This window comes from Triturus cristatus, chromosome 5_2, assembly GCF_964204655.1.
Source record: "Triturus cristatus chromosome 5_2, aTriCri1.1, whole genome shotgun sequence".
NCBI classification, from domain to species: Eukaryota; Metazoa; Chordata; class Amphibia; order Caudata; family Salamandridae; genus Triturus; species Triturus cristatus.
The window spans coordinates 897,818,561-898,106,918 of NC_140588.1; the positions used below are offsets into that span (position 1 = coordinate 897,818,561).

The 288,358-nt window shown below is 46.8% G+C and overlaps 1 protein-coding gene across 7 annotated transcripts; it reads right to left on the reverse strand.

The window, feature by feature from the left end:
• Window positions 1-6,715: 6,715 nt before the first annotated feature.
• LOC146829372 (uncharacterized) lies at window positions 6,716-195,192 on the reverse strand. Of its 7 annotated transcripts, XM_085606685.1 has the most exons (11): window positions 195,109-195,169; window positions 194,789-194,871; window positions 194,555-194,656; window positions 132,643-132,707; window positions 130,222-130,373; window positions 127,075-127,136; window positions 46,390-46,538; window positions 38,437-38,505; window positions 8,422-8,517; window positions 8,142-8,246; window positions 6,716-7,946 (listed from the first exon to the last, which is right to left on the reverse strand). In XM_085606685.1, exons 7-11 carry the CDS (start codon window positions 46,487-46,489, stop codon window positions 7,825-7,827), a joined length of 492 nt encoding a protein of 163 aa, XP_085462811.1. In that variant the 5' UTR covers window positions 46,490-46,538; window positions 127,075-127,136; window positions 130,222-130,373; window positions 132,643-132,707; window positions 194,555-194,656; window positions 194,789-194,871; window positions 195,109-195,169; the 3' UTR covers window positions 6,716-7,824. The 7 variants fall into 7 exon arrangements, 2 of the variants coding, with proteins under 2 accessions (XP_085462811.1, XP_085462812.1); XM_085606686.1 differs by lacking the exons at window positions 46,390-46,538; window positions 130,222-130,373; window positions 132,643-132,707; XR_014961968.1 differs by lacking the exons at window positions 6,716-7,946; window positions 8,142-8,246; window positions 8,422-8,517; window positions 38,437-38,505; window positions 46,390-46,538 and adding an exon at window positions 116,682-116,797.
• Window positions 195,193-288,358: the final 93,166 nt, after the last annotated feature.

Here is a 288,358-nt window from a genome sequence, read left to right on the forward strand (position 1 = left end):
AGGTCAGAAGTGTTAAACCCAAAAAAGTATGCAAACTTCTGTGCAAGTGTTTGTGACCTACCTTTTGGTGGTGTTGGGCAATGTTCCCATTGATGGTAAGTAAAAACATTACGTGAATGCTTGTTTTGTGCAAGAAATGATGACCATAGAGTTGGTAACAATACGTAGTGTCAAAATCAGATGTATCATCATACAAATCATTTTTTGAAAAAGCAGCACTTTGTTCTAAATCATATAGCATGCTATTCACAGTTTCAAAGTCCAAATCTTCAGACAATGTACTGAAGGTGATGATATCATTTAAAGATATTTTAAATACATGTGGTATTTTCAAAAGTTAAGGGGGACCAAATTCATCAGATGAAACCCTATCCCAAACTATCCCCTCAGGAATTGGAACTGCTGCAATGTTCACAAAGGACAGGTCTCTTTGTTCATGATGAGATGATGTATTTGGTTTCAGGACCATGTTCACATGTGGTACTGCAGAGCATTCTGGGAGACAATGTCCATTCAGATTTAAGAAAAAGACAGTCACAACCCCTATCCAGAGGACCAGGAACAGTAGACCAATTGCAATCCAGAGCTGTAGCCAGGGAGAAACAAAGTAAGTCTTTTTCAGCCAAAGGTAGATATTATACAGTTGTATTTTTCGGGAAGCAGGAGCTGGCGGTGACTCAGGGTCACTTGGATCAAGTGAGAAGGTATCAAAATCAATGAAGTAGGCATATGCCGTTCGATCTACCTTTGGTAGCTCAGCAGGTTTTGTTGAATTGGCAGTTGACTTATTTTGAGGCATATTCACATAGATATCGGTATTAGGCTGATCTGAGATTTGTGTTTCATTTGAATTTTGCTGTTCAATTTCAATAGGCAAAAGTTCCATTCCATTGTTGGCAACTCCGTTACTTCGTAGAGTAGAATCTTCAAATGTTATTAGCCTTTCCTTCTGAACTTCCTGTATGGTAGCGAGAGGAGATCAGCAGCTACCAAGGAGCCCAGGTGGCCTACTATTCAGTATCAGATACATAGCGTGGTTTTATCAGATCAACCGAGATAAATCTCTTTTGTTTTAGCCCGCAAGAGGCGGAGGAAGTACTGTTTTTGTTCCTTCAACAGCTAGGACAGGTACAGGCATTCTGTAAGTTGGCCAAAATTATTTTTTGTCCACAATCTTTTCTCTCACCAGGTCCCCGATCCTTGGGACCCAGGCAGGTCTTGCCGGAACTGCTTTAACTTCACCAGTGGGGGTGCGTTTTACTTGTAATTACCTGAATTCATCAAGTTCCTGTAAAACAGCCAAACGATCAAATGCTTTTCCATCCACCACTGTGCTGCCACAATCGAGGTCAGGTACCCACATTCTCATCCCAAACAGGACCTCGTAAGGAGTGCGGCCTCCTAGGGAGTTTCTTGGCATGTTATTAAGTGCCCTCTGGACCCCATATAGGTGATTGACCCAACTTCCACCTGAGCCTAATACCCTTGCTGTTAAGGATTGCTTTAAGTCCCAGTTTTTCCTTTCCACAATCAAATTTCCCTCGGGATGATACAGAGAGTAGTACCGCAATGCTACACCCAAACTTCACATGGCTTCCTTGTAAGTCTGAGAGCTAAACGCGGGGCCTCGTTCAAAATGTAATGTGCCAATTGTGTATGTCCCTATGAAGACTCGCAAAGCCTTTATGAAAGTTCAGGCATCAGCCGAGCACTGAGGCAAAACCCACAGGAATCTAGAGCATAAATCCACTGCCACCAAGATATACTTGTAAGCCGCATCAAATTGTAAGGGGCCGCAGTGGTCCAAATAAACACATGTGAGAGATCTGTCTGAAATAAATAGTGGTGTTTGTGGTAGACATGCCATGGTGGAACCCTTCATCTGTTAACAGATGTCGCACTTAAAATGCTTTTGTCTGTTTGGTAAGACCTGGCCACAAATAACGTTGATTCAGTAATGAAACTGTCGCAGTGATACCTGTGTGCGCTGAGCACAGACCCTCCTGTGCAGCTAGAATTAAATCTAATCTGCAATCCATGTTTGGTATTACTCTATCCCCCACTCCTGGAATTTGGGCATACGGCATATTTTGGGAATCTAACTTGTAGGAATACTTGAGTGGGAAACCTTTTGACAAGGCTGAGCTGTTTTTGCATGAAGCGATGACAGCTACCATTATGTCACCGTTTACTCTCATGCGAGAACTAGTGATTACAGCAACGGCAGCAGTTCGCACTGTCGCCTTGGCGGTTTATTGTCCAATGAATTCCCTTCAACGTGTACGCCAACACGCCAACATGTGGCTACTGGGTAAGTACCAAGCACTAAAAATTAGCGATATGTGTAAATGAAATGTATGAATGCCACCTTACATTAACAACAATTGTACAATAACAATCATCAAGCAACATACACGGTCTCAACAGACACTGCATGTACCAAAGTATAGATCATGTTCTGTGTAAATTAAAGAGGGAAATGTAACCAATTGCCCTTTCTTCCAGCCTCAGGCGATGCTGGGTATGCACTCTCCCCACAACTCCTTACACCTTACAGACATCCAACCACTGTGCCGCAGCGTAGGTACAATAGGGCACACATACAAACTCCAACCATCATAGAGCGTACTTTTGGTCTGTTGAAGTCGCGATTTAGATGTCTTGACCGTACAGGGGATGTGTTGATGTACTCCCCTGAAGTCATGTGCAAGATCATATTAGCCTGTTGTGTTTTGCACAATGTAGCTTTAACGCATGGCTTACACATACCTCTTGTACCTCGGATAGCTCGGAATCCAGGAAACCGGGCCATTGCACATAACAGAGGTCAGGGTATGCAAGTCCGTGATCAGCTGGTTGCCACGTTTTTCACATGAGCAACCTGTTGTGTCATGGACAAAATGCGGGTTGCAGTCGGTTGTCAATGAGGAAAGTTGGATAATTACGACTGTCCAAAAATTCCATCCTGAGACTACTTTGCAAGCCACACTAACTGCATGTAAACCACAGCTGTTGACAGTAGTCAAACGATTGACCATGCATCAGGTCATGTGCTCATGCCAGCAATCAGTGTAGGGGATGTCCCTAAGGAATCTATTGACTCAGAGGAAAAGATGTACATGTTCTGAGAGACATTCCCGGACCTTATGAGGATGGGTTTCTGAATCACAAAAGGGCCTAACTATTGCATTGTCAGAGTTTTTGCGCCCAACAGATTTGACTATCCCACAAATGATGGGCCCACAACGTGAGTAACTATGTTATGGGTGAATCTGGCACTATGTGTCTGGGATACACAGCACTGCTTCCCCCCAATTTTCCATAACACAACAGACAACAATTGTGTTGAGCACTAAATATGGACTACATGTACCATAATGCAAAAGAGGAGAAAACTAAACTGGGGTTTGATGTTGTGTCAGCCCCCTCCCCTTGTCCTAGCCCAAATGTCATTAAATGGTCTGTTCCCCTTTTGTTTCATGTCTATGATTTTCCATTGCACTGTCATTTCAGGTATCTCCGCTACAGAACGACAGGATGGCAGTGGATTTGATCTGTGATTGTGGATAAATCAGAATGAATACACAATGGCTCTCAACTACTTCCTGTGATGTATTTCCTGTCTCCCACTTCCTGTATATCATTTCCTATATGAAATAATGGGTTCCGGTTCAATTTCATAGATTACGGGCCGACAACGTAATTTCCGGTTGCGGAGCGTGCGCCTCAGGTGCGGACCCGACGTTCCGGAATCAGAAATTATGTATTCGGGCCGTAACCTCTGAAATTGAAGTGGGAGACAGGCAATACATCACAGGAAGTTGTTGACAGCCATTTTGTGTTCATTCTGAGTCATCCTCTCTCACAGATCAGATCCTTTGCCATCCTGCTGCTCCTTTCAACCTTATTTCCCCCAAAAGGGTTTTGAGGAGAAAGCACCCCCTTTCACTGATAGGGAATTAGACATTTTTGCTGAGGGTGTGCTGACCAAATATCTTCAGCTATATGGGTGGGCCAGAGGATCAGCTGAGTAATACAGCCTGGGACACACTAAGGGCCTACATTGCATTAGACATTCACACCAGGATGACGAGGGCATGCCGCAAGCGCTGGGAGGACCTAAAACGCTGGGCCATGCACAAGGCCGAGGAGCTACTGGGCTAGTCTTCCCAGCACCATATGCATCGTCCCCGCCTCTCGCCACTGTACAGCGGGGTCTTGCATGCAGCTTGGCCGACCCTCCATGCTCAGCTGGAGGAGCATAAGCACCAGAGACCTGCTATGTGCATTATCTGCAATATGTGTCTAGAAGTATGATGTGAGTGAAGACAGAGCTGTATCATCATGTGTCCCAGGCCTCCATCCACCTATTCTGTGTCTATGCAGCAGTCATCATGAAGCAAAAGGCTCACTGTAGCACATTGACTGTACAGGGCAGAGTGCATTCTGGGAGTTGTAGTTTCTTCATGGCAACTGGGGAAATGAGCCACATGTGGATTTGTACAGAAATCTGCACTGCCAGCACCATTAACAGTGAACCAAGGGAATCATAACTGATGTGTGCATTGGATGAGGAATGGTACACACACTGTCCAGTGTGTGTATGAGAGGCCAATGGCTTTTGCATGCTGTAACTTATATTGCAGTCGGTGAGTTTGGGTTCTGATTGAGACAGATCATCATGTGCCATGGAGTCAAGACAGACTTTGAGATCCTTGCCTCACTCTTAAGTGTTTCCAATTTTGCCAAGTGTGTCCGCAGACACACGTCTTACCCTCAGTGGCTTGTATGCCAATTTTTCATGTACAGGTAGTTGTAACAACAAGCCACTACTGTTCACCAGTGCACAACACTACCTGATCAGTCTCCAAAGCCAATATGTGGCACTGGATTGTCAGCTTTTGTGAGGGAATATCAAAAGGTTAGATTCACAACTTAGCAAACCTAATAACCCAGACCCTATGTGGATGCGTGACCTCCAATCGGCATTTGTGCTGTTTCATTCAATGCTACACAGCAGATAACATTTGTCCAGACGTAAAAGTGCAGAGACTCCATATCACAGGCCCATTTCAATACCATCTGGACTCTCTCTGATCTCCTTTTGTAGAATGGGTTTGGAACCTGCCCATGTAGCAGTGACAGGACACACAGATCACAAGAATGACAAAGTTGAGGGTTGGCCAGTACAGATGTGTAAGCCACCAAAAATCTCGTGAGATGTCCATGTTAGACTCAAATCACGAGATGACAGTGAACATCCACGTAATTTAAGCTCATAAACACTGACAACTGTATAGTGTGATCAGAGGAGAACAAAGTCTGACCTTGGCTAATCTAGCTTTGTGTCTTGTCCTGATGTGTACAACCACTACATCATGATTTGTCTTACATTTCAGTGGGCTCAGCTGGCCAAAAGGACCCACAGCCGGACACGGTTTGGAGCAGGACATCTGTGGTGCGCCGGCGGCTATGACCTCTTTCATCTAGTGAGGAAGAAGAGGATGAGGCGGGACCTTTGACAATAGGAGGCAGGGGTATTGCCCCCACCCAGACTGAGAAGGAAGACCCCTTTGGTGCTATGGACCGGGTGGAGGCTGAGGACATTGAAGGGGGGAGAACTGGACACCTATGGCCGGGGGTGGGGGGAATCTAGTCTCCCACGGACCATTCACCAGTTACTTTGAGAGAGGTGTCCCGGGCAGGCCACTACACAACCTGGGCCTGCCATCAGCCCCCCCTAACTCTAGAGGCCCCCATTCCATCGGGGCTTCCAGCTACATCCCTGCAACCAGTCCCCCTCATCGTAGCTGCCAGGTCGACACCTACATTGGCTCTGAATCTTAGGCCCCACACCCCTCATGTTCAACCCAAACCCCTCCCTGTGTTTTTCCTCATGTGGCTGTACCAGAGGACTTGCTGTGGGCATGTGAGCATCAGCCAGACATGTCATGCTGCAGATGTGTCAAGAGATACGCATGAAGCGAGAGGAAACTGCCCGAGCTCTCGCTGCCCGAGCTCTCACCACCCTCACTGCCAGTGTCAATTCCCTGTCTGCAGCCATGTTGTCTGTCATATCCCAACATCCCTCCCACACCACCGTCAATGTCTCCCCCTGTCCGTTGCGCCGCACTGTTTCCCACCATATTCCTTGTGTGTCCCAACCCCGTGTGGTACCTGGTCCTGCACCAGCCAGCCAGGAGCCCACATAGGACTCAGAGGATCTGGACATTGTGGTACTAGAGGATGACCAGAAGGACACTTGAACTGTTGGACGGAATTTTCATTGTGGACAATTATTTCCTTTTCCACTTGCAAATAGACTGGTTCCCCTGATACTCCCTGACGTGTTATATTATTGTTGCCCCACCCCAATCCAAGTTCCCTTCTCCTTCTGTGGTAAGAACATCATTTGTTTTCCTTTCTCCCTTCCAAACGGACTGTTTTTGTTTTTCAAATCCCACACTTTTTTACATAAAATCTTATTTTGAATCATACTTTCTCTATCTTGTTTAACTTCATTGTGAATGTCTTGTACAAAATATAGACGTATATTTTGGGAGTCATCTGCTCTGTACATTATGGCTTGTTGCAATGATGGGGTTACACTTGTACTCTAGGCCCCCAAAATTGGTATGCATTTGCTTATCAGGACATGATACGCAACAGAGTCTTGAGAATTACTTTTTATTTACACATAATCACACTGGTAAAAACGTTTTTGGGATGTGATCAATGGGGATCGTGCTTGCGACTTCGCAATTTCAAAGGTGAGGATCGCTGTAAGGGATCATGTCTGGGTTGTCACCAAGGTGCAGGTGGGTGTTGTGCATGTGCCTGTACAGTGTGAAGTTCATGTGCAGGAGTGGATGGTGTAGTGACAGTTGGTGTTTGTGCATGGACAGGGGCTGTTTGTGCAGGTGTTGGTAGTTCCTGTTCAGGGGGTGGAGGTGGATTTACAGGTAGTGTGAGTGCCTGGTCAGGGCATGGTGGTGGGTGTGTACACTTGCTGTGGTCCTGTGCAATTTATGGTACAGGTGTGTGGGTGTGATGTGCTGCAGGCAGATGTGATGGCTCCCCTCCCTGCGTTGACCATGAAGGGAGACTTTGGATCACTTTCATCATGCCCTCCTTCATCTTCATGGCCAAGGCATGGTGTCTTAAACTCTCTTCCCTCTGGAAAGATATCATGTCTCTGATATTCTTGGACATGTCTTGCCAAGATCTATCCATCCTATCCAAAACATGGGTCAGTCTGTCCACCACCTGAGGGATTTGGCGCATGTCCTGCAGGTCCTCAGACATGTCTGACAGGGTAGTCCCTATGGCACGAATGTCCTGCCTCACATCTGCCTGCGGTTTGAAGAAGACCTGCTCCCACTGGACATGGATGAGACCGCCAGGTCCAACAGCAGGGGGGAGGGTGGCAGGTGGGAGCCTGTGGACAGGAGAATGGTGTCCAGGGGATACCTGCACCACAACAGGATTGGTATTTCCCTCCGATGGCAGAGAGAATAAATGGGATACACTGTATAGGGAGGAGTCTACAGGGGAACCACCACGTCTGTCCCGGATGTGAGGGCTAAGAGGGACTGATGTCTGTGTTGGAGTATGTGTGAGCTGTGGCTGGTTAGCTCTATGTTGGGGATAGGCAATCTTTTGTTTTGGAGGCTGAAGCACTTTGCTGGGCAGAGGGTGTGAGGCCTTGCAAAATGTGGGTGATGTGGGAAAATTTCTGTCCATGGCATCAGAATCTTCATCCTCTGAGAGGATGAATAGATAGTCACCATCATCGTCCAATCCTTCATCCTCCTCAGGTACTTCCTATTCCTCCTCTGGCGCAGTACTTGCAGCTGACATTACTGCATGGAGGAGCAGTGGATTTTCCCCTTTGATTGCCCGTCGCCCAACACTGGTGGAAGGTCCATCCTCCTCATCATCATCACCTGGAACACAGAGGTTGCAACATGATAAGTAATTGACCTAGCATAAGATGTGGTGCAACACAAGGGTTGGTTCTACTGTACTTTACATCAACAGATGAAGCACATGTGACCTGTTTTGTGTACCCCTACAAGTGACAGCTCACACCATAGCACTGAGGTGTTAAACGAAGATGTACATTGCACAAGCACACTCACCAGCTCCAGCCACAGCTTTGTGTCCCTTTTCAATCCCCCCTGATGCCAACTGCTGAACCATGCTCGTCATAGGTTTTGTTGACAAAGCGGACCCAGATCCAGCAGCTGTAGAGGGAAGTGACACCATTCCCAATCATCTGCATTACTGATTTAAAAACAGGCACATGTAACACTTATGATATGTATGTAACTTTGTAAACACCGACTGTAGGTTCTATGCAGAAGGAGATTTTGATCTTTGTCATGGTTTTGATAGGAAAACACTTCATGCCACAATTACCTGATAAACAGGTGCAAGAGGGTTTCACTGCTGCAGCCAGGAAGTCTTGCATTCCCCGGTAAGTTGTAGGCTGTACAGGTGTCATCCTGTCAGCAGCTGTGATGAGACATACATGTCCATTTTTCAGTACACCAGATGGTAGCTATGGGCTAACATGTATATGTCATTCTCAATGACCATTGATAGGATATTCCTGGACAATGTACAGCATGTTTACCTCATAGTCTTTACATGTGGGCCCCTGCTCACATGCAGCAATTGCCAGCTGTTACCTCCACACAGCACTGACATCAATGAGATGACACATCAACAGACAAACGTGTATGAGAAGGTTACTGATATTTGAAGGAAGTAGAGAAATAGTCAGGAGGCCACCACATTACATTGATTACATCTTCACCATTAAGACTAACATTTCTCATGAGTATAATGTTGTCTGTTGACAAGTCGAAAGAAGTGTATATCCACAGGCTGACCAGTGTCACATTTGCAAATAAGTTCAAACATTGCATTGCAGAGTTCATATGTGAGATGTGCAATAGTCAGGTACATTTTGTGTGTCATTTGTGCTTCCCTACCCATGAAGTCACAAAGCTGATTTTGGAATGAGAGATCATACATTTGTTATATCCATCCTTTGAGTGTCTTCTGTTCCCATAATCCATTTCCTACATCATGGTAGAACCAAGCTGACAATGGATGATGTCTTGTACAGCAGATATCCTAACCTCATATATTCTACACTCACTTATATAGGTGAATACAGTAGAAGAGGAGGCAAGCGGAATCCACCATTTGACTCAGATACCACATTGTGGGTAAACTGAGAAGCTTTAATGGTTGCCGCCTACACTGGATTCGCGTTGTGCCTTTAACCCAAGAGATTTTAAAATTTCACTTCCTGAAGATTCACCTTAGCAGCCCATACATCCCTCACAAAAGTACACAACTGGCATCAGTGTGAGCTGCCTCATCCACACCAATTTCAATATGATTTGCCCATTGGAATTTTGCTAGGGAGTTTTCATATCATTGAATTACAATCGAGTTGCATCTAGTACACTTCATATGACACTATATACGATTTTATGTCCATTCTGCACTCACTTGTCATACATTTTGTGTCATCCTTTCACTAGCCACCATGGTGTGATCTGGTATGTGGTTAAATGCCATATGTAGGCATACTGTGATGCAGGACAACAGTGATGTAAAAGACAAACAGCGGAGATTAAAGGCACATTTCACGAGCATGAGTATTCAGGTACATTATTCTTGGGTTTACTTACCATGGCCCCTCACCTGCCCAGTTTGTGGACCCTGACCAGATGTCACAGCCAACCTTGTATCAGAAGTCAATATGGGTCTTGGAAGCTGGGAGGACATCATTGGACCTACATAATAAGAGTGTTTGCAACTATACATTTTTTTTTTTTTTGCATATTTATACAGCGCAAACTCGACCCAAAGGTATTGGAGCGCTTTACATGAGCAACGTATTTACATTACACATTCAGGCACGGGCAGATTAAGTGATTTGCCCAGAATCACAGGATGTGGACGTGACCTCGAGACTCGAACCCTGGTTTCTTGCACCAAAGTCGGCAGTTTAAGCCGAGGGACCACATCCTCTCCCACATTTCTGCTGCCACATGTGATACACTCAATTTCAGGCACAAAGGATGAGTACAATCAGTGTGAGCCCTAACATTGCAGAAGTGGGTAGCACTAATTATCATGAGTGATCACACATTCAACTTATAGTGGCCCCACTGCCTAGAAGCAACGTCTATCAAATTGACACAACAACAATTCCTGAAGTTAGGTCCACTATCGTGTTTTGTTAATGGTCAAAAAACATGCCATCCGATAATAACATATATAACCAGCTAGGTGGACTGGACAATTTCATGTATGGAAAAAAAATTCTACGTTGTACAGTGGACGCATTCTCAATCCTCCAGACAAATTGTATCGCAGTTCTTGTCCATCATTGTTATATTTGTTAACATTGGATTTCTTGATTTAGTCTACAAAAACAATTACAATCTAGTGGAGGCTCATTTTAGGTCTCGCTGAGTCAGCGCGCATGCGCTGCACGGAGAGACATTTTGTATGTGAGTTTTCAAAGTGCTGCTGGCTGGTCTAGCGCTTGCGTGCACGTGAGCGTGCACGTGCGCAGCCGCCATGCGCTAGGCCAGCCAGCAGCACTCAGGAGCTCCTTTAGCGCATCATCGCGATGACTTTCGCTTTCACAGCGATCGTGATCGCGATGACTTTCGTGGCCAATGCTTGTTTTGATGGTCTTGTGGACCGGGTTCTACTGTGGATTACTCTGAAAGTAACACAAATATTGCCTGGAGCAAGCACAAATGCATGCAATCCCCCATACTTTAAACAACAACTCCGTAGCATGTCTTTGCAAGTTCAAAATCACCCCAATTTACAAATGTGAGGGCACTTTTTAAAAAAAATATTGAATTTGCTAGTAGAGTGCACTTTTATTTTGGTGTTCCGACGTATTTTCTGCCCCGGTCTGACGCCGGGGCGCTCATTGCGCGGCTGCGTCGTTCTTGCTCATTCACTCTCTCAGTGTTGCCTTTTTGTTCCGGAGCTGCCGCCGACAATGCTTTTTATCGACATTCACACCTGAAATTAATTAGCTCAACTTGCTGGTAACTAGCTGCACATTAATTGCGCTCCAGATTCTGTACATGTGACATCGTAATTGCTAACCGCATTTCACCATCGAGTCAGCTTGTTTCTGAGAGATCCCAAATATGTTTAAAAATGTTCACAATCAAATAGCAAATTGCTTATAAAAATCTCATTAGTGATAAAATACAGAAGCACTTTTTTTATATATGATTTTATTCTTCCTCTTTTTCCAGTAAGGTGCCTGTAAAGAGATTCCCGTAGGGGTGTAGCCTATTTATCATACCCAATAACAACCATGTATTCCGATGTTCCCTCTCAAAATGAGCACAACATGCGTTTTTTTGTTGTTTTTTGTTGTTGTAGCATTTTAGTGCTTGTTGCACCAAAATCTACGCAGTGCGGTATTTACCGGGCATTCTCTCTCCATTAAATATCAGCAGGTTTGAAGTGGCGGAATTTATCCAGGGGTTTGAGGGGAGCAGACTTTTCACCCCTTCCCTCATTATGAATGGCATGTTTTTTTTGTTCTGTTATTTTTTGTCATTGAGCAAACGAGTTTGCACGAGACCGGAAGCACGACTTTAGCAATAATTATGGCCATCAGCCACCATTTTACCTAGGTGAATGTCGGCGGGTTATAAACTATCAAAATTATAGAGAGCAAATGCCCGGTGCAGACAGGCGCATGCAGATTTTGGTGCGGGAAGGACCAAACCACACTTTGTTCCCCTTTTCCGTAGAAAAAAAATCACATATGCAGTTATTTATTAGCGCTAATAAATACGGATCATCAGGTATCGTTTTCATCTTTAAAAACCCCTCACCACCACTGAGCCACAGGGCCTCAGTAATTAGTTACTGGGTGCCATAACAAACACTTCGCACCACTTGTAACGGCACTCCCTGCTGTTGGGGAGGGATTGTTAAGTGCAGGGCACACAAAATCTATGTTTGAAATGTTCATAGTAGCACTAAGGTCACAGTGACAAATGTATACGCCTTTTAATACATGAATGTATGTGAGTGTAGAATGCAATCCGTACCTCGTATCTCTAGCACTTACAGATGACCTCTCACAGCGCAGATTGTGGTGCAAGTGTAGTGTTCCATGTACACTGGCATTCTTCAACACTACGCTGTTACAGGCCATAACTACCTCAGGCCTTCTCAGTTCACACAACAGTACTTTGACAGCAGCTTTTTTAGTGCATTTTACTCGTTTTTTGAACGTGACGTGCACAAAGAAATCAGAAGTGGTCATTTTTTACATAAAAGTAACAAAGATGAATGTAGTTCTGGTTTTCCTATTTTGGGGGCATGCACCTCTTAGCAGTACATTGGTCTGTGGTGAGGACCTGTAGAGAGGAGGGTTATCACATCCTGGTATGGTGGGGAGATGGCATGATTTGTTCCTAGAATACCCTAGTGTATAAATTATGTATTGTATGTTCGTGCCTCTACCTGGTTGTCGGAGGTCAAGAATCTTATTCATGTACTTAACCCCCCCACATGCAAAACCTCACACATCACCAACCAGGTACTGTACTCTGGCATTAATTCTCAAATCATGGTGGCCACCGAGAGAGAGAGAGAGAGAGTGAACAAGTGAGGAATACATTCCAGTTACTCATCCCTCAATCTGGCCCATATAGTTTTCTGATAAACTCTGAAGCATCTTACTGATCTTACTCATTTTTGCCTAGGAGAACCGCCACCAACTGTCATAGTCAGGGCCGGCATTAGTGCTGTTGGCACTCGGTGCGACAACCATTTTTGGCGCCATGCATCCTATGACCACCTCCTCAGAATCTGTCACTACAACCAGGAAAAACTGCCCCTCATCTCTCCAATTGTAAGTTATTGCTAAACACAGCGCCCCTCTGACTTCAGCGCCCTCCTACACAGGTCAGCTCCCAGTGAAGCAGCAACAGTCGCACTGCCCTAAGGCTGGCCCTGTTCATAGTAATACAGGAGTGCTACCACCTTCTCCAGGAGTAAAGAACAGTAAGCAATTAAACAAAATAGTATCATGTGTTCTGGTTCTTCATTCCAAGCTGCAGTAGTGTCCACAAAAACATTGAGCAAGCCTAGTGTCCGTGGCTGTGAAACATGGCTTTTGGATTAAAATGGACGCCACATCTCAAGCAGTGTGCAGCAATGGAATGGTGCTCCAAGTTAATCACTAGTGTTGGTAGCCTTAACAAGTGGTGACCCACAGAGCATCTGCCCACTTACTGACCTCCCAGTAACTCCTCTTTTCACTTGCATTTTGCTGCCAAGTAGAACAAGCATTGGCATAGCCAATAGGTCTCGCTTTTGTGACCTTATAAGTATTTAGTTATGCAACTGTTGCATGGCTAAACACTTATAAGGTCCCAAAGGCAAGACCTATTGGCTATGCCAATGCTTGTTTGACTTGTTGTGGCTCTTGAATCCAGGATTGAGTTAACATTTCTGGAACTGTTGGTGGAATACATGTAATGTTCAGAAATCACAAAGGTATGATGAGGCTAGATATGCTATATTTTGTCTTTCACTATTCACAAATGTCATTTGCTAAATGTAAATGTCCTTTATGAATTCCAATAGTTGTAAAGCTACTTTATCCTCACCGGTTACCTTTGAGATTCGGACACTATATGTCCCTCTGTTGTCTGCTGACAATGTATGCATTTTGACCATTTCATGACCAATTTGACTTACTAGGTAGTGAGGGTGGTATGCGTTGCTCAGGATGATGTTTTTTCCTCCCAGAGGATGCAGGGACCTCTGCTACTGTGGTTGTCTGTACTCTGGCTGAATGTGTCAATATGTGAGAAGAGAGAAAAGTCACCAAATGGAAAATGTACATGTGAAACTTGTCAGACATTTCCTCATATTTTCTGCATGCTAATAGTAGTGTGAAGTACTGCCACGGCCAGTGCAGGTAGAAGCAGTGGGGCGTTGGGGATGTAATGGCATGGCAGAGTAGGAAATAGACAACGGAATATGGGAATCAAATGTTTTAAAATAAGGATTCTCTCACCTTCTGCTTGGTGATTTTGGCAGGCACAAGGTGAGTTACTTTTAGGATAATTTGTATTTATTTTTCCTATTTTGTTGTCTGTTGATTTTCCTCTGCACTGCACACCCCACCCCCTTATGTTCTTGACTGACCCAGCCGCGTCTGGATAAGTGGAAGGGGCACTTTGACAATTGATACTTAACAGTGTTAGGTATATACAGCAGCAGTACTGGGCCCATGTTTGAAATATTGGGAAAGGGATTTTCCATTTCTTATACAAAGGATTCTGGGACGAGTGGTACAACATACAGAGGGAAACACATGAGCCTCTGACTAACTATATTTTTATATAAACTTTGGACAACTTCCTTACTCACAATGGCCGTCCAACATAGACAGTCATTTTGTATACTTGTTCCTGTCATCCCATTTACCTGGTACCTTGTTGCGGACATCACTCACAGGCAGGCAATGGAGCATGTGGGGGTGGATTGTAGTGAGGACATCCTCCTCAAGTGGGGTGAGACGTAGGTGGGTTCCAGATTGTGGGGCAGGGAGAATCCTGTTCAACTCAATCCTGGAGTACTTCTCCTTCAGTCTCGTCTTTTCGTCCTGCCACTTCTTCTTGATGTCCTGGACTGTGTGCACATCCTCCCCCAATGGTGTGACAGCAGTGGCTTAATGCTGCCTTCTGTGTGCCACTGGTGCAGTGAGGTGGGAGACCATAGACACAACCATGGTGGTCTCCTCAGTTGTGAAGTTCTTCTTCGTCCTCATTTTGTACATTTTCCAGTAGCGATGACCAGCAACTAAAAATAGGAACTCTCTCTGGCCAAACCTGTACCTTGAATTTGTGCTGATTTTATGTGGTTTGTGTTGCTGGTCTTGCGGTTAGTGTTAATTGACTTCAGCTGGAGCATGGTGGGGGATCGTAGGCACTTGAAATGATTATCAGACCCAAATGTGGGTATTCCGGCCCGGATACGGAGATTACGGCCAAGGTGCGAAATTCTGGCACAAGTGCAGAAATTCCAGCCCGCGTGTGGAGGTAAAGTTAGGAGTCATAAGCGATTTCTGTGAATATCATAAATTGTAAGTGCCTTTTGTGAATACCAAAAGTAGTAAGCTTAGGATTTTGTCTCAGATTAGTTCTGTGAATCGGCCCTGAGATTTGTATGCAATTAGTACAGTTTTGTCTTCATTGAAGGTGTGGTAAGTGTACCCAGATTGAGGCGCGATTACACGGATCACCAAATTTGTTGTGTTTACACGTGTGTAAGTGTTTTAAAGCTATCATGTCTACTTGTAGAGAACAAAGTATTTCAGTATGTTCCTGTGTCCAATGTTGAACTGAGAAATCAGGTCTCATTAAATCAGTGAATGGTTTCACCTTTTCTGCGTAATCCAAAATGTATGTTCTGCCAAAATTTCCGAATCCTAAAATAGATTGTATGTTTATCAGAGTCTTTGGAGGTTGGAGCAGTGCACACTTTTTAGAAAGTTTGCTGCAAGTCTTTTCTCTTCACTTGAGAGCTCGTATCTCAAAAAAAGAACATTGAGGTGGATAATTTTAGAATTTTCAAAGTTACATTTGTAGCCTTCAGAGGCGAAACCCATAATTATGTCGTTCCTGTTGTTGTTTAGTTGCAGTTCCTTGTAGATTCATCATCCGCCAGATAGATATCATCTACATAGGACAATGCCTCCTCACCAAAGGTATGAAGCAACTCTGTTACTCTTGCTGAGAACAGCCCAGGGCTATTCTTTTGCCCCTGGGGTAGTCAAAAGTATTGACTCTGAGTTGATCTAAGATCTTCCTGATTTGTTTTTTTAGCATAATGTCATTGGGTACTGTCTCTGTGGAGTAGGAGTAGTTTTGGAGTCATTTTTACTGGGATTACATGGAGAGGGGACACAACATTCCACCCAGCATAATTGTAGTTTTATGCAGGTGGTAATCTACAGCCTACTCCAGCATGTATGAATGTTTGAGTGATTCTGGAGCAAGGTCAGAAAATGCAGGTACAATTACAGTTTTTCCATTTGGGCAATCCATAACAAACTCAGGTGGCCAATCTTTTTCAGCTAAAAGAATGTCATATCCAAAGGACAGGTTCTCCAAAAAGAGACCTTTAACCTTCCTAAGTATGTCTCCCTCCATATGGAGTGTTATTTCGTATAACTGGTGTGGAACACTTACCCTAGTATCAGGTGTTTCCACCGTGATATTTTCATTCAACACCGCTGCCACCAGAAATTCCATAAGGTTCCGGCGAGCTATTGTTACTTCTGCTGCGTTGTCTAGCATCGTCGGAGCCCATTCTCCATTCAGAAGCTGAGTCCTCAGTAGCCTGGGCATTTCTTATTTTAGGCTTACTACCTTCTTCTTTTTAAATTGAGGTTTTGATTTTGGTTTATCTTTTTTGATATTAAAGTCTGAACTGAGATGCCTGTTTCTTGACTTTGTTCGCTCTTCTGCTCTTTGTTCTGACCGTCCTTCCCTCTCGGAGATTTTTGATGCACCCTGAAAGGAACAAGAGGAACGTGTATCAGTAAACTGATACCTATCAGGTTTTTAATGTTATCATGATTTCTAAGGTTACACCTCCTTTTGGAGGGCTCCTGCTGAGGAGACCCACCCCTTGATTGTGATCTGTTCTCTCTATTTTTGAATTTTTTTATTATTCCATTTCTTCTTTGAAGAATCAAGTGCTTGCTTGGTGTTATCCTTTTCAGGACTACTTAAACATGATTTCATAGCTCTGGCTCCCAAATTATCTCTACCTAATTCGGCGTAAGTATCTATGATAATTTTTGATAATTCTTGCTCCCGTTGTGCAGGAGTGCATTCCCTCAGGCATTGGCGTATAGCCACCTCTGCTGCCTCCCCTTTTATGTTTGCTAACATAATTGTAGATACCTGGGAAAAATTGCCTAATAATTTCAGACCCAAGTTCAGGGCAGGTTCTGCTCCATACTCATTCTGTAGTTGTCTGAATACTGCTGGGATCACTGCTATTGAAGAGATACCATGAGTTCTGGTATAGATGGCAGCAAAAACTGTACCCCAAGTGGTACAATCTGTGTTTTTCTATCCTTCTGGGCCTGTGTGATGAAACACTGCCTCTAACTGTGCTATTTTCTGTGCTATTCAGAATGGCATTTACTCATGTTTAGTGGGCCTTCTTCCCATAACTGCATTCAGTGTTTGTGGGGTAATTTTAGTTGCAGTTCCTTGTAGATGACCTGCCGGAGTAATTTTTAGTTAGTTAAAGTGTGAGTGTTCTCATAATGAACTGTGTCAGATTTCTGTAAAGTTTTATAATTTCTTTGTGAAGTGGACGTAAGTCTGCTATTGGCAATGTGTCAACGTCTGAGTGAGGTGTGTAGGCTGCTAGGACCGGCCAAGTCGCTCTGTCTCTGCTGAGCGGACAAAGTCTCACTTTTTCTGTGTTGTGTGGGAGGGCGCCTTTAAACCACTTTATGCTCCTGGTAACTGAGTGGAACTTCAATGTACTCGTATGGACAATATACTTATGGTATTTAATCCAGGGTGTAAGAATAAAATGTGTTTGTGCGTGCATCAACAGGTGGGAATTTAACCCATGAATAGAATACCTCTGTCCTGAATGACTCGTGTGGCCCAATCACGAATGATAGTCCCACCTAATGCTGAGGCGCCAAACTCTGCTAGTTTTAAAGTAAGTGCATGTCTGACATTTTCTGAAATTTTTACAGGACCTTCCTACTCTCCTTCCTCGGCTGCATTCGTATGTAATGCTGCTGTAGCTTTATCTTCGACAGACATTGTTGAAAGAGTTTCAAGGAAAATGTGATAAGGTTTTATGCACGATCTAGGGAACTCTAATCCTTCAAGCTTGAATAAACCTGGCAAAATGTTCCCTTCCCACTCCAAACGTCTCTGTGTAAATGTAAGTAGGGGTCTCTGAGCAAGCACGACTGAACTACTCAGATTTGACTGTTAAACAAGAACCAAACCCTGCCGCGCTATGTCATAAGAATTGTACCAAGGGGTCCCTTGGCAGGGTGACCGCATATTTATCAAAGTTTCTGAAACAATGTTTGTACATTTACCCTAATCTGCTTACTACCAATAAAAAGAATTTTAAAACAATAAGAACCAAACCCACGTTGGGCTCCATGTCATGTAGTTCCTACAAATATATATAGGATCTGTGCGTTTAGACAACATAAACTAAGGGATTGGTGTCCAGACTGATTCCAGACACCCCCAAAGGATATGTTAGTCTGTAGACCAGCGAGCTTACAGTGCCACTATGAGCCCCTCTTACCAAGGAGAGAATAGTTTCTGGCAACTATCAAGCACAACAACCCTGACCCCCAAGGGATCGTGGAAAAAGTACAGTACTTTTCGCTCAGTCACTCGTGCTTACTTTGTCTCAGAGAGATACACAGAATAAACAGTGGGGACATCGTCAATCAGTATTTATTGAACCAGCATCATTCTAGTATAAAATACTTGTGCTGCAACAACCATGAGACATAGACATATGTATACGGTTATAAGCACCAACAGAGTAAAGAAAAGGTAAAATTCTACCATAGTGCTCAAACAATGAATATATGCAGGAATATAGATACATAACAGTAATAATGCGTACTGCTACAATGCCAACCCTAACTAGATATACCTAAATGTACCTAACATGTATATAGGTGTGTAGCCAAGAATCCCCTTAGGATAGAGCCAACCTCATTACCTGATGTGGGAGAGTGAAGGACTCTGTTTTGGTCTCGAGATGGACACCCCCCCAAGGGATGTCAGACCACTGCCTGCGGTAGTGTCTGCATGCAGAGACCTCAGCGTCTTGGGTCAGCATGTCAGCATGGAAGTCTTTTATTCTCTGGTTTGCCTAGTGAAGACGTATTGCTTAAAGACCCGAAAGTTACCCTCAGGGGTTCTACCTAGAAGTTTACTGTGGATGACGATAGAGGTGACCCTTATAAAGAGTTATTATGCAGAAGATGGTAATCCTGCTGTGATATCCAATATCATAGGAAGGGAATTAGATCACTTCCAAACGATGCAGATAGATGACTTCATCACTATTTTACTGAAGATTAAGTCAGGCTCTCCCCAAGATCTAATTACACCAGACATTTTGTTACAGGATGGCAGCCTGGCAAAAACAGGCATGGCAGTCTTGGTATCACTCTCCCTGTCCCAAGGTCTGATCCCAAAATCATGGAAACATGCGATCATACGGCCACTACTAAAAAGAAAACACATCTGGATCCTGCAGAACCTGGAAATGGCCGACCCATCGCACTGTTACCACTGTTAGGCAAAATTGCTGGAAAAAAGTGTAAATCAGACGCTGTCAAAATATCTAGAAGACACCCAAAGGCTTCATAACACACCAAATGGGATTCCGACCCCAGCATAGCACGGAGTCAGCTCTGCTGGTAGTAACCGAGGAATTGAAGAAAATCCTGGATCAAGGGTGCACTGCAGCTATCCTGTTACTGGATTTGAGTGCCACATTTGACACTGTAGAACATAGCACACTGATCGAGAGACTAAAGGATGCAGGTATCACAGGGACAGCGATTGAATGACTGACCTCATTTCTGGAGGAGAGGTCCTTCCAGTTGATGGAAGGGGAACATCGTTCAGATACCCTCCAACTATCTTGCGGAGTACCACAGGGATCGGCACTAAGTCCCACACTTTTTAATGTGTACATGCAGCCACTGGCAGACATAGTACAAGAGTTTGGCATGTCAATTGTGTCATACGCCGATGATACACAACTGGTGTTATCAGTGACGAACGACCCCCCAGTCCGTACATAATAATCTAGGTCCCTGGATGTAAAAAATAGCTGATTGGATGTGTAAATATTCTCTGAAATTGAATGGGGATAAAACGGAGATTATGTTCCTGGGAAACCAGACTATACCCAGGAACATTATCAGCTGGCCAATCCAGTTGGGTGAACCCCCAATCCCCGAGACAGCCATAAAAAATCTGGGAGTCTGGCTAGATGATAATCTAAGCATGGAGATCCAAGCAAAGAAACTCTCGGGTAAATGCTTTGGATTACTACACATGCTCTGAAATATTCTACCCATCCTACCTGTACAATCCCACAGAACAGTGGTCCAAGCTTTGATTATGTCACAACTGGACTACGGGAACTCCTTATACCTTGGTGCACCAAAATATGTCATCCCTCGGCTACAGGTGGTCCAGAATGCTGCAGCACAGATCTTACTTCAGATTTCGAGAAAGCATTCAGCCAAAGCTGCTCTAAAGACTTTACATTGGCTTCCAGTTCAGGCAAGGATCACCTTTAAGGCACTTTGTATAGCCCACAGAGCTATGAACAATAGAGGACCTGCGTTACTAGAAAACTGTTTGCTCACTACATCCCAATCAGGAACTTAAGATCCTCAAAAGATCTGCCCATGCACCAAGGCAGAATAAAAAGGGCAAGATGGGGAGGAAGATCTTTCCTTCACCTGGTTCCCACGATCTGGAACTCGCTGCCCAGAGAGACACGCATGTTAACTGACGAATTAGCTTTCAGGAAGAGAATTAAAACACTGCTCTTTCCCTAAAACCCTATCTGGCGAACTGTACAAGACCACCGCTGTCATACCCTCCTAGCGCTGGGAAGCCTATGGGCGGCCATGCGCTCTATAAATCCATAAACATACTGAGAATCCTCATGCATAATACAGAGGCTAGTTTTCAGAGAAAACCACACAACACTCATGTAGCACCTAACTAGGTAAAAGGTCAGCGCCAGACCCATTATGTAGAACAATAGTAGGACAGATGTAGGTAAAAGGTTGTGTAACTACCTAGGTCTATATTGGGGTACATTGGGGTTCATAACACTATTTCCTCAAAAGAAATATCAAACTATAAATGGGAGAAGTTGGAATTTATTGCTACATCCTTTCATAAGGTTAATAAATATTTTATTTTTTTCTTAGGGAAGGACTTCAGGAGTGTAGAATGCCTTGGAATGTTATGTAAACATGTCTAAAATCCAGTAATTATTATGAGTTGAATGTAGTTCTATATCTCAACACATTATTTCCTAATCTTAACAAAGTTGACTAAAAGTGTGCCTAGCATATTCTCTCCAAATTCTGTTGCTGACCTGGATTTATTCTTAAATTAATTAATCTATATGAATTTTGTAATCAAAGAAGTCATATAAGTATTCCAATCATTTAATGTTATTCATAATGTGTTCATCTTACTTTAAAATGTATTTTTGTTTGAAAAAAATGAATTAAAACAATCTCTGGCAGCTGCATTAAAATAATCTCAAAACATTTGCATGGTTCTGCCACCAATGATATTTAAGGTAAACAATCCAATAACAAAAGTTTCAAGTACATGAGAGAAAAGGAGTATTATTGTACCATAACCCTCTATTTCCATTAGAAATAGAGAGTAAATCCAAAGTGAAAATAACAGGTGTATGGTCATCTATTAATATTGCACCAATATCTGCACTGTTTAGATGCTGAATTAGGTTTTTAGTTATAAATACTTGATTCATTCTGGATTATGAGTGATGAACTGTGGAGAAGAAGGTGTATTTTCTTGATAAGTCTCCATGCATCAGTGACGGATCTTTGAGCTATAGAACTAGTAAAACATTTTTGCATTTTATTTGGAACATATGCAACACTGGAGTTTCTATGGGGGTGAATGTTTTGATTTGTTCTGCATTCTGCCCATCAATAGTGTGTCTTTTGCTTTCTCGCCCTAAGTGCGCCAGGTATGCCCAGACGTGGGTCCTGGGCTGACTGTGCCACTGGAATCAAGCTATCCTGGCTGAAGAGGGGTGAAACCCCGAAACCGGTCCTAGGATGCTTGTTTCTGGTCCAGGGAGGACCTGGCTTGGCAGTTCAGGCTGGACTGTTCCCATGAGGCACAGGGTCAAGACTGATTTGCATATGGCCAGGTCTAAACTGGGGTGGCATGGTGAGCAAAAGAATGTTGGATTTAACCCAGATCTCTTGACTGGGGATGAATGTTTTGATTTGTTCTGCATTCCGTCCATCAATTGTGTGTCTTTTGCTACTTAAAAGATGAAGCATATGCAGCACAGGAAAAGAGCAAAAAAAGATACACACGCACAAGAGTAAGAAAAGAATTGAGAGACATGGAAGTAGACATCATAAAAAAAACATATCTACATGAGAGACAAAAAGTTGAAGGAGTTGAGACCACATGATGAAGATGCTACATCTGTACCGTTCTCCATGACAGGTAAGGGAAAAACATTATACATTACACACAATTACGAAAGAAAGACAAATTTGATATTTGTACCATAAGGAAAGAAGAGAGAAAATGTAAACTGTAATGGTATTTATATTGCGCTTACTACCCCTGATGAGACATTGAAAGTTAGTGGTTAATCCGGGGGTTACTCTAATTAGTCCTGTGGTCTCAAGAAAAATTGTACGCATTTATTCCAATTACTTTGTAATAGATTATATTAATTCCAGCTAGGTGTGATCATTAGTGGGGGCTATGTGGTTTCAGGTGAAAGATTGGTGAGATAGATAGGCTGGTGGAGATTAGGTTAGATTACAGGGATAGGTTTTTAAAGATGAGAGATTGTCTTCTATGAAATGAGGTATCAGCCAATTGCAGAATTACAAGAAGAGGGATTGAGGCAAATTGGCATGAGACGAAGATGAGGCTGTATTCTGAAATTTAAGAAATGCAGAGGATGGAAGATAAAATGAGGCTCACAATGAAAAAGAAAGGAGAGGAATCAAGTAGAAGCAAGTCAGTATCAAATTTGTTAATGCATGGATTTTTGAGTATAGATGGAAAAGGCTTTCTGAGATAGCAAGCAATCACAGGATATAAGCTGTAGAAAGAAGCAATATCATACATAGCACATCATATGCTTAAACATATGATTCAGAGTGCATACATATTTTAGACATTAAGCGCCTTAGCATGTTGTGTGCCAAGCCTAGGACAGCGCTTTTAAACATAGTCTGAAATATGCTAACCTTGGTACAGGGTATGCACACTCCACAAGGGTAAATGTTGCCTAAAAAAGGATAGGTCTCATTTAAAAATCTTCCCTTTTTAGTAAAAGTTATTCCCCCTCAATCACTAAAACGTGAGGTATTTGGCAGTTGCCAATGCACAGTCAGACTTATACCCTGTTTTCAAATCAAATCCCATCCAAGTGTATGTTGTGGGTGTAAATATGAAACATAGATTATGACAATAAATAATTCATGGTGGGAGCAACAAGAACTAGTAAACTATGAACAATAAGTCAAACCAAATGGTAGCTTAAATATTAGAAGTTCTGGATGTTTTCACGTTTTCTTCTCTGCATTCTCTAAAAAATGTTTTCAGTACAGCTGGATCTTCATTCACACAATGCATTCCATTTTATTTTGGATTGTACAAGAAATTGAAAATAATTTTATGCATTTTATAAAATGTATTTTTGTGTGTAATTTTTATTGTGTATTGCTTGTAAAGTATAACACGTGAGAGACATTTTATGTACTTTCTACTGTTGATGGCATATGTTATATTTATCATTTGTCATAATTATATACATTATATTCATTTTGGGGTGAAATTATAATAGGCTAAACCTTTTATTACGTTCTTTAGAATAAGGATTTGATTTGTTTTAATTTCCCCAAAATGTTTTATGTAGGAGTGGGACTAGTCATTTTCACCCTTTCAGTGTCCAACATATTGCCCAATGCATTTTATAATGGAGTGGGAATTGTAGTTCAGACCCCATTCACTGTCCAACATATTCCTGAAAATGGTTTACTTTGTAGTGGAAATAGCATTTTTGAAACCATTAGTGGAGGAAATAGTAAACATGACCCTTTCAGTGCCCAACACATTACCTAAAGTGGTTTAGATTGGAATAGAAACAGTAAACATGACCCGCCCTCTCCAAATTGTAGTTTATTTCCTATGTATAAAACAATAGGCAGAAAACATTGTTCTACATACTTTTGTTTTAAAATGCATTTTGCATACTTATTATTTGATGTTAATAAATGTAATAATGTAATTTGTATTTTAACACACAAACCTATAGTTCAGTGTTTCATACAATGAATTATTTTTTAAAATATACATTTTATTTTGAAAAGAACTAATCAACATTTTTTGTAGTATTATAGTTTTTTAAAGACATATTCACTGGTACTATTAGTTTATCTGAGGATTTTATATTTTTAACATGTTCAATGTATGTGTACACATTTTAACACACATTATTATTATATTATATTTAATTATTTTCTATTGTAACATTTTTTTTTCACATTTTCATTTAGTGGCCATTGCTTACCAATAGTTATATTTTGTGGTGTATTAACATCATTGTTGGATGATTTTGGTTCCTGTCTGTCCTGGTTCCCTGTAGCTGGTCAATGGATAAGGTAAGAGTATTACTTTCACATTCTTATAATAGAGTTTGGAGGTTAGGGGTATGTGAGTAAGGTGAGTAATGTAGAAAAGTGTATTGATTTTATGAAGTTGTATAGTTTTGTGTTAGGTTGTAGTTTTGCAGTTAAGTGCGGTAGGCCTGGGTATAGTATATGCATTGTTGTTATTTTAGCTACTCATTTTATATGATTTTAGTATAGTTTGCAAACATGTTTTATATTGTTTGTTATGTTTTTGGGGTGTATATTATGTGAGTGTGAGCATATTGTGCTTTTTACAAGTTATTTGGTCGGAGTGGAAGTCTTTCCTTATTTTTAGATGCATTTTTTAAAAAGAAAATATTTTGTTTATATTTTAACCAAACTTACCTTTTCCTTTTATTTTTGTTTTTCTAGATTGATTTATAAATTCATTTTTTTGGAAGGAGGAGCCTAGCGCGCAACCAAGATGGCCGCGTAGGTGCGAGGCTCCCGAGGACCTCCGCGACCTCCTGCATTAATCCTGACTATATCCTGTCCTAGATGAGGGGACTGTGTCTGTGAGCCCGAGCTGAGGTGACACCCGTTTTCCGTTTCCAAATCGGACCTCGGACACCGGCGGGAGCACCGATTGAGGTTTGCGGCCCTCTCCACGCCGGCCCCCCGGATTGGAGTAGTGGGGCGATCCGGAGACAAAGTGAACAACAGCGGCGGGCAAGGCTGGGCGACTCGCGTACCCCGCACTTTCACTTTCGCTTTTGCGCCCTCCTTGCTGACGGGCGAGGTAGGGTTGCGGGGCGGTGTGCGGTGGTGTGGCCTTGCCCGGGTGCCCGGCCGACCCGCCGTCTGTGATCCGGCCTGCGGACCTGTGGTCGCCCCCCCCCCGGAGCCCGGTTTGTCGGCCCCTTCGAGGAGATTGGCACGATTTTGGGACTGCAACCATGTCCACAAAGCAAGATGGCGACCGGGCAAAGGTGAAATCGACCCGCCGTGGCACGGCCCACCAGTCCAACAACATGGACCGCTACACCCTCCAGAAGGGATCTCCTGAGGCGCCGCGTACGTCCCCTGCGGGCCCGACTGATGCTCCTGCTCTGCCCGCGGATCTGACCCTCCGAGACGTCATGGGCGCCATCGCCGAAATGAAGGCCTCGGTGGACCAGCGCTTTGACACTCTGGCGCAGAAGATAGACTCGGTCCTCGTGGATGTGGGCCTGGTAAGGGCCGATTTGTCCAAAACGAATGACCGGGTCGACTCTTTGGCCCACACTACCTCGGGCCTCACTACGGACGTGGCGGCCCTCCAAAAGGAGGTGCGCCGGCTTGGCCAGGCGAGCGCCCTGATGGATCGTCGACTGGAGGATGCCGAGGGTCGGGCCCGGAGGAACAATGTCCGCATTATTGGGGTGCCGGAGGGACGAGAGGAGGAGGCGGCGGATCTGTTTGTGGAGGACTTGATTCTCACCCATCTCAAGCCCCGGGGGCTGAGTAAACTCTTTGCGGTGGAACGTGCCCACAGGGTCCCCGGAGGAAGACCCAAGGCCGGAGCCCCGCCGAGGCCTCTCATTGCCCGGATTTTCAATTTTCGAGACAGGGACGCTATCCTGCAGACTTCTAGGCTACAAGGACCGGTCAGACTCGACAACATGGACGTCAATTTCTATCCTGACTTTACTCCGGCGGTCCAAAAGCAGAGACTGAGTTTTCTCGGAGTTAAACGTCGTCTACGGGACCTGAACCTTAAGTACGCAATGCTTTTTCCAGCTAAGCTGAGGGTAGAGGTGGATGGCCGCACGCATTTTTTTGATCGCCCCGAGGCGGCCGGGGACTGGTTGGACACTTTGCCCGGGGATCGGGGCCGGGGGGGTGGGGGGGGTGCGGTTGGTGGGGAGGGCCCGCCGGATCAGGACTGAGGGACAAATAGTAGGCCTTGCTCGGGACAATATTATTGTTATCATTGACTGCTCGTGTATTTCCCCTCCCGTGGAGGTCGTGCGGGGTCTCTTGGGGGCTTTCCCTCCTCCTCTGGGGGACTAGTTAGTTTTTTCATCTATGGGGCGACAGGCACACTGCACTTTGGGGGGGCTGTCTGGGCTCATGCAGGGGTGCAGGGAGGGGGGAGTTCTGTTGGGACGGGTGGGTTGGGGTGGGGTGTTGTTCGTTTTTACCGCAAGGCAAACCCTTTACTGTGTTGGTGTTTTTGAGGTGCTCTTGGGGGGACAAATGATGGCTTCTGTATGTGATGGGGGGTAGGGATTTGACTCTGTTGTCGTGGAACGTTAATGGACTGGGGGATAGGATTAAGTGAGGTGTGGTCCTGCAGTATCTGAAACGAATTTCTCCAGATGTGGTCTTTCTGCAGGAGACACACCTTATTGGTAATTCCTTTCATGCCATGAATCGGCGGGGCTATCGCTTGGTGGCCCACTCGGGCTTCACGTCGGGCTCGCGGGGGGTGGGCATCATGGTTAAGAACTCGCTCCCGCTGGAAATAGATGAGGTGCGCCATGATGAGAGGGGACGTTACACGGTCTTGGTGGGGAGAATGGAGGGCAAAGTGGTTGTTTTTGTATCAGTGTACGTCCCACCGGGGTTACAATCTACCACTTTTGCGGATCTGGGGCGCCTCCTCCTTGACCTCCCGGGGGGGCTTCTGGTGGTTGGGGGAGACTTCAATGCGGTGGCTTCTGGGACTATGGATCGTTACCCCCCTAGGGACCTCCCCCGGGCACAGGCGTGGCTGCCCGGCCTCTTAGATACATTGGGATTGGTAGACTGCTGGCGACTAAAACATCCCGCGCAGCTGCAGTACACCTTTCATTCGGGTGCCCATGGTAGCCTCTCGCGGCTTGATCATGTCCTTGTCCCTGCGGCCTATGCTGGGAGGGTGGGAGAGGTGCGCCATCTGGCGCGGGGTATTTCAGATCACTCCCCGCTCCTGTTGCACTTTGATGTCTTCCCGAGGGGGGAGGGCAAGGTAGCTCCAATCAATGCATGGTACCTGCGCGACCCCACTATTCGTGCCGACTTGATTAAATCCTTGCAGCGGTATTTTGAGGAGAATGTGGGGTCTGTCCCTTCGGCTATCTCCCTGTGGGAAGCCTTCAAGACAGTTCTTAGAGGGGAGGCCCTCTCCTTTATCTCCCATGCCCGGAGGCGCGAGCAGGAGGAGGTGACCCGGGTGGAAGCCGAAATTACTGAACTAGAGGGTGACCTGGGGAGTGGGGTGACGGAGGCCGCACTACATGTTCTACACCTTAAGCAGGCGGCCTATAGGGCCCTCGTCATGGAGGCGGCCAGGGGCCTCAGTAGAGAGCAACAGGGGCGACTGTATGATGTGGGTGATAAGGCTGGTAAATTGATTGCGTGGTTGGATAAAAAGGAGAGAGCGAATCGTGTGGTCCCGCTGATCGAGAGAATGGATGGTGTACGTGTCACCGAGCCAGAAGACATTGTCTCCTGCTTCGCGGATTATTTCCGCGAGGTGTATGCCCCGGTTTCTCCCTGCTCGGAGGAGGATTCCCATGCCCTGCTTCGGGACATCGCGCTGCCCTCCCTTTCGGTGGAGGACAGGGAGTCGTTGGAGGCCGCTCCCACCTCGGATGAAATTGCCCTTGCAATACGCTCGGTCGCATCTGGCAAGGCCATGGGCCCAAACGGTATCCCTATCGAGCTGTATAAGCTGCGACCGGATGTGCTGGCACCCCACCTTCGCGCGATGTTCCTGGCGGCCCACTCGCGGGGCTCCCTCCCGCCGGACCAGCGTCTGGCTACAATCGTAGTGATCCACAAGGAGGGGAGACCCCGAGAACGGGTCACATCCTATAGGCCTATCTCGCTCTTGAATGCGGAGCCCAAAATCCTCGCCAAGGTGCTCGCCAACCGGCTGGTCGGCGTGGTGGGCGATCTGGTCCACCAGGACCAGTCCGGCTTTATACCCCATCGCAACACGGCCCTTAATCTGCGGCGCCTGCACGGGGTGCTCGCGCGTGTTCCGTTTGTGCGGGAGCCGACCATCTTGGCGTCCTTAGACGCCACCATGGCGTTTGATACACTCGAGTGGCCATACATTTGGGCGATGCTGGCGAAATTTGGATTTGGACCGGGATTCATCAGCTGGGTCAAATTGTTGTATTCGGGCCCATTGGCGCAGGTGGTGGTGAATGGACGAGTCTCGGCCCCATTCGCGCTGGGACGAGGCACGCGACAGGGTTGCCCCTTGTCGCCTCTCCTGTTTGCACTGGCCTTGGAACCCTTGGCGGAGTGGCTGCGGTGGCACCCTTCCATCCGTGGTCTCCGTTGGACCCCCGAGTATGAGGACCGCGTGTCCCTATACGCTGACGATATCCTTTTGTACCTCGCCTCCCCGCGTAAATCATTGATTGTCCTGGTTGATGTTTTGCGCTCATTCGGCCGCAACTCAGGCCTTGTCATCAACTGGGCTAAATCATGTGTGTATGTGCTTTCCGGGGAGGCTCCCGTCCTCCCGCGGGACTGTCCGATCCAGATTGCCTCTCAGGGGTTCCGGTACCTGGGTATCTATATCACTCTGGACCCGGAGGCCCGCTACGAGCGGAATTTGCTTCCCCCCCTCCAGCGCCTGAGGGAGGACGTCGCGCGTTGGCGGCGCCTGCCGCTTTCGCCGCTCGGCCGGGCGGCATTGTTTAAGATGATGTCGTTGCCACGCTTCCTGTACGCTCTCCAGAACACTATGGACTTGGTCCCGGCGCGCTACTTCCGTGAGGTGGAGAGTCTACAGCGTCGCTTGTTCTGGGACGGGAGGCCGCGTATTGCCTTGGCGAAGTTGACGCTCCCGTGGTACGACGGGGGGGTTGCCCTCCCGGATATTAAACGGTATTTCTGGGCCTCCCAGCTAGCTGCAATTAATCATGGCCTTTACGGGCCCGCCTTAAACCCGGCATTTGAAATGGACAAGATGCTCCTGCCTGGTGGCGACTACAATCGAGCGCTCTACTCTGGCGCGCCCGACCCCCGCCTGACGGGACCCACGCGTGTCATGGTGCGAGTATGGCACGCGGCTAACGCAGCTATGGGGTGGAAGGACCGTTTGACCCGGGCGTCACCGCTATATGCGTCTGATAGGTTGGGCTCCCTGTGGACCTCGAAGGGCTTCGAGAAGTGGGACACGATCGGCATCAGTACAGTGGGGGACCTCTGGACGAGGGGGGGATTTAAAACATTCGAGATGCTGCAGACGGAGTTTCAGCTGCAGGGCAGTGAATACTTTCGGTACTTGCAGGTCCGCCACGCACTGAGCTCCGTCTTTCCAGACGTCGCCTCCATTCCGGAGTCATCCCCCCTGGAGGATAGAGTGCTGGATGGCCATGTTCCGGACAGCACGATCTCCCTCATATACAAAAAACTGATTAATGATCGCTCGGGCCTGCTGACTGGCCTCCGCGAGGCCTGGGTTGCCGATGGGCTGGAGTTGGATGACGAGGACTGGATTTCCGCGGTGGCCTCTCCGAAGGAGGTGGCCATACCGGCCCGCCTTCGCTTCGTCCAGCTAAAGATCCTCCACCGGGTTTACATGACGGGGCCAAGGCTTCTGCGTATGGGCTATGCCGAGGATGGGCTGTGTAAGCGTGGGTGTGGTGCTTTGGCGACTTTTTTGCATATTCTGTGGGAATGCCCGAAGGTGGAGCGATTCTGGCGTGGTGTGCATGAGGTCCTGCGAGTGGTTACGCGTGTCGCGCTGTTGCCTGAAGCGAGGAGATGCTTGCTGAATGTGTGGGAACCAACTGACTACTCGGTTCCGCAGACACGGTGGGTGACTCTGGGATATATGATAGCTAAGCGTGACATCGCGCAGCTGTGGGGGTCCCAGAGGCCCCGGCGGTGTCGGCCTGGAAAGAACACATGGATTGGTGCATGTTCCGAGAAAAGGTGGTGTACGTGGCGAGAGGTAAGCCTGGGGTGTGGGTGAAAGTTTGGGGCCCCTGGAACGCCTACCGCGGGGGTATTTGTGAGCCACCACTGCTGCCGGCTGCCTCGCCAGCTCCGTCCCCCTAGTTGACCCCCTCCCCCGGCCCCGGGCACAGGGTCCCCCAGTCCTTGTTCTCTTCCCGTTCCCATCTCTAGATTCTAGTGGATGGTTGGGGTCCCCCACTTAAGGAGCACGTGCTGTCACTTCGGATTGCGGGTTGCCTTGCGGGTGTGGTTCTTTTGTGTTGTTGTGTTTTTATAAAATGAAACCGTATTGCGGGCTCGGAGTCATGTGGCCCACGTCGTTGATACCTCCTGATTTACCTCTCTGCAACGCCAAGAGCCCTTTTTTGTATGTATGTCATATGCTCCTGTCACTCTAGCGGCCGGCCGGAAGGTTGTAGGCCCATACTTGTATATATTTGAGATTGCAATAAACGGTTTCAAACAAAAAAAAGAAAAAAAAAAAAAGAAAAAAAAATTCATTTTTTGGATATTTTGCGGTGTCCTTGGTCTCTGGAATAATTTAGTGGATTTGCTTTTTGAAATTTCGTTTTTGAAGTTCTGGGGTTACTTTTGCTCTATTTCTGTGGATTTGTTTTTGGTGGATTGGAGAAGTATTCTCTAGTCTCGAAATTAACAATATTGGAGAGCATGAACACCAATGCAATAGATGATACTATCCCCATTTTTAATATATCATCTATGAGAATAGGTAAGGATGAAGTCCAACTGCTTAAAAGAGGTTTGTCTTTTGTCCCTAGTGTGTGGATCAACACTTTCAATTTGAACAAAGATGTGCATTCGCTTTTTAGGAAATACGGCAAAAAAACTTCTTCATGCATCACACAGTGCAGAGTGAAATAAATAATCAATCAAGGTGTAAAAATCCATCTAGATTCACCCTAGCACTTGATATGGTAGGACTGGATGTAGAAGTATTAGAAAAAGCTGTGCTTAGAGATTTGGAAAAGGGTACACAATTTATACCACCGGCAAAGTCAAATTTACAGAAGTAAGAAAACCTATCTCTGCAGAGACTTCAAAATAATTCTAATATCACAGTGAAAGCCTGTGATAAAGAGGGTGGCATTGTGTTACTAGATACAAATGAGTAAATGGCTAAGGTGCAGGATATGTTGGGAGTTAAAGAACACTACCAGAGGGCTAATAAAAAAGCCTTTGTTAACCTTAATAGGAGGATTGAGTAAATGAAAGACCGAGCCTTGGGTAATTGGGAATATATGCAAACAAGAACATGAGTTCTTGAACAACAAGAACTCAGCTATCCCCACAATGAATGGCATTCCTAAAACACATAGAAATGTGGCAGATCCCTCTTTATGGTCCACTATATCATTTATTAAAGCTCTTAAAGAACCACTGGCAAAGTATGTAGACACATACCTCTATCAATTGGTGAAGGATTTTCCATCCTACATAAAGGATGCAGGTGGCCTGATATGCAACATAGAGCACATGCCATATGACAGCAACAATGAAGTACTTGTAACCCTTGACATAGATTCTCTTTATACTACTAATGTGCCTGAAAAAGAAGCAGTGAAGATGGTTAAGAGTTTGTTGGAGTGGACCTCGGGCACCAGACCATCAAGTGAAAGGTACGAGCATGTGGGCATCTTGTGACCCCAGCATAGCGAATATATACATGGGCATGTATGAGGAACAACACGTTTTCAACGAACTTGCACCTTTTTTCGAGAATGTTAAACGCTGGGTCAGGTTCATAAATTATATTTTCTTTATTTGGATCGGGGAAGAAGAGTTATTGGGCGAGTTCATTCTTTGGTTGAATGCCAGTAAGGCAAATCTTAAATTCTCTGAACAGTGCTGTAGACAACATGTAGAGTTTCTAGTTATATGGCTTTTTGGGAACACAAGACCAAATAGAAATAGCACTTTACAGAAAACCGACGGCAAAATAAAAATTTTAAAATTTGGTAGCGTCCACCCCTCCTGTCAAAGATATTCAATCCCTTTTGGAGAATTTTTAACGATACGCTGAAATTGTATCAGAATGGAAGATTATGTGAGAAATGCGGAGGATCTGAAAAAGATGCTTGTTCAACATGGGTACCTCAAATGATTGGTAAAGGTAGGCTTTTAAGAGAGCCAAATTTTTGAATCTGGATGTGCTTCTTGACCAACACAATAGGAAGAACAATGACGGGGATGAATTGGTTTGTGTTATAAATCACTCCAATTTCAATTTTAAAGTAGAAAAGATTTTAGATAAGAATTGGAATGTTTTGAATACAAATGAAAAGGATCAAAAACTGGAAAAACCTATAATTGCTTATAGGAGAAATTGGAATTTAAAAGGCAAACTAGTGCACACTCAGATGAAATCAAGTACAGGAGCACAACAGGGCACTATTCCGGACACAGCTCCTGTAAAAGAGAATCATCGTTGTGGCATATGTCATGCTTGCCTGACAGCTATAACAATGGAAACATGGGAACATTAAGGTCATTCATTCCATCTTGACAACATGACAAATTGCAGGAGTAACAATATTGTGTACATCATACTATGTCCTTGCAGCTTTGGGTATGTGGGAGAGACCGAGAGACAGTTTAGGTTATGTTACGGTGAACACAAGAACTCTGTAAGAACCCAGAAATTGCAAGCCCCAATAGTAAAGCACTGCGTTGAGTAGAATCATACCAAGAATGAGCTAAGGCGACTAATATTGGAAAAAATAAAGAACAAGCCAGGGAGCCTTGATATGAGGAAACGGAGGGAGAGAGCAACGTTTTTGATTTTCACCTTATAAACCAATAGGAAGGGCCTTAATGAAGAAATCTTATGGTTATAATAGGATAGGATAGGATGTGGTTTATAAAGCGCTCGTATGCCGGAGCGTCTTGGCGCTGGTAAGTAGGGGGAGAAAAAGTTAGACTTAAGCGCACGCTCCCTAGAATAACCATGTTTTTAAAGCTTTCCTGAAGCGTTGATGATTATCTAAGGATTTTAAAGAACCGGGAAGCTTGTTCCACAGTTCAGCAGCACAGTTTGAAAAAGCTCTACCTCCCCATCTAGCTCTCCTAATCCTGCTCACCTTGATAAAATTCCGAGTGCTGGACCTTAGGGTACGACTAGGAATATAGGGGGTCAGTAATTTTTTAATATCCTTGGCTCCACCCCCAAAGACCGCTTTGTGGACGAGGCATAAAGCCTTAAACTCCACGCGCTGTTAGACAGGGAGCCAGTGTAGAGTTCTAATTCCTGCCGAGACGGACTGATCTCTGGGAGTGTCCAGGAGTAATCTTGCCGCAGCATTCTGCAGAGCCTGCAGCCTGTGTGTGTAGTGTTATCTCAATAGTTTCCCCTGGATTACTTTCATTAGGGTCCCATAGGGAGAATCATGAATATCACAGCTGTGGACCTTAGTTGTCGAAAAGAGTCTGGGAGAAGATGCTAGATAATTCAATATTTGAATAACATGCAGCATCTTTGCTTGGCAATTTGTTTCCATGTGCTTTAGTAGGGAGTTTGAATTTGCTACTATTACGGTTTTGTGCTATTTTTGTATTATTTGTATTATTAGAGCGTGAAGCAATCCTCCAACATGGGTACATGCCACTTTTCTGAAAGTGTTGAGACATACAAAGTTGTGTTTTTTCAGTGTCTGAAAACGACGCACATGATGCATGCATGCGCATGGTTAAAATATCACATGTGGTCATCTCTTCCTCAAATGCATTCCCTCTCTTTTTTATCTTAAGACAATTGGTTCCAATGCTGTTATTGCTCTTTTTAAACATAATAGTGTCTCTTTCAGGTCAGTGATCTTGTGCCCTTTCATTTAGCACATGATGTATGCACACGCATGCCCAAGACATCAAATGTGTGCAGCTCCTCTACAAACGCATGCCCTTTTTCCACCTCTGAGACATCTGGTCTTAATGTCAGCGTTCTGGTAAGCAGACAGCACGCACATGACGTTTGTACGCTGTATTTTGAAATATGCAATGCGACATGAGGAGGCAAAAAGGATCTGTTGACAAGACGTTCAAGACGTGGATGCCCATGACTGCGGCAGTTAACAAGAGTAACTCTGGGGACTTTTGGCTCCTTCACGAATTGAGAATACATTTAGATTTAGGCGCTAATTATGCTATAGCTTTTTTTACCCCAAGAATGCATAGCCTTTTTGACATAAAGACAAATATGGGAGGAAAGTTTTATCTTTATTCAGAAACAGCAGGGCATGTACTTGTTGAAGAGTCAGGTACATGCATCTTTAACATGTTCTCATTGGAGTGATACACTTAATAATGAGAAGCAAGGACAAATGTGGGAGGCAAGCCATGGCTTTGTCTCAAATGGTAATGTAAGTGCTCTCACAAGTCAGTTACAGGTATCTGGTAAGAGTAAGGCTGTTGGTTCGGGGAAAAGTAAGAATAGGAATCAAGGTACATTCAAGTTGGTAATCTGAAAATAACAATGAGAGAGAGACTTTTTGAAATTCTGTATGGGTATTAAAGTGATACAATTTTGAAGAAAATAACTTTTCAACTTGGTTTGAATCTCTCCTCCATTTTTAGAAGTAGAAAATTTGGTGACTTGGTCCATTCCAGCACGGGATCCAAAGTGAAGGAGGTTTAGTTAAAGACAAGTGGGGTTTGATTTTGGCATCCGAGGTGAAGGTTTTACTCAGAAGAAATAAAAGTTTGTGTTTATGCAATTCAAGGTTGGTGGACTTCGGGGCTGATTACTTCTTTGTCTGAGAGATTCTAGCAAAAGAAATACCAATACCCCTGAGATGACAGCTAATGTAAAGGACCATGTGTCCCATCACTTTTGTGGTTTTTTACATCTAGTGTGGCTGGGCCTTTCCATTTCTTTTAATACCGGGACATTCCTAAAGAATCAATGTTTTCAAACCATACATTGATGAGAGTAATTTTATTTTATTTTTGTTTACTATTCAGGGCCTTTTGGACTTTTTTATCCCCTCACTTCTCTATTCTCTTCTTTCTCTCGTGTACACATTATACCCACTCACATTGTGAGATGTGATCTCGGGTGAGAGCAAGCGGAAAACGGGGCGACAATGGTAAAACCAGGCTGTTGCACACAATGCATGATCATCGGTAAATGGAGCATGAAATTGAATTCCTCCAGCACTGTGGTGTCACATTGATGTGAAGTATGTGGGGATTAAGTGAAAACACTTTCAAGTGAGGCATTCAACCTACCTTTTCCAGAAGGAATGGACCATAGGTGGATGTCGAAACCCCATTTGATGGTGGGGGTTGTATTTTGCATAAAAACGACCTCTAATTTTAGGGTGAGGGTTGTTTCACAGGGCACAGACTTTTTTCTTTGTAACATTTTTTGTTTTGAGAACTAGTCCATTTGTATCACAGTAAAAGTTGTTTAAAAGAATGACACAGTATTTGCATGCTTTTGTCTTTAGATTCCCTTGTTTGTTCTCCTGATGATACATGCATACAGTGCAAATTAACACTTTCCTGAAGAAGGTGGTAGAAAAGAAATATATATCAACCGAAATGTGCATTGACTGACTGTTGGTGTGTCCAGTCTGGGCCCATACACTAAGAGGAGAGAATAAATCAAATTTTGCTGGTGCTTTGTTCATATGTTTTTTTCTGAACTGTTTGTGTGTTGGATGTGTGAAATGTGGAATGAATGGCATGTAAAATGGGAGTATGGTACAGGAGAGCTCATGGGTGTATGTTGAAATTTGTAGTGAAGTGGTCTAGGTTTTTAAATAAATGAATGATTTTTGTCTATTGTAATGGAAGAAAAACGATATATAAACATAAAAATTATTATGAAAAAAACATGAAATATTTTGTATAAAAAATAAATGGAAACAGAGTTGTATGAAATACATTTTTAAAACTAATTTGGATCAGATCACAGTGTGATTTTTCCAAAGTGCAAGTCTAGCAGGATAGTAGAACCTCTCTTTAAGGCAATTTCATTTTTCCCCCCCAGTCCCAAGCCTGATATTGAAAGTGAGACATTTGCGGGGGGAGCTTTGTGTGGTTTGGGATTGGAGGAGTATCATGGACAACAGATACAAAACCATAAGTTAATTTTATTTTTTTATTTTGTGTAGGACCTATTTGCTATGGTTATTCTTTGGACTAAATTGTCTTTTAAAAAATAGTTGTGTATTCTATTTATATATTATGTATGATGCTTTGGATTTATTATAATATGTGTTATTGTGTTTCATTCTGTGTAATTTTGTATTAATTATATTGTAAATTGTTTATATTTATCAATAGAAATTTTAAGTTACATTGATTAGGAAAAGATTATTAAGACGATTTTGATAAATAAATATATTGTTTAGGTTTTTTTTAGGTTTATGTTGGATGTGAATTTAATTACGTTTTTTAGGTGGTTTAAAGCATTGCTCTTGCTATGGGTTTAGGGTAGTGGAGGCCTTTGTTATTTATAAAGACTTTTACTTTGCATTGTAGCATTTTGTACATTTATTTTGCCATTTTGTATTTTTTTTGTTTAAATGGTGTTAAAGATTATTCCATTAAAGGTTGGTATATTGATTTGTGCAGCACGTTAAGCACCTGTGAGGGTATCCCGCCTCTTGAGCAGGTGTGTAGGATTTAGGCCTTACAGATTTTTTTGAAGAACCAAGTCTTCCACTTCTTGCAGAATTCAAAAAGCAAGGAGAGGCTCTGATGGGTTGAGAGAGGTTGTTCCAGATTTTGTGAGCAATGTAGGAAAGTGAGCAATCTCCAGTTCTACTTTTGTGGATGCGGGGTGTTTTACTTTCACACGCATTGGTGCTTGGGCACATATTTCTGCAAACGTGAGCCTGTTTTGTTGGGAGAGATTTCATCGGGATGTTGTTGGGAGAGATTTCATTGGGATGCAAGTGAAAGTAAAATTAAATGAAGTTAGTAGAAGTTCATAGTGGTGAGGCTTCATTAAGAATGCTCACTCACTGCAGAGGTCCAAAATCCAGAGGTTGATAGGCAAACAAACCAGGATTCTTGTGAGCATCTGTTTCTTTTCTATGTACGCAGTGTTTTTATTCATATGCTTAGCTGAAAGATCGTCATGAGCCTAAAATGTTCTGCTTTTAATGGGCTGCAATTGATTGTGAAATCTAAATAAATAATATAGATGTATATTAACCAAAGGAAGTCTACAATGAAAAGAGCTTCACTGAATTTCATGAAAAATAACTGATGATGGGAGGTTGTTTTCCCAATTTAACTGAGTGCTTAATTAGGATTGAGATAACTCCATTGTGATTTTATTGTGCAGATTATAAGAGGTCATTCTAATATTTCCTTCTTAATTGTCTTTTCTATAGTTCTGTTGTCTCCCTTACGCTCATCAATTTCATCAATGTCTGTATTGTAGATCTGGCAAATACATTTTAACAAGTCAATTCTCAACCATTAAGGAATGGTAAATGTATCCTCAGGTACTTAATTCATGTAGGTGATGAAGTATTCATTAAAGAACATGTAACATCTGAAGTCTTTGCAGAGAGTGTTGGGCAGTTACAAAACATTTAATCATGTAGAAATGAATATCTGCAGACTGAGATTATGCTTTTTTTATCATGTGAAAAGGCCAGTCAATAGTATCATAAAAAGACATAAAGTAGAAACATAAAAGGTTTGGTTGACATCCTTCTTATATTGGAATATTGGTTTGTCAATCAAGAGCCTAATGCAATTGTCAGGTATAGCTGGATTACAAACATTTCTATTTCTGAAGGGTGTACATTTATGTACTTTTTCATATATTTAGATATTTAATTGTAAATGTTATTAAGCACTCAAATATCAATAAAGGCTTCTTATTGCAATACAGTTTGGTGAAAGGAAATGGTGTATACACAGGTAATTCTAAAAAGAGATATGGCTGTAGCTACTGAAATGGCAACTTTCATAACAGTGACAAAAGTGATAGTATTTCTTACGTTGACATCTTGGGTCACCAAGGTCCAACCACATGCTGGTCCTTCTGTACTCACAAACTCTCAGCATGCCTTAAAAGGTTGAAAGCAAATTATGATTTGGCCCACTGTGTTTAAATAATCAAGACATTCATAAATCAAGAGAAAGCATAATTCAGAAGGCATTATACTCAACCGTCCAACCTACTAGATAGAATCAGTTAATTCATAAAGATGAATGTAATGAATTATAGGCAGCAAGTGCAAATAACAACCTAATTTGGAAGGCCTTACAGCTTCAATCTAAGTACATAGGTAAACACAAGTAAAGGAAATTGCAGTATTCTCGTATAGAGGCTGTTGGTGCGCAAAAGGCAAAAGGAATGGCACTCATTGAATCTGCTAAAAGCTGTTACATCTCATTAATTTAAACATGAAATACATTTTTATTATCAAGTTGAACTTTGAGATTTCTTACTGAAGGACCATCATCAACCTGCACAGGAAGTAACATCAATAGATCTCTAAACATCCATTTTCACAGGAAGTGGCATCGCTGTTCTCATAATCCTCTTGTACAGTAAGTGAAATCACCGGTTTCCTGCCAAAACCATATTTACAAGAGGAAGCCAGACAAGAAGCCTTCATTTTTCCATCATCCATCTGCACAGGAAGGGATATCTTTCAATTTCCTATCATCCATCTGAACAGTAAGTGACATCAGTGGTTTCCTGCGAAACACATCTCTAAAAGCAGACAAGAGTACTTAATTTCCAATCTCCCATCTGCACAGAAAGTGACTTCACTGGACTTCTCAGCTTCCATCTGCACAGCAAGTTATATTGCTTCCTGCCTTCTCCCTACTTCAGTCAACTCTTCAGGAAATCCCATTGGCCAGGTTTCCTCAGAAAAAACAGAGACAAGGGCACCGCCTATGTGGGCCTGTTAGAGCCAAGAACGATCTTGGGCCAGAACATATGTTCCACTGAAACTCACAGGGTTAGATAAATAAATGTGTCTCACTCAGCACTCCATACTGCCAATCCCTACAATCATACCCAGACCTAGGAAACATAAACACTAAAAAGCACTTGCACAACACACTGACCTAACCTCATGGACTTCCCACTAACTACCAGACACTTACAAACTACAAAAGTCACATTTTCAAATGATGGTCATTACCACTAGGTTTGCAATACTTGATGTGTTGGACTTTACCCTTTTTAGCTAAAGTTCCCTAAACTTTTTGCTTTCCCCCTAGACCTTCTTTCTTACATGGTGTTGCCAACTTAGATGCTTTGGGCACTTTGCCACTGCTGATCAGCGTCAAAGTGCAAGTGCTCCCTGTATAAAGTGTAATGGTAATTGGTTGTCCATGATTAGTATGTTTGCCTTACTAGTAAAGCCCCTAGTAAAGTGCACTATGTGTGCCAGGGCTGGTAATGCAAATGCGACTAGTGGGCCTGCAGCACTAAATGTGCCACCCACACAAGTAACCCTAAAGAGAGAACTCAGGCCTGCCACTGCAGTGCCTGCATGCAGTTTGTTAAACTGCCTTGTTGTCCTGACAAGTGCACCCACTTGCCAGGCCTCACCCTTCCCTTTTATGCACATCAGACACCCCTATGGTAGGCCCAAGGTACCCCCCTGGGCAGGGTGCATTGTTTGTGAAAGGTAAGACATGTACTAACGTGTGTACCATGTCCTAACAGTGAAATACTCTCCATTTCGTTTTTCACTGTTGAAAGGCCATCTTGCTCATGGGACAGAATGGGGAGGCTGTATAATATGTTTCCAGCCTATCTTCCTATAGGCTTAAGATGGAGAGGTGAAGTTTAGTGTGCCTGAACTCACAATTCAATAACACATCTTTTTGTGAATGTGTTTTTTGCATTCTGTGTTTAGAAACCACTCTTTTAGAAGTGGCTGTTTTTTGTGTTCTTACATTTCTGTGTGTCTCTGCCTGGTTGTGGATTGACTATCTGGATTTGAAAGTAATAGGATCTGGGGAATGTCTTGACCCAGGGGAGGAGGTGAGACAGCAACAGGCTGACCTGCACATGGAGTGTAGGGGGAAGAGTAGCCCTTAGAGGTGAAGAGGCCTGGGTTGCTGCCATAAAACAATGGTCCCATTTCCTACTGAGGTATTGAGAATCCAGACCCCCACTAATCAAAGGAAGAAGGTGTCACTGGCAGGGAGGCACCCAGAACTGGTTTGAACAAGGGTCAGTGCCCCCCTGATCACAAAGACTTCAAAGACATTTAGGGGTATAACTATGAGAGCTGAAGCCCCTGAACTTTGGAGAAATGGATTGATCAAGACTGAAAAGGATTGAACCTACTTTGTGGGCAAGACAAACCTCTGCCAAGAAAGAAACGGCTGGAGAGACTGAAGGAAAGGACTGACCCTTGCTGTGTGCTCTGGGGCTGGCCTGCAGTTTGCTGATTTTACCAAGGAGAGGCTAAAGGGACTTTGCTGTGTGCTGTGTCGCCCTGCTTGAAAGGACTTTGCTGTATGCTGTGTCCTGAAGTAACTTATCCCCAATGGCCCGAGGAGAGCTGGCTCCCTGTTGTGGCAACTCAGGAACACAAAAGTTTCCAGGTGTGTCTCAGCGACGCTGTGTGTGTGTGCTTTTTGCAGCCTGAGACCCTCGTAAAAATTGCCCTGTGATCGTGGGCACCTGGAATCCAAGCGAGTCTCAGCGACGCTGTGTGCGTGTGCTTCGTGCAGCCTACCTATGAGGATTGTTATGTGATCGCGTGCACCTGGAATCCAAGTGAGTCTCAGCGACGCTGTGTGCCTGTGCTTTTTGCAGCCTGAGACATTCATGAGGAATGCCCTGTGACCGTGCACACCCGGAACTCAAGTGAGCCTCAGCAACGCTGTGTGCGTGTGCTTCATGCAGCCTGAGACCTTCATGAGGATTGTCCTGTGATCGCATGCACCCGGAATCCAAGTGAGTCTCAGCGGTGCTGTGTGCATGTGCTTTGTTCAGCCTGAGACCTTTGTGAGGATTGCCCTGTGACCGTGCACACCTGTAACTCAAGTGAGTCTGAGCGACGCTGTGTGCGTGTGCTTCGTGCAGCATAAGACCTTCATGAGGATTGTCCTGTGAACGTATTCACCCGGAATCCAAGTAAGTCTCAGCGATGCTGGGTGCGTGTGCTTCGTACAGCCTGAGACCTTCGTGAGGATTGTCTTTTGACCGTGCACACCCGGAGCTAAAGTATGTCTCAGCGACGTTGTTGCATGTGCCCTGTTGCAGCCTGAGATCTTCGTCATTGCCATCGGCCTGGACCGGCATCCCCGGATGAGCTGTGCCGCCGGCCCGAGCCTGCTGTTGCCAAAGCGGGAACTGGAACCAACCCCGTTGGGGGTGCCCTTGTCCCACTGCCCGGAATTAACGAAGCCGCATCAGCGGCCCAAGTCACGAGGAGAGGTGAGCGAGGTCACACCCCCTCCCCCCCTCAGGTAACGTGTGTCGCCGCCTGGGGCGGGGTGCAGGCTCTGAGAGAAACACTCTTGGCCTTTACCATTCTCACAGTGCGAACCTCCGCTCAAGCTTGTATCGCGGCTGTACTTGCCGAGGAGTGTTAGTACCGGGGCCAGAGTGTGGAGCTGCACTTTGGTTTACACCATACCCGTGTCGGGGGCATATGTTGGCAGAAACTGACCGTGAGTTAGTACGAGTGGCATAGAGACCGTCCAAAGCACCGTGATCGGTGTTGGAGTGCATTGTCCTTTGCATTATTTTTGCATTACGAACTGCCTGACTGTTGCATTACGCATTGCATTATGTTTGCATTACGAACTGCCTGAGTGTTGCATTACGCATTGCATTATTTTTGCATAACGAACTACCTGATTGTTGCATTACGCATTGCATTATTTTGGCATTACGAACTGCCTCATTCTTGCATCACGAATTGCATAGCATTACATTAGGACTGCAGGAGATCATGGAGAATTGCTCATTAATACTGCAAGAACCTACAAGGGCTTGCTGGCCTAATAACCAGCAAGGTGAAATATTACAAATACGCATATGTTGGATTTTTATTGTATGGTCTAAACGTACATCTTTTTATATAAACACATAATTGTTTTTTTATGAAACTCGTGTGGAGTTCATTTGTGGTGTCATCAGTGGGTTGCTGAGAGCGTGGTTGCAAATACTTTACACACTTGCCTTGAAGATAAGCATGGCTGCTCGTGCCAAGTTACCGAGGGGGTGAGCAGGGGCTATCTGAGAAGGTGTCCTTCCTTTCCCTGACTTAGAAGCAAAGGGTCCCTATTTGGCCTAAGGTACCTACCTCAGCCAACTGGAGACTCCCAGTTCTAACATTTCAGGAATATGATATTCAGTTTATTATTTGAAATTCCCCAAATTATCCTATAATCCAACTTTGCATAATTAATATAATTTGCTGTAAAAATGTACAGTGAATGATCTATTTACAGTAAATATTTAAGATGAATGAACAGAACAACAGAAGATAAGTGAGTGCTGTTTGTGTTGCATTTGCGCAAAATGACAGTTCTGCATTTAGCATAATTTCATGCAATGTTGTCATGGGTTTGCATAATTTCATGTGATTATTTGAAAGCATATTATGTGAATTTCACACACCACCACTCTCGCCATCATAGAAATGTGGTTCATTCCCACATTCTTGCATATTCTAGATGTCTTTCTTCACACTGGCTACAGCATCCATCATGCAGAAAGCGCACATTAGAAAGTAGGAGTTATTGCTGTCATCCATAAGTCCTCCAGGTCCTGCGCCCAAGGCAAGTAATACTCAACTCTATGGAGGTGTAATATGTAATTTACCACTCTCAGCATCTCAGACCGCCACCTTCCATCCCAACCAAAGGCCTCCCAGGCAGAACAAGGATTTCACAGATGAATTCTCAGATCTCCATGCTACCTCCTCCATCCAACATGCCAACACTGCCCACTTGGGTCTTTTTAACCATCCAGATAACATAAGCTAAAAATAAAAATCATTATACACCATCTTCACTCTCATTGACACACTCAAAGTAGTGAAGCATGTCACGCAACCAACACACTCCACAGCCTGCATCCTTGACCTTGTCTTCTCAACATCATCAAAAATTCAGTGCAAGCCACTTATACCCCTGGACTGGACTGGCCACTTCACCATCCCTATCTCCCATACTAGTGTCTTAGCAACAAACTTTTTATAAGGATGATGTCATTCACTAGTCCTTTAACAACGCTCTCTCTTAAGAAGCTCTTTCACCACTCCTCACCATTGTCAATAACATAACATGTATATTTGTAAAGCGTACATTTCCCAGTACGGTATCTTGGTGCTGAATAAAAGATGTTTATAGTTTCCCAACTTAATGGTACTCATTTTATCGACCTCAGAAGGATGAAAGGCTGAGTGGACCCGCCGGGATTTGAACCTGTAACCATGAGGTCAAACACAGGTCCCTACAGTGGACACACTAGTCCACTAAGTCACCAGATTCGGCCTCAATGCCTTCCTCACTCAAGGTATCTTCACAGATAGCATCAAGACAGGGGAAATCATCCCACTCCTTAAAAAAAGCCCACTAGACCCTGATGAACTTTCCAACTACAGCCCACTTGCCAACTACCAGCCCTTCATTTACCTACCATTCATCTGCTTTGTCAAAGAAATCACCACCCCTGAGGCCTCAGTCAACATCATCAGCCCCACGTCCGGAACACTGTGACAACTTCTTCCACAGCAAAATAGCAAACATCTAGAGTAAATTCGAACACCACCCGGATCCCAGAGACCTAATCACTCACCTGCCCACAACCTACCAATACGGACAATTGACCAAATGGAAAACACTTACTTGAGAAGACACTGCAGCAATCACCCAGACTGTACACTCTGGGGCCCCAACATATCCATGCCCCCATCACATCTACAACATGGGAGGTTCACCGATCAGCAATACCCTCACCCACCATGAACAACTCCAACAGATCTGTCACTTTTCCAGAAGACTATAACATGCAGCAGTCAAAGTCCTCCTCAGAAAACCATCAGCCAACCCAAACGAGCTGAGCAACTTCCATCCCATCTCACTGCTCCCCTACCCAGCCAAGGTGATGGAGACGGCTATCAACAAAAAATTCACCTGCCACCTCAAACTATACCACCTACTAGACCACTCCCAATCAGGATTCAGAAGTAACCATAGCACTGAAACTGCACTTATCACAGCCAAAGACAACATATGAACCATTCTGAACTGAGAAGAGACTGTAGCCCTCATCCTGCTCAACCTCTTCGCAGCCTTTGACACGGTCTCTCACAAACACACATCAGAAGACTCCACAACATCCAAGGGCTGACCCTCAACTGAATAGACTCCTTCCTCATGGGAAGAACAGAGACAGTCAGACTAGCACCTTACTCATCGGCATCCAAGAACCTGATCTGTGGAGTCCCTCAGCGTTCATCTCTCAGTCCCATCTTGTTCAAGATCTACATGACTTTGCTCGCTAACATCATCAGATTCCAAGGCACAACTATCATAGCCTACGCCAACGAACCCAAACTCATCCTATCCCTGACCGACAAGACAACCACCACCAGAACCAACTTCACCAATCGAATGATCAAGGTAGCAGAATGGATTAAAAGTAACTGCTACAAAGCGGAAGCGGAAGTGCTGGACTTTGGAAATAAGAATCTACCAGGTAGCCTACAGAGCTAAAAGCCAATCAAAACCCACCGACCACATCAGAAACCTGTAAACCTTCTTGGACGATAAACTCAACATGACAGTGCAGTTCAAAGCAGTTAGCTCCTCCTGCATCCACATCTACATATGCTTCACAAGATCTTCAACAGGCTGCCCCAGAACACCAGACGTACCATCACATAAGCACTCATCACAGGTAGACTTGACTACAGCAATGCACTCTACACCAGGATCTCCAAAGAGCTCCTACACAGACTCCAGGCCTATCCGAATGCTGCAGCAAGACTCAACTGCCTACGTAGCATCCACATCTCACCACACCTCAGAGAGGTCCACTGGCTCTCCATAGACAAACACAGCCAATTCAAACTCCTCGTGTACACATACAAAGCACTTCACAACATTGGACCAGCATACCTGAACAACTGCATACACTTTAACTAGCCGACCAGATACCTAGGCTCAGCCACACACACCCCGAATCCACAAAAGCAGAACTGCAGGTTGCTCAATTACATCACACCCCAAATCTGGAAAAACCTCCCTAGGCACATCAGAGCCTCCTCCTTGCTTTTTGAAATCTGCAAGAAGCTGTACTATTGCCTCTTTGACTAACCCTGAGGGCCTAGCACCTACACTCCTGCTCAAGTGCCTGGATACCCTCACAGGTGCTTAGTGCACTGCACAAATCCACATAACAACCTTCCAAGGCACATTATGTATTACGTATCCCACCCTATGCAAATTCATAGATTTTTTTTAATGAATAGAACAATCTTGACATCATTTATATGTAAAATATCCAAAAAGTGCAAAGAAATATACAAAATGCTACAATGCATAGTAAAACTCTTTGTAAATAACAAAGGCCTCCACTACCCAGAACCCATAGCATGAGCAATGCCATAAAGTATAAACCATCTAAAAAACCTAATTAATTTCATATTCAACATCAAACTACAAAAATTCAAACCAATATATGTATTTATAAATATTGTCTTACGTTTTTTGCTAATCAATGTAACTTAAAATTTCTAATTAAACCACGTCCAAAAACACTGATAAATACAACAATTTACAATATATTTTATACATAAATATATAGAACGAAACCAATAACACATATTTTAATAAATCCAAAGCAGCATAAATAATATATAAATCCAAAATAAAACTTTTAAAAGACAATTTAGTACAAAGGAGAATCATAGCAAATATATTGCACCCAAAAAAAAGAAATTAAATCTACTTACAGTTTTGTACCATATGTCCATGATACTTCTCAAATCCACCAAAAACAAATCCAAAGATATAGAGAAAAAGTAACCCCAGGACATCAAAATGAAATGTCATAAAGCCAATTTACGAAATGATTCCAGAGACCTAGGAAACCATAAAATATCTACAAAATAAAAAAATACATTTAAAAATCAATCTAGAGAAACAAAAATAAAAGGAACTTTAAATGTAATATTGGTTAAAATATAAACAAAATCATTTCCTTTTAAAAATTGTATCTAAAAATAAGGAAAGACTTCCACTCTGACTGACCAAATAACCTGTAAAAAGCACAACATGCACACACTCACATAATATACACCTCAAAAACATAACAAACAATATAAAACACATTTTCAAACTATACTCACATCATAAAAATAAGTAACTAAAATAACTACAATGCATACACTATACCAAGGCTTACCTCACTTAACTGCATAACTGTATAACACAACATAACACAAAACGACACAGCGTCATAAATCAATACACTATTCTACACTAACTTCCCATACTCATATGCCCCTAACCCCCCAAACTCCAGATAGGAATGTAAATGTAACACTCTTTGTTAGACCTGTCAGCCCTTTGGGTGGTCCCTCCTCATCATTATTTATTTTGTCCCACTTTTGCCTCAAACCCTGTTTGAATTTTTCCTTTTTGGGAACCACCAGACTTTTTCGTGTTGCTGCAGATTCAGGGAGCCATTTTAGCTACCCCTGAAACTTCTGTCTGGAGGCCTGAAGCACAAAATGGTGGCCACCTGTGACATCACCAGCATCCACTGGAACCTACCAGCACCTTCCAGAACATTCCAGAACCCTGTGACAGTTGGAGGCGGTTTAGAATGTTGGGAAGCTAAGAGGGAGAGTTGGCAGTTGGAGCTGGCAGTTGGAACCTGACTGGTGAAGGGAGAGCAGCACAACAGTGAAGGAGGAAGGAGTGAAGCAGCAGGGGTGGAAACTTGTGCCTGGAGTGGGGTCCATAAACCCACCCTTGATACTAGTCCCTACTGATGGATCCCAGCCTGTAGCCCTGTGTGGGAAGAAGCCAGAAAAACTCATCCTAAGGACCTGGACAGCAGGAACAGGCCTTAGAAGCAGAAAGCAGCAAGATCCTGACCTGGAAACTGGTTTCCCTGGAGTCCGGCGTCGAGTAGCCTAAGACCTGGAGCCCGAGGTGGAGAAGCGGCGCTGACTGAAGAAGCAGACGTCGTACCCGGAGCCGCCTGAGGTCGTGAGAGGGCGCCGACGGAGGTCGTGAGGAATACCAAAGGTCGAGGAGGAAGTTAACCGAGGTCGAGTGAGCGGCGTCATCGGAGGAGTGAAGTCCACCCTCCGGAGTCGTCGGAGACCGAGGTGAAGTGTACCGGAGGTCGGGAGTGAGGATTGCACTCCAGAGTCGCCCGGAACCTGAGAGGAGGAGCACCGGAGGTCGGGGGTGAGGATCGCACCCCGGAGTCGCCGGAAGTCGACATCGAGGCCAGGCCGGCCGACGTCATCGAAGCCGAGAGCGCCATCGGACCGGAGCCGCCCGAAGTTGACATCGAGTAGAGACTGCCCGACGCCGTCGAATCGGAGGTCGAGATCGAACCGAGGCCGCCGACATCGGACCGGACCCGCCTACCGGCGTCGTCTAGAACTGACATTGTGCCGAGGCCGCCGAGACCGAACCGGAACCGCCTCACGGCATCGACACGACTCCAGCGGCGTCGGAACATCAGAAAAAGGGCAGTAAGTGGAGTAGAGGGCGCCTAAGGCCCTGTGGAGACCTGAGAGACTGCTCTAAGGGGCTAGGGAGGTGCTGGAACCAACCTGACTGTGCCAGGGGTGAATTGGGACTAACCTAGAGAGGTTGTGTGGAGAGAGAAAGCCAGGGCACTGGTATTCCCCCCTTGATCTACCTCAGTTTAGGCCTCAGCCTTGTCCCAGCCAGGGAGTAGAACCCCTCCAGCCTTCCACAACCCTACAAGCTGTGCCTGGGCCAAATCAGCCCTTAGGACTTGAAAAGTGATCTGATTACATGAGTGTTGCTGTATACTCCTAATTATTTATTGGGGGGCCCTGTATTTATTGTGGTTAACCTATTTATTGCTTCACTATATTTATTGGTCCACAGGACTTGTTGGTGTACAATATTTATTGGTGACAGAATTTATTGCCTCAGAATATTTAATTGCCTGTATTACCTGCACTGTTATTTATGTCCTTTATATTTATGATCACCCCTATTTATTGAATCTCCAGACAGTATTTATTTGATCTGCACTATTTAAAATTTGTATATTGTGATTGACTTATTTATTTTCTCCAATCAGCAACTAAGAGAAAAAGCAGATAAAGAAAGTTATTTTCATAATTTTTACGGTGTAGAGTCGTTTTTGGAACGGATGCACGCATGGTTATTGTTTGGGTATGTTGTATGCTTAGCACGGAGCCTGATACCTGACCACTCGAGCCAAGCTACCACAGTGTGTCCGGAAGACCACCACCACCCCTTCTAGTGTGGGAGTGGTTTTCCAACATAAATTGGTGTTCAGTGGTGGGATAGAGCTGTGCCTACGCATACTCAACAATAACTGTGGGTAGTCCATAGGCCTACACCGGGAGTTTTCTCAAAGCGGCCTTCCTAATTGTGGGTTTTTGTTTTTTCCAAATTTACTCTGGTGGTGGGAGGAGGTATTATTAAAGGTACCCCCCTGCATAGTTACTGCACAAAAACCTGTCCTCTAACCTGAGTGGGCAAGATGGAGTTTGTACTAGAAAATCTAGAAACGTACACTGTGGCCCAACTCAGGGAGTTTTGCCAGCGGGAGGGGGTGTACTGTCCCCCAGGAGCAAAGAAGGGTGCACTCCAAACCAGCTTAAGGGCTTGGGGGGAGGCACGCCGAGAAAGCAAGGCTGAGGAGGAAGACAGGGATGGAGAGCCTGACCCCGAGGGGGCTGAGATGTACCAACCTGAGGTGGGGAACCTGTCAGCAGGGCCCAGAACCATTTCTAGGAAGGGCAGCAGTGCCTCTAGCGGTGGCTTGTCTGAAGTGGAGCTAACAGACCGGAGGGAGAAAAGACAGCTCACATGGGACTTAGCAAGGCTGGAAAAGGAGAAGGAGGAGCAGAGGATGGCCCATGAATTACGACTGAAAGAAATAGATCTTCAGATCTTGAGAATCGGGGCACAACCTGTTCCTAATGGTGGCAGCCAAACCCAAGAGATCACCAGGGAACCTAAACCATACCTGCCAAAGGACATAGTAGCTAGCTATGGAGTGGGCGACGATATCGCCAAGTGGCTAGCGGCCTATGAGGTCTCACTGAGGGCCCATGGGGTTCCAGAGAAGTACTGGGGAGGGGGATTGTACAAGTACATGCCTCCAGCTGGTAGGGATGCTTTATTGGCCCTCGAAGAGGATGAGCAGACCCACTACCCCACCATGAAACTGGCGCTCATCAGAAAGTTTGGACTAACACCTGAAAAATACAGACAGAAGTTCAGGGGTAGTCACAAACTGGGCACGCAGAATTGGGTGGACTTCCTGGACTATGCAAAGAAGGCAATGGAAGGTTGGATTCAGGGCAGTGAAGTGAGGAACTACGAGGGGCTGTTTGACCTAGTACTGAAGGAACACCTGCTCGAGAAATGTTTCCCTGAACTGCGGCAACACCTGGTGGATAGCAAGCTGACCAGTCCCCGGAAGCTTGCTGAGGAGGCGGACATTTGGGCTAGTACCCGGGTGTCCACAAGGGGGACTGGAGGGGATACACAAAAGGCCGGACAGGGCGCCCCCCAGAAGAAAGAGGGAGGGGAAAAGAAAAAGGAGTTCTCCAAAGGCCCCCAAAATAACTTCCAAGGGAAGGGAACAGGATTCACCCCTAAGGCTAACCCACCCAGAAACCCTAATCCTGGCCAGAGTCAGCAGCCAAGGGTTGTCCATTGCTACGAGTGCGGTGGCGTTGGACACTATAAAGGAGATCCGAAGTGTCTGAAGCGACCACCCCCTCCCATTGGAGGAAAGACCCCCGGAGTAGCTAGTGTAGTGCTCGGGGAGGAGATGCCCTTAACTAAGGGAAGGGAGTGGGCGGGTGTCACTTTAGTGTCCCTGGGAGAACGGGAGATGGTTCCTAAGATCCAGGTGCCCGCAAATACCGCAAAGTATGGGCAATGGGTCACCATCAACGGCCAAAGAGGGGAGGCTCTGAGAGACACAGGAGCCAGTATGACTATGGTGCGTAGCCAACTGGTGTCTCCAGAGCAGGTAATTCCCGATGTACTCCACCCAGCCGCGATGGCTGACGGCAGAACAGGCCACTATCCAGTGGCCGAGGTTCCCTTTGAATGGGGGGGGGTTGCAGGTTCACTTCGAGTTGCCGTAAGCCCTGCCGTGCCAGTCGATTGTCTGCTGGGGAATGACATGGAGCACAACGCTTGGAAGGAGGTGGAATACCGGACTCACACTGAGATGCTGGGTACACCTGACTGGGCCTGTGTTAGCACAAGGTCCGCGACTACCCGAAGAGGGAGTTCATTTCGGCTGGAGCCTGGAACAAAGGCCCAGCCGGCTGCCAGTCAAGGGAAGAACCGAGGACAGGAGGAGCCTGCCTCGGCGTCCCCACCCCGTAGGTCGGATAGGCCACCGGAGGTGGTGGACCAGGAGTCTGCGGTGGGGGACGTTACCAACCTGGAGGACCTACCCATCCCGGCCGAGTGGCATGTGGAGGGAGGCCCGTCCAGGGAGGAATTCTGCCAGGGCCAGAGGGAGTGCCCTACCCTTGAGGGGCTGAGGCGTCAGGCCGAAGCCCAGGCAGCAGGGAACGTTGAAGGGAACTACAGTGTTTACTGGGAGGATGGCCTCCTCTACAGTGAACCCAAGGCACCCCTACACGGATCGTCACGAGCCTTGGTAGTTCCTCAACGTTATCGAGCCTTCCTTCTGGAGTTGGCTCACGAGATACCATTGGCAGGACACTTGGGGCAAGACAAGACCTTCGCCCGTCTTGTCCCACACTTTTATTGGCCTCAGATGAAAGTGTCGTCCGATACCTACTGCCGGACCTGTGTGTCTTGCCAAGCCAGTGGGAAAACAGGGGTGAAGCTGAAAGCTCCCCTGGAACCACTTCCTGTCGTTAGCACCCCCTTTGAAAGGGTGGGCATCGACATTGTGGGTCCATTAGATCCGCCAACTACAGCTGGCCACCGGTTTATCCTGGTTCTGGTGGATCATGCCACACGGTACCCAGAGGCAATACCTCTGAGGACCATAACAGCACCTGTTGTGGCAAGGGCCCTGATGGGAATCTTTACCCGAGTGGGTTTTCCCAAGGAAGTTGTGTCCGACAGGGGGACCAACTTCATGTCAGCGTATATGCGGGCAATGTGGAAGGAGTGTGGAGTGACATACCGGTTCACAACTCCTTACCACCCCCAGACCAATGGTCTGGTGGAGAGGTTTAACAAAACCTTGAAGGGCATGATCAGAAGTCTGCCTGAAAGCCTGCGGAGGAAATGGGACGTCCTCCTACCCTGCTTACTTTTTTCCTACAGGGAAGTGCCACAGAAGGGAGTGGGCTTCAGCCCCTTCGAGCTTCTGTATGGGCACCCTGTACGTGGACCTCTCAACCTGGTGAGAGACGGATGGGAAAGAACTCCCAGAAAGCTTCCCCAGGATGTGGTGAGCTACATGCTGGCCTTCCGGAGCCAAATGGCTAAGTTGTGGAAGCAAGCTTCTGACAACTTGGAAGCCAGCCAAGCAGTGATGAAGGCGTGGTATGACCACAATGCTCACCCGGTGGAGTTGGAGCCTGGCCAGAAAGTGTGGGTGATCGAACCGGGAGAGCTTAGTGCCCTCCAGGATCGCTGGTCAGGACCCTTTGAGGTGTTGGAGAAGAAGGGTAAGGCTACCTACTTGGTGGACCTGAAGACCCCTCGTCAGCCCCTGCGGGTGCTGCATGCCAACCGCCTCAAACCCCACCACGAGAGGCCCGAAGTCATCTTGATGATGGTGACTGACGGAGGAGAGGACGTGGAAAGCGAGCCTCTCCCTGATCTGTTTGCGTCTCAAGAGAAGGATGGGTCGGTGGAGGGAGTGATTCTCTCCCCATCTCTAACTCCTGAACAGCAGGAGGACTGTCGCCAGGTCCTGGGGCAGTACTCTTCGTTGTTCTCCCTTGTCCCGGGTAGGACTCACCTGTGCGTCCATGACGTGGACACAGGAGACAGCCCACCTGTGAAGTCCAAGATCTACCGGATGTCAGACAAGGTGAAGGCCAGCATTCACAGTGAAGTCACTAAGATGCTGGAGCTAGGAGTGATCGAACCTTCTAGCAGCCCCTGGTCCAGTCCGGTGGTGTTAGTACCAAAAGCTGCACCACCGGGTGCCCAACCAGAACTGAGGTTCTGTGTGGACTATCGGGGACTGAATTCAGTGACCAAAACTGATGCTCATCCGATCCCTAGGGCGGATGAATTGATTGACCGGCTGGGAGCTGCCCAATATCTAAGTACCTTTGACCTTACTTCAGGGTACTGGCAGATCTCTTTGACTGATGGAGCAAGGGAAAGGTCAGCCTTCTCCACGCCCAATGGCCACTACCAGTTCTGTGTGATGCCCTTTGGGCTCAAGAACGCACCTGCCACGTTTCAGCGCCTGGTAAACCAGATCCTCACCGGAATGGAGAGTTTCTCTGCTGCTTATCTGGATGACATAGCCGTCTTCAGTAACAGCTGGGAGGATCACTTGCGTCACCTGCAAGCTGTTCTCCAGGCCCTGAGACAAGCTGGATTGACGATCAAGGCCAGCAAGTGCCAGATCGGGCAGGGGTCGGTAGTGTACCTTGGACACTTGGTGGGTAGGGGAGCGGTGCAACCCCTCCAGGCGAAGATCGAGGCCATCATGGCCTGGGAACCCCCCAAGACACAGACTGAGGTCCGAGCATTTTTGGGCCTCACGGGATACTACCGCCGCTTCGTGAAGGGGTACGGTACCATCGTAACCCCCCTCACGGAGCTCACGTCCAAGAAACAACCTCGACGGGTAGTCTGGACGGAGGCTTGTCAGCAAGCCTTTGAGAGATTGAAGAAAGCCATGTGCGAGGCCCCGGTCTTACGGGCCCCAGACTTTTCCAAGGAGTTCATTGTCCAGACAGATGCATCAGAACATGGCATTGGGGCAGTGTTATCGCAGCTCAACGAAGAGGGTCTGGATCAACCCGTGGTCTTCCTATCCCGGAGACTACTTCCCAGGGAACAGAAGTGGAGTGCAATAGAGCGTGAAGCCTTTGCAGTGGTATGGGCTCTGAAGAAGTTGCGGCCATACCTGTTTGGCTCGCACTTCCTAGTTCAGACCGACCACAGACCCCTTCGTTGGCTGATGCAAATGAAGGGGGAGAATCCCAAGTTGTTGAGGTGGTCTATTTCCCTACAGGGAATGGACTTTCAGATGGAACATCGGCCTGGAGTGGACCACGCCAATGCAGACGGTCTCTCAAGGTATTTCCGCCTTAGTGATGAGAACTCCCAAGGGGTTGGGTAGCTCTCCCCACTTTCAGCTGGGGGGGACGCGTGTTAGACCTGTCAGCCCTTTGGGTGGTCCCTCCTCATCATTATTTATTTTGTCCCACTTTTGCCTCAAACCCTGTTTGAATTTTTCCTTTTTGGGAACCACCAGACTTTTTCGTGTTGCTGCAGATTCAGGGAGCCATTTTAGCTACCCCTGAAACTTATGTCTGGAGGCCTGAAGCACAAAATGGTGGCCACCTGTGACATCACCAGCATCCACTGGAACCTACCAGCACCTTCCAGAACATTCCAGAACCCTGTGACAGTTGGAGGCGGTTTAGAATGTTGGGAAGCTAAGAGGGAGAGTTGGCAGTTGGAGCTGGCAGTTGGCACCTGACTGGTGAAGGGAGAGCAGCACAACAGTGAAGGAGGAAGGAGTGAAGCAGCAGGGGTGGAAACTTGTGCCTGGAGTGGGGTCCATAAACCCACCCTTGATACTAGTCCCTACTGATGGATCCCAGCCTGTAGCCCTGTGTGGGAAGAAGCCAGAAAAACTCATCCTAAGGACCTGGACAGCAGGAACAGGCCTTAGAAGCAGAAAGCAGCAAGATCCTGACCTGGAAACTGGTTTCCCTGGAGTCCGGCGTCGAGTAGCCTAAGACCTGGAGCCCGAGGTGGAGAAGCGGCGCTGACTGAAGAAGCAGACGTCGTACCCGGAGCCGCCTGAGGTCGTGAGAGGGCGCCGACGGAGGTCGTGAGGAATACCAAAGGTCGAGGAGGAAGTTAACCGAGGTCGAGTGAGCGGCGTCATCGGAGGAGTGAAGTCCAGCCTCCGGAGTCGTCGGAGACCGAGGTGAAGTGTACCGGAGGTCGGGAGTGAGGATCGCACTCCGGAGTCGCCCGGAACCTGAGAGGAGGAGCACCGGAGGTCGGGGGTGAGGATCGCACCCCGGAGTCGCCGGAAGTCGACATCGAGGCCAGGCTGGCCGACGTCATCGAAGCCGAGAGCGCCATCGGACCGGAGCCGCCCGAAGTTGACATCGAGTAGAGACTGCCCGACGCCGTCGAATCGGAGGTCGAGATCGAACCGAGGCCGCCGACATCGGACCGGACCCGCCTACCGGCGTCGTCTAGAACTGACATTGTGCCGAGGCCGCCGAGACCGAACCGGAACCGCCTCACGGCATCGACACGACTCCAGCGGCGTCGGAACATCAGAAAAAGGGCAGTAAGTGGAGTAGAGGGCGCCTAAGGCCCTGTGGAGACCTGAGAGACTGCTCTAAGGGGCTAGGGAGGTGCTGGAACCAACCTGACTGTGCCAGGGGTGAATTGGGACTAACCTAGAGAGGTTGTGTGGAGAGAGAAAGCCAGGGCACTGGTATTCCCCCCTTGATCTACCTCAGTTTAGGCCTCAGCCTTGTCCCAGCCAGGGAGTAGAACCCCTCCAGCCTTCCACAACCCTACAAGCTGTGCCTGGGCCAAATCAGCCCTTAGGACTTGAAAAGTGATCTGATTACATGAGTGTTGCTGTATACTCTTAATTATTTATTGGGGGGCCCTGTATTTATTGTGGTTAACCTATTTATTGCTTCACTATATTTATTGGTCCACAGGACTTGTTGGTGTACAATATTTATTGGTGACAGAATTTATTGCCTCAGAATATTTAATTGCCTGTATTACCTGCACTGTTATTTATGTCCTTTATATTTATGATCACCCCTATTTATTGAATCTCCAGACAGTATTTATTTGATCTGCACTATTTAAAATTTGTATATTGTGATTGACTTATTTATTTTCTCCAATCAGCAACTAAGAGAAAAAGCAGATAAAGAAAGTTATTTTCATAATTTTTACGGTGTAGAGTCGTTTTTGGAACGGATGCACGCATGGTTATTGTTTGGGTATGTTGTATGCTTAGCACGGAGCCTGATACCTGACCACTCGAGCCAAGCTACCACAGTGTGTCCGGAAGACCACCACCACCCCTTCTAGTGTGGGAGTGGTTTTCCAACACTCTTACATTATCAATTGACCAGCTGCAGAGAACCAAGACAGGCAGGAACCAAAATATCCAACAATGGTGTTAATAAACTAAAGAATATAGCTATTGGTAAGTAATGGCCAATAAATTAAATTAAAAAAAAACTCTGTTACAATAGAAATTAATTAAACTTAAAAAATAATAAAAACCTGTTTTAAAATGTGTACAAATATATTGAACCAGTTAACAATTATTTGGAAAATATATAACAGACTACTATAAAATTCCTCAAATAAACAAATAGTACCAGTGAATATATCTTAAAAACATTACACTATTACAAATTGCATTTTATGTAAGTAAAAATATGTATGTAAAAAATAATACATTGTATTATTTATTATACATTGTATTATTATTATTATTTTATGTATTGTATTATTATACATTGTATTATTATTGTGAAACACCATATAGCAATGTGAACTATAGGTATGAGTTAAAATACAAATTACATTACTACATTTATTAGCATCAAATAATAATTATGCAAAATTAATTTTAAAACAAAAGTAAGTGTAACAATGTTTTCTTCCTATTGTTTTTAAAGAAAAGTTATACATAGGAAATAAACTACAATTTGGGGAAGGTGGTCATGTTTACTATTTTTACTCCAATCAAAACCACTTTAGGGAATGTGTTGGGCACTGAAGGGGTCATGTTTACTATTACCTCTCCAATCTAAACCCCTTTGGGGAATGTGTTGGGCACTGAAGGAGTCATAATTACTATTCCTTCTCCAATCTAAACCATGTGGGAAAGTGTTGGGCACATAAAGTTGTCATATTTACTATTCACAGTCCAATCTAAAACAATTTTGATGATGTGTTGACCACTCATGGGATCAACATTACTATTCCCACTACAATGTAACCCATTTTGGGGAATATGTTGGACAGTGAATGGGATCTGAACTACTATTCCCACTCCATAATAAAATGCTCTGGGCAATATGTTGGACACTGAAAGGTTGAAAAAGACTATTGTCACTCCAATTTAAAACATTTTGAAGAAATTAAAACAAATCAAACCCTTACTCTAAAAACATGATGAAAAGTTTAAACTATTAAAGCATTCATATTTACAAATGCACCCCAAATAAAATATAATGTGTATAATTATATCAAATTACAAATACAACATATGCTATCAACAGTAAACAGTACAACAAAGTTCTCTACATGTTATACTTTACAAGCAATACATGATTAAAAAAATACGAACAAAAAAATACATATACAAAAATACATAACATGTTCTTCAATTTCTTGTACAATTCAAAATTTAAAAAAAATACATTGTATGAATGAAGATCCAACTGAACTGAGAACATTTGTAGATCAATGCGGAGAAAAAACATGAAAATGTCCAGACCTTCTGATATTTAAATTAGCTTTTTGTTTTATGTATTGTTCATAGTTTACTAGTTCTTGGTGCTCCCAATGTCAATTATTTATTGACATAATCTATGTCTCACATTTACACACACAACATACACTTGGATGGGATTAGGTGAGAAAACTTTTACTAACAAAATAGTGAGGGAAGATTTTTAAACGAGACCTTTTCTTTTTTGGCAACAACTCCCCTTCTCCAGTGTGCTGACTCCATACCAAGCTTGGGATACTCCAGACTATGTTTAAAAGTGCTGTCCTAGGCTTGGCACAAAACACGCTAAGGGCCTGACTAAGACTTTGGGAGTCCTACAGCAGGGGCGGCAACATATTGTCCACTGTAGGTCCACCAAAGCCGATGTGTGACATTCCACCAGATTAGGAGTAAAATCCTGGTCTGGTGGGCGGTCCTGCCGTAGTTTAATGGTGGCTGCTGTTGTGCTCCTAGATGATCCTAACATGCAGATGTCCACCGCCAGGGCACCTTCCTGCACCTTTCTGCACGTTGTGGCATAAATGCCCCACCGTACAGGAACTGGGGATGCACATCCAGGGAGGAACTACATGACCCCCTTTTAGACCTGGGGGTCGCTAGTTGGCTGAGGTAGGTACCTTAGGCCAAGCAGGGCCCTCTGCTTCCACGTCAGGAAAAGGAAGGACACCTTCTCAGATAGTCCCCGCTCACCCCCTTGGTACCTTGGCATGAGCAGCCAGGCTTATTTTCAAGGCAAATGTGTAAAGTATTTGCAACCACGCTCTCAGTAACCCAATGATGACAACACAAATGGACTCCTCACGAGTTTCATAAAAACAAGTATAAATTTATATAAAAAGATATACAATGAGATCACACAATATATATCCAACATATGCGTATTTGTAATATTCCTCCTGGCCGGTTGTCAGGCCAGCCAGCCCTTGAAAGTTCTGGCAATATTAATGAGCAATTCTAAATAATCCACTGCATTCCTAATGCAATGCTATGCAGTTTGTAATGCTAGAATCAGGCACTTGCAATGTAAAAATAATGCAGTTTGTAATGCTAGAATCAAGCACTTTGCAATGTAAAAATAATGCAGTTCATTATGCAACAATCAGGCAGTCTGTAATGCAGAAAAATGCAGTGTGTAATACACTAATCAGGTAGTTCGTAATGCAGAAATAATGCAATGCGTAATACGACAATCAGGTAGTTCGTAATGCAGAAATAATGCAATGTGTTATACGACAATAGGTAGTTCGTAATGCAGAAATAATGCAATGCGTAATACACTCCAGCACCGATCACGGTGCCTTAGGCGGTCTCTCCGCCACTTGTACTGACTCGCAGTCAGCTTCTGTCAACAGATGCCCCCACATGGGTATGGTGTAAACAAAAGTGCAGCTCTGCACCCCGGCCCTGGTACTGCTACTCCTTTGGCAAGTACGGGCCGCGATACGAGCCGAAGCATAGGCTCGCGCTGCTAGAATGAGAGAGGCCGAGAGCATCTACCTCCAAGCCCGCACCCCGCCCCAGGCGGTGACACACGTTACGTGGGGGGGGGGTGACCTCGTTCTCCTCTACTCTTCCGGCGACTTAGGCCTCTGATGCAATCTTTGTGGGTTAGGGCCAGTGGAACTTGGGCCCTCCCTCGATGGGGTTGGTTCGACGTCCCGCTCTGGCAACAGTGTGCTCGGGCCGGCGGCTCAGCTCCTCCAGGGCTGCTGGTCCGGGCCGCTGGTGCTACGAAGATCTCAGGCTGCAACAGGGCACACACACACAGCGTCACTGAGACTCACTTGAGCTTCGATTGTGCACAATCACAGGTCACTCCTCACAAAGGTCTCAGGTTGCACAAAGCGCACGCACACAGTGTCGCTAAGACTCACTATAGCTTCAGTTGTGCATGATCACAGGGCACTCTTCACGAAGGTCTCAGACTGCACAAAGTACAAGCACACAGTATCGCTGAGACTCACTTGACCTCCAGGTGAACGATAACAGGGCTATCCTCACAAAGGTCTCAGGCTGCACCAAGCACACGCACATAGCGTCACTGAGACTCACTTGGACTCCGGTGCACACAATCACAGGACAATCCTCACGAAGGGCTCAGACTGCAAAAAGCACATGCACACAGCATTGCTGAGACTCGCTTGGACTCCAGGTGCCCACGATCAAAGGGCAATTCTTACGAGGGTCTCAGGCTGCAAAAAGCACACGCACACAGCGTCGCTGAGACTCTCCTGGAAACTTTTGTGTTCCTGAGTTTCCGCAACAGGGAGCCAGCTCACCTCGGGCCCTTGGGGATAAGTTAATTTCTGGACACAGCACACAGCAAAGTCCTTTCAAGCATGGGGACACAGCACACAGAAAAGTCCCTTCAGCCTCTCCTTGATTAAATCAGCAAAGTGCAGGCCAGCCCCAGAAAACACAGCAAGGGTCAGTCCTTTCCTTCAGACTCTTCAGCTGTATCTTCCTTGGCAGAGGGTCCTCTTGCCCACGAAGTAGGTTCAATCGTTTTCAGTCTTGATCAATCCATTTCTCCAAAGTTCAGGACCTTCAGCTCTCATGGTTATACCCCTAAATGTCTTTGAAGTCTTTGTGTTCAGGGGGGCACTGACCCTTGTTCAAACCAGTTCTGGGTGCCTCTCTGCGAGTAACACCTTCTTCCTTTGATTAGTGGGGGTCTGGATTCTCAATAACTCAGCAGGAAATGGGACCACTGTTTTATGGCCGCAACCCAGGCCTCTTCACCTCTAGGGGCTACTCCTCCCCCCTACACTCCATATGCAGGTCAGTCTGTTGCTGTCTCACCTCCTCCCCTGGGTCAAGACATTCCCCAGATCCTATCACTTTCAAATCCAGACAGTCAATCCACAACCAGGCAGAGACACACAGAAATGTTAGAGCACAAAAACCCAGCCACTTCGAAAAGAGTGGTTTCTAAACACGCAATGCAAAAACCACCTTCATAAAAAGATGTGTTATTACATTGTGAGTTCAGACACACTAAACTTCACCTCTCCATCTTAAGCCTTTGGGAAGATAGGCTGGAAAACATATTACACAGCCTCCCCATGCTTTCCTATGGGCAAGTTGGCCTTTCAACAATGAAAAACAAAATGGAGAATTTTTCACTGTTAGGACATGGTACACACCTTAGTACATGTCCTACCTTTCACATGCACTGCACCCTGCCCAGAGGGGACCTTGGACCTACCATAGGGTTGTCTGATGTGCATAGAAAGGGAAGGGTAAGGCCTGGGAAGTGGGTGCACTTGTCAGAACAACATGGCAGTTTAACAAACTGCGTGCAGGCACTGCAGTGGCAGGCCTGAGTTCCCTCTTTAAGGCTACTTGTGTGGGTGGCACAATTAGTGCTGCAGGCCCACTAGTAGCATTTGCATTACCAGCCCTGGCACACATAGTGCACTTTATAAGGGACTTTACTAGTAAGGCAAACATACCAATCATGGACAACCAATTAACATTACAATTTTTACAGGGAGCACTTGCACTTTGACACTGATCAGCAGGGGCAAAGTGCCCAAAGCATCTAAGTTGGCAAAACAAAATCCATCACAGCACCAAAAATAGAGGAGGTAAAGGCAAAAAGTCACGGGTAATCACCCCAAGAAATGCTAGGTCTAACACCCCCCACATTCCCCGCCAGGCCCAGGAGCCCCCTTAGTTGCCTCCCTGCAATCCTTTAAATGGTGGGCTCACCACCATGAAATAGACGGCGGACAGGCAATTTGTAATATGCTCGGGAGTGCCACAGTGACACTGCCTACCTATTGCTGCCCCTGTTGGCACTGCCTCCACTGCATGGAATACTTGATCCTGGCAGAGCCAGAGGTCTCGTGGCAGTCCGACTGCCACACTCAAAATACTTCTGGCGGATCCGCAGAGTGGCGGTCCTGTGGACCTCCGTTCTCGTAATCAGGCCCTAATGCTCTTAATGTTTAAAATATGCCTACACAGTGAATCATATGTTTAAGCTGTCTGGCCCGGATATGATCCACTATGTATGATATTGTTTCTTTCTACAGCTTCCATCCTCCGATTGCTTGCTAATTCAGAAAGCCTTTTCCCTCTAAACTCCAAAATCCCTGCATGAAAAAATGTATCTTGATTTACTTCCGCTTGATTCCACTCCTTTCTTTTTTTAGAGTGACCCTCTTCTTATCTTCCATCCTCTGCATGTCTTCTATTTCTGAGTATAGCCTCCTCTCGGTCTCATGCCTGTCTGCCTTAATACCTCTTCTTGTATTTCTGCAGTTGGCTGATATCTTGTTTCATAGAACACAATCTCTCATCTTTAAAACCCTATCCCTGCAAGCTAGCCTAATCTGCGCCAGCCTATCTATCTCACCAATCTTTTACCTGAAACCACATAGCCACCACTAATTATCACACTTAACTGGCATTAATATAATATATCACAACGTAACTTGAGTAAATTAGTGCAATTTTTCTTGCAAGCACAGGACTCCTTTGTAGTAACCACCAGATTAACCACTAACTTTCAAAGTCTTGTCAGCCGTAGTAAGCGCTATATAAATACTATTACAATTTATTTTTTCTTTATTTTTTCCTCATGGTACAAATATTACGTTTGTCTTTCTTTCGTTACTGTGTGTACATGTTTGGGAAAGTCCTTACCAACATGGGAGCCAATAAACACTTCCTGGTAATTTGTATAAATTCAGTTTGACTTGAAGGAACAATGAACTGAGCTGTTAATCTACGTGCTGTCAGTTCCCAGTACAATGTTCTAGTAAAATCGTGAAGCTGGGGCTACTCCTAAGGTAAACAGGATAATTAAGGGAGAGAGACTAATTATGGATATAAGAGCTCATTGTGTGTTCTAAGTCCTGAGGAGAACCCTGTGAGATACAGAATAGGGTTCGAAATGCATCGACTGTTATGTTTCCAAACAAGTATATTTTGCAAGCACCTACCATGGAGGCTCAGAATGTGAAGGAATATAAATTGTAACTGAGACGGTGTATATTGAGCTCAATTGGTACACTGTTTGGTTTTGCCCTTGTTAAAGGAATACACAAGCAGGGTGTGAAAACGCCAGCTTGAAGGGCTGTGTTTTGTACGACAAAATGATAGATTATCTCTAGAAATCACAGAACCAGAGCTATTAAGATCTCTGTACTAGGTTTTACATATTGATGTACTGTCTAATGTTTTGTTTGACTTTTTGTTTTGTTTTAAGGAATGTCATCTAATGTAATAATGTGTAATGTTTTGTGATAAATTGATCTTCTAATGGATGAATAATGCATTTTGATAATTTCGAAAAATAGATACGAAATAATAGATGAAAAATTTAAATGTATGGCCATATTAAGTCCTTTTCATTTACGGAATTAATTGTTGCAATGCATGGGATCGCGGGGCAGTAGGTGAATCTTACCAGGCCTAATGACCGTCTTTCTTATTGAGATGATGGAAAACCTGGTGTAGGACGATTTATGGAACATGCATAGTGGGAGATAGTCGTTAGTGGTTTTGTTGCTGTGAGGATGATGCTTTGACTACAGGGTGGAATGACTGTGTAATTATTGGTGTTGCAGTAGCTGTTGTTTCTACTTCTGAATGATTGCAGGATTCAACAACATTCTCTGTTTCTGTTGGGGATCTCTGAGTATGTGCAGCTGTGATAGTGAAAAATATGTTTTATGTTGTTGTAACTCTCAATGTACTGAGTGAAATATTTAAAAATGACGTCACCTAAGGTATGTGCTACATTTAAATAAGTGACACACTTATTTTTTTAATTAAATATATTTTTGGTAGACCATGAAAGCACTAAATAAAAAAATAATATTTTTAATTAAATGTGTGTGTATGAAACTCATGGACTACATTATCAAAAATACATTGCACTGGCCTACTTTTCAACATTAAGTGGCCGATTCCGATAGCCGGTCGGACAGCTGTCCGTAGCCTTACCGTGCGACCGACACGTACCCGGAGCCGGTCCGTCCTGTAGAGTAAGTACGATGCGCATAACTGCCCAAAACACGACCGACACGTAGGCTGTGAATCAAGCCCCATTCTCCATCCGAGCCGTAACTCCTCAAGATTAACCTAGTCGCACGGAAGCAGTATCCATAGCAGTTTCCGGCATGACAAGTACGATGCGTACTTCCCACGCGCCAGACGGGTCGTCACGTACGGCACGTCACAGCATCCGGAAAACAAGCATATCAGCTACGATTCGCGCCACAACTCAATCCACGGCTACGAGACGGACCATCTTGCAGCGGGTACGAGACGGAGCAACAAGCAGCGTGTACGACACAAACACTTCATGAATCCCATCGCGCAGGTCATAGCAGTACTCTACATCTATGACCCGGCTCAGGGACCGACTCCAACGGCGCAGGCGGTAATCAGACACCTACAACACAAACAAATGACACGTACCCGCAAAATGGCACACACACACAGGGGATCCACATCCTGGCCACTAACAACAGCCCACCATAGGGGTTGCATGTCCAGCACCACTAACACCCCCACCCATAGTGCACCTGTCGCCCATCACTACACCCACCCATGCCCATATGGACTATTTTGCCCATCACCCCTGCCACCCCCAGCCATAGGGCTTATGTTGCCCATCACTACAGCCACCCCCACCCATAGTGGACCTGTTGCCCATCACTACTGCCACCCACACCCATAGGGGACATGTTGCCCATCACGACTGCCACCCCCACTCGCAAGTGACCTGTTGCCCATCACTACTGCCACCCCCAGCCATAGGGCTTATGTTGCCCATCACTACTGCCACCCCCACTCACAGGGGACCTGTTGCCCATCACTACTGCCACCCACACCCATAGGGGACCTGTTGCCCATCACTACTGCCACCCCCACTCACAGGGGACCTGTTGCCCATCACTACTGCCACCCCCAGCCATAGGGCTTATGTTGCCCATCACTACTGCCACCCCAACTCACAGGGGACCTGTTGCCCATCACTACTGCCACCCACACCCATAGGGGACCTGTTGCCCATCACTACTGCCAGATCCACTCACAGGGGACCTGTTGCCCATCACTACTGCCACCCCCAGCCATAGGGCTTATGTTGCCCATCACTACTGCCACCCCACTCACAGGGGACCTGTTGCCCATCACTACTGCCACCCACACCCATATGGCTGATGTTACCCATCACCCCTGCCACCCCCAGCCATAGGGCTCATGTTGCCCATCACTACAGCCACCCCCACCCATAGTGGACCTGTTTGCCCATCACTACTGCCACCCACACCCATAGGGGACCTGTTGCCCATCACTACTGCCACCCCCACTCACAGGGGACCTGTTGCCCATTACTACTGCCACCCCCACTCACAGGGGACCTGTTGCCCATCATCCCTGCCACCCCAGCCATAGGATGGGTGATGCGCAACACATCCAGCATACTCCAACATCAGGTATGTCCACAAAATACATCCCCCCTAACAACATGACAACAGTGTGTAGTCTGTGACAAATGCCCACAACAGTGATTAAGGCTACAAGCATACAATGTAAGTAACAACACATGTGTGCTAACACATGAGTGTGACATACACAAGGCAAGCATCACCATAGCACTGTGGCAATGTAAAAAGAACACCCCCTCACTGTGTAGAACAGAAGTTAAGTGGGGGCTCCCAAAATGCAGCAGATGTCGAACATTATGGTGATGGGGACTAAACCCCCCTCATCACAGTGACCAAAAGGTAAGTGTCATCATGGTCAAAGCTGCAAATAACAAACAGCATGTATGATCCCTGCTCCCAACACATCAAACACTTCTGGGGCAAACTAGTGGTTGTGTTCCATACTAACCCTGGGCGTAGTGGGCGTAGTGGGGCTACGTGGAGCATCGCGTAGTGTGGCCAAATCTACGCATACTCCGAGTAGCCCCACTTAGCGCCGCCCGCCCTCATTTTAAAATAAATTAAAGTATTTAAAAGTAAGAAAATATCTTACCTGAGGTGCGGCGTCCCGGGGCTCCCAGTTCCTCCTTCAGCGGCAACTTCTTCCTCACAAATGCGCATGCGCGGGCGTCCCCTGCGATTGTTTGTGTGCACGTCTAGACCTTGGTTTGGGGGTTTCTGTGCTTGGGACAGGTAGGGTGCTAGGAATCGTGGGTTGTGCAGGGGTAGGAGGGGTGCGGGACTGTTGGAGGAGGGACACTGCTGCCGTCAGGGAGGAGGCCACGGACTGATTGGTCCTCTGTAGGGCAGACATGCCCGAGGAAATGCCCTCCATGAATGACACCAGTTGTGTCAACAGACCTGTGTGTGCACGGAGGACCTTCAGCATTGACGTCTGCCCTACATGGATCTGTCGAAGTAAGTCCACAGACTCCTCACTCAGGGCAACAGGGGACACAAGGGCAGGGAGTGCAGTGCCTGGGACAAAGGAGACATGCTCGCGAACATGGGATCCCACAGGGACCTCTGGGATGGGAGCCGATGGGAGGGGAGTGGTGGTGGTGGTTGTTGTGGCAGTGGAGGGGGCAGGGACAGTCTCACTAGCTGGGGTTTGGTGGCTGCTGACACCCGCCTCCACAAGGGAGTCATCCTCAGAGCTGCTGTGGCCCTCAGCTGGGGGGGATGGTGCTGACAACTCCTCTGTGTGGCTTCACTCGCCCTCCGTGCCACTGGGTCCACTTGACTCCTCTCCTTCTGTCCCTCTAAGGATCTGTGGCTCCTCCTGGTCCGTGGAGCTGTCCCCTCCTGTGGCCGTGGATGTATCTGGATAGGAATAGGAAGTAAGAGAACAACATCAGTCAACTGCACACACCACAGTGAGTACATCACATCACAGGGCAACCCCTGGCATCATCAGCTGAACACAGCTCAAAGTGTCAACACTGTTTAGGATAAGACAATTGTCATTCTCAACATCAACAATGGCACACATATCCCTCCTTGACTTTCACACATATGTCCGTTGCATGTTGGATGCTAACACCCCAATGTGCCAACATGCACCACCCACACATTAGTTGTACATGCAAGTGAACATATAGGAGAATGTCACTATACACACAGCACATCTCTTGCTACTGACTCAGTACAGGTGTCAGGGTGAAGGGATGGGCCGAGACTCATTCCACATGCTTGTGATGCATGCCAGCAACACACACTATGATGTACTCCTGTCCTGATGGTCAATTCTACAATGTGGTGCATGGTGCACACTTGAACACAATGCAGTCTCACTCATAGCAAGTTAAATGCAATGGCACTGGGATGTCCTGAAAGTCAGTCAACACTGTCTCCTGTCACAGGGGCAGGGCATCCAGACAACAACAATATGCACTGACTCACAATCATAGCTCTGGGGTAAAGCAAACTCAGCAGATGACCGGCGCACTTGCCCATCCCATGCAAACAACACATCCAGGACCCAGAAGACCCCACATCATGCAAATCAGACATATGAGTTGCAGCAAACACTAATCCCTGTACATTAACACATCACAGTCTGCCATGCATGTCACCCAGCTGCATGAAGGACACAGTTGCATACACCATTGTGCTCTGTCAGATGATCACACTCCTATATGTCACACAGGTCTTGTCTCTCACAGTCACATTGCAGATGTCATGCTGACCCTCTGAATCATGGACACCCCAGTTATATGTAGCTACAAGCCACACCCTAATGACACAGAGGCAGACACCTTAGGGCACATGTCACTGACCACAACCTACAATTTCATACACAGGAGTGGGATTACAGAGTGTTTCTAAATGCCCTTGAGGGGGCATGACTGGCCAGGACTAAGTGAAACAGTGTTTGGCCCTGGACAGTAGTCAGGTGGCTAAGCAAGTGTGACATACTTGCTATACATACTCCTGAGGCCCAAAAATTGGAGTCCCCTGCTGCATGGGTTTGTTTGGAATACCCCAGCCACAGACCAGCAATTCGTACACATCTCAAGGGCACACACAGATCACATGTCAGATCTCAGGCATTGTGTAAACAATTGACCCACCCATGAAACACACAACAAATTCACAGGAATTGATGCTGACCGGTACCTGAAGCATAGCTGACTGCAGGGACACAGTGCCCTAGTGGCACAAGCAACAGATTGTAGGGGCCACACCTGTGGAACAGATGAGGAGGGTGCATCACACAAATGAGGGACCTGAGTTTGGGACTACAAGAGCTACGTAATGTGGAAGTGTGACCAGGACAAAAGACTGCTATTTGCATGTCAGACATAGTACACAGATCAGACATGGACTCACCCCCTTCCTGCTGCTGTCTGGCCTTCAGCTGCCTGTCCAGTTCCGGGAAGACCACCGCCAGGATACGGAACATGTTGGGAGTCAGGGTCTGGTGTCCACCCCTCCTGTGTGGAGGTGACAGCTTCAGCTGGACTCTAGCTATCCTCCGGGTCCAGCCCTGAAGGTCCTGCCACCTCTTCTGGCAGTTGCGGATCCAGCGCTTGTAGAGCCCCACAGAACGAACAGCCCGGGCGATGGTCAGCCAGATCTCCTGCTTCTGGTGGGCATCAACCTGTGAGCAGGACAAAGTGAAAAGTACATGAACGCACATGCCCCAGATTGCTTCAGCACACATTTGGATAGACATGTCATCATCACAAAGGGAAATAAATTGCACAGGTAGTGCAACCATGGGGATTGGAAAAGCACATGCATGTCTGACATGTTAACAATGCCTGGATAGTTTAAGCTTGCAATAATGCACTTTAGCAGCAGGAAAACTGTTCATTGCATGTACCTACACACTTTGGGGGATGGAAGTAGTCATTGAGAATGCTTGCCACTGGTGTACACACTGCTAGTACTGCTAGTCAGACAACATGCATAATTAGGAAGGCAATGGACTGCACACTCACCTGCTCCCTTGGTTTCCCATAGAGCTTTCTGTACTCTGGAAGGAGCCCGTCCAGCAGGGCCTGGTTCTCCTCCTCAGTGAAGGCTGGGGCCCTCTCCAGAGTACGTGCCATAGCAGGAGCATGAGGATGCAGAGACAGCAGCAGTGGTAGCAGGGATGTGGTCCAGTAGCATGTAGTGCAGGCAAGTGAGCTCCCTGGGGGCCAGCCAGCCTTATATCTGTGCTGCAGAGGCAGAATCTGTGCCATGTGTCCTAAATGATAGGTCCAACACGTTTGCATTCTATGAATCTGGCCAATCCATTTAAAAGTACGACTCGTACACGCCTTCCGCATCGTTCAAATCTTCACCTTCATGGAACACTTGAAATTGCAACATTATTGTAGGCATCCAACTGAATTTCCAGTGCACAACTCGTACAAGTTTTGAATCCGCATCCGTCTCCATGACAGTCCAGAGCCAATGGGACTGATTGGTCCTCTGTAGGGCAGACATGCCCGAGGAAATGCCCTCCATGAATGACACCAGTTGTGTCAACAGACCTGTGTGTGCACGGAGGACCTTCAGCATTGACGTCTGCCCTACATGGATCTGTCGAAGTAAGTCCACAGACTCCTCACTCAGGGCAACAGGGGACACAAGGGCAGGGAGTGCAGTGCCTGGGACAAAGGAGACATGCTCGCGAACATGGGATCCCACAGGGACCTCTGGGATGGGAGCCGATGGGAGGGGAGTGGTGGTGGTGGTTGTTGTGGCAGTGGAGGGGGCAGGGATAGTCTCACTAGCTGGTGTTTGGTGGCTGCTGACACCCGCCTCCACAAGGGAGTCATCCTCAGAGCTGCTGTGGCCCTCAGCTGGGGGGGATGGTGCTGACAACTCCTCTGTGTGGCTTCACTCGCCCTCCGTGCCACTGGGTCCACTTGACTCCTCTCCTTCTGTCCCTCTAAGGATCTGTGGCTCCTCCTGGTCCGTGGAGCTGTCCCCTCCTGTGGCCGTGGATGTATCTGGATAGGAATAGGAAGTAAGAGAACAACATCAGTCAACTGCACACACCACAGTGAGTACATCACATCACAGGGCAACCCCTGGCATCATCAGCTGAACACAGCTCAAAGTGTCAACACTGTTTAGGATAAGACAATTGTCATTCTCAACATCAACAATGGCACACATATCCCACCTTGACTTTCACACATATGTCCGTTGCATGTTGGATGCTAACACCCCAATGTGCCAACATGCACCACCCACACATTAGTTGTACATGCAAGTGAACATGTAGGAGAATGTCACTATACACACAGCACATCTCTTGCTACTGACTCAGTACAGGTGTCAGGGTGAAGGGATGGGCCGAGACTCATTCCACATGCTTGTGATGCATGCCAGCAACACACACTATGATGTACTCCTGTCCTGATGGTCAATGCTACAATGTGGTGCATGGTGCACACTTGAACACAATGCAGTCTCACTCATAGCAAGTTAAATGCAATGGCACTGGGATGTCCTGAAAGTCAGTCAACACTGTCTCCTGTCACAGGGGCAGGGCATCCAGACAACAACAATATGCACTGACTCACAATCATAGCTCTGGGGTAAAGCAAACTCAGCAGATGACCGGCGCACTTGCCCATCCCATGCAAACAACACATCCAGGACCCAGAAGACCCCACATCATGCAAATCAGACATATGAGTTGCAGCAAACACTAATCCCTGTACATTAACACATCACAGTCTGCCATGTATGTCACCCAGCTGCATGAAGGACACAGTTGCATACACCATTGTGCTCTGTCAGATGATCACACACCTATATGTCACACAGGTCTTGTCTCTCACAGTCACATTGCAGATGTCATGCTGACCCTCTGAATCATGGACACCCCAGTTATATGTACCTACAAGCCACACCCTAATGACACAGAGGCAGACACCTTAGGGCACATGTCACTGACCACAACCTACAATTTCATACACAGGAGTGGGATTACAGAGTGTTTCTAAATGCCCTTGAGGGGGCATGACTGGCCAGGACTAAGTGAAACAGTGTTTGGCCCTGGACAGTAGTCAGGTGGCTAAGCAAGTGTGACATACTTGCTATACATACTCCTGAGGCCCAAAAATTGGAGTCCCCTGCTGCATGGGTTTGTTTGGAATACCCCAGCCACAGACCAGCAATTCGTACACATCTCAAGGGCACACACAGATCACATGTCAGATCTCAGGCATTGTGTAAACAATTGACCCACCCATGAAACACACAACAGATTCACAGGAATTGATGCTGACCGGTACCTGAAGCATAGCTGACTGCAGGGACACAGTGCCCTAGTGGCACAAGCAACAGATTGTAGGGGCCACACCTGTGGAACAGATGAGGAGGGTGCATCACACAAATGAGGGACCTGAGTTTGGGACTACAAGAGCTACGTAATGTGGAAGTGTGACCAGGACAAAAGACTGCTATTTGCATGTCAGACATAGTACACAGATCAGACATGGACTCACCCCCTTCCTGCTGCTGTCTGGCCTTCAGCTGCCTGTCCAGTTCCGGGAAGACCACCGCCAGGATACGGAACATGTTGGGAGTCAGGGTCTGGTGTCCACCCCTCCTGTGTGGAGGTGACAGCTTCAGCTGGACTCTAGCTATCCTCCGGGTCCAGCCCTGAAGGTCCTGCCACCTCTTCTGGCAGTTGCGAATCCAGCGCTTGTAGACCCCCACAGAACGAACAGCCCGGGCGATGGTCAGCCAGATCTCCTGCTTCTGGTGGGCATCAACCTGTGAGCAGGACAAAGTGAAAAGTACATGAACGCACATGCCCCAGATTGCTTCAGCACACATTTGGATAGACATGTCATCATCACAAAGGGAAATAAATTGCACAGGTAGTGCAACCATGGGGATTGGAAAAGCACATGCATGTCTGACATGTTAACAATGCCTGGATAGTTTAAGCTTGCAATAATGCACTTTAGCAGCAGGAAAACTGTTCATTGCATGTACCTACACACTTTGGGGGATGGAAGTAGTTATTGAGAATGCTTGCCACTGGTGTACACACTGCTAGTACTGCTAGTCAGACAACATGCATAATTAGGAAGGCAATGGACTGCACACTCACCTGCTCCCCTGGTTTCCCATAGAGCTTTCTGTACTCTGGAAGGAGCCCGTCCAGCAGGGCCTGGTTCTCCTCCTCAGTGAAGGCTGGGGCCCTCTCCAGAGTACGTGCCATAGCAGGAGCATGAGGATGCAGAGACAGCAGCAGTGGTAGCAGGGATGTGGTCCAGTAGCATGTAGTGCAGGCAAGTGAGCTCCCTGGGGGCCAGCCAGCCTTATATCTGTGCTGCAGAGGCAGAATCTGTGCCATGTGTCCTAAATGATAGGTCCAACACGTTTGCATTCTATGAATCTGGCCAATCCATTTAAAAGTACGACTCGTACACGCCTTCCGCATCGTTCAAATCTTCACCTTCATGGAACACTTGAAATTGCAACATTATTGTAGGCATCCAACTGAATTTCCAGTGCACAACTCGTACAAGTTTTGAATCCGCATCCGTCTCCATGACAGTCCAGAGCCAATGGGTGCGCCCGGCTCGTTCAACTGACTGTACAACGCATATTTTGAATATACACATGCACCCGTCTACATACAATTCAATGGCCAAGGCGTACGCCTGTCGCGGACCATGCCTGTCCGACACGTATGCATGATAGTCACCCGCATCGGACCTCATTGCATTTAGTGACAAAGCGTACGCACGGCTCGGACATGACCCGTGCAATGCGTAGGCATTGTCACCCGCGTCGGACCTCATTGCATTTAGTGACAAAGCGTACGCACGGCTCGGACATGACCCGTGCAATGCGTACTCATTGTCACCCGCGTCGGACCTCATTAGTGTGACTATTATACGGATGCAACACACATATACTGGCCATGGACACCTGTGCACACCTGTCACACTACAGCATTGGCCACACAGTGGCCCATGACATGTAAGGCTGCATTCCCTGGGTGTTTGGGGGGACCACAGCTGTTTTTTGGGCTGGCACTTTGTGCAGCCACTCCCAGGCTGTGCACGTGTACATGGGGACAGAATCCTTTGTGTGTTGTGCACATTGCCACTGTGATGTGCAATTGTACAGTAATGGGCATGAGTCAAGGCCACAGTGTCAGGTTGGATATGTTTAGGACATGTCAGATACACCCTGAGTCCTGGGGGTGATGGCATGTACGTCACAGTGAGGCCTGTAGCCACAATACTGATGTGCACCCACAGTCTGTGTGCATGTTGTTTCTCAGATGTGTCTGATCAAATGTTACCAATGGGTGACAGTCTCCACATCCATGTGGTATATGCATCAACCTTGATGGGGTGTGTGTCTAAGAGACGTACATGTAGGGCCATCAGGAACAACAGTGGCCACTACCTGTGGGACTTACGCTTGCCTTGTGGTGTGTACGTGCTACGCCATGTCCATTGCTGTGTTGATGTGGCAATACAGGGAGCCTGGGTTTCTGCATGGCAAAGATCTGTGATGCCTGGGAGACATGAGGCCTCAATTGTCACTGTGGTGTGTTTTTTGAACGTTGCAGCAGCACATAGGTTGGGTGACACAGCCAGATGATTGGCCATTGCACTACATGGGACTCATGTGGACATGTGGAATTGAGATGTGAGGTGGTGGCCTGGTCTTGTAGGTGACATATGTGCCCATGCCCAACAGCACACACCTCAGTACATTGTGTAATGTAATGAACTAGCATGTGATAGTGATCGTGGTCATGGCCACATGGGTGGATGAACTGACAATCTTCCTTTGTGCATCTCTGTACTGTAGGGCACCAGCTGTCCATCGTCCGTTCCCAGACCTTGCAACCATGCAGGAACGCAACTGCATCAGACGGTACCGCTTCTACAGGCCACTGATTATGGAGTTGGCGGAGCAGTTGGCGCCACATCTGCTACCTGGCCAGACATACCCCACAGCACTGACCCCAGAGGTGAAGGTGATGGCAGCCCTGCACTTCTTTGCCACCGGTACCTTCCAGTACACTGTGGCTACTGCTGGTGGTATGTCGCAAACGATGTTTAGTCGGGTGCTATGTGATGTCTTGGAGGGGATGTTGCAATTCCTCGACCTGTATCTCAAGTTCCCGAGCCCAGCTGAACTCCCTGAAATAAAGGATGCCTTTTATACACTGGGGAGGATGCCGAACGTCATCGGATCTATTGATGGGACACATGTTGCCCTGATATCACCGCAGGCACATGAGCAGGCATACCGAAACAGGAAGCACTACCATTCGATCAATTCTCTGGTGGTCTGTCTTGCTGACATGTCGATGACACATGTGTGTGCACGGTTCCCTGGTTCGGCGCACGATGCCTACATTATGAGGAGTAGTCGCATTGCAACGCTGATGTCACATATGCCAGCTCAGCATGCCTGGCTTGTCGGTGTGTACTGTCTGTTTCTCATTGTGTGTGTTTGTCACTGTTGTATTCCGCACTCCTACAAAACTCAGCTACTTGTTCATTTTTGTGTGTGTAGGTGACTCTGGATACCCCAACATGCCATGGTTGCTGACACCCCTCAGGAACCCTGTGACACCAGCCGAGCTGCGTTACAATGAGGCATATGGTCGGAGCAGGAGGGTGATTGAGCGGACATTCGGCCTCCTGAAAAGCCGCTTTCGCTGCCTGGACAAGACCGGAGGGGTCCTCCCATATGAGCCTGCAAAGGTGTGCAAAATAATCCTTGTCTGCTGCATGCTACACAACATGGCGGTGCAGAAGGAGGTGCCTCTCATCCAGGATGACGATGACGGCGACCAACCTCTGGCACCTGTGGAGGATCCCGGCCAGGGCCAAGATGCCAGTGATGATGAAGATGATGGTGACATCTGCTCCCAGCTCATCAACAACTTCTTCACCTGAATGTGAGTTTACAGGGTTGTTATGTGAATGTATGGAGGTAGCCTGGAATGTGTTGAGCCAGCTCTGTAGCTGTCTGAGTGTGTCTGTGTGCCACTTGACTGGATGCATGCTGTGATGTGTCCATTCAGGTGGTGTGTACTCCACAATAGGGTAGTACTGCTAACTAGTGTTTGTGTAGGTGTTTTGCAAAATGTTTTGTGCATGTTTATTGCATTTCTCTCCTGTTCTTCTGTGCTTTTGACTGTATCTTTTCTGTCCTTCCCAGGGTACTTTGCCTGTTGTGTGGTCAACACTGATCCCCAACACCCAGAAGCCAACACCAGTGTGGAAGTTGAAAATTCCCATCAACTGATGTACCACTCATCCCTGGATTTCCATTCTCCAACACATTGGGAGCGTGTGTCCACTGTTACGCAGAATTACCGTGCAAATAGTGTGGAATAAACGTGATGCTGATGTGCAATGAACCTGTGCTACGCTTTGTTATGTGCGTTGTCTATCTTCCCACATGTGAGTGACATCTGCTTACCTCACCTGTGGACTTGTTACCACTGACTGGGCTTGGTGTTGTGTCTGTGCATGCCAATGTGTTTCAGGTCAACATCATTGTGTGTGATGAGTGACATGGCCATGGTGAGTATGTTTTGTGTTGCCGTAGTGGTGTGTGTCCCTCACATGTGTCACATCCCCATGACTCACCTTACGTTGGTCACATTGTTGCAGTATTTGGCATGCACTGTGTTGTGTGGCAGATCAACATTTCCCTGAACATGACAAGTTGGAATCACAACAGAGGCAAGTATGGTGTACTGGTGAGTTTATTTACTAACATGTGTGAGGGAAGTGCACGGGATGGTGGGTGCTGTACAGTGGTTTGGGAATCCAAAGTTCACATTGGAGTTGGAAGTGCTGGTAGATGAAATGTGCAGAGTAAAGTCCACAGTCATCTGATGCATTGGCCCAACATGAACCCTCCATGTCATGTGGGCGAGTTGTGTGTGATTGGACAAGGTGAACGGGTTGCGCACAAAGAACATTGTCCAGAACAGGTTTGGAGGCCCTGGGGGATGTGCTGGGACATCTGCCTCTCATATGTCCTTCTTCGGACGACCCCTCTTCTTCCGGGGGGGATCCTCGTGTGCAGGGGACTCTCTGCCAGAGTCCTCCTCCCTCCCTGTGGTGCTGGCAGATGGTGTTGCGACAGATGTTGTGGGCACACAGGGGGGTGTGGATAGGTTGGTGTTGATCTGGCGGAGGCATTGTAGTACGTCCCGATGCACAGCAGTGATGTCATCCGACTTGGCCTCTATGCGGGCATGGTGGGCAACCTGCTCGTGTTGCATGTCCTTGAGGATCCCCACTACCTGGCCAAATCCTCCGGTGCTATCCTGGTACGCATCTAAGATGCGTGCCAGTTGGGTGTCATCATGCAGTCCAGACCCCTCTGCAAGGTGCGCCCTGTGCCTCCCACCCCTCCAAGCACCCCTCTCCACACGGGCAGGACCAGCGGCGGTACGCACAGGTGACACTGGGACCCCTTGGGTGGTGTTGCTGGTGGTGTTGGCTGTAGCTTCCGGGGCGTCCTGTGTCCCTGTGCTGTGGGTGTTGATTGTCCTTGGTCTGTCTGTGTTGGCGGGGGTGCCCTGTCGGTGTCCAGATGCTGGAGGCGTGGGTACAGGGGGGGCAGATGTTGATGCTGCTGGTGCTGCATGATGGCTCACACCGGAGGGGCCAGGTTGTTCGTCGCCATCCGATGAGGACAGTGAGAGAGTCAGACCAGAGAGCTCAGTGTCCACCAGAGTCTGGGCCTGGGAATCCTCGTCATTTGGTGCTGGGTGCCCAGCACCACCTGTGTTTGGAAGAGACACATAATGTGATTTATGTTTCTACATGCATTGTTGGTTCACAAACATGACATTTTCTACTTTTCAAACAGATGCCTGCCTGTACACTGCTTTTTCCCAGCTTGTCACAGACAGAGTTTGATATTGTTGTTGGCCATTTCCCAACATGGCCTTGTGCTCCCCACAACAGAGCCCAGGGTCAGACATCTTGTCAGTCCCTTCCCACTCCATGTGAGGCGAGTATGGTTCAGTTTGATCTTGCTGGGCCATGTGGGTGGGCGTAGGCTGTCTGGGACTGCGAGTCCCATCATACTCTTGGCTACACCCCCCTTCCCAGCATGCCCATACTTCCTCCCTTTTGACTCTGCTTCCCTGTGAGGGGGTGTGACAGCAATGGCAAGATGGCTGACTGTGAAATCCTGATGTTTGTTGTTGGCCATTTCCCAGCATGGCCTTGTGCTCCCCAGAACAGAGCCCAGGGTCAGACATCTTGTCAGTCCCTTCACACTCCCTGTGAGGTGAGTATGGTTCAGTTTGATCTTGCTGGGCCATGTGGGTGGGTGTAGGTTGTCTTTGACAGTAACTCCCATCATACTCTTGGCTACACCCCCCCTTCCCAGCATGCCCATACTTCCTCCCTTTTGACTCTGCTTCCCTGTGAGGGGGTGTGACAGCAATGGCAAGATGGCTGACTGTGAAATCCTGGTGTTTGTTTGGCTACAAGTCCCAAGTGATCCCCTGTGCTTCACACAGCAGCACCCAGTACGGGGTATCTTTTGCTGATATTTCAATGAGGTGTGTGTTGAGGGGGGGTATCTCCCCATGCTGATTAGTATGGTCAGGGCTGTCAGTCCTCCTTCCCATCATGAAACGTGCTTCCATTGTAGGGCGTGCAAGTTGTCTTTCAGGACGTCAGTCAGTGGTGTCCTGCTTCTGATTTGCACACAACCTCCAGCAGGGCCTTGTGCTATTCACAGCAGGACCCAGTGTCAGCCATTTTGTCAGTCATTTTCCACTCCCTGTGATGTGGGCATGTTTCTGAGAGGTCTTGATGGGCCAATCAGGAGGGTGTGCATTATCTGTGACTACAGGCACCATCATGCTTTTGGCTACACTCACTTCACCTGCATCCCCACTAATCCTTCATGACAGTCAGCTGCACTGTGAGGTGGTGTGTTTGTGGTGGCAAACTGTCTGGCAGGGTGTATTTGGCTTAGTGCCACTGGCTTGCTCTATTTGTTTGTAGGTTGGTGCATATCATAACACAGTTCCCAGTCACTCTGAGATGGCAGGTATTGTGTTTGTGTGACTGGCATATACATCTTGGGCTGATTATCTATTGGTTAGTTTAGCTTTGCTTGCGGTGCATGGTTTCACTGTCCCCTTGCCACACAATCTTGGGTATGTTGTTTGTGTACTCACCAGGCTCTGGGATGTCTGTTAGCCCATGGATGCTCTCTGGTGGTAGGATGTCCCGCACCTTCTCCTCCCAGGTTCTGAAGTAGACGGGTTTGGCAGGAGGGCCACCGCCGGTGCACTGACTCAGGGCGTGATCTTTTTTGATGAGTTTCTTGACCCTCCTGCGCACGTCATACCACCTGTTCTGGATGTCGTCCTTTGTGCGCCTTGCTGGTGCTTGTGCGTTCACCTTGTCCACAATCCTCGCCCACATCTTGGTTTTCTGTGAAATGGGGGTCTTTTGAACCAATGTACCAAACAAATGTGGCTCTACTCTGATGATCTCGTCTACCAGCACTTCTAACTCACTATCTGTGAACTTTGGATTCTTCTTTGGAGGCATGGTGATGGGTGGCGGTGGTGAGTGATGTGTTTGTGAGGGTGCAAGTGATGGTGGGTTGGTGTTGGTTTTGCTGTGTGTATGTGTGTGTGTGCTTTTGTATGAGGTGCTGATGGTGTGTTAGTTGTGTGATGGGTGAGTTGTGAGTGTGTCTGTAGTTGCTGTGTACTGGTGTTTGCTGCTGGCTGTGTCTCCTGTTTGCAAGGGATGATGGTAGTGATTGTAGTCCTTTATATAGTTGGAGTGGTGGGTGTGTCTTTGTCCCATGTTTTTTTCTTTGGTATTTATTGGCTTTGTCATTGCTTGTTTGGTCCTTTTTTGTCTTTTTTCCTTTGTGTTTTGTAGGCATGGAGGAGACGTTCATGTGACGGAAACGGACGCTGCTGTTGTCTCGTGCGGGCTTCATCGCCTCGTTCACGCTGCCTGTCTTCTGTGTTTGGTACGCGTAGGTCGCGGCGGTCTCTATTGCTTGTGTGCCCGGTTGTCTGTGCGTGACGGTCGTGCGGCTTGGTCTCTGTGCGAGTCGGTCTGGTTTTACACACATTGCAACATACTGCGCTAATCGTACATCGCGGGTACGGGTCGGTCGGGTTCATTCCGGGTTCATGTCGGTCGGTGAAAATCGCGTCGGTTTTCCGGCCGGATCACTATTTTCCCTATGATCGGTCATACGGCTTGTATTCCGTACGTGTCGGTTGTAATTCACACGCGTTGCATCGTACTGCACGGGTCGTACGGCGCTGGTCCGTGTCGGTCGGTATTCGGTCCGAGTCCGTGTCGGTCGGTTAGTTTTGCGGCCGGAATCGGAATCGGCCCCTAAATGGAAGTTTTTAAAAATATTTTATACTCAACTTATTAACACATTTATAGCCCTAATTTTATTATGTTTTAAAAATCAAAATTTAAACATATGTAATATTACTAAATAGTATCATCATGATATTTTTTTTCAAATCCTTCCTGGACTTATCTGTCTATGGTGAAAACTCTAGAGATGGTTTTAAATTCTCCATAGGAGTGGGTGGTGGTTCTATACTTGGTACCCCACATGTAGCTGTAGTCTCCTGTCTCCTTGTTGTCAGCTTTTCTTTGGCACAGGAAAACGGTCATAATACTGCAATATATTTTATTCCAGACGTTTTTCTCACACCCAAAGCATTTATTCTTTGCTGTACCCTGCTTGAAATATGTTTATTTATTTATAGCCTCAAGGACAATAATGAAGAGCTTGTCAGGCTCAGAAACACAATCTTTCACAATAATGTCAAGCTCTTGATCACTAAATTTGCATTTCCTCTTCCATTCAATCTCCTGGCTGCATAATAGTGACTTGACTTCCTACTGTGATTGCACTGAACTTCTTTTTGTTCACTGTAGCTGAAACTAAAGTAACAGTCAATATTTGTAACTCTTACCGATTCACAATTTGTTATTCATTCTTTAGGAATTGCAAATGGTAATGAATCATAAATCATATTTCAGTCAAATGTAATTTTTGCACATCAGGCCCTGGGATGTAAATTTAATTCATGTAGCCTAAAATTAGGCTTCCTTTTTGAGATGTTAAACATGTACCCGTGGATTACAATAACATGGGAATATATGTTAGATTTGTTTACTATCATTTATTTATAGTTAATAATAAGATATACATTGTTTTACATTTCACATGTTCTATTTATTCTTGTACTTTTTTTGCCACGAGTTGTTCTTAATTTTCTCTTTACTTCCTGTCCTTTATGATTAAATGAAATGTTGCATAGGGGTTATATTTTATGTGTCTTTTTTTCCTCTACTTTTATGCCTATTCATTTGATTTGTTATTGCTCAGTATTTGTAGTTATGTTTTTTATATTTGAATTGTGATGACTTTTCTTTCTTCCTGTTCAATTGACTTCCTTTTAAGTAGATTTTCAAGCTTCTCCTTTTCTTGTAAATGTTTGCTTTTCAATTTTTTTGTCTTTTTGTCTGTATTTGGATAGATAATTGAAAATAAATTTAGGTGTGTCTCTTTTATATTTTTTTTATGTCATTTCAAGTTTTTTTTGTTATATGATTTGAATTTTCTTACTTTTGTGGACTTTGAAATGTGTTTCTTCTTTTGTTTGTTGAACTCAATCCTGACAGCCTTTCACTCAAACAGATTAACAGTCTCCTAGTAGGGTAGCTTGACATGCCGCAGTTTGCTTCCTCTTTTATGAGTTCTTGATCTTATTTAACAACTGTTGTTTTCATTTAATTGTGATTGGTAAAAGGTTTGGTTAGTAATTATTTTATTTTGTTTTGATCTTATTTGGAAGACATTCATTGTTTTGGGGGTGTTTTATTATTTATGTAGTTTTATATATATTTTAGTTTGTGTTGTATTCTTGTTTGATATGTAGACTCAGATCTACAAAAGGTTTTTGCATTCACAAATTGTCTAATCACCATTTGCGAATCCAAACGCACCCATTCAGTATGTACGAAAGACAATTTGGCCAGTCCATATTGTGGTTTCTTTCTTTTGGAAATCGCTATTTGTACAATTGCAGCCAAAGAATCGTAAATAGGGACTTCCAAAGTTGCATCGCTATATGTATGTATGAAGCATTTACTAATTGCGACAAGTCACAAATTGCAGTGTTAGGAAATGCAATTACCACCAAATCGAAACAGGTGTTCTCCAGGTGCAATCTAAATAAATTGGCCCAAAATGCATCAGGCCCTTTCACAATGGCAACTTTGTATGTTCTGGCTAGGAGAATGAGTTTCACACGTATGTAGTGAAGGACACAGGAAAGGGTTTTTAGGGTTAGGGTAACCCTATTTGATCAAAGTGAAGAGAATTTTTTTTCAGAAATACAGGTTCAGTTGTCAGGTCATTTTAGATTTAATTGCAGATTTACATCCGCAGCTACAGACCCCCAAAGACCGAAGCAATGCTATTCCACAACATGTGTACTTATTGTGATGTCAACACCCTTTAGCATCTGGAAGTTACAAGTTAGTAATTGTAGTATCAAGGGGAGTGTCCTAAAGTGCATTATCACATTTTTTCCACATGTTTCTTGATATTGTGTTGTCCAAAATTATTGATTACATACATTTTACGGACGCTCAGCAGGACTTACAACATGCCAAACTTATTTTATCGTTTGACACTTTTTGCTAATGTCATTGGATGTGTTGATAGTACACAAATTGCCATCTGTCCACCATATGCAAATACATGTATCTATAAAACCACAAAAATAGTCACTCCCTCAATATACAGGTTGTGTGCGATGCCTCCTGTACAATTACAGACCTTGTAGCCCAATTTCGAGGCAGCACTCATGATTCCTATAGGTTCCTCCACAATGGGATATCTAATAGGCTGGCTTGAGGTGATTTTGGCGACAGCTTTCTAATTGGTAAGCCTATAGAAAATGTGTTACACACATTACCAAACAAAGCAATAACCCATACTAATGTAAGCTTACTTGCCTTTGTAGGCAGCGCACAAGCATTAAGACCTTGGATCTTAACAACGTATTTGAACCAAAGTAGAAGGAGAGAGCAGAGGTACAAATGTGCTCACAAAACCAGACACTCCCTTATAGAGAGGAGTTTTGGAGTACTAAAATCGCACTTCAGGATTTTGCACAAGAGTGGTGGGCCTTCCAGGACTGTCCAGACATATGTGGCAAAATCATAGCTACATGAGAAATGTTGCATAAACCTGCCATGAGAAGGGGTCTTCACAATATGGGAATAGAATCGGTTTCTGATCCTGAAGACGCAATACTTCAAGTACAACCTCAACAGGATGGATCAGCTGCTTCTGAGGGTAGAGCACGCCGTGCAGGGATTGCAAACAATTATTTTTCATGTAATGAAAAGATAGGAAGGTATTTACATCCAATAATACATGTTTGTGATGCTTCTGAACTGAAATAAATATATTTATTACAGAATCATAATTGTCACATATTCTGCATGAAAAATGTATAATTACACAGTGTTGTCCTATCCTATTTATTATTTGTTGGTATGACATAATACTCATAAGTAAGTAGCATATGAGAAATACAGCAAACACATCAATGCTATCTTCTTGATCTGCTTGCCCTGCTTTTATCAGCATTATCTGGCTGAACGATGTATGTCGGCATGTGCGCCTAAGGGTGGAGACATCAGAGGCTGAGAGACTACTAAGGCTTGATGCCTCTTCACTTTCATGTACCCCTAAAACTGCAGGTTCAGATATACCACTGGTTTGCATATTTTCTAAAATAGATGTTACCTGCACTAACCTATGTGCCACATCTGTACAGGAGTGCCACATTTGTGTTTGTATATATACAGTGCACCTGGATAGTGTGGTAGTGGCCTGTTCCAGGCGGTTGATTGATCGGCTCAATACATCAAATCCCAACATATGCGGGTGATGCCTACGCTGTTACATTCTATGGTGTTGTTATATTGTTGTAGTGAGTTTTGTCCACTGCGTCTGTGAGTTTAGCAAAGTTATGATTTATCATATTTTGCCCATCCTCCACTAATCTCCTATACCTTTCTGGGCCATCATTCAAATGTGACATTGTATGTGACATTGTATGATTCATACTTAACATTTGTTGCTTTACACTTTTCAGATTTTTTGCTTGCTGGTACTGCACAGAAAGCATTATGGCCTCTAACCCCCCTACCCAAACAACTGAGAATTCTCATCCATGTGAATAACACCAGTAGTACGAGAAGCGCTGGCATTACAACAATGCTGCAACACCCTGCAATGCATCTGTCTCCTTCTCTGCGATGGTGGACTGTTCTTCCTGCCTGTGGTTGGTTCATCTGTCACATCTTCAAAATCAGGGAGCTGTAAATGTATGGCTCTTTTTCTGGATGGTACTTCATGTATCTGTGTGGTAGATACTTCTATGGATTCCGCAATATCAAAAGGACCTTCAAAAGTGAACTGTAGCTCATTATCCTGCTCTCTCGGTTATGGCACATCGAGGAAAAATATATTGATATAGTATACAATACTGTTAACATTTTTTATTTAATTAAAGTTTGTTCAATCTATGTCTCTTTTATCTGACTGCTTCAATTGTGACATTCTCTAAAGGACAAGCAATGTACATGTGTTGCTACATGTATTTAAATATTTCACTACAATTCCCATAATGTGTTAGTGATTCACTAAATATTTTTTAAATGGATTTCTTAAATTAGTTTTTAAATATACTTGTTAATCTAATTAACGGCATACACAATAGTGTTACCTCCAGTAGATGGATTTGATGTATCAACATTGGAAACACTCACAAAACTCTCAGGCTAAATTGTTCCCTTAATGTGAGTTTCCATGGGTGTTGGTGAGTGTTGCTAGGATGGTCCTCCACCTGTCCTATATTTTCTGCCAAGAGAGATGCAAACTTTTCTTTGGTTCGTGATCTTAAGTCCTACCATCCTGCAGCCTGCAGCTTCATCCTACTGGAGATCTTTAAGTTAAAAAAAAGAGACTAAGGGCCTCATTACGAGTTTGGCGATCCTGGAGCAGGCCGCCACGCCAGCGCCCCGCTCCAGGATCGGCAAACTCCCTGCCGCCCGCCTGCCAGATTACATGTAATTTTGCTGTCTGGTAAGCGGGCAGGATGGCGGTCCTGTGGCAGTGCAGTTTAAAGGCTCATAGTGAGCTTTATAACTGCACTGCGCAGGACTGCTAATGGATGTTCCTGCACGACATGGACTGTGCAGTCCATATCTGTATGCACCCCCCTTTGTTTCTCCACCACCAGCCTTTTCATGGCAGTCTCACCTCCATGAATAGGCTGGCAGTGGGGAAACTCGTAATTTGCTGGTGGTGCCGCAGCGACACTGCCATTAATATTGCTTCCCCAGACCACTGTGCCACAGCCAGGGATCATGGATCCCTGGCGTTGCGGCAGTCCCAAAATGCTCTTACCACCGTAGTTATAATACAACGGTCGGACCACCGGTGCGGCAGTCTCCGACCGTCACCGCAACTCCACCACGGGTTCGGCAGTCCATCTCATAATCAGGTCCTTAGTCTGAATGAAGGATTCTTTACAGTGACTTCAGCCAGTGGCTCCCCTATGACAACTTCTCCTCCTTGGACACCACCAGCTGCCTTGCCCCGCTTAACTTTACCTTTTCTGAAATTTTTCCATGACATTTCCTGTAAGTCCAAAGGTAAGCAGAGACCGGGCCCAATCCACTTCTTGTATCCGACCGTGCTCCATCCCGGTCAGCCATAACTTTTGACTAGATGTTGGTGGTTGGTGCTTTGATCTTTAGGAGCTAGATTTCACTTTAACCTTTACAAAATCATAATTTTGGTTCTACTGATTGGACTTTTTTGTTCTGGTGTCAAATACTTTCTTAAAATGTACCCTATTTTTCTAAATTGGTGTGGGATTTTTCTGGGGTTGTAGTTCCATGTTATTACTGTTTGTGTGCTGCAGAAATACTTTACATCTAAGTTAAGCCTTACTGCTTTTGTGCCAAGCCACCAGAGGGTTCAGCATAGTTTAATTTAGTGATTTTAGTTGTTCACCCAGATGGAAAATGTGGCTGGTGGTTGAGCAGGGCTTCACCCATGTGGCCATAAAGACCAAAACGTCGACAACACACCACTCTTGCCTTTGAATTTTTTTATTTAAATTTATCTCAAATTGGTTGGAATATTAAAAACTGTGAAAGATATGGGCTGTTATTTGTACTGGCCATATTACTTGTTGGTAAAATGGTGTCTACACTACCGCCAATCCTCTAACAAACTGGTGCATCTTCTGGGATTGTTCTGGTAGTTACAGTGTTGCTAATTGCTTTGTGTATATTGCTCACAATGTGTGCATATATATTCTGTCATGAAATGTCCCAATGAATTACTTTTATTGTAAAAAATACCAAGATACATCCTTGATTACAGTTGTAATTCTTTTACTGTCTGGATTATATTTGTGACCAATATAAGTGTGAAGTGTTTATGTGAATAATTCCTCAATGAATTATTTATATATGTACTTGATCTTACCCAATTCCTTGGGGATAATTGGGTTGCCCTTTTTTGTCAGTACCCTTTCTAAAAGTGGCATTTTCAAACACAAAATTTAAAAACAACCTCCACCAAATGGTGCGTTAATAAATGCTGGGTTCAGAGAGCCTAAACTTTATTTTCCTTTCTTGTCCCTATTGCATGTTACACATGTAAAAATGTTACAGTGTGTCCCCAATGATAAGCCTATGGGACAGATAGCCTTTCAATAGTAAAAAACAAAATACACTGTAATTCACTATCAGGACATGTCACACACCAGTACATGCCCTACCTTTCACATACACTGCACCCTGCCCATGGGGGTACCTTGAGCCTGATTTAGAGGTACCTTACATGTAAGGAAAGGGAAGGTTTGGGCCGGGCAAGTGAGTGCACTTGCCAGGACAACATGGCAGTTTACAACTGGGTGTGCAGACACTACAGTGGTATATCTGAGGCACACTTACAGGGCTACTCATTTGGGTGGCACAACCAATGCTGTAAGCCCATTAGTAGCATTTGATTTACAGGCCCTGGCACACACCATACACATTACTCAGGGCTTACCAGTAAATCAGATAGTCCAATCATGGATAACCAATCATTGTCACAACTTATACAGAGAGCATATGCACTTTAGCATTAATTAGCAATGGTAAAGTGCCCAAAATCCTATAGCCAACGAACACAGGGTCAGAAAAATAGGAAGCAAAAGGCAAAAAGTGTGGGGCTAAAGCTGTCAAAAGGACCAAATCTAACACAATCCCCCACAAGCCTAAAGTCAGGGGAGACCAATCAAACACCTTGATGGGCTTCCCTGATTGGGGCAATAGAACATGGGCCCTGGCCTGCGACAACAGGGGCACGCTCCAGTTCTACGCCTTCCTGAATCCAGGTCCCTCTATCCATACTTTCAGGGCCCTCTAAGCTAAACTATAGGGAACACTTCTTCAAACCTGCAGACCCCACCTGTGCAGCGCCTAAGCTACCTTGCTCACAGATGTGTCCCAGCAAGCAGACAGTATCCGCATGGCCATCACAGTAGTGTGGCCCAGTCCACCCTCAGGGTGTGACTCCTGTCCCCGTCCCAGGGACAACTCTGTCCACCAGAACAGCAAGACATAGTGCCCACTGACAGCTGTCAGTGATGAGAGCCAGGCCTCATACCTCTCAGGGCTCTTTAACCTCTGACGCGTCAGAAAGTGGGGGTCAGTATCCCCAGGTGACTGTCACCCTTTGTCCCCTCAGCCTTCTGTCAGATCAGGTATGGCATCCTGACACTGGCCCATCAGCCCAGGGTCTGTACCCTGAGGCTGGCCAGGTAACTGGGGTGGGCTCTCCCACACCTGGTCCCCCTCCCTGGGGCTCTGCACCCTCCCACCTGGAGCGGTACCCCCAGAAAACAAACCAGTAGGGGCACTGCTAGCAGTCACCCCTTCCTCTAGGTCAGGGGAGGTACACTGAACCTCGACCTCCAACCCAGGGTCTAAACCCTTAGGCTGGACCTGTGCCTGGCAACTTAGGACTTCCGGGAGGGTATACTAACCCCCCCCCCCCCCCAAGGGAAACACACTCCTCATGAGTTGTGCAAACGTCTGCCTGGCGTAGGTCTCCAGCCTCCTGTCCATCTGACAGAGCATGAAGACCCACCAGGCCAGAAGTGGCGTCACCAGGGTCAGTACTGGGGTGCTCTGACCACAGAGTAGGCAACCCCTGACCCCTGGTCCTTCCACTGGGTACTGTCTCTCCCTCTCACCCCTTCCTCTGGACTCATGCACCCTATCAACTGGAGAGATGCTGCCAAACACCAGAACTGGTGGGACGCTTGTTACAGCAGTCTTCCCCAACTCACCTGACACCTTGAGATCCCCCTCAGGGAATAGCCTCCTGGTACAGACTAGGCTTCACTCCTGGTGTTTATTCATGGAATCAACCAGGCCCTGGGACTCAGCCCACCCCCACTCCCTCTACTCAGAGACAAGACATGGGACTCCTCACCCATACCACTACACTGAGACCTATTTGGGTTACTCCAAACCTCCCTTACCTCACCTGGTTGGGGAAAGCCTGAGCCACCTCCATCAGGATCACGCCCAAAAGCCTCATCAGACCCAATGGGGTCTGCCTCCAGCGCAAGCTCCCTGGGATCAGAGAACTCAAACTCCATTGAGTGTTGGCATAGCCCTGGAAAACAGAAACTTAAAATATGCTCTCCAACAATTGATTCACACAGCCCCTCACAAGAGTTAACCACGCTACCCTTCATCTAGCCATCCAGAGACTCACAAACGTACCTCACATCACTCTTCTGAGACTGGCAAGACAGTGTCAGACTGTTTCAGTCATCTAACCCACACTCCTCAGGGGGGTTTCCACACACATGTACCAGGACTTCTACCATTGGAGAACCCCTCTCCCTGCACCTCTCGTCTAGAGTCAGCAGAGCGTCCCTCCCATGATTAGGACTATGAAGCCCTGTGCCAGTTCCCCAATGAACCTCAGGGCATTTCTGGAGCTACATCATATCCTTGAACCCCGGGTGTATGTCAACCCCTTCCTTCAAGTCAGGCGCCACATCTCTGGGTGTATGTACTTCTCTCTCAGCACTAGACATCACATGTTTGCTGCCACCATCTGAGCTCGGTTCCGCATACATGGCTTCTATGTCCGGCTCAGCCAAGCTCAGATCCAGAGCAAAACACATTCCCTTGTGCTTGACTATGACACTCATAGCCTCTAGCTTCTCAAGCTCCTCATCAAGCTCTCTCATTTTCAGCTCATGCTGCACGTCAAGCTCTCTCATGCTTGCCTCATGAGCCAGAATCATTTCCTTTTCCTTTATCTCTAATTCGCATTTTGCTAGCTCCCACTCCTGTTCTCTGGCCCTCTGCCTGTCTGCTAGCTCCTCTGGGGACATCCTTCTAGAGGATACCTTGCTACCAGGCCTGGAGGTTCTTACCCTCACTGACAGATCATGAGCTACAAAAACCCCTAGCTGGTTTTCCTCTCCCAGCTACTCGTCATCACATTTAACCCACTGGTTTTTGACTGTCCACCAGGCCAACAAGGCCTCCCGCAGTTCCACCCTCCTGGCGTAACTTCCCACATGACAACCAAGATCCTGACAGAACTGCTTTGGGTCACTCACAGTGTAATAATACAACTTGTTAATGTTAAACGCACTTTCTGTCACAACAACTGCTGGATCACCAAGGCAAGACATGACTGACTGAGAGTTTGTATTGCAACAATGAGTCACTGCGGTACTGCGCAAAGACAAGTCGTATCCTCACTGCTGACAACCAATGTTAGAAATGGGGTTTCTGGTTGGCTAGGGTATACACCTAAGCCAGGCAGAACCCACCACTCTAGCCAGGGTAAGGGAGTTCCACACCCAAGATAACCCATGTTCACTCCCTTGGTAGCTTGGCAGAGCAGTAAGGTTTATCCATGGGTGTTGGAAACGGCCCTTTTTGCAGGGTTATCCCCAAACTTTTAGCTTCTTCCTCCTTTATTTTTTCTGACCTGTGGTTGTTGGCAATAGGACTCTGGGCACTTTACCACTGCTGATCAGTGCTAAAGTGCATATGCTCTCTGTATAAATTGTTGTATTGATTGGTGTATTTGTTTCACCTGTCAGCCCCTAGTAAAGTGCACTGAGTGTGCCAAGGCTGGTGATTCAAATGCTACTAGTGGGCTGCAGCACTGACTGTGCCACCCACAGGAGTAGCCCTAAAATGATGTCTTAGGCCTGCTTGCAGTGCCTATGTGCAGTCCAGGACTGCCATGTCGACCTGGCCAGTGCAACCACTGACCATGCCTTATCCTTCCCTTTCTGTACATGTCAGGCATCCCTATGGTGGCCCTAGGTACCCCCCTGGGCCGGGTGCGGTGTATCTGAAAGGTAGGGCATGTACTGAGGTGAGTAACATGCCCTGGTAGTGAATTACAGCCATTTTCGTTTTTCACTGCTGAGAGGCTATCTTGCCCATAGGACAGAATGGGGGAGGCTGTTTACATGCCTATCTTCCCCTAAAGGCAAGATGGAAAATCCAAGTTTGGTATCTTTGTGTTCAGAATTTAATTATACATCTTTTTAGCAAGATGGTTTTTAAATTCACTGTGTGAGAATAGCACTTTTTAGAAAGTAGCTATTCTCCTGTTTTACCTTCCTGTGTGCCTGTGTGCTGGTTGGCTGACTGGTGTCATGTGATGGGCTAGGTGGCTCCTGGAGCCTGGATGAGTCAGCAGCAGGGTGAATAGGGGGATCTGCTTTAGATGGGTGGGAGGAGTAGCCCCTGGGTTTCAGTAGGGCTGCCTCTGCCAGCACAATGCTGGCTCCACCTCCTGCTGAGCGTCTAACGACCCTGCCCCTCACTCTGAAAGGAACCAGGTGCTCCAGGGCAGAGCACACCAGGAACCGGTTTGAGCAGGGGAATCCCCCCACTGAAACAAAGAGAGACAAAGACTTGAAGGGGTATAAGAAGAGGACCCCAAACACCTAAAACTTTAGATCACTTTGGAACTAAGAAGAAACCTCTGCCAAGGAGAAAGCTGAAAAGAACTGAAGAGGAGAAGACTGCCTGCTTGCTGTTTTGCTTTGCTGCCAAGGAGAGGGGAAGGACTTTGCTGTGACCCCTTCTTTTGATTCTGATCTCCAAGGGCCTGAGAAGAGCTGGCTCCCTGTTAAGAAGTCCCAGGAACAAAAGGACTTCACCACCAGCTCCCCTGGAACTCTGCTGAAGGAGTTCTGACCTGCCTTGGAGTGCTTGCCCAGTCTTGGGGCCTCAGGAGGTCGTTTTGCTGTGTTTGGGAGCTGGGAAGCAGAAGCGTGAAAAAGAGTAACTGGTACCCAACGCATCATCCGATTGCGTGTCGCAAGAACGAGAGTGCGAGGAGAATTTCATTGCGGCGTCATCGCAGCACCCGGAATCCCCGCATCGCCGAGTGCGTCGAGCATCGTCCCGGTGCGTGAAGATTCCCGACGCTGCGAGGGTCGTCGCAGAACCAGTTTGCGGGCCGCACCACTGCCGGTGCGTGAAAGTATCCAGTCGCTGCGTGTGTCGACGCAGAGTCCTGTCCCGTGACGCATCGAGGGTTGCGGCGCCCGAAGTCAGCGCTGCGCCGCGCATCGCGCCGCACCGAAGATTGTTGCATCGTACCTGTGCGTGAAGCTTCCCCCTAAGAAACCTACGCAACGAAAGCCAAAGTCATCGCATCCTCCCCCTACAGATCGGAGCCGGCGCATCCACCTCTGCTGTGTGAAGCAGGGCTGCTGCAAAGCCTCCCCAAGATCTCAGGAGTATCGCATCGCCTTTGCCATCTTCCTTGTGATAGCTTTTGGGAATCTTATCGCAACTACAGGTACTGTTGGGCACGAGAGTGTCGCATTTTGTGCATTGAGAGTCGCATTGTGCGGGACACTGACTTATACATCCTGGAGTACTTTCTGCAAACTCTTGAACTATCTTTAAAGTAATCTTTTTAATTGTATGTTGGTTTTGCTGTAGTATTTGGTCTTGTGAAGTTTTTAGTAAAGATACCTTATTTTTCTAAAACTGGTGTGGAGTAAATCTGTGGTGTTTTCACTGTGTTACTGTGAGTGTTGGTACAAATACTTTACACATTGCCTTTGATAGCCTAGACTGCTGAGGCCAAGCTACCTAGAGGGTGAGCAAGGGTTATCTTAACAGTGTATCCCCCTTTCCCTGACTAGAAGCAAGGGTCCCTACTTGGACAGTGGTACCTACGCTGCCAACTAGAGACCCCCAGATCTAACATTGGTGGGCAGCGGTGAGGATTGAACTTGTATTTGTACTTGACCCACAGTAATTGGTGTACATCACTAGTTTGAGTGCAGACCAATACGCAACCACATACTGTATTTTTGATTCTATTTTTGGTAACTCTTCAAGAGCATCATGTCTCAGGTGGCAACAAGTGAGAGGGCAGAATTGGAGTTTTCCATTGCGGATTTGTATTCACACAGAGTTGAGGAGCTCAAGCAATTCTGCAAAGACCTTGGTTGCCCTGTGAAAAGCGGATCTAGAAAAGATGTGCTACAAAGAGTCTTGAAGGCCTGGTGGGAGGCCCAAGAGGAAGATGATGCAAATGAAGAGAATGGTTTTGTTCCCCAAGATCTGCCCGTGGGCAGACCAGTCTCAAGGGCTGGCAGCTCCCATTCCAGTAGGGGGCTCACTCCAGAGGAGTTGGAGGAGAATCAAAGGGTGAGAAACCATGAATTAGAAATAATGAAAATGAAAATGAAGCAATTGGAAGTAGAAAAGGCGTTGGAGGAAAGAAAATTGCTTTTGGCTCATGAGTTGAGGATGAGGGAGCTTGATTTGGAGCTCGAGAGGCTTGAGGCCATGAGTGTCTCAGCTGAAGAAGAAAAATGGGTAGCTCAAGAAGTGGGCTTTGCTGAGTTGGAGGTGGAGTCCAGCTCAGATGGTGGCAGCAAGATTGTAGTTTCTAGTGCTGAGAGAAAGGTACAAACACCCAGAGATGTGGCACCTGACTTGAAGGAGGGGGTTGACATACACCAGGGGGTTCAGGTTTATGATGTAGTTCCAGTGGGGTGCAATGTCCCTGAAGTAGATTGGGGAACTGACACAGGGGACCATATTCCTAGTGGTGGGAGGGACACTCTACTGACCCTAGATGAGAGGTACAGGGAGAGGGGTTCCCCCATGGTAGAAACCTTGGTGTGTGAGGGTGAAGACCGCCCAGAAGAGTGTGAGTTGTGTGACAGAGACAGTCAGATACTGTCTTACCAATCTCAGGAGAGTGGTGTGGGGTACTGGTGTGAGGCACTGGAGGTTGAGGCAAAAGGTAGCTTGGTTAACAACTGTGGGGGGCTGTGTGATTCATTTGTTGGAGAGCATATATTAAGTCTCTGTTTTCCAGAGCTATGCCAACACCCGGTGGAGTGTGAGTTCTCTGGTTCCAGAGAGCTTGCGTTGGAGGCAGGCCTTTGGTTGGATGCTAGAAGGTCTGGAGAGGCATTGGGGAGTGATCCCAAAAAGAGTGGCACAGATATCTTCCAGTCCTGTGAGGTGGAAGGGGTTCAGTGTAGCCCAGTTAGGTCCCAGTGTAGTGGGAGGGGTGTAGGGGCTCACGTCCTGTCTCAGTGGAGAAGGGGTGAGTGTGGGACTGTGGGTCCCAAGGTGCCCGAAACCCAGTCTCAGGGCCTGGTGGGTTCCTTAAGGGAACACCAGGTTGGGGGCCTAGACAGTGCTAGTAGGCCATTTGAGGAGGATCTCCTAGTGTCAGGGGAACCTGGAGCCTCTGTAAACAGAGCTCCAGTGGTTTTTGTGTCTGGCGGTACCGCTTCAGTTGGGAGGGTACAGAAGTCCAGACTGAGGGGTGAGAGGAGAATGTGTTCCCCAGTGGGAGAACCAGTGGGTCAGGGACCAGCCAGAAGGGCTGAGTCCCCTAGGAGTGACCATGGTGACATCACTTCTGTCCTGGGGGATCTTTGCGCACTGTCAGGTGGACAGGGGCCGGGAGATCTGCACCAGGCAGACTGTCACGAGACACATGAGTCATGTGTCACCCTCGGGGAGATACTGTGTGAGTCCCCAGAAGTCCTGGCATGCCAGGCAGGTGTGCAACCGCAGGGTTTAGTCCCTGGGTTGGGAGGCCAGGTTCAGGATCTGCCTGACCTGGAGGGAAGGACATCTGTAAGCTGTGTCCTGACCGGTTTGGCTTCCAGGGGTACCACTCCAGTGGGGAGGGTGCAGCACTCTGGAAGGGGGTGCAGAGGGAGAGAGTCCTCGCCTCTGACCCCGGTGAAACCTGAGGGTTTAGACCCTAGGTTGGGAGACAAGTTGCTGGAGAGAGGTCCTGAACTGGTGGATGAGTTGTGTTCTGAGGGTGACTCTCCAGGGAGGAGAGGGCAGGAGCCCAGAAGGAGAGGTAGGGGGGAGGAGAGCCTCGCCCGTGACCTCTGGTCAGCCTGAGGGTACAGACCCTGGGCTGGCGGGCCAGTGTCAGGATGCCCTAACTGACTTGGCAGGAAGGAGAGTGGAGGGAAGGTGCCAGGCACCTGGGGCTACTGCCCCCCACTTTCTGACGCCACAGAGGTTAGAGAGGCCTGACAGGCATGAGGCCTGGCTCTCATCACTGACAGTTGTCAGTGGCCCCTGTGGCTGGTTGTCCTGGTGGACAGGGTTGCCCCTGGAAGGGGGGCAGGAGTCACACCCTGGGGTGGACTGGGCCACACCATTGTGTTGGTCCTGTGGGTACTGTCTACCAGTATGGACACATCTGTGATGGAAGTCCTGCTGCGCCAGGCAAGTGTTCAACCGCAGGGGTTGGTCCCTGGGTTGGGAAACCAGGTGCAGGTGTTGCCTGACCTGGAGGGAGGGACATCTGTAAGCAGTGTCTCTACCAGTTTGTCTTTGAGGTGTATCACTCCGAGTGGGAGGGTGCAGAATTCTGAAGGGGGGTGCAGAGGGAGGGAGTCCTCGCCTCTGACCCCGGTTCACCTGGAGGGTGTAGACCCTAGGTTGGTGGGCCAGGTCCGGGGTGTCCCCCCTGACCTGGAATCCCAGTTGCAGGATAGAACCACTGAACTGGTGGGCGAATGGTGCAGGACACCTGCCACAGGTGCCCTGACTATTCTAGAAGGGGATACCGCTCCAGGTGGGAGGGTACAGAGCCCCAAGGAAGAGGAGGACCGGGTATGGAAAAGCCTACCCCAGCCTCTTGTCCAGCCACCGGATACAGGCCTGGGGCTGGTGGGTCAGTGCCAGATTGTCAGACCCGACCTGACAGGAAAGGAAGTGGACAAAGGGTGCCAAGCACCTGGGGCTACTGCCCAACACCTTCTGACGCCACAGGGGTTTGAGGGCCCTGATAGGCATAAGGCCTGGGTCTCATCCCTGACCACTGTCAATGGTCACTGCGGCTTGCTGTCTGTCTGTTGGGACACACCTGTGGGCAAGTTAAGGCTAGGTGCTGCACAGGTGGTGTCCACAGGTGAAGAGAAGGGTTCCACATGGGTTGGCTTGGTGGACCCTGAGAGTATGGATGGAGAGATCCAACCGGGTTCAGGAAGGCGTAGAACAGGAATAGTGCCCTGCTGTTTGGGCCAGTTTCCGTGTTCTATCGCCCTAAGCAGGGAATCCCATCGAGGTATCGCTTGGTCTACCCTGGCTTTAGGCTTGAAGGGGGTTGTGTTGGAAACGGCCCTTTTTGCAGGGTTATCCCCAAACTTTTTGCTTCTTCCTCCTTTATTTTTTCTGACCTGTGGTTGTTGGCAATAGGACTCTGGGCACTTTACCACTGCTGATCAGTGCTAAAGTGCATATGCTCTCTGTATAAATTGTTATATTGATTGGTTATCCATGATTGGTATATTTGTTTCACCTGTCAGCGCCTAGTAAAGTGCACTGAGTGTGCCAAGGCTGGTGATTCAAATGCTACTAGTGGGCTGCAGCACTGATTGTGCCACCCACAGGAGTAGCCCTAAAATGATGTCTTAGGCCTGCTTGCAGTGCCTATGTGCAGTCCAGGACTGCCATGTCGACCTGGCCAGTGCAACCACTGACCAGGCCTTATCCTTCCCTTTCTGTACATGTCAGGCATCCCTATGGTGGCCCTAGGTACCCCCCTGGGCTGGGTGCGGTGTATCTGAAAGGTAGGGCATGTACTGAGGTGTGTAACATGCCCTGGTAGTGAATTACAGCCATTTTCGTTTTTCACTGCTGAGAGGCTATCTTGCCCATAGGACAGAATGGGGGAGGCTGTTTACATGCCTATCTTCCCCTAAAGGCAAGATAGAAAATCCAAGTTTGGTATCTTTGTGTTCAGAATTTAATTATACATCTTTTTAGCAAGATGGTTTTTAAATTCACTGTGTGAGAATAGCACTTTTTAGAAAGTAGCTATTCTCCTGTTTTACCTTCCTGTGTGCCTGTGTGCTGGTTGGCTGACTGGTGTCATGTGATGGGATAGGTGGCTCCAGGAGCCTGGATGAGTCAGCAGCAGGGTGAATAGGGGGATCTGCTTTAGATGGGTGGGAGGAGTAGTCCCTGGGTTTCAGTAGGGCTGCCTCTGCCAGCACAATGCTGGCTCCACCCCCTGCTGGCCAGGCTGAGGACTCTGCCTCTGCCAGCATAAAGAAGGCTCCACCTCCTGCTGAGCGTCTAACGACCCTGCCCCTCACTCTGAAAGGAACCAGGTGCTCCAGGGCAGAGCACACCCAGGAACCGGTTTGAGCAGGGGAATCCCCCCACTGAAACAAAGAGAGACAAAGACTTGGAGGGGTATAAGAAGAGGACCCCAGACACCTAAAACTTTAGATCACTTTGGAACTAAGAAGAAACCTCTGCCAAGGAGAAAGCTGAAAAGAACTGAAGAGGAGAAGACTGCCTGCTTGCTGTTTTGCTTTGATGCCAAGGAGAGGGGAAGGACGTTGCTGTGACCCCTTCTTTTGATTCTGATCTCCAAGGGCCTGAGAAGAGCTGGCTCCCTGTTAAGAAGTCCCATGAACAAAAGGACTTCACCACCAGCTCCCCTGGAACTCTTCTGAAGGAGTTCTGACCTGCCTTGGAGTGCTTGCCCAGTCTTGGGGCCTCAGGAGGTCGTTTTGCTGTGTTTGGGAGCTGGGAAGCAGAAGCGTGAAAAAGAGTAACTGGTACCCAACGCATCATCCGATTGCATGTCGCCAGAACGAGAGTGCCAGGAGAATTTCATCGCGGCGTCATCGCAGCACCCGGAGTCCCCGCATCGCCGAGTGCGTCGAGCATCGTCCTGGTGCGTGAAGATTCCCGACGCTGCGAGGGTCGTCGCAGAACCAGTTTGCGGGCCGCACCACTGCCGGTGCGTGAAAGTATCCAGTTGCTGCGTGTGTCGACGCAGAGTCCTGTCCCGTGATGCATCGAGGGTTGCGGCGCCCGAAGTCAGCGCTGCGCCGCGCATCGCGCCACACCGAAGATCGTCGCATCGTACCTGTGCGTGAAGCTTCCCCCTAAGAAACCTACGCAACGAAAGCCAAAGTCATCGCATCCTCCCCCTACAGATCGGAGCCGGCGCATCCACCTCTGCTGCGTGAAGCAGGGCTGCTGCAAAGCCTCCCCAAGATCTCAGGAGTATCGCATCGCCTTTGCCATCTTCCTTGTGATAGCTTTTGGGAACCTTATCGCAACTACAGGTACTGTTGGGCATGAGAGTGTCGCATTTTGTGCATTGAGAGTCGCATTGTGCGGGACACTGACTTATACATCCTGGAGTACTTTCTGCAAACTCTTGAACTATCTTTAAAGTAATCTTTTTAATTGTATGTTGGTTTTGCTGTAGTATTTGGTCTTGTGAAGTTTTTAGTAAAGATACCTTATTTTTCTAAAACTGGTGTGGAGTAAATCTGTGGTGTTTTCACTGTGTTACTGTGAGTGTTGGTACAAATACTTTACACATTGCCTTTGAAAGCCTAGACTGCTCAGGCCAAGATACCTAGAGGGTGAGCAAGTGTTATCTTAACAGTGTATCCCCCTTTCCCTGACTAGAAGCAAGGGTCTCTACTTGGACAGTGGTACCTACCCTGCCAACTAGAGACCCCCAGATCTAACAATGGGGCAATCTGTAAAGCATTTGCGCAACACACGCACACATCAGTGACACACTAGGCACACCACAAAAAGAGACTCCACACAGTGGTATATAAAAATATCACTTGTATTATATATAAAACACATTATACCACAATCACACCATAAACCACTTTGCCAACTAGGCAATTGTCACAACAGTACATGTGAGGCAATAAAGAAATTACTTATAGGTTGCACATGCCATCACAATATCATCACTGCACACATATTATGTAACTCCTACAATGATACTCCTTCAGTGTAAAAATCAAGCCAACATACACTAGCACATCAGCACAAGAAAAGCAGCAGTTATGAAATGGGAATCCATGAAATATTCTGCATACCAGGCGAATCCAAAATGGTATACATTAACCATCAGGGCATGATATGCGATATATTTCACCAAATATCACTAGTTCTACATAGGTTGCAGCAAATCACCCTAAGAGCATAGGAGACTGTGTACGTACCTACCCTCCCACTACATGCTATGTGGTAATTCAGGGATTCCCTGCATGGTACTGGATCCTCCGCGATCCATTTAGCAATATTAAGGTATTTCTGCAAAACAGCATCGGGACCTCTGTCGAGGGTTTACAACATCATTCAACGACAACTGGCCAACAACGCCTGCCAAGACACCTAGGTGCTCGCTCCCCCGGGTACCTCTAGCGGCCAAAGGGGAGAACACCAAATACTGGGCAACTGCAGATGACCTCACTCGGTCATCCCTCACAACCAAGGATTCAAGGTAGCCGCCCGGGTCCATGCGGGTCGGCTGTAAAGCAAGCCCCCACTTTGCCTGATGACAGGCACAAGCCATCGGTAGATGGGGCAGCCAACTTCATGTTAGGAGCGTGTGTCGTCTTTCTCTGTAACTCCATGCCTCGCTGCAGTGGAGGCTGCTCCCTCCTCCTGCTGATATGGAAAACCTGGGTGGCTTCGGGAGCTGTTGCCAGGCATCGCAGGAGGCTTCTCTACGGTGTACGGTGCTAGGTGACACTGGGCTGTTCAGCATACCCCCAGCTGTGGGGTGGCCGCACTCTTGTTCTTCCCCTCCGGTCTCCCCTCCAGGACCTTTCAGAGAGAGTGCAGTGCTGAACGCACTGCGGGGATGCAGAATGAGCTCCTCACACGCTTGCCCCAAAACAAAGGGGAAATTCACCGCGCTCACCACACACTGTTTACTACCCCTAGCACCTCCCTAGCTGGGGATAAAAATCCCAGCGCTCCACAGCACTCTGAACAGGTAGTTCCCACCAAGCCTTCCTTTATGATGAAATGATGAAGGGCACAGCGCTGTGATATAGCCAGACACACAGCGCGCTGGCAATATTAAAGCGTACAGAGCAAAGCACTTGGAAACTTTGAAGTCCCTGAGTTTCTCAGAACAGGAGGCCAGCACACACAGGCCTTTGGAGATGCTTCACAAGCAGGATACCACAGCAGGGCAAAAAGAGTCAGTCCTTTTCCTCCACCAGTAGACAGAAGCAGCACCTGCAGGCCCAACCATCCCTCACTCAGAAAAGGCAATCCTTCCTCTCTTCTTCTTGGCAGGGTCCTCTTCTCCTTGAAGCATTCCAAAGTCCTGGGGTTTTAGTAGTAATACTTATACCCCAAAATAGCTTTTTTCTCTTTGTGGCAAGCGTCTCTGTACCCAGTCTAATCCAGTCCTTTCCTCTCTGGTGTAGCATGACCACAGGGGGCGAAGACAGCATTGTGCAAAAGGAGACACAGCCTATTCTGGTGTAAGCAAAACTCCTCCCACCACTCTAAATGCAGACCATGTCTATTCAGCCCTGCGATGAGTCACCTAGGCAAGGCAGGGCACACCTCAACCATCCCCCAGTGACTGTCTAGAGTGGATGCACATCTCAGCTCCTGTCACTCACACACCAGACGCTGAATACACAAACAGCCAGAGGCACACAGAATGGTAAAGTAAGAAAATGCCCACTTTCTAAAAGTGCAAAAACAACAGTTGATGGACAGAATGCAGAACAATATCATACATTCACCCCAGTACAGAGATCTGGGCCTAAATCCATCGTTTTTTTGCTCACCATGCCATTCCAGTTTGAACCCAGCCAAATGCAAAGCAGTCTTGACCCTGTGCCTCATGGGAACAGTCCAGCCCGAACTGCCAAAAGTGGCATTTTCAAACACAGAATTTAAAAAGCACCTTCCTCAAAAGGTGCGTTAATAAATTCTGAGTTCAGAGAGCCTAAACTTCAATTCGTCATCTTTTCCAATATGTAAGTTACACATGTTAAAATGTTACAGTCAAACCCCAATGATAAGCCTCTGGGACAGATAGCCTTTCAATAGTTAAAAACGAAATACACAGTATTTCACTATCAGGACATGTCACGCACCAGTATATGCCCTACCTTTCACATACACTGCACCCTGCCCATGGGGGTACCTTGAGCCTACTTTAGGGGTGCCTTACATGTAAGGAAAGATTGGGCCTGGCAAGTGGGAGTACTTGCCAGGACAACATGGCAGTTCTCAACTGCGCACGTAAACACCACAGTGGCAGGTCTGAGACACATTTACAATGCTACTTATGTATGTGGCATAACCAGTGCTGCAAGCCCACTAGTAGCATTTGATTGACAGGCCCTGGCACACACTATGCACGTTAATAGGGACTTACCGGTAAATCAAATATGCCAATCATGAATAACCAATCATTGTCACAATTTATACAGAGAGCATATGCACTTTAGTACTAATTAGCAGTGGTAAAGTTCCCAGAATCCTATAGCTAACGAAAACTGGGTCAGAAAATAGGAGGCAAAAGGTTTGGGTATAAACCTTTCAAAAGGGCCAGGTCTAGCACCACCAAATATTTTTCTTTCATTATTAAAGCACAAAACAGCCTTTATCAATACCATTTTCTACACCTCTGAGAGTAAACTAGTTGATGTGAAACACATACAGTATTGCACTCCGCAGCCTATAAGCAATCTACATGTACACACTTGTTGTAAAAAGAGAATTCGCCCAATATCGATTATGTTTTAAAACATAACTCCTGATGAAGCTTGCAGTCACATGTAACCTACGGCTTCATTAAATTGCTGGAAAAAAAGTAAAACTCACGGCTCAGAATTGCTACGATTTCACTGCATGTCCCCATCTCCAAGTATTAATCACAGCATTATTGAGTACAGCATTGAAATCTATGCACGTCATAGATTTCTAGACGTGTTCATGGTCTACTATGTACTCCAGTGGTGAGCAATCAGCTTGAGCACTCACGGGTGTTTTAGGATGTTCTATAACTTAGTTGTAAAGCAAATGTGCCCGTTTTCTTTTGCACAGACCTCTTCACGGACCAGCGATCGCTGTAAGCCTGCCTTTTCGCATGTCAGCTACATGCTCTAATAGGCTGTTTAATACTTCTCTGAGAATTTCAAATGTCACATTTTCCTTGGTGTGCATGCCGAGTTTACGGTAGGATCAGACGAGAGTCCATCTATAGTATTGCATATGCAGCTACTGACACCTTGCGGTAGAATTAGGACATGCACGGCTTTAAAGAATACAATATATTACTATGATTTAGGCTGTGACAGGAATTTTTATAATTAGCATCTTTGGTTGAGGGAAAAAACATAACTTTTAAAGTAAAATAAGAAGCATACACAGGTGAACTACTACATGGGGGGTATGCAGGTAGGGCATGTGGAGAGGTTCTAAAGCTGTGCTTTTCTATGTGGAAGGAGCCTTGCCCTCAGTCAGCAGGCTGTACCACCTTCCACTTCTCTCTACAGGGCCAGTGTTGTTACTGCCTACCCATGATCCTACCCTAAATACACAAGCAGCATGCTATATTTGTGATACCTTGCCTGTTCACCCAACCTTTTTGCATCTCACAGACAGACATTTGAGAAAGCCACAGAGCACTGCAAGCAAGTTAATAAACATATGCACACATAAATATGAGTTTATCACTGTTTCATTTATTTATTATATTAGTTCATTAAAACCATAGCAAAAGGATAATAAATAGCAATAAATATATAATTTTGTTAAAAAGAACATGCACTGTGCATAGGCAGCCTCCCACTGTGTCTATAAACTTGGGGGCAGATCTAAAAGATAGTGCCGAAGCGCGGCAACGCAAGCCCTTTGGCTCCGCCACGCCGCGGCACTTCCGAAGCACAGGCATGCGACATATGTACAATAATATGTCGCATTCCTACGCTCTTCCCTGTGCTGGAGCACAGACTGCAGCCATGCACCGGCGCAGGCACCCTTGCACCATGGTGCAAGGATGCCCACGTCATGGGGAGATTGTTATTGGGCAGGAAGGGGCACCTTCCTGCACAAAAACATTCACTACAGGCATTTCCCTCTTTCAATGCATGCTGTAGAATGCAGCATGCTTTGAAAGAGGAAATAACGAGGAGAAATGAAAACATTTCTCCTCGTTGCGCCTCGCTATGCCTCCCCTGGGAGGCGTAGCATTGACACGCATTTCCAGATTTACGATTGCTCGTGAATCTGGAAATGTGTCTCATTCCATGGGTTTTGCATGGGAACACCCACTGCAACAGCTATGGAACGCCCCTTCCACACAAAGTGCTGCGTGTGAAGGGGCCATATTTACAAGGAGAGGAAGAGTCACGCAGGGTGGCTTTACATCTCCTTGTAAATATGGAGAAGTGAAATGCGCCTCCAGTACGTCACAAAAAGTGACGCAGTGGGGGCGCAGGGGGGTTGTAAATCTGCCCCCTGATGTTTTAAAAATGCTTAGTTTCAGTTTATCACTGAAACAGCCTTTAGTCCGGCAAGGTCCATGATAACATAACGCAATTTCTTTTTCACTGAACGATTTGGTGGGGCAGGTGCGGATGGGTTGGTTAGTCAATGGTTATCCTAAAACTGTAAGGCCATATTTATCATTATTTCATGCAAAGCAATGCAATGCAGCTAGACACCTTGCTGAGCTGCATTGTGTGAAAGGGAGAGGGCAGGAATACACCACATCTATTAAGATAAGGCACATTCCTGCTTTCTGCCTGTGCTGGTGCACAAACCGTTGCCTAGCACCAATGCAGGCACCCTTGCAACATGATGCCTGAGTTACAGGTAGGATTGTTTTTGTGAAGTGTTGTAAGTGCATGTATTCTGCTTTATAATTTCTCTATGTGTTTTACGGTATTCACAAGTCGAGTGTCCCCACGAGACTTGTGAAGGTTGTGTTTTGCTTTGTTTTTTCCTCAGGTTCTCGATCGTTGCTGCCCGGTTGCTAAAAATCATAGCAACGACACTTGTGGTCGGACTCTCTGCAGATGGACGGATCTGGTCGTGGGTGTGCTTGACTTGGAGAAATAAATCCTGGAACTTTCCACCGCTTCCTGTCTCCATCATTACTTTACAAATTGGCGACGAGCGGTAACCTTCCCCACACCCACCGCCAACATCCAGTTTCCAACATCTACAGTTTAGAGTATCGGACCCCCACGCTTTTACTTCAACTCCACACAAGCGGCGCATAGCTGATCAGAAGCTGAACCTACACCTCCTTCCGGGAAATCTCTACGCCCTGGGATTACGGTTGTACTCATTTTATTTCATTTTGGGCTTACCTTGTTTCTGCGCACAGTTGGTTGTCCCCGAACGCTCGCTCCCCACTGCGCGTCTTTTGAATGTACGCACACGCGTCCTCTTCAGAATAAGCTGACAATTCAATTCCGAGCCGAAACAAGCCCACCGCCCGTAGAAGTCACGTACAACCATTTCCATGACAACAGCGTCATACCACCATCCTCGAAGTTAACTTCACGCGTCTATTGCTTTTCACAGCGACAGACACGCTTTTCATCTTGCCTTGCCTATCACACTTGCATCAGCAATAGGCACGCTTCTTCACTAATTACGCTCAACTCTCTCTGGTCACTCCTTTCAGCGATAGGCACGCTTTTACTTCAATTTTTAAGCCTATTGCATTTATTTTTCAGCGACTGGCACGCTAAGTACACATTGCATTTCTTAATTTTCACTATTTCACAAAAAGAAAAACACCTTTGCACAGTTTTATATCTCAGTTTTCCATGGCTTCAGCTCAACAATTCCAGACTCCAGCTCCTTTTCTTCAAACTCCAGGTAAACCTCCTCTTAAATGGTCACATTGGTTAAAAGGTTTCGAGAACTATCTAGCAGCGATTGATGCTGTGAAATATTCACCACCTCACAAAGTTCCCATTTTATATGGCTTTCTTGGCATCGCTGCTCAACAGGTTTTCGAGAATCTCCCCATATTCCCTGCACCCACTGGTAGTTCTGGTAACAATTGGGACGTATATCAGGAGGCCCTCACACGCCTTAATAAACAATACTCTGATGAACCCAGCATTGTATTAGAACGTCACAACTTCTTTAAAAGAAAACAAAACTCGGAAGAGAGTGTAGAAGATTATATCGCACAACTCAGAATTTTGCCTTCTACATGTGAATATGGTTCAAGTACTGATACTTGCATTAGAGATCAATTCCTTTTTTCATGTTTAACTAAAAAGATTCAAGAACATCTGTTAAATTGTAAAAACCCTTCCTTAGCTGAAATTATAGATATTGCCAAAGGCATTGAAAGAGCAACCATTTCTTCTAAAATTCTACAAGAAAGCTCTTCTCAATTAAATGTTCACACAGTAGATGAACCCTCTACTTCCTATTCTGTTCATCTCGTCAATAAATCTACCAAACAGACTTTCAGAAAACCCAGTTTTTGTTATAGATGCGGATCAAAGGATCATCTGGGTAATTCTCCAAACTGTCCTGCTTCCGGCAAGAGATGCTCTTCTTGCAAAAAATTAGGACATTTTCAAGGTGTATGCAGAAATGGCAGGAAATTCACTAGAGTAAATAACATTGACCTCAAGGAAGAGATTGAGTCTAGCTCCAATCGTCTTAGTGACTTCCTGTTATCTATTGAATGTGATTAAATTGATGTTTCTAAAGTCAAGGGTCCCTGGTGAGAATTACTAATTGGCTCCCTAAACAACACCATCATCGTAGACTGCCACCCCTTACCCAAAATTCATGACCTTCTCGCTAACATAGGTGGTGCAAAATATTTCTCCTTATTGGACCTCAAATCTGCCTACCACCAGATTCCCCTCTCTCGTGAATCCCAAGAGTTAACCACTTTTGTGACAACCTTTGGTGCTTATAAATATCTGAGACTGCCTTTTGGACTAGCCTCTGCGGCTAGCGTCTTTCAAAAGCTCATTGAAACCCTACTTAAAGACATTCCTGGAGTACAAGCGTACCAGGACGACATCCTGGTTTTCGCAAGCAATATTACAGAACATGATGACATTCTTTTTAAAGTGTTAGCAGTGCTAGAGAAGGCCGGCATGACCCTCAGACATGATAAGTGTAAATTTGCAGTGCAAGAGTTAGATTATTTAGAACATACATTATCACTTGAAGGCATAAAGCCTAAATTTTCCCTCATCAAAGCCAATAGGGATGCCACACCCCCCAAAGATAGAGATGCTTTACGTTCATTCCTTGGGTTGGCAGAATATTATGCAAGGTTTGTACTAGGATATGCACAAATTGTGGAGCCTTTATGGGTTCTTTTGAGAAAGGGTACAAAATTCACTTGGTCAGATAATCTTCAGTCTATTTTTGAACAAGTCAAAAAACTAATTGAAAACTCTTCTGCTTTGCATCCGTACTCGGATGATGCCAAGTGTTTTATCTGTGTTGACGCTAGTGTTTCTGGTTTAGGTGCTGTTTTGAGCCAATGGGTAGGAGGCAAAGAACAGACTGTTGCTTTCGCATCAAGAACACTTCAGCCCGCCGAAACCAAATACAGTACCATTGAACATGAAGCCTTAGCTTGCGTCTGGGCAATTCACTAGTTCAAAACCTATATTTGGGGTCGAGAATTTGAGGTATACATAGATCATAAGCCACTCACGCACATTTTTTCTAAAAGCACTTCAAATGAAGCCTCTGCTAGATTAGTCCGCTTACTGTCCAAACTCAATGAATTTCATTTTGTTTTAAAACACATTCCCGGTGGTAAGAACTTCAGGGCAGACTGTTTGTCAAGGATGTCGTTAAACGAAACACCTGAAACCAATGATGATGTTGAGTGTGTTGTTGCCGTTATTGATGCCATCGCTGAGTGTTCTCCCGTTTTTGAACATGAATGGAATACTGCGTATCTTAATGATGCAACACTTTCAAAGGTTAAGAATTTCATTGTAAGCAAATGGCCTGAAAGTAGAGTTTTATCTCAAGACTTAAGAGCTTTTGCCAACGTTTCTGATGAACTTTCTTCAGTCAATGACATGATTTTACGAAATAATTTGTTTGTTCCCCCTGATTCTTTACGCAACTCTATCATCCATTCGGCACATCAGGGTCATTTAGGTGTCACCAAGACTTGCCAGCGCATCAAACAGTCTTATTGGGGGTCCTCTCTAGATCTACACGTCAGAAAAATTATTGAAAATTGTACAGAATGTCTATTATCTGACAAACACTGGAAAACTATGTCCACTCCCCTACATCCTGTTCCCATGCCTGAGAGTCCATGGGATAAAGTAGGAGTAGATTTTTAAGGTCCCTATGACCTTTTACCAAGTGAAAACAGGTATTTGATTTTGCTAGTTGACTACTACACCAAGTGGCTTTATTATGGTTTCTGCAATGGAGCCACAACAGACAATGCTATCAATTTTTTGAAAACTATATTTGATATTGAAGGGTTTCCCAAAGTTATTGTGACTGATAAGGGAACTCATTTTGTGTCACAGAAAATGTGCTCCTTCCTTAGAACAAATGATATTTCCCACCATAAGGTTGCTTTGTATTCCCCCTCCTCCAATGGTTTGGTGGAGAGGTGCAATCGAATCATTAAGGAGGGAATTCAAACTGCAATATCCATCAGACAAGATCCCTTTGCCTTTGTGTATGATAAGGTATGGGCATACAACACCACCCCACACTCAACCACTAGCATCGCACCTTTTACTCTTCTTAGGAAAAGGAGAGCTCACTCTGATTTTAGTCCAACTATTTACTCGAGAAGAACAAGCCCAAATCTGGGTATACACATGATTCAAAATTACTTCAAAGGTCAAGGCCAAACAATTGTCTATGAAGTCATGATTCGATAGAGGGAAATATTCCATTCATCAACCTTTGCAAAAAGGAGACTGGGTCCTTATTAAGAACCTCAAAAGGTTGCCAAAGGTATGTCAAAATGTTCTGCACCAACTTTGGTGATTCAAGTAAGCAAGGGTTCTGCTCTCTTGGACAACAAAGGATGGTGGAACAAGAGAGCTCTCGCTAAAGTATCTTCTTCTCAGGCTGGCGTTTTGTCCAAACACATTGATGTGGAAAATGATCATTGTGATTGGTTTGACTTATCTCACGTGGGAGAATCTAGTTGCAATCCTACTCCAACGCCAGTCACAACATGTTCTAATCACTTGCAAACTGTGGACAGTGGTGTCTCTTCTGAAGCGTGCCTTAAAAGGTCCACACATCTCAAACAAATTTCTTGTCGGTTACGAGACTTTGCTTTAATGTAATAACTCGTTTCTATTTTTATTCATTTATTATTACAATTCATTGTAACTTTCTTTACTTCTTTCAAAGGGGGAAGATGTTGTAAGTGCATGTATTCTGCTTTATAATTGCTCTATGTGTTTTACGGTATTCACAAGTCGCGTGTCCCCACAAGACTTGTGAAGGTTGTGTTTTGCTTTGTTTGTTCCTCACGTTCTCGATCGTTGCTGCCCGGTTGCAGAGAATCATAGCAACGACACTTGCGGTCGGACTCTCTGCAGCTGGACGGATCCGGTCTTGGGTGTGCTTGACTTGGAGAAATAAATCCTGGAACTTTCCACGCTTCCTGTCTCCATCATTACTTAACATGAAGGAAGAGGCATCTTTAGTACAAAAATAATCCTCTTAGGAATTTTCCTTTTTCTTTACGTTCTGCAGCATGCAGCACGCATAGAAAAAGAAACACAAATGAGGAGAAATAAGTATAATTTCATTACAAGACCGGAGGCTACCATTAAGCATATACTTTTATTTGCTGCCCCAACATGCAGCCCTTTAAAGAACATTAATACATCATAAACATATAGAATGTTTGTGAAGAAGTAACTATCCAGTGCACAGGGCTTACTTCCTCTTTTGTTAGCTGCTCACAACAAGATAAGTACACCATTCTGTTTGTCTTCCTTACTGTTTAATTTATACTGTCACGCTATCATTAATTTACAGTTTATCGCAGTTATCGCTGTTTATATGATTATACTGTGTGATTATTCTTAACCTTTATATTTTATTCCATTGGAAACTTTTTTTGAGCGTTTTTTATTTACAGGTTTATCCCAGTAATACACGATTTGTTTTGAGTTACAAGTTTGTTCTTAATTCATTCTTAGCCTTCCAATGTATGGTTGGCTTTGACAGGTTTGATAATAAAACTCTTCAAGCTTCGCCAATATCGGTAGAGATCCCCGGGCATATCGTCAAGCCCCGGAGATAAAATTATCACCGGTTTAGAGCCCGTTTTCGGACGGAAAGCGGCGATAATTTTATCACCTAATCAGCAAGGTCACGCTATCGCGTGAATCCTTGCATTATCGCCCTTTCCCCCAACGCCCATCTTTGCATCTCTAATGAGATGCAAAGTGGGTGTTCCTGCCCTGACATAACTGGAGGAATGTCGCTAAGCGACATTTCTCCAATTACCAATGGGCACGCTAACCTGCAGAGCGACAAGCAAAGTAGCGATAACCTCTGTTATCGCTACTTTCCTTACGCCTGCTTCAAAACTGACTTAGCCATGATATCCTATGTAAGGTGGATATCATGACTTAGTATGCCTTGCCATATCAGCACGCTTTCGCCAAACCTTGTGCGATTATCGCTGTATTTCCAGCGATAATCGCACAATTGGCAGCTTGCACTCTGAATTTTATCGCTTTGGATATAAGCGTTGCTGATAGCACGCTATCTCCGCGATAAAATTCAGAGTTGGCCGGCGATAATTATCCTCGTGCTAAGAGCGCTGAGCGATAATTATCGCATGGCCTTGATGATATGCCCCCCGTTCCTTATTGCCAATACTCATTAAGCAATATCCCCGCTTGCGAGTTGAGGCGCGACTTCAGAGACGCGTCACCTCACCACACCCTTTTTCACTAAAACGGAACCTCTAATTCAAAATAACTCACTGGCCATAACGCACACTCTCCTGGCAACACCTGGCGAGTCTTCAGGCAGGGGACTGACCCACACAGAGTTGCCGTCAGACATCAGCAGAGGAAGTCCTTCCCCTCTACCGATGCCCTCCTCCTCCAGCATAGCCCTGGCAACAGCTTTCACCAAGCTGTAACGGCCGTGCTGGAGGAAACTGACACACCGAGCGATGGGCTCCCTCCGAGGCTCGTATTTAAGCCTTTTATGGTTGTTTGGCACCCCCTTGTGGTTATTTGCAGTACTGTTTTACCGATCATTTTCTGATTCCATTTAAATTCACAATAGTTTCTTTCCCACTTCCTACAATAAGCTCCCGAAGGCCTTATAACCAGAATACATTTATTATATCATTATTTAATAGATAAAATAACTTAATGGAGATGAACAACTCTCAGAATCAGGGTCAAACAGGCATATTGGGGGATAATATTAAAAAATATTTACTAGAGGAGCTTAAAGCCTCCCTTAAAGAGGCAGTAGACGCCAACTTGTCCAAAAGGAAAAGGGGATCACCCTTGCAGGACAATTATTTCTACCTCTCCGACGAGGATTTACCCTCTTCTTCCCTGCCTAAAAAAGAGGAATAGTTGCTCAGAAAAGCAAACACTTAACTAAAGCACTTGAACCAGCTTATACTATTGGTAGCCCTTGCACTACAACAGATTCAGGTGCTCACTGCAGCACAAAAGAGAGTGTCCACCCTAACGGGGCACAAAGAAAGGTAGCCCATGGTGGCACACTAAGAACGAGTGACCTTAATGGCACAATAGATCAAGAAAATACTATGTCATCAGCAGATAACACTTTGATAACGAATTAGACAAATGTATTTTTGATGCACAAGATACATTTTTTCTGCTTGAGGATTTGGATGATGATATGGACAAACCCTCTATTTACCAGGGAATTAAGGACCCTTTTGGGGAAGAGATGTTTAATCCCACCACCATTAAACACCCACGCCTTGCAGATTGGTGGTCCTTAGAACACGTTTCGCACTTCTTAAGTCGGTGGGTCAAGAAACCCCTCGATAAGGACATACGCAATCTCCTTAGAAGTGAATGTCCAAGACCCTCCACGGAGGACAAGGTGTGCACCACACCTAACTTGGACCCCAAGATTATAAGCTTCCTATTCAAGTTTGGCAAAGATCCTAGGAAAGGTATTGAGAGGTGCCTGAAACAATCTCAGGATAAACTCCTGGATAGCCTAGGTCCCCTCCCACGCATCTTGGATATGACTGAAGATGCCAGGGGTAAAAATTTTGAGCTACTAAGAGGTTGGGCACAGAGGGCCTTATGCATGCTAGGTAATGCAAATGCCAACCTCATTATGGAAAGACGTAAAGCTGTCTTGATGAGAATAAACCCCAAACTGGCAGACCTAGCTTCAAAGGAAGATACTAACCGTACTAATGGGCTCCTGTTTGGAGAAAGCTTCATTAAAACATTGGGTAAATATTTTTCAACCTTCACTGCCTACAGCAGAGCTCAGTACAATGAGAGTAAGGTTTTTGGCTCACGCTCACTTTTTGGAAGGGCTGACAGAAGGGGACCACCTGCCAGCCGGGTATCCTTCAGGTCCTAGTTCTATCAACAAGAATACAGAAACCCCCAATACTATGGGAGAGGCTTCCACCAGAATTAAAATTTCTACCCTCAGAGGGGCAGGACCCCAAGAAACCACGGAGGGAGAGCAAGATGCTCTACTCAAGTTAATAAAGGTGAACAACTCTTCTTCTTCAACTTTAAAAGTAGGGGGCAAACTAAGACTATTTGTCCACAATTGGGAAATAATAAGTCATGACCCTTGGGTCTTAGAAACAGTTACCGGCTTCAAATAGATTTTTGGCAAATACCCCATCAAGTCAGGAAACCGAAGGAATTACGCTTAGAAAAGGAGAAGATGCCACGTACAGACATGGAGGTAACTCAGATGTTAAGCAAAGGAGCTCTAACAATTGTAGGCAACCAAGACACTACACAAAGTTTCGTGAGTACAGTATTCCTGGTAAAGAAAAAGGACAAGGAGTGGCGGCCAGTCATAAATTCGAGATACCTGAACAGATTTTCAACTTACAGGCATTTCAAAATGGAAGGTATTCACCTTTTGAGAGATATCCTACAGTCAAGAGATTGGTTAGTAAAACTAGACCTCAAAGACGCCTAGTTTACGATCCCCATGGACAAGGACAGCCAGAAATATCTCCGTTTCGGATGGAGGAGCATTTTATACCAATTCCTTTGCCTACCATTTGGACTGTCCTCGGCCCGTGGTGCTTTACGAAGGTCCTTCGTCCGGAGGTCACTTACCTCAGAGAGAGAGGAGTAAGATTAATCATTTACCTATAAACAGATTAGGAGGTGCGAAATCCAAGGTTCTCTCAGACTTAGCACGACAAATATGGTATTTTTGTTGGGAACATGAGATTATCCTAAGATCGGAATTTATTCCAGGGATTCAGAATGTAAAAGCAGACTGGAATTCGAGATTCCTGAGAGATTCCAGCGATTGGAAGTTACAACCAGAAGTCTTCGCTCTGATTCAGGACCTATGGGGCCCAAACCAGATAGATCTCTTTGCGAGCAGATTAAACTTTCAGGTTCCAACCAACTTCAGCTGGAAACCAGACCCAGGAGCTGCAGCAATAGACGCTTTTCTTCAACCTTGGGGCAGGAATAAAGCCTATGCATATCCCCCTTTCTCGTTAATCCAGAGAGTCCTGTGTAAAGTGAGGGTAGAGTCCAGCAGTATCATCCTTGTTACTCCCTTCTGGAAATCCCAGGTGTGGTTCCCGGGAGTGATGGAACTGGCTATGGATATTCCTCGTCTGATTCCAGCATCCCTTGGCCTGCTTCAGGACCCAGAGGGACCCTTTGGTTTTAGAGGGGAAAATTAACCTTCTTGTCTGAAAGATTTCAGGGGACCTAGTAGATATATTCAGACCTTTCATCAGAAGCTAAGAACTTATTAGATTAATTCTGGGCTCCAGGAACCAGGAAAAGATATAGGGGTGTGTGGAAAAAATGGCGCAGTTGGTGTCTGGAGGGGAGTTTGGATCCCGTGGAGGTCCCTGTTCAACAGATAACAAACTATTTAGCAACCCTTTTTAACTCCGCTCTCTCTTATAGGATTATTAACTGTTACAGATCTGCAATTTCCTCTGGGCATGCTTTAGTGAATAATCAAGCAATAGGTACCAACTCTCTTATCAAACGAATAATGAAGGGCGTTAGACTTAAAAGACCCCCCAAAGCATGTTATGATTCCTTGTGGGATGTTAGTTTGATTTTCAAAGTTTTTGTATCTCGAGAAGATAATACCTTCTTATCTCTTAAACAGATTTCCATGAAATTGGCAATTTTACTTTGCCTAATTTCTTTCAATCGAGTTTCAGATATAAAGGTTCTTGAGTTATCTAGCAGATTGTATTCTAATGAGGGCATACATTTCGACATTTGAAAGAGAACAAAGACTATGTCTGACTCTGTCTTCTATCCCTTTTTCAAAGACTGTGAAAAACTGTGTGTGGTAAGATGCATGAAAGTTTATGATGACAAGATTGCTCAATTTAGAAAGAATGGAGTTGATCAACTGCTTTTATCTTATGTTAAACCCCATAAACCAGTCTCTTCAGCAACTTTAGCTAGATGGGTACGTACCATAATGAGTGAAGCTGGCATAGACCTGTCAAGATTTGGGGCCCACTCCTCTAGAGGGGCAATGTCTAGTAAGGTTTTCTGATCAGGAGGATCTCTTTCAGAGATTCTTAGAACAGCTGATTGGTCTCATGCCAACACCTTCGCAAAATGTTATTTAAGACCGTTCATGCACGTTAGCAGTGTAGCTCTCAGCAGCTTTGATCATGCATAATGGTAGCCTCCGTCTTGTAATGAAATGATGATTCTCCAATTATTATGTAGAGAAAATCTTGATTTCATTAAAGACAGACTTCTCTGTAAACAAAGCATACACACCACTGCATAACATCAAAACAGTCATACTGTCACATATAAAGGCATGATTACAAGCCTGGCAGTTTGCAAACTGCTGTCACTTTTTGGTGGTCAGACCACTGGATTACGAGCAAGGCGGGTAGACCGCCTTGAGACCGCCAACATTACATCTCATGCAGTGGCAGCGGGAGAGGCAGAGGCAGCCAATGGAGGCAGACCCAGCTCCTGCACCACCGACCTCATTACGACCTGCCTGACGTCGACCTTTTAATGGCAGGGACAGCACCATGAATAGGTCAGCAGAAAGACAACCTTGTGTAATGTGGCTGGTGCCCATGGGGTGTCCTCCAATGTCAACAATGTTGTTAGGTGAACTGTTTTCCATGCACAACATGGTGCATGGAAACAATGCGCCCATCTGGCTGGAAGCACAAGTATGGCCGGCATTGACTTCTGACTCTTTCTCAGAGCCGAAGCTTGCTGCTGCCATGACTGCACCACTCACACACCGCCAGCCCCATAGGAACATCGTAATGCAGCAGTTGAAATGCCACAGGCTTGGCAGCTTTTTCTCGCTGGTGGTGGGACCGCTAACATCATAATCAGGCCCTAGGTCTTGCCCCCTGAGAACCTTGGTATCCACATCACACCATTACAAAGTGTCATCCACTCAGAAGCATGATCACCCAAGGCATTGACAAAGTTTTACCAAATCATCCATACACTCCAGAAGCCACATTATTCCAAATGTAAGCCGGAATTCTGTCGAGGGAAATTAAAGGTTTTCGCATCCAGACAAGAATAAGATCCCAAGTGGTGAAGACAGCACACACATGTAAGGCATCCCAGGACGTGAATCAAATAAATGAAAGAAGGAAAAACTTAGTAGACAGGTTTGTCTTGGTGTGCACCAGGAATCTGGAATGCCATCCCAACCCAGATATATGAATTTACTTAATTTTATATTTGTTTGGAAGTTTTGCATAACGCTACGCGCAGACAATCGCTTACTTCTGATCCATAAAACACAACAAATTCGACAAATGCCTCCATTTTCCTATTTGAGGACTGAAGACCCTCCGCTTCAAGAAACACCTCAGACCGAAATAACAGCTTTGATTTCTTATCCCACTTGGATGCCAACATAGGGCCCGATTCTGATTTCGGATGGAAGGGCTCCGAACAATGTTCGGAGCGCTTCCGCCCGCATTGGAACGTGCATTTCGATGGGCTCGTCGGAAAGGAATCCGACTCGGATTCCCGGATGGCTTATGACGGGCTCGGAGGGCCCGTTCACCGTCTGGAAATCCTTCAGTACTCACCCGGCCGCCTCGCTACGACCGAGGGAGTACAATGGCAGTTTTTCACTGCCTTTTCATGTCCGTGTTTCTGGCACGAATAGGCAGTCGGAAACTGTCTTTAGGGGCCCCCAGTAGGGTCCCCATGGGTGAGAGGCTGCCAAATGACGGCCTGGGGCACCTACGGTGCCCCTCTGTTGATCGCTGCACCTGGTAGCAGGCACCTTGGGGTGCTGGCCACAGGGTGCAGGGATGAACTGCACCCCTCCATTTCACAATGCGGGCACGCATTCCGCTTGTACTTGCAGGGCCGTAACCGACGACAGCAGGTCAGTCGGTCACGGTTCCTGACCGATGATGGACGGACTCAGGTCCGTCAGACATCGGAATCGGCCCCAAAGTTTAGCTTGTCTTTGCACCGCCTTCAGTTGTATAGTGCGGCATTGCTTTGTTCCTAGGTTTGCGCTATACATTTAGTGACACATGCAGACAGTTACTGAACAATGCAGGATCCTATCACAGGAAACGAAAACATGGGGTAAGATATGCAAATTTGGCTTGCACAGATCAATGTGAAAAAGATATAGAACACTAGTGAAAGTGAAGCGAACACAGATCCTGTAACAGCAACATGAAACAAATCATATGACATATGTAAGTAAGATGATAACTGCAGTGCAGAGGTGTGCATACAAGGGGCCTGATTACAACTGCCCCGGATTGGAGATGCTGTTGTCCCGAATGGCCACGCTGTGGCACTTTAAAAACACAGGGATACGTCATATACATCAATATAAAGCAACCCTGTGCATTGCCCTGCGCTGGCGCACCATCAGCTGCCATGCACCACGCAGGCACCCTTGCGCCATGGTGCAAGGGTGCCTGCGTTGCGGGAAGATTGTTTCTTTGCAGGAAGAGGTGATTTTCTCTTCCTATGTGTGCTGCAGCACCCCTAGAAAGAGGAAAAAACAAGGAAAAGTGTAAACATTTCTTCTCTCTGCTCCTAGCTATGCCACCCCTGGGGTGGCATAGCATTCTGACACACTTCCAGGTTTACAAATTCTCGTAAATCTGGAAGTGCTGCAGAATACATGGGTGTTGCCTGGGAACACCCACAGCAACACCCAAGTCACGCCCCTTTCACGCACAGTGTTGTGCGAGAAGGGGCCATATTTACAAGGACAGGAAAAGCCACACAGGGTGGCTTTGCATGTCCTTGTAAATATAGGGCAGGAGGTTGCACCAGCAGTGCTTCACAAAAAGCTTGTAAATAAGCCCCAATGAATCCCTGTGTTTTGAAAGTGCCACAGCGTGGCGCAGCCAAAAGGGCATGCGGTGTCGCGCTGCGGCACTTTCTTGTACATAAGGCCCAAAATGTTTATCAATGAGAGTGAAAATTAAAAAATATCAAAAACATGCAGGCCTTTTTACCTTAATAGCAGTGGACAGCATAGATGTTCCTCCCCCATTATGCACTCTCCTTAGTGGTGCTATCACAGGGATGGCAAAGACTCCAGCAGATGCCGTGTTTCTGTTGTCTAAAGCTGTGCTGGAGGGCTCTCTCTCAGCAAGATAAGGTATCAGTTATATATAGGTCAGCTCTCGCTCCCAACTCTACATCTGTTCATTTTATGTATGTATAAAGCACTTCTCTACTGCTTCAGTAAGTGTTAGTGGACTTTAAAATGCCGAAATCGTAGAGAATATGTTGCCTTGATATCACCCACCTATTGTAAAATGAAGGGGGGGAAATACCAATTCTTTGAATTTTAGTCGTTAAGAATGGTAGGGAAAATGTTAGCTGACCTTACCATGTTAGTTAGTATTAGTTAATATTTATAGCGTGCACATGAACCTCAAGTTTGGTGCTAAACAGAGAAAGGGGCAAGGAGTTATCCAAAAAGATTGCTTTTCAGCAGGTTACAAAAGAGAACATTGTTCAAGTGGTGACATCAAGCAGGGAGGAGGGCATTTCATACTTTAGGGCCGAGCTGGTGAAGAACACTTGATCTTGGGAACATGAAACAGACACTTGTTAGCAGACTGCAGAGCTCTTATAGGAGCATGCTTCAGAAATGTGTCATTTGGGGCAAATGTGTCAGCATCATGATAAACTTTGTTTATGATGCACAGGATTTTAATGTGAGTTCCCTGAGCCACAGGTGGCCTGTGCAGATGTTTTGTGGCTTCAGAAAGTGGCTGGAATTTCCTAAGCACTGTGACTGTTCTAACAGCTAGATTGTGGATCACCCATTGAATACCACCTCAGAAAGTCCTATGCAGAGGCCATTACGAGTCCATCCTTGTTAAAAAAAACATGCCAAGGCCATATTAGCATGAAGGGTTTTTTGGGAGGAAGAAGGTACTTTCCTTTACATGCAGAGAATCAAGAAACAGCACCTTACAGCACAGATCTGCTCATTGAGAGAGGTGCTTGCTGGTCCAGATCCTTAGGGATGTTACCTTGGGTGCTGGTCTTGGAGGTAAGCCAGGGAGGCCTGATGGACTCATGTCATTGCTGCATGTGGTTTCAAAGCAGAGGAACTTGGTCTTCCTTTCCACTGCTCTTTAAAAAGTTGGCTCCCAGATACACTTAGATAATAGGTTAATCAGGTAGGGGTGAGCATCCTTTTCCAGTTACACTACAACATTGGCTGCAGATTTACTAAGCTTTCATGCAAGGCAATGCAACAACAAACATTGCTGCATTGCGTGAAAGGGAAAGCAGAGCAATGGTGTATCTTCTGCGATATGGTGCTGTTCTTTCTCCCCTACCACAGGCGTACTTTAATCTGCCTTGCGTCAGTGTACACACACTTTCACTACAGTGCAAGGATGTTTGTGTGATGTCAAGCATAGGTTTTCTATTGGAAATGCACCCTACCAATACATAATACTATGCCTGGACACTTTTTCATTGAGTATAACTGCGGTACAGTGCAGTACACATGCAAAGTTGGAACATTTATGAGAAAAGAAAACTTTTTTCAAGTGTAACTCAGCCTTGAGGAGGCATTATTTTTTGGTGCAAAGTCCTGTCTTCCTTTTTAGTAGAAAGGGCTTTGTGTCACAATACATGTGTGGTTGCATGGGAACACCCATGTACCACCCATGGAAGGCCTGGAAAGCCACTCGACACAAAGGAGCACAAAATAGTACAAACCACTACTTTGTGTTATTTTAGAGCTACTTTCCAAAGCAAATCAGGATTTGCAGTGGAAAGTAAATCCCAAAACAACACATCCTAGATTCCGTCATCACATCCTTCAACAACACTATGATCAACACTCATGACCCATCACGTGGACAGACTATACCATAGTCAGTTTCACACTTAATATCCATCAACACAGAAAAAACACCACGGCGGGCCCAGCACGCAGACACAGGCACAATTTCCAGAGGTGGATTAGACGACCACCCTCCATGAGAATAAACAGAAACATAATGAAAAATTGAAAAACGGTTGCACTCTCAGTTGGAGAAAATGTAATTACTGGTGATCCTTGTAAAAAATTATCTGGTGTTGGTGAGTACCACCTCCTAATCGCTGAGGTGTAAATCAATAAATGTCAGATTGCGTCTCAGGGAAAGACGTCCTCACTGTAGCACTCACAATGTGGCTACCCGCTTTTGAAGAAGGTACTGACGATGTGATTTAGTTATAACATGTTTAATTCATGAAACTTTTCATGCGTATGATACTGCTCATACTTTCAAAGATAGTTCAAACGACCAAGAGGTTCGCAAATACATGTTCATTCTTTAGACAAGAGTTTTCAGATGTCCCCGATGCATTTCGGGACTCGCCCTTCGTCAGGGGGGTTGATTCTACAGAAAAAATAAAGGAGGACAATAGGCATAGGTCCAGGATTTATGGAATGCAAGACTATGATATCTAATGCGGGTTATAATTTACACGTGGTAAGAAACAAATATCGCGTGTTGGAAAAGAAGTACCGATGGTGCTCATGTTATTGACGTGCGAACAAATGAAAATAGGAAAGTAAAGGGAACCAATACACTCCCGTTAAAAATTACGGAAAAAAAGTATCAATGGTACTCGTGTCATTGGCGTGTAAGCAGGAAAGTAAAAGAAACCGATACACTCCTGTTTAAGAATTACGGAACCATTAGTGAAAAGGTGCTCGAGTGAATTATAGTGAAGTAAACGAAGAATAGTAAAGAATCTCAACCTCGTAAGTGCAACCAATAATGACGGTCTAAATACCTGAAAACACCGGAACAAAGACTGAATTCTGTTTACCCACATCTCACACTCACAAATCCCCAGCTTCTAGACGCCACATAATCAGGATTTTGAATCAAACACAGCACAGAAACAGCCTTCATAGCACCACGGATGACATCAGGATGATTCGTGAGAAGGGGAACAGCAAAACACTCATCCTCCTAGACTTATCAGCAGCCTTCAACACAGTAGCTGTTAGACCTGGCACCATTGGCGTGAGTTTCCCCTGCATTTTTTGCCTTTGCCTACTGTGTTTTTGCTGTGTGTTGGACTCCGTTTTGCTTGTCTAGATGCTTTGGGCACTTTGCCACTGCTATTCAGTGCCAAAGTGCAAGTGCTCCCTGTGCAAATTATTGTTATGGATTGGTGATTTCATGATTGGCTGGTTTGATTTACTAGTCAGTCCCTAGTACAGTGCACTGTGTGTGCCCAGGACCTGTAAATCAAATGAGGCTAGTGGGCTGCAGCACTGATTTTGCCACCCACATAAGCAGCCTGTAAATCTAATTGTAGCCTGCCATTGCAGAGCTTGTGTGCAATCTGGTACTGTCATGTCAACCTGGCAAGTGGACCCACTTGCCAGGCCCTAACCTTCCCTTTTCCTACATGTTAGTCACCCCTAAGGTAGGCCCAAAGTACCCCTATGGGAAGGGTGCAGTGTATGTGAAAGGAAGGACATGCCCTGGTGTGTGTGGCGTGTCCTGATAGTGAATTACTGCAAATTTTGTTTTTTCACTATTGCAAGTATACCTGTTCTCATAGGATAGAATGGGGAGTTTGTTTATAACATCTTATAAACATAACTATCGCTGGGAACAAGTTAGGAAAATAAAGTTTAGTATGCCTGAACTCAGAATGTTAAAATGCATCTTTTAGTGAGGGTTTTTTTTATATTCTGTGTTTGAAAATACCACTTTTAGAAAGCGGGAATTTTCTTGCTTAGCCATCCAGTGTGCCTCTGCTAGGTTTGTGTATTGCATTCCCGGCTTTTGGATGACAGGGGCTGGAGAGGAGCAGTGGCTCCAGAGAGCCTGATGAGTCAAGGCTGGGCTGAATAGACGTGGGCTGCATTTAGAGTAGGGGGAGGAGATTTCCTTTCACCTGAATGGGCCTGGTCTGCCAAGGACAATACTGTCTCCATCTCCTGCCAGGAAGCTGCACCAGAGGGGACAGAACCGGTTTTGACCAAGCAAGGGCTTCTCTGCCACCAGAGAAATAATGATTTTGTAGGATAAATATTGGGGCCCAGACCCCAGAACTTTAGATCATTTCTGGGAATCAAGAGGAACTTTTGCCAAGGAGAAGAGCCGGAGAAGCTGAGGAGGAATACTGACCCTGTGCTGTTTGCTGTCTGGGGTTCACCTGCAGTGGCTACTTGCTGCCAAGGAAAGGAGAAAGGACTTTGCTGTTTGCTGTGTCCCCCCCATGCTTGGGGAAGATCTCCAAGGGCTTGAAACTGAGCTTGCCTCCTGTTCTAAAGTCTGAGAGACACAAAGACTGCACCACCAGTTCCCCTGAACTGCCTTGCTGGGAGTTCTGACCTGCAAAGAGGTACCTGCTGTTGTTTTGGACCTCTAGAGACTGTTTTCCGCTGGGAGTTGGAAAATCAACACAACACCGAGAAGTATGACGCATCCGTACCTGTTTCCGACGCATTGCCGAAGAAACCATCGCTGCGCCTGCGGCGGCTCGAGAAACCGCTGCACGCCGCATCGAGTGCAACGATCTCCAAAGTCTGAGTTCACCATACCGATCCCGACGCAAACCCTGCTCTGCGGCTGCAAGAATCCACGCATTGTCCCAAATCATCGCATCACGGCGTCAGGTATGTCGCATCGTTGGGCGACGCAGTAAGAAACCGACGCATCACCTCCCCGCGCTGTAAAAAAAACACGCATCACCTCCTCTCCGGTAAGGAACCAACGCATCACCTCCCCTGCGCAGCAGTAAGGAAACAACACATCACCTCCCCCAGAGAAAGGAACCAACGCATCACCTTCCCTGCGGCCCGTTTTGTTTGTTTGCATGACGCATTCAAGGTACTTTGTGTGAAAAGTGTTGAATATTCAATTTGCTTTGAACTGAACTATTTCTACCACCTGAAAGTCATATTTTATTACTGCATTGTGGATTATTGTCATTTGGTCTTGTTTTGGTTTAGATAAAGATTACCTATTTTTCTAAACTGGTGTGGTGTCCATTTGTAGTGTTTTCACTGTATTCCTGTATGTGTTCACAAATGCTTTACACAATGCCTTTGAGATAAGCCTGTCTGCTCGTGCCAAGCTACCAAGGGGGTGAGCAGGGGTTATTTTAGAAGCGTATCCCCCTTACCCTGACTAGAAGCAAGGGTCCCTATTTCGACAAAGGTACCTACCTCTGCCAACTAGTGACCCCAATTTCTAAATTATCCCATCCCATTCTAATCCGACGACTCCAAGAAGCAGACATCCAGGGATGCTCGCTAGAATGGATCTGCTCCCTCCTCACTAGAAGAATTGAAATCATCAGTATGCCCGCCTATTGCTCTGAAGCATAAGAACTAATCTGCAGAGTCCCACAGGGCTCTTCGCTCAGCCCAATGCTCTTCAAAATCTACATGATTTCAATGGCTGATGTCATACAGGCTCACAACATAAACATTCTCACATACGCCAAGGACGCACCACCGACACTGTCCCGCTCGGACAAAACAAACAATACAAGAAACAAGTTCACCACATACACGATCGAACTGACCACCTGGATGGCCACTTCGATCATGTATGTGGTGAATTTGTTCCTTGCTAACTGCCTCAAACTGAACTCTGACAAGACCGAAGTGGTGGTCTTCAGGAAAAATGCCTCACCATGGGAGCCACCTGATGGCCTATAGACTTTGGACCCACACTCACCCTTGCTCAAGAGAAAGAAATCTCAGAATTATCACAGACAACAAACTGGAAATTGTGGCCCAAGTCAAAGTAGTGGCCTCATACTGCTTCAACACCCTAAGAATGCTGAACAAAATCTGTATGTGGCTTCAAGACAAGACCAGAAAAACAATCACCCAAGCCCTCATCACTAGCAGGCTATGGGAACCTCCTCGATGCAGGGATAACCAACCAGCTCACAAGAAGACTGCAGACCATCCAAAATGCAGGAACCAGGCTACTCCTCAACTTCCCATGCCAAGCCCACATCACACCACACCTTAGGGAACTCTACTGGCTCTGCATACACTAGCATAGACACTTTAAACTCCTCATTTACACCAACAAAGCACTGCACAAAACACAGGCCCTGCTAACCTGAGTAGCAGCATTCCTTTCCATCAACCTTCCAGATACCTCTGCTCTGGCAGTTTCTCACTAGCACACACCCCACATATACGCAAAAGCAGAGCAGAGAGCGACACCTTCAAATCCTGGCTCCTAAAGCTTGGAGCATCCTTTTGCAACACATCAGAGCCTCCTCTTTCCCTCTTCTTGATATTTACAAGAAGCTGAAGACCTGGAACTTCGTGTCAGCCCTCCAGGGCTTGCTTCACACACAGTACCTGGATAGCCTCATAGGTGATCAGAGCAGTGTAAAAACACAGATAACAATTGTGTTGGTTTGTGTCACTTCTGCGATGTAAACCCCTGACAAATTGTTAATAAGTCTCTGCAAGAATTGAGTTGCTGGTTGAAGGGGGTAAAACCCTGCTCAAGCAGAACCCAAAATCATTGTCAGGGTGAAGTCACAAGCGAACCCTAAATTAACCTTTGCTCAACACCCTGGTAGCTTGGCAGCTTAGCACAGGGTAGGCAGGCTTAACTAAGAGGAAATTTCTAAAGTGTTTGCGTAACACTTCAAACAATAAGACAGTGAAAACACACCATAAAAGGATCACACACCAGTTTAGAATAATAGAGTATTTTGTCAATAAATAAAACAAGGAAAAAAAGGCAGCTGTACTGATGAGGGCTATGTGGTAGGTGCAAAGTCCTTAAGCTGGGAGAACCGGTTCCAAAGGTGATGCATCAAACAGCAAAGGCAATGCGCTCGTTCTGCTGGAGATGCGCTGTGCCACAGAGAATGTGCATCAGTTCTGCTGGATCCACAGATGGGCTGGCAGAGTACTTTCAGAGTCCACTTCCAAGAGTCCAGGACTTGGGTGGCACCACTTGGCAGGGTAGGATTTACAGATGGCAGAGTCCAGCTGCTTGGTTCAAGGTTGTTGGAGCCTTCTGTCCCTGAGGCTGCAGTCAGGAGGGCAGCCAACTAGCCCTTGGAGTCACTTTTGGGTCCTGGGATCAACAGATGCTGGCCCAGTCCTTCTCACCCAGGCGAGAGAGCAGCAGCTCAGCAGGGCAGTAGTAGTCCAGCAGAGTGGCAGTTCTTTCAGCAGCAAATTTCCGGGTGGAGTAGCAACTGGTCCAGTGGTGTACTAAAGAGTTGATGTGTGAGGTCCACTATTTATACCTGGTACCCCTCCTCTCGAAGGTGGAAGAATCTTCTAGAAATTCTCTTTGAAGTGCACAGACTTCCTGCTTTCCCTGCCCTGGTCCCAGACTAACTACAGCGGGTATGCAGCCCTTTGTGAGGAGGCAGGATACAGCCTATACAAGTGTAAGTGGGGCTGTGGCCAGCTCAGCCCTCCCATCCTGCCTGTGATGGCCCATCCAGGTACAGCTAAGCTCTCTACTGTGTGTGGCTGTCTAGGAGGAATACACAAAGCTCCATGGTCATTTACACCCAGTCATGTGACCCAGAGGCAGGTTACAGGCACTAAATGGCTGGAAAATGCCAACTTTCTACAAGTGGCAGTTTCAAAATTGGGGTTTTACCCCGAAACCGGTCCCAGGAAGCTTCTTCCCGGTCCAGGTAAGACCTGGCTTGGCAGTTTGTGCTGGACGGTTCCTTTGAGAAACCGGGTCAAGATAGATTTGCATATGGCTGGGTCTGAACATGAGTGGCGAAGTGAGCTAAAGAAGGATGATGGATTCAACCCAGATCTGTGACTGGGGGTGAGTGTCTGAAAAGTTTCAATGCTCGTCCATCACCTCCTTGTGTTTGCTTTGGGTGCCACATTTATGCCTAGTTCCAGACTTTGTGTGGGGGCAATCCCTGGCTCAGTCCCAAACTGGTTCTCGTCAGTTCTTCTCCTTCCCCTGTGTTTGCCTGCAAACTGCCTAGGGTGACAAAGGCAAGTGCAGGCCTGGTTTTATGTTCCTTTGTGTGTGCTGCAAGCAAGGTCTTTTGAAGCATAAACAGGGCAGGGCATACCTCCTCCCTAACCATCCTGTCAGGAAGACCCACTCCCTCTACACCCAGGCCCCTTTCGTCCCCATGTCTGGAAGGAATACGCAAAATATCCATGGAGAGCCATTCACAATCATGTGACCATAGACACTGGCAGAAGGGCATATTTGTTTAGGCAGGAAAATATCAGCTTTCCATAAGTAGCACTTTCAGAATAGCATTTTAAAGTCTGACTTTACCAATAAGGAGGATTTCAAATTGCAAACAAAATGAGTGGGAGAAGCATTCCTCTACCTGTTCCCAAACTGAATTGATCACTTATTAAGTATAATAAGGTAATTCAGTGTTTTTGTAGGGGAGAGATAGCCTTGCCAGAGTGAAAAACAACTTTAGGAACTTTTTACTTTCCGGACATGTAATATTTAAACACATGTCATCATTTTTTTAATATCATGCACGCTGCCTTCTGAGCCTGTATGGCCTACCTAGGGGTGATTTATATTTATTAAAACAGAAGGTTCAGGTCTGGTTTATTTTGCTAGGTGGAAATGACATTTTAAATGAGGTTGCAGGCTTGAGACATGTTTTCTAGTGCTACTTTAGTTGGTGACAAAATGAGCGCTAGTAGCCAAGTAGCATTTACTTTAAGGCTCTGGGCACAGGTAGTACCATATACTAGGGACATGTAAGTAAATTAAGTCTATCAATTAGGTTTATACCAATATTACCATGTTTAGAAGTGAGAGCACAAGCACTTTACCACTGGTTAGCAGCAGTGGCGTAGTTAGGGGGGGGGCGGTGGGGGCCGTCCGCCCCAGGCGGCACTATTTTGGGGGCGGACAAAGGCGTTCAGATAAGGCTCGGCTTGATTTCGTGGACGTTCGGGGACGGGCAGAGAAGGAATAGGACTCGGATGGATTGGAAAAAAAATGTGTACCATGGCTCTGTTTATGAATGTGGTCTTTTTAAACTGCTTATGTTTATTAAGGATATAAGCAATACACATTGAAACGGTTCCCTTCAGGGCCCTGTAGTCATGTCCTTAACTTTTCAGGTAAACCCACTCGCTGATTTCTGAATAGTGAGTGAGAGATCTTTAAGGTAACCATGTTGTTTCTGCTTACATTTCACATGCTTTACTTAATCTTGCATTCCCTATGAGTGTTTGCTTTTACTTTTTTTTTTAGGCAGCATATTACTCTTATCAAGTGCATAATTTGAATTGAGCCACATAAGTGTTTCTAGCGGGCACAATTAGGTTGTAGCTGAAGGCAGTGCGAGATTCTCTCAGTGGGGCAGTATGGTGTTCAGTGGGGGAGAGGATGTGGCACTATGGCCAGAGCTGTCGAATTTGGAACTGGGGGGCTGGGTTCAGCCTTTATGACCAGTCCACCAGACCACTCTACTGAGGGAGCATATTCCCATGCTAGACCTTACAAGGCCTCACTAGACCTTAGAAGGCTTGATGTCTTAGCACAAGCAGGTGTACCCTAGTGGTGTCAATTGTGAGTTAACCCTGAAGGCCTGTCCACCATAAGCCATACTGAAGTTCATCTCCAGTCTTGCGGGCAGGCCTACGAAGCAGCACACCCTGTGATCCAGTCACTGTGACTCTGTCGCTGAGGTCACATGAACCTTGAGCAGGTTAGGGCGGTGCAAACGGTGTGACCGCACTGGGTACCACATCCATAAACACAGAGCTGTGATACACATTTTGTTTTCCAATCCACCCATCAACCAGGTATTGCAGTACATCCAGGAAGGATGAACTTCCCCACCTGGGGAAAACAATGCTGTTCAAAGAAAGAGGAGAAAACAAAAGTAGCCGTTCACTGGCAAACTCTTTAAAGTGAGGCTGATGTGTTTGGATGTGAATACAATCAATCTGGCCACTTTGCAACCACTCTGTCTTGCTTTATTTAGTTATGTATTTATTTTTCATAGTTAAACCTTTTATTTCTCTGCGTCCCGAGGCTGCCCTTTGGAATAGAAAAATGTCAAAAAAAGGGCATTTCCAGCAAGAATGTTTTTTTTTTCTTTTTGGGATCCATTTTACAGGGAAGCAAATAAATGAAAGAAGGAAAGAGAGGTTGTGAACCGTTTCTTCAAGTCACGGTTTTCAGTAAGTGAAGAGGGGCTGCCAGACAGAAAGAGATGAAATAAGAGGAAGAGAGAGGGGGAAGGAGGAGGGCAGCTGCCAGTGCAGAGCAGAAGTGGACATTGTCCGTGTCTTCTCTGGGCAGGAGGGAAGAGACAGAGTCCTTTTCCTTCTCTGCCCGTCCCACCCATCCCTGAACGTCCACGAAAGCAGGTTGAGCCTTATCTGAAGGCCTTTGCTATTTCTGCAGTCCAGGGACACAGTTTTGAAAAGAAAAAGTAGGGAAACTAAATCTTTTTAATAAAAGAAGTAGGGGCACGCCGTGCCCTGACGATCCCGCCCACTTCGATCACTGTACTTATATGTGTATGTTCTTTGTGGGCTCTGGAGATCAGCCCAAGGACTTGTCTGCTTCCGCTTAGGGACTTTTGTTTTCTGTTCAACTGCCTCTATTTAAATGACCAGTAGAGGTCAGTAAAATACCAGAATTGCTTTCTTCTGAGGGACTTTATTTTTTTATTTTTCTGGCAACTGCCTCTGTTTAACTTTCTTGATAGAAAACGACCAGCAAGAGGTCAGTAAAATACCAGGATCACTCTAGCATTCTCTAGATTCCAGTCCATAACAATTGTCTTCCACAAGCACCCGTAGACAATAAAATAATATTCAAATCTTGTGTTTTCAGTGACATGACCACCGAAGGCCCTGATTTTATATTAAAAACAGAGCTTTGGACTATACCATTTCCCGCTGAAAGGCAATATTTCTCTCCATGTTTTCCCATACCTGGAGTGTCACCCAGTTTGAAGCTTACTTTCCTTCCATATTAAAGAAAAGTAGATGTTTCAGCACACAGGCTATTATGCTGCATAGCTAAATAAATATAAGGGCGAGACTGATTTCATTGCAAATGCTTGGCTAATAAATATGCCCCTAAATCTGATGTGCGGCTTCAATATGTGTAGCACCTAAGACGTCTTGTTGATGCTTAAAAGAATGTACCATTTGAAGTGGCAATTGTGCTTAAGATCCATCTAAGTGTATATTAAAGTCTGTAAGAACTAATACTTCCTGAGATTTTAATGAGACTAGACCAGCGGCATCGATAATCTGTTCAATTTCCTTAATCCCTCTCTCCAGGGTCAACAGCACAACAGAAATACAATGGGGGGGGGGGGTTTAGAGAGTGGGAGCAGTGGAAAGTTAACAATTCTGAATAGCTCTTGTCTAGTATCCAGGTAACAGGTAAGGTTGTTGTTAAAAACCATGTTATTCCCTCTATCCTTGGCACCCAGAGTACACGCTACGCGGCTACGGGCCGCTTTTTCCAGAGAAAGAGAACAGAAAGAGCGTGTTGCAAGAGAAACAGAGAAAGGACCAAGAAAGAAAGGTCTACCTAATATGTTCATTGGGCGTCCAAAGACTAGGAAGGAGGAAGGAGAGGCTTCAAATTAGTTTCATGGATAATTGATTGAACAGGCATGTTTTCAGATTTCTCCTAAACTAAAGAAGATGTTCTTCACACTTTGGGCCATATTCTCAAGGACTTTATCTCAGCCAAAGTGGTGATGAATTTATCGCCCCATTCACAAGCTGGTGCTAACAGCTGATATCACCAGTATTCACCCGATAGCAGCCGCAAAAAACATCGCCACAGATGACACCGGCAACGAACGCTAATGATGTGCAGAGTAGGCGTTCCCGTGAAAAAGACTCGACAACACCACTTCACAACATTCTCAACGGCCAGCCAGATCGGCGATAAGATCACAAAGCATGCGATAAGGCTCGTTAGCAGCAGGGATTTAACACCTGCTCTTAGTGGTGGTGGAGAAGTGTGGCTCACTGGTTAGAGGAGGCAGACCTGGAAGCAGAGGTCAGCCCGGGACCAGGGTTCAATTCCCGGCTCGGCTGGGTCTTGAGTCCATAAAATGTCCAAGGACTCGATAATTCTCGCTCCAGTGCATACTCGATTCATGGGTTCACACTCTGCGACTCTGGGCAATAGCTTGCTTAATCTCCACATGGGCCCCTCGCGGCGGGATGCCTGGCTTTCACCTTGCGGATGCCCTGCCGGGTTATCTCACAGGGGAATACCAGGACGGGTTCCCTAAGCAAGCGCTTAGAGACCGCTTGGTGATTTGCGCTATATAAATTCCTGCACATTTACATTTACATTTACATTTACCTGGTGTCAAGTCGGACGCAAAACTGCACCATAAAAGAGAACCCAGCCCAGAGCCACACCTGAAGAACAACAGATGCCATGGAGCTACTGATCATGCAGCCCGGACGTCCAAGAGGGCCACAACACCCACCACCACCACCCACAGGACCCCCCCCCCCCGGGTCCCCACCCCGGGCACCTACCCCCCCAACAAAGATATTTTACATCAACTTTACGAAATCATGAACAAAACAATTCGCCTGATGTCGCACAATTACAACAATTAACATTCATGTGTGGTCAGAAAAAGGAGAATCATTCATTCACCATTGAAATTCCAAATAAAGCATCCCATTCAAATTTACCTCAAGGCATCTATTTGGAAGAGTCATGGCGGGTCTTCCCTGGACAATCTGCAAGTCACAGTCTGCAGGACAAAATGCGAGATAGGAAGGTGTGTCATGCGCTCATCAAAATACAGAGAAAGAGAGAGTGAGAGAGAGAAAGAAAGAGAGAAAAAGAGAGAGAAGGAGGGAGAGGGAGAGAGAGAGAGGGAGAGAGAGAGTGAGAAAGAAAGAGGAAGAGAGAGAAAGAGAGAGAAAGAGAGAGAGAGAGAGAGATTGTACAAGGAGCGCAAGGCCACTCTGGCTCTTGGCCCATACATGCCAACTGTTGTGTGCGTATCGCCATTGGTATACCATAAGCCTAAGGCCTGGCATCAATTGCAGTGCGAAAGTTACATCACATTTCCAAAATGCAAGCAGTAGTCAGACTAATATTAGGAATGAAAGCTCTTTTGTCTCAATACATAAGGCAGAAGGACATCTGCACCTCCGACCTAGGTCCTGAATGCGGCTGGTACCCCCTGAGTGAGATACTATAGCAGATGATGACGACTCCCACACCATGAACTGCGCTAATGAAAGACCAAACTATCCACACCCTACACACAGAAGTCCCTGCTTGAGGTTCTCTTGCATGGGATGCCCTTGACACTTACGTATACAACAACCCATACATCTAACCGTTGCACACACATACGACTCATTGCTCCGAGCAGTGCAATATCAGGCACATAACTGCTGCAGGTCAGAAGAGTGCCGGTTCTACGAGATCCACCAATGCAATGGCAGGACATCCCATCACGTGGGACTGTACCATGCACGTATGCTGCATTTGTTGGGAGCACTGCCACTGTTGATCATGCACAACTGAGTGGCCCATGGATGTCTGCCTATCCAACACAACCTTAGCTGAACTGGATTATGACTTTTGTGTGCGCCCCTTGTTGGTCCACGAACAGGAGTGTAACCGTGATACCCGTGCATGGGATGCCTTGATATGTGGCGTATGTGCTGGCAGTTGTGCATGGGAGATTGCACAAGTCCTCCTTTGCAGTGACCACATCGAGGCGCTCCCCTATTGGGCTTTGTTAAGGATTGGTGAAACGGCATGGATGGAGCACATCTGTCCAGACCAGTTAATGGATTGGCTCTCCCTCGTGTTCATTGAACTCGACAATGACGTACTCTTGGAACTGATTGCCCATGAAGCTGCACTCGCTTTCATGGACGAGTAACTACGTTCCTGCAGCCACAACTGATTGTAACCCAGAGCACAGGTCCCAAAACTCTGTTGCATCTTGGAGGAATGGTCACATATCCCACCGCAACAGTGGACATGTCTGCATTCACCTGGACTCAGAATGCATGTGTGAGCACCTACGCGTGTTGACACACACCTGTGCAAGGTGAGGCAGTTCCATGGGCGGAGCTGCACAGCGTAGTTTGGCAACGTTCCTAAATCTGGCATACTGCTGGAGGGAGAGTACACACATGGCAATGTAGTAATACATGTGACCTTGTTGTACCCTTTCACCTGCTCACTGTCAGCAGGGCAGACAGTCGGCGCAGTCCAGTGGTAAAGCACTATGCAGATCCCATGGTCTGTGAGTCGTGTCCCCTGACAGGGGGCAATGAGCAGACGCCAAACATCACATGACTCGTCCAGCAAGGCATGATGGGCTGTGACTGTTGCCATCCATAATGATTGTTGTTCATTTTTGCCTCCCCATTCCTTGCACCTCTACATGTTCCTGTGCTGCCTGTTAGTGTCTGAAGCATTGGTCTGCATGTTGTGGCCCGTACTGACACACACATGCTAATAAAGTCTACGCAACTTCACTAGTGTTCAACTGTGATGATTGTTGATTAGAATGACAAATCGGGTGCCTCAATGGCCGTACACAGGGAGGGACTGACTGACGCATTGCACTTGGGAGTGAGTCTCTATTGACAGCACCACCGCTGTTAGCCAGACATTGTGTTTGGTATAGTTGCTGGTAAACCTGTGCTCTTACGAGCCTTCAGAAATGTGAGTATGGTGTCCAACTGTGTGATTTGGAATATTTTATTCACATTCTGTGGAGTGTAGGAGCTGGAGCAGTACATGGCCATGCAAAACCCACATTACATGGCTGCCCAGTGGAGGGCCAACCAGAGTCCTTTGGGGAATGACAAGTTACTTGGAAGAGGAAGAGTTCAGTCCGCAGCCTGATTGCTGTGTCATTGGTAACCAGAGCAGATATGGCAGTCCATGTCGGGGTCCAGGTGAATGTCGCAGGGTGGTTCCAGGGGACAGTGGAAGGTGTTGTTCCAGGGCATGATGCAGAGGGCTGAACCAGGCAGGAACAGGCCATATGGTGGGGATGAATGCTACAACCTCCTTTCTCACACAGTCATTACCATCCACATCTTACTCCTCTGATATGTCTTCTGTGTCCAGTGTGTCAGGTGTGTGTGGTGGTGCCATGGCTGCATCACTGTGTGCCACTGACACATCAGGGTGCAGAGGTGTAATGGCTGCATCACTGTGTGCCACTGACACATCGGGGTGCGGAGGTGTAATAGCCTCATCACTGTATGCCAGTGACACATCAGGATGCGGAGGTATAAGGGACACATCACTGTGTGCCAATGACACATCAGGGGGCGGAGATGTGTGTGTCGAAGTTCCTGCAGTAGTCATCTGGGACATGCTCTGTGGCAGCAATGGCAAGATGAGGAGCTGCAGGGCATGGAAGATCCCAGCTACATCTCGCTGGTATTCAGCCGTGGCAGCCATCCTTCCAGCCTGCATCCGCTCCATGTTCTCCATTGTCCTCCGCAGCTGTGCCAACTCTGTGCTGTCCTCGCTGGAGCCTGTCTGACTAGACAGTTCTTGTGTCCGAGTAATGGCTCCAGCGAGGTCAGCCAAGAATTGTTGTAGAGCATGGAAAAACTGTGGGTGTCCGATAGGGACTGTAAGTGGTCCCTGATGGGAGTTATACACCCACGTATGTCATCCAGTTTGGCTGCCATGATGTCAAAACCCACCCACACCTGTTCAGCCAGCTCCTTCTGGTAGTCTAACACATGGCGTTGGAATGCTATGTGTCTTTCCGTGAGGTTGTGGGAGCCAGCCGTGGTGATGGGTGCTTCCTGCTGTGTGGTCTGTGCAGGGGGTGGGCTCACCTCGATACAGCTGGGCTGCCCTGCTCCTGGAGGTGGGGTGCGGAGGCTGTCCACGAGCCGTTGAAGGGTGTCGGAGCAGATGGCCAGGGGGTCCTCTTCATCATCAGTGAAGAGATGTCTGGTCTGCTCGGCAGGAGGTGTTGATTGTCCCTCTGCAATGTAAAGGGGTGATGCAGGTTAACAGTGTGTTCCCTGTATGTTAACATATTGTACATGTTTCAAGACAGACAGCATGACAATGTACATTGTGACTGTTTTGGAGGAGCTGGCTATTTGATGGGAGACAGTGGACATTTTGACAACATGACGGATGTGAGGTTGTACTTGTACATTATCACCGCACAGTTTCCTTCTATGCCAGATGTGATTGGCCAGTTTCTATGCACAAGCGGCACTAGTTGTGTCCTCTGTCCTGTTGTGGAAGTGTTGCACTTTGTACCACATTGTTGTCAATGTTGATGTGCTGTGATTGCTATGTGTGTGTGCTGCATTGTGGGAGAGTCGCCCCTGCAGCGCTGATTTAGCGGCCCCTTATCCCTTTGAGGCGGTGTGCCTTTGACTTGTTTGCTTGTATGGTGCTGAGATGTTGGCGACTTGGGTCATTTGTGCTCTTGGATGGTTTATGTGCTCTTGTGCATTGTTTGTCTTCAGATGTGTTGTTGGCATCATGGGTTGTGTGTGCACGCGGATGTGTCATAGTGTGACCTGCTACTTTGAGGATGTGATCCACACTGTGTTGTGTCGTTCACCATGTCATGTATTTTGACTGCAGCCATGTTATCGGTCATGCAGTGTCACTTGCATTGTCAGTGTGGCTCACAGAGCCGCTGCTTTGCTGGATTCAGCACATGTGCATGAGTAGGTTGTGGGATTGGTGACAGGGAGGGGGGCCCCTTTGTGCACATAGTGGACAGGGGCCTACTTGGTGTTTCTATGTGTACTGCAGTGTGCCAAGGGTATCAGGGACATGTGCCACAATCATTCTGGGTGTGCAGTGTGCTACACATAGTTTTACATGTGTGCCATTGTGCTCATCTCCCCCGTACCCACCAGTCCCTGTGCGTTAATCACCCTGTTGCTGTTGAGTCAGGTCATATCGAGCTGTGTCTGGACTCCCAACTCCTTGCACCATCTCCACACTGATGACTGTGGCCACCATTTCCTCTAGCTCCTCCTGTGGCACTGGACTCCCACCTCAAGTTGCCGTTGCTGCCTTCCTGTTGGCAGCGAGTTTCTGCTTGGTTTGGCTTTTCACATCATGCCAGCGCCTCTTGACCTCCTGCATTGACCTCCTTGACATTCCGACTGCATTCACGTTGTTCACGATGGACTGCCATATTTTCATTTGTGTAGCCAATGACACAGTGGAGGTGGCGAACAGTTGTGGGTAGTGTTCTATCACCTCCATGACGATGATCCGGTTTTCCTGCGGATTGAATCCTGTCTTCCTCTTTCTCTTCTCCTTGTCTTTCCCCAAACATGGGGTTCCTGGCTGGTCCTCCGTGGGGCTTGTGGGGTCGAGTCGTCCTCTGCACTCGGTCCTGGTGTGTCCATGGTGCTACACAGTTTATTTTGGTTTAGGTGTGTTTTTTTTAATGCTTTTATAGTGCATTTTCATGCATGACGCGTGGGAATTGCGGGCCTGTCGCTGGTTGTCGCTGATCTTTGTATCGCGATATGGGGCATCGCAACTTTTTTCGCGTTCTTGTTTTGCATTTTTCCGGCGTCGCATTAATTTTTGTGCAGTCATTTGGCGCGTTATCGTGTTACTATCGCATGGTGCCTCCGGGTTGGAAATACAACGTTAACACGTTGTTATTTTGTCACGATGGACTGCGATGTGCAGAGTTGCATTAAGCTAATTTTGAGATAATTATCACATGTTCTTGAGAATATCCCCCTTTGAGTTTTCAGTAAGAGAGTTTCACAACACGCTGCCACCACTGTAGAGAATTTTGAGGCAGCCAAGGCCGAAATTAATTTCCTTGTTTCAAGATATTCTTAATTCCGAGAGTTTTCTCACCACTGAGCTTTTTAAAGATATTCAGTGGCAATTTGAAATGAATTCTATCTTCTATCATAATCCACTGGCAGTCCTTCAGTACAGGTAGCCATGGTCACTTGTTTTCTTTTTCCTTCTGGGAGGCGCTGTATTTCCCTCATAAAAGGTGTTACCCCATTTTAGGACTGTGCCTATTCCGACAACATCCTTGTTAAAATGTGACTCCTAGAAATTAATAGAATGCGACTGTGATAGCCTCGCTTGGTTCGTGAAAGAGTGCTTCCTTAAATAAAACTGACCTTTTTGTCCTCAACATCTTTCCAACAATTTAACTCATATAAACTGCATGCCTTCTTTCGTACATTCCTCTATGTTTTTAAATATTGTTTTTATCACATTTCTCTTTCTTTGCACATTACCTATTGTTCCTAATTATTTAGTCCACTCTCTCCTGTTCAACCAAGGTCCCACAAATCGATTCTTCCTGCATGGCGAAGAAAACAGCAAACATAATGTGGACTTTCACTCAGTTTCAGAATCAGTGCTATTGTGAAACTGGAATGAAACAATTATCCTTAGACACCTGACATATGCTGTATTATTCTCTTACTTTAGTTGGAGATTAAAATAACATGCTGTTTAAATGTCACGCTTAGCATGCTTGTTCAAGCTTGTCAAAATAAACTCATGCACAACATAACAATAAAATGTGTAAATGCAAGTGCATATGAAAACAGAAAACAAAACACATATGTAACAGCATATGCTGGATTATCCACTGTAGAATGGAAACCCATTGTTGTGGCTATGACGAGCCATTTACATGTGTTAACATTTTAGTTACAATTTAATGAACTGAACTATTGAAAAGTAAGAATTTAACTAAAATGCCCATAATTCAAAGCCATAAAAAGAAACAAACATTGACAAGCCCAGTAGGCTTTACATGATGCACCCAAACCTGATAATATCCATGCACAGATTAATATAGATGACACATATATGCACACATAGCAGCAAACGAGTATCTATTTACACATACTTACAAGCACCCACTCAAACAGCCAATCTGGCATGCTGTCAGTCAAACAGACAAAGAAAGGTATTATACGTTGGTTGCTTGTATAGTGCATTATGCATCTCTAATGGCATCTCAAAGTGATGGGAAAGGCAGGAGAGCAAAAAGGAGGCAACAAGAGGAAGGTAATGAGGGAGGACCCCTGTGAATGGAATGCTCTGCCCTAAAATGGAGCGTTTAATGGTAGGCGGACATCCGGATTTGATTGACAGGGAAGGAGCTCGGAGGAAAGTAGGAAAAGCAGGAAGAGAGTTGGAGAGATAAAGTGGTATAAACTAAGGGCGATATTCTCAAGAACGTGTGATATCCATCGCAAAATTAGCTTAACGCAACTCTTCACATCGCAGTCTATTGCGGGAAATGAACACTGTGGTAACGTGATATTCACAAGCCGGCGGTACCATTAGATGGGCTCGCGATAACACGTCAAATGTCCGCGATAAAATCAACGTGACACCGCAAAAATGCAAAAAACGAATGCAAAAAAAGCTGCGATGAGGCCAAGCGCGATACAAAAATCAGCGAAAACCAGTGACAGGCCTGCAATTCCCACACTTCATGCAGGAAAATGCACTTTAAAAGCAAAAAAAAAAGGGAGAAAAAAAGAAACTGCGTAGCACCATGGATGCCCCCAGACCGAGTGCAGAGGGCAACGCGAACCCCATAAGCCCCACAGAACACCAGCAAGGAACAACGGTGTCGGGGAAGGCCAAGGAGAAGAGGAGGAGGCAGACGGGGTGCAGTCCGCAGGAAAACCAGATCAGCGCCATGGAGGTGACAGAACACTACCACCCACTGAACGTCAAAATGACAAACGTGAATGCAGTCGGAGTGTCGAGGAGGTCTATGGAGGAGGACAAGAGGCGCTGGCATGATGTGAAAAGCCAAACCAAGCACAAACCCACTGCCAACAGTAAGGCAGCAATGGCAACAGGAGGTGGGAGTCCTGCGCCACAGGAGGAGTCGGAGGAAACGGAGGCCACAGTCATCAGGGTGGAGACGGCGCAAGGAGGGTGAGTAAGGACCAGGGACTGGGGGCACGGGGGGAGATGGGCACAATGTCACACATGCGCAAAGATGTGTAGCACACTGCACATCCACAATGACCCTGGATCATGTCCCTGATGCCTGTGGCACACTGCAGCACACACAAATAGCAATCACAGCACATCCCACAACAATGTGGCACAGTGTGCAACACCAACACTGCAGAACAGAGGACACAACTGGGTCCGCTCATGCGCAGAAACAGGCCAATCACATCAAACATAGCAGTAAACTGTGAGATGAAAATGCACGTGTACAACCACATGTCCGTCGTGTAGTCCAAATGTCCACTGTCCCGCAACAAATATACAGCACCTCCCAAACAGTCGCAATGTACATAGTCAGACAGTCTGCATGTAAACTAGAACAATGCGCCAACTTACATGTCAACACAATGTCAACATGCATCTCCCCTTCACATTGAAGATGGACAAACAACACCTTCAGCAGAGCAGACCAGACAACTCATCAGTGATGCTGGAAAGGACCACCACACCTTCGACACCAACGCCCTACAACAGCCCATGGATATCTTAGGCAACCCACCGCCAGGAGCAGGGCAGCCAAGCCACACAGAGGAGACCCCAGCCCCTGCACAGACCACACAACAGGAAGCACCTGCCACCACGGCTGGCTCCCAACACTTCACCTAGGCACACAACGCATTCCAATGCCAGGTGTCAGAATGCCAAAAGGAGGTGGCCGAACTGGTGCGGTTGGGCTCATGGAAGCCGAATTAGATCACATACATGGGTGTTTAAGTCCCATCAGGGACCACCTACACCCCACAAAGGAGACCCACACCACGGCAGATACACATTCATGTGCACATTTCCTGCAATGAACCACACCCAGAGCCCCGGAATCATCATTCACACCCCCACGCTGGATCTCCGTACGACGGCCCAGTCCATTCCTCTTACGCATTGAGTGGCTGACGACAAAGCTACATGTCCAAGGTCTCACCCGCTGCCAGCGGTGACATGGTTGCATCTGCTGTCCACAGAACAATGTAATGTTGGAGGCCCCGGGGCCCTCATGCATACATCATGACCACACGGACACACGCAGATAGCTTGTAGAACTGACTACGGGCACGTGCGCCCGGCCCCTTTGTTGGCAGGTTCACATGTACAGTGACGCCTGTGCTGGATGATTGTGGGGTGAGTGTAAGCCAGCCCGCACGGAGTGGTTGGTGCTGGCAACAACTTGAACAGTGAACACCATTAAAACGGAAACAGAAAACACCAGCATTACAGAGACAACTGCGGAGCATCATGGTGGTAGCCGGAGCAAGTACAGAGGTCACTCAATATGCAAACAGATGTGTCTGTGAGTTGCTGTGCACTGAGTTTGGGGCACTAGAGATGAGTGTGCTCCTGTGAAAAAAATGTCGAGGATTGTTTCCCTTCGGGTTATTCCTGATGCAGCGCCAGTGGGGTGTGTTACACATGCATGCATCAGCTTCCTCGTCATCGTCCCAGGTCTCCCATACTGCCTGAGGTGACATTGCTGCATGAGCTCACCACAGCACACAATGCATTCAGAAATGGTCCATGAGTCGTGGTGCACTGAGTTAGTGGCACCTGGAGTGCTGAGCAGGGTATCAGGCAGATGATGACATCCACGACAGGTGTGAGCAACTCCTTTAGTCTGCCAGTACGGCTGTTTCGACTCTGGCAGTTGGCGTTTGGAGGTGGTCCTGGTGGTGGTGGCGTGTGCCTCCTGCAGTGATGCGACGTCCGGGCCGGTCAGAACTCGATTTTATGTGTGAGCCCTGGTGGACCGCATTTGAGTCTGGAGGCAGCGAACAGTGCAGGGCCACAGACACGTGGCGTTGAGGACCCCAAGGCCATCATCTCAGAGGCCATCCAATATCTCACCGGACAGGGTCCCTAAATTGAGCTGCACAGAGTTAGTGGCCCTGGATGCACTGCGGCCGGCACAGGCACACCGCCACGGGACGGTGACTTGCGGTGCCACGCGAGCTGAGCGGGTCCTCATCGATATCCGGGGTGAATGTGGCAGAGGGTTGCGGGTGACAGTGGAAGGTGTCCTCCAGGGCATGATGCAGAAGGTAGAAGCCATCCAGAAGTGGCAAATTGAGGAGTGGAATGCTACAGCCTCATTTTTGCCAAAAACTCAGTATCACCGACATGATGATGAAGACAAACCCCAGTCCATACACTCAGTCGCTACCAAAGTTCAGCCAAAAAGTCCCCATGGCTGTCGGAGAACAGACTTAGTGGCACCGGAGCTGTAGGGGAATGCAGTCTGTGATGAGGCCAGTACAATGATATAATAGCTGCCATAAATAAATCAAGAGTGAGTTCCCAATGTGTGACCTACTCGACCGCAGTGTAGGTCCGAGGCAGCGGTCAGCAGGGGCCCACAGCCATGTATCGTTGGCTCGCGATGCACAGAGTTAGTGACACAAGAGCAGTTGTTGGCAGCGTTCGATCACCTTCGTAACGAGGATCCTTTTTTCCTCCGGACTGCACCACGTCTTCCTCTTACTCCTCTCCATGCGTTCAATGATATGAACTCTGCCATACACAAATCAAGACTCAGTTCCAACTGTGTGACCTACTCGACCGCAGTGTAGGCCGAAGGCAGTAGTCAGAAAGGGACCACAGACAGGTGTCATGCGGATGCTATGCACAGAGTTGGTGGCACCACATCGAAGGGAGTATAGTGACATAAACTCAGCCATTAGGTGTGTACTCTGCCATTGCATAATCAAGACTCACTTCCAAATGTGTGACTGACCTGGCAGCTGTGTAGACCGGTGGAGTATGTAAATGAGAAAGGAGTACTGCGGGCCTGTGTTGCGGAGTCCCTGATGGTCTGATGAGGCTGCTAAGCTCGCGGGCCTCGGGCTTGGGGCTTGCACTGACACGTGGTGGGCCCTCCTTGACACACGCCGGTGAGAGCAGGTGAACAGTGAGCCTGGCTGCGCTGGGGCAGGCATGACAGGTCAGGGACCAGCAGCCCAGGGTGCAGCAGGCGCACAGGTTCACAGGCAACACCGCTCACGGCGACGGCGATGGCCTCATGGTGGGCTGAGAGGCGCCACCCTGGCAGAGACGTTGGGCATTCCGGAAGAGTACCACGCCCAGAGCTATGTGCTTTTTATTCACAACTCTACGCTGGCCTGGCGTATGCCCAGCCAGCCCACTCTGCACAAGCTTACAGGGGGGGACATCACAAGCTACATTTCCAGGATCTTCCCCACTGACTGGGGTGACATGGTTGCATCCACTGTCCACTACACTCCATACACCATCAGTGTATGTGGACATGGATATGTCTGTGGTCTGCATACTGCAGACTGTCTAACACATCTCCGCCACACTTGGCATTGTGTACCTTCTCATTCATGGGTCACTTGCCTCCGTCACACATGCCTGGTTCTCACCTCTCCCCACATATCCTCCATTGTGTGGCTGAGGTGCCATGCCTTTGATGGCTCATGCACATGGCTAGCCCAGGTTGCCGCATTAAGTTATGTCTGGTGGGTGGGCATGTTGTATAGCATGTTGAATGTGAGTCTGTGACGTGTGCATTCCCAGAGTTGTGATTTGCATGATTGTGGATTTGGGGGGTGTGGTGTATTTATTTGGTACTTGCCAACGAGCAGTGCATTTCCATGGGTGCCATCCTGGTTGATGATGGACTGTCGGTAGAAGTAGGAATCATGCACACTGCCTGGGTAGTTGGAGACGAAGTTGGTGGTGATTCCCAGGTGGTCCACTGTTGCCTGCACATTGATGGAATGCGTGTGCTTTCTGTTGAGGTAATTGTTTGCAGTGTCACCAGGGGGCACAAGTAGGACATGTGTGCAGTCAATTGCCCCCTGACACGTGCGGGAAGCCAGCTATGGCGTAGATGCCTTGCTTGGTCTCCAGCTGTTCATGCACAGTGTGGGGAAAGTATAGGTACTGGGGTACCAAGCTGATGATGGCATCCAAGACTGTTGTGATGAACTTTGATTGGGCTGGCTGTGAGAGTCCTACAACTCTGGCGGTTGTTGGATGGAAGGTCCCAGAGGCCAACATGTGCAGCACAGCCAGCAGATTTGTCTGCGGAGGGGTGTTGGCTGTCCGCTGTGTTGGTACCGTCAGCCTGTGGACAATGGTGGTCAGGTTGCGTAGGATGGTTGTCCTTTAGAGCCTGTAGTGGGCAATGACATTCCCTGGTGTTGGGTCTGTGAGGTTGGTGCATTTTCTGGAGGTCTGGTGTCTTGGTCTGCGCTGCCTCTGTGGTGGTCCGGGGGTGGGGGACGGTGGGGCACGGGGGTGGCGGTCCTGGGTGTGATGGCGGTGGGTGTTGTGGCCCTGTTGGGGCTCCGTGCTGCATGATCAGTGGCTCCATGGCATCTGTTGGTCTTCAGGTGTGGCTGTGGTCTGGGCTCCCTTGTCTGGTGCCGGTTGTCATCCGACTTTGCACCAGGTCAAAGCAGGTGTTAATTTCCTGCTGCTAACACGCCTTATCACATGTTTTGTGTTCTTATCGCAGATCTGGCTGGTCGTTGAGAATGTTGAGGTGTGGTGTTGTCGCAGCTTTTTGCTCGGGAACGCCTATTCTGCATCTCATTAGCGATAGTTGCCGGGGTCATCCGTGGCGATTTTTTTTGAGGATGCTATCGCTGGAAAACTGGTGATATGGGCACCAGCTTGTGAATCGGGTGATAAATTTAGCGCGACTTTGGCTGCGCTAAAGTGCCGATAACTGGGTGATAACTCCTTGAGAATATGCCCCTAATTTGCTAACATTGTGAGGTATCTGAGCCTGAAATATGGTACATAGTTATAGAGATGACATGGCAAACCATGAAAAGGCAGGCCCCCATGCACACAAAAGAAGACAGACATACAAACACTATCACAAAACACAGATGGGATCAGATAACACACAAGCACAGGTAGAGGGATAATGGAATGATTGGACAGAAAAACAGGTGAACTGATCGATGCAGGTTTCGTGTTCCCTTTTTTCTTTAGCCCCTCTGCTGATGAAATCAAATTAGAATTGTATAACAATTGATGTAAAATTCTATTAGGAGCCATATAAAGAATCAGGCGTAATAAATTAAACACATGCCTTCATTTTTTACTGGACGTTTACTAGTTGTTCCACATCTGTTTTTTTCTGGGTGTGCAAAAACCTGATTAGAACTTTTTGGCAGGTAAAACTGCCCAGAAAAATTGCATGAGACTTTGGCTGCAGCAGCAATGTCTCATTCCTGTTCTTTTTACATATAATGCTTCCTCTCTGGAAAGGAAATCCCCTTCCCTCCTCTTCTCCCCATCCCCTCCTGCATCCTCCCAACCTAAGTCCATTGCCACATCAATCACAAAATCTGGGGGGAAACCATGCACAGTCTAGTCGTGTGACAAACGCTTTGCTGACTCCTTTCCAACATGGTGCTTCATGCTTGACATTTGGTGGCCACCGGAGCGGAGAATAATTTGTCCTAAGCCTGGGTGCCATGAGCGGTGTGTTTGGAGCAGTGCGCTGAGAGCAGAGATAGTGTGCCTCAAAGGTTTTCTCTCCTTTTCCTGCCCTGGCTTCCTCAAATGGAAGTGGTGCCTGATGCTTCTCCTCTATGGAGTTACTTGGTAAATGCCTGGAAAACACCTGCAGATTGGTGTGAAGTGAGAGTGGAGCCGACTCCGACGCTAATGGACTACTAGTCGCAGGAGGAATTGAGTTGAGGAGACACTGCTTGGTTTTAATTAGTCTGCTTGGGGGGAACCAGCTGCTGTCCCCTTGGGCTCAGGTGAGATATAGTTCCTGGCTACTGCAGTTTCTTATTTTTTACACTAGCTTCATGCATCCTGACACTAATTTGCAAACCCTTTTGAATATGCCAAGAATTAAGTCTGTATTTAATCGTAAGGGGGCGATCGAAAAAGTTTGGACCCCCATGTTAAGGAGACGCTTTGACCTCTTTCAGGGACAAATTGCACCCTTTAAGTATCATCCGAAATGCTGACTCTCACTAATAAGGGTGCAAACAGAAAAGAAATGAAAATGGCTGTAATATCGACTAGTTCTTCGGTTACTGAACTTTTGGCTCCCTTATTAACCAATAAAGCCCTGTAGCATGGTATCAGAGACAGTCGTGAGGGGGGACCAATGCAGGACAATGTATATCCCGTACTCCCAGCCCAGTAAAATCAATCGGGAGGCCCGCCTCATAGGATTTACCTTTGGAATGTATGGAAGGTAGGAACTTGGAGGCAACCCAAGGGATTGAGCAAAAAGCAGGACTGAGAGATCTGCCCGGTGCAGTGGGGTTTGCCAGAGAACTAGAGGGTGCAGCTTATTCAGGGGTGAAGATATCATAAGCTGCTCTTTCCCCCTTATTGTAATCATCTGTTGGAGGTGGAAAACTTGGTCCAGCCTTTAGTAAGGGGGTCAAGTCCTTTGTAGCCTCTGTCTCATCCTCCAATATGGAAAATACTCCGGCAACATGAAGTCAGTACATCAGTGAATGAAGATACACAGAAAATCCAATCAATAAGTTGGATGTCCCCTAAACCTCCCAATTAATTGTAGGATCCACCTTGGGGGTTGAAACTGCTGGGGTAACTGATCATCCTCTAAATAAATTCTCGCTCCTTAGTGCAACTGGTGACTGAGGATACAGAATGTCGTCTAGCTTGAACTAAGATCTAGTCATTACTGTTCAAGATTCTGGTAGAGGTGCAGGAAGTAAAAGCTTCTCAAATTTCTTTGGCAAATACTCTTGGGGCTCAGATAACAGAGATGGAAAAAAAATTGAGTCCTTGGCAACATTATTGGAAGGAGTAACTGATAGAATTTTACAACCCAAAGATTCCCAAAATGCACTTGCTAAAACAAATTTTAAAAAAACAAAGAACACACCTCTATGAAGCAACAACTTGAGGATCAAAAGAACCGTTCAAGAATGTGTAATCTTACGTTTGTTGGGATACCAGAAAGAAAGGAGCGAAAAGCCGTCTCAGCAATAAAGTTTATGGGTGACTGGATTCGTACTCATCTTCTTTCAGGAATATGGAGGACTTGATGATAGAATGCGCGCATCGTGCCCCATTTCAGTAATATCCAGATGTATCTAGACCCCGTACTATGCTTGTTCATTTTGGGGATTACAGGGTGCGAGAAAAAGTGTTGAACTGTGCTATCAATCAGAGAGGTATTAAATTTAGGGAGGGACAGGTTATTCATGTTTTTACTTGTCAAAGCAATTAAGGCTGCAATTCCTGGGACTTCAAAACGTAGATTATATGCAGATGACCTACTGGCATATCTTGCACCTGAGAGGGGGGTGCTTCAAGAATTGTTTGCCATTCTTTCCCAATTTTCAGAGCTTTCAGGATACTTAGTGAAGATCTCTAATACCGAGATTTAGTTCTTTAACACAGATGTTTCCACTTTGCCTTCGGATATTCAGGTTTATCAGCAAACATTTGCTATAAATCTGGGTATAAGGGCCTCTGAAAATTATGAGGATCTGCATGAGTTGAATTACCCCGCGCTGCTACCAAACAACCTAGGCTTCAAACGTGGCTAGAATAGGTTAATAAGGTATATTTAAGCAACCAGCTCTATGCAAAGCAAATTGAGAAAGATAGAAGCTTCACAAGAATTTGGAAATATTCCACCCCATTTTTGCAGGCTTGACATAAGATGGTAATAACTGTATGGAGTTGGGAAAGGATTAAAAATAGCTGTCCCTAGTGTGGGTTTTAAAAAAATGGCACTTTGAGAAGTCTATGTATGTGGATATTAATGCACTTAGCACTTTAATCTGTACATTGGCACTTTAAATAAGGAATTCTTCACAATTTATACTTTTGAAAAAGTCAATTAGCTTCCTTTTTATAAAATAATAATGTTGAATTGATCTATCTCTCGTTTTGTAATGTTCAAATTTATTCAGGCCTATTTATATTTTGTCCTATTTGAACTTCACACTTGCACTTTATATTTGATGATGAACTGTGTAATATTTTATAAGAATAAAAGATGAAGTAAGCTGTATTTTTGAATTTGTTTGTGACCCTGTAAGAAATCGCAAAAAAATTTAAAAATAAAAGAAACTCAAAATCTATTACCACTACAGGGGAAACAGCAAAGGCCAAGCCTGCTACCAAAGTGGGGATCACATCTACCACAACAACAGGGAAAACAACAGCAATAACAGCTACAATTAGAGATGCCAAAGCAGGTGTTGGTACAGCTGCAGTCATAGCAACAGTTGACGTTACAAATCGCGTACTACAGCTAGAAACAACTGATAAAAAGGCATGCAACACAGAATATACAACAGCAGCAACTAGGGTGACCAACCGTCCGTAAATTTAACAGACTGCCTGTAATTTGGGCCTCTTGTCTGTTGTCCGTGAAGAATTCTTTCACGGACGCCTTTTGTCCATAATTTCGGACTTTAGAGCATGCTGCCCCCTGCGAATCTAGGACGTTATTCCGCAGCCTTTTTCCCCGCAGGGAATTACAACGCGGTCGTTACATTGACCGCGTTGTGATTCCGCATACCATTACTCCGCTAGTCAGAACAACTGGATGTTGGAATAGTATAATTTACTATTCCAACTCCAGTCTGTGCGGACACTAGGGAAGGTGTTGGATTTAAAATCCAACACCTCCCCCCCCGCAAGTCGTTGTTTCCGACTTGCGGAGCAATAGTATGCGGAATCACAACGCGGTCGTTGTAACGACCGCGTTGTGATTCTCTGCGTTGAAAAAGTTTCGGGGTAAACGTTGTTTACCCCCCTGCAAGCAGCCTGAGAGTCCTGTACGCTCACTGCAGGGGCCAGCTCGTGCTTCTGCTGTGATCAGTGGCCTGCAGCAGCCCCTCCCCAACCTGGCACAGGCTGCTATCGCCCATTATCATTCTGTATGTCGGCCTAATTATTACATACAGGATGATAATGGGCCAGTGACAGCATTTGCTGGGCCTCCTCCTACCAGAGCCCAGGGCATGGCAAACTGGTTTTGTTTAGGGGCTCCTGTCACCTCACCAGGGGCCAAGCTCTGGGAGGGTGGAGGTTTCATTTTGGCGCATGTTAACCAGGTGCATCCAATATGCAAACACAGGTATTTAAGTTTCACTCAGGCACACAACAGATGGAGTGCAAGGTTCTCTCAACCTAATAAAAACTTATTTTGACTTGTGCTGGTTGTCTATTTACTTATGTAATGCGCGACCTCCTCTGATGTGTCTGTAAAATGTACCTTTTGTCCCGAATTTCTGTCCTGAATTTTGACCCTTTGTCCTGAATTTTTACACTCACTGTCCTGAATTTGCGCCCATGCCAGTTGGTCACCCTAGCAGCAACAGTAGAGACATCAGCAGCAACTGCAGTTGAAATCACAGCAGAGACAACAGCAAGGACTACAGCTGGAAACATAACTGAGCAGCAGGGAACAGAGCAGTGATAAAAGCAGCAACAACAGCAGAGGCAACTGCAAGAACATCTGAAACAACAACAAGAACCATAGTATCAAGCACTGCACTACTGTAAATTCAGCAGGGACCACAGCTGCTACTACTGCATGGACAACTACAGGAAGTGCTGTTTCGAGAGTAGCTTCAACAGTTGAAAACCTCAACATTGGCCAACATTGTATGCGCACTGAGGATGGATGGTTTGTGTGCGCGTTCATACGGATATGTGTCCTGTGCGTTCATAGGGATATGTTTCCTGGGTGTGCAGGGTCAAGTGTCCATCTCTGTACATAGCTTTTTACCTATGAAGCCAGCGGCTGGTCTCTTAAACCCCATTTACCAAACACTGTTGTTAAGTTGCAATAATATAAATTTGAGACAGATATTGTACGTAATTAAAATGTACTGTCTCACTTTATGTTTTCATACCGAATTGCTTATATGTGCAAATCGGGACTTAGCAGTTTTTTCCAATAATGAAAGAATCTAGATTTTTCATACATATTCTTCATTGTGAGAGGAGGCCTGGGAAACCCTCTGTAGAAATATGCAACGTTAAGCATGTTAGCCTTTTTGGATGCAAATGAGGCAAATAATCACTTCTCTTTATCACCCCATAATTCAGCTGATTTGCCAGTGTTTCAAATGTGTAAAAGCTGGAGCTGGCGAGGGATCCGTAGGTCTTAGCTAAGAAAGAGGCTAAATGTCAAATATCCAGATGTGAGGGATACACATTACAAACATGGATTTTCTCACCATAACTTTTGCAAATTCTTTCATCTCATCAAGATACAATTATCCCAAAACTTTACTTCGAACACCTTTATTTTCCCATTGTAGACTTAAGAGAGATCAGAGTTTTGCAGACTATATCCTGCTAAACTAAAATATCCTTAACGTCTCTCCTCTGCTCTCAATGGCCAAGCGGATACAGTTCATTACTATATGGCAATATACCAAGGGGCTTATTTACCAGCCTCTTGCGCCACCTTGCACCACCTTGCGCCACCATTGCATCCCTTTTTTCGACGCTTCATTTGCTCCATATTTACATTGGTGCAGATGCGTCACTTTTTTTCAAGTGACGTTGGGTTTTACCTCCATCGGAATCGACTGTGCCAACGTAGATTTTAATTTATGCAAGGTAGGTGTTCTGTCGGAAACGCCTACTGTAATACTGCCGCTGTAGTATTTACTACTTTTTTTTCCACTTCGGGCCGCTGCACGGCAAATCTGTCACAATCTCTATGCCTGCTTAACCCAGGCATAGGGATGATACATTGGCTAAGCCCAGGGTCCACGCCAGGTGTAGAGACAATTGCAATATGCAATCAAGTCACGAGGTAGGTGAGCCACAGAAGGTAGGTATGTGTACATAATGTCACAATTTGTGGCATTACATGCTGATGTCACGCATACAAGTGGGCACCTTGACACTTGTATGCGTCACATCCAGGACCAATATGATTGAGCGCAAGGTGACTGTCAACTTTTCAACCTTTAGCACATTGGTCACCATTCAATAGGCGATGCATCAGTCAAAACTGATGCATAGCCTCTGTATTGTGGTGCGCCATATTGTAAATACAACACATCTATGGTGGCGCAAGGTTTTCTGCTTTAACGCAGCGATGCGTCAGTTTCTAGTATATGAGGCTCTAAGTATTGCCATTTCTGCATGCTTGAAACAAGACCAAGCCTTCATTCCAACCATATGCTATTACTAAAAACCAGCTAGAAAGGTTTGCTCCTTGTCGAAAAACTCCTTTCAGTCCCATGTTTTCACTATTCATGGGATGGGGATGTTCATCACTTGAACAACCTTCCCCTACTAATTCACCTGGTGTACAGAGATAATGTAAAGTATTTTTTCGTGCAGTTATTTATAGCACAAACTCAGGCCATGGTTATTGCAACTCTTTATCTGAGAACCAGAGGGAGAAATTGGGTTATTAGTTGTGCAGGATCTGATTCCTGCACAAATAATAGTTCCACAGTTGTCTCCTTACTGGGAGTCCAAGTACCACATTGTAATACTTAACTCTGTTAGGGTAGCGAAGTAGAGCAGTCCAAGGCCTACTCAGAGGAAGGGGTGTGGGCTAATAATCACCATTCTCTGGAGTGCAATAATAGCACTCAATAAATGGTTACCAATCAGTGCTTTTTTTTAAAAGGAAAAGTATATTCATTACACACACACTACCAAATACTATGTATTAATTTACAAATATATACATCAGACATTCTGAAATTACATTTGACCCCTAAATCGCAATAACCCCCACCCATACAAGATAGAACATCTCAATATAGGGGTGTCATTTTAAATAAAACAGGCCTATTGGATTTCACAAGAAGTCACCACATCAATGTGTAATACATACCTATTAGATACATTACATAGAAAAAGAGAGCAGAGAAATATTTAAATGTTCAGGAAATGTATATAAGTGTTTAAGAAATAAAATGTGGTTAACTTACAAATGTGCTGCTGATTTTCTAACGTGACCTAGTCAAAAGAATGCTTATTATAGAGAATCAAATAAATGCGATTGAAATGTTTAGCTTAAAGATGATTAATAGTAAAGTTTTGCCGCAATTACACTAAATTATGCGAACTATCAACGTAAAGAGTAAAAGTGATACGGATATTAATCTGTTTAAAAATGTAAACATGTGAAGTGTTTCATTTAATAGTGCCTAATTTTGAGATGTAACCTTTTGAAAATAAGAATAATGAGTATGAGTGAATATACTAAGAAAACTGAATAATATATGTGAATGTCTGTTTTATAATGATCTTAACATAATGGTTTTAACAAGTTTTGTGTAGGCCTTAAAAAGATTTCTTTCCTTGGTTTTGAAAAGCAGAAACTAGCTGAAGTTGTCATTTCAGACACTATGAGAACTTTTCCGTGTGTTTCTTTTCATGCTGAACAATGGGCCTTTTCTGATTCAGCAACACTTTTGACAGAAAATGTATCAATACAATTGCAAACCCAAAGAGAGCGTCTGGGAATGGATAGACAGTGAATAAAATGAATTGCCTAACATGCGAGGAAAGGATGATTCAACAAAAGGATTACTTAATGCTTCCGGAATCCTTAGTGAGGTATTGATCACTTCATGAGCAGCCTATTGTGGACAACCAATGGAAAACATAACGTACGACAGAACTGATAATTTGTGGGCATAAACTGGGAACTTTTGGAAGTATAATTGTCCCCATGGAGGAGGAGTTGGGGCTGGCTATCATTTTAAATTTCCCTGCCAAGCATGCTGTCAGACTGAACTTTGGTTTCCCTTATGCCTATCCCATTTTTGAACTAACTTCCGAACTGACTCATCCTGTACTTTGCCGGCTGGTAAAGTGTGCAGGTATAACTCTTCGGCTGGAGAGTTATGGACTAATTCCCGTGAGTCCTAGGTTCTAATCTCTGCATAATTGGTTTGTATAGCCTAAATGCTGAACTTGATTTTGCTATGTTCTCTCTCTCTCTTATTCCCTAGGTAATCAGAATATGTCTATTTTATTGAATCTGTTTGATATTGTGTGACTAATTGTACTAAATGAATTCCAAATACAAAACCTATATGTGATTTGTGTTTCTTGACCATTCAAATGTAGGCATAGATAAATGATATTCATGGGCAAATAATCGCTTTGAGTCATACTTGGTGTGAAGTTCTTATCGAAAATTTCTCTTACTAAGGTTATAGGATAAGTTGATGTATGCTTGAATTTGGCATTTTCACAGATCTGGTACCATAATTACACTTGCTTCAAGCAGGTGGGATGTCATCATTTGCATGGTAAACATCACTTTCTAAATATAAAAACTTCATATGAAAATTCCAATAGAGAAGGTCCAAAGGGTTGTTGCATGATTGTCCATAAAATTATTTTAGAAACAATAAAGTCATGGAGCACTACAAAACAGGGGTTGTGTGTTTTTAATGCCCCTTCTATGTGGCAACATTGTAGGAATTTATATATAGTTATTGTTGGAAATGGCCCTTTTTGCAGGGTCATCCCTAAACTTTTTGCCTTCCTCCTGTATTTTTTCTGACCTGTTTGTGTTGGTTTTATTACTCTGGGCACTTTACCACTGCTGATCAGTGCTAAAGTGCATATGCTCTCCCTTTTTAAATAGGACTATGTGAATTGGTATATCCATGATTGGCTTATTTTATTTACCTGTTAGTTCCTAGTAGCGTGGCCTGTGTGTGCCCACGGCTGGTAAACCTAATGCTGCTGGTGGGCCTGCAGCGCTGGTTTGTGCCACCCACAGAAGCAGTTTGTAAAGTGTGTCTCAGACCTGCCACTGCAGAGTCTGTGTGCAATCCAGAACTGCTATCTTGGCTGTGAAGTGCACCCACTTCCCAGCCCCTGAACCTTCCCTTGGCATCATGTAAGTCACCCCTATGGTAGTGAGGTTCCGTGGGAATCGTAATGGCATTTTTTGGGTGTGTTCGAATATGGACGAGTTTGGTATCTACGAACCGCAAATGACGAGTTTAGTGGGTGTACGAGTTTTCGCTACGCTACTATGTATGGTTCGTCTCATTTCTGGGTATGTCCATCTGAACCCTCGGGTTCCATCTTAGGTACGGCATCCATTTTGTTTCTTGCCCTCAAGTAGCCAGCGAACGGACCTTGTCCGCCTCGTGACCCTGGGATTCCCGAGTTTCCGTGGAGGACCCGTGTTCCTTTGAAGGTGTCTTTACGATGAGGGGGATGACACGGCAAAGGCAGATGGCTCCGCTCGAGGGTCATCTTGCCGTGCCAGTGTATTGTTTCAGTCATGCATGCATTAGGCACGAGTCCTTTGATCCTGCAATTAAGTTTCCGATATTACTTTTTACACTCTTTTTCCAATCTGTGTGCATCCTTGTTTTTCCTTTGCATCTGTTCCTGTCCTTTCTCCTAATTCGTTTACAGCCAGAATGGAATGTGCTTAATGTGGGGATAGTGTGCTTTTACAGTTGGGAACCGGCAATGCTGCTGTAATTATGTTCCGGGCTTCTGAAACATGAATGCGACCCTCTTGAAGTTTATTGTGGGAACTGAGTTGTAACCTTTGTTCGTCATGTTGTGCAATGACGAAAATGTGTATAAAAGGAGCGATCCACTTGTGCAATTTGAAGCAGTCTCCCAGAACCTACACGTTGTGTACTTCTTGCGACTTCTGTATCCCTGCAGTAATAAACGCTGATCTTTGATGCCGCCGGAAGTGTCCCGTGTCTCTGTGTTTTGTACGCCGGAACAGGTAACCCACGAAGGTTTCAGGTGTTGTCCCCTGGCACCGCTGGGCCTTAGAATAGCCCAGTCCTTCAGTTGGCGCCCAACGTGGGGCGACATCAGCGGTACCGGTCCAAAGCCCGACGATCGTGAGGAACTTCGTGTGAAATCTCCGAGGGAAGGTGCACCCCGCTTCATCGATCCAGTTGTCGAAATAAGTGGCCCGAAGACTTTTCCCGCGAAGACTCCCGCCTCCTGACGGCTGCGACGGACTGATGCCCTGACTGTCGACCTGTTTTGGCGCCTGGCGTAGTCCTTTGTACGGCGAGACGATAGACGGGCCTTCCTGTTGACGCCATTGCTCTTTCAGTTAAGTATTTGTGGGTAGCTCCCAGAGTTCTTGGTTAAACCTGGTTGTTTGCATGGTTCCATTGCATTTGTGGTTCTTAGTTGTTGGTTCTTAGTTGTTGGGTTTTATTTGACGATTGCAATTGCCAAAAACCGAGGGTCTTGCATTTTTTGCGAGGACATCGTAATTCGATAGCCCTTGAAGTTTGTAAACTCGGTTAGTGTGCACGATGCCTGGCCGTAGTACTTTGTTTGGTTTCCTTAAATGTTGCAGCACGGATTCCCGATTGGAGGATTCATGTCCGATACCTCCAGTTGGAACTCCAATTTATGAGCTCTATAGTCGCCATGGAGTAGGTCCTATTGTATACAATGACTATTGGATTCATTATACTAAAAATGATGGTGTTCTTAGTTGGCCATCACATGGTAGTTTCGAAACTGCAATATTAGATAATCTTGAAGCCAAATTGTTTAAAAAGAAGGTTAGGCCGGCCATGTTTGATTCCTTTCGGTTATGGCGTAAAGAGGCCAAGCAGAAAGAAATCAAACAACTTAAGAAAAATAAGAGAGAAGGTGTTATAACGGTGATGCAAAATGCAGAACAGTATCAGCGAGACAAAGACGAGAAGGAGCAGGAAGTTTCTGCTAGACTGCATCATATGGCGGTGGATAAATGTTATCAGGTTTTACCGTCTAGTTCTGATAAGACGGGAGAAGAAGCGATAGAAGATCCCATATTGTCTTATCTATTGAAATCACCACCTCCTTATGCACCAGATACTGTGGGTCCTGTGATTCCTCCTGTTCCTCAACCTGTTGTTTTGGCGGCTGCTGGTCAGCCTGTCGCTCCTCCTGTTCTTCCGAATCCCCTTGTGCCACACATTGTTCATCCTCCTTTGCCCGCTCTTTTTCCTACTGCTCCTTTGTCAGTATCTCATCAGCCCCATCTTGCTACTACTCCCGTTATCCCGACTACCGCTACTGCTTCTACGTTTACTCCTAATGTCGTTGCTCCTGTGCTTCCTTCTTCTTCTCCTTCTGTTCGTAGTCGTATATTTAATGCTGTCGCTAATCTCTATTCTCCACTTTTCGGACCAATACTCGGGTCTGATCTTTCTGATGTCGCTCAGAGGCGCAGTCAAATTCCTGATGGTAGGGAACGTGAGTCGTTAGTGAAAATGGCGCGTAAATGGATTAGGCATCCTGCGAAGTACACTTCGCGTATAGTTTTTGAGACATTTTCCCAGTTCAATGAGCCCACACAAAGATTCGTGTTCGAGGAAATGTGTAAATTCTTGAGAGAGGAGTGGGATAATGAGGAGGTTGACAATGTCCCGCCCGAGATGACTGAGCTTCAGAATCAGTTTTCGACTGGTATGATTGTGGGTGGTAATGTCCGACGTGTTTTAGAGCGTTTGTTATCTTTTCGATCTACAGTGCAACCTCGCACATTGTTTAAGGACGACACTGAGGAGCGGTTGGCTCAACCTGGTCAGTATCCTATGCGGGAAGTTCCCCCAGTGTGGATGCCAGTTGATCCTGCTGCTAATCCTGTTGTTCCACCGCACTTTCAGAGAGTCTGGATACACCTCCCGTGGAAGCGATCGGAAGTTTTGCAGGTAAAGCAGACTTTGCCTGACCCCCGCAAGAATCCTGCAGGTTATTACAAGGAGTTGTCCCAATTAGTGGATGCTACTATTATGAACCTTGCCGATATTGACATGTTGTTTGGTAATGTAGTGCCTCAACCGATTTGGGCGAAAATCCGTCAAGAGAATCACGCAGCTGAGTTAGGCGGTGATTGGGCTGCTCTTGCGGCGGCTGACGGACGGCAAATTGGTGGGGCTAAACCTGAACAGATCATTGAGAATCTGCCCCAGAGGATAATTACACTTATGAAGACACTTATGCCAGCAATACGTGTTAATTGGGACAAATTGTCTGCGTGCAAACAAAAGAAGGACGAGGGTGTCTCCGATTTCTTTACGAGATTTGAGGAGGCATTTATCGATCATAGTGGTCAGGATATGAGCTCTGAAGGAGGTCAGCGATTGTTCGTTGATAAATTTGTGTCGAATTTATTGCCTGAACTAAGCAACAAGTTGAAGAATTCCGAAAGTTTGTGGGCCGTTTCTACCACTGCTCAGATATTAGCCACGGCCCAGTACTACGAAAATAGAGAGAAAGAAGAGAGCGAACGCGCAGATAAGAAAACCAAGGATCTTAAAACTAAGGTCTTGTTGCAGCAAGCGTATCCTCCGCGCTCGAATCAAAATGACTCGCAACAGCCAAATCGATTACAATCGCAGTTTTCGAGATCGCAGTTGCGTACTGACTCTTCTACACCTCGCTCTGTGTTGGGGTATAATCAATGCGCATATTGTAGGGGTGAGGGCCATCTGAAGTTTAATTGTCCAGTTTTGCGTGACCGAAACAATGGTGTTTCGGCTCGAGGAGGTCGTAGTGGTCCTCAACAGGCATCACGTGGTAGAGGTCGTGGTGTTACTCAGCATCAGACTGAGCGTTTTGCCACTTCATCAGACTCGCAAAATTGCTTTGATCGGCGCGATCCATCGTCTGGTAGATCTGCACAGTATCATGTGGACGACTATTATGTCAAGCAAGATGTTGATGCTGACGGTAATTACTAGGACAGCCTTAGACAAAGAAGGGGAGTAGTATCAGTTCCGGTTGATCAGAGAGGGCCTTATGTCGCAGTTGCCACATCGGGCGTAATTGAGCCTTTTCTGTTGGACACTGGTGCAGCTAAAAGTTCCATCATGCATTCGAAACTCCCTGGCGCGTCTATGTCTGGCTTAACGAATGTTTCCGTTGGATTCTCTGGCGCCCCCGTTAGCAATCCAGTTTCTAGCCCTTTGCCTCTTACAATTGGGTCTCGTGAGTTAGATGCTCCTTTGATTTTGACTACTGGTTGTGGTGAGAATCTTTTGGGCCTGGATTTGTTGAAGCGGTTATATGCGACTTTGTACTGTTCTCCTGCGGGAGTGGAGCTTACGTTGGGTCAGAGAGTGATCTCTCCTATGTATTTGTCGACTGATAAGCTCCCACCGGAATTGAGTTCTCTTCCTGAGTCTTTGTGGGCAACAGGTCCCAATGATGTGGGCCTGCTGGATATACCACCTTATGTTGTTCAATTGAAATCCAACGTGCGACTGCCACGCATTCCTCAGTATCGTATCTCTCTTGATGGAGAACGAGCATTATTAGCGATCATTTACGATTTGATCACTAAAGATGTCATTGAAGAAACTCGGGGTAATGTGTGTAATAGTCCTGTGTTACCTATTTTGAAACGAACTGATCCATCCAAGCCTCCTGTGTATCGTTTTGTTATTGATTTACGGGAGGTAAATAAAATTGTTATTCCACAGTTTCCTGTGGGGCCTGACATTACGGCCTTGCTTACTCTGATTCCAGCTTCTGCATCATGGTTCTCGGTAATTGATCTGAAGAATGCTTTCTTTAGCATTCCAATTGCTGAAGTGAGCAGAGATCTATTTGGTTTCTCATTAGGTGGTCGCAGCTTCAGGTTCAAACGCGCACCTCAGGGCTACTGTGAGAGTCCATCGATCTACAGCCATGATCTTAAGAGTCAACTTGATGCATTTGTGTTACCGGCTGGTGCGGCCTTGATTCAGTACGTTGATGATCTGTTGGTAGCTGCTGACACTGAACAGATTTGTAGAACTGCTACAGTATCACTGTTACAGCATCTGTGTGACTTCCATCACAAGGTGTCACCTTCTAAACTACAATATTGTTGTCAAGAAGTAACCTATCTAGGTCACTTATTGTCAAAGGCGGGAAGAAGGTTGACCCCTGAAAGAATCGCAACAATTGCTCGAATGACTGTGCCAACAACTCAGAGAGATGTGCGTGCCTTTCTAGGTATCACGTCATACTGCAGGCAGTGGATTCCGAACTTTTCACTGTTAGCGAAGCCATTGATAGCTCTCACGTGCAAGGATGTTTCGACTCCTTTGCCATGGACGGAAGAATGTCAGAAAAGTTTTTCTGAACTGCGTGATGCGTTGTGTTCGGCTCCTGTGTTAGGTACTCCTGACTACAGTAAGCCGTTTACACTATACGTTCACGAGAGAGAAGGTTGTGCGTTGAGTGTTTTGACGCAACAATTTGGTGGTAAGCAGCGTCCATGTGCATATTTTTCCTCGACCTTAGACCCGGTAGCTAGAGCGTTGCCAAGTTGCTTGAGAGCGACAGCGGCAGCTGCGGTGTCTATTCGACAATCCGCAGGTCTGGTCATGGATAATATGCTCATAATGATGGTTCCGCATGCAGTTGACACTCTTCTGAATCGGACAAAGACTCAACATCTGACGAGTGCAAGGTTGTCCGGATATGCGTTGACACTTTTGGCAAGTCATGTACAGATCAAGCGTTGTAATGTGCTGAATCCGGCGACATTGTTGCCGATTAATATGGAATCAGATGATGTACCACCACATGATTGTTATTTACGAACTGAGGAAGAAACGAAGGGTCGTGTGGACCTGAAAAACACTCCATTGACAGATCCCGATGGCACTTTGTATGTTGATGGTTCATGTTTTAAGTTGCCGAATGGTGATGTGACGACTGCGTATGCTGTAGTGACGTTGAGTACGGTTGTGGAAACTGCGAGATTGAGCCAGAATTCAGCACAAGCGGCGGAATTGATTGCGTTGACAAGAGCGTGTGTTTTATCAAAGGGAAAGCGAGTGAATGTGTTTACCGACAGTCAGTATGCATTTGGTGTTGCACATAGTTTTGGTTGACTGTGGAGAGAAAGAGGATTTATGACATCGCATGGTGCGAAGATCCAACACGGACAGCTCGTGAACGATCTTTTGGATGCACTTACATTGCCTAAACAAGTAGCGATCATTAAATGTAGTGCGCATCGAAAGGTTACGGATGACGTTGGTCGTGGTAATGCATTTGCGGATGAGATTGCTAAAGAAACGGCTAAGAACCTTGCAACCCGAATGTATGTTACGAGTTCAGTGAGGTGGCCGACGGAGACTAGTATGTGTGAAGACACTGTTGAGAGCGTGAAAGCAATTCAGAATGAGGCCACTGAAACTGAAAAGATTAAGTGGAAAGAAAGCACGGGGAAGTTAGACACGCATGGATGTTGGGTTGACTTGTCAGAATATCAGAGGTGGATGTTACCGGATGCATATGTGCTAGCTGTTGTGACTATGGCTCATGGTTTGTCACACATTAGTGCGAAAGGTATATGTAAGTTATTGTCCCCTGTATGGAAGAACGATGGTATTGCTAAATGTGCTGAGAGGGTGGTTAAGAGTTGTATGGTGTGTTTGATGCATAATCCTGGCAAGGGCACCCCCACTCCACCTGGTCATTTTGCTCCTCCTGCCTGTCCCTTTGAGGTTATCCAACTGGACTTCATCCATATGGAGAGATGCAATAATCTGAAGTATGTTTTGGTTGTGGTTTGTGCGTTCTCCAGATGGATCGAGGCCTATCCTCTTAAGGATAATACTGCCCTGTCCACAGCGAAAGTCCTACTGAAGGAATACTTTCCTCGGTATGGAATGCCACGGATTGTGTGGTCAGATAATGGAAGCGAGTTTGTGGGAAGTGTGATGCAGAGTGTGTGTAAGGGCCTTGGAATTCGACAGAAATTCCATAGCGCCAATCATCCCCAGGCAGCGGGTTTGGTTGAGGGGTACAATGGTACTCTGAAGCTGAAACTTGCGAAGATACAAGCTACGACTGGTTTGTCATGGCCCGATGCCTTGCCTCTGGCTCTCTTATCGACCAGAGCGACTGTGCACTCTCGAGTAGGGCTCAGCCCATATGAGATTGTGTTTGGCCGCCCTGCGAACATTTGGGGAGTCCCGAGGCCTAAGGCCTTTGACAGTCTTGAGTATCCAATGCTAATTGATTATCTTCATGATCTGACTGCTAAACTGAGGTTAATTCATCAACAGGTCTTTGAAGCTTTACCGGCACAGACAGAGGGTCCTGGACATCGGCTTCAACCGGGTGACTGGGTTGTTACCCGTAATTTTGGCAGAAAACGTAACCTGGAGCCGAGATTCGTGGGACCCTACCAAGTGCTGCTGGCTACGAGGACTGCAGTTCGGTTGGAAGGCAGAAAGAACTGGGTTCACGCCACCCATACCAAGAAAGTTCCGATCCCTTTACCAGCAGACAGTTGGGTGAGAACTGGTATTGCGGCAACGGAAACTGAGACCCCTCTATGCTTTGTGCCGTTCAGTGATGCTCAACCTGTAAGAGACAATTCATCGCAGCCAGACACATCTGTTGAGTCATCAGTTTTGGAGAACTCAAGGTCTGCATTGTCATTTGATCGACTGAACACTGTTACACCAGTTGAACAATTATTTGAGGAGCAAACTCGATCTGGAAGAAATCGATATTTTCTTCGCCCACGCAACAAAGACTAATAAATTTTTCCTCATCTTTTCCTTTACTGTTGCCACAAACATTATGAACAATTACATCCTTTTCTGATTTTTGAGTTCCTTTTTATGTGTACTCTTTACAGCTAAGAGATTTTTATTAAGTTGAGTGTTTGTTTAGGAAAACCTATCATCCGGGTTAACCGTAGGGCCGTGCGGGTACTCCTTTCTGTTTAGCAGGTTCCTGACACTAGGTTGGTTACTTTTGACGACTCCTGGGAATTGATAATCGCTACTCAGAACGAAGTGCGTCAAGGACGTCACGGACGGTTTTTAGAGGATGGCATTCTCTAAGCTGTTGGAAGAAGAAAGGATGTCGGCGCAAAGATCAAAATTGCATAAGATCATACGGACAAAATGTTTTTTGTTTCAGGTATTCCTGCTGTTTCTGACTGTATCTATGCTGTTGGTGGGTGGAGTGTATTTTGGAATACAATCGTTATTGCCTTCCATTTCACCTACTTTTTCTCCTAAACTAAGTGCTGTCACCACTGTTTCTCCACATTCCTTTCATCCTCTGCCCCAACATGAACAGGTTAGGCGTGCGGAATTTATGAATAATTCCTTCGTTCAACTCCTACATCAGCATCAGTTGGTGGTGAATACTACCAATTGTTGGGTGTGCGGGTTAATGCCACATACCATGGATCGGGGTATTCCGTACTTGGTTCTCCCTTATAGATCCCAAGGGTCAGCTCGAGCATTCCAAACTATGTTCCGTAGTGCACTAGATTCCTACCCCAGTGGAGAGCCACGTTCTGCAAACTTTGGCCCTGGTCCGTACCACAAGCCTTTGGCGATAGCGATTGCTGATTTAGATAGAGATATTTTTGATGCATCGCTTATTCCGGAGGAAGAGGTGCAAGCCTATAAATATCTGAGTGGGGCTGAGTATAGTATGTCAGTGGGTGATAGACAGCTTAAGAGCTCGTCTCCAATATGGATCGTACCCCACCTCGGTAATTTCTGCTGAAAGGGTCTTGGTCGAAATCCGAGAGCACAACTTGGGGAGAGTGCTTGTACTGATACGTATGTTTTACCAACGCTCTCTTCCCCTGTTTTCTTGACTGCCAAGGGTACCTATTTCGTATGTTATGAGCGTGCATATACATGGTTGCCCCGTGACTTCTCGGGTACCTGTTATATTGCAAATCTTTTGCCACCGACTTTCACAGTTGCCTCAGACTATCACAAGACTAGAGTTGTGAGAGGCGTTATTAGTAAAGAGGACACTGCCGGTCAAGAAGCAGGAGACTTCTTTAAGGGTTTCTTGCCGTTTTGGGGACCTATGGTTAATAGTAGGAACCTGAGACAGTTGACCCGTGTAGTAGAGTCAACTGCTAACATAACTGCGAGTGCTCTTGGTAATCTAACAGCAGAACTTCAGGCGGATAGACTTATGACGTTGCAGAACCGTATGGTTCTAGATGTTGTTCTAGCAGATAGAGGTGGTGTGTGCAAAGTGATCCATTTGAGTTGTTGCATTTTCATCCCTGACAACGCTCCAACTGTTTACCAAGCCATCTCGAAGTTACATAAGATCTCCGAGTCCATACACGTGGACGAAGGTGGTTGGACACTTCTAGGATGGTTTTGGGGCCTGATATCAACTTGGGGTTGGAAGATTCTGATGATCGTAGGGGTTGTTGTAACGTTTTTGTTCACGTGTTGTCTTTGTGTGCAGTGTGGTCCTGCCTTATGTGGTCTCTGTGCCACAACGTGTATAAGACGGCCATCTGTTACCAAGGAGACATTGATGGATAGAATGATGTTCCAGCAACAACTGAACGATTTGATGAATATCGAAATCGATTCTGATCTCGACTAGTGCTTGCCTACATGAGGGCAAAAGGAGCGTCTGAGGTTCCGTGAGAATCGTAATGGCATTTTTTGGGTGTGTTCAAATATGGACGAGTTTGGTATCTACAAACCGCAAATGACGAGTTTAGTGGGTGTACGCGTTTTCGCTACGCTACTATGTATGGTTCGTCTCATTTCTGGGTATGTCCATCTGAACCCTCGGGTTCCATCTTAGGTACGGCATCCATTTTGTTTCTTGCCCTCAAGTAGCCAGCGAACGGACCTTGTCCGCCTCGTGACCCTGGGATTCCCGAGTTTCCGTGGAGGACACGTGTTCCTTTGAAGGTGTCTTTACGATGAGGGGGATGACACGGCAAAGGCAGATGGCTCCGCTCGAGGGTCATCTTGCCGTGCCAGTGTTTTGTTTCAGTCATGCATGCATTAGGCACGAGTCCTTTGATCCTGCAATTAAGTTTCCGATATTACTTTTTACACTCTTTTTCCAATCTGTGTGCATCCTTGTTTTTCCTTTGCATCTGTTCCTGTCCTTTCTCCTAATTCGTTTACAGCCAGAATGGAATGTGCTTAATGTGGGGATAGTGTGCTTTTACAGTTGGGAACCGGCAATGCTGCTGTAATCATGTTCCGGGCTTCTGAAACATGAATGCGACCCTCTTGAAGTTTATTGTGGGAACTGAGTTGTAACCTTTGTTCGTCATGTTGTGCAATGACGAAAATGTGTATAAAAGGAGCGATCCACTTGTGCAATTTGAAGCAGTCTCCCAGAACCTACACGTTGTGTACTTCTTGCGACTTCTGTATCCCTGCAGTAATAAACGCTGATCTTTGACACCGCCGGAAGTGTCCCGTGTCTCTGTGTTTTGTACGCCGGAACAGGTAACCCACGAAGGTTTCAGGTGTTGTCCCCTGGCACCGCTGGGCCTTAGAATAGCCCAGTCCTTCAGTAGGGTGCATTGTATGTGTACAGTAGGATATGCCTTGGTGTGTGTAGCATGTCCTGGTAGTGAATTACACCCAATTTCGTTTTTCACTACTGCAAGGCTACCTGTTCCCCATAGGTCAGAATGGACAGTTTTCATTATTACATTCTATAATCCTAACTGACCCAAGGAACATGATAGAAAAACGAATTTAGTATGCCTGAGCTCAGAATATTAAAATATATATTTTAGTGAAGTTTATTTTTATATTCTGTGTTTGAAAATACCACTTTTAGAAAGTAGGTATTTTCTTGCCTAAGCCTTCCAGTGTGCTCTACTGTTATGTGTATTGGCTGTCTGGTTTTGGAGGGACAGGGCAGGCTGAGTCAGACCTGGGCTGAATAGAAAGATCTGCATTTGGAGTATGGGAGGGGTAGCTCCTTGACCTGAATAGGGCTGTGCCTGGCAAGGTGAATGCTGGCTCCCCCTCCTACTGTGCGTCGATGGCAGACCCCCTCTTTCTGAAAGGAAGGATGCAGCCTGGTAAACAAAGTGCTCCAGGACTGAGCAGAACTGGTTCTGGCTGGGTTCAGTGACTTGTTGCTTTTGAGAACAAAGACTTTTGGGGTATAAATATCTGTGCTGAAACCCCTAAAATTTGTATTGCTCCTGGACAACAAGACGAACCTCTGTCCGTGTAAATGAAGGAATCTGCAGGAGGTGACTATCCTTGTGCTTGTGTGCTGTTCCTTGGATTGGCCTGCAGTGGTTACCATTGGACTTGGAAGAAGAGGGAAAAGGACTTTGAGAGAACTTTTATTTATCTTGCTACAGAAATCACCCAAGGGCTAGGAGAGAGCTTGCCTCCTGTTGAAATCTCAGGCACATCAGACTTCACCACCAGCCTCCTGATTTCTCCCAACGAGGTTTCTATCTGCATGTGAGGCTCCTGTGAGTTCCAGGGCCTCTAGTTCTACTACAGAGAAGAGAGTGCTGAAATCGTAGCTAACGCACGTTTGCGAGCCGCCACAGCTGAAAGCGCACCGGAAAATCATCGCGCTGCTGTCGCTGAGTGCTCGCAACCAAAGATCGTCGCATCACACGTTTGCGGGCTGCCAAGTGCTCGCTAAACCCAGAGCTCATCGCTTCGCACGTTTGCGGGCCACCAAGTGCTCGCTAACCCCACAGATCATCACTTCGAGATCATCGCATCACGACATCGCAGCCCGGACGCCGGGAGTCCGCCATTTTCATCGCATCAGGATCATCGCTCCCTCGCGGAGCGCCATTTCTTCGCATCGCAACCCGATCGCACATGCAACAGGATCGTTGCCTCATCTCCTCCCTCGCGGCAAGGAGTCATCGCATCAATGGCCTAGCGTGCAGAAGTTTGTCACCTTGTCCCCGCACGCATCAGTAGATCGGCGCATCGTCTCCTCCCTCGCTGCAAGGATTCATCGCATCGCCGGCCTCACGTGCAGAAAATCATCGCTACAGCTTCTTTGTGACATTTTGTTGGTTTTGCTACGAAATCCAGGTACTTTGTAAGTAAAAGGGTTGCAGAGTCCACTTCTTTGAACTGAACTCCTCTTTGCACACTTTGAACTATTTTTGCAGCATTCCAAGAGTAATCTTATTTTACAGTATTGTGGCTTTTTATCGTTATTGGTCTTGTGTTAAGTCTATATATAAAGATACTTATTTTTTATAACTACTTGTGTGATGTCCCTTTGTAGTGTTCTTCACTGTGTTAATGTGTATGGTCATAAATGCTTTACACTGCCTCTGAGATAAGCCTAGCTGCTCGTGCTACGTTACCACAGTGTTGAGCAGGGGTTATCAAAGGTGTAGCCCTCTTACTCAGACTTTGGAAGAAGGGTCCCTACTTGGACAGTGGCCAGCGATTGCCAACTAGAGACCCCATTTCTAACAGTTATACATCGGAAAGTGTATATTGTGGTAGATTCAATCAGGCTAATTATAAGGCCGGGTTCCACCATCAAACTTACTAGGAACCTTAGGTCAACAGATCTTTTATTACCTGCTGAGAAGTGCAAAGGGGAGTTTCATTCATCGCAACAATATATCAAACCCAATAACTGTCACTCGGAAAAAATCATAGATTCCAAATTTCAATTTAGGGGATTTATTACAAAGCCAAAAACAACTGGATATACAAGCACCTCAAGACAAGGTTGTAAAAATACATGGGAACTAATACAAAAACAAATTTGTGGAATAATCGTCTCTGATGGATCATGAAGAGAATAAACAACTCCAAAAATAGGACAGACGCAAGGACTGCTCCAACATTTAAGTCAGACCTCATTAGTCTCTAAAAGGAAAAAAATCATTAGACTATCCCTACACTATCTCTAAGGTGACATCCCTACTTAACATTTCCCAGGCAAAATCAGTAAAAGGTGCCAGCTTGTGAAGACTCTCTAAGAAGTGCATTCACTATGGAATCCAGATGACTAAAACTAAAGAGTTTGTTCTAAGATACTCTTCCCAACTCAATTCCCTGACTCCTAACTCATCCTGTCTCCCTCTACCTCTCTGAACCTCTCTCTTTCTCCTTCTGCCGCTTACTGCTCCTTCCTCACCTCTGATTCTCCTCCCTCGGGGCACTATCCTAATACAAAATATGAAAATGTAGAACACGCCCACAGATCACTTTACTAACGAACACCTCTCCTAGGTAGTTTTCCACCGTCTTTTTCGTGTGGATACCATTGACCTTGGTTCTCAGGCCACCTCAGCGAGAAAGAAAACCGACTCCCAATTATCGACATTCCTTATACAATGTTGCACATCTCCTCCATGCCTAACTCTTAAAACAAAAGGCGTTAGTTCTAACTAACAAAGGGGCATAATATCAAGCATGGCGTTAAAATTATCGCTGCTTTAGTGGCAGAAAACTGGTGCTAAAGCGGCGATAATGGGCTTGATAATATGCCGCCGAGAATTCCAATAGGAGCTTATGTTGACACCAGAACATGGGCTTCTATGGTAGTTCTCAAGGGCATATTATCAAGCTCATTATCGCCGTTTTAACGGCAGTTTTCTGCCGCTAAAACGGCGATAATTTTAACGCCGTTTCCTGATAATATGCCCCAAAGGCAGCTTCTTCCACCTGCAACTGAAACGTGAGAACAGAACATCCTTGCATACACATGAAATTTGCTGACCATTTCTAAAGGCGAGAGCACACTAGGGAAAAATACAATTCGGGCCTACACAGTTTGGCCAATGTAAGAATAAATGAATAGGCCTTTCATATTGCAACGTGAACATTCCATTTAGGCCTTTACACATTAAATTATTCACTTGAGTTAATAATGCCTTACATTACAGAATCTACAATTGATACACGTTAAACACTTCACATTATTTCTTCGTGCAATCTTCATCTGGGTGCATCTTTAAACTAATGCATCTCACTACACAGAAACCTTTCGTTAGGCAACTGTAGCAAACTAAAGATTACACTTTCAGTCATGCATGTTATTTCATTTCTCTTTGCACGGCACAAATACATTTCTATTGTTAAAATCACATCATTATTACACCACGTTTCTAATAATCACACATTAGTACAACACAAAAAAATATGCGGATGCTGACTACCCATGATTATAATGAACCCTTACAATTTTAGAGCACCATCACGCTTTATCAGTTCCCCTCTCTGATGACTAGTGTCATCACAATAAATCACATTCCCTTGAGAAAGAACCAACCTAAACAGAACTTGTAGCCATCCTTCCCTTTCAGAACTTCTCTAGGCTTTTAATATTCTCGTAATGACTGTCCTGCAGTCTTTCCATTCTCCTCTCTTGCTTTCTAAGGGATCTTTCAATTCTGTTTGCTCTATGCCACTTATAGAGTCTCACTAATCCCCACAACAAAATCACACAAACCACCACTATTCTGATAGGCTTCAAAATGTAACCAAGAAATCCCCTTCCTAGGGAAGCAAACTAACTCCCTACCTTACCAAATCCTTTTCCAACCTTGTCCCAAATTCCTTCTGTGGCTAGGTCATGCACCTCATGATGTATCTCAGTGATGTTGCTTATATAGCTCTTCAGATCTTTGCTGTTATCAGGTATATAAGTACAACATTGTTGGACCTTCAGCATTTCACAGACTCCACCCTCTTTTGCTAGTAGAACATCTAACGCAAGATGATTCTGTATCACCATAGCCCTTATCGACACCATCTCTCCATCTACAAGCAACAACGACTGAGCTGTATTTGCTGACAACTTGTCCATAATGGTTGATAACTTCCTAATCTTGACATCATTCAACATCACTCCTAATCCTGGTATCAATGTGCCAAAGACATCACCCACAATTTCTCCTGCACTCGCACCTCGCTTCCCTCTAGAAGGTAATCCATCTTCCAAATGGTCCAAATCTTCCACATGATAGATCTTAGGGAAAACCATTACCACATAACACGTACCATACTAATTCAATGGCAGTCGCACATAAGCATTCTTCCCACACACAAAATACACATTTTGCACCACTTGAATTGCATTCTGCAAGAATTTCTTTGCTGAGGCCTCAATGGTAAAAGTATGATCACATACACTCTCTACCACAAAGACCTTATCATAATAAGTCTGAACTTGTCTTACACATAACTTCCCTCTCTGCTCAAAATCTAACCACTACTCCCTTTTGCCTTATGAGCTAATTCCTCCTTGGTCCACTCAACTTTACCTCCCTTGTTGTAACTGTTCCCTATTAGTTGTCTTTGCCTATCTTCTACTTGATCTATAAATGTATTTTCTACATCTGTTAATGAACATGTCAAGTTGTGTCGGTGTGCATAAGCCGTATCTAGGGTTACAGTAGGTATGAAATTCTTCCCTATTCTATCTTCTTTTTTTATATAATAATCCTACTTATTCAAATGCTTATAACCTGGAACTTCTGAAAGCACCACATCATAATTAGAAAAATAATACTCATAGTCATAAAACACACTAAGCAATAAACTACAAGTAATAGCAGACGTAAAGGGAAGATGGTGATATCGGATACCCTCCTCCACGGACGCAGGCAACTGCATACAAACATAACAATGTCTTACATCCATCGTAGTAACGTACTCATATAGCAGCTTTGCATATGCATTAAGCGTATAATCTCCTCTAGACAAATCTACATGCAACATTCGACTAGTTTGATCTAGCATAACCTTTTCAGCTCCTACGATACCCTCTTTTGTGCTAGAAGTAATAGGTGTGGATGTCCCTTGTACCCCCACTTCCCCATCTTCTGCATTGTGTGAAAGAATTATAGATACAACACCAACTACTACTATTGATACTGTCCTACAGTACAAGTACATATTACCCACTTAGACCTACAGGTCGAATTTCCAGACTCCATTTTCTCTTGTCGGGGCATAAGGGGATACACAAAAGTATCTTCTTTCCACCTCAAATTGCTGCTCAAAAGTTCAAACAAAGTTAATTGAAATCCTGGGAATTAGTTCGAAGTTCAGTTCCTCTGGATTTATTTACACAGTCTAAAAAGGCTTCCCTAGCCCTCTTTCTTCTTCTTCTGGAAAAGCCCTAATTGTATTATTCTTCCACTTGGACCTAGGTTATCTTCTTTGAGACATTTATTTACAGTTCTCAGTTCATTCACAGTCTCTTATAAGTTCAGATCCGATCTCGATTAGCACTCGCTGCAGTATTTCATGACGAACAGCTGTGATCTCCTGAGCTGGTGGCTGATAAGCAAAAGTCAGGAAAGACAATTCCTTTAGAATCAAAATCTGCACCTTGCTCAAAAGTGGAGGTCTCGGAACCGTTGTGTGTCAACACTCCCTCTATTTCCAGTCCAGGAACTATCTATTCCACTTCGATTTTCCGCTTGGGCATTCTGCTGATCACTCGTGAAGACCTCAGTCTTCCAGTTCCCAGTACTCCTGGCATCTGTTACCAGATAAGTCCACTCTGGGGCAGCGTATTTCTGACAAGGCACTCTTACTCTCCTTGATCTCCTTGGGCTCTCCTGAGCTTGCTCTACTTCACTCAGTTCGGATTCTGAAGTCTCTGAAACAGGAGCAAGATCTCTCTCAGGAGCTGGTCTCAAATTCCGCCTTCCTTGTCTCCCAGGCCACGATTCTTCTATGGCGTCAGCTTTCCTCCTCTGCCCCCGACCAACTTGCGTACCAGTTACTTCAGCTGAGTCTGACTCTATACCATTGGCAACGTTACCTTCTCCCTAAGAGTCAATACCTGGGTCTTGTGTAGCGTAACCCTTCTCAGCTTGTTCTGGCGGACCAGCTTCATCGGCAACCCCCACAGCTTGGCTTGCCCTCTCAAGAGGCCTCTCTGCCACAGCTGGATTTTTTTCCACAAGAGATGCTGTTTCTTCCAGGGGTTCTGGAACTCTGCGAGTGTGGGAGGCGTGTATCCAGTTTGGCAAGCCTCCACACTTCACTGCTGTATTTGTCACCAAGATTACCTGGTAAGGACCTCTCCAATGGGATTCAAAGCAGCTTTTCCTCACATGCTTATGGACAAGCACACAAGCGCCCAAGCACAGGTCATGGCAGAGGTCTCTCGAGGTCGGGGCAGTTGCAGCTTCCACCTAGTGAGACACAGAAACGACTACATCAGCCAGTCCCTTGCAATAGTCAAGGATCAGATCATCTGTGATCTTTATCAAGGCTGTCGATGGCCCTGCTCATCAGGATTTCGTGGGGTGAAAGACCTGTTCTCCTATCTGTTGTACTGCAAACACTCATCAACACCAGGGGCAAGGCATCCGGCCATTTCAAAGACGTAGATGAACACACCTTGGCCAGCCTCATTTTCAAAGTCCCATTAATCTGTTCCACAATACCAATGGTCGATAGCAACAATGCAGCCTCTGGTCAACGTTCAAAGCAGCAAAAAGTAACTTCATAATTTCACTGTGGAAACGTGTTCCTCCATCCGACTCCAATGATGTTGGAAATCCAAATCTCGGGATCAACTCCCTAAGCAACAGCTTTGCTACTGTAAGGCTATCACACCTTCTTGTTGGATAAGCTTCCACCCATCGTTAGAAAACACACACCACAACCAGAACATACCTCAAGCCATTGCACCTCTGCATTTCAATAAAATCAAGCTGGATTCTGTTAAATGGTCCTCCAGACCTCCCAAAATGACTCAAGGCAACCACAGTCTTCTTTCCAGCATTCATCTGCTGACACGTGACACACCCATGACACACTGCTTCAGCAAACGCTCGAAACCGTGGATTATACCACGTCTGCCTGAACCCTTGCACCATAGCATCCCTTCCGAGATGCACTGCTCCATGGATCTGTCTCGCCATAGGGCTCAGTAAATCATCTGGTAACACTGCTCAACCATCATTTCAAATCCAAATCCCTTTGTCTACCATTTCACACCTTGCTTTGATCCACACAGCTCTTTCCTCTTCTGAAGCCTCTCCCTGCAGACGCTTGAGCTCATCCCAGGTGTCTGCCGTGGCTAACATCATGCTGAGCTTGGTTCTTTCTTGGCTCTCTCCTGTATAATATTCAGCAAATATGCACCCTTGTTCATCACAAAAAAGGGCGACCTCATTTGCATACTTATTACTGAGAGAGTTAAAGTCACTTCCCTTCCCATGAGCTGTACATTTTACTACCGCAATTTCTTTTGGACGTTCCAAAGCTTCTAACAATTGTCTTACATATTCCCCATTCCTGATAGGAGATCCCAATAATGTGAGAAACCCTCTCTGTGACCATAGCTGTCCGAAGTCATGAACCACACCGAACCTGTACTGACTATCGGTGTAAATGGTGATTTGGATTTGATCAGCAGCCAAACATGCATAAGTGAGAGCAATAATTTCTGCTACCTGTGCGGAGTATACTCCCTGTAAACAAGCAGCTTCCACAACTCCAGAAATGGTACACACAGCAAATGGTGCTCTCAAATGACTGACATTGTCTCTTAAACATAAATCATCTACAAAAAAGATTTCATCAGACTGAGGTAGAGGTTCATCTACAATGTCAGGCCTCAGTTTGGTGCAAAGTTCAGTCACACTGAGACAGTCATGGTCCTCATATTCTTCATCAGCAATATTAGACACAGGCTTTAAAGTAGCAGGATTTAAAACAGTACATTGTTTCAAAGTTACATTGTTTGAGGAAAGTATAACCTGCTCGTAACATGTGAGTCTGTTATTTGTCATATGTTGTGTCTTGGTTCTCATCATCAGGAGCTCAACTGAATGTGGAACATAAACGGTAAGTGGATACCCATGACAATGCTTTCACATCTTTGAATGCTGACACCTGTTGCAGCAACGGATTTGAGACATCCGGGCAACGCTGAAGCTACTGGATCTAAAGTAGCTGAAAAGTAGGCAACTGGTCTACAGACTCCGCCATGATTCTGAGTTAAAACTGACAAAGAACAACCTTCTCGCTCATAGCAGAACAGTGAAAAAGACTTGTTATAGTCTGCCATTCCCAGAGCTGGCACACGACATAGATCCTCTCTCAATTCCAAAAATGCTACCAGGCAGTCCTGATCCCACGGTACTGGGTCACTCACATCCTTGTGCGTCAGCCTCGGTAAAGGCTTTGCCTTCAAGGAAAAGTTTAGGATCCATTGACGGCAGTGCCCAACCATTCCCAAGAACATTCGGACTTCCTTCTGTGTGGTGGGCACAGTCATCTTCATAATAACCTCAATTCGATCTGGTGACACCTTTTCTCGATTCGATGACCCAAGTACAGAACTTCAGGTAAACAGTACTGTAACTTGTTTGGGGACACCTTGTGTCCATACTCTGCTAGGTGGTTCAGTAAGGCAACAGTATCAATCTTGCAAGCATCCTCAGTCTCGGATGCGATCAGAAGATCATCAATGTACTGTACGAGAACTGAATTCTGCGGCAGTACGAGACTCTCAAGATTCTTTTTCAAAAGCTGATTAAAGGTTGATGGACTCTCTGTATACCCTTGTGGGATACAACACCATGTCAACACATGATCCTCTAGCCGGAAAGCAAACAAAAACTGGCTCTCCTCATGCAGAGGTATTGAAAAGAATGGCTGACACAGATCAATCACAGTGAACCATTCAGCTTCACATGGGATCTGAAATAGGCTCACTGATGGATTCGGTACCACTGGACAACATGGAACCTTGATCGTGTTGACCTTTCGCAGGTCTTGCACGATCCTATAATTCCCACTCAGTTTCTGCAGTCCCATGATTGGTGAGTTACATGAAAATGAAATTTTGTACTTGTATAGCGCACTGCTGCCCCAGCAACGGGGCGTCCTGGCGCTTGTACTCATACCGCTGTGGAACCCTTCCTGGCTTTCCCTGTGAAATGTCCACTCCTGGGCACCCCCAAGGTGAAGCCAGGCATCCCCAGCGCTGTTGGGGCCGTTGTGAAGATTAAGCAAGCTATTACCCAGAGTTGCAGAGTGGGACCCATGATTAGAGTAGGCACCGAGGCAAGAATTATCAGGTCTGAGGAAATTGAGCCCAAGACCCGCCGAGGCGAGAATTGAACCCTGGTCCCGGGCCAGATCTCTGCATCAGGGTCTGCCGCTCTAACCATTGAGCCACACTTCTCCACATGGACTCCCCATTATCTCCTTCAGAATTCCCTGTTCGATCATAGATTCAATCACAGGTTTGATTCCTGCAATCGTCTCCGGTGACAAATTATACTGAGCTGTTCTCGGAAATTCAGCATTAGGCTTGACTTGGATCTTAACTGGCTCAACTCCCTTAATTAGTCCTATCTCTTCCCCCGTGAAATCCCGGGGTCAAGTGGGAGTTCCTCAACTGTCAACATAGGAAATTCCTCTATGCACAAATTCTGGTTCACCACCTTAAAGGTAGCATCATCATCACTAGTCTGTAGCTATACTCCTTTGGGCGTGCAATAGATGGTGCAGTTCAATTTACACAAGAGATCACGACCCAACAGATAGACTGGACTCGAGTCGCACACCCACCACAAATTGGTGTCGATCACGAAAGGTCCCTATTCTTACAGGTATGGGTTCAGTCAAAGGATTAGTCATTTTTCTGTTCGCCACTCCTACTACTTGAATCGATTGTCCAGAGAGAGGTAAGTTAGGAACTACTGCAGACCTCACAGTAGAGCGAGTAGCACCCGTGTCAACCAAAAAGGTGGTTGGGTGACCATCAACATCCGCCTCCACATACGGTCCTCTCTGATCTACCTCCAGGACTGCTCCCCCTCAGACACCGTCGCTGCAATGGGTCTGAGCCGAGTTCGTCGAAGGTCTCAATAAAAGGCATCTGCTGGTACGTTTGAGTTCCCTGTGGAATTCTGGTGGCTGGGGAACTTGTACCTGCGGACCTATCGTCCCCCCTTGTACCGATCTGGGTCTCGTCACCGTATTGACAACCTCGGACATTTGCAACACTTCCTCCTGCTGGATCTGATTAGCTGGATTCGATCTACACTCACGCTTCCAATGCCCAATCTTATGGCAATTATGACATGCAGTAGTCTTCTTTAGGGTAGCAACATCTACTCCTGTCTTAGGACCTATGGGTTTCCCTTTTCCCTGACCTGAAGCATTCTGAGTCCCTGCTTGATTATTTCCCTGTCTTCTTCCTAGCGTTCCTCTATTGGTCTGGGCCTGATCTTCCTTTTCTGCATTCAGATCAGCATTAGCTTATTATCTTTAAGCTTTTTGTGCTTCGAGTCCACTTCATTGCTACAGTATCTGGCATACCACAGGATTTCATCCACAATTTATTCTGCCAGCAAATCAAGTGTTGCTGAATCATAAAGCTAACTTCTGGTCTCAACCCTAATACAAATTTAGAGACAAACTGTCCCATATCCTTTGGGTCAAGGGTATCCAACACACTGTATTGCTTGAAGGATTGTAAGAGCCTCTCATAGTAAGCATGCACAGTCTCCTTTGGCTCCTGAACAGTTCTATCTATCTTAACCCAATCAATATCTTGTGGCAAAATCTTAGATTGCCATCATGTGATTACTTGTTCATACTTTTTCATAACCACAGGTGAAGGACCATGTGTAACCGAATCTCGCTCAGGTTCTGTAGATGGCCAATCACCAGCAATTTTACAAGCTGACCACAAATCACTTTGTACCACAATATCAAACAATGTATTCAGATCAATCCACAGTACTTTTAAAATTTTGACGAACCGATCAACTTGGTAAACGCTGCTAAGTCACCTCTACGCCAAGGTACATGCACATACCCTCCACTAGGTACCTCTCACAATGGAAAGGCATCCACTCTCATCATTCCTCCACCTGGAGGTGGCGTTTCCCCTATACTTTTCCTGGCACTTTTCTCCTTTGACCATGCTCCATGCACGTATTCCTATGATCAATTCTTGAATGTGCGTTTTTTAGACCTATGACTCTTTTCTCTTCTAATTCCTGATCACTGAAAGAAGGCATAGAAACAGTAGGAACACCAAACAACGTATATATATCTAAGCGCCCAATGCTGATAAAAAGAAGATGGAAATCCCAAGAGACCGCTGCACGAACTTTAGGGGTCATTATAAAAGAAAGCTACGTAGTAAGAGAGAAACAAATGTAGCAATAATGGGAAAAATAAAGGAAAAAGTGAAAGAGTTAAAATCAAATATACCCACACTGGAAGTGATAACTGCCATGACCCCAAAGGTGGAGAGTAAGAGGAAGGGTCCCAGTAATCATGTAAAGAAACAGAGTAGTAAAAGCCTTAGAAATGTTCAACTAAAAACTAATCCCATAAAAATAAAACCCATAGTAAATCCAAACAATGTGGGACATAATATAAACTATCAGAAGAATCAAAATCAAGAGAAAGTTGTCCCACAACGAGGTAAATTAGAAGCAAAAGGTAAAATGGGGGAAAACATTGAGCAGGTAGGTATAGAAGCTCCAAAGTTAGGAGCAGAGGGGGGAAGCGACAAATGGTTGTACTTTGAACCTGAGCAAAATCAAAACAAGAGAAAGAAAATTAGGAAGATTAAACCTCTAAATAGGTCTCAAATCCTTCTCATTCTCTAAATGCCCTAGCCTGAGGGGAATAGGAACACAAGATTTGAGACAGGTGGGTTTTATAGAAAACATAAGTGGAAAAGAGATTACAAGAGTACTGGTCTACTCCGACCTAGTAAAAATGGCAATTTGGAAAGCGGCGAGTGAGATAAACCAGGAAGGTATAAGGCTAATCCCAGAGAAGGAACTAAAGGGAAATGGCCAACTAGGAAGTAGCTTTCTAAACTGTCATGCAGGTCTAGGAAAGTGACAGGTGAGGTTACTAGAGGGAAATGAGGCCGGGGGATGTACTCTGAATGTAGTAGTTAATAATTCAGTAAATGATAACTCCTGGGATATTTGGAGCCAAAGATGTAGCCCTGCAGGACCGTCTCGGAGATATAAGGATATAATGGATGAAGATGGAAGGTTAAGTGAGGTGGAATAGGATGAAGGGGGGGTCGCATAGCCTTAATGTCGTATCATGGAACATAAATGGCCATGGAGATATAATAAAACAGGAACATATAACTAAGCTAACAAATAAAGTGGAAATTGTTTGCCTGCAAGAAACTTGGCTATGCGACGAAATTTCAACGTTCTATGGTTTCCTCCAACTCCATCGACCGGCAAAGAAAAAAAGATAAAGCCGTCCTGCAGGGGGGATCATGACCCTGTTGTCTACAAAAGTAACAAATAACATGACCCCGCTAAAAGCAAAATGTAAATGGCTCCTGGCCTGTAGATTATCTCTTTTGACTGTAGACATAAAATATGAAAATATAATTATTATAAATGTGTATATGCAATGGAAGAATGCTACTGAGTATGAAACTGAGTTGGTATATTTTAAAGATGATATAGATTCTTTATGTGAAAAGTATGACTCTGACATATTTTTTATTTTGGGGGATTTTAACCATAAATTGTACCCAAAGGAGGCAGACCTTTGGCATAGGAATATACTGGACGCATATGAAGTAAAACAAGCAACCTTTCCAACCTGTGAAATATTAAGACAGGATAAAGAGCTGGGAAATAATCTTGGGGCGAAGGGCCTTTTCTGCCTGAATGGCCGATTTGAATCAGATTGCCCAGCAGACAAAACATTCAAAATAGTCTATTGGGCAATTTTGTGAGCCTATGTCTTTATGTTTGCTTGGAACTTCTCTCTTATTTAAGATATTACAGAAAGAAGGCAGCGATCACAATCCCCTGCAGATGAAGATCCAAGGAGGAGCCCCGAAAGTTCGAGATAAAGTAATCTCACAACAAGTTGAATATCCCAAGAGAGTAACAACTAGATTAACGGAAGAGTATATAGAAAAATTAAGATCATTTCAACAAAAGGTAATCTTGGGAGATATAGGGGGTCAAAATTTGGATTGGTATGAGGGAAAAATAGATCAAGTGGTGCAATGCCTTCGAACTGAAATAGCAAAAGTTAAAATAAATCAGCAGCAAATTCCTGTTAGACAACCAAAATGGTTTACTGCAGATTGCTTAAAGAAAAAAAGAGAGATAAGGAAAGTAAAAAGAAGCCTTAGGAAAAAGTATGACCGGAAGAGACAAAGTCATCTCAACAAATTAAAAAGTGAATATAAAAAGCTAATGACAAATGCAAAAAGGGTTTATAAAGATAAATGTTGGGAAAATTTACTGGAATCTATTGAATCGAAAAATATAAGACAATTTTGGAAGCTGGTGAAGGCAGCTGCCGATCACCCAGTGGGGGCAATGAACTGCGTGATAGCCGAGGCTGTATGGGAGAAGTACCTGAAAGAATTGTATGGCCCTCGCAGAGGCCTAGAAGCGGAAGTGCCCCAGTTATGGCACAACATAATGGAAGAATTAAAAACAGATTTTACAGAACAGAATGTAGAAAATACAATAATGAGATTAAAATTAACAAGAGCAGCAGGTCCAGACAACCTTCCAGCAATAATAATAAAGTCACAGATGAAGTGGTGGGCGAGATTCTTTTCTCATATGTTTCTGGAAATTTTAACGGTAGGGAAAATACCAAAGAATTGGAAGGGAGCGGTAATAAGGCCAGTCCATAAAAAGGCAATATGAATGCACCACAAAACTATAGGCTGATCAACCTGCTAGATATAGGAGAAAAAGTATTTTCAAAAATAATTTTAAGTAGACTAAAGGACTGGGTAGATGAGTTTTCAATTGTACCAGTTGAACAGGGTGGCTTCAAAGAAGGCCACTCTACGGTTGATCACTGCTTTGCACTGTGGGCAGTAGCACGCAAGTCAATAGAACAAAATGGTAAGCTGTGCTGCTGTTTTGTTGATTTTTGAGCAGCATTTGACTCAGTTGACCGAGAATGCCTCTGGGAAACCCTTGTAAACAAAAAGATCCCTAAAAGTTTACTTGTGATAATAAAAGAGCTGCATAGTGGAAACTGGGCACAAGTAATTCGAGACATAGAAGGGGCATTGACACAAAAAATAGCAATTGAGAATGGCCTTAGACAGGGCTGTGTGTTGGCCCCTTTGCTATTTGCCATATTTCTAGCAGATTTACCAGCAACCCTAGAGGTCGAAGGAAGCGCAAGCCCGAGAATGAATGGAAATAAAGTGTCCTGTCTACTATATGCAGATGATCTGGTAATATTAGACCAGACTGAAATAGGTCTTCAAAGAAAGTTAAGTTCCTTTAATGAATACTGTAAAAGGAAATTTTTAACAGTAAATATGGAAAAGACAAAAATGTTAAGCTTTGGGAAAAAAGAAATTCGATTTAGTTGGTTTTTAGGAGACCTGAAACTAGAAACAGTGAATGAATATCGCTACCTTGGGATGTGGTTTGACAGGCCTCTGAAGTGGTACACCCATATAGAAGCCCAGAAGGCGAAGGCCTTTACATCGATCTGTGGCCTGAAAAAATGTAATCGAGATTATGGAAACATGTCGCACAGACCGCTGTTAAAGGCCTTCAGCGCAATGATACCCCCACAAGTACTCTATGGAGCGGAAGTTCTCCACTTGAGTGGCAAATGTGATTGGGATCTAGAGGAAGGGAAATGCCTAAAAACATTAATTAGAAAACCTGTAAAGGGTTCTGGCTCGAATGGGAGCAAGGCCAAACCAATTATAATGAAAGAACAAAAGCAGACGCCAATGCTGCATGTAACTTACCTAGACTTTGAATAGTGAACTGAGTGAAACAGTGACACTAACAACCACTTGTTCCGTTGGATTTAATCTTGGAATTATTTTTCAGTTTACATTTGAATGCATTTTCGATTGACAAAACATATTAAATACAAAAACATAAATACAATTACCACAGCAATATCGACATTTGTGCTGAAATTTGTACAATTGGACACCACTATAATCAATATAACACTCACCCATGAGCACAACAATCATACTACTCATGCATCCTCACTCAACAACATACAAAATGAAACATTGATGATCAATAAATAAATCGTTATACGAAGGCCATCAACAAACAAAACTGTGCATAGTTGTGAATCTCTGTACTATATTTTACACAAGATTGGCCAAAGGTGAAAAAGGTCTACGCGTTTCGAATCCCTTTGTAGACAGGGATTCTCATCAGGACCAACACTTGGCTTAATCTGAGGAGGGGGGAACTCAACCCGAATCTTGTGAGGCTGTTAGATGTGCAAAAGGGTGTGGAGTCAACATAGGAAACTTCTTTCTGGGGCTTTTAAAAGTCCACGAACACTAGGTGAGTACCAAATGTTGCAGGTGCTCTAAACAATCTCCGAGGACAAGGACCGGAGGAGTAAATCTGCTCACATACTCGTGCGTTCTCCAGAACGGGGACAATCTAACTGGGAACGACGCCAGCCGTCGGGAAGTGAATCTCAAGTAATAGATCTCGGGGAACAACAGTGTCCGTATTTCTTTGCTTCAGTGGTTCGCCTCCATCTTAGTGCACTAAGATGGAGGCGAACCACTGAAGCAAAGAAATACGGACACTGTTGTTCCCCGAGATCTATTACTTGCGGAGTGATTCACTTCCCGACGGCTGGCGTCGTTCCCAGTTAGATTGTCCCCGTTCTGGAGAATGCACGAGTATGTGAGCAGATTTACTCCTCCGGTCCTTGTCCTCGGAGATTGTTTAGAGCACCTGCAACATTTGGTACTCACCTAGTGTTCGTGGACTTCTAAAAGCCCCAGAAAGAACTTTCCTATGTTGACTCGATACCCTTTTGCGCATCTAACAGCCTCACAAGATTCGGGTTGAGTTCCCCCCTCCTCAGATTAAGCCAAGTGTTGGTCCTGATGAGAATCCCTGTCTACAAAGGGATTCGAAACGCGTAGACCTTTTTCACCTTTGGCCAATCTTGTGTAAAATATAGTACAGAGATTCACAACTATGCACAGTTTTCTTTGTTGATGGCCTTCGTATAGCGATTTATTTATTGAGCATCAATGTTTCATTTTGTATGTTGTTGAGTGAGGATGCATGAGTAGTATGATTGTTGTGCTCATGGGTGAGTGTTATATTGATTATAGTGGTGTCCAATTGTACAAATTTCAGCACAAATGTCGATATTGCTGTGGTAATTGTATTTATGTTTTTGTAATGAATATGTTTTGTCAATCGAAAATGCATTCAAATGTAAACTGAAAAATAATTCCAAGATTAAATCCAACGGAACAAGTGGTTGTTAGTGTCACTGTTTCACTCAGTTCACTATTCAAAGTCTAGGTAAGTTACATGCAGCATTGGAGTCTGCTTTTGTTCTTTCATTAAAAACATTAATGTCATTACCACATTCGGCGATGATCCAAGCAATAAGAATTGAGTTAGGTACAATTGCTTGGAGGGTACAGGCACAAATTGCCTTAATCAGATTCTGGAAACGCCTGGATATAGAGAGAGGCCAGAAAGTATCCCAATGGTGTAGAAAAGAAATTCAAAACAGTAATCTAAAATGGGCTAAAGAGAATAGGAAGAAAATACGATTAGCCTGTAAGAATTTAAAGGTGAAAATTGGTCAAGATTCCTTGGATGTAGAATTCACTAAAAGTACGGACAAGAAGTCTCTAGAAGTGCAGATATGGAGTATCTGGCAAAGAAAAAATCTGTGCAATTTATGAGAGATTCATGGTTAAATAAAAATTGGTTCCCTTACTTGGATTTATTACCAAATCATTGGTATAGACAGGAAATCTTAAGACTGAGAACCGGTATAAATCCCTGGTTGATAAATGAAGAATCAAAAAGAAAAATGTTAGGTCATGAAGGTCATTATAAATGTACTTTGGGAACAAAAGGCGATATATTACATATTGTGTTAGATTGTGCAACTATATTATTATTATTATTTATTTTTATAGAGCGCGTAGTCACCCGTAAGTATCCCAGCGCTAGGATCAGTACAGCTGGGGGGTCAGCGGGGGCAGGGAAGGAGACAGGTTAAGGAAAGAGGTGGGTTTTCAATTGCTTCCTGAACCGTAGGAAGTTGGGTTCAGTTCTCAGGTGGAGAGGTAGGGCATTCCAGAGGCGTGCGGTATGGACAGAGAAGCGTCTTCCTCCTGTTCGGGCCCTCTTCACTCTGGGAGTAACGATAAGATGTTCCTGGTCGGAGCGTAGGGTTCTAGGAGCTTTGTAAGGTTTGATGAATTTTTCCAGGCTTGGGGGGCCATTGTTTTGAAGCAGTCTATGTGCCAGGCAGAGGGCCTTGAACATCACACGTTCTCTCACCGGAAGCCAATGGAGACGCTTCAGAGCTGGTTTGGCCGAGGCTCTGGCAGGGGTGTTAGTGAGGATCCGGGCAGCTGCGTTTTGGACCCTTTGTAGTTTGTTCAGGGTTACCTCTGGGGCCCCTAAGTAGATGGAATTACTAAAGTCAAGCCTGGAGAGTATCAGGCCTTGAATCATCAACAGTTTCTGGGATTTGTGGGGGAGTAGGGGCAGGATCTTTCGAATTGACCTGAGCAGCCCAAAGCGTGTCCCGGCTACCTTTTTTGCTTGTGTTGTGAATGAGAGGTCCTTATCAAGCCAAACACCTAGGCTTTTTACCTCTGCCACTGATCCTCCTTCGTCTAAGAGTGCTCTGGCCTCCTCCACTGCCATGAGGAGGGCGATGTCGGTGCCCTGCCCGGGGCGGAATCCCGTCTGCGAACTTTTTAGGCAGTTGTTGTTCTCCAGAAATTGTGAGAGTTTTCTGTTCACGAGCTTTTCCGCGATCTTGCTAGTTCCCGGGAGGAGGGAGATTGGTCCATAGTTTGCTAGGTCGGCAGAGTCAAGGGAGGGTTTCTTTAAAAGTGCCTAGACGACTGCCGCCTTCCAGCTGGGGGGGGACGACTCCTTGTTGGAGGGAGGCGTTAATAAGGTGGGTGAGGGAGGGAGCGATCGTGGATACTACCTTTTTGAGAATACGTAAGGGGGCAGGATCCCTGGGAGACCCGCTTTTAATGATATTCAGCGTATCTTCAACCTCTTCTGCCGTCACTTGTCCCCAGGAAGTGAGACATGGGGGGGTAGGAAAGTTGTTGGCTTCTTTTTCCTCGCTTGAACTTGTGGATGGAATGGAGTCGAGGATTTTTTGGATTTTCTCCTTGAAGAAATTCGCTAACTTGTAGCACTTTTCCAGATCAGCTTTGGGGTCTGGGGGGTCTCTCGGTCTCGGGTCCGGGATTTTGAGGAGTTCGTTTAGGATGGTGAAAGATTCCTTACTGGAACTAACGGAGTGTTCTATTCTTTCCTGGAAGAATAGACTTTTGGTGTTACGGAGGGCGGTTTTATAGTTTTGTGATGCGGTATGATAGGCTTCCTTCTTTTCGTTAGATTTATCCTTTCTCCAGGAGCGTTCTGTTCTCTTGCATTCCTGTCGAAGGGATTTGAGTGCCGTAGTGTACCAGGGGGCAGGAGTCACTCTTTTCATATGTTTAAAGGTGGTGGTATTGGGGAGGAGTTTATCCAGTGAGGATGTGAGCCAGAGGTTAAACTGTTCGTCGGCCGTGACCGGGTCCGTGGAGAGGACAGGTGTGGAATCTGAGAGCAAGCTAGCCCATTCCGCCGGTTCAAGCTTGTGCCAACGTCGGTCTTTCACTCGGATTTTGGGGGGTAGGGGGAATGCAATGGTAAGGAGCCAGGAAAAGGGAACGAGGAAGTGATCTGACCAAGGGAGAGGAATGGGGGGACCCGAAGTGATATCCCTGATGTTGGTCAGGACGGGGTCCAGAAGGTGACCCTTATCATGGGTGGGTTCGTTGTTAATCAGTCGGATGTTAAGAGACCTAAGGTCCTGAAGGAGATCCGAAGCTGAGGAGTCTGTGGGGTCATTAAGGTGAAGGTTGAGATCACCCATGACGAGAAAGTTCGAGGCGGAGAAGGCTGATTGTGACGCCGTGTCAATGAGGGCGTTGAGGAAATTCCCTAGTGTCCCCGGAGGGCGGTAGAGCAACAGTCCTAAGAGGGAGTGTGCCGGGGAAATTTGAAGGGCAAAGTGGCAGCTTTCGCAATCTTCAATGTTGGCATTGCTAATCCTACAGGCAAGATGTTCTCTGTGGATAATTGCCAGCCCTCCTCCTCTCCCTTTAGGTCTATGTAAGGTTTGCATGAGATAGCCTGGGGGTAGGGCATTAACAATATCCGAGTCCGTACTGGCAGAGAGCCAGGTTTCTGTGAGAAACAGAGTGACCAGGCCATGATCCTGTATCAGCAAGTTGATTTCGTGCGCATGCTTAGGGAGGGAGCGGCAGTTAAGGAGGCCCATCTGTAGTCCCGGCTTTCCCGAGCCATATTCGGCTGGGTTACATCGTGCGCAATTGACAAAGGGTTTACCTTCGTCATGGACATAGTGGCAGTCCTGAGTTTTTTCCTGGTGAAGGGCCCGGAGCATGTCACTTGTGTACACCAGGCGATCCTGCAGCAAATCCGGCAGAGTTCCTGGGCCTGGGTCCGGCTGGGCCCGGACGGGCCCAGACGGGCTTGCCTTAGGCGCGCCTTCGCCGCGCTGACGGCGCGCCCGCTGACGGCGCGCCCGCTGACGGCGCGCCCGCTGCGCCCGTCCGCTGCGCGTCTGGGTGCTGAACATAGTTTTATGCAGAAAGAGGCCGTGGGGGGTGTGGCCTGGAGAAGTGGGCGTGGCCTGTGAACAGGCTCGCTCGCTGATGGCGGTGCTTGTGATTCCCTACCCCGTGGCAGCGTTCAGATCGGCTGCACGGGTAATTAGGTACAGGATGAATGCCCCAACCAGCCTAGCAAGTGAGGGAGAGGTGCGCAAATTCTTAAAAACAATTACACAAGTTTTAAAAATACAATTTCACGTAGAGCTCCCGGCTGTGCCTCAGGAGTACAGTAGTAGAGCAGCGTAAATTATGTCTCCGTCCAATGTTTCTAAAATATGGCATAAAGTTACGGACACAGGCGGTGGAGTTAATTACAGAAATGCCTAACCTCGAAATCGCGATTGCATTAGGCAACTATATGAAGGTAATTAAACGTTATCTAAAAGAGAATTAGCTGTAATTTCCAGAAATTTTAAACTGTCTTAAATTTTAAACAAGGTTAATATAAACCTTCTTAAAAATGGATGAATTGCGTACTATTTTAAATTGAGTTTTTTTAAAATTATGTATAATGTCCATAAATGCTCCAGTTGATTTGTATAGAAAAATTACTTTTGTACTCCACTCTGAAACTTTTATTAACTTTTAACGTTGAGAAGGTATAAATCTGTACTGTTGAATTGTCATTTTTAACTGTCATTTTAACTAGTCATTACTGTTTAAAGACCAAGGTCTAAATAAACAAAGTATTTATCGCATCGCAATTCCTGAACACTGTGATTTAACTTGTGATTTCCCTGTAACATCTTCGTTCTAGTCAAATCCACATCATACCTCTGTGCCAACTCTGCCAATTTCTCATGTGCTTTCCTTGCTTTGCGAGTTACATCCTTTGCCACAAACAGCAATTCATCTGGCTCATAGAGTTCAATCCTTTCCAAAGGCAAATTCCCACTAATTACCTCCTCCACTTCTGCCTTTAATCTCACCACGTCCAGCACCTTGGCCCTCAGATCAGCTTTAATTGTCCCTCGACTAGACACACTACTCGACTCTCCACACTCCCTACCCTGATCTTACCGCTGGTTTCCTTCCATCAAGTTCTGTGAGATCGATTGACTCCCTGAAACTCTCTGACTGTTTCTTCCCATCATCCTTCCACTAGGGCCTCTCACTGGAGGGTTCCCACATCCTAAAGTCAGAACGCAAATCAGCTAAGGACCCTTTCTTCAGTGCTCTCTATTCCACCTGTCCCCTAGAGGAATCTGCTGTAGCTGGCAATGGCGTACTTGATTCTATGGGCCTCGAAGGGTGACCATTTTCATTTGCTGTTCAGTTCCCTCCAGAACTAGTACCCTCTCCCATTACTGGCCGTACTAAGCTTCCATTTCCTGTCTGATCAGGATCATATACTGACACTATAGGACCAATAGTGACCAGTACTGTAAAAGCTTCCGGTAGTCTGGTAACTGGGTTAACCTCATTTGCCTCCATTTCCCTTGATGGTTGTGTCCTCATTCCCTCTGCTCCTGCTGAAATCCTTCCTCTTACTCCCACAGTAGGGTTCATCTGCGAAATCAAATCTGAATGAACCATAGCATGGGAAAGCCAATTCTCCCTCCTTTTCAGTCATCTTTTGCCAATTCTGAAGCTAAAGTATAGTATGGAGCCCTACATTTGTAGCCATATAATGAGCTGGGGTATCCTCAGGTGGTGCTTCTTCCCCCACTCGTTACTACTCCTCTATCTCCCCTATATAGATCCCGTAACACTTTAAAACATTTCATGATGTACTCAACTCTTTTACCTACAGTGTTTTTGTTTTACTTTCTGATGTCAATCTACCAATACCAGCGCAGCGTTACACTAACCGACCTATCACAGCGAGGCACACCTCGACGTCACTCTTCCTCCTCGCGCAACAGTTCCCCTCCTTCACAATTCATCTTCGAACACTCTTGCACGTCTCACTCATACAACAAGTAACTGTCCGTCCACGAAACGGCCGGACAATCAATTTATCGACTGTCTGTCCACCATACGACTGGACAGTCGCTCGTAATTGTCTTCCTCAATCTGACAATTGTCTGTCTGCGAAACGACCGGACAACTGCCGTCAACCATCTGCCCACGAACGGTGGGACAGTCACATAAACATTTGATAGGATCCAATGACTCAATTATACACACAGTAACCCACGACCTGCGTTGGTCACTCAAACACTCACTCTCTCGTTCCCTAACACAGGTGGGGTTGTCGATGACGTCTCACGACTCCCACAATCAATGGTCGACAATTACGGCTCTGGGTGTCTTCTACACCACAATCTATCCCGGGATCTTAGGCTACTCATCGAGCCTGACATCAAAAATCCCATGGACCGCATGCACTCACAGTACAAAACCGTAATCCCTCAACTCTCATTCCAACTCCGCAAGACATCACAAAATCAATTCAGCACCGCAATCTAACATCATCCCTATTCATACTCACTCCTCCACGAACTGCTGCTTCCACTGCACCGTCACTCTCCGTCGGTCTCCGACAAACACCATCGTCCTCCGCTCTCAATCTTCTGAGCAACCATCTCTCAGGCTCTATGGGGTTTTCCTAACCTTTCCCTATCTCTCCCCTTACTACACTCTACCAACTGATAAGGCCAGGTTCCACCATCAAACTTACTAGGAACCTTAGGTCGACAGATCTTTTAATACCTGCTAAGAAGTGTAAAAGGGAGTATCATTCATGGCAACAATTTATCAAACCCAATAACTGTCACTCGGAAAAAATCACAGATTCCAAATTTCATTTTAGGGCATTTATTACAAAGCCAAAAACAACTAGATATACAAGCACCTCAAGAGGTGGTTGTAAAAATACATGGGAACTAATACAAAACTAGAGAATAAACAAATCCAAAAATAGGACACATGCAAGGACTGCTCCAACATTTAAGTCAGACTACATTAGTCTCTAAAAGGAAAAAAATCAATTGACTATCCCTACACTATCTCTAAGGTGGCATCCCTACTTAACATTTCCCAGGCAAAATCAGTAAAAGGTGTCAGCTTGTGAAGACTTTCTAAGACGTGCATTCACTATGACTAAAGCTAAAGAGTTTGTTCTAAGATACTCTTCAGAACTCAATTCCCTGAATCCTAACTCATCCTTTCTCTCTCTACCTCTCTGAACCTCTCTCTTTCTCCTTCTGCCTCTTACTGCTCCTTCCTCACCTCTGATTCTCCTCCCTCGGGGCAGTATCCCTAATACAAAATATGAAAATGTAGAACACGCCTACAGATCACTTTACTAACGAACACCCTCATAGGTAGTTTTCCACCGTTTTCTTCGTGTGGCTACCGTTGACCTTGGTTCTGAGGCCTCCTCAGCGAGAAAGAACACCGACTCCCAATTATCGACACTCCTTGTACAATGTTGCACATCTCTTCCATGCCTAACTCCTAAAACAAAAGGCGTTAGTTCTAACTAACAAAGGCAGCTTCTTCCACCTGCAACTGAAATGTGAGAACAGAACATCCTTGCATACACATGAAATTTGCTGACTATTTCTAAATGCGAGAGCACACCATGGAAAAATACATTTCGGGTCTACAGTTTGGCTAATGTAAGACTAAGTGAATAGGCCTTTCATATTCCCACGTGAACATTCCATTTAGGCCTTTACATATTAAATTATACACTCGAGTTAATAATGCCTTACACTACAGCATCTACAATTAATACACGTTAAACACTTCACATTATTTCTTCGTGCAATCTTCATCTGGGTGCACCTTTAAACTAATGCACCTCACTACACAGAAACTCTTTGTTAGGCAGTTGTAAGCAAACTAAAGATTACACTTTCAGTCATGAATGTTATTACATTTCTCTTTGCACGGCACAAATACATTTCCATTGTTAAAATCACATCATTATTACACCACGTTTCTAATAATCACACGTTAGTACAACACAAGAATATATGCGGGTGCTGACTATCCATGATTATAATGCACCCCTACAATTTTAGAGCACCATCACGCTCTATCACTATTGTCTATGGAGTAAAAGGTTGGCAAGTTTTCTTTCATAAGATTTTTATTTAACTTGATAGTAAGGTATTTTAATGCTCACTTGGCCTTTTTATTTTTAGCTAATTTTACACCACGTTGTACTTTGAGGGTTTGAATCTAGAGTTTTGTTTCAATGAAAATTCTGATTTCTAATGATCATCTGGCACAGATAGTAGAGAGACCCGACATTTTACAGTGCATTTTCTTCTGAATGGGTGCTTTTCATCGGACTCGTATGGGTCCACAACCAACTAGAAGGATCTCTAGAGGGCAGGGATTATTTTGTTAGAGGAAGTCTATCTATCTGTATTATGTCTTGGGGTTAGTACTGTATTCACTCTTTATATAGCACAGTTGTTTCTACCAGAACCAGCATATTTGCTCCCTGCTCTGACACTCCTTCCTTTACCTTAATATTGAAATGCTTCCTCGTCCCTCTGCCTATTATTTAATCCTGTTGCAACTAGCATATGGAATGCCCTGTCACTTCTTATGCATCATGTCCTCTTTCATGATCTTCGAATTGTCCTCCCTACTTATACTTTCCCTCTAACTTCTTGGCAGACACTGCAATGATTATCTTAGGACTAAATTCAGACATTTGTTTACAATTGGCACATCTGTCTCACAGGAGATATGGATATTTATGGCAACAGATGGAAGTTACTACTCCGGAAAATTAGTAAGCAGGGCAATGTTTCTGCATATAGCCAGAGACTGGAAAATGGCCCTTCTCATTGGAGAGGTGTGGTCACCATTGTTAGTGTAAGAAAAATCCACCAAGTCTTAGTGGGTATCCATATACCTTGCCAATATTTTTTTCCCCACAGTGGACATGTGTAGTGCATGGGCAGCATTTCATAAATTATAATTCAAACTTCTAGATAGGCTTTTTCGATGCATTAATGAATATACTATTGCAAACTTTTCCGTTTTTGGAAAACTCACTCTCAAGTGGCTATTATTTTATCCCGATCACAGTTAATGGACTACTTTAACTTCCAGGGGCCTACTACAGATCAGGCACTTCGGCTAAAAGAAATGTTTATTACAGTATTTAAGACCTACTCTCAGAAAGGTAAAAATACTGAATTGATTTGAGGATTTTTATTATTTATTAGGGTTTTCTCAACAGCCTGTTTTACATGCCCTCACTATTTTTCATCCCTTATTCATAACTCTAGGAACATTGATATAAATATTAACTTCCTCTGACTCAAGGGACCGCCCAAAGGAAATTCTTTGAAATCTGAACGAAAAAGAATACATTTCCTTATCCTTCTGCATACCTCCATGAATTCTAATAAATTACTCATCTCATTGTAGTATCTTTAAAGATTCATTATCAATTCATTTATTGGTATTCCGATGATGGTATTCTTAATTTATATGTGCCTCCCTACATTTTTTAGTGCTACCCATATTTATTAAATGTTATCCTTAATGTTGGATTCTGCATCACACGATTTAATGCATATTTCTTTATTTCTATAAATTTAAATATACTTTTTAAATAAATCAGGAGACATTTTTTAAATTATAATCTTGCTTGTTCATAGTAAGTTACAAAGGCTTATTCTTCCAACTTAAATGCACCCTTCAAATGACAAATAATGGAACCATTTGCAATCAACAACATTAGGCAATCTGTCTAATTAAAGGTACAGGAAACTGCTTTGACACTGGCTCTAATCGAACATGATCTGTAGGCAGCATGCATATGCAAAAAGTCACAAAAGCCCACGTTGCAAACTGAGCCAGAATTAAAGGGCTCACGCTTACGGCACAGAGTGGAAGCATGCACGGACATCATGAGTAGGCAGGGGGTTGTGGTAGCTAGCACTGAATTGTCCTTTGGTACCCCTGGCGAAAACAAAGAAGAGGAGAGTGGTTTCTGTTATTGCTCCCGTTCATTAAACCAGCCATTGGTTGCTTGACCATAGGTGATTCACCTCTGTGGGTCTTTGGGAGCAGGAGAGGGGTTTGGGCTCAAATCCCTGCTGCAACTCCCAGTCTAGGACAAGTAGTTGAAAGTAGGTCCTTTAATAGTTTCTGTATGATCATAAACTGTAATTGGTGTTCCAATTGTTGCCTTGCTTATTTTTCATAAACGAACAGTACAAGGAAGATTTTCTGCCTTTGAATGTTGGAAGACCTTCTGCTACCGTCAACAACATTGCTGGTTGCACTATGATTGTTTCACCTATTTATTTTACACTACCTTAAAAGGTGGCTCTCATGTCACCATCTAAATACCTGGGTGTAAAAAATGCCTCTTTGTTTGGTCACACCCATTTTTTCTGGACTGATGCTGTTGTTTTTGGGTCACTGCTAACCAAACCCAATGCATGTGCCTTAAAACATGATGAAATTGTCTACACTCCTGATTGGCATATTTAACTTACAGAAAAGTGCCTAGTATATGGTACAAAAGCGAACCCAGGGTCTGACAGTTAAATGCTATTAGTGGCCAGCAGCAAATATTGTGCCACCTCTACAGTGACAAAGGATTTCTGAGGTCTGTCCCTGCTGACTGGGTATGGAGTTTTAAAACTGCAAATTTGACCTGGCACAATAAACCTTTTGCCAGGCAAAAACCTTCCTTTTTATTACTTACAAGTCACCCTTAAGGTAGACCCTAAATGCCCATAGGGCAGGGTGTATGGTAATTAAAAAGTAGGTCATATATATTTTCTGTTGTACATGTCTTGGCAGTGAAAAAACCCTAAAAATGTTTTCACTGTAACAATACATTATAATACTGTCTAATGCTTACCTTCAGTGTGGGAGTAGCTAGAAAACGTATGTAAGGACTCTCATTTTAACAATAATTTCAAATCCAACTTAATGGTCAAGTCAGATTTCATATTACTATTTTCAAAATTCCCAAATTTAGAAAGTTGTCATTTTCCTGTCTGAGCCAAATGTGTTTTTCTGCCTCTGTTTGCTGTCACCCAGGTGCTGAATTGCTCCTCAATTGTGTGTGAAGAGGATCCCAGAGCTAAGAAAAAGGATGAGGGTCTGACCTTCCCCTGACAGGATGGCCATCAAGGCTGTGCCCAGAAACATAATTTACTTAAAGTGATGCCTACCCTGTCACTGGCAGATGCTGCTCAGACCTGGGCCTGACCCCTCTATTGTCCTGCTAGGCATCATGGTACCAATTCCAGTGGGATAGTAGCTGCCCCCTAGAATGTTTTAGAGTGAACACAAATGAGGGTTTGCCCATTCTCATAGCCACACAGCTGTGTGGACACTGGGAGTTCTGCATGAGGGAAGAATGGTTCTACCATCTTGGTGTTAAGTAGGAAAGGGTTCTGTGGGATTCTTTACAGTAAAACACACAGGAAGTACTGCAAAAGAGGGTAGGGTCACCCCTGGGAAAGTTTGGCCATGAGCTGGCCCTAAATGTGGCACCGGCAGTACTCTTTAGAACACTATTGAACCTGTAGAATATAGAAGAAAGACTGCACCTGTTCTTGTGACTTGTGAGGAGAACCCTAAGGGCTGGACCTGCTCCCACTTGTACCCAGGACTGAGCAGTGGGCCCTAGGGGTCACATAGCTGACCTCCTGTTAAACTACAGGGATACAAAAGCTGCAAGCTGCCCACTTTCTTGAAGAGCCCAGTTGACCAATTCTAACTGGACTTGCCCTGGACATGTGGTGACTTTTAAAAGTGTGAATCCTGACCCCTAAGTGGGTGTTCCTAGGGTGCTGGGGCCCTTAGAAAAGTGTCAGAGTGTACCTCTTATGCCTGACCCTAAAACCTGGGAATTAGAAACTTTTTCAAGGATTTCTGACTGGAGAGCAAAAACCTGCCAAGTCAATCCAATAAAGGTATGTTGCAGCTGGGCCAAATATTCATGTTGCTCCCAATCTGACCTTTCCTGCAGCAGAAAATACATTTCAGTGGGATGTCCCTGAGAATATATCTTACCTTGTGGAACCCTGTATGGCTACAGCTTGCAGCTTTGCCCACCCGGAGGAAATCGGAGCTCCAAAACAGTAATTAAGCCGGAAGGTATGAATCTTCACTACGCAAAGGCACCAAAAGTGTCCGGTCTTGAATTTCTCCCTCTCAGAAATTTCCTGACAAAGGTCAGCAGCTTCACTGCGCCTTATCTATTGGCTATCTGGATTTGCATAGCTCATCTCAGCCAGAGCCTGCTGCTTTGCATACTTAGGATCTTTGATTTCGGTTTCCAACCTGGTCTCTGTAACCGACCGTGCTCTTTCATGGTCGGCCTTAAACCTTACCTTTGTACTGGTCTAGTGCTGCCAGTTACCTGTGGTTGACACTTTGTTTTTATGGGTGTTATATTCATCTAAAATTTTAAAAATGCATTTCTCCAGTTTCCCTTATTGGATGTTTGTCGTTTTGGTGTGATTTTGTTCATTAAAATATTCTCTGTTTTGATAAATTGGAGTGGAACATTTATTGTGTTGTGTTTTTAACTGTTTTGATACTTCTAAATGCTTTTAACATGTTTTTTTGGTTAAGCCTGTCTGCTCTGTGACATAGCTAGCAGGGGTTGAGCTCAGGTTTAAATTAATTAAACCCTTATTGGACCTAACAGGAAAAGTGACATTATTACTTATGGTGAACTACCGTCCGACCCCAACTGAAAATCCACTTCACACTAGGCTCACTGTACTTAGGCTCTTTTCGTGCAAACACATCTTTCTCTCCACTACCCGCTGGCTAGGTTTATCTATGTAGATGCCTAGAAACAAGACACACAAAGGATTACCTGGCAAAAAGTAATGAATGCTAAAACACAAGTAAAACCGAAAAAGCTAAAAGCAAACTTAAAAAAATAATAATAATTGAACAGAACATTTTTCATTCGCCCAGTACCGCCCAGGTAAGTCATATAGTCAGTCATATAGTCAGCTGTGAAGTAGCTCAAATCAGCACTAACCATTAGGAAACAAGAGCACAAACAGACAAACCTGCAAGCCTCCAATACAACACTGATTTACAATATAGTCAACTAAGTTGCCAAATGTATTCAACATCCTCTGGACATTAGGCATGTCAATCGACTTAAAGGAATTTGCAAAACGTTCTGGTTAAAACTATGACCCAGCATCATAACCCCTTCAGTGTGGTCGTTGGCTTGTGGCTGATGCCCACACTACCTGGGGAGGCTTTAAAAGGACCTTTTGCTGCTTGCACCAGAAGGATTCCTTTTTTTCATTTTCAGTGTGGGCTGCTAGGTAAGAGCTTTCTTGTCAGTCCAAGCCAGTTTTGTTTGTTTGGGTAGCGATGATCAGCGTGCAAGGTGCGCCAACATCATTACTACAAAATCGAAAGTAAAATGAGCTGATCGTCTCCTTTTACTTGCACCGCATCAGTCCTTGTGGGCATATCTCAGACTGAGTTGGGGGTGGTGTCATTGGAAATGGGGTAATCTCTCTTTTCCAATGGTATCTATACCCGGTTGATACACCCCTAGACAACAGGGATGTTTGACAAAAATCTTAGTCTCTTTATGTGCCCCCCCCTGTGGAGTGGATGGGGACGATTACCCCCAATATGCCCCTCCCCGCAGGACAGAAAGTACACCAGACACAAGGAAAGACATAATCAATAAAAAATGTAAGAGTGGGACCTGCTCACAATGGGTATAGGCATGCCCCCATCCCAAAAAGGAATAGTCTTCCTGCACCCCTTGGGGGCAGATTGAAGATTTGCCTCATCATCCTTCCTCAGGGGGCAGAAAGCTCACTAGGTAAGAGGAAAATAAGGAAAATAAGACAATGGGTTTGTGACTTCCCTCCATGCACAAGTACATGACCGAACCATAAAAAAAGGTCATAAGGTTTTTCTGCACCCCCTGATATGGCAGATTAGGGGATTAGCTCAAATATGCCCCTGGGGTGATGGGCAGAAAGCCCACTAGACACTTGGGATTCACAAAATATAAGCCCACTGGACACCACGGTTAAATAGAAAAACACTAAAATGAATGGGTGGGTGCTACCTACTAGTCAGAGGGTCATTCCTCATCCTAAAAAAGGCAGTACAATCATTCTACCTCCTCCTCCCACCCGAGGTGGCAGATTAAGAGATTTGACTGAATCAGCCTCCCAGTGGACAGAAAGCCCACTAAACACTAGGGGTTAAAAGAAAATACTTCTAAGGGGAGTGGCTACCCATCATGAGCATGACCATGCCCCCACCCCAAAAAAGAGTGCAACAGTCTTTTTGCCCCTCACAGAGGTCGTATTAGATTGGAGGTTTACCCCAATCTGCCTCCCCCAAGGAAGGCAGAAAGCCCATTAGACACCAGGGATGTTGCCTTTGAGGGCTAAAGAAAGGAGCGCAGGCGTCCCATTTTGTTACTGGCCAGAGCCCTACCCCAAAAGGGACAAACCAGACTTTCTGCCCCCATCCACTGGTAGCAGAGGGGAGGTTTTGAGCCCAATTTGCCACTGGGTGCATGAAGCCTACTAGACACCAGGGATTTTAAAATGGTGCCCAAACAAGCAAAAGGATGGCGCAGCCTGCCCTGGCATCGAGCCATACCCTCACACCAGAAGGGGCAATAGTATCTTTCTGCCCTCCCTGGGGGCAGCACCAATGAAAAGAGGGGGACCCCTAGAAAACTAATATCGGTAGAGAATCAGGGGAAAATCAAACTAAACACAGAGAACGTACTCTACCGTTTATATTTTTACATGTACAGTGTATCATGTGTTAAAATCAAGCAAAAGACTCTGACTGGACCAAAAGGAAAAACACATATGTTAATAGGAATAATAAAAAAAAAGAAATAATATAAACTTTTTTTTATTAATTCTTTTTTAACTAAAATAAATAAATATTCATATACATCGCATTTTTAATTAATCCAAGAGGACAGTTCCCAAAAGGACATACATTAACAATTGTATAAATTCATATATTAACAGTTGTATAAATTCATATATTACAATAACTAGACAAATCACTACATACAATTAAAATACTAAGAGGCAAGATCCCAACAGAAAAACGCACAACTAATTAATCCGCACACCCATTCATACTCAAACCAGATTCATACAGCACCACGGGTCCACATGTCACACCAATATCAAGATACACACTAACAATACAATAGGGACCCCACCGGCCTGGGTTTAAATGTTTAAATAGATACACTTGTAGATAATCAAATTAATATGTAGTAATGAAATCCAGGATTTCTGAGAACATAGTTCTAGAGAAGGTTCAATGAAGAGAAAAGGGGGGGGGCCCGTTTAGAGCGCCGACGCGCGTTTCGGTGAAACAACTCTCGAATTATAGTACCACCTTCTTCAGGACGCAAAAGACAAACAAGGTAAGAAGGGACCTGTCAAAAAAATAAAAGAAAAATATATGTATATATATATATATATATATATATATATATATTACCTACTGGCGGTCGCCAGTAGGTAGTTATAGTTAGGACCCTGTTTCCATAGGAAAACCGCAACATTCTATTTGGAATAACTTTGGCGCCGGTCGACGAATCCTCGCGAAATTTTCAAAACTAATGGGGCGCTACGCTCCGCTCCTACCCTGAAAGTCTCGGGGGGATTCGTCAAGCGGGGGCTGAGATAAAAGGGGGGTCCCAAAACGCGTTTTTCCCATGCATTTTTCCATAGGACCTTTAGACACAGCTACAGCCCGAACGGCTGAACAGAGTTCCTTGAAATTTGGCAGAGAGGTAGTCTACAGGTCAAGGAAGTGCCTTTTGTAGGTTTGGTGTAAATCTGTTCAGTAGATTCTGAGAAAATAGATTTGGGAAAAAGGGGGTGGTGATGGACAGAGTTTCTGAATGATGCAGAATACTCTTACCAAGTCAAGAGATCATGGTTTTAATCCATCACCGTTTTTTAGCTCACTGCACCATCCCAGCTCAGAACCTGGCTACATGCAAATTAGTCTGTACCTGTCCCAGTGCATGATGGGAACAGGGCAAACCAAACTACCAAGCCAATTCTTATACTGGGAAGGAAACAAGCTTCCGGGGACCGGTTTCTGGCATCACAGCCTTCATCGGCCCGGCTTGCCTGAATCCTGATGGTGCAATGAGCAAGGGACTCACGTCTGAGCATACCCTCCCACACTGAGTGTGGATAAAATCGATTTGGGAAAAAGGGGGTGGTGATGGACAGAGTTTCTGAATGCAGAATACTCTTACCAAGTCAAGAGATCATGGTTTTAATCCATCACCGTTTTTTAGCTCACTGCACCATCCCAGCTCAGAACCTGGCTACATGCAAATTAGTCTGTACCTGTCCCAGTGCATGATGGGAACAGGGCAAACCAAACTACCAAGCCAATTCTTATACTGGGAAGGAAACAAGCTTCCGGGGACCGGTTTCTGGCATCACAGCCTTCATCGGCCCGGCTTGCCTGAATCCTGATGGTGCAATGAGCAAGGGACTCACGTCTGAGCATACCCTCCCACACTGAGTGTGGATAAAATCGATTTGGGAAAAAGGGGGTGGTGATGGACAGAGTTTCTGAATGATGCAGAATACTCTTACCAAGTCAAGAGATCATGGTTTTAATCCATCACCGTTTTTTAGCTCACTGCACCATCCCAGCTCAGAACCTGGCTACATGCAAATTAGTCTGTACCTGTCCCAGTGCATGATGGGAACAGGGCAAACCAAACTACCAAGCCAATTCTTATACTGGGAAGGAAACAAGCTTCCGGGGACCGGTTTCTGGCATCACAGCCTTCATCGGCCCGGCTTGCCTGAATCCTGATGGTGCAATGAGCAAGGGACTCACGTCTGAGCATACCCTCCCACACTGAGTGTGGATAAAATCGATTTGGGAAAAAGGGGGTGGTGATGGACAGAGTTTCTGAATGATGCAGAATACTCTTACCAAGTCAAGAGATCATGGTTTTAATCCATCACCGTTTTTTAGCTCACTGCACCATCCCAGCTCAGAACCTGGCTACATGCAAATTAGTCTGTACCTGTCCCAGTGCATGATGGGAACAGGGCAAACCAAACTACCAAGCCAATTCTTATACTGGGAAGGAAACAAGCTTCCGGGGACCGGTTTTTGGCATCACAGCCTTCATCGGCCCAGCTTGCCTGAATCCTGATGGTGCAATGAGCAAGGGACTCACGTCTGAGCATACCCTCCCACAGTGAGTGTGGATAAAATCGATTTGGGAAAAAGGGGGTGGTGATGGACAGAGTTTCTGAATGATGCAGAATACTCTTACCAAGTCAAGAGATCATGGTTTTAATCCATCACCGTTTTTTAGCTCACTGCACCATCCCAGCTCAGAACCTGGCTACATGCAAATTAGTCTGTACCTGTCCCAGTGCATGATGGGAACAGGGCAAACCAAACTACCAAGCCAATTCTTATACTGGGAAGGAAACAAGCTTCCGGGGACCGGTTTCTGGCATCACAGCCTTCATCAGCCCGGCTTGCCTAAATCCTGATGGTGCAATGAGCAAGGGACTCACGTCTGAACATACCCTCCCACACTGAGAGTGGATAAAATCGATTTGGGAAAAAGGGGGTGGTGATGGACAGAGTTTCTGAATGATGCAGAATACTCTTACCAAGTCAAGAGATCATGGTTTTAATCCATCACCGTTTTTTAGCTCACTACACCATCCCAGCTCTGAACCTGGCTACATGCAAATTAGTCTGTATCTGTCCCAGTGCATGATGGGAACAGGGCAAACCAAACTACCAAGCCAATTCTTATACTGGGAAGGAAACAAGCTTCCGGGGACCGGTTTCTGGCATCACAGCCTTCATCGGCCCGGCTTGCCTGAATCCTGATGGTGCAATGAGCAAGGGACTCACGTCTGAGCATACCCTCCCACACTGAGTGTGGATAAAATCGATTTGGGAAAAAGGGGGTGGTGATGGACAGAGTTTCTGAATGATGCAGAATACTCTTACCAAGTCAAGAGATCATGGTTTTAATCCATCACCGTTTTTTAGCTCACTGCACCATCCCAGCTCAGAACCTGGCTACATGCAAATTAGTCTGTACCTGTCCCAGTGCATGATGGGAACAGAGCAAACCAAACTACCAAGCCAATTCTTATACTGGGAAGTAAACAAGCTTCCGGGGACCGGTTTCTGGCATCACAGCCTTCATCGGCCCGGCTTGCCTGAATCCTGATGGTGCAATCAGCAAGGGACTCACGTCTGAGCATACCCTCCCACACTGTGATGGATTAAAACCATGATCTCTTGACTTGGTAAGAGTATTCTGCAGGATTCAGGCAAGCCGGGCCGTCGAAGGCTGTGATGCCAGAAACCGGTCCCCGGAAGCTTGTTTCCTTCCCAGTATAAGAATTGGCTTGGTAGTTTGGTTTGCCCTGTTCCCATCATGCACTGGGACAGGTACAGACTAATTTGCATGTAGCCAGGTTCTGAGCTGGGATGGTGCAGTGAGCTAAAAAACGGTAATGGATTAAAACCATGATCTCTTGACTTGGTAAGAGTATTCTGCATCATTCAGAAACTCTGTCCATCACCACCCCCTTTTTCCCAAATCGATTTTATCCACACTCAGTGTGGGAGGGTATGCTCAGACGTGAGTCCCTTGCTCATTGCACCATCAGGATTCAGGCAAGCCGGGCCGACGAAGGCTGTGATGCCAGAAACCGGTCCCCGGAAGCTTGTTTCCTTCCCAGTATAAGAATTGGCTTGGTAGTTTGGTTTGCCCTGTTCCCATCATGCACTGGGACAGGTACAGACTAATTTGCATGTAGCCAGGTTCTGAGCTGGGATGGTGCAGTGAGCTAAAAAACGGTGATGGATTAAAACCATGATCTCTTGACTTGGTAAGAGTATTCTGCATCATTCAGAAACTCTGTCCATCACCACCCCCTTTTTCCCAAATCGATTCTGAGAAAATAGCCTTTAAATCAATATATATATCTGAGCCAGCTTACGGTGCGCTTACGGTGCGCTTACCGTACGCGCACGCCACCGTGCGCGATTCTAATTGGCTGTTAGATCTTAGTAAACATTTGAATCGGTCGAAACCAGGAAGCGGGGGCCGCCATTTTCTCTCTCGCAGTCTGAGAGGGGGGTAAAAAATAAAGGCCAAAAACATGTAAAGGGGCTGTTTAGACAGCTCCTAAGCACCTAGCCATGTTGAGGGAGTCCTCAAAGATCCCCCAAGGCCAAAAACGGAATTTTAATTTTTTCGATAATTTCGCCGATTACGCTTACCGTACGCGTACGGTAAAAATTAATAAAAAAACAAAAAAATTATCCATACTCTCCCCACCCCATGTGCAAATGGTGCCCTAAGGGCCCCATTTGTGCATGGCATATTACAATTGTGAAAAATTAAAATATTACCTTTCACAACGAAGCGCATCATATGTCCTCCATGTGCGCACGGTGCGCGAAGCGCATCGTGCGTACATGGCCCATCTAGCGTAACTTGGGCACGCGGTGCGCATAGCGCACCGCGTGCCCACCGTGCGTGCACGGCACTAACTGCGTAAAGTGGGCGCAAGGCGCAAAGGATATCGAACATGGCGCTTACCTATATCAATACAGAGGAACTGTTCAAGGCAAAGACTCTCACAAAGGGCAGATCCGCATAAGACAAGGCAACAGTTCTGATCAAAGTCAAATAAGTATCTAGGTCAGAGCAAATCGAAAAAGGAAAATATACAGAGATTAACACACCATATGGAAATAGAAATAAAGACAAACATCCAAACGGAGCAGATGTAAACTAATACTTAATCAGAGACTACTATGAACTGCCCTGGCAGAACATAAGAAAAGATAAAAGATTACCTAAATTCCACGCCAAGCCAGATCATAGAGGATATTAGAAGGAAACTCTTCAAAATTATGCACGCATTTTAGGATGGAGCGGCCGCTCAATAAAGTATGGCTCTAGCGCGGAAGAAAAGGAAAACAAAGTTACAAAGTATCCAAAATGGAGAACTGGATCAAATGGTCGCGTCCGAGTGCAACCGACGTAACAGTTACAATCAAGATCAAGAGACGAACCATAAATGGGCTTACCTAGTAGGATAACGGAGGGATATGTAGTGCACCAGCTTGAAAGAATTTAGTTTAAATCCGACCAAAAAATTAACATACGATCACTAAAAAAATAAAGAAATGTAAAAAGGAAAGATTAAAAGATAAAGCCGACTTCAGGGAGAGAGACACATTCCTATATTCCTGCAATCGACAACGACGCACTGCAAACAAAGTAATACTAATAGACAAGGACTTTCAAAGTTGCGGTTACTGTCGGCATAAAAGGACAGTCAAACATTTCAAAATAACGAAAAGCTGCTGGGCTGGAGAGACGGCAGCAAGAAAAAGGAATGGCGTACCTTAAAGAATAATGGAGGCGCCAACAACGATCGACCAGCGTCCGAGTAGAAGGCTCACAAAAGGCAGTCCAAAGGAGAAGGCCAAGCAGAGTAAGGCTCTTTAAATAGTCCAATCCAAAGTCCCAGATATCAAAGAGGGGGCGTGTCAAGTCGACAGCGTCATCAACAAAAACAGATCAAACAAGAATGAATTAAAGGGGCCAGGGGATGAAAAAAGATAAAAAAGGTATACTAGAAATAACGAAGGAAATATTAAGGAACAAAATAAAAAATAAAAATAAAAATGAAAAATGATGGGGGCGCTAGGTGGCGCCGAACCAAGATGGCCGCACCTGCGTGAGGCTCCGGACGCCCGACCCTTCTCCTTGTTAATTATCCGTCTTTAGACCCTTCGCCCGATAGAGCGATGTGCACCAAAGTCCTCTGCTGGGGCGTGTGAACACTCGATGAAAGTTTGGCGGCGCTGGGCTGCTGCGTTGCGCAGATAGCGGACCGGGACCTGACCGGGGGAAGGACGCTCCTCACTGCCGGAGGCTTGCTGCCGGTACTACTCTGATGCCGGTGCGGCCACGAGGTGCCGGCGGACGCTGCCTGCATTGCTGTTTGCCGGAGAGTCGCCTGCCCATGCCCGTGGAAGGTACTTGCAGGAGTTGAACTGGGGGCTGCTTCCGGCCCCCCCCCCCGTGGCTGATGCCCCTGATTTGAACGCACCGCGACTGATCTGGGCCTACCAGGGACCCCCCTGCCAGCTGCATGCACGGACCAGGAGGAGCCTGAACCTGCGCCCTGGGCGCTGCTATTGTGAGTGCGGTGGGGGAGATCGGGACGCCACTGCCCCATTGGCTTGCTGGGAGTGGAGCTGAGCGCGAGGACGCCGGGGCCTGCACGGTGAGAGCTGAGGGGCGGCCAGTGACTTTGCTGAGGTGCTGCGGCCTGGATGTCGTGTGGCGAGGCCCCTGCATGCACGACTGTTACGTGGGGAGAGCTGGCATACAGGCCATAGTGCTGGATGGAGGTGCAGTGAGGGAGACCATTTACCCGTGGGGGCCTGCTTTGCGCCGCTGGACCCTGGCCCCAATCCTGAGCGGTGTGTGACTGCGGCGTGGAGGGCGGCCCCCCCGGAGACCTTTCGAAGACGCTGTGCTACTGCCGGGCTGCGGCGTGCGGCCGGGGGAGACTGCCCAGACGTTAGCCTGGGGAGGACGCTACCTGGAGATACTTTGGGGTTCCCCCTGTCTGTGTGGCAGAGTGCGCGGGGCGCCGTCCTCTCCACTGTCCTGGAGCATCTTGAGGAGCGACATCGCGGAGGGGCGACGGGTGGCACAAGCCGGTAGCAAAGATCCGCGGCCCATTACCTGGAGCACAGCCTGAGAGACTATCGCCATGGGTAAGGCGGAGGCGCGCCAGTCTAAGCTTCTATTCGACCAGAAAAAAGCGGCAACGCGACCCGCCACGGCCGAGACGGAGGTCCCCGTCCCGGGGCCCTCTACCTCCCCAGCTGCCGCCCCCAATGACGAACTGAAATCCATTCTAGCCGCGATGCAGCAGAGCCTTAACGCCCTCTCCGGAAAGATGGACTCCATGAACACTCGGTTGGACTTTCTGGTGCTCAAGGTGGACAAACACGATGAGCAAATCAAAGAGGCGGAGCAGCGCATATCCGCCACTGAGGACGCCTCCACTAATCTGGCCCGACAAATGGCTCAAATGGACAAACTGCTCAAGGTAATTGCGGCTAAAAGTGAGGATTTAGAGGCCCGCAGTCGTCGTAACAACATACGCTTGGTTGGCATACCAGAATCCACGTCCACTGGCAGGATGGAGGATTACGTGGAGAAACTGCTGGTATCCTCATTGGGCGCTGAGTCCTTCTCGTCACACCTGATAGTGGAGCGGGCGCACAGGACGCTGGGCCCGCGGCCTCCGGCGGGAGCGCCACCGAGACCTATTGTGGCAAGGCTGCTTAACTACAGAGACCGCGATGTTGCTCTTCGTAGGGCGAGAGAGATTCCTAATCTACAACACGAGGGCAATTCGTTCTCCATCTACCCCGACTTCACCTTGGCGGTCCAGGAGGCTCGACGGAAATATTTGGTGGTCAAGCAGAAGCTGCGCCAGGCGAACGTTGAATATGCACTGCTTTACCCAGCCAAGCTGCGGATACGGCACCGGGACCGCACAATCATCTGCACCACCCCGCAGCAGGCGGAGGATTTCCTTTAGTCCCTGCGGCGCCCGTCCCCGCCACACGGAAACAATGCGGGCCGCTCGGGCTCGGCCTCTCCCATGCCCGAGGACTAGATACTCTGCACTACCCTTTTCTGGGATATGGACCAGCCATCGTGGCACACTGGTGCGCGTCGTGGAGGTGAGGGTGCGGGAGGCGCCTCCTGCGAGACTTGGGGCGGCTCCATCGCTTTGAAGAGCGGATGCCGCTGCTGCGCTTTGCTGGCCTGCCGGCTCCTGGATTGGGCTGGGGGGGAGCTGCGACTGAGCGGTCGACGACAGATGAGTATATGTTGTACTTTTCCTTTTCAGACTCTGTACGCTACTGTATTGACTAACGCCTTGCAGTGGCGGGGGCTGCGCCTGGACCATATTTCTCAATACAGCCTACAGGCTGTCCATGCTCTGGGCTTGAAGGGGTCTGCTTCATTGGGGAGGGCACCCTCAACTCTGTCCCGCCTCCCTACCAGGTCAACTGGGGAGAGGGCAGAGAGTCCTACTACACAGTGGGAAACGGGGGCATTGGCAGCACTCTAGCGCCCCGCCACGGGAGGTCCCCTGTATTCCACAGTTACGAACTAGACAAGGTTTGGGGTTAGATTCACCCTTTTTGTTGGAGTTCAACTGTTTAATGTTGTTAAGTTCATGTTTTGGGGAATGGGGAGGATGGGAGGGAGTGAGGATCCCGGCGTGTTTGGAGCACCGATGTGGGAGGGGATGTGGGGGGCGAGGGGGGAGGACAGAGAGAATGGAATACGACAGCAGTAGCCTTGGCCCATTTTCCAGTATGATGCCGCTTTGCATTGCAGATTCTGTCATGCTGTTACTGTGCGGGACTCTGGGAAGCGACACACCCTTCGGGGGCTCGGTGGGCCGAGCCTCCCGGGCATGGATTGCAGGGCGCGTTGGGCGATCGGAGACGAAGCCTGAAGCTTTTATCATGGAACGTGAGGGGTTTGCGGGATCCCAGGTAGAAGCGGCAGATACTAGCTTACCTTGACCGGCATGACATCAGCATAGTGGCATTGCAAGAGACCTACACTGACCCCAGGGCTTCTCCCACCTTTGGTAGTAGATGGGCCTCGGACAGGATATTTTCTGCTTACTCCACATACGCGCAAGGTACAGCCATTCTGGTTAAGAGAGGAACCCCCTTTAGATGCGCAGGTGTGCGGAGCGATAGAGAGGGCAGGTTTTGCATGATGTGGGGTGCTCTGGGCGCGCAGTCAGTGGTTCTTGTCAGTTATTATGGCCCCAACATTGACGACCCGGATGTGCTGCATGCGGTGTGGGGGCAGATACTTGTGGTGGAGGCCACGCATGTGCTATGGGCGGGCGATTTCAACACGGTTGTTGACCCGGTTGTGGACTGATCTGCGCACTTGCCTCATCACTATACGAGAAACCAGAGTGCACTCCGGGGACTGTTGGAGGACGGGTGGCTGGTGGACTTATGGAGACACAGAAATACAGGTAAACAGGAAGGGACATTCCACTCGGCTATGCATGCGTCTTGGTCGCGGCTGGACCATTGGCTTGGCTCGAGGGGAGTGTGTCCTTGGGTACGGAGCGTCTCTCACCTGGCTCGCACCCTATCTGACCATGCCCCGGTATGCCTGGTGCTCGACGTTCCGACAGCGACTGCCGGTCTCAGTGGCTGGAAACTTGCCCCGGAGTCGCTGCTGGACGAGGTGTTTAAGACTGAACTGGGGGAGGCAATTATGGAGTTCTTCAACCAAAACAGGGGATCGGTGGCACATGTGGGCACGCTATGGGAGGCCTTTAAGGTCACCATACGAGGGGTATGTATGGCCAAGAGCTTTGGCGTGCTGCGTGATCTACGCCGACGACTGCATCAGCTAGAGGGAGAAATAAAGGACCTTGAGACAGATATCTGGCGGAGGGGCAATGGCGAGGGCAGGGCCAAGCTTAGGGAGCTATTGACGGACTATACTGCTACGGCGGACAGGGAGGTGAGGTTTCGTGGGAAGTACGCCCGGGCGCGCCGGTACAGAGAGGGGGGCAGGCCAGGGAGGGCCCTAGCACAGGACATCAGGCAACCTCGATTCGCTAACTATATACTAGAGGTAGAGGACGCAGACGGTATGGGCCAGAAAGATAGTGCTCAGATATTGAAGGCCTTCACGGACTTCTACGAGGAACTGTACCGATCTAAAGGGACCGACTCGGCGAACTTCCCGCAGTTTTTTGGCGATATCACGCTGGGATATCTGGGAGATACTCAGAGGGAGTTCCTATGTGTCCCCTTTACGAATGAGGAATTCAGGGAGGCAGTCCTTCAACTGCGGTCTGGCAAAGCGCCTGGTCTGGATGGGCTGCCGAGCGATTTTTACAAACTGTTCGTGGACCAGCTGGCCGCCATTCTTCAGGAGGTCTATGCAGAGGCGCAGGAGACACAGGTATTGCCGCCCACAATGAGGGAGGCCCTGATCCTGTCCATTTTGAAACCGGGAAAGCCAGCTCATAAATGTGACTCTTATTGACCTCTGTCCCTCATCAATGTGGATAGCAAAATTCTCACTAAAATGATAGCCAACCGCCTCAATCTGTTGATGGATAAACTGGTCCTGCCGGATCAAGCAGGTTTTATCCCTGGACGCTCCACGTCCCACAACCTGCGCACCCTCTTCTCGATTGTTCAGCAGGTGGCCCTGCAACTCCCGCTAGCGTCTGTTTTCTTGGATGCCACCAAGGCATTCGATTCGCTGGAGTGGGATTACCTGCACGCGGTGCTCCGATGCATGGGCTTCCCGGTCGGCTTCTCGGCCCTGATCAGACTGCTCTACGCTGACACAGTGGCCCGCGTACAGATTAAAGGTCTTACGTCCTGTACAATATCACTATCGCGCGGCACTAGACAGGGATGCCCGCTGTCGCCCCTACTGTTCGCCCTGGCGATGGAGCCGCTGGCGGCTCGGGTACGACAGCATCACCAGGAGAAAGCCCTGAGATGCCTCTTGCGCCCCGTTTTGATTTCCCTGTATGCGGACGATGTCACTTTGTATGTAAAAGACCCGCTGAACAACCTCAACCCACTCCTACGGGAATTCGTGCGCTTTGGAGGCCTCTCTGGCATGCATATTAACTGGGCGAAATCTCAGATCCTGCCCCTTACTCCGGCGGCCGTCCCCTTTGAGGTCGACTTCCCTCTGGAGTGGTGTAGCTCCACCGTCCGGTACTTGGGAGTGAATATCGCCTTAGATCAGGAGGAGTTGATCCAAGATAACTATGGCCGGGCCATTGACGCACTACGCGACTCCATAACAAGATGGGTGGCTATGCCACTGTCCATGGTCGATAGAATCTCACTGATCAAGATGACTGTGCTGCCCAAATTCTTATACTACTTTCTGAACATCCCCTATCATCCGGGCCGCACTTTCTTCTCTACATTGAGGACGGAACTCCCGCGCCTTGTGTGGGGTGGTAGGCAACCCTGGATCTGCTGGGAGACGCTGGCCAGTCCCTATGCGCTGGGGGGGCTGGAGCTCTCTGACTTCGAACTCTATTATATCTGCGCACAGGCACACTTCGCGCACTACTGGTTTCGTGGCCCGAAATACACGGCCCATGTCGCCACGGAACATTGGCTGGTGGAGCCTGTCCCGCTGGAGGGGGCGATATTGCTTCCCGCGACTCGGCGGGGGCGCGATCCCACCACGGTGGACTGCACGGTGAGAGCGTGGGATTGGATTGCACGCAGAGCGCAGGCCGCCATGTTATACTCTCCCCGCCTGCCGCTGGTATTTCATCCCCAACTGACCCTCCTGCAGGAGGGCATCTTTAGACGATTCCAGCGACAGCGGGGGACATGTACGTGGGGGGATATGTACCAGGATGGGCGGTTTGCTACTCTTCCGCAGCCATGTGCTGAGCCCCCTCCGACTGGATTGGAGACATTCCTTTATGCTCGTTTGCATGAGGGGGTACGGGCCTGCACGCAGGAGTCCCCGCTGGAGCCGCCAGTGCTCCCTCAGCTGCATGCCCTGCTGGGCGCAAAAACTGCTTCTCACTTGGTGTCCACTCTCTATAGATCTATATATGCCGAGCCTGACACCCCGCGTGGCCCTGCTCGGGTTAAGTGGACTAGTGAGTTAGCACATGACATAACTGACCAAGAATGGCACTACTGCTCCACACAGACTGAGAAGGTGTCGGCTAGTGGCAGGTTACGCATCACACACTTCAAGTTCCTGCAAAGATACTACTACACCCCTGCTAAGTTGCACAGGTTTGGGCTGCGGGAGGACGCTAGATGCGATAGATGCCGGACAGACTGTGCTGACATGCTGCACTTGGCTTGGAGCTGCCCGGCCCTTCAGGCATATTGGGAGCAGGTATTTGAGGCGATGGGGAAAATGCTGGGGGTTCTGATCCCGCCGACGCCGCTGATGGCCATCTTGGGTTATACGGAGAAGCTCCCAGTGCCCCATAGACGACTCGCCTCGCTGTGCTTCCTTCTCGCCAAGTGGAGGGTCGCCTGCAGATGGGGAAGGGGACGGGCACCCAAATTTAAAGATTGGATGGAAACAATGATCCTTTGGCAGGACCAGCTTGCCCTTTACTCAGACCTCCTTCTGACTGGCTCCCGGCCCGAGACATATTGGGCCCTTTCACGACGTATCTCTTGCTGAACCCTATGCTGCCGGGAGAGGCGACCCCCCCCACCCTGACTGGATTAGGGATTGAGTAGCACGCGTGGGCGTAGCGGGCAACCGCCGATCCTCCGAGGATTGTTGTTGGCTGGGGGCCCCTTTAGGCATCCTGAGCTGACGGGCCCGCTTGCTGCCCTTATGGCCACCTGAGGCCCGGCTGCCTGGGACGGCTGGCTCACCGCCGGGCCCAATGGAGAGCACGTGTGACCGGTTACGAACTTCCTGAGTCAGAGAGACCGCTTACAGGGTTGACAGTGCTGATGAGGGAGTATACATGCTGGCGACTACGTATGTAGCCTAAGGTCTATTGGTCAGGGAACCTCTTGGATTGATTTGGGATTTCCATTCTTGAATTGCATGATTACAGTGAGCTTAGTTTGGGTTGGGGCTTTTAGCTGCTGTTTTTTGTTTTTTTTCCTTTTTCTTTTCTTTTTTTTTTTTTTTTGTTCTCTTTTATTGATTGACGCTATCTTTGTTCCCATAAAATGCGAGACCAATCTCTGCTGTGCGCGGCCGGCCCTTTCGGGTTGTTGGCGTTTCGCTGTGTACCCCTTTATCTCCCTGCTCTTATGCTACGCTGCCGGCCCGCAGTGGTTGTAGGCAACATGCTGTGTGCTGACTTTTTCTGTTGAATAAAGGTCTTCAAAAAAAAAAAATGAAAAAAAATGAAAAATGATGAATGAATAAAAAGAAAAAAATAATAATGAGCGAGACCAAAAAATACCGGCGATAAGTGCTAAGCAAGCATAAAGTGGTGAGAAACGATAAAAGACAGATAATACGCTCAAGAGATGAGCCACCTGCAAAACTGTCGAGTTAGGACAAAGGAACGGGAATCATGCTGTGAGAATGAAAAATATACCATAAAAATAACAAAGAAATCACAGCTCTCGAATCAAAATAACTATACATGCATAGCTAGGTCAATTCTCGTCAGATGTAGAGGGTACAATACTGACAAGCGAATCGTCATGCCAGAGTATAGAAAAACATAAACAAAAAGGGGAATATTACAAGATGGCATTTTCCCATGGAAGGGATTCATTTAACCCTTTGTCCTTTGTGTTGAGGACAAAGATCCAATAAACTTCGTGTTTCTTGCGTGTATTGTTGGAATCAGAGCCCTTTTGGGAAAGGACTTTTTCAAGAACCATCCAGCGCAAATAGTCCTCTCTGTGGTTACTCTCAGTCCAATGTCCTACAAGGGGTGCTGCATGTTTAGATCGTCTGATATTGGACTTATGTTCACCGATCCGGATCCTAATCTCTCTGGCAGTTTCACCCACATAGGTGAGATGACAAGGGCATTGTATTGCATAGATACATTTGGAGGTTCTGCAATTGGTCATTTCTTTCAATTCAGCAAAAAAGCCATTGATGCAGATTCGGCTGCCAACAATGGCATTGGCGCATGCGTGGCACGTGCCACATTTGTGATTCCCTCTAATGGGGGAAGAACCTTCAATAGGCTTCTGTACCCAACTTTTCTGGGTCGGGTTTTTCGCTCTGACTAGCAGATTCCTGAGGTTTTTGTTCCTACGAAATGTAAAAACTGGTTTGGGCAAAGAGGATGCTTGCTCACCCAAATTAAGCAGATGCCACTGTGAATTAATAATCTGCCTGATTTTATTGTTAATGGATGAATGCTTAGTGACACAGACAAGCTTGTCCGCTTGTTCCTGGAGCCTCGGTTGGAACATGGAATCACGGTTGTAAAAACACGCCCTGTTAAGGGCATCTCTCACCATCCTAGGTGGATATCCCCTATGGATGAATTTCGTCTTCATAATCTCTGCATTCCGGAGATAGTCCTTGACAGAAGTGCAATATCTACGTAATCGTAGAAATTGACTAAAGGGAATCCCATCCTTCTGACTTCTAGGATGGAAGCTCTCAAAATGAAGTAGCGTGTTCCTGGCCATGGGTTTCGTATATAGGGACACCATAAGCTTGAAATCGCGATGTTCTACCCAGACGTCAAGGAACTCAAGTTTTGTAGTACTAGCGTGAGCGGTAAATTTGATGTTACTGTCAGCCGCATTTAGCCATTCAACATAGTCGTCTAATGTCGCTTGATCGCCCGTCCAGATGATAAGAAATATCATCTATATAGCGCGACCAATGACGGTCGTGTTCGAAGAAAGGCGCAATCTCATTGAAAATGTTGTGTTTTTGGTAGTCGCCCATATATAAACAGGCGATGCTCGGAGCACAGGCAGCCCCCATGCTAACTCCTTGTACCTGTTGATAAAGCTGTCCGTCAAATTCAAAGAAGTTTTCTTCTAGGACAATCTTAAGGCATTGGATCAAGAATCTGCCTTTACATAAGGATTGTTCAGTATCAATAATGTTGCTCACTACTGTGAGAAGTTGGCCTGATATGTAGTGCTCACTATTCTAGTGATCACTGTGTATCATTCCAAACGACCCTTATTGATGATTGGTTGTAAGTCAACCTTTTAGACCAGCTATCCTAGTAGCGTGGATACGAGCAGTCTTAGGCTAAACTCTAGAGGGCGTGTTAAGCCAGCTGTTTACCATCACATATACCCCTCGAACACCAAGTGAAAGGACACCACACAAGTTGTTATGAAAATAAAAGGATATTTATTTATAACAGGACTACCCTGGCTCTTTATGAGTCAGGGAGCTAAGCACACTACAAAACTCTTAGGAAAATACTTCAGTTGCACAATTTACACAAATGCCCGAGGGGCACGAGAAACCACCTACACTAACAGTGAAATGCGAATGGTTAGAGTCTGGAGATACTGATTCCGGAGTGATCCGATCAGTGGGACTAAACGAAAAAGGAACTGGACACTTGTAGAGCGAACCTGCGATGGAGCACCGAGATGCTCGAGTTACCTAGCCCGGAGGCTGCGGCTGCGTGAAGTTCGTCAAGATGTCGGGAGTCCTCGTGTAGTCTCAGGAGCCTGAAAGAAGAAGTTGCTGGCAGGCGACCAGTGACGATGTTCAGAGCGATCCAAGCCTGGATCGGTGGTGAAGGAAAACCTGAAAGCAGAGGGGACTCAGTTCTCAACCGCTAGCCAGCGATCGTGTGGGTACCAGGAGGGTACCGGCTGAAGTCACCTCGACCAGGTGAGTGGGTGACGTCGGACTCGGCTGTTCCTCGGACCAGGAGGCGCGGCGGCGACCAGGATGGAGGGCGAGCTGTCCCACGAAGGTGTCTGCTGTCGATGATGCTGGGCCCAGGAAGGGGCAGCGGATCTTGGCAGTGGCCACCCAAGCGGGGGAGTCAAGATGGCGTCGGGAGTGGACCAGGAGGGTCCGGGGTACTCCTCTGTTGAAGGGGAGCAAGAGCCAGTCTGGAGCAACCAGACTAGTGATGAAACAAAACGTGGTGCGTCGTGAAGCGGGCCACAAGCCGGTCGGCAAGTGGTCGGACAACGCGGTGAACAGCAAGGAGTGGAAGGGCCCCCCCACGCAGATCTCGTGGATGCTGGGGAGACAGACTTCGATGCTGGAGCTGCTCAGGGTTTAGGGTTTCTCAAACCCTAGGCGCACTCACTCGAGGGTCCCTCGGTGGGCGTGCTAGATAAGCGTCGTGCAGGTCCTGAAGGTAGCCGGTCCCGCAGGTCTCGTCACACCTACGACTCTCAGCTGAGCTGATGAGGGAGGTAAAAGGTCAGAGATGGCAGGGAACTCGGGTCTCGTCGAGCTGGGCAGTCTTGATCCGTAGGAGAGACTTACAGCAAACCGCAAGCGCTTAGATGGTGCCTGCTGGTGCAGGGTGGCTACTCCTTAGCCACAAGGGAGAGTCTTCAGAAATAGTCAAGAGTTCCTTTCGTGGAAAGTAGTTCGTGATTCGGAGTTACCCGATTATCTGATTATCCAATTTGGGAAGGGGACTCGCTCCTACCTTTATTCTAAGAAAAGGGGCTGGCCCGTGACTAGGTTCTACCTATGGGTGGAGCCAGGAGGGGGGTGGTTACACCCCTATCCTTTGTCCGGCTTCGCGCCAGCTCAGGGGCTGGTGTGCCCCCGAAACTGGTTTGAGCCGGGCTATGCACAGTGAGCACCGGGGTGCCACTTGCAATCACCTTCCTTTCAGCCCTGCCTACCTGCGATACACAAACCTTGTCTGGGACGGTGCTAACACCGCCCTCGACAGGAAACCCTTTGTCCAAGCTCCCCTTGCTGGAAGGTCCCCCAGCAGCAGGAGGTCAGACTTGTGTCTGGTGGCAGCATCCATTTTGTGATGCTGAGGCTTGAGTCAACTTTAACCGGGGTTCAAGGTTACTTCCATGTCGTGTCCCTCTAAAAGGGGGGAATGCTAACCCCGTCACCAGGACTGGCGAGGGGTTCGTATTCCCATTCGTATGACACCTTACTCGACATGTATAGGTGATGCGATGCCAAAGTTAGCAAATAACCGCAAGGATTATAATGCATTAAAAGTAGTTGGCCCGCGTCACCATGGAACGGCTATTAGGGCTTGGTTCCGCAAGCCGTCGACGGGCTCAGCTCGCGCCAGAGCACCGTCCCACATGATTCCCTGCACTCTGCCTTCAGGATTGATAAGGCCTGCTATAGGAGTGACTGATAGGAATCCATGTGTCCATTTTAGGGTTTAGGTGTAGGAATACTACACCTACAGCAACGGGTGATTACACCACGTGGCCCCAGCTGTCGTGCAGCCAGTTGTGTCAGATTTGGGCGGCCATTCCAGGGGTGGCATAACACATGCTTCAGCCCCTGGTAGGCCCTGGGTACACCGATGCCCTGGATACCTGTGGTATGCTGAGACAGGGACTGACAAGGTGGCCCAGTTCCAATTAGTGGATGCACCTAACGTACATGTGTGTTAATTTCGAGAGAGAACAGCTAGGCTGTGGGTCTGATTGGCAGGCCCACAGCCGGAGAAAGTCGTAAACCAATGAAGCAAAAGCAAAAAATCTGGGTGATCATAGGATTGCAGACCCTACTCTCCTACATGACCCCCCCCCAAACTTTGGGACAATAAGCTAACCTTGACCAGGTGAGTCTTCTTGCTCTAAGTGGAAATACCTGGAGAGCCCATCTGCATTGCCATGATCAGTGCCAGGTCTATGCTCCACTGTGAAGTCCATCCCCTGTAGGGAAATGGACCACCTAAGTAGTTTGGGGTTTTCACCCTTCATTTGATTTAGCCACAAGAGGGGCTTATGGTCGGTCTGAATCTTGAAGTGAGTGCCAAACAAGTATGGCCTCAACTTCTTCAGGGCCCAAACCACAGCAAAGGCCTCCCTCTCAATAGCTGACCAATTCTTCTCTCTGGGGGTCAGCCTCCTGCTAATAAAAGCTATGGGCTGGTCATGACCATCAAAATTCAGTTGCGATAGAACAGCTCCCACACCCAGCTCCGAAGCGTCTGTTTGGACAATGAATGGTTTGGAGTAGTCTGGACTCTTTAGGATAGGTGCTGTGCACATGGCCTGCTTTAGGTCATCGAATGCCTTCTGACAGCTTGCTGTCCACTGAACTTTTTTTGGCATCTTTTTACTTGTCAGGTCGTTTAGCGGGGTCACAATGGATCCATAATTTCTGACAAATTTCCGGTAATAACCAGTCAGGCCCAAGAAAGCTCGAACCTGAGTCTGGGTGGTTGGAGAAGCCCAGTCCTGGATGGCCTGTATTTTGCTCTCCAATGGTTGAACCTGGCCTCCACCTACAAGGTGGCCCAGGTATACAACCTGTGTCTGCCCTATCTGGCACTTGGTGGCCTTGATAGTGAGGCCTGCCTTCTGCAGGGCCTCTAACACTTTCCTCAGGTGGACCAGGTGATCCTCCCAGGTGGAGCTAAAGACAGCGATATCGTCCAGATACGCCGCACAGAAGTCGTCCAACCCAGTGAGAACTCGATTCACCAGCCTTTGGAAGGTGGCAGGTGCATTTTTCAAACCAAAGGGCATTACCACGAACTGATAATGCCCATCCGGGGTAGAAAATGCTGTTTTGGGCTTGGCCTCCTCAGCTAACCTGATTTGCCAATACCCAGCTGTCAGGTCAAACGTACTTAAGTAGTTGGCCGAGGCCAACCGGTCGATAAGTTCGTCTGCTCTTGGTATCGGGTGGGCGTCGGTCTTAGTGACCGCATTGAGACCTCTGTAGTCCACGCAAAACCTCATCTCTTTCTTACCGCCCTGGGTGTGAGGTTTCGGCACGAGCACTACGGGACTAGCCCAGGGGCTGTCCGAGGGTTCAATGACTCCCAGCTCCAACATTTTCTGCACCTCTGTCTTGATGCAGTCTCTGACATGATCAGGTTGCCGATAGATTTTACTCTTTACGGGCAGACTGTCCCCAGTGTCGACCTCGTGGGTACACCACTTGGTCTGACTGGGTGTCAGAGAGAACATATGTCGAAAGGATTGAAGAACCTGTTTACAATCCTCTTGTTGATGTCCAGAGAGGCTGCCACAAAAGACAACACCATCTACTGATCCATCGTCAGGGTTCTGAGAGAGCAGGTCTGGGAGAGGGTCACTCTCCTCCTCCTGTCCCTCATCTGTGGCCATGAGCAAGCCCATGCCCTCCCTGTCGACATATGCCTTGAGCCTGTTTACGTGGAGCACCCTGTGGGGGCTCCGGGGAGTTCCCAGGTCTACCAGGTAGGTGACCTCTCCCTTTTGCTCAATGATCGTGTGGGGCCCAGACCATTTGTCTTTGAGTGCTGCTGGGGCCACTGGCTCCAGCACCCACACCTTCTGTCCAGGCTGGTACACAGTCAGGACAGCCTTTTGGTCGTGCCAAGCTTTCTGTAATTCTTGGCTCGCCTCCAGGTTTTTAGACGCCTTTTCCATGTACTCCGCCATCCGCGAGCGGAGACCGAGCACATAGTCCACAATGTTTGATGCCGGCTTTCTGAGAGGTCTCTCCCATCCTTCCTTTACCAAACAAAGGGGTCCCCTTACAGGATGTCCGAACAGAAGCTCGAAAGGGCTGTAGCCAACCCCCTTCTGCGGGACCTCTCTGTAGGCGAACAAGAGGCAGGGTATCAGGACATCCCATCTCCGCCGAAGCTTTTCAGGTAGTCCGTGAATCATCCCTTTTAGGGTCCGGTTGAATCTCTCAACCATCCCATTGCATTGTGGGTGATAGGGTGTGGTGAACTTGTAGTTGACACCACATTCCTTCCACATAGCAGTCAGATATCCCGACATGAAGTTTGCACCTCTGTCTGAGACGACCTCCTTAGGGAAGCCCACTCTGGAGAACACTCCAAGCAGGGCCCGTGCCACCACAGGTGCTGTAGTGGTCCTAAGGGGAATAGCTTCAGGATACCTGGTGGCGTGGTCCACCACCACCAGTATGAACTTGTGCCCTGATGCTGTCTGGGGTTCCATTGGTCCGACAATGTCGATCCCCACTCGTTCAAAGGGTACCCCCACCACTGGTAGTGGTATGAGGGGGGCCTTTGTCGTGCCACCTGACTTACCACTGGCTTGGCAAGTGACACAGGAGCGGCAAAACTCCTTCGTATCTTCGGACATGTGGGGCCAGTGAAAGTGTGGAACAATTCTGTCCCAAGTCTTATTCTGGCCTAAGTGACCTGCAAGGGGAATCTCGTGGGCCAAGGTGAGAAGGAAACCTCTCAGAGACAAGGGGATGACCAACCTCCTGGTCGCACCAGGTTTGGGGTCTCTTGCCTCGGAGTACAGGAGTCCATCGTCCCAGTACACTTTGTGGGTACCTGTGGCGTTCCCTGCAGCCTCAGCAGCGGCCTGCTGTCTGAGGGGTTCAAGTGAGGGGCAGTCTAACTGTGCCTTCCCCAGGTCTTCCCTGGAGGGTCCCCCTGAGCCCAGAAACTCAACCTGACCAGGTTCAAGCTCTTGCGGCTCAGTTTCCCTCAGTTCTTTAAGGTCAGCCTCCTCGGAGACTTGATCCACGACCTGGGGCAAGGGGGAAGGCGAAGCCTTACCCTTACTGCTCCTTTTCTTGGAAGGTGTCTGGTCCGTTCTTCCAGGATCCAGCACCTGTTCAGTGGGGCATCTTTTGGCCTGTGACCTGGTCACAGCAAGGACATGTGCTGGCAAACCTAACATTTCCATGTGAGTCCTCTGCTCCACTTCTGACCATTGTGACGTTTCCAAATCATTGCCCAACAGACATTCTACGGGGAGGTCTGAACTAACCACAACCTTTTTCGGGCCACTTACCCCTCCCCAGGAGAAATCAACAACGGCCATACTGTGATTGGTAGTGACGTTGCTGGCATTGGTCACTAGGTAACTGGTACCTAGCATGATCTGTCCAGGGTCCACGAAGTTAGGCGTCACCATGGTGACACTGGCGCACGTGTCCCTGTAGGCCTGAGCCACTCTTCCATTTATCAAAGGTGTCTGTCTGTATTTGCCCAAAGTATTGGGACTGGCGTCAGGGGACATATCCATATCCCCTGTACAGACAAGGACGGCCTGAGTGAGCGTGCCGACTAAGTCGTCACTCCCCTCGGTTCCCAAGGTTAACCCAACTAATGCCTTGGGAGGCGCACTACCACTGCTGACTGTACTAGGGGGTGCAGGTGCCTTAGGGGCTGCAGTGGCAGGAGTTTGCCCTCCTTTCTTGGTGCACTCACTAAACCAGTGAGTCTTACTTTTACAGTATTGGCACCACCTTTTTGACTGGCCTTCTTGAGTCTTCTTCTTCTGTGAAGCCTGACCTCCACCCTCTTTGGTTTGTTGGGGACCTGTCGAAGACTTCTGGTCATTTTGTTCGTTCTTGTTACCCTTTTGGTCTGCTTTCTTCTGACCACCCTGGTTCTGATTCTGGTTCTGCTTGACCCTTGTTCTGACCCATCTGTCTGCCTTCTTTCCCAATTCTTGGGGAGAGGTCAGATCCGAGTCGACAAGGTGCTGATGCAACAATTGGTTCTGACAGTTGTTTAAAATCTGTTCTCGCATGATAAGATTGTACAATCCTGTGTAATCAGTAACCTTGCTACCCAGCAACCAGCCTTCCAAAGTCTTAGTGGCACAATCGACAAAGTCAGCCCAATCCTGAGACTGAATTTTCTGGGTGTCTCGGAACAGCACCCGGTACTGTTCCGTGGTTAAGCCGAACCCATCAATCAGTGTGTTCTTCAGGACTTGGTAGTTGTTAGCATCCTCAGCTCTTGTAGTGAGGAGCTTGTCCCTTCCTTTACCTTCAAAGGAAAGCCACAGTATAGCTGCCCACTGACTTGGGGGGACGCACTGGACAGTGCAGGCCCTCTCCAAGGCAGTTATCCACTTGTGGATGTCGTCCCCTTGTTTAAAGGGGGGCACTATTTGTCTCAGGTGTCTAGTGTCTATACCCCTGTCTTTCTCTCTATTGAGAATGCTGCCACCAGTGGGATCTAACCCACTTAATTTCTGCTCTCGGGCTAAGGCAAGTCTTTCTTTGGCGAGGGCAAGTTCTTCCCGCTCGATCCTCAGATTGACCTCTCGCATCTTCGCTTCATGCTCCCTCCTCTGAGGGGAAGTCATTCCTCTCTGAGAAGGTGCCTGAGAGACATGTGTATGAACCGATCTGCCAGAGCCTCTGGAGAGAGACCTAGCTCGTCCGTTCCCAAGGTTAAGCCTGCTTGAGCGTGGGCCCGGGGCTCCCCCAGTTCCATTCTCATGCCTGCTTAAGTTGGTCCTTGTAAGCCTGCCGACTACCGCTGGACCTTTGTCTGCCTCGTCTCCCGATAACTCGTCCTCGTCCTCCTCCTCTGTGTGAGGGTCGAGGTCCGGGTCACCGAGGGTTCCTTCTAAGGGCGGCATGTTCCCATCTGCACTGGGGGGACCTGTGTTAGAGGACCTCCTAGCATCGTACGCCTCTAAGAGACCTATCAGTATTGCGATGGTAGGGTTAGAACCCTGGTTTAGCTTCCTGGAGGCACACAGTTGTCGCATCTCCTTGAAGCTAAGAGTTGCATATCGTGACACGACCTGTGGAGGGTCACTGACCACCAAGGGAGTCTGCGAAGACTCTCCGTGGATCGACATGCTTTTCTAGTGAGGTGTAAGTGTTGCACCTACCTACACTATGGGTTTACCTACTGATCCCTTGCTAGGAGTTGTAGTCAGGGTGTGCTAAGCCCTGTTACACTACAACAGCCGGTTCAGTAGAACTCGGAGTATTCTAAGTTAAGTTATATGTACCTGGGTACTTATGTGATCTTTCACTGCGATATTCTTAGGATACGTGTGTGGTAAAACAACAGCAAGCTCAAATCCCAACCGCTGCTCACCAATGTGAGAAGTTGGCCTGATATGTAGTGCTCACTATTCTAGTGATCACTGTGTATCATTCCAAACGACCCTTATTGATGATTGGTTGTAAGTCAACCTTTTAGACCAGCTATCCTAGTAGCGTGGATACGAGCAGTCTTAGGCTAAACTCTAGAGGGCGTGTTAAGCCAGCTGTTTACCATCACATATACCCCTCGAACACCAAGTGAAAGGACACCACACAAGTTGTTATGAAAATAAAAGGATATTTATTTATAACAGGACTACCCTGGCTCTTTATGAGTCAGGGAGCTAAGCACACTACAAAACTCTTAGGAAAATACTTCAGTTGCACAATTTACACAAATGCCCGAGGGGCACGAGAAACCACCTACACTAACAGTGAAATGCGAATGGTTAGAGTCTGGAGATACTGATTCCGGAGTGATCCGATCAGTGGGACTAAACGAAAAAGGAACTGGACACTTGTAGAGCGAACCTGCGATGGAGCACCGAGATGCTCGAGTTACCTAGCCCGGAGGCTGCGGCTGCGTGAAGTTCGTCAAGATGTCGGGAGTCCTCGTGTAGTCTCAGGAGCCTGAAAGAAGAAGTTGCTGGCAGGCGACCAGTGACGATGTTCAGAGCGATCCAAGCCTGGATCGGTGGTGAAGGAAAACCTGAAAGCAGAGGGGACTCAGTTCTCAACCGCTAGCCAGCGATCGTGTGGGTACCAGGAGGGTACCGGCTGAAGTCACCTCGACCAGGTGAGTGGGTGACGTCGGACTCGGCTGTTCCTCGGACCAGGAGGCGCGGCGGCGACCAGGATGGAGGGCGAGCTGTCCCACGAAGGTGTCTGCTGTCGATGATGCTGGGCCCAGGAAGGGGCAGCGGATCTTGGCAGTGGCCACCCAAGCGGGGGAGTCAAGATGGCGTCGGGAGTGGACCAGGAGGGTCCGGGGTACTCCTCTGTTGAAGGGGAGCAAGAGCCAGTCTGGAGCAACCAGACTAGTGATGAAACAAAACGTGGTGCGTCGTGAAGCGGGCCACAAGCCGGTCGGCAAGTGGTCGGACAACGCGGTGAACAGCAAGGAGTGGAAGGGCCCCCCCACGCAGATCTCGTGGATGCTGGGGAGACAGACTTCGATGCTGGAGCTGCTCAGGGTTTAGGGTTTCTCAAACCCTAGGCGCACTCACTCGAGGGTCCCTCGGTGGGCGTGCTAGATAAGCGTCGTGCAGGTCCTGAAGGTAGCCGGTCCCGCAGGTCTCGTCACACCTACGACTCTCAGCTGAGCTGATGAGGGAGGTAAAAGGTCAGAGATGGCAGGGAACTCGGGTCTCGTCGAGCTGGGCAGTCTTGATCCGTAGGAGAGACTTACAGCAAACCGCAAGCGCTTAGATGGTGCCTGCTGGTGCAGGGTGGCTACTCCTTAGCCACAAGGGAGAGTCTTCAGAAATAGTCAAGAGTTCCTTTCGTGGAAAGTAGTTCGTGATTCGGAGTTACCCGATTATCTGATTATCCAATTTGGGAAGGGGACTCGCTCCTACCTTTATTCTAAGAAAAGGGGCTGGCCCGTGACTAGGTTCTACCTATGGGTGGAGCCAGGAGGGGGGTGGTTACACCCCTATCCTTTGTCCGGCTTCGCGCCAGCTCAGGGGCTGGTGTGCCCCCGAAACTGGTTTGAGCCGGGCTATGCACAGTGAGCACCGGGGTGCCACTTGCAATCACCTTCCTTTCAGCCCTGCCTACCTGCGATACACAAACCTTGTCTGGGACGGTGCTAACACCGCCCTCGACAGGAAACCCTTTGTCCAAGCTCCCCTTGCTGGAAGGTCCCCCAGCAGCAGGAGGTCAGACTTGTGTCTGGTGGCAGCATCCATTTTGTGATGCTGAGGCTTGAGTCAACTTTAACCGGGGTTCAAGGTTACTTCCATGTCGTGTCCCTCTAAAAGGGGGGAATGCTAACCCCGTCACCAGGACTGGCGAGGGGTTCGTATTCCCATTCGTATGACACCTTACTCGACATGTATAGGTGATGCGATGCCAAAGTTAGCAAATAACCGCAAGGATTATAATGCATTAAAAGTAGTTGGCCCGCGTCACCATGGAACGGCTATTAGGGCTTGGTTCCGCAAGCCGTCGACGGGCTCAGCTCGCGCCAGAGCACCGTCCCACATGATTCCCTGCACTCTGCCTTCAGGATTGATAAGGCCTGCTATAGGAGTGACTGATAGGAATCCATGTGTCCATTTTAGGGTTTAGGTGTAGGAATACTACACCTACAGCAACGGGTGATTACACCACGTGGCCCCAGCTGTCGTGCAGCCAGTTGTGTCAGATTTGGGCGGCCATTCCAGGGGTGGCATAACACATGCTTCAGCCCCTGGTAGGCCCTGGGTACACCGATGCCCTGGATACCTGTGGTATGCTGAGACAGGGACTGACAAGGTGGCCCAGTTCCAATTAGTGGATGCACCTAACGTACATGTGTGTTAATTTCGAGAGAGAACAGCTAGGCTGTGGGTCTGATTGGCAGGCCCACAGCCGGAGAAAGTCGTAAACCAATGAAGCAAAAGCAAAAAATCTGGGTGATCATAGGATTGCAGACCCTACTCTCCTACAACTACCCTACAGGCTTCCGCCTGGGGAATGTTTGAATAAAGCGATTCAACATCAAGAGTCACTAGAATCTCATGTTTGTGATCGTAATCAAGCCCTTCAATCTTAGAGATGAAATGTCCTGTATCCTTTATATAGGATAATAGATTGCTCACCATTGGCTGAAGAAATCTGTCAAGATATTTGGATAGAGGTTCCGTAGCAGAGCCAATGGTTGAAACAATAGGCCTCAAGGACGGGTCAAATTGATCCTTATGTGTTTTCGGTAACCCATAGATAATGGGAATGCGGGTATACGTGGGCGTAAGAAATTGAGCCTCTGATGGGCAAATATCTCCCCTTTCAACTGCCTGTTCCACCTCACGGAGAATCCGGCATTTGATTCTAGGTTCAGGATTAGACACAATTTTGAGATAGTGTCTAGGAGATCCAAGTAGCTCCAACATTTTCTCTTTGTACTTGTTGGAATCAAAGATACCAATGCCCCCACCCTTGTCACAGGGTTTTATGGTAAGATCGTTATTATTTTAAGCGATGTAAGGGCAGCGTTTTCCTCCCTTGAGATATTATAGATAGGGTTAGGAACAAATTTGGTAACCTTCTGGATCTTACTGAGAACAGCTTTCTCAAACAGGTTAACCTCCATGCCCACCATATCTAGGCCGGGAGTGAAACTAGAGGGGGGTCTTAGGCCCGATAGATTGTCATTGTCTATATTAGGGCTTTTGTCTAGAAAAAACGTTCTTAATCTCACTTTGCTAAAAAAAGCATGTAGATCTTTTAAAACTTCAAATGTATTTATCTTAGTGGATGGAACAAAAGATAAACCCTTAGAGAGTAGTGCCACAGTGGAACAGTCCATTTTGTATGTCGACAAGTTAAAGACAGGGATCCTATTCATGTCCTCCAATACTGATGTTGGTGGGTTCGAATATATCTCTGGGGTTGAGCTGGGTCCTGGGGGCAGGTAAGAGGTTTGTCCCATTTGGGGAGATTACCCAAAATCTGCACCCATGGGTGTAGAAAGACTACTAGGCACCAGGGATTTTGCATTCGGGGCAAAAGAAAGGGATGCAGGCATTGCATCCTGGCATTGCACCTTACTCCCACCGGAAAAGGGGCAAACCAGTTTTTTTGCCCCTCCAGAGGCAGAGAGGTGATTTACACAAAGGTTTACCTGGGGGGGGCCGAGAGCCCACTAGACACCAAGGATTTTAAAATGGCACTAAACAAACAAAACAATGGGTGGTCTACCCTGGTATAAAGCCATACCTCGAACACAGACGGGACAAAAGTGTCTTTCTGGCTCTCCTGGGCCAGATAGGAGGTTGGTCCAAATTGGTATGGTTGGCCCAATTCTACTCCAAGGAGGGTAGAAAGCCCACTAGATGCCATCAATTTTGTATTTGAGACAAAAGAAAAGGGTGCATGCATCACACTCTGACATTGGGCCATTCCTTCTCCCAACATAGGGCAAACCAGTCTTTTTATCCCCCAGAGACAGAGAGGGTGTGTGTGCCCGGTGCCCTACTGGTAAAACAAATATGCCAATCATGGATAACCAATCACAATAATAATTTAACCAGGGCGCACTTGCACTTTGGCATTGATCAGCAGTGGCAAAGTGCCCGAAGCATCTAAACCAGCAAAAACAAATTCCAGCAGTGTCAAAAATACAGGAGGTAGAGACAAAGGGGCATATTTATAATAACTGACGCATCCCTGCATATCAGCAGGGATGCACCAGTTATTTTGCGCCCCATCTCCGCCATCATGGATGCGCCGCATTTATAATGCGGCGCACCATGGGGCAAAAACGGCACAGATGCATCACGCATCTGTGCCGTAAAAGTGGCGCATTGCTGGAGTTGCGTCGCAAGCGCGATGCAGCTCCAGCAATGCTCTGGGGGGCCCTATCTGCACAATGCTGCGTCAATCCTTACACCTGCTTCAAGCAGGCGCAGGGTTTTGACGTAGCATGGGCTCAAAAGTGACTGAGTGAAATCTTGTAGATTTCACTCAGCCACTTTTAGGAGGCGTTCCTGCGCCGGAACGCCCCCATCTGCCCTGGAACGCCTGCATGTGGCGCAGGGCTTTACAACGTGACGCATCTCCCAGATGCGTCACGTTGTAAATACCCCGCACCACGGCGCAGGATTTGCGCCGCTGCTGCGTCACAAAAGTGACGCAACAGCGGCGTAAGTGAGGCGCAAGTCAAACATAAATCTGCCCCAAAAAGTCAGGGGAAGCCACGCCAAGGATGCCAGGTCTCACATGTGTCCCGGCCAGCTGAAAGGTGGGGAGAACTATCCACCCTCTTGAGAGTTCTCATCACTAAGGCGGAAAAACCTGGATAGACCATCAGCATTGGCGTGTTCTGTACCAGGGCGGTGTTCCACCGTAAAGTCCATTTTCTGTCGGAAAATGGACTACCTCAACAGTTTCAGGTTCTCACCGCTCATCTGCATTAATCATCTGAGGGGCCGGTGGTCTGTCTAAACCCGGAAGTGAGTCCCAAACAAGTAGGGCCTTAGCTTCTTCAGTGCCCAGACCACAGCAAAAGCTTCCCTTTCAATTGCACTCCACCTCTGTTCCCTGGGAGGTAGCCTCCTACTAATGAAAGCTACTGGTTGGTCCAAGCCCTCGTCGTTCAATTGTGAGAGTACTGCTCCCACTCCATGCTCTGGAGCATCTGTCTGCACCACAAACTCTTTGGAGAAATCAGGCGCTCTGAGCATGGGTGCCGTGCACATGGCAGCTTTCAGGGCATCAAACGCAGTCTGCAGGCATCAGTCCAGATCACCTTCCTGGGCTGTTTCCTTGAAGTCAGCTCTGTCAAGGGGCAACAATGGTGGCATATCCCTTGACAAATCGGCGATAATAGCTGGTGAGTGCTAAAAAGGCTCTCACCTCTGTCTGGGTCTTGGGGGGCTCCCAAGCCAGAATAGTATCAATATTCACTTGGAGGGGCGCCACCTAGCCGCTCCCTACCTGGTGTCCCAAGTACACCACAGATCCCTGCCCTATCTGGCACTTACTGTCCTTGATAGTGAGGCCTGCCTTTTGCAGAGCCTTCAAAACTTCGCAGAGGTGTTGTAAATGTTCTTCCCAACTGGAGCTGAACACCGTAATGTCATCCAGGTATGCAGAGCTGAATTCCTCCAGCCCAGACAGTACCCGGTTGACCAGTCTCTGGAAGGTGGCAGGGGCGTTCTTCAACCCAAAGGACTAGATGTTAAATCAAACGTACTGAGGTATTGGGCAGCGCCCAACCGATACACAAGCTCATCAGCTCTGGGGGTGGAGTGTGCGTCACTTTTGGTGACCGAATAGAGCCCACAGTAGTCCACACAAAACCTGAGTTCTGGAGTGGCCCCGGGTGCAGCAGCATTTGGTACTAAGACCACTGGGAAAGTCCACGGGCTGCTTTAGGGCTCAATTACCCCTAGTGCCAACATCTTGGAAACCTCTTCCTTGATGCTAGCCCTGAACTTGTTACCTACACTGTAAAATGTATGTTTCACAGGTAAACTGTCCCCACTGTACACATCAATTGGTGACTCCCGGTGTCAGGGAGAACAGGGAAGTGAACTGACCCAACACATGGCGACAGTCCCTCTGCTGTTCTGGGGTCAGTGTGGGTGAGAGGTTTACTCCATCCACTGACCCATCCTGCTCCTTTGCTGACAGGAGGTCAGGAAGAGGGTCACTTTCTTCCTCCATCCCATCATCTGTAGCAAGGAGCATTGTCACATCAGACCTCTCAAAGTGGGGATTGAGGCGGTTCACATGTAGGACCCTCAAGGGGTTCCTGGGAGACTGCAAGTCAACCAGATAGGTTACATCGCTCCTGCGCTTCAACCACCTCATATGGCCCAGTCTAGATGTCTTGGAGTGTGCAAGGCTCCACTGGTGCCATCACCCACACCTTCTGCCCAGGTTGAAAGTTGAACAGAGTGGCATTCTGGTCGTACCATCTTTTAATTTCTTCCTGGCTAGCTTCTAGGTTCTCCTGAGCGAGTTTCCTGAAGCGTTGAGTCTGGTTGTGGAAGGCCAGCACATAGTTTTACCAGGGGATTTCTCCCAACCCTCCTTCACCAGACTGAGAGGTCCTCTAACAGGGTGACCATACAGGAGTTCAAAGGGACTGAACCCTCAGGACTTCTGAGGCACCTCTCAGTAGGCAAACAACAAGCATGGTAAGAAGACGTCCCACTTCAGTCTCATGAACTCTGCAAGGCCCATTATCATGCCTTTCAGGGTTCAGTTGAATCTCTTCCTTGAGGATAGTAAGGAGTGGTAAACTTGTAAGTTACCCCACACTCTTCCCACAAAGACTTCATGTACTTCGAGATGAAGTTGGTACCCCAGTCGGAGACCACCTCTCTGGGGAACCCTACACAGGACAAGATTCCATCAAATGCATGGCCCACCACAGGGGCTGTGATTGTCCGGAGAGGGAGAGGGACAGCTTCCGGGTACCTGTTGGCATGGTCCACCAAGACCAAGATAAACTAGTTGCCTAAGGCTGTCTTGGGTTCCAGAGGCCCCACAATGTCGATGCCTACCCGCTCGAAAGGGATGCTCACCATGGGAAAGGGTTGGAGGGGAGCCGTACACTTCCCTCCACTCTTGCCACTTGCCTGGCAACTCTGGCAAGTCCTACTATGTGTACCAATGTGCGACTTCATTTGGGGCCAGTAAAAGTGGGTGACAAGCCTTTGGTGGGTCTTGTCATGTCCCAAATGTCCTGCGAACGGCACGTCATGAGCCAGACCCAGTAGGACGGTCCTGAAGCGCTCGGGTACCACCAGCACATGGGTTGCACCGGGCTCAGCGACCTTAGGCTCACTGTAGAGTAACCCATCCTCCCAGTAAATGAGATGATTCTTGGACTCGCCACCTGCTGTCTGGTCTGCGGCCTGTTTCCGCATACCAATGAGCGAAGGGCGTTCTCTCTGCACCTTGCAGAACTCCTCCCTGGAGGGACCTCCTTCCGGCTATCTGTTCCCCTGTAGGTTCCAGGGCATCCCCCTCAGGTTCTGCCTCCTCCTGGACCATGGGAATTGTGGGGGCTGGTTTCTCACATCCCCTGCCCTTCCTCTTCCTGGGCAACTGTTTCAGGCTCCAGGTCTGCTTGGTTACCCCTACTGGCTGCCATTGACCGAGTGGTCACACAAAACCCACTCAGGCAGACCCAACATCTTCAAATGAGCCTTGTATTCCACCTCCCTCCATGGGGAACTCTCCAGGTCATTTCCTAGCAGACAGTCTACAGGCATGGATGGACTAACAACGACCTTCAAGGAACATGAGATCCCCCACTCAAAGGGAACTTGCGCCACTTTGCAGAGGCGCACGGAGTTGTCTGCTGCAACTACAGGGTGAAGTGCATTGGGAATGACCTGCTCCTCAGACACCCACTGACACGTCACGGATGTCACGCTGGCTCCAGTGTCTCTCAGAGCCTCCACCCTCCTCCCATTGATGGTCACCCACTGCCTGTATTTCTCAGTGTTCTCAAGCAGGTAGGTCTCCTGGACCATCTCTCTGTCTCGTAAAGAGACAAGGGTCATGACTACTTGCTCTTCTCCTTCACTGGAAACTAATTCCTCTCCCAATGCTACACTCACTAACCCCGGTGACTGAGCACCAGTGGGTGCTTAGGACTTCTTGGGGCACTTAGGGGCAATGTGGCCCTTCTCACCACAGTGGTAACACCTGTGGGGACCCTGAAAGTTACGCCCGCCCTTAGGGGGCTGCGACGTCTTAGGCTGGGGGGGTTGGGACTCCTTTCCCACTTAACTGTTTTGGGGCCCTTTAGAGACTCCTTTTGATTACCTTTGTCCCCCCCACTCTTCTGCTGGGGACCCTGCCCACCTTTGACTGTGGTACCCACAATCCCCTTTTGGACCCTGGTGCTGGTCCAGCGGTTCGCCTCCTTAGCAAGCTCACTGGGATCAGTTAACTTACTGTCCAAAAGATGCTGGTGCAGCTCTGAAACACATAGACTGCTCAAGTGCTCCCAACTAATTAGATGGCATATCCCCTCATAATCAGTAACTTTGCTGCCCTTCATCAAACCTTCCAGTGCTTTGGTATACACTCTCACACATTCCACCCAAGTATCTGCATCATTCTTCTTAGAGTTTCTGAACCTTACTCGGTACTGCTCTGGGATGAGCCCATACTTGAGGCATAAAGCCTCCTTCATCTTGGCATAGGTCAGGGCACCCTCCTTTTCTAAAGTTGTCAAAACTGCTGTCCAAGAAGCCTCAAAATGTTTCCACAGGCCCGACCCCATTTTTTTTTCAGGTACCTCATGCTTCCTCAAAGACATCTCATACATTTCAAACCATGCATCAATATCAACTACCTTCTTGAAATTCTGCATTAAATCCTTGGGTATGTATACCTTACCCCCTTGCACTGGCTGTGCGCTGCCACCATTTGAGCTGGACTCCAATTGCCTGGCCTTAATGTCCAACTCCCTCATGCTCAACTCATGAGCCAAAAGCATTTTCTTTTCTTCCAAGGCACAGGCCTGCTTGCCTTCCTCTGCCTTGGCCTGGATTTCTTTTTCCATTTCCAGTTGCTTCATCTTGAACCTCATGACTTCCAGCTCATGTTGGAGGCCCCTAAATTTGTGATTGAACGTCTTCAAAGAGTTCAAACTGTGGCGGCTAAACTGGCTCTGATGAAACCACGATGTTCATCAGGCTCGCTGGCCCTCGCAGAGCTTCATTGGTTGCCTTTAATGCAGAGGGTTCAGTTTAAGTCCTTATGCTTGGTTTTTAAGGCCTTGCATGGCCTTGGACCCATACCCCTTCAAGAGACTTATACATGGTATACACCAACAAGGTACCTCCGTTCTGCCACTGCTTGTTTGGTGAAAGTTCCGAAGATTCGGAGAGTCAGGTCAGGGGGCAGGGCCTTCAGCTTTGCTGCAGCCAAGCTCTGGAACAGCCTTCCTCTGGAATTTAGACAGTCTCATGATCTTATGCAGTTTAGAAAGAAGATTAAAACATGGCTGTTTCCCAGAGCTTGACGGTCTTGGAACTGTCCTACTTAATTTATTTCTGTTTTTCTCCCTACCGTCTGATGATGAGTCATGTACTATAGCGCCAAGGTACCCGTTGGGTGCTAGTCGTGCTTTATAAATACCGCACACAATACAATACAATACAATATTCCCTGATCCTTTGGTACTCTTCCCGCTTTTCCCGGGAGAGTCTCCCTGCTGAATGGATGCTTGCGTCCCTGGAGGCTGCCCTTTGCGCAGGCAAATCCTGTGGCCTAAACCCATTCGCATCCATATTTGCATCATCTCCCTCCTCAGCTTCTTTGGACTCCCAGCAGGCTTTCAAGGCCTTCTGTAGCTCCTCCTATTTAGCGCTACTCCTTGTGGGACATCCCAAATCCTTGCAGAATTGTTTAAGCTGGTCCACCTTGTAGGAATACAAATCCTCAATGCGAAACTCCAATTCTGCTTTCTCACTTGCTGCTTTATCAGGCTGAGACATGATGCTTGGATATCTGAAGGACCAAAAATAGAACCGAAAGAGGAAACCAAAAAACCAGTATGTGGTTGTGTAGTGGTCTGCACTAATCTAGTGATGTACACCAATTACTGTGGTTCAAGTACAAATAAAAGTTCAAATCCTCACCACTGACCACCAATGTTAGATCTGGGGGTCTCTATTTGGCAGAGGTTGGTACCTTTGACCGAATAGGGACCCTTGCTTCAGGGCAAGGGGGAAACACACTGTTGATAACCCCTGCTCACCCCCTTGGTAGCTTGGCTTTGAGCAGACAGGCTTATCCCCAGGGCCGGCTTTAGGGCAGTGCGACTGGTGCGGTCGCACTGGGTGCTGACCTGTGGAGGGGGTGCTGTGACCTCAGGGGGGCACTGTGTGTAGCAATATCTTATGATGGGAGACAGAAGGGCCACTTTTGCATGTGGTAAGTAGAGAATCCGAAGAGGTGGTCATGGGATATGGGGGCGCCAAAAGTGATTCTCGCACAGGGCGCCATCAACGCTAAAGTCGGCCTGCTTATCCCAAGGCAATGTGTAAAGTATTTGTACCAACACTCACAGTAACTCAGTGAAACACCACAAATGGACACCACACAGGTTATTTATAAAAATATAAATCTCTTTATCTGATTAGGCAAGATCAAAATGACATAGAACCAAAATACATAAGGATTCTTTCTTTGGAAATGTTTCTTCGGAATATTTTAGCAAAAATAAACGTACTTGTAAAAGCAAAGGAACTGGTAGAGTCAGTATGGCTGTAAAACTCTTGTTTCCAGCATGTGGAAAGTCACTTTTCAAAAAGGGACTCTTATCAACAACGCCCCCGCTGTACTCGTCGCATAGAATGTGCACTTGTAACTGTTAGAATCCGGGTTCTCTGGTTGGCACAGGTAGGTACTTGTGACAAGCAGGGAACCTTTCCTCTAGGCAGGGAAAGGGGTTACATTACTAAAACAACCCCTGCTCACCCTCTAGGTAGCTTGGCGCGAGCAGACAAGGCTTATCTCAGAGCGTTATAGGTTAAGCATTTGTGAACACATACAGTAACCAAGTGTCAACACTACAAATGGACACCACACAGGTATTTATATTAAAAATAAGGATTCTTTATATAGGATTATCACAAGACCATTAAACGATAAAAAATACACAATACAGTTGCTTAGTTGGTATAAGATTGCTTAGTTTCTCTTAAGTTCTTAAATGCGTCACTTTAAGTCAATGTACCTTAGATGCGACATGCAGGGCAACGAAAGTGTTGCAGCGATGCAGATGCGTTGAAGTTCTTGGTGCAAAAGAAATAAAGACGGGATCTTCCAGATGCGTTACGCTTCTCCGATGTTGCGAGAAGTCTCGGCTCGATGCGTCAGCTACAGCGGCGTCACCCTTGACGAGATGCGACGACAGCGGCCTTGGCAGCGGCAGTCTTCTCCGACGTTGCGAGACGCTTCCGCTCGATGCGATGCTGCAGCAGCAACACCCCTTCTGCGAGATGCGACAACAGCGGCTCCGACGGCGGCACGCTTCTCCCATGGATGCAAGGCGCTTTTCTGGATGCGGTGCAATGCGACAACTACGATGGCTGCGATGGCGACACGCTTCTTCGGTGTTGCGAGACTCTTCTCTCGATGCGGTGCAATGCGACAGATACGATGACTGCGATGGCGACACGCTTCTTCGGCGTTGCGAGACACTTCCGGAATGATGCGAGACGCTTCCGCTCGATGCGATGCTGCAGCGGCGACACTCTCTGCGAGATGCGACGGCAACAGCTCCGACGGCGGCACGCTTCTCTTCCTTGCGTCGCGCTTCCAGCTCCTTGCAACACGCAGTCCCTCAGAAGGCCCAATAACAGCAGCAGGCACTTCCAAAAGACTCTGGGGAGCTGGGGGTGAAGTCCACTGGTCCTGGGACTTCGTTCAAGGGGCAAGCTCAGTTCAAGTCCTTGGAGATCTTTTTAGAGTACAAGTTGAAGCAAAGTCTTTAGTAGTCTTTTCCCTCTCCTTCAGCAGCAAGGCAACCACTGCAGGCCAATCCCCCAGGTCAGGGGCAGTACTCCTCCTACAGCTTTCCCAGTTCCTTCTCCTCTGACAGAGGTTCTTCTTGTTTCAGCAGGATCTAATTTCTTGGTAGCAGGGTCCCAATACTTATACCCCTAATTCCTTTGTTCCTCTAGGGTTGAGGGGCCTTTGCCCAGTCCAAACCAGTTCTTGAGCACTCTGTTGACATGACTCTGCCTTTCTATTCAGGGTGCAGGGCAGAGACATCAGCCGCTCCGCAGGAGGTGGAGCCAGCATTGTGGTAGCAGAGCACAACCCTATTCAGAGCCCAGGTGTACTCCTCCCACCCATCTGACTGCCAATCTTCCTATTCACCACCAGGCTACCTAGCCCTGCCCCTCTGGGTTTCCCCAGCCCTGTCTCTCACACAACTAGACAGGCAGATACACATCATAGCAGAGGCGGGCTGAAATGGTCAGGCAAGCAAATACCAACTTTCTAAAAGTGGTATTTGCAAACACAGAATATTAAAATAAACTTTACTAAAAGATGTATTTTATTATTCTGAGTTCAGGCATACTAAACTCGAATTTCTACCATGTTCCCTGGGTCTGTTAGGATCATAGAATGTAACAATTCTAACAGCCCATTCTGGCCTATGGAGAACAGGTAGCCTTACAATAGTGAAAAACGAAAATGGCTGTAATTCACTATTAGGACATGCCACACACATCAGGGCTTGTCCTACCTTATGCTTACAATGCACCCTGCCCTTGGGCCTACCATAGGGGTGACTGATATGAAGTTAAGGGAAGGTTTAGGGACTGGCAAGTGTGTGCACTTACCTTGTCAGCATGACAGTACCAGACTGCACGCAGGTTCTGCAATGGCAGACCTTAGATACATTTTACCAGGCCGCTTCTGTGGGTGGCACAACCAGTGCTGCAAGCCCACCAGCAGCATTTGTATTTACAAGCCCTGGCACTCCTGGTGCACTTTACTGGGGTCTGACAGTAAACCAAATAAGCCAATCATGGAATCCAACCAACATATACATTTTAAATAGGGAGAGCATATGCACTTTAGTACTGAACAGCAGTGGGAAAGTGCCCAGAGTCATAGAATAGCCAACATCAGGTCAGAAAAAGTACAGGTGGAAGGCGAAAAGTCTAGGGACCATCCGGCCAAAAGGGCCAGGTCCAACAGTAACCAAGGACGCTTTCCCTCAACGTTGCGTGTCTCAGCAAGGCCCCCGCTTCACTCGTCGCACAGAATACTACACTTTTAGCCAAGGACGCTTTCCCTCACTGTTGCGTGTCTCGGAAATGCCCCCGCTGCATTCATAGTACAGAGAATGCTGCACTTGTAACCAAGAACGCTTTCCCTCAACGTTTAGTGTCTCAGATATGCCCCTGCTGCACTCGTAGCACAGAGAATGCTGCCCTTTTCAGACGGCCGTACGCTCGCACAGTCACTCTCAGCCCCCACGGGCTCCCAACCTGCTCCCGGCCTCGCACAGACACAGCGCGCTGGGAGCGTTTACCTGGGGCTGCTCTCGTGTTGATGCCTCCCTCCTGGCGGACCTCCGGCGGGAGCCCTTCTCCTCCTCGGTGGGGACAGGACTTCCTTCTTCCGCTCTGCGTCTTAATGACATGGTTGCAGGAGTCCCAGTTGTTAGGCAGCCCTCCGGCTTCACTCCAGGTACAACACAGCTCCTCTCCTCAGCGAGCCGGCCTCGGGCAGGCAGCTAGAGTAGCGGCGGTGATTTAAAAATAACATGCAGCAATCCTGGGTATCGGGGGCCGGTGGTGATGAGATACCGGCCCTTAGTGCTTTTCTCCGATCACGGCTGGCGGCGGTGATGCATGCAGCGCTCTTGGTGCTTCTTGAGAGCAGATAAGCGTGGAGGCAGGACAGGCTCTACGGCGCCACTAGCGACGTCCTGGGGGCACACAGTTGTCCCCAGAGACAGCAGAAACAGCAGAGCATGGTGCAGAGCGAGTTTCAGAGTTTTGGCAAAACATTTGTATCCCTGAGTTTCCAAAAGGAGGCCAGCTCTTCTCAGGCCCTTGGAGACAGGTTCACCTCAGAGGGCAAAGCACAGTTCCTCTTCAAGTAGGGGGACACAGCGCACAGCAGCAAGTACCTTAGTCCTCTTCCGCAGCAATAACAGCAACTGCAGGTCAGCTTCCAGGCATACAGCAATGGCAGCACTTTTCCTCAGTCTTCCTGGCTGTTCTTCTTTGGCAGGGATTCCTTCTTGATCATGAAGTTTCTCCTAGTCTAAAGTTTAGGGGTTTCAGCTCAGATATTAATACCCCAAAAGTCTTTGTTCTTCATGTGTAAGGGGTCCTGGACCCAGTCCAAAACAGTTCTGGGTGCACTCTGCCAATAAACATCTTCTTCCTTTGTGAGTGTGGGCCAGGGACATCAGACGCACCGCAGGAGGTGGAGCCAGCATTGTTGAAGGCAGGCACAGCCCTATTCAGACCCAGGTGCTATTCCTCCCACCACTCTACATGCAGATAGGTCTATTCAGTCTAGTGCTGACTCACCCAGCCTCCTGGAGCCACCCTAGACCCTGTCACTCACAAACCAGACAGTCAATCCACAAACAGGCAGAGGCACACAGAAAGGTTGAACAAGAAAATAGCCACTTTCTAAAAGTGCTATTTCCAAACTTAAAAATTAAAAACCATCCTCCCTAAAAGATGTGTTATTACATTTTGAGTTCAGGGGTACCAGATACCAACTTTCTATCTTACTGCTATGGGAAGATATACAGGTAAACATGTTACACAGCATTCCCCATTCTATCCTATGGGCAAGATAGCCTTTCAATAGTGAAAAATGAAATTGGCAGTATTTCACTATCAGGACATGGTACCCACACTAGTACATGTCCTACCTTTCACATACATCGCACCCTGCCCAGGGGGGTACCTTGGGCCTACCATAGGGGTGTCCAATGTGTTAGAAAAGGGAATGGTCAGGCCTGGCAAGTTAACAAGCTGCGCACAGACACTGCAGTGGCATGCCTGAGACACCATTTTAGGGCTACTCATGTGGGTGGCACAATCAGTGCTACTGGCCCACTAGTAGCATTTGAATCACCAGCCCTGGCACACTCAGTGCACTTTACTAGGGACCTACTGGTAAAACAAATATGCCAATCATGGAAAATCAATCACAATAATAATTTAACCAGGGAGCACATGCACTTTGGCACTGATCAGCAGTGGCAAAGTGCCCAAAGCATCTAAACCAGCAAAAACGAATTCCAGCACAGTGTCAAAAATACAGGAGGAAGAGGCAAAACATCAAGGATGCCAGGTCTAACACAGTCACTATGAACATTTTGTATTGAGTTTATGAGTTTATGGATCTCCATTGATTCCAGAAGTTTATGTTATAGAAATGCAAAGTAAATGTGTGATTTTATCCAAAGTTTGAGATTTGCAGAGCATTGTGGGTAATAAAATGGTGGATCCATATGAGGCACATAATCCTGGACTCCCCCAGGTGTTTCCTATTAAGAAATGTCCAGGTTTGGTAGGTTTCCTTCGGTGCCCTCTAATCTAGGGGCAAAAATCCACAGCTGCCTAGATTGCAAAAAAGGTTGGTTCAGTCGAAAAATCGGATCTGTCCATGTTGTGTTTTGGTCCCTTTCCTGTTGTGGGGCGTTAAGCCCACCCACACATGGGAGGAACCAATTTTATTAGGAGATGTGGGGAAACTCTGGGCAATAGAAAATTTGTGGCTTCCCACAGGTTCTACAAGCTTCCCTAACAGAAATGTGAGGAAAATGTATTTTCAGGCAACGTTTGAGGTTTGCAAGGGCTACTTGGTAAGAAAACCTGGTGGGAGCCACCCAAGTCATGGAACCCTGGACTCCCCCTGGTGTCTAGTTTTCAGAAATTAGAAGATTTGGTACGTTTCCCAAGGTGCCGGCTGAGCTAAGACTCAAAATCCACAGTTATCTAAATTGTGAAAAAGGGTTAGTTCCAGTGGAAACATTTGATGTGTCCATGTTGCATTTTGTGTCCTTTCTTGTTGCGGGGGCTACGCCCACCCCCACAAGTGAGGAAACATTTTTGTATGGAGATATGGGGGAATACTGTATGATAGGAAATTTGGGACTCCCAAGGATTCTAAAACTTCCCCGAAAGAAATGTGTCATAAATGTGTTTCTAGCAAAAGAAAGTTTGAGCTTTGCAAGGACTTCTAGGTAAGAAACCTGATAAGAACCACACAAGTCCCACCACCATTGACTCCGCAGGGGGTCTAGTTTTCAGAACTGCACAGATATAGTATATTTATCCATGTGGCAGATGATCTAGGGCCTAAAATCCCTATCTACCCAAATTGCAGGAAAAGTGTCTGTTTTCTGTGGAAAATTGTGATGTGTCCATGTTGCATTTTGGACCCTTTCCCCACCCACACGAGTGGGGTACTGTTTTTATCAGCAGACACATGGGAATACAGTATAATATAACATTTATTATTGCTAATTGGATTTTTCTGCGTGTTGCAAAATGCCCTCTGAATTACACAGTACTATTGGTAACCTCAAATTCAGAGGTGAACAAATAGCCACTGTTCGTAAACTCAGTATCTTGTGTACATTTCAGAAATACATAAATTTCCTTCCTACCAATTTTTCATGCTTCATATTTCACCACATGAATTTCTGAATAGTCTGTATACAATGAAAAATCATTGTGAGGTGCAGCTCTGGGTATTGTGTGTCTTGGAAAACCTAAACACCCTGCATAGAGCAGCAACCAGAAAGGCCTGATGGACGTAACTGTGTATTGCTTTTGCAAATCTGCCATTCTCACCCAGGCCCAAAACAAACAGCCCATAGGGCAGGGTTTAGTGTATTTAAAAAGTTGGACATGTACTTTTACAGGTCCTGGTAGTGAAAAACCCTTACATTTGTTTTTCACTACTGCAAGGCATACCTCTCCCTTAAGATAACATTGGGGTTAAGTTATTACATTTAATAAGTGATAACTTTCAATTGGTAACAGGTAGGAATGTTAAGTTTGGTGTCTAAAGAACTGTACTTTTAAACCCCCTTTAATGATAAAGTCAGATTTTAAGTTCAAATTCTGAAAATCCCATTTTTAGAAAGTTGGCATTTTCCTGTCCTAACCATGTGGTGTCTACAACCTGTTTCCTAGGTCACATGGCCAGGTTTAGCAGGCAGTTGGTCTGTGTATATTGCTCTCAGACAGTGAAATAAAGGAGCATAGGTGTTGGGAGGATGAGCCATCCCTGACTTGATGAGGGAAGGAGCTGTCACATACCACACTTGCACATCAAAAAGGCTGTGCCTGAGCACACTCATAAAGGGTATGACGCTAGTCTATGGTGACCCAAGACAATCTGGGGCCAGGGCAGGGAGGCAGGAAATTCCAAGAACCTTGGGGGGGGGGGTGGAAACCTCTAGATTCTAAACCTACTTCAAAGTGGATACCAGCTATAAATAATGGACCCTCAGACCCAACTCTTCAGTGCACCTGTGGAAGACCCGGAAGGACTGCTGTGCAAGAAGGACTGCTACCCTGTTGTCCGGCTGCCCTGCTGCCCTGCTGCCCTGCTGCCCTGCTGCCTGAGTGAAGGACTGGGTCTGCATCTTGAATCCAGAACCAGCATAGTGACTCTAAGGACCAGTTGGCTGACCTTCTGATCAGAGCCTCAGGGACGGAACAGGCTCAAAAAACCTTGAATATAGTACTTGGACTCTGCCAACTGTGAGTCCTGTCCCCCTAGTAATGCCAACCCAGTTTTGGACCCTTGAGGTAGACCTGAAGGTGCACTGTCAGGCCATCAGTGGTCCCAGAAGAACTGACGCAGTTCGACACATCACATCACATAGGAACAACTGAGTGGTGCAGCTCCACACAGGACATCGCATCACCACCGCAGCTCAACGGAACGGATGCTGCTCAACACATCTTCACAAACAGAACTCACATCGCAGCTCCCTAGGAATAGCCCTGCATGACACATCTTTGCCCTTGCATCGCCTCTGCTACTTGACACATCCTCAACAGGATTTAAGGTATGTTTGCTCAGCAGGCATAACTTGGTCTCTGTAGCCGACCCAAACTCCATCATGATCGACCTGAACTTGCCCGGTCTGTTGCGACCAGATAACCACATTTGGCCCTTTTTGCTTCTAGGCACTATTTTTACTGCCTATGTCTGGTTCTACTAGTTGGATTTTTATTGTTTTTCTGAAACCATTTATTAGATTTTACTCTATTTTTCTAAATTAGTGTGGGATTTTTCTTGTGTTTTGTTTTCACTTACTACTGTTTGAAGTGCTATAAAAATACTTTACACATTGCCTCTAAGTTAAGCCTAACTTGGAGGGGGGCAGAGCTGGCCCGGCCACAAGAAGGCTGCCTTCTGAGGTGGCTCTGCCGACCAGATTGCCAGTCCAGTATTTTTCCATTCCATGTGGTGGCATTGGGACAAAAGAGACAATGCCTCTGTTCCTCAATGCCCGGCTGCTTTGGCTGATGGCTCTGAGGGCCTGCTGAGTGCTGTGAGGCCCGGGCTATGACTTTTGGTGGCGACGTGAGGCCCTGTCGTGGCAGTGGGCGGTCGGTCCGAGTGAGGAGCCACGCTGAAGAGGACTGGACGTTCCTGATGTCCCCGATGAGTTACCTGACTGCAGCTGAGTAGACTATGTGGTGTGGGAGCCCATGAGATGGCCCCGGCGGTGAGTGACCTTATGGGACATTCTTGGTCCCCTCTGGACCATGCAGAGTTGAGTGGCGTGGTATCACCCCGGTGGCTGCGCCCATCCTCTGGGGAGTGTGGCTGAGTGTGGTAGAGGTGGGCACCTCCCCTGGTGCTGGGGGGCAGGGTGCACCCCCTGTTTGTGGCTGTGCCCCTTTAGCTCCCCCTGGAGGTTTTCTGGAAGCCCAGGAGAGCATGCACACTGTGCCGGCCGGGCAGGTTCCCCCCAGAGGTTACGGCCCCTTGAAGTGGCTGTTATGGTAGCCTCTGGGGTCAGTGCCTCTGTATGAGAGGGCCTCTGCTTGCCGCTTTGGACCCTAAGTGTTGCTGCACCCCATGATCTTGCCCCTGGGATGAGGCGGGCCCGTGGAGCGTGCTCAACATTGAATGGAACCTTCCGCTTTGGGGCAGCGCGCCTCAAGGTCTGGCCGGTGGCCTTGTGGTGGGGGTAACTGCTCCTTCCCACTGCTCGCCCCTGTTGGGGCCATCTTTGCTGCGAACTCCGTGGTCGGGGATGTGAGTGACTGGGGCCACAGACCTGCTGAAAAGTGTTCTGGACTTTGGCCCTTCGGCATGTAATTGGCCTGAGAGAGGGCTTGATTGTCCTGGAGAGTTATGTCGTGCAGTGGTGTGTAAAATCCCACCACCAACAGTTCCCCCAGGTGTTCCAGACAGCTGCTGAACATCACGGGTCCACTCCTGCCTTCCATGTGATTTGTATGGTGTGAGGCTGGACCTAGCATGTCTGCACTGACCTTTGGCTTGTGTACTGGAGGCCTGGCACCGTGGTGGGAGACTCCTGAAGATGTATTGCTTGGGGGCGAGAGTGGCTGGGCATACCTTGTCTACTTTTCCTTTGTTTGCTGTCTGCCTGGTTGGTTTACCTGCACCCCCGGGCAGCATTCGCCTGATTGGTGGTACAGTTCTGTTCGCTGTACCTGGCACTGCCTGTTCTGGACCGCACTCCTGTTCGCCTCTGTGACTGGTGGTGAGATCGTCCATGATACAGGGAAGACTGACAACAGGCAGGTCAAACTGACTTTCGAAACCCGCCGGACAATGTGCACCATGGAATCTGCGAGGGAGGATTCTGCGTGGAGCTCCTAGACTGTGGGCGATGCACCTGAACATCCAGATATATGGTCCATGTTTTGGGATCTCAAGTAGAGCCTAAACACCATTGACTCAAAATTGACCTGCTGGTGGACCGCCTTCACGGTCTTAAAGAAAAGGTCGATCTCCACAAAGAGCGACTGGATCAGCTTGAACACCGCACTTCTGAAGTAGCGGGTTCGCACTCGTCAGCAGGACAAAGATTGCTCCAGATGGAGAAAGTCCTTGAAGTTATTCACAATAAGAACGCGGATTTGGAGGCGCGATCGAAGCGCAGCAATCTGAGGATGCTTGGCATTCCAGAGTTGACTGCTATGGACCGCATGGAGCACTTCATAGAAAATATGCTGAGCACCCTCTACGAGGAGGCTTCTCCACCATGCGGATTCTAGAAAGGGCATACAGATCCCTGGGACAGCGCCCTCCCCCGGGGCCCCCCGCCCCCCGATAATAGCACGGCTCTTAAATTACCGGGACAGAGATGCTGCTCTAGGCCTTGCTAGGGAGTGCCAACCGCTGCAGTTCTAGGGCAGCGAGGACTCTTTCTTTCCGCATTTTGCCCAGGCTGTCCAGGGCGCCAGATGGGAATTTCTCCCTGTTAAGCATACCCTCCAGAAAATGGATGCAAAATATTCACTGATCTACCCGGCCAATACACACTTGAGAAAGACTCATGTCTTTACTGGCTGCTAGGCGGCAGCCAAATTTGCCAGAGGACTCCCTGCGCTGCTGCAGGACCTGTTGAACAGCCCTCACCTGGGGCTTTGGGCAAAAGCCAACTCGATGATAATGACTGAATGACCTGACCCCACATGAATTTGTGTAGGTGGGGTTTTGATGCTGGAACAGGTGCTGGCCTACCTTATCTCATCCTTTGTCAGATCTGTGAATCCTCAGGCCCCCAACCCTATGAACGTTTTCAGGGACTATTGAATTTACTCTTTAGCTGATATGCATTTGCCCCTTGCTGGCCCACTCCCCTTTGTGGCCACCCAGTGCACATTGTGCTGGCAGAGTGGTCCCCCCTCTTGGGATGACTCCCCTTATTTCCTCTGTGTCTTTCTTAATGTAGTTGTTGAGTGGGAGGCTTGGTTTTCTTTGGGGCCATTTGGGGGACCAAAGTAGGTGGTGGCTTATGGGTTGATGTATTGTTTATATTATTTGATTGTCTGTTTCTCCCTTTATTTTATCACTCAGCCACATGACTTCTCTTCTCTGCCCAGCGTATACCCGACTGGTCATTATTACCCATGAGTTTACCTTTGCTCTCTGATCCAGCAGTAAACTACTTCTCCTGGAATATCTGGGGAATGAATAATAGGAGGAAGGCCTGACAAGTCTTTGCCTACCTACAGAGATTAATAACATTGTTGTTTGCCTCCTGCAAGAGCTACATTTGACGGTTGCAACACAGACACGACTGAGCGCAAACTGGATAGGTGAGAAATACGTGGCCTGCTATTCTAACTAATCCTGGGCAGAGTTGCACTACGCGGAACTCCACGAGGTGCAAAAAAATTCCACCGCACTACGCGGAGCTCCGCAAGCGGTGGAGTACAATAGAAAAATGCTGTTTGCGGAGATTGCACAGTGCCGGATTCTTGTACGCACTGTGCAATCACGAACGGCATCATGACACAGTACAAGGGCTCCCTGCTTTCCTTTTCTGCCGCTCAAGTAGATTTTTACTCGAGCGGTAGCTTTCTCAACGCGAACGGGCAGTTTCTCAACGCAAGCTGTCGCGAGCATACGCGATCACTTGCGATGAGAAACCTGACCCTCCCGCGTTGCGAGATCTCGCAGGAATGTTAATTTTCCTCACTCGTGCTCGCCAACTTGATGTTGACGATTGCGAACAAGGAAATATCTCACCGGGAGGTTGATTTTCCTCGCTCGTGGTCGCCAACTTGATGTTGACGAATGCGAGTGAGGAAAAAAACTCAGCGAGCTCCGCGTAACGCGGAGTGCGGAAAACTCCGTAAACTCCGCGAGCAGAGCGGAGTTCACCGCCTAGGGTTGATTCTAACTATGCCCGGGGAGTGCTGCTTCACAGAGGGCTTCATGTGTGCATGCGCTCAATGCTCTGCGATACACAGGGTTGTTATGTAATCATCTCTGGAATTCTGAAAGGACACCAGCTGATATTGGTAGCTGTGTATGGCCCCAACACGGATGACCACTGTTTCTTTGCAGAGATCTGGCACCTGGTGGGCACTCTGCATCCTGGGGCTGTGTTATGTAGTGGGGACTTCAGTGTGGTTTGGGATACTCCCATAGATAGATCTAGTGAGACACGCCGCCTCCACCCACAAGCTGCTGCACAGTTATATGTCCTTATTGCTAACAGATCTTTGGAGAGCCCACCACTTGCAAAATACAGAGGGCACTTTTATTACATCCACTCACAATACATGGTCCAGGATTGACTTTTGGCTAACCACCAGGGACGTTGCTTCTTGAACAATTGATCACCAGCACCTCCCCCAAATTCTGGCTGACCACGCCCCGGTGATACTGGGGCTTCTTCTTCCTGATGCTGTCCTCGGTCGATCTCCTGGTGGCTTTACTCCGGCCTTCTGCGGGACCAGGCTTTTGAAGTGAGGTCTGTGCAGCCATTCTAGAATACTTCGAGCACAACTTGCACTCATGGACTCTTTGTCCACCCTATGGGAGACCTTCAAGGTGGTTAACTGAGGCGTTTGTATTGCCAAGCAGGCTGGGGTACTGAGGGCGATTCAGGCAAGCTTTGCCCAACTCGAGGTTGATCTCAGCGCTTTGGAGCTCCAGTATTTTGAGTCTAGTGACGGGGGACTTCTTGTGAATATCCATAGTAAACTCACGAAATTCGGGGAGGAGATGGTATTTGAGAGGGTGACAGGACCGGAAAAACCTTGGCTGTGATATTGCGCAAACCCTGGGCGAGTGTTAGAACCAGCACTTTCTGTTTGGCTGAAGGAATGCCCTCAACCAGGCAGAACCTACCGCTCCCATCAAGGGCGGGTTATTACACTTGCTATATAACCTGTGCTCACCTTTGGGTAGCTAGGCACTGAGCAGTCAGGCTTTCCTCAGAAGCAATGTGTTAAAGCAAAGGGACAGCAGTCACTGGCGATGAAAACACTGAGCGTCACAAAAGAAACTTCAATCAATCAATCAATCAATCAATCAATCAATCAGTGGTTTGTAAAGCGTGTTACTAATCTGTTAGGGTCTAAAGGCACGGGGGGGGGTGCAGCTCCATTAGGGCCATTCAAAGAGCTAGGACTTGAGGTCTTTTCTGAATTTGTGCAGTGTCGGGCTACGCCGGAGGGGAAGGGGTAGATCGTTCCAGGTCTTGGCTGCAATGTAGGAGAAGGACCTTCCACCCGCTCTGTTCCTGTACAAGAGTGGAACGGTGGCTAGAGAGAGGTCGGCTGAGTGGAGTTTTCTCTTGGGGGCATGGAAGGAGGTTGTTGGGGTATTGTGGTCCGATATTGTGGAGGGCCTTGTAGGCATGCCTGAGCAGCTTGAAAGTTATTCTTCTTTCGACAGGGAGCCAGTGGAGGTCCCAGAGGTGTTGGGTGATATGGTTGTGTCATGGGATATCAAGGATTAATCTGGCTGTGGCGTTCTGGATGGTCTGGAGTTTGTGGAGGATTTTTATGTTGATTCTGGCATAGAGGGCGCTGCTGTAGTCCAGACTGATGGTGATGAGGGCGTAAGTGACTGTTTTCCTGGAGTCCAAGGGTATCCATTTGAATGTTTTCTGTAGTATGTTGGAGGGTGTTGAAGCATGCGGAAGAGACGTCGTTGATCTGATGATTCATGGTGAGCGGTGAGTCCATTATGATGCCGAGGTTATGTGCATGATCTATTGGTGTGGATGGGTTTCCGAGGGTGGGGGGCCACCAGGAGTTGTCCCATGCGGAAGGGGTAGATCTGAGGATGAGGACTTCTGTTTTCTCTGAGTTGAGTTTCAGGCAGCTATTCTTCATATATCTTAATAATGTTTATATTCAACACACATATTAAATCATTATAACATGAATATCATATACTTTTCGGGCATAAAACACATTTATAAATACTACCAACAGTAGTAGACCCACTCATCTTGTTATGATATCAATAGTATGCACACAGTGGACAATTCCTAATCTACCCCCCTCCCCCCCGAGAAAGAGAGATAAAACTCTCATGCGGTGCACATGCTGTCTCCCCCAGGCCCACCCTAGAAATCCTGATAATACAGTCCCGCACAGTTATAGGGTACACCCCAGGTCACAACAATGTCAAAGATCTATACATACATGAAACGAGAACACGTTTTAGCAGCACCGCAGGCCGGAGCCACACGGGTAAACCCAATGTCAAATGTTTTGTGCTTTTGGCATGAAATTGATGTGTAAAGCGGCACCACCGGACAGTGTTGTGAATCACAGGCGGTCTAAAGACTTTCCCTCTCACTCACACACACTCTCTCTGCACTGCTGCATGGTGCAACAGGTATCAGCCCAGTCCATACAGAATGCTTTCACACACATACACACTCAGCACCCTAATAAGGTGCTACTGGTACCCAGCAGGTCAAAGGATATTTCAGTACTCTCATACTTGAATGACGAGGGCTTGGACCACCCTGTCACTCTGGGTTTTGGAGTGACAGGAGCTGGGGATGTGCATTCACGGAAGACAGCCACTGGGGGGTTGAGCTGTGCCTGGCCCTTCCTGGATGACTCAGAGCTGAGCAGAATAGACCTTGGCTGAATTTAGAGTAGTGGAAGGATATTTCCTTGCACCTGAATAAGGCCTATCTCCCTTGCACAATGCTGTCTCCACCCCCTGTGGTCCTTCTGCACCAGTGAGGACAGAACTAGTTTTACTGCTCCTTTGTTGTGTGGGGTTGGCCGACAGTTGCTGTTTCTGCCAAGGAAAGTGCAAAACTGGAACTTTGCTTTGATCCTGCTTGAAGAAGATCTCCAAGGGCCTGTGTGTGCTGGCCCTTTGAAGTCTCAGAGACACAAAGTCTGTTCCAGTTCTGGGCCCGATTCATGGTTGACAGGCTATCCAGTGTGTGGCACACTCCGTGCTATGTCCCACTGGTAGCCAGTGCTGTACCGGACCCAAGTTTGTGGTGTACCTTTTTACGGGGTGCACTGAGGTACAGCACCTAAGCCCATCGGGTACACACCCCCTGCCCAATGCAGATGAGGCAGACGCGTGCACCTTCCTTTTCCAGTACAGTGAGAAGGTGCCCACATCACAAAGGTCATGCAGAGAAAGTTGACAAAGACTAGGAGGTAAAAGCAAAACGTTTTGGGGTAAATTCCCCTAAGATGGGTCAACAGCAAGCGATTATGTGGTGAGGCTTTTGGATGACCTCCAAAACCTACAAGCCAGCAGTACACTATGGTAAATTTCTATGCTTAATTATACACATCTTCCCACCGCACACCTCCACTTGAGCTGGCCACCTACTTGGACTCACTGCACCTCATCTGGCTGGAGGAAGGTTATCACCTTTTTGTGAATGAACCCTTCTCAGTGCAGGAGATTGCTCAGGTTGTTTCAGGACTGTCAGGGGATAAAGCTCCTGGCCTACATGGCCTCAATGCATCCTTTTATAATGAGTTTGCACCCCTGCTGGCCCCACACCTCCTTGACATTTATGAAGAGTCTGTGCGTATGGGTGTGCTCCCGCCTTCCCGGTGCGACGCCCTTCATGGTTGGCTTGGACCACTCCAGCGTCATGCCATGGAGATATGCATGTTCTTTGCCCTTCTTCATACAATTGATCTGAGTTTACAGGCAGCCAATGCTTTCCTAAATGCAACCAGGTCCTCTCACTCACTCAAGTGGCCCTATCTTTTCCATCTTCTGGAGCGCCTCGGTCAGAAATTCATACATCTGATGCTTTTGCTATGTACCCTTCCCAGTGCATGTCTGCGGATTAACAGCACAATTTCAGCTCCTTTCATAATTGCCCGTGGCATACGACAAAGGTGCCCACTCTCACCTATCGCAATGGAGTTGCTTGCTGCCTGGCTGTGCCAGCACCACTCACACCATGCCCTTGAGTTCAGACCCCAGCAGGTACTCTTCTCTATGTATGCGCTTTGATTACATGTCGGTCTTCTCCATCAACTGGGCCAAGTCCATTCTGTTCCTGCTCACCATAGCCACGGTGACTTTCACACCCAACTTCCCTCTAACTTGGGCACGAAATCCCATTCGCTATTTGGGTGTTTGGCTCAGCCAGGACTTGGAGGAGCTTTGTCGGGAAAACTAAGGCAGACTGATGTCATGGTTTGAAGATCGGATGGCCAACTGGTCGAAACTACCATTGTCTTTAAATGGTCAATTGCCCACTGCAAAAATGATTATACTCCCCAAATTTGCATATTTACTCACCAATTTGCCTCTCCCTTTGGCGGTCTACTTTCGTCTATGATTCCGGTTGCCCCTGGTCTTGTAGGCCTGTGCTGGCAAACAGCCTTGGGTGTCCTGGGAGATCTTGATGCTACTCTTTCAGCAGGGTGGGTTTGGGACCCCTGACATGGACTTATATTTCCTCAGTGCCCAGGCATACTTTGCGCGCTTCTGATTCCACCCTATCCAATTTCAGCCACATATGGCCCCCGTGGCCAACCATACAGCCACATGCCCACTCCAAACGGTCATCTATGGCCGTGTCCACCAGGTGTAGCAGCAGGTAGACACTGTGACATGCACAGTAAGGGTGTGGAGTGAGCTGCGGAAAAGTGCTTGGCTTGACTACCTGTTTGCTCCATGCATTCTGATCCTGGGTAACCCGTTACTCCCCATGACTGCAGCCGCCTGGACGTGGATGCACCTATTCCAGCTGTAGTTGACCTCATTTGGAGTGGTGTACCCTGATGCAGCTTTATCGCATACCAGCAGGTGTTTCAGGACCCTGCGGCGTCCTTCTTGGGCATTATGACCTATCATCAGCTTCAGGGGTCAGTGCCTTACCTTGACGATACATTCCTGACTGCCCCCTCACATTCATTGTACTTTCGAAGATGCTGACCAATCCCTCTCCCCATAAGATTATCATGCATATATATTCTGGGATGTAGAGGTTCACGCCAATCCGGGTCCTCTCCCCTCGGCAGGCCTGGTCACTAGATATCAATTTGGCAATCAGTGAGGCACAGAGGACATACTGTTACTCCCAGTCGTAGGCTTTATTCCCGGACTACAGGTTGCCCCTGACACACTTTAGATTCTTACATAAAATCTATCATACAAGTGAGCATGCTGAAAATGGGTTTTGCTGAGGATGCGACCTGTGTGTGTTGCGCGTCGCCACTTGCTGATTTTATACACCTAGCATGGGAGTGCCCCCAGATACGAAACTATTTGAAGGAGGTATTTGAGGACATCACCAGCATCACAGCCCACTCCCCTGACTGCACGCCCCTTGTCGCACTATTGGGTTACGTAAAAGCGATTCCCCCAAAGGTCCGCAGATTTACAGCAATGCTGCTACTACTGGCAAAGCAAAGGTTTGCAATACACTGGGCTGGGAGGTGTATACCTAGTAGGTGTGGTTGCATGATGCAGCTGTTTGCCAGGAGATGCCAGATGTATATTGAGAATGAATGCTGCTCCTGTCCTGAGGACATCTGGGCCCCCTTGACATATTTCCTTTGGCTACAGGGGGGAATGAGTGAGGACGAGGGTGAATTTGAGGACTCCTGCTGAGCTGTGGCTGAGTCCAAAAGGTCCTCCCCTCCCACAGCTTTCCAGCCAGCTCAAATGCCCTGGACTACAGCCCTTGACCATATAGTCTGGTGGGTGAAATAACACCAATTTTAACTGTTTGTGCAGAGCGAACACTTAACTGAGTGGCTAAGTTGTTATTCCCGTCCCTTTCCCCGGCTTTTCATCCGCCTCTTTTTCCCTTTCCCTCTACCTTCTCCTCCTTCCCTCCTCCCCTTCCTCTCCCCTGTTATATGCCAGAGCTACAATCCTATTACTTTCTGTATATTCATTGTATTTGACACTGGTCTGCAACTATATTATTGTTATGGTATTTGTTTTTTCAAAACTCAATACATATATTTATCCCCCCAAAAAAGTTAAGCCTGACTGCTCTTGTGCCAAGCTACCAGAGGGTAAAGCACAGGTTAATTTGGGGTTTGCTTGTGTTTCACCCTGACAGAGACTGTAGTTGCTGTCTGAATAGGGTTTCATCCCCATCAACCAGTAATCTGATTTCCTACAAGGGGTCTACACAAATCACCCCTTGCTGAAATCTGATTATGTATGCTTTTCAGAAATGTATAGCTTTCTGGGATCACCCTATGGATTTCACACCTGTTTCTACCACAAATTGGAAGTAGGGTGGGGCATATCAGCAATAAGAAGTGATAATCATCGCTAAGCGCGCTTAGCGCGTTTTAACTTAACGCCGGCAATCGCTGGATTTTATCGCAGAGATTGCGCACTATCAGCAACGCTTATCTCCAATGCGATAGGAAATCCACCGATAGCGGTGAAAGTGTGCAATTATCGCTGGAAACCCTCCGATAACAGCACAGCGATAGTCAAATCCTTGTTTATAGGGCAGGGCGGACTCATCCCTGCAATCCACCTCCCATTGGATATAATGGTTAAGTCAGATTGAAAGCAGGCGTAAACAAAGCAGCGATAAGCGCAGTTAGCGCTATTATTATCGTCTCTACGCGGGTTTGCGGCCAGATTGCTGATAGGAGTAAGTTGTGTTAGCGACATGTCTCACGTTATTTTAGTGAGGAACGCCTACTATGCATCTCATTAGCGTTGAGATGCTGGGCGTTAAGGAAACAGGCGCTGAGGCATGGATTCACACGATAGCGTGATCTTGCTGATCATGCGATAAAATTATTGCTGCTTTTCGCCCGAAAAGGGACGCTAAAGCGGCGATAATTTTTTCGCGGCGCCTTAATGATATGCCCTGTTGATAGCACAAAAATTAGGATAAATGGGCATCTTCTTAGAAAAAGGTTAAAATTGTGGAAAAAATGTTTTTTTATTCAACTTTGCATGTTCCTTAAAGCTAGGACACTTGTAATTTTAGCACAGCAAACTATGTAGATAAAAAACACAGACACCACTTTAATGAAAAAAACAGCACTTTCTTGTGCACCACTTTTTCCCATTAAAAAAAAAAAACTAAAGTCTGCTTTATTTTGGCTATTTTCTTGGTCTCCTCCAGGGGACTCCACAACACTAGGCACCTTTAGAATCCCCATGATGTTAGGATTAAAGGACGGATATTTGGCGTGGATACATTATGTGGCCAACAAAATATGGAGGCCTAAGCATGAATTAGCTCAAATAGCCAAAAAAAGAACTCAGCCCTGGGGTGGAAAAGCCTCAACATTTGAGCAGTAAAGAGACAGCAATCTTTTAAAGAATATAACCAGTCCACAGTTCCTTAACACACAGGGCCCTATTCACAAAGGTGAATCTAAACATTTACTACAAATACATATACTCTTACACTTTTGAGGAACTTTACTGCTTTTGGCTACGTGTGTAATGTTACTTAAAAGTGTGAACTTACATGTCCCCTCAAAAATAAGTGGTGGTGTTAATTAAACCATCAAATACATCTGTAAAGTTACTACTTGTAGGCACTTTATAACTGTATATGGTGTTCCATACACTCCATAGGGAAAACAATTTCACTAGTGTAATAACTGTTTTACTTATAGACAATACTTCAACATTAAATAAAATGTATTTATAGTTTTAAGTAGTTTAAATAATTTTATTTATTTGAACATTAGTTCCCATGGGGGTTCATTTTAAGTCACTACCAGCATTATTTTGAAGGGAGCATGTTGCAGTCCCAGTGTTTGGCCATGTGTGGTCTTGGACTTACAAATGTTTTGGGTCCTTTTTGGCTGTAGTAAATACAGAATGGCAGTTTGGGAATAGCAATGGGCTTATTCTTTTGTGCGTGAGTGTTTGTTCCTCTTTAAATACCTCCCTAAACCCTACCTTACTTCTCCATTAACCCTTCCCCATTCCTCTCTTTTGATCCACTGCCCTCTGTCCAGACCACATTTACTACTATAATGTATACTTACGTGTGCATATACTGATGAGCCCTAATAAGGGCGGAAACGATCTTGAGTTACTGGTAGTAGACTGTCCTGTTCCTACTAGAGCAGGGACATCAATTATTTGCATTGAGCTGGGTCCAAACTGTGGTGGCATGGTTAGCAAAATAAGGATAGACTGGGATGTGGCCCGAGTAATTTCCAGTGGCTGAGAATAATTCAAGCATTCCATTCATCATTTTTTTGTATACTTCAGCGTAACATCCTAAGTGGGACAGGTATGCCCAGACCGGGGTTCTGTGTACGCTGTGCCACTAGAATGAAGCTATGCCACACTGATGAGCCCTTAAAAGGGAGAATCCAGTTTTGAGTTGCTTGTGTTCTGGTTCAGGGAGGACCTGGCCTGGCAGTTCTGGCTGAACTATTCCTATTGGAGCAAGGCCAATATTGATTTAATACAGCTGGGTCCAAACTGAGGTGGCATGATGTACAAAATAACGATTGACTGGGATGCAGCCCAAGTAATTACTAGTGGCTGAGACTAAACTGAGCCATCCAGCACTTTTTGCATACTTCTGTAGAAATTAACAGCATCATAAACTTATTAAACCTTGAATACTATTTAAAAACAGTTATTATTTGCCTTAATTCCTGTTACATGCCCCTTTCGATATAGACTTTTAAGTCAACTTCTTCCCTTTTATACATCACCCAAGTATAAGGTATGCACTACCAAGCCCTGTGGGCAACCCTCTGTAGTATGTAAAAATACCTAATGTATATTCCTGAAAGGAGCAGAATGGTGTATTCCATTTTGAGAACAGTTATAATCATACTGCGATTAGAAGCTTGGGTAAGCGAGTCAGTCAATCATTATACAACCTACAACAATGTATTTCTCAGTATTTTCCGTGTACCTTTGGAAATAAATATCTCCACTTTATAAATCTCTGGGGCATATTATCAAGACACGGCGTTAATATTATCGCCGCTTTAGTGGCAGAAAACTGCTGCTAAAGCGGCGATAATGGGCTTGATAATATGCCATTGAGAATTCCCATAGAAGCCCATGTTCTGGTGTGAACATGGGCTTCTATTGGAATTCTCTACGGCATATTATCAAGCCCATTATCCCCGCTTTAGCGGCAGTTTTCTGCCGCCAAAGCGGCGATAATTTTAATGCTGTGCTTGATAATATGCCCCTCTATTTTTTTATAGAAAGTAAATGACAACTCTTTCACATCAGAGGAAGCTTTAGATTTTCTGACATATTTTTGGTGGAAGGCCTTTGAATCAGTTTACAACCAATTTGAAACATATGTCTGCAACTCACACAATTTGCACTCAGTCTCTCACTAAGAAAAGACTGCTTGCACTTAAAACTTCACTTGTAGCTAAAGTCTATGTCATATACGTTTTAGCATACTGAATGAGATTTGTCTGCTGTACTACACAGTTTCGATTTGAAGTTAGCATGGATGATGTCACCAGTGGTATGATCAATGATGGCATCACTGACGTCATTTGAGATGCCAATTTCAACTTAAATAGATCTTTATTCTGTACTTCATCCATAAAAGATAGCAATCATCCTCAATAGATTAGGTTCAATAACAAAAATACAACAAAAGCAGTAATATAGAGCAGCGAATATGTGAACATATTCAATTCAAGTAAAAGTTAAGGGGCTTATTTATGTAGCTTTCACACAGTGCAGAGCAGCAAGCCATCTTGCTGCGTTGTGCTGCGTGAAAGGGCAGGAATGCACTGTATTTAACATAATACAACACATTCCTGTCCTTTCCTGGATCAGGCTCCCTTTTGGTCGCTTAGCGCCAATGCAGGCACCCTTGCTCTGAGGTGCAAGGGTGCCTTCGTTGCAGACAGGATTGTTTTTGTGCAGGAAGGAACATCTTCCTGCACAAAAACAATCATCTGAGGCTTTGTCCTCTTTCTATATGTGCTGCAGAATGTAAGTCTGGGAATGCACCAAAATCCATGAGTGGATGAGTGGGAATACAGACACTCCAGCCTTGGAACACCTCTCTGGGGCAAAGAACTCAACAGAGCGATTTGTGTTGCATTGCGTTACTCTGTATTTATTAAGCCATGCAGGGCCAAGCATGGTGCCCTTGTGTGGCTTGATAAATTCAACTAAGGTTTTGAGTAGCCCTTGAGCCCCCTTGCATGGCCCAAGGGGCAACATAAAACCTTCAAATATATGCCCCTAAATGTTTCCTGGCCCTTACAGATTGGTTTAAAAAAGATATCACAGAAAACCTACATCAATAGTTTGCTGAAAAAAAACAAAGCAGGTCTACATTGTCTAAAACCATGATTTATTAATAAAGGTTAGGACAACAGGATGTAGCCTCTTTATGAAATCACAAATGTGCACAAAATGTAAAGTGCTCTGCAGAGAAGTATGATCACAAGGACAGATACAATGTTCTTTCAAACGATCACCCATAGTTGGAAATGTAACCCCAAAATGTATTGTTTTTATGCGTAACCGGTCAGCATATAAGAGAACAGAGTTTTAACTTAGTTTTTGGGACTACAACAAAGAGAGCCATGATTGTCAAAAATATCAGAATTACCTAGCCTAAAACACAGTTTTTCTAAATAAGCCACGCATGGAGTGCAAAATATTCACCGAAAAAATCAAAGGTTACAGAGACGTTATAGATAGGCTGACATTTGAGATGTCATCAGTGATGTCACTGACCATGTCATGAGTGATGTAATATGTGATGTCATCAGCAGTGCATTGCAGGGGCACGAGTTATCCTTAGCTCAGCTAACTATAACGCCTGAATTTCTCTGGTTTTGTATGAGTGAAATGTCAGCCTAACTATAACTTCTCAGTAACCTTTATTTTTTTCTGTGAATTTCCAAGGTTTTTTAAATGCTAATTCCTAACAATAATTTCCCTAAAACCTTTGTTTTTTTCAGTGATTTTCAAAGGTTTTTTAAATGCTAATTCCTAACTGTAACGTCCTTGTAACCTTCGCTGTTTTTACTTAATTTCTAAGGATTTTTAACTAGCAGTCATGTTTGCAGAGAGGTGGAGACAGGGGGCTGGGTCTCCGACCAGCTCTCAGGAAATCCAAGGCATAGGACTTACAAGAGATACCAGGAGGGCTTCTTGGCCCCCAAGGTCCTCCAGAGGTAAAGTGGCCTTTATCCCCCAAACAGTAGTGCACCGGGAGGCGAGTTTGCACAGTGGTGGCCTTCAACACTGTCTCCCACCATACACTCATCACCAGACTGCATGACTCTGGCATACAAGGATCAGCCCTAGACTGGATCCGATCATTCCTCACTGGAAGAAGCCAAAGAATCAGATTACCACCTTTCCTTTTCGACCCCACGAATATCACATGCGGAGTCCCACAGGGGTCATCACTGATCCCAACCCTTTTCAATGTCTACATGGCCCCCCTCATCGCCATCGTCTGACAACAAGGCCTCAACATCGTATCCTACGCCAACGACACCCAGCTCATCCTCTGCCTCAGCAAAGACCCCACCACAGCCAGACTCAACTTCCAAAAAGGGATGCAGGAAGTAGTAGTCTGGATGACTAACAGCTGTGTTAAGCTCAATGCCGAGAAGCCAGAAGTCCTCGTCCTTGGAACCACCCGCTCACCATGGGACAACACCTGGTGGCCGTCTGCCCTCGGAAGCCCACCAACCTCATCAGAACACACCAAAAACCTTGGCATCATACTCGACTCATCCCTCACCATGAACCGAAAGGTCAACGCCGCACCTCCAGCTGCTTCAACACCCGCAGAACACTTCGCAAGACCTTCAAATGGATCTCCCCTGAGTCAAGGAAGACAGTCACCCACACACTCACCACCAGCAGCCTTGACTATGGAAACGCACTCTATGCCGGCATGAACACGTCTTCCCTCTGCAAATTCCAGATGATACAGAACACCTCCACCAGACTCATCCTCGGCACCCCCTGACATCAGCTGGAAACATCAGCCAACACCTACGAAGGCTCCACTGGCTCCCTGTGGAGAAAAGAGTCGCCTTTAAAATCTTCACCTACGCCTACAAATGCCTACACAACACCAGCCCCGACTACCTCAATGACAGAATCGACTTCCACGTACCCAAAAGGAACCTTCGGTCTTCCAATCTTGCACTGGCCGAAACCTCGTGCATCCACAGAGCCAGAGCAGGAGGAAGATCCTTCTCCCACAAAGAAGGTAAAACATGGAACGAACTCCTGGCAGACTTCAGGCATGCCCCCTCCCTGAACACCTTTAGGTAGACTCTCAAGATCTGGCTCTTCAGCTGAACGGATATACTGCCCCTCCCTCCCTCAGCGCGCTTTGCAATACCCTGATTGATTGATTTTGGAGAAAGGGGGGCGTAGCCTCCGAAGACATCTTAGCAATCCCAATGTGTGTGACTTACTGGAGGTAACATGAGGGGTAGTTAGTCCCCAAGGACGTTGTTGGGGGCCAACTAACCTCCTATTACCTCCAGTAAGTCCCACACAACAGGATTGCTGAGTTCAGATAGCAGGTCACGCCCCCTTTTCTCTACCACTCTGCAAACACGCCTCCTGGTGGGCTCAGGGATGAAGTACCCTTCACTGCTGAGGTTCCTTATCGGTCAGCTATCCCTCCAGTTACCTCCAGTAAGCCCAACACAGCTGGATTGCAGATAAGTGTTCAAAAGCCATGCCCCTTTTCCCACCTCTCTGCAAAAGCCATAGCAAACTGCAATGTTCCGAGGTGGCCACTCTGGGACATTGTTAGACCCAGGCCTTGGGTGTTGGCGGTCCCCAGGGCCATTTACGGATGCAGGAGGTCACATGGCACCCCGCATTTCACACTATTGTATGTCCCTGAGGCTATTGTGGGCCGCGTGTCCCCAGCAATTCACCCTGGGGGCACAACTGGCCCCAGCATAATTAATTCAATTGCCACCGTGACCTGGTCCACCCGTGGGCGTAATTAAATGAAGTGCGGGAGCATGTGCTTTGTTTTTTCTTAAAGTTTTTGGCGGGATTTGCGGATCCACCGCAACTCCCGCTGAAAATATTTCGCAAAATGCTTTTCTACCCTGCCCCCTTTTAGTGTTTTTTAAAAAATGTTAAACTTTTTGCAGGTGACTTGGTTCAACCGAGTCATAAGATGGCTGCCAACACCTCTTGGTTTAAAGTGTTGGCAGACAATCAGATCACAGGCTCGAGATCGGGAGGGTTAGCGGATCCTCTGCGGCCACAGTTGTATTTCTGAGAAATGTTTACATTTCTTAGAAACTACTGAACAGATTTACACCATTTAACAAAAAGAGTGCTTTCTGAACCAAGAGCTACCTTTTTGCCAAATTTGGAGTAATTCGGTTCAGAAGTTCGGGCTGTAGCCGTGTTTAAAGTTTCCTATGGAAATTCACATGGAGAAAAAGCGTTTTGGGACTGCCCCTTTTCTCAGCATCTGCTAGATGGCTCACTTTCAACACAACAGCTGAAGTGGGTGGGCCATCAGTCTTGAAATTTCTCAAAGATTTGTCAAACAACGCCAAAGTTAGAGGCAAATCAAAAATCTCTTTTCCTATAGAAACTAGGTCCTAACTATAACTACCTACTTGCGACTGCCAGTAGGTTTTATATATATATTCACTGAAAAAACCATAGGTTTCACACACATTATAGTTAGGAATTATCATTTACAAAACCTTGCAAATTCACTTAAAAAACCATAGGTTTCACACATGTTATAGTTAGCTGAACATTTCACTCGTAAAAAACCAATGAAATTCCACGTTATAGTTAGATCAGGTAACTATAACTTGCGCGCCCACAATAAACTGCTGATGACGTCACATAGTACATCACTCATGACATGGTCAGTGACATCACTCATGACATCAATGATGACATCTGAAATTACACATTGTGGATTGCGGTCGCGCAAGTTATAGTTACCTGATCTAACTATAACGTGGAATTTCATTGGTTTTTTACGAGTGAAATGTACAGCTAACTATAACATGTGTGAAACCTATGGGTTTTTAAGTGAATTTGCAAGGTTTTGTAAATGATAATTCCTAACTATAACGTGTGTGAAACCTATGGTTTTTTCAGTGAATTTGTACGGTTTTTTAAATGCTAAGTTATGTATTTATTTTTTATTTTTTTTTCTGGTTTTTCACTATGCGCACACCCTGCACACACGGTACGCTTCGCGCAGTCCATGCCGTGCGCGCCTCGCCTTTTTTTACGCAGTAACATTTGTTTTTTTCTCCCTTGTGGGTCCTTTAATTTATTTTATAAATGTGATTGTTACTTGTTATTTTTTTTTTTTTTTTTTTTTTGCCGTGCGCGTACGGTAAGCTTACCATACGCGTACCCCGCGATTTTTTTTTAAAATTATTAAATTTATTTTTCGTACTTTTGGTTCCTTCTTGGTCCCCCTGACAAACACTAGGGGGTCTGCAACTCTCTTCGTTGCCCCCGTTTCACGTTTCCCACCTTTGTTTCTCAGTGCGAGAGACAGAAAATGGCAGCCGACACTTCCTGATTTCGACCGATTCGAATGTTTACAGTCATGTAACCACCAATCAGAATTGAGCTCGCGCACGCACCGCACGCGTACGGTAAGCTTACGGTAAGCGCAAGGAGCGCGCTTACAGATATATATATTGATTTAAATGCTATTTTCTCAGGACCTACTGAACAGATTTACACCAGACCTACAAAAGGCACTTCCTTGACCTGAGGATACCACTCTGCCAAATTTCAAGTAATTCTGTTCAGCCGTTCGGGCTGTAGCTGTGTCTAAAGGTCCTATGGAAAAATGCATGGGGAAAACGCGTTTTGGGACCCCCCTTTTTTCTCAGCCCCCGCTTGACGAATCCCCCCGAGACTTTCAGGGTAGGAGCGTAGCGTAGCGCCCCATTAGTTTTGAAAATTTCGCGAGGATTCGTCCACCGGCGCCAAAGTTATTCCAAATAGAATGTTGCGGATTTCCTATGGAAACAGGGTCCTAACTATAACTACCTACTGGCGACCGCCAGTAGGTAATATATATATATATATATATATATATATATATATATATATATATATATATATATATATATATATATATATATATATATTATCTACTGGCGGTCGCCAGTAGATAGTTATAGTTAGGACCGAGTTTCCATAGAAAATCTCAAAATTCTATTTTGAATAACTTTGGCGCCGATTGACGAATCCTCGCGAAATTTTCAAAACTAATGGGGCGCTCCGCTCCACTCCTACCCTGAAAGTCTTGGGGTGATTCGTCAAGCGGGGGCCGAGAAAAAGGGGGGGTCCTAAAACGCGTTTTCCCAATGGATTTTTCCATAGGGACTTTAGTCGCAGCTACAGCCCGAACGGCTGAACAGAATTACGTGAAATTTGGCAGAGAGGTAGCCATAAGGTCCATGAAGTGCCTTTTGCAGGTTTGGTGTAAATCTGCTCAGTATTTCCAGAGAAAATAGCATTTAAATCAATATATATATCTGTACGCGCGCACCTTGCCGTGCGCGAGCGCAATTCTGATTGGTTGTTAGATCTTAGTAAACATTCGAATCGGTCGAAACCAGGAAGTGTCGGCCGCCATTTTGTCTCTCGCACTCTGAGGGGGTGAAAAACAAATGTGGAGAACGTGAAAAGGGGGCAGGGTGGACAGTTCCTGACCCCCTAGCCGTGGTCAGGCGGTCCCAGAAGGACCCCCAAGGGCAAAAAAAAAATGTATTTTATTTTTGAAAAATCGCCGAGTGCGCGCACCCTGCGCGCACCACCCAAACGGAAAAAAATCTGCGAAGTTCGCGCACCGTGCGCGCACTCCGCTATTTTTCAAAAAAAAAAATGTATTTGGTCCTTGGAAGCGAAGCGCTCCGTGCCCACCGCGCGCGCACGAACTGCGTAAAGTGGGCGCGCGGAGCGCGAAGCGCACCGCGTGGCCACCGCGCGCGCACGGTGCCGCGAAAAAGTTTTGTTTAAAAAAATATATTAATAAATACATAACTTAGCATTTAAAAAACCGTGCAAATTCACTGAAAAAACCATAGGTTTCACACACGTTATAGTTAGGAATTAGCATTTAAAAAACCTTGCAAATTCACTTAAAAAAACCATAGGTTTCACACATGTTATAGTTAGCTGGGCATTTCCCTCGTAAAAAACCAATGCAATTCCCCCGTTATCGTTAGTGCAGGCAACTATAACTCACGCGACCGCAATCCGCTGCTGATGACGTCAGATATTACATCACTGATGACATATGTGTCTTTCTGAAAAAAAAAAAGGAAATATATGTATAGCTAAAGATGAATGGAAGAAGACATGGGTAAATAAGTGTCTAAATATCTGACGTCATCAGCAGCGGATTGCGGTCGCGTGAGTTATAGTTGCCTGCACTAACTATAACGGGGGAATTTCATTGTTTTTTTATGAGGGAAATGCCCAGCTAACTATAACATGTGTGAAACCTATGTTTTTTTAAGTGAATTTGCAAGGTTTTTTAAATGCTAATTCCTAACTATAACGTGTGTGAAACCTATGGTTTTTTCAGTGAATATATATATATATATATATATATATATATATATATATATATATATATTGTTGTTCCAGGTGCCCTCTCTTAGAAATGCACTCGAAAAAGTTGGTGTAGCAATCCTTTATAAGGTAGACATCTCACAGCGCTGATGGCATTACAGCATGTCAAAAAGCCTGACGCGTTTCAAAGCTAGATTGCTTCTTCCTCAGAGGCTCGACTAATGCAGGAGGACACACCCACAGATTTAAACTACATCCCACGCCCATCACAGGGCAAAGCATTCTGGGTCCTGTAGTGCGTCCATAAAATGACACCCTGTATGAGCGCATCACTGTTACATTGCTGTCCATAATCAAAGCCCACAGATGGGCCCCAGCGCAAAGATGCCTCATGCGCCATCAACCAAGTCCCACACATGAGGCCATGTAAATATGCCACCCCGTGGCTCCCAGTTATTGGGATTGTGCATTTCCCGCGGCAAGGGCTGCCGTGGGTTCAATTGTTGCTCCAGGTGCCCCTCTCTTAGAAATGCACTCGAAAAAGTTGGTGTAGCAATCCTTTATAAGATAGACATCTCACAGTGCTGATGGCATTACAGCATGTCGAAAAGCCTGACGCGTTTCAAAGCTAGATTGCTTCTTCCTCAGAGGTTTGACAAATGCAGGAGGACACACCCACAGATTTAAGGTACATCCCACACCCATCACAGGGCAAAGCATTCTGGGTCCTGTAGTGCGTCCATAAAATTACACCCTGTATGGGCACATCACTGTTACATTGCTGTCCATAATCAAAGCCCTCAGATGGGCCCCAGCACGAAGATGCCTCATGCGCCATCAACCAAGTCCCACACATGAGGCCAGGTAAGTATCCCACACCGTGGCTCCCTGTTATTGGGATTGTGCATTTCCCACGGCAAGGGCTGCCGCGTGTTCAATTGTTGCCGACTAACCAGGACCGGAGCCAGTGCTATGCTAAAAGACACTTAGAATGCAGTGAAACCACCTGCATACATTAGGGAACACTATGTGTTGGGGTACCCCTGTGATTAGCATGACCTCCTCTGTATTTGCCATGAGTTAGTGCCTGGATCATTGCATGAGTACATGGGTTCTGAGTGGATGATTAGAGTACTGCAAGGAGAGTGCTTGGGTTTTGGCGGAGTGATTGGATAAGTACATGGTGCTGGCTGGGTGATTGGAGGAGTGCATGGGTAGTGACAAGGAGATGGCTGGACTGCATCAGAAGTGCTCAGGGGATTGTAGCAGTGCATGTGTTACTGCCTGGGTCATTGCATGAGTATATGGGTAGAGACTGGATGATTAGAGTGCTGCAAGGTCAGTGCATGGTGATTTTATAACTGCCTGGCTTTTGGCGGAGGGATTGGATAAGTACATGATGCTGGATGGGTGATATGAGGAGTGCATGGGGAGTTACAGAGGGATTTCTGGACTGCATGGGTACAACCTGGGTAATTGGAGGAGTGAATCAGTACTGTGTAGGTGGTTAGAGGTCTGCATGGGTAGTGCACAGGGGATTGTAGCGGTGCATGTGTTAGTGCCTGGGTCATTCCATGAGTACATGGGTACTGACTGGAAGATTAGAATACAGCAAGGAGAATGCATGGTGAATTTATAAGTGCTTGGATTTTGGTGGAGTAATTGAATAAGTACATGGTGCTGGCTGGGTAATTGAAAGAGTGTATGGGTACTGATAGGGCGGTGGCTGGACCGCATGGGTAGTGCTCAGAGGATTGTAGCAGTGCAAGTGTTAGTGCCTGGTCATTGCATAAGTACATGGGTACTGATTGAATGATTAGAGTACTGCAAGGACAGTGCATGGTGAATTTATAAGTGCCTGGTTTTGGCGGAGTAATTGGATAAGTACATGTTGCTCGCTGGGTGATTGGAGGAGTGCATGGGTAGTGACAGGGCGATGGCTCGACTGCATAGGTACTGCTCAGGGTATTGTAGCAGTGCATAAGTTAGTGCATGGGTCATTGCATGAGTGCATGGGTAGTGACTGGATGATTAGAGTGCTCCAAGGAGAGCGCATGGTGAATTTAAAAGTGCTTGGGTTTTGGCGGACTGATTGCATAAGTACACACATGTTATATCAGGCCCCGCCCCCTCCCTTCACCACTGTGCAAATGCACCCCCTGGTGGGTTCTAAGATGGGGGATTAATTCCACTTGAATGCTGAGGGTCCCTGGGGGTCAACAAGCCCCCCAGGTACCTCCAGTAAGAGCCACAGACCTGCAATGCAGAGGGATGGTCTGGGGCCATGCCCCTTTTTACACCTCTCTGCAACGCAACTCTGTGGCGCTTACTGGACGTGGCTAGTTGGCCCACAGGGACCCTCAGGATTTAAGGGGACTTAATCCCCCAATTCAAAACGCACCACAGGGCGCGTTTGCACACTTGTCACATCAGGCCACGCCCCCTCCCTGCACCACTGTGCAAGTGCACCCCCTGGAGCGTTGTGAATTGGGGGATTAAATCCCCTTGAGTCCTGAGGGTCCCTGGGGGCCAAGTAGGCCACCAGCGACCTCCAGTAAGCGCCACAGAGCTGCGTTGCAGAGTGGTGTAAAAAGGGGGCATGGCGTTGGACCACCTCTCTGCAACGCAGCTCCCTGGCGCTTACTGGAGGTACCTGGTGGGCTAGTTGGCCCCCAGGGACCATCAGGATTCAAGGGGACTTAATTCCCCAACTTTAAACGTGCCACAGGGCGCGTTTGCACACTTGTCACATCAGGCCACGCCCCCTCCCTGCACCACTGTGCAAACGCGCCCCCTGGAACGTTGTGAATTGGGGGATTAAATCCCCTTGAGTCCTCAGGGTCTCTGGGGGCCAACTAGCCCACCAGCTACCTCCAGTAAGCACCACAGAGCTGCGTTACAGAGAGCTGAAAAAGGGGCGTAGCCTCTCAACACCTCTCAGCAACGCAGCTCCCTGGCGCATACTGGAAGTACCTGGTAGTCTAGTTCGCCCCCAGGGACCCTCAGGATTGAATTGGACTTAATCCCCCAATCTACAATGTGCCAGGGGGTGCATATGCACGCTTTCTTTGTTAGGCCCCACCCCCTCCCTTCACCACTGTGCAAACGCGCCCCCTGGTGCATTTTAAATTGGGGGATTAATCCGCCTTGAGTCCTGATGGTTTCTTGGGGCCAACTAGCCTACCAGGTACCTCCAGTTAGCGCCACAGAGCTGTGTTGCAGAGAGGTGGAAAAAGGGGCGTGGCCTCTGAACACCTCTCTGCAAAGCAGCTCCTTGGCGCATACTGGAGGTGCCTGGTGGGCTAGTTGGCCCCCAGGGACCCTCAGGATTCAAGGGGACTTAATCCCCCAACTTAAAACGTGCCACAGGGCGCGTTTGCACACTTGTCACATCAGGCCACGCCCCCTCCCTGCACCACTGTGCAAACACACCCCCTGGAGTATTGTAAATTGGGGGATTAAATCCCCTTGAGTCCTGAGGGTCCCTGGGGGCCAACTAGCCCATCAGCTACCTCAAGTAAGCGCCACAGAGCTGTGTTGCAGAGAGGTGTAAAAACATGCGTGGCCTCTCAATACCTCTCTACAATGTAGCTCCCTGGCATACTGGAAGTACCTGATGGGCTAGTTGGCCCCCAGGAACCCTCAGGATTTTTTTTCTAAAATTGTTATTGAGCAAGACATTAGGTACATAAAATACATAATCTACTTAAGATCATCAAAAATGAGCAATGTGCAAACTATGTAAGCTAAGGTGCAGCAACCAACATGGTTGCAGGTGCTTCTAAAGTGCAATATCAATTAAAGTGCAAGTGCATTTTTATCACAAATAACAGCTGTTGTTCCAACATCAAGATCAATTTTTTCAAAAACAGTATGACTGAAACAGCTGTTACCCTCATTAATCAGTATTGACCATAAACCAATCATCTGGTAAAGTGCAACGGTGAAAAAAAGTGCCAAAACTTCTAAAATACAATGCAAAACAGCCACAGCATTCAAATATAAAACCAGTGTTAAAGTCCCTCTTTTAACTTTTCTAAATCCATAAAAAACTTCCAATTTTGTTTCAATTTTTCTAGTGGCCCGACCCGTCTAGCAGAAGCTTCTTCAAATTTTCGAGACCTCTTCATTTTGTTGAACCATTTCAAATAGGAGGGGGCTTCACTAGATTTCCAATTCTGAAGAATTAAAGAACAGGCTACTGTACAAGAAATGAATAAAAAAACTTTCTCAGCCCCCTCGGCCTCCAACAAAACAGTCTTTCCCGATTATTAGCTTAATATCTGTAAAAATTGCCTCCCAAAAGGGCTTCAACCGTGGACATACAAAAAAGATATGGTGCCATCCGCCTTCCCCATCGGCCTGGCAACGGAAACACTTATTCTCAACTCCTGGAAATCTTTTTTTTAGGGCAGCCGGAGTTAAGTAGGAAAGCCACCGTGATAGGAAGGACATCCTTTTAAAATATGCTGCACGCAACGATTTACTTCCCAGATGACATAAAGCCTCCCAATCATTCAATGAAAGAGTACATCCTGTCTCACGATCTATTTTAACCAAGTGGCTCTCTAGCACAGAGGTTTGACCCTGTTCATATAGCAACTGGTACCAGTTCCCAACACCACTTCCTCTAGCCCCATAAAGGGCCACCACCAGTTGATTTGGGGCATCAAAAATGCCACTCGTGTTTTTTAGAAAGTGAGCGATTTGCAAATATTCTTATTGATTCCACGTCGGATCCCATTATACTGATCCGATTATCTGAAAGTTTAGGAATATTCATATTCATGAAATATTCCTTGATCAGCTCTTCCTCCACACGATATTCAGTCGAATAAAGTTGGTGGAAATGTGCATAGAAGATTTGGGGGATCTCGGCGCTATTGGCTACGACTTGACCTGTCTGGGGGTCAAGCACTTTCGATGTAATGGCTGCTTCTTGTTTTTTTCTGGTCGAATTGGCCAGAAATTTACCAATTAGCTGGCTTTCCTCATAAACTCTTTGTTGAAATATTTGTGAACTGCAGATCTCCGCTAAAACAAAAAAGTCCCTAAATGCCATTCTTGCCTGCTCAAGTTGATTAGGAAGCAACTGTAGTTGGAGAGCATATTCTTTTTTAACTTCCGCTTGTAATTTAGCTATCTTAAACCTCCGGGTGTTTGATTGGGCGGCCGTAAAGGCAATTATTTGACCGCGAGCTGCCGCCTTACACTCACCCCAAACTGAGAAGGGCTCTGCTGTGTTCTCATTGATCTTAAAATATTCGGAAATCCATGCTCTAAAATCTTTCACCCAGTCCTGATCCTGTAGGAGGAGCCAGTCCAGCTGCCACCTAGGCCGTTCCCTACTCCCTCCCCCGAGCATCATTTCTAACACAACATAAACATGGTCCGAAAAAGGATTGCATCCAATATCAGCCTTTAAGATCTGGAGGGATCTAGATGTAAGAAAAAAATCAATTTGTGACGCAGTCCGAAAGCGATGTGAATAGCAAGTATAAAATTCTTTATCCGGATTAATTTCCCGCCATGGATCCATCAGTTGATATTCTTGTCTGATAGCTTCCACTAACTTTTTTGTATTTGGTTTCAATTGTTTTTTTGTTTTTTTAGAAGTATCCTTTCTTAGTTCCTGAATAAAATTGAAGTCCCCTCCACAAATAACCTGGCCGGGGGCTCCTATCAAAAGCTCATTAATTTGAACCAAGGCTGGGATATCATCCAACACAGGACCGTAACAGTTTATAAAGTTCAAGATCTTCCCCAGTAGCCTAGCAACCACCCATATCCATCTCCCATGTACATCCCTGTGTATTTACAAAAATTCCCAAGGGAGTTTTCTGGAGAAATAAATGGCTACTCCTTTCATGGCTAGGTCTGCAGATGCAAAAAAGGCATTAGAAAAGAACCTAGGTATAAATAACTTAGGGGAATTACCTGGTGGGCTAGTTGCCCCCAGGAACCCTCAGGATTGAAGGGGACTTAATCTCACAATTTACAATGTTTCAGGGGGTGCGTTTGCACACTTACTATGTCAGGACCTGCCCCCTCCCTTCACCACTTTGCAAACGCGCCACCTGGCACGTTTTAAGTTGGGAGTTTAATTCGCCTTGAGTCCTGATGGTCCCTGGGGGCCAACTAGCCCACCAGGAACATCCAGTTAGCGCCACAGAGTAGCGTTGCAGAGAGGTGTAAAAAGGGGTGTTGCCTCTGAACACCTCTCTGCAACCCAGCTCCCTAGCGCAGAGTGGAGGTACCTGGTGGGCTAGTTGGCCCCCAGGGACCCTCAGGATTCAAGGGGACTTAATCACCCAACTTAAAACGTGCCACAGGGCGCATTTGCACACTTGTCACATTAGGCCATGCCCCCTCCCCTGGTGGTGCATTGTAAATTGGGAGATTAAGTCCCCTTGAGTCCTGAGGGTCCCTGGGGGCCAACTAGCCCACTAGCTACCTCCAGTAAGCGCCACAGAGCTGCATTGCAGAGTGGTGTAAAAAGGGGCCGTGGCCTTGGACCACCTCTCTGCAACGCAGCTACCTGGTGGGCTATTTGGCCTCCAGGGACCCTCAGGATTCAAGGGGACTTAATGCTGAAATTTTAAATGTGCCACAGGGCGCGTTTGCACACTTGTCACATCAGGCCACGCCCCCTCCCTGCACCACTGTGCAAATGCGCCACCTGGAGCGTTGTGAATTGGGGGATTAAATCCCCTTGAGTCCTCAGGGTCTCTGGGGGCCAACTAGCCAATCAGCTACCTCCATTAAGCGCCACAGATCAGCATTGCAGAGAGGTGTAAAAAGGGACGTGACCTCTCAACACCTCTCTGCAACTAAGCTCCCTGGCGCATTCTGGAAGTACCTGGTGGGCTAGGTCACCCCCAGGGACCCTCAGGATTGAATTGGACTTAATCCCCCAATCTGTAATGTGTCAGGGGGTGCATATGCACACTTTCTATGTCAGGCCCCGCCCCCTCCTTTCACCACTGTGCAAACGCACCACCTGGCACGTTTTAACTTGGGGGATTAATTTCCCCTGAGTCCGGATGGTCCCTGGGAGCCAACCAGCCCACCGGGTACCTCCAGTAAGCGCCACAGAACTGCGTTGCAGAGAGGTGTAAAAAGGGGCGTGGCCTCTGAACACAGCTCCCTGGCGCATACTGGAGGTACCTGGTGGGCTAGTTGGCCCCCAGGGACTCTCAGGATTCAAGGGGGCTTAACCCCCCAACTTAAAATTCGCCACATGGCACGTTTGCACACTTGTCACATCAGGCCACATCCCATCCCTGCACCACTGTGCAAACGCACCCCCTGATGCGTTGTAAATTGGGGGATTAAGTCCCCTTGAGTCCTGAGGGTGCCTGCGGGCCAACTAGCCCACCAGGTACCTCTAGTTAGCGCCAGAGAGCTGCGTTGCAGAGAGGTGTAACAAGGGGCGTGGCCTCTGAACACCTCCCTGCAACGCAGCTCCCTGGCCCATACTGGAGGTACCTGGTGGGCTAGTTGGCCCCCAGGAACCCTCAGGATTCAAGGGGACTTAATCGCCCAACTTAAAACGCGCCATAGGGTGCATTTGCACACTTGTCACATCAGGCCACGCACCCTCCCTGCACCACTGTGCCAGGGGGTGCGTTTGCACACTTTCTATGTCAGGCCCCGCCCCCTCCCTTCACCACTGTGAAAATGCACCCCCTGGCGTGTTTTAAGTTGGGGGATTAATTCGCCTTGAGTCCTGAGGGCCCCTGGGGGCCAACTAGCCCACCAGCTACCTCCAGTAAGCACCTCAGAGCTGCGTTGCAGGGAGGTGTAAAAAGGGGCGTGGCCTCTGAACACCTCTCTGCATCACAGTTCCCTGGTGCATACTGGGGGTACCTGGTGGGCTAGTTGGTCCCCAGGGACCCTCAAGATTCAAGGGGACTTAATCGCCCAACTTAAAACGCGCCACAGGGCGCATTTGCAAACTTGTCACATCAGGCCACGCCCCCTCCCTGCGCCACTCTGCAATCGCACCCGGTGGTGCACTGTAATTTGGCGGATTAAGTTCCCTTGACTCCTGAGGGTCCCTGGGGGTGCCTGGGGGCCAACTAGCCCACCAGATATCTCCAGTAAGCGCCACAGAGCTGCCCTGCAAAGAGGTGTAAAAAGGGTCGTGGCCTCTCAACACCTCTCTGCAACAGAGGTCCCTGGCGCATACTGGAAGAACCTTGTGGGCTAGTTGGCCACCAGGAACCCTCAGGATTGAAGAGGACTTAATCCCGCAATTTACAATGTGCCAGGGGGTGCGTTTGCACACTTACTGTGTCAGGCCCCGCCCCTTCCTTTCACCACTGTGCAAACGCACTGCCCACCAGGTACCTCCAGTAAGCACCACAGATCTGCATTGCAGAGAGGTGTAAAAAGCGGTGATAAAGCCGGATTCTTATCTGTCTTACCGTCACAAAAAATCCTCTCAGTTCGCCAGCATCTTTTTATCTGCTAAATAGTGTAGAGGGGAGGAAATCCAATCTTTAGTACATAATCAACCGAAATTGGGGAATTAAGTCCCCTTGAGTCCTGGGGGTCCCCGGTGGCCAATTAGCCCACCAGCTTTTTCCAGTAAGCGCCACAGAGCTGTGTTACAGAGAAGTGTAAAAAGGGGCGTGGCCTCTCAATACCTCTCTGCAACGCAGCTCCCTGGCGCATACTGGAAGTATCTGGTGGGCTTGTTGGCCCCCAGAAACCCTCAGGATTGAAGGGGACTTAATCCCCCAATTTACAATGTGCCAGGGGGTGCGTACTATGTCAAGCCCCGCCCCCTCCTTTCACCACTGTGCAAACGCACCACCTGGCACGTTTTAACTTGGGGGATTAATTTCCCTTGAGTCCGGATGGTCCCTGGGAGCCAACCAGCCCACCGGGTACCTCTAGTAAGCGCCACAGAGCTGCGTTGCAGAGAGGTGTAAAAAGGGGCGTGGCCTCTGAACACGTCTCTGCAACTCAGCTCCCTGGCGCATACTGGAGGTACCTGGTGGGCTAGTTGGCCCCCAGGGACTCTCAGGATTCAAGGGGACTTAATCGCCCAACTTAAAACGTGCCACAGGGCGCATTTGCACACTTGTCACATTAGGCTACGCCCCCTCCCTGCCCCACTGTGCAAACACACCTGATGGTGCATTGTAAATTGGCAGATTAAGTCCCCTTGAGTCCTGAGGGTGCCTGCGGGCCAACTAGCCCACCAGGTACCTCCAGTTAGCGCCACAGAGCTGCGTTGCAGAGAGGTGTAACAAGGGGCGTGGCATCTGAACACCTCCCTGCAACGCAGCTCCCTGGCCCATACTGGAGGTACCTGGTGGGCTAGTTGGCCCCCAGGAACCCTCAGGATTCAAGGGGACTTAATCGCCCAACTTAAAACGCGCCACAGGGTGCATTTGCACACTTGTCACATCAGGCCACGCACCCTCCCTGCACCACTGTGCCAGGGGGTGCGTTTGCACACTTTCTATGTCAGGCCCCGCCCCCTCCCTTCACCACTGTGAAAATGCACCCCCTGGCGTGTTTTAAGTTGGGGGATTAATTCGCCTTGAGTCCTGAGGGCCCCTGGGGGCCAACTAGCCCACCAGCTACCTCCAGTAAGCACCACAGAGCTGCGTTGCAGGGAGGTGTAAAAAGGGGCATGGCCTCTGAACACCTCTCTGCATCACAGTTCCCTGGTGCATACTGGGGGTACCTGGTGGGCTAGTTGGTCCCCAGGGACCCTCAAGATTCAAGAGGACTTAATCGCCCAACTTAAAACGCGCCACAGGGCGCATTTGCAAACTTGTCACATCAGGCCACGCCCCCTCCCTGCGCCACTCTGCAATCGCACCCGGTGGTGCACTGTAATTTGGCGGATTAAGTTCCCTTGACTCCTGAGGGTCCCTGGGGGTGCCTGGGGGCCAACTAGCCCACCAGATATCTCCAGTAAGCGCCACAGAGCTGCCCTGCAAAGAGGTGTAAAAAGGGTCGTGGCCTCTCAACACCTCTCTGCAACAGAGCTCCCTGGCGCATACTGGAAGAACCTTGTGGGCTAGTTGGCCACCAGGAACCCTCAGGATTGAAGGGGACTTAATCCCCCTATTTACAATGTGCCAGGGGGTGCGTTTGCACACTTACTGTGTCAGGCCCCGCCCCTTCCTTTCACCACTGTGCAAACGCACTGCCCACCAGGTACCTCCAGTAAGCGCCACAGATCTGCATTGCAGAGAGGTGTAAAAAGCGGGGATAAAGCCGGATTCTTATCTGTCTTACCGTCACTAAGAATCCTCTCAGTTCGCCAGGATCTTTTTATCTGCTAAATAGTGTAGAGGGGAGGAAATCCAATCTTTAGCACATAATCAACCGAAATCAACATTTGAACTTTAAAGGACCACTGACTCAGAATCTCAAATTTTAGGGATTTATTTCAAAGCCAAAAATAATTGCACAGTCAAGCACCTCAACACGAGGTTAAGGAAATAACTGGCACCAGTACAAAAAAGAGCCTACGCAGGAGTCTCATCCGACTCAGAATAATGAGTATAGTCAGCTCTAGAATCATTAGACAAGCAATAACGGCTCCAATCTCTATATTAGAAGTCATTAACCTAGAAAAAGAATCGGTTAGTCTATCCCTACTCTATCTCTAAAGTGACATCCCTACTTAGCATTTTTCCCCAGGCAAAAGGATAAAAGATGTCAGAAGTGAAGACTTCCTTAGACGTACACTCACTTTGTCAGAGCTTGTTCTGAGATGCTCCATCTAAACCTCAATTGCTCAACCCACGGGGCTCTGTCCCTAATTCAAAATCCCCAAAATGTAGAACAATCCCTCCGGCACACCTCTTCAGCCAGGTCTTCTCCCAGTGGTTTTCCACTGAAACTTGTCTCCCTTCCAACGACAGTTTACTCGTCCTTGAGTCCCAGGCACCTTTTCCGCCGAAAGTATCATCCCTACATTCCAGTATACTCCCATGTTGGCTTCTCGTACCATCCTAACTCCTGAAACAAAGTGTTAGTATCTCTAACGAGCTAAATGTCCTTGCACCTGTAACAGAAACATGGGAATGAGAAACTTTCCACTTCTCTGAGACTCTCTACACCTCTGAAATCCAAAGCCTTACCAAGGGAAACCATTTTCAGCCTACAATATTTAGCTAACATAAGAAGGAACAGGCCTTTCTCTTTACATATACGCGATCAGGCCTTTACACAGTTTAAACACACATTTCTAATTCCACACTATAAGCATTCATTTCAATATTCTACATATATGAATAAGCAACTACACGTGCAGACTTGCACTAATACCAGCAGCTTTTAGTATTACATTTCTAAATCACACGTTAATATGGTTCCACTAGATATGTGGGTGCGGACTAACAGTGATTATGATGCACCTCTACAAATTTCAGAAATACATGGCGCTCTATCAGTTCCCCCCTTTGATGACTGGTGTCATCACACCATTTCACAATTGCCATGGAGAAAGATCCGACCTAAACAGTACTTGTTGCCATCCTTCCCCGTCAGAGTCTCTCCATATTCTTAAGATTCTGATATTGACTGTCCTGCAGTCTAGCCATTCACATTTCACTCGCTCTTAGAGCTCTTTCAACTCTGTTTCCCTTATACCATTTATAGGCTCTGATGAATCCCCACAGCAGACCACACAAACCACAACATTGATTGTGGTCTTAACACAAAACCAAGGAACCCTTTCCCCAAATTGGCAAACCAACTTCCCACTCGACTAAATCCTTTATCATCTTTTTCCCACACACCCTCTTCAAATGACTGATCACCTCATGGGTCGGTGCCTCAAACCCAAACGTTAGAAAGACCAGTCTTTGCAGTATCAGTTCACGGACTTTACTCAGAAGTGGGGGATTCGGAACCGTTAGGGTCAGTACTCCTTCAATTTTGAGACCTGGAACCACCAATCCCATGTCGATTTTCACATTCGGGACCGTGCTGACCACAGTCACGAACCTCATCTCTGACATGGCACTCTTGCTCTCCTGGATCTTCTCAGACCTCCTCGAGCTTGTTCTTCATCACTCTGCTCAGATTCAGATGATTTAGAAACTGGGGCAAGATCTCTTTCAGGTGCCAACCTCAGGTTCAGCCGCATCTGGCTCACTGGCCAAACCTCTTCTTCTCTCGTGGCACTTCTGCTCTATCTCTGGGTACCCTGTGCACTACTTCCTTCTTCGGCTGAATTTGACTCTACTCCACCCACAGCAATACTTTCTCCATCCGAGTCAAATTCGGGGTTCTGATTGATGCAACCCCTTTCAGCCCGATCCAGTGCACAACCAGCTGCGTCAGCAACCCTCACAGCTTGACTTGCCCTCTCAGATGGCCCTGCCACCTCAGCTGGGTTTTCATTCACGAGAGGGGCTGTTTCTTCCAAGGGTGCTGGGACGCTGTGGGTATGAGAGGTATGTACCCAGTTCAGCAACCCTCCAAACTTCACTGCTGTATTCGTGACCAGTATCACCTGGTACGGGCCGCCCCACCAAACATCCAGGCAACTCTTCCTCACGTGCTTACGAACAAGCACCCAGTCTCCCGGTCACAGGTCGTGGCACAGGTCACTCGAGGCTGGAACGGTTGCTGCTTGGAAGAGGTGTGGCGCCGCAGCCAGGGCGACTGACTCTGGAATCTGGGGATCACGGTTCGATCCCCGGCGCCGGCGACAGATTACCCCAGCACCATGTGACTCTGGGTAATAGCTTGCTTAATCTTCCCAACAGCCCCCATCGCCTAGAGACCCTTACGGATGATTGTTCGCGCTTTACAAATGTGTTTTTTTTTTTTTGATAAACAAATTTTTATTCGTTTTACAGAAAGAGTGCACCAGCCAAATCACACCATAATTCAATGATCGGGAATTACAGTCACAGAATCCCACCACCCAGCATACAGACATTAACGAAACAAAGATAAGATGGAACCAATCAAGCCCCTCGTAATTAGACCTCTCCCCCCAACCTTTTCCCCCAAACTCTACGGTATCTCTTGGGGCAACCACGTGCTGCATACATAACTTTCTCCAGTGTGGCACACCAGTCCACCCCACTCCGCCAACGTCCCACGGTAGGGGGATCAGGACACTTCCATGAGGCTGCAATGTCTCTTTTAGCTACCACCATGGCCATATTGAAAAACAGTTTTTCATTTCACGACCCATCCAACCCATCGGTGATGCCCAGGATCATGTGCTTAGGGTCATGTGGAACCCCCACCCCAGAACCTCAGAGAGCTCAACCTCGATGTCCTTCCAGAATCCCGCCAGGAGGGGACAGGCCCACACCATGTGTAGGAAGTCAGCGGGATCATGGCCACACCTGGTACAGGCTGAGGACGGACTAAGCCCCGCACGATGAAGACGTACAGGGGTGAGCTATGCGGCATGTAGATAGTAGAGTTGCACTAAGTGCAGCCGAGCAGAGGCGGTGACCGTTCTAGGGGCCATAAGAGCATCTCGCCAGTCCTCCTCCTCCAGGGGGCCCACCCATTCCTCCCATTGTGTCCACAGTCTGTCCAAGGAAGTGTTATTAATCAGTGTGCGGTAAATACGGGAAATGCCACCCTTCCCCAGGTCCCCGAACATAATCTGTGCTTCAGGTGGGCTATGGTCAGGCAATCATGTGCCTGTCGCTAGGTGTGAGTGGATGGCATGCTGCAGCTGGAGGTAGCGAAAGAATTGAGAGTGATGCAGCGAGTACCTGGCTTGGAGATCTTCAAAGGAGCGCATATGGTCCCCCACCCAAACGTCCCCAAGCTGTGAAATGCCTATGAGGTCCCATGCCTCGAGGCCCCGCAGCCCAGACACCTCCCTGAGCCAGGTCTCACGCCACAGGGGCGTACAGCGGGTCAGTGTGTGTGTCCAGTTGGTATGCCACAGTGCGGCCCGCCAGGCCAGTAGCACGGAATGCGTCACCTCCGGAAGACGGCATGGAATCGGGGTCCCGTAAAGAAAGGAATGTATTCTGTCGAGGCCCAGCTCTCCCAGCTCAAGCCTGTAGGCCGGGTCGGACCACCCCCCATTAAACCAGTCGTGTATGGAGAGGAGGCGCGTGACGAAATAGTAGAGGTAGAGGTGATGAATCCCCAAACCCCCGTCAAACGAAGGGATCCTGCAGGTACTGAGCGCCAATCTGGACCTACCTTTCCCCCATAGGAATTTGCTGGTGAAGCCATCAAGTGCACGGGACCAGGCTCTAGGAAAACACATAGGGGTATTCTGAAGCATGTAAAGGAAGCGGGGGAACACCATCATTTTGAAAAGAGCCACCCTCCCCATGGGGTTGAGGGGCAACAACTGCCACCGCTGGAGATCCGCCTTGGCTCACTTCACCAGAGGAGTGACATTGAGGGCCCACCAGAGTTTGAGCAGAAGGGTCTCCAAATATTTGAATGATTGACGGCGCAGAGGTATGTCGGACTGCCAGTCAAAACATTCCAGAGAGAGGTGCAAGGGAACCAGGACCGATTTATTGGGATTCAAACGTAGGCCGGAGGCCTGTTCAAAGGACCGCAAGATACGAAGACAATGGGGACCCGACTGGGCAGGATATGCCAAGTAGATGAGAACTTCATCCGCGTAAAGGGCGATTTTATCTGGCTCAACGCTGGGCCTTTCCCATCCCCGCATCCGGTCCAAGACCGCATCAAGGACACCAAAGGCTCCATCACTAAAGCAAAAAGCAGGGGGGAAAGGGGACAACCCTGCCTCGTTCCCCTGCAGACCGAGAAAGGCTCCGACAGGACCCCGTTAACTAGGACGCGAGCCCTCGGGAGGGCGTACAGGACCTTGACCATGGCCCGAAAGCGGGGGCCAAGTCCCATCATGTCGAGAACATCTTGAAGGAAGACCCACTCCACCGAGTCGAAGGCCTTATCAAAGTCCACCAGGAAAAGCGCAAGGTAAGGAGTGAGGAGGTGGCGATGGGCCAAGGCGGAATGCAGTCTACGGAGACAATGTCGGGTGCCGCGGGAGGGCAAAAACCCACATTGGTCGGGGTGGACCAGCGTAGACAGATGGGGCTTGAGTCGCTGGGCAAGGAGGGTGGCGAACAGTTTGACCTCAGTATTGATGAGAGAGATGGGGCGGTAGTCCACGCACTGCAGCGAAGGGGGCTGGGATTTGGAAGGACCACAATGGTGGCTATATCTGTTTCTTCAGGAAAGGAACCCTTTTCCACGGTCTCATGAAACAATGCTTCTAGATGAGGGATGAGAACAGTGGGCGTAATATTCCTGAGGGAGGTCGGCCCGGAGTTTTGCCAGAAGAAACGAGAGCGATAGCGTCTCCAATTTCCTCACGGGAAATGGGACGGTCCAGGTCGGCTTGGACGGCGGCATCTAGCCGCGGGAGGCGGCCACCCTCTCCATCCATAAGATCAGTAAGGGAGAGGGTCGGGGCCCGGGCCTCATATAGCCTGTGGTAGTAGGCAGCAGAGGCCTGCTCCATCTCCAATGGGGCACGGCACTATGACCCATCCGGTGTCACTATCTCAGGGATTATACGGTTCGCTCTTGGATACGTTGCCAGGCGGTGACGGAGTGCGCCATTCTTGTCACCCCAGCCATATACTCTGTCCACGGAGGAGTGCCAAAGGAGTTTAGCCGCATCTAGCAACAGCTGTTTGATCTCCAGCCGGAGCGGGGTCAGAAGTCTCGTGTCGGAAACATCAGGGGATTTGGCCGCGGCACGTTCGAGGCGCAGGGCCTGTGCCTCTCACGAGGTAATCTGTTCCAGCTGAGCTTGTCGCTGGAGCTTGAGTTGGCCCTTAGCGACCCCCCTAATTGTGGCCTTGCTCGCCTCCCACAGGGTGCCCGGAGAGGACACAGAGCCCTCGTTGGAGAGAAAGTACTGTTTGAGCTCCACCCCACCACCTTCCTAAATTCTTTGTCATGAAGAAACCAAGCATTTAACCTCCATGTTTGTCGGGCAGAGACGGGAGGGGGCCCGCATGAATCAGCACTGGCGAGTGGTCAGAGATATCTCGCGGAAGAAGCAAGACATCCTGAATCAGAATCGACGGAACGAAAATGGCGTTTATGCGAGCCTGTGTATGGTGTGCCGCTGAGGTGTGTGCAAATTGTCTAGCGTGGAGATGCCACAGTCGCCAGGCGTCGCACAAACCTAGTGAGGCAGACCATGACCGCAGCTGCTTGGCCTGCGCAGTTCTGCCTGGGGATGGCGGGCCTGTCGTGTCGAGGTCCAGTGACGAGACCGCGTTAAAGTCGCCCCCAAGAAATGTCGGGCCGGAGGCAGTGATGCCAAGAGCTCAACAGATTTAGCTAGAGTCGTCGTCAGCACACAAATGTGGATTATTATTATTATTATTGCACCTGCTGAGAAACAGAATGGACCACATCAGCCAGTCCTTTGCAGTAATCGAGAATCAAGTCATCAGTGATGCTAATCAGAGTGGTAGCAGGTATTTCTGACAGTCTCATTGCCCTCCCCATCAGAATTTTGTGTGGTGATAACCCAGCCCTCCTGTCTGGAACACTGCGAAGACTCATAAGGACCAAGGGCAATGCATCAGGCCATTTCAGGGATGTCGAAGTACACACATTTGCCATCCGTGCCTTAAAAGTTCCATTAACCTGCTCCACAATCCCAGAAGCCTCTGGTCGATAGCTGCAATGTAACCTCTAATCCACATTCAATGCAGCACATAGCAACTTCATGATTTCGCTGTGGAAATGTGTCCCTCTGTCTGATTCTAAAGAGGTAAGGAAACTGAACCTCTGGATAAGCTCCCTCCACAACAGCTTAGCTTCAGTGAGAGTGTCACATCTACATGTTGGGTAAGCCTCCATCCAGCTTGAGAAATCACCCACCACAACTAAAATGTACTTCAACCCATTATATTTTGGCATCTCAATGAAATCCAACTGCATCCTATTGAAAGGTCCTCCTGACCTCCCAATGTGACTCAAAGTAACCACAGTCTTTTTCCCCGCATTCATCTGTTGGCACGTCACGCATACAGCTTCAGCAACCACAATTGGATTGTACCATGTCTGCCTAAACACTCGCACCATTGCATCTCTGCCAAGATGTACTGCACCATGTATCAACCTTGCCATTGGGCTCAACAAACTTTCTGGCAACACAGCTCGACCATCACTTGAGACCCACACATCCACATCTCCCTTCTCACAGCCTGACCCTATCCAGCCATCTTGTTCCTGTTCAGTAACCTCATCCTGCAATCATTTTAGTTCCTCCCACGTGTCGGCCATGGCTAACATCATGCTGAGCTTGGTTCTTTCTTGGCTCTCTCCAGTGTAACCTCCTGTAAATATACATCCTTGTTCTGCAGAGAAGCGGGCAACTTCGTCCGCGTAGTTGTTACCTAGAAAAACAAAATCAATCCCCTTCCCATTAGCAGAACATTTGACAACTGCAATTTCCTTGGGACACTGTAATGCTTCTAACAATTGTCTCACATATTCTCCATTTCTGATGCGCGAACCTGACGATGTCATAAAACCTCTCTGTGACCATAACTGCCCGAAGTCGTGAACCACACCAAAACCGTACTGACTGTCAGTGTAGATTGTTATCCGAATCTGATCAGCAGCCAAACAGGCATGGGTCAAAGCAATGATTTCAGCTACCTGGGCGGGGTCTACTCCTTCTAGACAAGCAGTTTCAACAACTCCAGTGACGGTACATACAGCAAGCACTACTCTTAATCGACCAACATTGTCCCTTAAGCATTAACGGTCTGCAAATAAAATTTCTTCAGGATCAGGGAGAGGTTCACCGACAATGTCCGGCTCGGTTTGGTGCATAGTTCAGTCACATCAAGACAATTATGGTCCTCACAATCTTCATCATCTGAATTTGGAATGGGCATCAATGTTGCAGGATTCAAAACAGAACACCTCTTCAAAGTCACAGTTTCTGCAGCAAGTATAACTTGCTCATAGTGTGTTAATCTGTTGTTCGTCAGGTGTTGTGTTTTGGTCCTCGTCATTAGCAATTCAACAGAATGTGGTACAAATACAGTCAGGGGTGTCCCATCACAATACTCTCACATCTTTCAATGCTGACACCTGTTGCAGCAATGGATTTGAGACATCCGGGCAACGCAGAAGCTACTGGATCTAAAGTAGCTAAAAAGTAGGCAACTGGTCTACGGACACCTCCATGATTCTGAGTCAGAACTGACAATGCACAACGTTCTCTCTCGCAACAGAACAACGAGAAAGCCTTGTTATAGTCAGGCATTCCCAAAGCCGGAGCGCGACACATGGCCTCTCTCAGCTTTAAAAACGACATTAAACAGTTGTTGTCCCATGGTACCGGATCACTCACGTCCTTATGCGTCAGCCTCTGTAAGGGCTTCGCCTCAAAAGAGAAGTTGGGAATCCATTGACGATAGTAGCCAACGATCCCCAGAAACATTGTGTCCTCTCTTTGTGTGGTAGGCACGGGCATGTTCATAATTGCCTCAATGCGATCAGGTGACACCTTCCTCTTGCCCTTCTCAATTCTGTGGCCCAAATACTGCACTTCACTCAAACAGTACTGCAATTTGTTTGGAGACACCTTGTGTCCATTTTCTGCCACATGATTCAGCAAGGCTATAGTATCAATCCTGCAAGCGTCTTCCGTTTCTGACGCAATAAGCAAGTCATCGATGTCCTGCACGAGAACTGAGTTCTGCGGCAACAAGAGACTCTCAAGATTCTTCTTCAATTTCTGATTAAAGATCGATGGACTCTCTGTATACCCTTGAGGGATACGACACCACGTTAACACACGATTTTCCAGCCGGAAAGCAAAAAAAAATTGGCTTTCCTCACATGGAGTGGTATCGAGAAGAATGCTTGACACAGGTCAATCACCGTAAACCACTCAGCTTCACATGGAATCTGAAACAAGATCACAAATGCATTCGGTACCACTGGACAGCATGGAACAACTATCGTGTTGACCTTTCGCAGGTCCTGCACGATCCTAAATTTCCCGCTCGGTTTCTGTAGTCCCATGATAGGTGAGTTGCAAGGGCTACCCATAATCTCTTTCAGGATTCCTTGCTTGATCATGGACTCGATTACAGGTTTGATCCCTGCAATAGCCTCGGGTGACAAGTTGTACTGGGGCGCCCTAGGAAGTTCTACATTCTGCTTAACCTGGATCCTCACTGGTTCTACACTTTTGATCAACCCAATCTCTTCTCCGGTGAAGTCCCACACCTCGTATGACACCAAATCTTTCAAATCAAGACGAAGCTCCTCCACTGTCAACGCTGGGTACATTTCTATACACAGGTGCTAATTGGCAACCTTAAAGGTCGCATCATCATCATTCATCTGCACTTCAACTCCCTTATGTGTACAATAGATGGTACAATTTAACTTGCACAGTAGATCTCTTCCCAACAGGCAAACTGGACTCGAGTCACACACCACAAACTGACGTCGATCTCGGAATATTCCTATTCTTTCCGGAATCGGCTCTGTTAAAGGACTAGTCATTTTCTTGTTCGCTACTCCAACAACTTGGATTGATTGTCCCGAGAGGGGTAGGTTAGGGACTACTGCTGATCTTACAGTAGAACGGGTATCACCAGTGTCAACCAAAAAGGTGGTAAGGTGAACATCAACATCTGCTTCCACAAATGGTCCCCTCTGGTCTACCTCCAAGACTGCTCCAAGTGTGCAGCCTTCCTCCCCCCTCAGGCACCGTCATGCCAACGGGTCTGGGCTGAACACATCATACCCTTCAAACAGAGGCATCTGTTGGTAAGTCCGAATTCCCTGCTGAACTCTCGGTGGCTGTGGAACTTGTACCTGGGGACTGAACGTCCCCCCTTTCATCGACCTTGGTCTAGTCACCATGGGGACCGCTTCAGGTACAGGTACCTGAACTATCTCTACCTCCTGCTGCACTTGGTTAATCGGGTTCAAAGGACACTCACGCTTCCAATGTCCAATCTGATGACAAAGATGACACGCAGTGGTCTTCTTCAATGTCGCCACATCCCCTCCTGTCTTGGGATCAACAGACTTTACTCTTCCCTGACCTTGCACATTCTGATTTCCTCCTTGGTTGTTTCCCTGTCTCCTTCCTAACGTCCCTCTGTTAGGCTGAGCTTGGGCTGTTTGCATTTGGACAAGCATCAGTTTGTCTTTCAATTTCCTGTGTTTCGAATCTACCTCATCACTGCAGTATCTGGCATACCGCAAGATTTCATCTACCGGCTTGTTCTGCCAACAGATCAAATGATGCTGTATCATGAGGCTAACCTCCAGCCTCAATCCCAAAGTAAACTTCGAAACAAACTGTCCCATGTACTTAGAATCTAAGGTATCTAATCCACTGTACTGCTTGAAGGCCTGCAAAAGGCGTTCATAATACTCGTGCACCGTCTCTTTTGGTTCTTGAACTGTCCGATCTATCTTAACCCAATCAATGTCCTGCGGCGAGATTTTCAATTTTAACCATGTAATCACTTGCTCGAACTTTTTCGTAACTATGAGTGACGGACCATTCGTGACACGATCTCTTTCTGGCTCAGAAGTCGGCCATTCAACGGCAACCTTGCATGCAGACCATAGATCCCCTGGAACCACGATGTCAAACAACGTGTTCAAATCAATCCACAACACTTTCGAGATTTTAACAAAGCGATCAACCTCCTTGTACCATTCTACAGGCTTCTCCCTCAGCCGAGGAAAATCGTTCGTAAATGCAGCCAAATCACCCCTACTCCAAGGCACATGCACATACCCTCCATTTTGTACCTCTCTTAAAGGGTAATTTCCTATGCCTAGCGTCCCTCCACCTGGAGGCGGCGTCTCTCCTACAGTCCTTTTGGAACTCTTCTTCTTGGACCACCAAGCAAACCTGCCGAAAGCTAGAGAAGAAATGGCACCGTGAACAGACACCGGACAGCTCCGCAGCCCATGAGAACGCCACCCGCAGACACCATCACCTCATCAGATCCTCCAAAAGGGCATCCTTCAAAGACCGCCTAGACAACAAGACACACAACAGCAAAGAGCTCTTCAACATCGTGAAGGAACTCTCCAACCCCAGCTCCAACACCAACTACATCCCACCTTCGCAAGATCTGTGCGATGCCCTTGCCACCTTCTTCTATTGCAAGATCGCATACATCCACAACAGTTTCAATGCCATGACCGCCCCGACAACCACTGAGACCTCCGCCCCCACAACCACCATCCGCACCGACCCCCTTCTCTCCTGGACCAACATAAACGACGACGACACTATCAAAATCATGAACACTATCCACTCCGGATCTCCGTCAAACCCATGCCCACACCACTTCTTCAACAAAGCCAGCACCACCATCGCAATCCATCTCCTGAAAGCCATCAACATCTCCTTCGAGACAGCAATCTTCCTGAAGAGCTGGAAGCACGCCGAAATCAACTCCTTACTCAAAAAACCCAAGGCTGACCCCAAGGACCTCAAGAACATCCGGTCCCATCTCCCTGCTCCCGTTCCCGGCAAAGGAAACCGAGAAGACCGTCAATAGACAACTGACACGCTACCTCGAGGAGAACAGCATCCTGGACCCGTCCCAGTCTGGGTTCTGAAGCAACCACAGTACCAAAACTGCCCTCATCGCGGCCACGGATGACATCAGGGCCCTGCTAGACAACGGTGAAACCGCGGCCCTCATCCTCCTGAACCTGTCTGCCACCGCACCCTATGCACACGCCTCCATGACGCTGGGATTCAAGAGAAGGCCCTGGACTGGACCACCTCCTTCCTCTCCGGCAGAACCCAGAGCGTCTTCCTCCCCCGTTTCTGCTCGGAAGCCACCAAGATCATCTGCGGCGTACCCCAGGGCTCATCCCTCAGCCTAACACTGTTTAATATCTACATGGTACCACTCGCCCACGTCGCCCGACTGCATGACCTCAACACCATCTCCTATGCCGACGACACTCAGCTGATCCTCTCCCTCACGAAGGACCCCCACACCGCAAAAAACAACCTCCACGAAGGAATGAAAGCCGTCGCCGAGTGGATGAAGAAAAGCCGACTGAAGCTAAACTCGGACAAGATGGAAGTCCTCATCCTCGGATCCACCCCCTCAGCCTGGGACAACTCCTGGAGGCCGGCCGCACTGGGAACATCTTCAATATTCACCGACCTCGCACGCAACCTAGGGTTCATCCTCGACTCTACCCTCTCCATGACAAAGCAGGTCAATGCCGTCTCGTCCTCCTGCTTCAGCACCCTCCGCATGCTCCGCAAGATCTACAGGTGGATCCCCACCGAAACAAGCAGAACGGTCACCCAGGCCCTCGTCAACAGCAGGTTGGACTACAGAAACGCCCTCTACGCAGGAGCCTCGGCCAAATTCCTGAAACGACTTCAACGCATTCAGAACGCCTCCGCACGCCTGATCCTCAACATCCCTTACCGCAGCCACATCACACCCCACTTAAGAGAGCTGCACTGGCTCCCCGTCAACAAGAGGACCACCTTCAAGCTCCTCACCCACGCACACAAGGCACTCCACAACACCGGTCCAGCATACCTCAACAGAAGACTCAACTTCTACACCCCCAACCGCCACCTCCGCTCCGTTGACCATGCCCTCGCCACAGTCCCCCGCATCCGAAGAGCGACCTCTGGTGGCAAATCGTTCTCCCACCTCGCCACCAGGACCTGGAACACCCTCCCCATCCCCGTACAGAAGACCCAGGACCTGCTAACCTTCAGAAGACTCCTCAAGATCTGGCTATTTGAGCAGTAGCAGCATTCCCCCCACCCCAGCGCCTTGAGACCCTCACAGGTAAGCAGTGCTCTCTACAAATGTTCTGATTGATTGATTGATTGATTGATTGATTGATTGATTGATTGATTGATTGATTGATTGATTGATTGATTGATTGATTGATTGATTGATTGATTGATTGACCTTTCCTCCCATTTGTCAAGCATGATCCATGCCCACATCCCTACAATTAGGTCTTTGATGTGTGTCCTCAGTCCTATGACCCTCTTTTCTTCCAGTTCTTGGTCGCTATACTGCAATCTATTGCTCCCTTGCAATGACTTCGTCTTAGATAGATCTACCTCGTACCTCTTGGCCAAATCAGTCAATTTCTCATGTGCCATCCTTGCCTCACGAGTCACATCCTTGGCTACAAAAAGCAACTCATCTTGTTCATAAATCTCTATCCTGTCAAGAGGCAAATTACCATTTATTATCTCATCCACTTCTGCTTTCAATCTCACTACATCTAACATTCGTGCCCTCACGGCACCTCTCAATGGTTCTCGACAGGTTGTTCCATTGCGTTCATTCCCTTTGCAGCTCTGACCTCTCGACCTACTCTCTTCTCGCTCCTAGAACCCGAGTTGTTCCCTGACTCCTCTAGTTCACTATTCCTTGTTATTCTACCACTTTAGTTCCTCGCAGGTGGTACCCACATTCTCGGATCTGATCTTGACTCGGCCAAAGACCTTGGTCTTACCGGTCTCACATCCACCTGACCTCTAGAGGAGTCTGTGGTGGCTGGCAATGGCGTACTCCATTCTATAGATCTCGGAGCCTGTTCCATCTCACTCACTGTACCATTCCCTTCAGCAACATTTCTTGGTCCAGCAGTTGACTGCGCCGGACTATCAATTTTCTTTTGGTCTGGGTCGTAGACTGAAATTATGGGTCCAATAGTAACCAGTACTTTTAAAGCATCCGTTAACCTCACACCTCTTGCAGCTTCTGTACTTGCTAAAGACGGAATTCTCATGTCCTCCGTTCCTGTCGAGATTTTCCCTACTACTCTCACATCAGGCTGAATCTGTAGTCCACTAGTCTCTTCTGCTGGGGCCGACGTAGGAATCTGGATTGAATGAAGGTGGTCTTTCTGACAACAACCTCTCTACCAAACTGTCATCCATATCACTATCATCTTCTTCTACGCTCTTTGCCATCGCACTTGCTGTTTTCTCTAGTAGTGGGTACAATCTATCGCCCTCAATCGTTTCCACTCTCCACCTCTTCTCTAGTGCATCCCACCTCGCATCTTGGAATGCCCTGATCGACTTCTTCACCCTTTCTTGACTTCTGTCTCTTTTCCTGTCATACGCTGATCTGATCCCTGGATGTAGTGCCTCGAACTGAGTTGGTCTAGGCAAAGGTCACAAAGAAGACATCACAGATTTCAACTGATACAACACATCCAACCTGAAGGTACCATATCGTGGGAAAGTCAGTTCTCCCTTACCGTAAGTCATTTTATGCCAATTTTCAAGCCGAATTATAGTATGCAATCCCACATTCATTGCCATATAATGTGCTGGAGTATCCTCGGGAGGGGCTTCTTCTCCCCCTCGAGTAACCACATGTCTGTCACCTCTACACAATTCTCGGAAAACCTTAAAACATTTCATGATGAACAAGATTTTGATCGCGCACAATATTTTCGTTCACTTCCTGATGTCAATCTACCAATAGCAGCGTGACTCACACCAACCGACCTATCGCAGCCCGACACCTTCTGACGTCACTCTTCCTCTGCTCGTAGCAGTTCCCCTCCTTCACAATTCACTTCTCACTCTTGCATTCGTCCCATTCACACTCTCAAGTAATTATCTGTCCACAAAACAATTGGATAATCACCTCTCTGACTGCCTACGACAGTCTCTCGAAATTGTTGACCTCAAACCTGGCAACTGTCTGTCCGCGAAACGACCGGAAAATCGCCTCAACTGATAGGTTTCAAACGCTCAATGTTCCACATACAACAACCCACGACCAGCGTTGGTTACTCACACACTCACACATTCGCTCCCCCTATCTCAGTCTGGGTAATCGATGACGTCTCACCATTCCCTCTCAATAGTCAACAAAGTCTACCTTGGGTGTCTTCTACACCACAACTTCTCAGACTACTCGTCGAGCCTAAGAACCCCGGGCTGCGCACGCTCACAGCCTGATCTCACAATCACTCAACTCTCATTCCAACTCCGCAAGACATCACACAATCAAATCAATACTGCAATCTACAAACACATCACCCTACTCATACTCACTCTACCACGAACTGCTGCTTTCCGCCGCACCGCTACTCTCCGTCAGTCTCCATCAGCTGCCGCCGTTTGCCGCTCACCATCCAATGGGTCACCATCACTCGAATTCTATGGGCCTCCAAAATCGCTTATCTTGATCTACATCTCCCCTAAGTATCAGAGATAACCATCCTACTCTGCTACCAACTGATTCAGCCGGATTCTTATCTGTCTTAACATCACTAAGAATCCTCTCAGGTCGCCAGGATCTTTTTATCTGCTAAATAGTGTAGAGGGGAGGTAATCCAATCTTTAGTACATAATCAACCGAAATCAACATTTGAACTTTAAAGGACCACTGACTCCGAATCTCAAATTTTAGGGATTTATTACAAAGCCAAAAATAATTGCACATACAAGCACCTCAACACGTGGTTCAGGAAATAAATGGCCACTAGTACAAAAAAGAGTCTACGCAGGAGTCTCATCCGACTTAGAATAAGGAGAATAGTCATCTCTAGAATCATTAGAAAAGCCATTACGGCTCCAATCTCTATATTAGAAATAATTAACCTAGAAGAAGAATCGGTTAGTCTATCCCTACTCTATCTCTAAAGTGACATTCCTACTTAGCATTTTTCCCCAGGCAAAAGGATAAGATATCGGGCCCGATTCACAGAATTAACTTAAGACAAAATCCTAAACTTACTACTTTTGGCATTCACAGAATCCACTTACTACTTTTGGTATTCACAGAATGACTTTACGACTACTAACTTTACGTCCGCACTCGGGCCGGAGCTTCTGGCCTGGAGGCGGGGCTTCCGGCCCAGAGGCGGGGCTTCTGGCCCGGAGGTGGAGCTTCCGGCCCAGAGGCGGAGCTTCCGGCCCGGAGGTGGGGATTCCAGCCAGTGGCAGAGATTTAGCCATGGCCGAAATCTCCACCTACGGGCCGGAAGCTCCGCCTCCGGGGCCGGAAGCTCCGCCTCCAGGCCGGAATTTCCGGCCCGAGTGCGGACGTAAAGTTAGTAGTCGTAAATCCATTCTGTGAATACCAAAAGTAGTAAGTGCATTCTGTGAATACCAAAAGTAGTAAGTGCATTCTGTGAATACCAAAAGTAGTAAGTTTAGGATTTTGTCTTAAGTTATTTCTGTGAATCAGGCCCAAGGTGTCAGAAGTGAAGACTTCCTTAGAAGTACACTCACTTGTCAGAGCTCATTCTGAGATGCTCCTTCTGGCTTCCCATCTAAACCTCAACTGCTCAACCCACGGGGCACTGTCCTTAATTCAAAATCCCAAAAACGTAGAACACGTCCTCCGGCACACCTCTTCAGCCAGGTCTTCTCCCAATGGTTTTCCACTGAAACTTTTCTCCCTTCCAACGACGGTTTACTCGTCCTTAAGTCCCAGGCACCTTCTCCGCCAAAAGTATCATCCCTATATTCCAGTATACTCACATGTTGGCTTCTCGTACCATCCTAACTCCTGAAACAAAGGGTTAGTCTCTCTAACGAGCTAAATGTCCTTGCACCTGTAACAGCAACATGGGAATGAGAAACTTTCCACTTCTCTGAGTCTCTCCACACCTCTGAAATCCAAAGCCTTACAAGGGAAACCATTTTCAGCCTACAATATTTAGCTAACATAAGAATGAACAGGCCTTTCTCTTTACATATACGCGATCAGGGCTTTACACAGTTTAAACACACATTTCTAATTTCACACTATAAGCATTCATTTTATTATTCTACATATATGAATAAGCAACTACACGTACAGACTTTAATATGGTGCACATTTAAATCTAATGCATCACATTATACGAGAACCAATCATTATGCATTGTCTGAAATACATTTTCGATTGACCACTACATGAAGATTCATGAATGACATAATTATTTCTAATTGCACTAATACCAGCAGCTTTTAGTATTACATTTCTAACTCACACGTTAATATGGTTCCACTAGATATGTGGGTGCGGACTAAAAGTGATTATGATGCACCCCTACAAATTACAGAAATACATGGCGCTCTATCAGGGGCGTGGCTTCTGAACACGTCGCATACTGGAGGTACCTGGTGGGCTAGTTGGCCTCCAGGGACTCTCAGGATTCCAGGGGACTTAAAATATGCCACAGGATGCGTTTACACACTTGTCACATCAGGCCACACCGCCTCCCTCCACCACTGTGCAAATGTATCCCCTGGTGCGTTGTAAATTGGGGGATTAAGTCCCCTTGAGTCCCTCGGGTCCCACGGGGCCAACTAGCCTACCAGCTACCTCCAGTAAGCGCCACAGAGCTACGTTGCAGAGTGGTATAAAAAGGGGGCGTGGCCTTGGACCACCTCTCTGCAAAGCAGCTCCAAGGTGTTTATTCGAGGTACCTGGTGGGCTAGTTGGTGCCCAGTGACCATCAGGATTCAAGGGGACTTAATCCCCCAATTTAAACGGGTTACAGGACACATTTGCACACTTGTCACATCAGGCCATGGCCCCCTCCCAGCACCACTGTACAAACGTGCCCCCTGGAGCGTTCTAAATTGGGGGATTACATACCCTTGAGTCCTGAGGGTCCCTGGGGATCAACAAGCCCACCAGCTACCTCCAGTAAGTGCCACAGAGCTGCGTTGCAGAGAGGTGTAAAAAGGGGCATGGCCTCTCAACACATCTCTGCAACGCAGCTCTCTGGCGCATACTGGAAGTACCTGGTTGGTTAGTTCACCCCCAGGGACCCTCAGGATTGAATTGGACTTCATCCACCAATCTACAATGTGCCATGGGGTGTGTATGCACACTTTCTATGTCAGGCCCCGCCCCCTCCCTTCACCACTGTGCAAACGCACCCCCTGGCGTGTTTTGGGTGATTAATTCGTCTTGAGTTCTGATGGTCTTTGGGGGCCAACTAGCCCACCAGGTACCTCCAGTTAGCACCACAGAGATGCGTTGCAGAGAGGTGTAAAAAGGGGCGTGGCCTCTGAACACCTCTCTGCAACCCAGCTCCCTGGTGCTTACTGGAGGTACCTGGTGGGCTAGTTGGCTCCCAGGGACCCTCAGAATTCAAGGGGACTTAATCCCCCAACTTAAAACGAGCAACAGGGTGTCTTTGCACACTTGTCATGTCAGGCCACGCCCCCTCCCTGCACCACTGTGCAAACGCGCCCCCTGGAGTGTTGTAAATTGAGGGATTAAATCCCCTTGAGTCCTGAGGGTCCCTGGGGGCCAACTAGCCCACCAGCTACCTCCAGTAAGCGCCACAGAGCTGCATTGCAGAGAGGTGTAAAAAGGGGCATGGCCTCTCAATGCCTCTCTGCAACGCAGCTCCCTGGTGGGCTAGTTGGCTCCCAGGAACCCTCAGGATTGAAGGGGACTTAATCCCCCAATTTACAATGTGCCAGGGGGTGCATTTGCACACTTACAATGTCAGGCCCACCCCCTCCTTTCACCACTGTGCAAAAGCACTGCTGGCAGTTTTAAGTTGGGGGATTAATTCCCCTTGAGTCCTGATGGTCCCTTGGGCCAACTAGCCCACCAGGTACCTCCAGTAAGCGCCACTGAGCTGTGTTGCAGAGAGGTGTAAAAAGGGGCGTGGCCTCTGAACACACTCTGCAACGCAGCTCACTGGCGCAAACTGAAGGTACCTGGTGGGCTAGTTGGCCCCCAGGGACTCCCAGGATTCAAGGGGACTTAATCCACCAACTTAAAACGTGCCACGGTGCATGTTTGCACACTTGTCACATCATGCCACGCCCCCTCCCTGCACCACTGTGGAAACCACCCCCTGGTGTGTTGTAAATTGGGGGATTAAGTCCCCTTGAGTCCTGAGGGTCCCTGGGGGCCAACTAGCATACCAGCTATGTTTAATCACTCACTTATAGAGTCAGTCACGCACCTAGTAAATCATCCATTCAGACACTTATACACCCACTCATTCTTCAATATATCTTTCCCTATATATATTAATCATATTTAAACTTTAGAGAAACACACAGTCACTAGATGATGTCATCAGTGATGTCATCAGTGATGTCACTGACCATGTCATGAGGGATGTAATATGTGAGGTCATCAGCAGTGCATTGCGAGTGAAATGTCCAACTAACTATAACACCCCTGAAACCTATGGTTTATTCAGTGAATTTCTAAGGTTTTTTAAATGCTAATTTCTAACTATAACGTGCCTGAAACATATAGATTTTTCAGTACATTTCAAAGGTTTTTAAATGCTAATTTCTAACTATAACGTGCCTGAAACCTATGGTTTTTTAAGTGAGTTTCAAAGGTTTTTTTAAATGCTAGTTTCTAACTATGCCTACAGAGGTAGGACATGTGAAGAAAGAAGAAAAAATGCAGACAAAGAAGCAAAAGAAATGCAGGAAGAAGCAACAGAAGTCCACAAAGAAGAAGAAAAGTGCAGGAAGAAGCAAGACATGTGCAGAAAGAACCAACGGAAGAGCAGAAAGAGGCCCTGTTGCAAAATCATCCTGTGCCCACAACTTACTGGTGGTAACTGACTCTGACTAACCAGGCCTAGAGCCAGTGCTATGCTAAAAGATACTTAGAATACAGTGAAAACACATACATACACTAGGAAACACTATGCGTTGGGGTACCCCTGTGATTAGCATGACCTCTTCTGTAAGGCCCTAGTACTTAATAGGGCAGGGGGATTAAAACTACCTCTAAGTCAGATGTTCAGAAATATGCTACTTTAACTATTAGTCGCATTTACAGAGTGGTGGAGAAAGGGTGCTGGGCGTCCAACCATCGCTCAGGAATTCCGCAGCGTAGGACTTACAGGAGGTACCAGGAGGGATTCTTGGCCCCCAAACTTCCTCAGGACTAAATTGGACTTCATCCCCCATCCCCTAGTCTGCCACGAGGCACGTTTGCAGAGTGGTAGAGAAAGGGGGCCAAGGCCTCCGAAGACGTCTTAGCAATCCCACTGTGTGGGACTTACTGGAGGTAACAAGAGGGATAGTTGGCCCCCGAGGACATCCTTGGGGGCCAACTTCCCAAACTATTACCTCCAGTCAGGCCCACACAGCAGCATTGGTAAGTACTCGTACCCGGCCACGCCCACTTTGCCCACCACTCTACAAACGCACGCCCTGGCACGCTCTTGGATGGGGATTGAAGTCCCCTTCACTGCTGGGGGTACTTTAGGGGCCAACTAGCCTACCTTTTACCGCCAGTAAGCCCCATGCAGTGGGATTGGTGAGAGGTAGACAAAGGCCATGCTCCCTTTCTCCACCACTCTGCAAACGCGTCCCCTGGTGCGTTGTAGGTTGGGGGATTAAGTCCCCTTGAATCCTGAGGGTCCCTGGGGTCCAACGAGCCCACCAGGTACCTCCAGTAAGCGCCACAGAGCGGCGTTGCAGAGAGGTGTAAAAAGGGGCATGGCCTGGACCACCTCTCTGCAACGCAGCGCAGTGGTGCTTACTGGAAACACTTGGTGGGCTAGTTGGCCCCCGGGGGCCATCAGGATTGAAAGGGAATTAATTCCCCAACTTTATGCGCGCCACAGGGCGTGTTTGCACACATGTCACCTCAGGTCCCGCCCCCTCCCTTCACCACTGTGCAAACGCACCCCGTGGCGCGTTGTAAGTTGGGAGATTAAGTCCCCTTGAATCCTGACAGTCCCTGGGGTCAACTAGCCCACTAGGTACCTGCAGTAAGCGCCACAGAGCGGCATTGTAGAGAGGTGTAAAAAGGGGCATGGCTTGGACCACCTCTCTGCAACGCAGGCCTTTGGCGCTTACTGGAGGTACCGTGTGGCCTAGTTTGCCCCCAGGAGCCTTCAGGATTGAAGGGGAATTAATTTCCCAACTTAAAACGCGCCAAGGGGAGCTGCTAACATGCAGCTCCCCTTATGGAAAAGCATTCTGCTTTGCTTCATTGAAGCGAGAGCAGGCTTCCCTGCTCTCGCTTCAATGAAAGCAAAGCAGAGTTTGCAATGGCAGGGCGGGAGCTGCACAGCTCCTGCCCCGTAATTGCAAACAGCAGTGTCCGGGGGTGGGCACCCTGGGAGACTGCAGGAGCCGGCCCTGGGTGGTGGCGGTCCCCAGGGCCATCAAGGGCTCCAAGAGAGGGGCCGTGCGCCCCCCCTCCCAACGTGTGCATAGCCCTGGGGAGGTGGTGGTCCCCGGGGGTCGGAGGTCCGTTACGGACCCCCAAATTAACATACTTAGTGCCCCGGGGAGGTGGCGGTCCCCGGGTCGTGTGGGGGAGCTCGAGCCCCCCCACACAGGTTATTATTATTTTTTTAAGTCAAGCCCCGGGGGTGGCAGTCCCCGGGGCTGCGGCGGGGGCCATGTGAACCCCAGTAAATATTTATAAAAAAGCCCCGGGGTGGCGGTCCCCGGGGCTTGGGGGCATACATTACAAATAACAAGCACCGGGGGTGGCGGTCCCTGGGACTGTGGGGGGGCCGTGAGCCCCCCGCAAATATTTAATGAAAGCCCCGGGGGGTGGCGGGCCCCGGGGCTGCGGGGGCCTGCCTGGGTCCCCACAATTTCAATTTTGCATGCCCCTGGGATATGGCCCACCCGGGGGCTAAATAATAACGAAGCGCGGGAGGCCGCGCTTCGTTTTTATTTTTTTCGGCTGAAATTCGCGCTGGGTGAGTGAATATCGCCGATTTCTTTTTTTGAGCAGGCCTAGGGGGTCAGGGTGTTTCTACCCTGCCCTCTTTTCTTGTTTTTTGCATTTGTTTCCCTGTTTTCTTGTGCCTCGGTTACCGAGGCACAAGATGGCTGCCAACACTTCCTGGTTTGGAGTGTTGACAGCCAGTTAGAATGAAGTTTGTGATCGGGATGGTGCGCGGATCCTCTGTGCCTCTAAATATCGAAAAATTTATTTTTTGATTTTCTCAGCAACTACTGAATGGATTTACACCATATAAAAAAAGGACGCTTTCTGAAGCAAGCACTACCTTTTTGCCAAATTTGGTGTAATTCCGTTCAGCAGTTCGGGCTGTAGCCGTGTCTAAAGTTTCCTATGGGAATTAACATGGAGAAAACCATTTTGGGACCCCCCTTTTTTCTCGGCCCCCGCTTGCCGAATCACCCCGAAACTTTCAAGATAGCAGTTGACCGAAGCGCCCCACAAGTTTTTGCGAAGATTCGTCAACCAGCGCTAAAGTTATTGGGAAAAGAAAAAACGCTTTTCCTATGGAAACAAGGTCCTAATTGGCATAAACAAAATTTTGCCTTACACACCAATGTAGATCTCTTAATTTTAAATCACAATAACCCATGTTCTAAGGCCACTATTGACAATCAAATGAAGTTTTCATTTTCAATTTTTTTTAAGTGTTTAACTTTGTGTCTCATAGGTGACCGGCAGCTCAAAATTCATATAACTACTTATTTTATCTGCTGACATAATCTAATACCATATTTCAGTCACTAAACATGATTAGCTGGTTACCAATATATTGCCCCAGTGGGCTATAATATCTTCTCAGTCCTCTCAATCATTATGTACAATTCCACATGCACTTCATCAAATCCTGGCCCAATGACATCCTTTCACTTGCCAATGATAAAACAGCATTATCGTTTATAAATGTGTGTACATCTCCTCATCAATATTTAAACTTCGTGGTTCCATCTAATCCATTTGTTTAGATATTCAGAAACTCGAGCCTGCACAGTTCTCTTTCTCTATTATCACCTTCGCTCGTATATGGCTGCTGTCAATTACACTATCTCAACAAATTAGCATTCATGTTGAGCCATTCCTTTTGGCCCTCAAATGCTGCATTACTATAATTCGAGCTATGGGGCTCCCTATATATATGTTTTAGGCATGGACACTTTAACATGTATATTACGTGATCACTTTTGTATGTAAGATTTTCTCTGTTTGCTATGGTTTTCTTGAAAGGAGTCTGTATAGTAGTCAAGATTTTCCCTTGTCCACATGCCTTGTACATGCTACATTAGGGATTCATCTTTCGGCTTAAGTCAGGTTTCTTTTTCATTCTTGATATCACTTTTCAGAAGACAGACTTTTAAGGACATCATTCTCCTAAATGTTATTTATGGTTTCCTATGAATTTATCATTCCTATGACGGTCCCTTCTGATTAGATGCCAATGTTTATTTATTGCTGCTCTTTCTGCTAAATGCTGCTTGTTGTTTGTGGTAATGAAATCAGCAGCTATTATCTACTTAACTCAATTGTTCTCCACTTGCTTCTCTGAAGAGTATATCTTCCTTCTTATACTTTTTCACACTACTCTGGGCTGTAGCCAAAACAGTCTCTTTGTACCTTCTCTCTTTCAATTTCATAGACATATCCTTTCCTGTATTTTCATACACTTGCTATGTGCTACATACCCATTTAGCCCACAGAAATTCCCCATAGGGTATTCTGTTTATTAGTGCTGTGGGGTGGCTGCTGCAGGATTGTAAAATACTGTTAACCACTGTGAACTTTCATAAGACTGTTGTAACTAGCTTTTCATTTTCCACTCTCTCCCACTTTAACAGCCAAATATTCCATTTCAACTGCACTTACATTTGTAAGATTCAAATTGTTCTTATAGATGTCTCTTACAAATCTCTCAGCTTCATTCCTGCTTCCATTCCAACTAACAATGAGATTGTTGATAAAGAGAACAGATAATGCTATTTGTCTCAACCATCCTTCCATATATGGGCCGTTGACTACCTTCTCCTCCCACTAGCTAATGTGCAAATTTGCATAGCTGCGGTTTAAGCAGACGCCCATCGAACTTCTCTTCTGCTGTTACAATAACTCATTATTGAAAATGAAGATGTTCTTGTTTAGACACACTTTTATCATTTTAAGTTGCATAACATTGTGTTGATAGAACCTGATGGGTCTTACTCTTAAACAGCGCTGAATTGCTCTTAAACCATTTTCATGAAGTATAGTCTTTTGTAGTGTTTATACGTCAAATGACATAATCAACATGTCTTGTTCCCAGCACAAATCCAATACTCTTTTTAGGAAAGCCATTGTATCTTTGATGTATGACAGTAAGTTTGAAACAAATTGTCTAAAAAAACTATCAATCTACTTCAATGTATTTTCAAAAAGGCTTTCTTGGGTTGATATAATTTGTCTCCCTGGAGGGCTATTGGTATTTTATGTATTATGGGAATGATATAGAAAATAGGTAGTTTTGGATAACCATTCCTTAAAAACGTATATTTATACTAATTCCTCAATCTTTGTTTTCTCCACTTACTTAAGTTCCAAAAATAATCTAGCTTGACGTTGTACTACTCAGTCTTTGCAATTCTTTTGTAACAAGATTTATCATTCAACTGTGCATATGCCTCTGACGAGTACATATCTGTGCGCCACAAAACCACATTGCCCCCTTTGTCTGAGAAATAGTGTAACCCTGCATGCAATACCCTGCGGGCAGCCAAACCCCCATGCATGGTCTTCAGCCATGCGTGATGTGGGATTGGCCACAGGGACTGAGCTGCGTCCAGGCTCTATGCCCAACCCCCCCATGACTGGGCAATTCCCGCCACTCACAACCTTCAGCAATGCACACTATGCGGTTGGCCACAGGGCCTGGTGTGCAGTTAGGCCATGCACCCACCGCTAACGGGTAGCCAACCCCATCACTGCACATGGCTTTCCACTGTGTGTGGCATGGAGATGGCCAAAGGGCCTGGCCTGCCCCAAGGGACACCCACCCCACAATGTTTTAATATTTTTTATTGTACTGGAGTAAGGGGGCCATGCTGGCTCCTGGTAGAGTCCTGTGGGATTGCAACAATCCCCCCCAAAAATTCTTATTTACCCAGCATGGTCCATCTGGGACCCTCTCAACAATGTCCACGGGGTCAGGGTACGCACTACCCTCACCTCCTCTACCTTATTTGTTTTCATTTTCAGGACATGGCGACTGAGTCACTGGGTCCTGTTAGGGCAGCCACAATATTTCTCTCATTATTACAGCCAGCCAGTCTCAGAACAAGCTCCTTTAGGGCTCACAGGAGGTTCTTGCTTCAGTGGAAGTGAGGTGGTTGGCGGAAAAAAGCCACCTTGGACAATTATATCTCGCTCCTTATTTGAAGGTGAATACCTGTGAGACTCCCATGTACCTAACCATGTAAATATCTATACATTTTTAAATTTAACTTCCCAAAAATCTACCAAACCGAATTCCACTAAATCACAAAAAAGCACTTTCTGGGTAAAGATGTAACTTTCTGCCAAATTTGATGGGGTTTTGTTCAGAAACCCCTATGGAAATGGGAATTGCATGTAGAAGATGTGCTTTGTGACCCATCATTTTTTTCGGCCCCGCTTGACAGATCACTCTGAAACTTTCCAGGAAGTAGCTGAAGTGGATGAACTTTTGTTTTTTGAAACATTTCATTAATATTCGTCAAGTGGAGGCAAAGTTCTTAGCAAAAAAAGCATTTCCTAAGTTAACTAGATCCTAACTACACAATTTCACCAAATTGAATCCTCATTCATGGTGGTGTTTACTGTATTAATAAATGTTATCAATGTGTGGTTCTCTGAGGAAGCCATATCCGGTATGCTCTTGTATGTTGCAATAAGGATGATTGTACTGTTGTGACTGATTTATGCACTAGGACAAGAAATTCAAAAAAGCACTACTGGAGTTGGCTGATTTAATTTTAGTTGTGGATGGTTCACACCCATGAGGGTCTCAAAGCGCTAGAGTTCCTAGCTGCTTTGAGGTGATCAGTTTATTCTAACAAGCAGATCGTGAGTCATTTCCTGAAATCCTGGAGTGATGAGGTGATCCTGAGGTGCAGGGGAAAGTCTTTCCAAGCTTTGGCCACCAGGTGGGAGAAGGAACATCCTCTGCTGTTGCTTCTGCAAATCTGGGGGTTGCCTGGAAGGAAGAGGGATGTGGATTGTAGGTGTCTGATCTGTTGGTGGAATATCATGTGTTTGTTAATGTATGCTGGTCCTTTGTTGATCAGGGCTTTGTATGCGTGTGTCAGCATCTTGAACTGGCATCTCTTCTGGAACAGGAGCCAGTGTAGCTTTTTGAGGTGCAGTGTGATCTGGGTCCATCTGGGGAGGTTGAGAATGAGTCTTGCCGCTGAGCTCTGTATTATCTGAAGTCTCTTTAGGAAGAGTGTGGTGATTCCTACAGAGAGTGTGTTCCTGTAGTCCAGCCTGCTGGTGACAAGGACCTATGTGACGGTCCTTCGGGTGACAGTCCACCCATGTTGTGGAGGCATCATACTAGTGTACAGAACTGATTTCCATTACAACCTCATGCTGCATAGCTAATAAATTGAATTTACAAGAGCATGCTGCATCGCTAATAAATTTAGTGTTAAAATCTACATAGATAGCCAGTATGGTTTTGGCGTCATTCATGATTTTGGGCAACTGTGGTCTCAGCGGCGTTTTATGACATCAGCTGGCACTCCAATAAAAATTGCCCCACAAAATTGCTATTGTGAAATGTGAGGCATAAAGAGTGGAGAGGGCATGGTGTAATCCATTAATTTACATGAAACTGTGCTCTTGTGTCTCACACTTTACAACTGGATTAGAATTCTGAAAACGAAATGGAAAATGTAAATAGCCTATTGTCAATGATAGTTCAAACTTTGGACAAACTTTGAGACTTGCAAACTTTGCAAAGGGAGGTGTCAGGGGATGAAAAGAAATCTTGTATGCATGTAGGATTTTACAAGACAAGAAAGGAGTTGTGTGTATGATGCATGCAAGATGTGATCAATGGGATACTTCAGTTATGATTGGAACAAGTGAAGGGGGAATATCCCGTATCTAGAAGTATTATTCATATATGTGATCAAACAGCTCATTTTAACATTCCAAGTAACTTGGTAGGTTCTTGCTCTTTAGCATTCATTTTCCATAAAATCTATTATGTAAATAGGTTGAATAAAAGGAGTAAAATGAGTTACAAACAATAGAACTGTGTGTTTGGTCAAGTGCTTTTGGATGTGTTTGGGGTGCTGAAGGATGTGAAGATTAGAACGTTGTCTTGTGAAGTGTTTAGTTATAAATAATGCAGGTATATTAATTAAAATTAATGACGAGATACCATTCAGGCAATGGTGGTCCAAAACAGAGTAGATTTAGATATGCTTCTGGTTAAAGAAGGTGGAGTGTGTCATGTAATTAAGGTTTAGCATTGTTGCACGTTTTGCTTAATAATAGTAGGGGTATTAATAAATATATTGATAAAATAACTAACATTCAGAAAGAGATTCATTCTTTGGGGGGAAATTGGTGCTTTGCAAATATTTGGTGGCTGGTTCAGTAAAACTGGTGAGGGACTTGGAACGATAGGTGAATGGTTTGTTGGTGCTGGTTTACTAAAGAAAATACTAACAGTAAGAATAATAGTAGGAAAATGCCTTTTTTTGCATGATCACTCCCATTTATTTTGAACTGATGCTGCTGTTGTTTTGACTTACTAATCAGACCCCGTTGCATGTCCTTTGACCCATAAAA

What these genes read in the sequence shown, in the direction of transcription:
- LOC146829372 (XM_085606685.1), bottom strand. Translation starts at nt 46,489, where the DNA reads ATGACATTTCATTTTGATGTCCTGGGGTTACTTTTTCTCTATATCTTT. An exon ending in TGGTGACCCAAGATGTCAAC is followed by an intron (nt 8,518 to 38,436) that starts GTAAGAAATACT and finishes GTCTCATCACAG; the next exon opens with CTGCTGACAGGATGACACCT. An exon ending in CAAAGCTGTGGCTGGAGCTG is followed by an intron (nt 7,947 to 8,141) that starts GTGAGTGTGCTT and finishes TCTGTGTTCCAG; the next exon opens with GTGATGATGATGAGGAGGAT.